At 43.1% G+C, this 250493-nt stretch overlaps 6 protein-coding genes across 9 annotated transcripts; 2 read left to right on the top strand and 4 right to left on the bottom strand.

Moving 5' to 3' along the window:
• Positions 1-6836: 6836 nt before the first annotated feature.
• Positions 6837-38162, bottom strand: NCAPG (non-SMC condensin I complex subunit G). Of its 3 annotated transcripts, none has more exons than XM_033160172.1 (21): positions 38059-38162; positions 36010-36219; positions 34837-35065; positions 32978-33123; positions 31601-31685; positions 29931-30123; positions 28593-28733; positions 27798-27938; positions 25749-25872; positions 23433-23522; positions 19941-20120; positions 19505-19615; positions 17084-17203; positions 16148-16366; positions 14624-14805; positions 13621-13795; positions 12667-12828; positions 11902-12094; positions 10464-10553; positions 9743-9815; positions 6837-7009 (listed from the first exon to the last, which is right to left on the bottom strand). In XM_033160172.1, exons 1-21 carry the CDS (start codon positions 38158-38160, stop codon positions 6907-6909), a joined length of 3069 nt encoding a protein of 1022 aa, XP_033016063.1. In that variant the 5' UTR covers positions 38161-38162; the 3' UTR covers positions 6837-6906. The 3 variants fall into 3 exon arrangements, with proteins under 3 accessions (XP_033016063.1, XP_033016064.1, XP_033016065.1); XM_033160173.1 differs by having other exon boundaries at positions 10464-10550; XM_033160174.1 differs by having other exon boundaries at positions 10464-10547.
• A 17671-nt stretch (positions 38163-55833) lies between these two features.
• On the top strand, positions 55834-118928 carry FAM184B (family with sequence similarity 184 member B). The gene is made up of 19 exons (XM_033160930.1): positions 55834-55997; positions 72725-73480; positions 79526-79649; positions 80325-80461; positions 82891-82896; positions 83937-84137; positions 91875-91985; positions 92846-92947; positions 98246-98358; positions 98483-98612; positions 101508-101720; positions 102853-103006; positions 105220-105320; positions 108155-108339; positions 111239-111385; positions 111710-111827; positions 112987-113094; positions 115234-115436; positions 118675-118928. Exons 1-19 carry the CDS (start codon positions 55857-55859, stop codon positions 118763-118765), a joined length of 3141 nt encoding a protein of 1046 aa, XP_033016821.1. The 5' UTR covers positions 55834-55856; the 3' UTR covers positions 118766-118928.
• A 2747-nt stretch (positions 118929-121675) lies between these two features.
• Positions 121676-126977, bottom strand: MED28 (mediator complex subunit 28). The gene is made up of 4 exons (XM_033160624.1): positions 126763-126977; positions 124229-124295; positions 123174-123286; positions 121676-122009 (listed from the first exon to the last, which is right to left on the bottom strand). The coding sequence occupies exons 1-4, from the start codon at positions 126943-126945 to the stop codon at positions 121812-121814; spliced, it is 561 nt and encodes a 186-aa protein (XP_033016515.1). The 5' UTR covers positions 126946-126977; the 3' UTR covers positions 121676-121811.
• Positions 126978-128674: 1697 nt separating this feature from the next.
• LAP3 (leucine aminopeptidase 3) lies at positions 128675-150561 on the bottom strand. Of its 2 annotated transcripts, none has more exons than XM_033160177.1 (13): positions 150506-150561; positions 145225-145340; positions 144995-145049; positions 142643-142748; positions 141327-141486; positions 139712-139876; positions 138304-138462; positions 136892-137016; positions 135833-135921; positions 133435-133537; positions 131913-131992; positions 130406-130515; positions 128675-128971 (listed from the first exon to the last, which is right to left on the bottom strand). In XM_033160177.1, the coding sequence occupies exons 1-13, from the start codon at positions 150539-150541 to the stop codon at positions 128770-128772; spliced, it is 1506 nt and encodes a 501-aa protein (XP_033016068.1). In that variant the 5' UTR covers positions 150542-150561; the 3' UTR covers positions 128675-128769. The 2 variants fall into 2 exon arrangements, with proteins under 2 accessions (XP_033016068.1, XP_033016069.1); XM_033160178.1 differs by lacking the exon at positions 150506-150561 and adding an exon at positions 148889-148959.
• A 6112-nt stretch (positions 150562-156673) lies between these two features.
• On the bottom strand, positions 156674-163365 carry CLRN2 (clarin 2). The gene is made up of 3 exons (XM_033160415.1): positions 163067-163365; positions 157955-158134; positions 156674-156990 (listed from the first exon to the last, which is right to left on the bottom strand). The coding sequence occupies exons 1-3, from the start codon at positions 163317-163319 to the stop codon at positions 156725-156727; spliced, it is 699 nt and encodes a 232-aa protein (XP_033016306.1). The 5' UTR covers positions 163320-163365; the 3' UTR covers positions 156674-156724.
• A 2780-nt stretch (positions 163366-166145) lies between these two features.
• On the top strand, positions 166146-179693 carry QDPR (quinoid dihydropteridine reductase). The gene is made up of 7 exons (XM_033160523.1): positions 166146-166288; positions 167005-167097; positions 168907-169003; positions 173224-173364; positions 175414-175522; positions 177025-177108; positions 179079-179693. Exons 1-7 carry the CDS (start codon positions 166196-166198, stop codon positions 179182-179184), a joined length of 723 nt encoding a protein of 240 aa, XP_033016414.1. The 5' UTR covers positions 166146-166195; the 3' UTR covers positions 179185-179693.
• The last annotated feature ends 70800 nt before the right edge of the window (positions 179694-250493 follow it).

The raw sequence follows: 250493 nt of genomic DNA, 5'->3' as shown, positions 1-250493 counted from the left end.
ATAATAATCATGTGTTCAGCTACTCATCTTGCAGATTATATTTTAAATAAATGTATAAAAATGCCAGAACATTTTAACATTTTGTAATGATTCAACCTAAGTAGAATTAGGATTGTTAGATTTGGCAAGAGTAACTATAGGGTTAATCCATCACAGGCTGCTTTTTACAGTACAGTGGTACCTCTGGTTACGTACTTAATTCGTTCTGGAGGTCCGTTCTTAACGTGAAACTGTTCTTAACCTGAAGCACCACTTTAGCTAATGGGGCCTCCTGCTGCCGCTGCGCCGCCAGGGCACAATTTCTGTTCTTATCCTGAAGCAAAGTTCTTAACCTGAAGCGTTATTTCTGGGTTAGCGGAGTCTGTAACCTGAAGCGTATGTAACCCGAGGTACCACTGTATCTGTTTCTGCAGAGTTATGTAAACCTTTGCACTAGAAGGTATAGTTATGCCATCTATAGTGAAAAGGGCACCTTTATACCTTTTGAAAGTTGTCAGTTCCATTGTGTCTTTGCCCTGGTATTTCTGCTCAGATAGCCCAAGTTATAAATCTTCAAGTGCAGTAATGTTCACCAATTACATTATTATCCTTACCAGCCCAATGGGGAGAAGGAAATTCTTTTCCCCCAGCAGAGGTTGATGGAGGGATTCAATGAGCAGAGTATGCACAGAATGTGTGTGGCTGATAGATATTGGGGACTTCACTTCCCCAAAGCAGCCATTTGAAATAGTAGAATGGTCTGCTCAGTGCACATAGAAACCTGTCCACAAATTACCCTCTTCAGGACTGTGCCATCTTTTTTAGAAGTCTACTGCCTAAGATAGAATCTACTGCCTACTGCAAGAAGATCAAACCTATCCATTCTCAAAGAAATCAGCCCTGAGTGCTCACTGGAAGGACAGATCCTGAAGTTGAGGCTCCAGTACTTTGGCCACCTCATGAGAAGAGAAGACTCCCTAGAAAAGACCCTGATGTTGGGAAAGATGGAGGGCACAAGGAGAAGGGGACGGCAGAGGATGAGATGGTTGGACAGTGTTCTCGAAGCTACTAACATGAGTTTGGCCAAACTGCGAGAGGCAGTGAAGGATAGGGGTGCCTGGCGTGCTCTGGTCCATGGGGTCACGAAGAGTTGGACACGACTGAACAACAATAGCCTAAGATAGAGGAAGATCTAGTTCATATTTACAGACCAGGATGTGCATGCTTATACATAGGCTCTAGAAGTATGCAGAGTAAATCATTGGGTGGAATGCAGTTAATTTACTCAGTGTAGTCCTATGGAAATGAAAGGATGTGGCTAAGTGAGGTCTCTTAATTTCACTGGATCTTCTCAGAGTAAAATGAAGTTGAATAACACCCTATGCATTTGGCCATGCAAGAGCTTGAAGTGGCCTACAAGGATGCATTAAAAGCACAAAGCTCAAATATAGAGTAATACATACGTTTGGAGATTAGTAGTACAGCTTGCACTTGTGTGTTTTTGTAAATAAGCTGATTTGGCCATAAAAGGATGCTTACCTTCCATGGGATCTTTAGGTTTGGATTGTCATGAATGTTAATTAGAGCAGGGGAGTATGCAGTTACAAACCATGGCTTTCTGGGTCTTGGTGTTGGCAACTACGCTCTGAATTATTATTATTATTATTATTAGCAGTAGTAGTAGTAGTAGTTGTTACTACCTATCCTTCACCCTAAGGTTTCAGGGTGGGTTACAACCATTAAAACACAATTCTTAAAACAGTTTAAAACTCTTTGCAATCACAGAAATAAGATGGATCCTAAAAATATACATATTGGGTATCAAAAGGTGTTTACAGCACTTACTAGAGCGGTATGATTTAAATGTGTGGGGATAGAGTTCCACAATTTAGGAGCTGCAAGAGAAGATGCCCTCTCATGGGCTGTTGCCACCCCCAAGCTTCTGAGGGTAGTGGAATAACAAAAAAGGCCCCCTCTGCTGACCTTAACACATGAGAGGGTCTGCAGAGAAGGAAATGATATTTCAGGTATTGGGAACCTGAGTTGTTTAGGGCTTTTGAACACTTTGCACCTTGGATTGGGCCTAGAAATGAACTGGCAACCAGTGCAACTGTTTGAAAACGGGTGATATGAGATCTGAACTGAACTGGTAGCACTGCATTTAGACCAATTGACGTGTCCAAGTTTTCTTCAGGGACAGCCCCACACATTGCAATAATCCATTCTGGAAGTTACCAGAGCATGGAGTACAGTGGCCAAGTCATTTCTTTCCAAACAGAACCTTAACTGGCGAATCAGCCAAAACTAGAAGGAAAAAAAACCACCCCTCGTCCTTGCTAATCCTGAGCCTCCAGTGCCACCATTAAATTCATGAGTACCTGGTACCCCATCCAAGAGTTTTGAATGTAGGCCACAGTTTTTAAAAGTTGGATTTTAATGGTTGGAATTAACTGATGGTCCCCTTCGGCCTTTTTCCCAACGGCAGACATGCAGACTCATTCCTGTAAGACTTCTGAAGTTAGATTACACACCTGGATGCTTCCACCAGCCCAGTACCTATACTGTTTGATCTGAATCTGTTCTGAACATGTACACGGTTTTAGGTGTAGCAGCTAGCGTAGGACTTAAATGAGTTAAATCTCAGTGATGTCACTGGCTTACTTAAGAGTAGCCTTGATCATAACTAGTTGCACCAGTGGTGTATAGCTAGTGACCCATCCTGGAGATCCACGACACAACAGCCTATACCAGGCATCCCCAAACTGCGGCCCTCCAGATGTTTTCGTCTACAACTCCCATGATCCCTAGCTAACAGGACCAGTGGTCAGGGATGATGGGAATTGTAGTCCAAAACATATGGAGGGCCGAAGTTTGGGGATGCCTGGCCTATAATATAAGCTGTCCCCAAATGCAACTTTTTACATTTCTCCATAAAAAAGAAACTGCCACTCATAATAGGAGAAAATAATATGTAGTGTAACTATACCTTTCAATATATGTGCAACTTAACATACTAAGTAAAATATATTTTGCTGCTTAATTGCACAGAAAAGCCAGGCTCTTTATAAGGGAATGTCACGGCCTGGAATCATGGTGTTCAATGGCTAAGGGCATTCCTTCATTCTTCTTTTTGAGCTAAAATTATGCAACTGGTAGTAAGTTCATCTGAAAGGTGGTAAACCCGGGCACTTCATCCAGTTACCCAACAAAATATTTCTGTATTTTGTGTGGTTTTAGTGAAACATTGAAAATGTTCGCTGGCAGATGTACAGGTGCATTTAAAAATACTGTTGAGCATAGCACGTAGAGCCTGCACAAACACATCTTAGTTCCAGTTGAGTTTCAGTTACCCAAGTCTATTGGAAACATAGTAGTAAGTGTGCAGAGGTACAAAAGTCCTTCCCACATACCCTTTGAAATATTTGCAGAAATCACTTTCAAGCACTGCACTCTCAGATATCAATCCATGCTTCTTAGATTAGCTGCAAAGAAGTCATTAATAGTTGCCTGCCTCTTCTATCTACTGCTGTCACCAGAGAATAAACATGATATAGAAAGTATAATAATTTCAAGTGTACAGGATGGGCTCTACATTAAAAGCAAGCAAATACCCTAATGTATAACAGCAAAACAAAAATGGGGTTGGAACCCAGTAACTGCAAAGTGTAAGCAATCCCTCAAATCCTATACGAAAGGGTTCCCCAACCCTCAGAAGCTTTTATTTTTTTGTGGGGGGGGAAGAGAAATTCTGCAAAAGTCATTCTGCTTGTGGCTCTCAGGATCCAACCAAATGTATTCCAGAATTGTCCTCATCTCCCTGATTACTGGGAGAGGGTTATGCAAGAGCATACATATACCTGTGCCTTACTACAAGCCAGAGAGCCATGTGTTGTGCAATTTGCAGCAGATTTGAGAAATTTGTGGCTTTTCCTATACAGATACCCATGACTGCACTAGACGTCTGCACTAGAAGGCGGAATAGACATGTATTGCAGTCCCAATACAAGCACTGAGAAGCCCAAACAACTTTACCATTGTTAATTTATTTTATATACATGTCTCTAGGTGTACTGAGTTGTAGTACAAGAACAAGTCCATAGCTTGGAGAGTATTCCAGCACTGGAAGCAGACAGTTTCTGCCTCTGCAAAGCCCAAGAGGTTTCAACATTTTCCATTTTTAGAAGCGTTAATTAAAACTTTGCTCAAAACCACTACACCCTCGTGAAGTTTTCCAGATAGAGAAGTGGGACACTGCTAATCACTTTGGAGACTCCTGTTCCTGATTGGGAAATCCAATTTCACAGTAGTTGTGAGGTGGGATCTGTGTATGCTCAAACAGCTCAATCCAATAGGACAGGGCAGCACTTAGAAAGCCAATGAAACCTGATATTCTGGACAGTGCAATAAAAGTCAGGTTGCTACATCTACTTTTAGATGTTTCAATTTTTAATCTAAATTTAATTCCTGTCCTCCCTCTAACCAGTTTCTACATATGAAAAAAAAAAAAACATACGGAAAACTGGAACATATTTGACACAAGATAAGCACCCAACCTGTGAAAATAATGATGTGCCTTAAATCTACCCATGGAGTAGAAGCTAAGTTTCACAACAGCATCTCTGGTCAGCTGTATAGTTTTTAAACCAAAAGCTCAAAGATGAAGAGAACAAGGAGTTTGCAGCTCTTCTTGCACTATTGTTTTGTACATTGTGTGCATTTGTTTTTTTCTGCTGAATACGCATTTTTGATCATGAGATGACATGCTGGGGTTGTGGCTTCATAGTAAACCATGAACATTGTTAGTTGGCTGTGACTCTGCATGTAAATACAAAACAACTTCAGTATAGATCATAAGAATGAGATACTGTCTTTTTTACAGTATGCTGTATTTCTATTCTTTTGCCGCTAATGATATATTCTCTGGTTTTATTTCGTGCACAGATGTTAATATATTTATGTAACGTGATGTGTAAAAGTTATTCATACATTCAGTAGATAGTTTACCTTGGTGCAAAGCTGTATAAAAATGCAAAGGGTTTTAAAAATCTTACAGATTATAATTATTAAAGTGTATGGTATGCTTTCTAAATCATAATTTTCACCTATTCTATGAAATGTATGTCATTTTTAAAATAATAATAATCTGAAGGGCCATTGATTGTAGAGAAAACAGACTCAGTCATTTCCTAAGCCTTCATTTTATCAACATTTTGCTGTGTTTGGTGATGGGGGTAAAAACTTGTAGAAATTACATCAAACTAAGATTAAAATGGTTATAAACTACATTCTGGATTTTCTGTTTTAAAATGGTTACGTTGTCTATAGTTTGTTTTAAAAATAGATTACTTGATACTTCTAGCACACACACAGAAGGCAGTCCTGGCATGTTTTCAAATATGGAGCACATTATATCCTACAGCCATTTTAAACAATAAATAATATAATAAATCAACTATTCACTCTACAACCAAGATTTCAAAGAAACCCACCCCATTTCCAAAATTCTGCTAATAAAATACAGCAGCATTTTATGCCTTCACACAGCTTTAAGTATTATGAGCACTAACTTTTTTTCCCACCAAAAGGTGACAGGTTGTGGATGAGAATTCTAGCACACAAGGTGTACCCAGCACTAATGGATCATTAGCCATCTCTATCACTACTCCCACCACCAATGGTTTCTTTTTAATAACATGAGACATCTGAAAGCAGCCCTGTATAGAGAAACTTTTAAAGGTTTAATGTCCTACTATGTTTTTAAATATTCTGGAAGCCACCTGGAGTGGCTGGGGCAACATAGTCATGGGTGGGGCAATAATGATGATGATAATAATAATAATGCAGCAAGGTACAGGGGGAACAACTTGAACTGACATGTTTCAGATACTGTATATTCTGGCGTATAAGACTACAGTGGTACCCCGCTAGACGAATGCTTCGCTAGACGAAAAACTCGCTAGACGAAAGCATTCGTCTAGCGGGAGGCTGCCCCGCTAGACGAAAAAGTCTATGGGGCTGCCTCGCAAGACGAAAAAATTTCGTCTTTTTTTTTTTCCGTTTTTGCGGAGCGCGGCTCCCATTGCCGCTCCGCAAGACGAAAACCCCGCTAGACGAAAATTTTCGCGGGACGAATTATTTTCGTCTAGCGGGGCACCACTGTACTTTTTAATCCAGGAAAATCTTCTCAAAAGTTGGGGGTCATCTCATACGCCGGGTGGAGAATCTGCGGTCGAGTATATCTCAAACTCTGTATTTTAACTGGAAAAGTTGGGGGTTGTCTTAAACGCCCAGTCTTATATGCCGGAAAATACGGCACATCTCAAATATAAAGGCAATAAGTCTGAGATTTTAAGGTTTGAGACTTCTAGAATTTTATGCCAGTCCAATCTACCAAAATTCTTCATAATATGTTTATAATCCCGCTTTCACCACCACCTTTGAAGCCAAAATAATCTCACAGCCATTCAAACTGGTAGACAGCAACATCCAATAAACATCCTTTATTTCATCTTTTAAAAGAGTAACTTCAACAGTACGTTTATGCATTTTGCATGGTTAAAAAAAACCTGACCTATAATCCATAAATAGATTACCACCTGCACCATATGCAGGAAACAGAATGCTGCTTGCAATTAAGCCAGATATGCAACATAACCTCATTAGGTGGTACTATTCTCAAATCATCCACATTGTGCACTACTGTCAAATCTTTTAAAAAAATAATGCAAGTCAGAAAAAACTTTCAAAATTAAAGAAGTATTTGTATTTGCATACCCAAGTCTTACCATTTACTGCATGTGCACACACAAAAAGGATTAAGCAGAAAATGAGTTACCAAGCAGGTATGCTTTGCTTTGTTTTTTATATACAATTGGTTTACATCCAGCTTCCAGCTGCAACCGTGTCTACTTTTCAGTCAATCAATTATTAGTCCAGAAGCTTGGAGAGATTTATTCTGGTTTTTTCAAGAGCTAATACTTTTGCTCGGCGTGATGGTCTTGCCAGTGAAACAGATTGTTGATCTTCTTCACTGCAAAGTAACAGGTTTTAGAAATCATTAATCCACATTCAGCCATTTTAAACTAGAAGCAGCACTCACGTTATCTGAGTTATTGCAAATTACTGTGTGAAATTCAGCCTCCTTTACCTCTCTGTTCTAGGTCATATGCACCTCTCCTTTATCTGTCCATTCTCACCCCCAGCTGGGGTAAAACTACAGAGATGGTCATACCTTGCGTCACCACACAACAAGCAGCACTCGCCTGGAACCAGCATGAAAGTAACACAATTCTGATCATAAAGCCTAGGCAGGCTAGTACTGGTAGAGGCCATACAGACCCTAGACCAAGGGTAGGCAACCTAAGGATGCGCCCAATCGCCTTCTCAATCCGGCCCACGGACCGTTTTGGAATCAGCGTGTTTTTACATGAGTAGAATGTGTCCTTTTATTTAAAATGTATCTCTGGGTTATTTGTGGGGCATAGGAATTCCCCCCCCAATATGGACTGAGGAACGGTGGACTGGCCCACGGCTGAAAAAGGTCGCTGACCTCTGCCCTAGACCCTGAATTCTTCAAGACTTTCTAAGTGGGTCTGGTAACATGCATGGGCTCTTCCAGGAGGAAGGGCAGGATGCAAAACAAATTAACAATACAGGTGAAACTCGAAAAATTAGAATATCGTGGAAAAGTCCATTTATGTAAGCAATTGTTTTCATTAGCTACTGGAGTTTAATATATGAGATAGACTCATGACATGCAAAGCGAGATATGTCAAGCCTTTGCTTGTTATAATTGTGATGATTATGGCGCACAGCTGATGAAAACCCCAAAGTTGAAATTGTGAATTTGGGGTTCTCATCAGCTGTACGCCATAATCATCACAATTATAACAAATAAAGGCTTGACATATCACGCTTTGCATGTCACAAGTCTATCTCATATATTAGTTTCACATTTTAAGTTGAATTACTGAAAGAAATGAACCTTTACACGATATTCTAATTTTTCGAGTTTCATCTGTATATAACAATGTAAGCCACAAGTGTGGATCATGCAAGATCAGTACAAGCTTATGTAACACCTAAATGCCAATCAGCAAACTAGCAACAACATTCTCCACTAGCTGCAGCTTCCAGGCTGTCAAGCAGAGCATATGCACTACAATAATTGAGATGGGAAATGACCACAGCATGCAGCCAGGCTCTCCCAGCCCAGGGACGGTTATAGCTGTTGAACCAGCCCAGGTTGGGATAAGACCCTACTTGACACTGAAACCACTTGCTCCTCAAATGACAAAGGTGGGTCCAGGAGCTCCCTCCAAACCTTAGGCCTGAACCTACAGAGGGAATGGAATACTACCATAAAAAGGCAGACATAAAAACTACTCAGCCACACTGCCTGTCTTATAAGGATTTAGTTTCCTTTTTTTGTCCCTCCTCCAGTTTATGACCTCCAGACATCAGTTCACACAGCTATATCTGCTTCAGATGGTATGGAACAAACACAAACCACTGTGTTGCAAAACGTAACAATCCACAAAAGTGCAAACACAACACGCTGGCTAATAACTGTTAGTGAATATATAATTGGTTATGATGTCATTCAAAATATACAAATAAGCCACTTCAAAATGATGTACAGTGGTGCCCCGCTAGACGAAAATAATTCGTCCCGCGAAAATTTTCGTCTAGCGGGGTTTTCGTCTTGCGGAGCGGCAATGGGAGCCGCGCTCCGCAAAACGAAGAAAAAAAAAAAGACGAAATTTTTTCGTCTTGCGAGGCAGCCCCATAGGCTTTTTCGTCTAGCGGGGCAGCCTCCCGCTAGACGAATGCTTTCGTCTAGCGAGTTTTTCGTCTAGCGAAGCATTCGTCTAGCGGGGTACCACTGTATATATATCATACAACACATCTCACAAAATATACAAGTAACTACAAGTTGTTATATTTATCAGAGTCAAACAAAGAATCAAACAAATCAATGAATAGTGAGGAACGCCAAGCCATCTCTCAAAGGAAGACGTCTCTCCAAAGTCTGAAAAGGACAGTATATCCGGAATAGTTCAACTGTTTCGGAATAAAGTCTTCATCAGCTGGAAATGGAATACAAGGCATTGCAAGCAATGAATGACAACAAAACTGAGCAACCTGCATGTACGTTATACAGTAGAACAAAATATATAAAGAGGTACATACCGAATAATTATCAATGAAATATTCATACTAGTGGGGATCATGCTAATGGATCAGTGCTCACTGGATAGTGTAGCTGCTGATGCTTACAACACAAATACATAGGACATACTGTCCTTTTGAGACTTCGGAGAGATGTCTTCCTTTGAGACTTTTGAAGTGGTTTATTCATATATTTTGAATGACATCATAACCAATTATATATTCACTAACAGTTATTAGCCAGCATGTTGCGTTTGCATTTTTGTCAGATGGCATGGAGACAGAACTAGGTATCGTCCACATAATGATGACCCAAAGTCCCAAATGATGGCAGCACCAAACAGCTTCATATACATGTTTCAAAGCATTGAGGGAACAACGTAGCTCTGCAGAGCCCCACAGCTCAACTGCCACAGGGTTAAGCAGAAGTCGCCCAAAGTTGCAGTCCTGTAGTATATATGTAAATAAGCAAATGACTAAACAGATCAATTTAGCTGAATCTGCTGGTGGGGAGATGAGTGAGAATTATAAATGTTTGTCCAATGGAAACAGGAGTTGCAGCATAAACATTCCATGTTTGCACACAAATTACCTTTCACTTTCGGACTCCACAATTCTGTTATTTCCTCTTCTCGGCACAGACTTCTCTTCCGTTTTTCTCAGACCTGTAAGACCGCAAATTACTTTTTTTCTCCCTCAAAGACTGCCTTTAAAATTGTAGAATTAGTTTCTCTACCCATTTTCACTGCTCCACCCGCAGAGTCACTGCAAGCACATTCACTGTACAGTGGTACCTCTAGTTACGAACTTAATTCGTTCCGGAGGTCCGTTCTTAACCTGAAACTGTTCTTAACTAGAGGTATGCTTTCACTAATGGGCCTCTTTCTGTTGCTGTACCGCTTCCAGGTCATGTGGCCAGCATGACTAAGCCGCTTCTGGTGAACCAGAGCAGCGCACGGAAACGCCATTTACCTTCCCACCGAAACAGTACCTATTTATCTACTTGCACTTTGACGTGCTTTCAAACTGCTATGTTGGCAGGAGCAGGGACTAAACAACGGGAGCTCACCCCGTCGTGGGGATTCGAACCACCGACCTTCTGATCGGCAAGCCCTAGGCTCTGTGGTTTAACCCACAGCGCCACTAATTACTTTTAAAAGAAAACTTTGTATTTTACTTATTCGGTTTGCATCTTCTGTAGTTGTACTTTTACTGTATTATGGGGAAATGAATAAAAGCAAATCTTTTAAAAACATGTTTCTAAGCCCTCACAAAACAAATAGTTAATATATTTACAGGATAATATTAAATACCTTTTGTGGTTTTCCTTCTTGAAGATCTTGACTTTGCAGTTGTGCTCTCTCTCTCTTCAGTTATTTCAGTGGTTTCTTTATTTTCTACTTAACACAAAGAACATCAAAAGCTGAAATTAGTATCCAAGCAGCCCTAAGCTCATTTCTGAGATTTGAAGTCCTTTTCACACAAAAAATATGTTTGGGATCACAGGCCCAAAATTTAGGGGGCAAAAATCCAATTGAAAGTTTTACTGCACATGTCACCACTAAAATGGCATGGTACCCTCTGGCGGAGCCCTGAATCGGCCTGCGGTTTCTCCATCACTCCACGCCACCCTAGTGCTCCTAAGCAAGTGGCCAGTAGGTACCTCTTTCTTCCTTCATTCCCTTTTTAAAAAAATATTTTTTATTAAAGATTTTCTTTGGCTACAAAAGTATGCCCTTTGTCTCTTTTTCAGGTTGCAACATCTTTTCTACAGAACTGTTACATTTGATGCGAAACATTAATGTTGTATAGGTTGGGGGAGAAGAGGGGGAAATGGTGAAACTTAACATTGGTTTAATTAGCGTATGTGTGAGGCTTTGGTGTCAGTCTCACTTGGATAGGTTCTCTTTCCATTCATTTATTATTTTCCCTTTGCAGTGGGGGGGGGGGGGTTGGCAGGCATGGTTGGTTGTCTGCAGTGACAGTTCTTTGCGTATGTAGGGGAAGATAGATAATGTTGGGTCAAGTTAGCCATGCTGATCCATATGCTTTTGATAGCCGATGCCTTGCAAAGCGAAGTCAAGTCTGATGACTTCCAGAAGATGGTAGGCACCTGCAGCCTCAACTAGAATTTTGCTGCACATTGCCATGTAAAAATGTTTTTTTTGGGGGGGGGAGGGGGGCTGTTGGCACTGTTGAGGTTCAAATCCTCACTCATTTGTGATGCTCAATGAGGTGACCTTGGAATAGTCATCATCTCTGAAGCCAAGCTATCCAACAAGGGGAGAGAAGAACCATGTATTCCACCTTGCGTTCGCTGAAGGAAAGGCAAGATATAGCAAAATACAAAAATATTTAAAGTATGTACATATAATAAATGCCTGCCCACTCATTTCAGTGGCTCTTGTGCACAAAAACCTTATTGGATGCTCTCTTTGATGCAGAGGCAATACAGAATCAGACATAAAGTTGAACAGTTTTCTCTCAGGTTAACTAGATTTATATTACAGGTAGGTAGCCGTGTTTTCTGAAGTATCTGAAGAAGTGTGCATGCACACGAAAGCTCATGCCAAGAACAAACTTAGTTGGTCTCTAAGGTGCTACTGGAAGGAATTTTTTATTTTATTTTATTTTGATTTATACTGCAATCTTGCATATGTCTACTTAGAAATATGCCCCAATGATTTACTTCCACATAAGTGGGTACAGGGTTGCAGCATTAGACAGCAGCCATTATTGTTTTCACATTACCTCCATTTTGGTCAGCGGAATTAGATGTTCTGTCATTATAGTGGTGTTTGACGGGACTAGCAGTGTCTCGAGTTACTTGAGAAAGGTCCATTTCCTGTGCCACTTCAGAGATGTCTCCATTAATACTGTTTTCCCCATTTATGTTGCTCTTCACTTTTTCTATCACTCGTAAACACATTTTATCTTTCAATTTCTGCAGTGAAGGATAATGGTGAATATGAATACAACCTTAAATGGTGGGAATTAATTATAAAGTAATTGTGCAATGGGCATATATCAATGTAACAACACATGCATTTTTTCCTCCATCTTAGATGTGAAGCAGTTTAAATTAACTTCAGCTTTAACACACACATTAGCAAAGAAGCCCAAGTAAATAACTGCCAATAATCAAATAGCAACATGAGAGATATAGGAATGTTGCTGGAAAACACTTGTGCCAAGTTTTAAAGTCACTCGTTTTATTTCTATGGGTTTTTTAGAATCGGCAAACTAAAAGCAAATAAAGGCTTATCATCAACAATACGTGTTTTCCAAAATAAAGTTCTCCAGAGTCATTTATTAATTACTTGACTCACAGGAATGCATTCAAGGGGCAACTTGCACCACAGAAACCAGTTATCTCACATGGTCAGGAAGTTCTTGTTTTAAAGGATTTCCCCTATTCAGTTAACTTCTACTTATGGCAAATGAAACTAAGGGGCTACCATTTAAGCACTATTCCATAAACACACTCCAAATTTAATTTAAAAAGTGATTACCTACCCCAAGGATCTCATCTAATAAAACCAGCAGGTCTTTTGTGAAGTCTTTATTAAGTTCTAAGGAACTCAAAGCTTTTACATAGATACGGACATCAGGTGCACTTGGATCCAGCAAGATTTCATTGCATATTTTCACTGCCAAATTATCATGAACTGTCAAACCCTGGAAAAGGCAATAAAATGTTGTAATATCTGACTGCATGTTGTTTAAGAATTTTCTTTCTTAAATAATGTTTTAACGTATAACGTATAAAACAAAACGATTTCCAACATTAAAATAGTTATTTCGAAACCTCAGACCTCCTTCCCTTCCTCCATGCGTTCCATCTTTAAGATTAAATTTACTGCATCTTTTACCCTTATCTATCTATTACATAACCATAATTACAAAAAATAAAAATCCACATTACAAGTGTCTTTATGGTTTAAGAATTTTCTGCAGTTACCGTATTGGCCCGAATATAAGCCACACCTGAATATAAGCCACACCTTTAAAATTCAAGGAGGGGAAAAGAAAAAAAGGCCGGCAGCCTTCCCTCCCTTATTTTTGGCGGCTTGGGAAGAAAGAGCACAGGGCAATGGTGCCCGTCCAGTCCACAGCTCCCAAGCCGCCGAAAAGAAGGGAGAAGATAGCTGGCAATGCGGTGTGGTTCCCTCCCCTCAAAGCAGCATGACCTTACAAAAATTGGCCTTGCCTTCCAAGGCCAGAATGGAGAGCACCCTGCCCCCCACCCAGGATGCCACCACGAGGGCTGTTGGGGCGTATGGGACAACAGCACCCATCCTGGCCGTGGCTCTCAAGCCGCCAAAAAGTAGGGGGAAGGGGGGGAAGACCGGCAGGGAAAGAATCAAATATTGAAAATTCCTGTCCCACAATCATCTTGTAGCATTTACCAGGTATCAGGAGGCACTGGTCAATCTCAGATTAAGCAAAATAGGATAGGACTCTGCATACCTGGTAGTTCCGTGAATTCTTAGCGCTTTGATGCAGCCCACTTGGTCTCGTCAGGTCCACAAACAACTCAGAAACATTTGCTGCATCAACTTCAGACAATGGTGAAGAAGCAGGAGCATTAAACAATATTTTTAAAGTTGGAAGAAAAGCTTCTTCAAAGCATTCCTGATTTGTCCTGGATTTTTAAAACGAAGTTGATATAAGTAGTATAATGCATTACAAGAAACATTCCAGAAAGTATGTCCAGATTGTGTAACACACATTCAAGGAAACTTGTTTCATTTTGTCTTATAATTTCAATGCATTAATGGTCATCTATGCCTTCCATACACATTCCCAATACAGAGGGAAATATACCTTTATAGTCTTGTAAAACCGGGCTCTTTGTTAGCAAGCTTCTACCTCTTATAAAGGCTTCTAGAAACTTGAAATAAACCAAAACTATAGGAAGTCCTTCCAAACTCAAGCGTGGAAGAAATGAAATATTGGATACAGATAACCATAGAGAGGTACAGTTAAAAAATGTAGAGTGGCCTTGTCCAGCACACTAAACCAAGATAAGCTACTCATGGCAGCTAGGCATCTGGATGACAAGGTTACAAAAATGAGATGAGACTGCAATCCTATGCACACTTACTTGGGAATAAATCCCACTGAACCTAGTGGACCTTACTTTGGAATAGGCATGTAAGTCAAAGGTTTCTGCTTCATTGCTTTCCTGTTCCCTGTTTAGGGACGTTTTTATTGTTTGATGCTGTATTCTTTTTAATATTCAGTTGGAAGCCGCCCAGAGTGGCTGGGGAAACACAGCCAGATGGGCGGGGTATAAAAATAAATTATTATAAAATTATTATTATGTATAGAAGTGTACTATACTGTTAGGCAACTTTCCTCATAAAAGCATGAAAATAAACTTTTTTCTTCCTGTTGTCTAATTATGTTAAATTCAAACTGCCTAAAATGTACAAAAAGGAGAGGGAAAGTGGAGTGGCGAGAGTCATACCTATTTGAGTAAGCAAATAAAGGGAAGAAAACGCCTAGGGAATGTCGGAGACAGGTATCTTCTTCAGTCACCGGATTATACCACAACAAAACAAGTCGAGAAAGCAGCTTAGCGCTAATCAATCGCCCGGAGAACATGAGTTTGGCTAGGCCCTCAGCAGATATGGTCCTGAGTTCTGAAATCTAGAAAAATGTTTTGCTTAGGGTTGCATTTGATCATTTATTCTAGAAAGGAAAAAGAGCGAGCTAGTTGAGTTTCGTTCAGTAAGATTAATACAACTGCACTTGCCAGCCCTTAGTCATCTGGGATCACTCATACAGTAGATATATGAGCTCTATAAAAAAAAACCCCAGCAATGTAAAGAAGAAATCCTAAATTGTGACACCCTAGCACATTTGCAAAAGTAAAACCTCTCACACGTATTATACAGCCTCTAAAACAGAGTTTAAAAGGGGATGGAGGCAATTGCGCCGGATTACCCTTTGTAATGTTTTCTCTCCCTCCAGAGATGGTGAACACCCAACATGGTGGGTTATGCTGCCCTCCCGTGGCTAAATGGGGAAAGCAGACTGGTCTTTGTCCATTGGACAGGTGATTCTCGGAGGTGTTGAAGAGACACCATAGACAGGAGAAAAAAATTAAAAGGCAGCCAACCGGGTGGACCTATGTGTTTGCTGCAATGCCCTTTTTACTAAGTTTCTCTAGTTTGGTTGATTATTTTACTGCTTTTCAAGTACTAATTTCCTTACATGAGTTTAGTCTGATCCTGTAGGTTGACATTCAAATGACCGAGGTGATGGACAAAGACCAGTCTGCAGTTAGAGTCATCAGCCACAAGATGGCAGCATAACGCACCAAACCATGTGTTCAACACCTCCAAGGAACACCTGTCAGGCAAGAACCAACTGTTCTCACTACCTCCGAAAGGGCTGCCCCACTGCAAACTACATTATCTTCCCCAGAGAAGGTCCATTATCATTTATCCTAACTTTCTTCATCTCCACTGACCTGAATTAGGTCACAGAGAAAATATATAAAATCAATTTCCCCCCTAACAATAATTCCAAACTATGAGGTCTTTCCACCTTTTATCTTGGAAGCAAAACTCTTTAACGTAGTAATTTTATCTACGACTGTGAGCTCCTCCTCCTGCCTGTCCTGAGCCCAAGAAATAAGAAAAGGTAGTGAATCTATGTAAACAAACAACATGTAGCAGCAGCAAAAATGTCTTTTGTAAGTCAGTTACAGGTAGGTAGCCGTGTTGGTCTGCCATAGTCGAAACAAAATAGAAAATTCTTTCCAGTAGCACCTTAGAGACCAACTGAATTTGTTCTTGGTATGAGCTTTCGTTAATTAGCTCTGCTGAAATCAATCAGCTGCAAGAATATAAACATAGCAGTTGTTGCTTTCATATTTAATGACCAACATACTTTTATCCTTTTGTTAAAAAAATAAATACAATAAAACCCCATCCTTATTGATCCTCCTAGTACATATGAATATTTGCTGATTTCACGACCTTACCTCACTGTCTAAGAACCCAGAAAGAAGCTGAAGGAGATTGTGGGTAGTTGCAATTTCTTCTTCAGTTTCCTTAGTCACCTCATTTTCATTCTCTTCATTTTCACTTTGGGCACATTTTTCTTTTTTTGCTTTGAAAGGTTCTATTCCGAACAGCATCAGTTGGTCAAAGACTGCCTTCAAAGCGCTTAGTTTTACCTTTATTTCATCGATTTGCAAGACCTGGCATTAGAAACATGAACAGGACATCTGAATTCATAAACGTGACCAATTTAATCCCTTGCCTTCGGTGCCAGTTTTGCACACTATTGTCTCTCAATCCCCCCCCTCCCTGGAAATGCTAATAACCCCAAGTTATAAAAAGATTAAAAAAACAATAAGAAAAGCTGCACATTCTCAGGTAATAATGGAAGGTTGGGGCTTTGTTGTTTTTCATTTGGTTAATAGCTGTATCCACTCCCAAATATGGATATTGCAAGCTCATCTCTAATTTGTTTTTGCGGGCCTTCTACATGAAGTGGTGCCAAGGTTGCAGATCCAATTCTTAACTCCACTTATGTGCACAATCACCGCACAACAGGATATATGGGAAACTGCAGCTCTGTTTCTCACTAGGGTATAAAAGTAACAACCAATCAACTCTTAAATCATCCAATTTGAAGGAAATGTTTCAATATGCAAGAGAACTTGCCTCGATCATGACAAAATAAGAGCCCATGCATTCTTGCACTGAGCCAAAAAAACAAGTCCAAGTTTACTAATATGGGGGTCAATTGTTCACATGCCAGGTTCATCAATTAGCAAATCGCTACCCATTGCACCTTTCCATGGAAAGAAACGCAAATTAAACGAGCCTTTACACCCCACCACTTTTCAAAGTGATAAAGTTTCTTAATTTAAATGAGATAATGTAGAAAGGTCAGAATGTAGAATATTTACCTGCAACAGCAATGCAAGGTGCTGGCTGGCAAATTCTTCACTCTGCAAACCACAGCTACCCAAACATAAAACTGCCAAATTTCTTACAGCTGGATGGATATTAGTAACTCCTGGAATGATCTAAACAAACAGTAATGCACATTTCATGTACAGATTGACACAATCTTCCAAACAGTTATTAAATTGCTTATCTGGGGCAAGTAAGAATCTCCTTCAGACAACTAAACAGGAAAATGAAAGGTGATTTTCGTCTACACCTGACTTCCACCCTTTCAGAACTTATCATAGGAATATTCAAGCAGGCAATCTGTCTAGTTAACTCCTCACTCCCATCCTGGAATAGTAATTTTTGCATTTATTTGAAAGTGCAGCATAAAGAACAGAACTAATTCTTCCCAAGTTTTACATTAGAAATGGAATCACTTCTCTTCCTCCCTGAAATTCTCACTGCTTTATCTTTTCAGTGGTTGGTAGCAGCAAGGAAGATAGGCTGTCAGGCATTCCAAGCTAAGCAGAACTGAGTAACAAGCACATTAAGGATGGAAATTGGCTGTGTGTACCAAAGCAAATCCAACCTCCCATATCACTAGAAGAGTTTAGATTTGATATCCCAGTTTATCACTACCCTAAGGAGTCTCAAAGTGGCTAACAATCTCCTTTCCCTTCCTCCCCCACAACAAACACTCTGAGGTGAGTGAGGCTGAGAGATTTCAGAGAAGTGTGACTAGCCCAAGGTCACCCAGCAACTGCATGTGGAGGAGCGGGGACACGAACCCAGTTCACCAGATTACGAGTCTACCGCTCTTAACTGCTACACTACACTGGCTCTCAGTAAGTGACGGCTAGCAGGCTTGTTTCCAGTCTGTGCCAGGAATGGACAAATCTCTTGACCTTGCAGGGAGACACAGATAAAGATTGAGAATGGTGCGGGTTAAACCATTCTCTTACATCCTCTCTGGGCATGGGAGGAACGGGCTTTCACCCAATGTGCTCTGGCACTCACATCCTCATGAAATGTGAGGGCAGGCAAAGGCACTGGGTGTAGAAGCATTTTTGTCTGCCACAACTCACCAACTCTGTTTCTGGAAGCAGAGGCTATCCTATTTATGGGATTTTAAATTGGCAATGAAAGTAAAGGAGTGTGCTGGAAGAGATGTGATTATGAACTGCGGGGCATTCAGCTGCATAGATCTAAGGTTTGAACTGAGATAAGATTTCATTCTGTGCAAGAGACCGTTGGGGAGAGGGAAGGCCATGGTTTGTTTCCATATTTATGATTTGGCAACCCTCTCCGGAATGCATGTTAAAAAAAATATTTACAAATGAGGATGGAATAAGTTGGAGTAATATTGAGATTAACAAGCAACAACGGAGACTGCATGTGATTTGAAACAAAGAAAGGAGGGGTTGGGGGAAAGCTGGAACTATGCTGGAAATATAGAGCTGTTCCCCCACTTTCCACTTAAAACAACAGGGAATGGAAGAAAAAAGACAGACGATTCGGAATGTAATCTAAATTGAAGGATAATTGGCCATAAATCTCAGCTGCAAGGATGAAAAGAAACTGTGGAGTGCGTGAGAAAAAGGGAGGCAGAGGTCTGGACATTTGAAAATAGCCCACTCTTCCCAGGCTGAGAAAAAAAAATGGCGAAGATCTGAAACACAGTTTAATCAGTGAGACAGAGTGGATTTTAGCAAGCTGTTTGTTCTCCATTTTGAAACACTGAATCAAGGGGTGGAGAGATACAGTTCTGCCCCAAGTAATGATGGGAGACAACAACAGCTGGAAATGTGGAAGATACACCATATATGATCAGAAGGAATCTCCATGGACATAACAGTTTTCACAGGCAGGACAGAACAATGATAACAGTTACAGCTCCTCACCTGAAGTTTTATAAATTTAAATAATATAATAACACAATTAGAAATCATTAATGCAGTTGCCATATAAAGTATTACTATTTTAACTGTAATGTAAGTGAAATTAATAAGATTATGGAATGCAGAAATATATCATCAGGAATGCATTAAATCCACTGCGCGGGGAGACACTTTAACCAAAGTGTATTAACTGGGAATTAATTGGTATTTGAATAATTGTATTAACTGATATTGTTATAATTGGACTATTATTGGGGAACTATTGGAAAACTAATAAAAAATTATTTGGCACACAAAAGAAGTGATGGTGAGCAATCTATGTTGGGTCTGGAGTAGATGGTTTGATCCTCCAGATTCTATTGTTCTGCAAGGAGATGAGGCGACTCTCTGATGCCCAGCCTAACACTCCGATTTCTGTCCTTGGTTGTCCAAATACGCATTTACAAAGTTCAGCAATTGGATATTAAAATTCAAGAAGCCCAGAATACATATTCTGAACTCCCAGGAATGTCTAACTTTTATTTTGTTGTCACCTACCAAAGATTCAATTATTGCATCCATTGTTGGGCCTAATCCTTTCGAAAGGGACAGCTGCTTGAGAAGTTCGTTGCACATCATCAGACACTTCAGTAGTGTTTCAGGATCACTCTTTTTTAAAAAAGGGGGGGAAAGAAAATAATTATTTGAACACACTGTAGAATGCCACCTTCACATTCCATAAACTGTATCTCCAATTCCATCCCTTTAAGATACTAGGGAGGTACAAGGTTTTTCTAGTCCTTCATAATTGAGAAATAGTCACTGTGTACAAAGCCTAAATAATCACACAGAAACTGTAATTTGAACATGAACATGAGAACTATACTTCTTTATAGTTTATATTTCGTACCAATTTTAAAAACCACACAAATACATTCATACTTATTTAAAAACAGTGTAACTGAACCAGAGTAGCTGGTGTAAAAGCCAACACCTTTTCCATGCATATTTCTTTGGTTGGAGGCTCTTCTGCCTCTTTTAACAGGTCATTTTTAATGCTTTCCAGTTCCATTATTCTCTCTTTCAACAGGGATGCCTGGCTGAAATCCTGCAAAGCCACGCTTTTCTCTAATGCATCTTTTGCTTCCATAAGTTTCACTTTAATTTCAGCCAGCTGGAAGGAAAACCAGAAATTATAATACAAAAGTAGTTTTTTATTCTTTCTAAAATTGATTTTACAGCCTCGCCTTCAACCTGCCACATCTAACATGAGGGACTAATGCCTAACTTGTGACCCCTTTGGAACCGAAGTTTACTTAATAATCGACAGGCACACCTATCCTTATAGAATCATAGAATCTTAGAGTTGGAAGGGACCCCAAGAATCATCTATAGTCCAACTCCCTGCAATGCAAGAATCTCAGCTAAAGCATCCATAACATATGGCTATCCAACCTCTGCTACAAAATCTCCAAGGAAGGACAGTCCACCACTTCTCATGGGAGTCTGTTCCGCTGCCGAACAGCTCTTACTGTTGTTTTTTTAATGTTTAGTTGGAATCTCCTTTCTTGTAGCTTGAAGCCATTGCCTCGAGTCCGACCCTCCAGAGCAGGACTCTGAGGGTCATCTAGTCCTGTAATGTAAACCCCCTGCAATGCAGGAGTGTCAACTAAAGCTTCCAAGACAGATGACCATCCAATCTCTACTTAAAAACCTCTAGAGAAGGAGAGCCCCCAACTTCCTGAAGGAGAACATTCCACTGCCAAACAGCTCTTACTGTCAGAAAGTTCTTCCTGATGTTTAGTTGGAATCTCCTTTCTTGGAACTTGAAGCTATTGGTTCGTGTCCTACAGGTCTTAAAATATTTGAAGATCCTATCTCCTCTTGGTTGCTCTCCTCTGTAAACGTTCCATCTTGTCAACATCCTTCTTAAATTGTGGTGCCCAGAACTAGACACAGTATTCCAGGTGTGGTCTGACCAAGGCAGAATAGAGTGGTGCTATTACTTCCCTTGATCTGGACACTATACTTCTGTTGATGCAGCCTAGAATAGCGTTAACTTTTTTTTTTTACTGCTGCATCATACTGCTGACTCATGTTAAGCTTGTGGTCCACCAAGACCCCTAGATCCTTTTGACATGTACTGCTAGTAAGCCAGGTGTCTCCCATCCTATATTTGTGCATCTGGTTCTTCCTGCCTAAGTGCAGAACCTTACATTTGTCTCTATTGAAATTCATCTTGATAGCTTGTGCCCAGTTCTCCAGTCTGTTAAGGTCATTTTGAATTCTGATTCTATCTTCTGCGTCATTAGCTACCCCTCCCAGTTTCGCGCCATCTGCAAATTTGATGAGCATCCCCTCAATTCCTTCATCCAAGTAATTACTAATATTATTTATTTATTCATTTATTCATTCCCCGCCCATCTGGCTGGGTTTCCCCAGCTACTCTGGGAGGCTTCCAAAAGAACATTAAATATATGATATAACATCAAACATTAAGACCTTCGCTAAACAGGACTGCCTTCAGATGTCTTCTAAAAGTCTGACATTTTTTAATAAAGACATTTAACAACGGCCCTAGGACAGAATCCTACGGCACACCACTTGTCACTTTTTTCCAGGATGATGAGAAGCCATTAATGAGTTCTTTTCTTACGTTCCCCCCACCCTCACCCCCGAGAAGTCTAATACTGTATATCTCTGCAAGTGCTCCTTGTTAACTCTTCTATTGGTGACAGCCACAACAGTGCTTTTCTTTTAAACAAATTTTTATGTTTTCCCCCAGAATCTGTATAATTCTTTTCTGATCACATGGTTCGAGAAACCCTTGTGTATTTTAGCTTTATCGTATTTTAGCTTTATCAACGAATTTGATGCTGTGCCCTTCCAGATCTAATACAGTGGTACCTCTAGTTACGAACTTAATTCGTTCCAGAGGTCCATTCTTAACCTGAAACTGTTCTTAACTAGAGGCGTGCTTTCGCTAAAGGGGCCTCTTGCTGCCGCTGCGCTGCCGGCACACAATTTCCGTTCTCATCCTGGGGCAAAGTTCTCAACTTGAGGTAACTCTTCCAGGTTAGCGGAGTTTGTAACCTGAGGAGTTTGTAACCTGAGGCGTTTGTAACTCGAGGTACCACTGTAGTTGAGTATTCTTTAGTAATATCCATTCCTTTAGTCAACACAAGCCTCAAAGTATAATTTTAAGTCTGGTAGGGCGAAATCACCTCCTTCTTTAGTATAAATCATAACCTTATATTTTATTCTGGATTTTTTTGCCTGCCATATGAACCTAGTTATATCTTTTTGCCATTCCTTTTAAATCATTGTGCATCGTTGGCTATTGGTGCTGTCTGGAATAAAAACATCTTTAGAAGGGCATTCATTTTCATCGTTGAAATTGGCCTTCTTAAAGTCCAGAGTGTGTGTCTATGCTCAGTTTTCCCTTGCCTCTGTATCCTGAAACCCAGGAGAACACGATCACTTCCCCTCTCAAGTTTCCAAGTACTTCCACTTTGTCGATCAGTCCCTCCCTATTGGTGAGGGCCAGTTCCAAGATAGATGACCCCCTTGTTGGTTTTTCTGCTTTCTGGGAAATGAAATTGTCAGCAAGATATTGGAGGAATGTGTCAGACCTTACATTCTTAGCAGTTTTAGTCCCAACAGATATCAGGGAAGTTGAAGTCCCCCATGATTATTATATTTCTTCTTTTTGAATGTTTGGTAATCTGCTCTAGTAAGGCATCATCCAAGTCTTCAGTCTGGCTTGGTGGTCTATAGCAGACACCCACAGTAAGGTCACTGTTGTTTCTCCTACAATTTTTACCCATATACTCTCAATTTGCTTTTCATGCTCCAGGTCATGGATTTCTTCACAAGTGTACACACCCTTAACATATAATGCTCCTCCTTCTCCCTTCCTCTGGAACAGGTTATACCCCTGAATTCTTACATTCCAGTCATGAGTCTTTATGATTAAAGATATTAAAGATATTAAAACTTAATGAGTTACACTGTAACTGTTGGAGAGTTGTTGCCCGGATGTTAACAGAGCATCATTTGTGACTTCCTGGCTGCAAAATGCATAAACCTTACTTTCTGTCTATGAATGATGTTCTCCTCACCACAGGAACATGACTCTTAACCTCAGGGTTGTTGGTTCAAGCCCCACGTTGGACAAAAGATTCCTGCATTGCAGTGACAGGATTAGATGACCCTTGTGGTCTCTTCCAACTCTGCAATTCTATGATTCTATGTCACACAACACAGACAATACTGCATTAGTAGCTATACTGAAATTTGGACTGCCTTGCAACAACTACATAGCTCAAAGCTTTTGAGGGCTTGACCCCTCTCCCTTCTTAGTAGATCTGTTTGTATTAGTAGACGGTGGTAAAGCTGGGGATGGCTCTTAAAATATTCAAGCGGTGCTACATTTACATTAAACTACAAATCTTTAAAAGAAAAATGTAGTGCGGTCACCACTTACTTTAAGCTGTTGCTTTCTTATTTCAGTTGCATCTGGGGGCTTGTCTACTGTAACAATTTCATCACGAACCTCTGTAATGATTTCAGCGACCTGGTGATGCAAAGAAAGTTAGCATTCAGTTCAAATTTTGAAGAATTTTGCAAATATTTTCTATCCCCGCCCCAAAAAAACCCATCCCGCCTTTTCAGTTATTTTTGGAAGGATGCAAAATAGTTTACAGTGCTAGAATATCAATTAAGCCCCTAACCCTCCAAACTTAACACTGAAGTAAAGCTTCAGATGGAGGATCCTTAACATTCCTAAATGCTACTGCTTAGCATAACTTCATTCCCAAACCAGTCTTCTTTCTAGCAATGGTAATGTCACCACATAATCAAGTAAACAAGCACATGTGAGATTTTAGGGACCATTTATTTCCCCTAAAGCCTGCTTTTCATCTTAAATATATCCTTAACATCACCACCCCCAAAAAAGTTCACACGCCCACTAGATAAACACTAAGGATGATACCCAGCTCCACCTCTCTTTCAAATCAGAACCAGTGAAGGTCCTGTGTGAGTGTCTGGAGGCGGTCGGAGGATGGATGGCAGCTAACAGATTGAGGTTGAATCCTGACAAGAAAGAAGTACTGTTTTGGGGGGACAGGAGGTGGGCAGGTGTGGAGGACTCCCTGGTCCTGAATGGGGTAACTGTGCCCCTGAAGGACCAGGTGTGCAGCCTGGGAGTCATTTTGGACTCACAGCTGTCCATGGAGGCGCAGGTTAATTCTGTATCCAGGACAGCTGTCTACCAGCTCCATCTGGTACGCAGGCTGAGACCCTACCTGCCTGCAGACTGTCTCGCCAGAGTGGTGCATGTTCTAGTTATCTCTCGCTTGGATTACTGCAATGCGCTCTATGTGGGGCTACCTTTGAAGGTGACCCGGAAACTACAACGAAACTACAACTAATCCAGAATGCAGCAGCTAGACTGGTGACTGGGAGCAGCTGCCGAGACCACATAACACCGGTCTTGAAAGTGCGCACACACACACACACACACACACACACTACTTATAAAAAATACTTACACACACACAATACTTATAAAAAAAGAATTTATCTTTCTGCTTTAACAACATAAAGTGCAAAATTTATTTATCTTAGTTCATAGGTCACTGAAAGGATCCTCTACTCTGCCCCAACTCACATTGGAATTAGGTTTGAAAAAAGCACCATAGTATTGTGGTATATGCTTGATTGCAGTGGCAGGGGAAGGGGTGTCTACAAGTTTCTATTTACAAATGTGGCTATTGGTCCAAAAAGTTTGGTAACCCCTAACTTAGTACAATTTTATAGCCTACTTAGCATGTTTATTAAATCTGTACAATTTGTACAAATAAAACCGTGAATACAATGAGTTGCAGCCGACTTCCATCTGTGCATCTTGCTTAAAGCTCACTTCTCACAAAACCTTTCAGATTTTTCCACTGATGTTTAGGCAGCCACAAAATGTCTTTTGAGGTTTCTGTCCCAACTCCTTTTAACCTTTTTATCCTACAGCAAGGCAGGGCAAAATGCTATTTGTTTCCCAGTCTGTAGCAAGGAATAGTGAAAAGGCTGACCAAAAGGAAGGTAGACAGAGAGAGAGCACAAACACGATAGTTCCAGTATCTCCAAACTAAAACAAAGGTCATAAAAAGCCTTTAAAGAATGTGCTTTTCCAGTCTATATCTGTATTGGATTTGAAATTGTTTTCATTGCAAAATTGTTTTATATATGCTTTTGTTAAATTGCTTTGAGATATATCATAGGAAGTGATTCATAAATTGAATGTAAAAATGGATTTGAGTGTTGCATGTGTCAGAATTATTCTCTAATATTGCAGTTACAGGTAGGTAGCCGTGTTGGTCTGCCATAGTCAAAACAAAATAAAATTAAAAAATTCCTTCCAGTAGCACCTTAGAGACCAACTAAGTTTGTTCTTGGTATGAGCTTGGTATGAGCTTTCGTGTGCATAAGTGTGCATGCAGCACATGAAAGCTCATACCAAGAACAAACTTAGTTGGTCTCTAAGGTGCTACTGGAAGGAATTTTTTGTTTTATTTTATTTTTTCTCTAATATTGCAGAATGTCTGAGATAAAAATGTTTTTCAAGGCGTTACACTCATTCTAGACGAGAAAATTTTCATGAGGCTTTTTCAGTGTTCCCTGAAATATCTGATTTTTTCAAAGTTTTTGGGACGCAGCAGGGAGTGATTCACATACAGACACACACACACATTTTTAATGGCTTTTTTCCTGGAATATAAACTGACAAAGAGCAATTAGAACTTACAGTCTGGATTCTTCTGTCATCATCTTTGAGAATGTGGAGTAGATTCTCCGTAAGTGATGGTACAAGGGATGTTGAAGTAGTGGGAATCTTAAGGATTTTTTGTAACACTGTGAGCAGTCTCTTCCTTAAGAAAAATTATAATATCGATGATATAATAAAATAATCCCTAAACAATGAGTAATATCTATTCTTGTTTAAAATCCAAGAACAGGCAATTAACTGCTACTTCAGAAGTGAGGCAGTTTCTTTGAATAAGCTAAGTTGGTGTTTCCAATACATGTAGGTGTTTACAGTAACTGCCTCCTTTCCCAGCCATCACACCTGCAGATTCTGATTATTACAACTGGGATCTCTTCAAAATCTCTTCCACAGTAGAAAGCAAAACATAACTTTTACTAAGATTTCTGATGGGGAACAAAACATTCAGACATGACCAGAGTCAAGTATGACATAGATGGAAATCTAGAACAGCAACCAACATAGCAAAAAGAATTTTTAACAAATATACTTTATTAAAGATTTCTTGGTTTACAAAAGTATGTGCAATGTCTCTTTTTTCAAGTCACATTTTCTACAGATCAGTTTCATGTGTTGAGACATTAGTGTTACATTTGGAAGAAAAAGGGGAAAGAGGGGGAGAGGGAAATGGTGAGTGGGGTGGGGTCAGGTGGCAATGCTTCAATTCTACGTATTGTATGTGTGGGGTTTTGTGTCAGCGTCACTTGTGTGAGTTCTCTTTACTATTTGCTTGTATTCCTTTGGTGGCGAGAGAGGTTGGGGTTGGCCTAGGGCATGGGTCGGAAAACTAAGGCCCGGGGGCCGGATCCAGCCCAATTGCCTTCTGGATCTGGTCCGCAGGCGGTCCGGGAATCACCGCATGGGTCTGATTCTGATTGTTCAGGCTGCGCCATTCCTCCCACTCCTTCACACACACTGCGGCGGCGCCTCCTCCCTCTCCTCCTCCTGGCTTCTCCCCACCCTGCCTAGAGGAATAAGGGGGCTGGGCTTTGTTGCTGCCAGTCCCTCTCCGGAGCCCTTTCGCACGCCACTCATTGTCCCCCTGCCGCTCACAAGACACAGGACACGCAATTGCCTGAGCGCCCCTCTCGAGCGGCCACCATTTAAAGCAGCCCCTCTCCGGAGCCCTTTCACGCACCGCTCATCGTCCCTAGTTCATTTCCCCTGACCCCCCCCCCCCAAAATAGCCTGGCCCTTGCTGAAAAAAATTTGTCAACCCCTGGCCTAGGGTGTGGATGGTTGTTTGTGATTGGCTGTGGTGAACTTTGTTTTCATGTGTGTGTGTGTGTTTGGATCAGGTTAGCCATATTGATTTGAATGGTGTTGGTGGGTTTTTCTTGTTGTCTTGTTGGGCTGTGTATGTGATAAAGGGGAACTGAACTGGGGTGAAGGCGTCTTCTTCTATCTGTCCCCGTGTTAGTTTCAGTTTGTTGGTTAGTTTTTCTAATAAGGCCGTTTCCCATACTATTTGATATCATTGGTCTATGTTTACTCCTGACAGGTCTCTCCATTGTCTGGCTATGATGCTTCTGGCTGCTGAGAGTAGGTGGGTTGAGCTCTTTGTGTTGTGAGCGGGCATTATTGTCTTGGAACATAGCAAATTCTTCATCCTGGAACTACAGAGGAACCTGACAGGATCTATGGGGGAAACCTGGCTAGACAGCAAAGTAGTAGGTGCCATCCTATCCAGGCCTGTATAAAGCACTACACTGTTTCATTGTAGTCCCAGTACAAGAAACATATTCTGGTTTCAGAGTGTTGAAGGATGGAAAGAGAAATAAAATAAAATAAAATAAACCATTAAACCAAGTCATTTGGTGCTGTATTGCTGAATACTAATGTTGGAACTTTGACATGACTAGAATTCTGAATAAAATGGACAGAGCTACTGAAACATTTCCTAGTCAATTCCAGTTCAATTCTCAAATAAGCACTGAACCAGAAAGCAAGCAGTTTACAGCTCAAAGGCCAAGTCATACATCAAAAATCTATTTGATCCAGAAGGCAATTTGTTGCTAAACTAAGCCTTACCTTCCTCCTTCTTCAGTGGTATCCATGCAGCCTATCACAAGGATCAGCTGCTGACCTATAAATTCTTTGGTCATCAGTTGCTCAACACAAGCCATATCTTCCTTCTCTTCTTGACTGAGAACTGGCATATTCTGAAGGTAACTTAATTAAAAACAAATGGTTATTCGGTATGTTGCAAGCAACACCTTGATATTTATTTGAATTTTAGGTTACTGTACCAGTTAAAGGGCTTACAAATATCATTTGGCTGAGTCTACCTACAGACAACAATGCTGCCTAGTCAATCGTCACAATACTTTGTGTTTATTGCTGCTTTTATTTTATTCCTTTGCTGGGCCTTACATGAAGAAACACTGGCGGTTAGAAGGTGTCTAGTTGAGCCTCCCAAGAGCATGTCCTACTTTCCAGTGCTAAAAGATTCTTTTTCACAGACCTGTTTTAGCCTACATAGCTACTTCTGCACACTCAACAAGGAGTAGGGCAAATAAATTAGCAACAGTAATCTTTATGTTCCAGCAAACCAGTTTAATTGCTGTTTTGTGAACAACATAGAAGTAAGTCCAAATCCAGTAACTGGAGATGAAGAGAAGAATAACTGTAAGGACCAAAAGCAGTATAAATTAATGCCAGTGATTTTTTTAAAGGGGGTACTCAAGGGTACGCAGTACAGGCACCTCTTTCTTGTTAAAATTTGTAGCACTTACCGTAACTTCATGGTGAGCACAGGCACCTCTTTTTCTGGGAAAAAAGCACTGACGAATGCTTTAACTTTCATGTTTTCTTTTATTACTTTACCTTTGCAAATAATCTGCATATATGGCAGGTTCTGGCAGAATCTTCTCTAAGAATTCTTCCCCTTCAGATTTCAAGTACTCACAAAGGGTCTTCCAATACAAAGCATTCTCGGCAGTTAGTTTTTCTATTGGAATTACTTTCCTTGAAAACAAATATATACACGTTACATTTTCAATCGGGTTGGGTGGCCGGTTTTGCTTTGTCAATTAAGAAGGCAATCACAGTATTTGACAAATATACAAGCTGACACTCACATTTTAAGCCACACACATTAAAAGCTGAAAAGACAGAGCAGCTGTTACAAGAATTATGTTGTATGTAGGCAATTTCATTGATTTAAAAAATGACTTAAGGATCATTATCTTATGGTAAGCAGCAGGAATGCCTCACTGAAGCAAAATATAATTATGTTCCAGGCAAAATGTTATTCCATAGTTAGTTGCTAGACAAATACTAGTAAGCAGAGCACTATCTTTATCCTAAATTAATGCAATCTCTGTATATGAAAGTTGGTCCCTAGTGTCACTCTTTAGCATTATTAAGAGAATAACTCCAGTTTCTTGAAATTGCATTGCATTCTACTGAACAAATTAAATGGGTTGCCAATTGCCCCCAGGTGAGGGAGGAATAGTATCTTCCTAAGCATTACTGCCAGGGTTGGGGGGAGAGTGTGCATATACCCAACCACCTCTCATCTGCTATTTTAATGGACATTTCTCTTCTCATATGTACAGCCAATTCTGACTAAACCTTTAGGGGTTGTTGGGGGGAGCAGGAAAACTCTGTCTGCAAACACTCAGATAGCATGCACACTACAAACATCCTCTTTAGTGGGTGCTAGTTTGCCCACCAATACATTGATGGCTTTTCCAAAAAGTATCCCTCACTAGTTAATAGGATGCCTTTTAGTAGCTGCTTTTTTGATTTGCCTAAAAGTGGGAAGTTCTGGCTGCTACTTACAGATATTTAGCTATTTGTAGTTATTTAAGCAAATATGAGTTCAGTTTACTATTTTCAGAAAGTAATATGTCATAGAAATGTTCAGAAACAAACATGGTTATTTCACTAGTCCTTGGAATAAAGTTTAGGAAAGTAATAATAATAATAATAATAATAATAATAATAATAATAATAATTTATTTATACCCCGCCCATCTGGCTAGGTTTCCCCAGCCACTCTGGGCAGCTTCCAACTGAATAGTAAAAACAATACAGCATCAAACATTAAAAACTTTCCTAATCAGGCAACAGGAAAGTAATGAGGCAGAAACCTTTGACTTACTTTCCCAAATTCAACTCTCAAGTATAAAGTTGTTTTTTTAAAAAACACATACGTACCTTTCATCAAGTTCTGAGAAGTTTTTAATCAAGTCATTGACTGGTGACAGCGAAAACATGGCATTAAGCACTGGAATACCCACTTCGGGACAGCTTTCTACATCCAGCCGATGAAGGAGTTCTAATACATTTCCCTCAACCAGCCGTAGCCAAGTCTGAAGAAGTTTCTTTTGCACCACTTCTTTTACAGATTCTATTAAGCAGGGAAATTTAAACTGAGATATAATTTCTCTGAATATTTTGTAAAAAAAAAAAAAAAATCTTTACAGAGAGAGATTAAGCTGACTGTCTCTGCCATATCACATTAAACAGTATACAATGGTACCTCAACTTACGAGCGACTCGACTTCCGTATTTTTCGACTTCCGAATGACCTCCGGAAGCGAAAAAATGGCCGCCGCTACCAAAATCTTCGACTTCCGAAGGGAAAGCGGCGGCACGATACCTCAGCTTACGAAAATTTGAATGCGCTTTCTTCGACTTCCGGATTTTTTTCCCGTTCTGAGATGGCGCCTTCGACTTACGAAGATTTCAATTTACGAGCACGCCTTCAGAACGGATTAATTTTGTAAGTCGAGGTACCACTGTATAAGCTACTTATATATGGCAGTGTTCACATTATCAACTTCTGACTTGATAAGCCAAGATTTTGTACACAACACATTCATTTCTGCTTCGCTTCTCACTTCACTTGAATCAAGATTCAAGCTGGGAAGCTACAGTTAACTACAGCTTCCTGTTGCATGCAAATTGAGTTACCGGTATGGTAAATGGCTTCCAAACAAGCCAGGATTCAGACGCCAACTTTTCCTACTTGCAGGAAGAGAGGAAGGAAGGCACTTTGCATGAGTGCGTCTATGTTGACTCACTCAATCAGGATTTCCTTATGAAACCTGTGCTACTATAAACCAGTGTTTTTCAACCATTTTTGGGCAAAGGCACACTTGTTTCATGAAAAAAATCACGAGGCACACCACCATTAGAAAATGTTAAAAAATTTAACTCTGTGCCTATATTGACTATATATAAAAGTAATTTTCCCACGGCACACCAGGCAACATCTCGCGGCACACTAGTGTGCCGCGGAACAGTGGTTGAAAAACACTGCTATAAACAACAATGAGGGCTTCCCAGAAAGAATACTTTAGATGCAATGTATTTTAGTATATTCTTCTATTACCGTATATTTATACTGTCTCTTCACATCACTGTGAAGTTTATTTGTAGATCCTAGCTGTCAGACAAATTTCACCAACAGAGCAAAATGCATATACTTGCATAAGGCTACCCATTGTTACTGCCTAACTCCTCCTTTACCTTTTTAGAGGGCTTTTCAGCTAATGTGGGAAGCAGAGCTATGTCTGTAAAAGCATGGCAGAAGAGATGGAGTCTGTCACCAACATGAGAACTACATATGTTGTCACAAACGAGGAGCAGAAGAACCAGATTGCCCACTCTAACAATATAAGCCTTTACTTGTTTATTCAAAAGTATGTCCCACTAGTTTGCAATGGGACTTACTCCCAAGAATGCCTAGGACTGTAGCTTTCGTTTACCATTGTTTACAAGATGGCTCTCGGGCATTTCACTAGCAATGAAAAAATAAGGAATTGGCACACTGAACAAGTACACAATATAGGCAACTATAAAATAAAATAAAAATGTCTTACCTGATCTATCATTAAGCCCTTGCTCCACAAGCTTTACTCGCTGGGCTATTGTCAAAGCTTTCATATGAACCTTCTCTGCCAAAACCTTTTAAAGAGCGCACAGACTTTAGGACTTTACTAATAATAATTTTTGACAAATTGATGCAAGCAACTTTATGTGCCTATCACAACAGCTACATACTGGGAATCTTGCCATAGTAAGTAATAAAACAATAAGAAGGGAAACTTGAGTTTTGTGAGATAATTCCAAAATTCTGTGTCTAAAATACACCTTAAAAGCTCAGAATAAATGAACTAGGGCAGGTGGAACGAGAAATATAATTTGGCATTTTAATTCCATCATAAAATTTAATGGATTGATTTGCAAGTAATCAGACTGAAAATTTAGAGCCACTGTATTTATTTTGTTTATAAAAAATTTTCCTTCTGAAAGGAAACCCATGAAAACTTTCAAATAGTCACAATGCTTTTGTCCCCAGAACTAAACTCTTAAGACTTTCAAAGAGACATTCACTCCACTGACATAGAACCTGTTATGGCCACAAGAGCACGTGATGTTTTATCGGCACAAATCCCAGTCCCATGAATAAAAAGCATGCTTCAGTGGTTAATATGGATCATAGCTGTCAACCCTCCCTGCTGATTCCCAATGCTATAATAAGGGAATTTCCCGTAAAAAAGGGGGAAAGGTTGACAGATATGATATAGATACAAATGCACATCTGCATCGTGCTCCTCCAGACCTCTGAACTGGCTGCATCCATTATTTGATGCAGCTGTGCAGCTCATTACTTCTTATGGCAAGCTGAATGCTATACAGCTCAGCCAGAATATTTAACAGTTAATATAATGCACTGTACTAACATTCACATTAGTTACAGTGGTCAATCTGAAACACTGAACCAGAGCTTGAAACAAAATTCAACCATATAATCCTCAATAAAAAGCTGTATTAAAATGGACCAAAAACTGTCTGGCATATCCCAATGGTCCTCTGCAGTTCAATTCTGCTCATGTTTTGAACAGGCTATGACAGACTTAAAGCATTCCAATAATAATAACAACAATAATACTTTTATTATTAATTGCCACGTACATTCATTGCTTCTGGACCATCTTGATGAAAAACACCTGGCAGTCAGAATACAGATTAATTGCAAAAACTGCTATGATGCAGTTTGAATTGACTTCCTTGGCACAATGATCAGAACCAGCAATATTTATAACACTGCAAATACACCTATACATAAGTTTATACTGTACCTGTACCCCAAACATGATTTTGCTCCCCAGAGAGAATAAAGTTGATTCTTCAAATGTTTACATCATATATTACTAACAAGCAATGTAAGTAATTGTAGTAAGATATTGACTTACCTGGTATGCCAATTTCCTAACCGCCTCTTTTACATCCATAGTACGACCTATAATTTTTGGCAGGGTTTCAGCTGATGGACCAATACATGACAGCACAGTGCGCCTGACTTCCGGATTGGAGTCATTCTCAATTAAATTACTGTAAACTAAAGAAAAAACAGTATTACACAGGGTATGTTAATGACTGGAAAATGTACATAAATAATAAAGAAAATATACATGAATAACAAGTGGCCAATACCCTTTGCAATAAGATCTTATGATGCCCATGTTAGATGCACAACTTCTACATTTTTGGCAGACGTTTAGTTTATGGGCCAATACATGACAATGGTTTACACCAGATGTAAATACTCAGGGAAATAGGCTGGAATTGACAACAAGCCAAGGGCTTCCTAGCACATGCCCCTGATTCTTAAAAGGCAGAGGACATGTCAGTCACACTTCACATATTTGCTACAGGAAACATTAAGTTATTCTAGTGTAGCAAACATGACACAAACCAAGCAGAATCCAGTAGCCTGCAACCTAACTACAGTAGGAAGAACTGGGTTGGCTTGATGCCCTCTTCCTCTTTTCCTCCAGTTCCCCATGCTTCTTAGAAATCCATTCTGGAGGATTTGTGGGCATGTGGAGGGACGGGAAGTAAACAGATATCCTGCTATACCAGGAGAACCCCATTGCCACAGCATTGGATATAAACCATTGATTAGAGTATTGACTGACCACAGATATCAAATGATTTAGGCATAACACAAGAGTACAAGGTCACCCTTTTGTGGATGACACCTGTGTTAACTTTCCAGTCCCTGGAACCCAGTAACAAGTCATAATAAACTGACACAAACAACTGCACTGTTTGATGACTGATGAAACCCCCCCCCCCAAAAAAATGTTATCACTGCAAAAAAGCAACCTTTTATAAGAGAGTCATAAATTCAGTTTTAAGAGATTGTCTGCATTATATTCCGATAGCATTTTAAACCAGGTTATTTCCCCCAAAAAATGTATTGTTCAAAACTTTTTTTAAAAAGAGAAACAGATTTTAAAAATTAGATTTTGAAACAGTTATTCAGAATTCAGTTTCATGAAGGGGGAAGGCAAGCAAAATTATACCATAACAAGCCAGGAAAAGTACTTCCAAACAAGGTCAGTTTCCTAACTTTCTCTTTTCCCCAACTAGGCTAGTACCCTAAACTGTTCTTGTACCCTATGTCAGTGTTTTTCAACCACTGTTCCACAGCACACTAGTGTGCCGCGAGATGTTGCCTGGTGTGCCGTGGGAAAAATTGAAAAATTCAAGAGAATTACTTTATATATAGTCAATATAGGCACAGAGTTAAATTTTTTAACATTTTCTAATGGTGGTGTGCCTCGTGATTTTTTTCATGAAACAAGTGTGCCTTTGCCCAAAAAAGGTTGAAAAACACTGCCCTATGTTCTATATTCATACATACAGTAGATGCTCGGGTTGCGAACGCGATCCGTGCGGGAGGCGCGCTCACAGCCCGTAGCGTCCGTAACCCGCAGCACCGCGTCTGCACACGCCCAGGTTGCAATTCACCACTTCTGAACATAGCGCGATTTAGCGCTTCTGCGCATGCGCCGTAACCCATTCCAGTACTTCTGGGTTTGGCGCGTTCGTATCCTGTAACAACCCGAGGTATGACTTATCTATTTTCCAATATTATAAAGTATCAACTACTTTACAGTTGTTTGAATAATTACATTCAAGTCTCCCAGGCAGAATTCAATACTAATGTTAATGTCTTAATTATTATAGCCAGTTTTTAAGAACTGAAAAGATAAAAATGCATGTTTAAATTAAAATAAATATCACTGATACAGTAGCAACGTACCATTAACCACAGGACAATCACTGTCCTTTGGATCCTGAAGTCTAGACAATGCCAGCACAGCCTGAATTCTCACATTTGGAACTTTATCCTTCACTCTGAGCAACATGGCATTGCTAATTTGATCAAATAGCTCATCTTCGATCTGAGCATTCTCCGGCAGGCTTACCAGAAGTTTATTAATAAGTTGGCACACTCGAAATCGTACTGCACTGCTGTTTGCATTATGAGACTTAAAAAGAAGCAAGGAGTTAATTTTAAGTATTCCTGCATTATTGTTCTTATGTATAAAAATATGAACAGTTTCAAGTATTTACATATTAAAATTTCATAAATTCACATAATATGAATGTATTTAAGTACCAAATGTATTCTTTGGTATAACAAACACACCCTTCATTTATTCTTACAATCCTGGCAGTCAAGTCTTAATCTTAAATTGTTTATTTTTTCCACTTAAAGGATCTTTAACCCATGAATGAATGACACCAGGTTTAAACCAGAACGGCTATGCATAATAAACTTGGTGCTTAAGACAGCAATTATGAAGCTGGTCTTCAACTGTGGCTGAATGCAAGACTATAGAACATAAATGCAGACTGCAAGTACAGTGGTAGCTTGGGTTACGAACTTAATTAATTCCGGAGGTCTGTTCTTAACCCAAAACCGTTCTTAAGCTGAGACATGCTTTTGCTAATGGGGCTTCCCGCTGCCGCACAATTTCCGTTCTCATCCTGGGGCAAAGTTTGTAACCCGAGGTGTTTGTAACCCGAGATACCACTGTACAACCAAAACACAGCCATATCCCATAGAAATCAACTGAGCAAACTGGAGCCTCAGCAACTGCATCAAGGACCCCTAGTAGTTGCACTTTAGAAATTCTGGCCTTAGGTGAATGTTGGTCAGCAGCACAGATTGTTTAGCTTTTGTCTGTCTTAAGCTTTATGTCTTCAAGCTTTATGTCTTGAAGTGCAGGAAAAATAACACAGCCCTTGCATTCAATGTGATTTCTACCCAATATAACTTAAGACTGATTTTACATCAACATTAAGAAAATAGCGTAGGAGTATACACCCCATTTATATGCATTCATATGGTATCCATTAGATCATACTACAAAGAGGAGCATTATGCATCCAATGCTACTTTTTCACCATTACATTATTGCTAAGATACCTCAAGCAGAAACTTGAACAAATACTTCAGAAGAGAATTTTCCACTTGCTCCTCTTCTTCAGTGTCATCTTTTTCTGGCTCATAAAATGAAACAACAAACTTGGCCACAAAATTTATCACTTGTTCTACTGCAGGTTCTCTTTTGTAGACAATCAGGGCAAATTTAAGGTAATGAACAAATTCCTCATGAAAAGAGATTTTGTCCTGCAACTAGAACAAAGTTACACAGTAAGTAATACAATTTCAGTATCAAAATTGATCAATGGTAGAACAGACCTTTATTTTAAAAATGGGCAGATCCAATGACATGTTAAAATCCTTTCCACTGAGAACTGGTTCTTTGGACAGAGCTTGAACATTCCAGATTAAGACTTGAAATCTGAAATGCTGGTCATAATACCGGTATATGTTTTGTTGATACTTACAGTCTTCTCATGTCACAGTACAGTGGAACCTTTGTTCTCAAACTTAATCTGTTCAACTCCTGAAACCATTTGAAAACCAAGGTGTAGCTTCCGATTGGCTGCAGGAACTTCCTGCACTCAAGCGGAAGCCACATCGGACGTTCGGCTTCTGAAAAATGGAACACTTCTGGGATTTCAGAGTTCGGGAGCAAATTGGTTCATCAGCTAAGCTGTTTGAGAACCAAGGTTCCATTGTACTGTACTGTGACATGAGAAGACTAAGTATTGTTATAAAAATTTTAAGGTCTTATATATATAAAATATATGTTTATAAATGTACCAAGCAAACACATACAAATTTGTAAACCACATGTCTGAAACCCACAGAAAAGTCCTGAAACTGTTTTCTCTCCCTAAAGGACCTCAAATATTTCTCTGCAAGGTTGAAGGAAATGGGAAATCTCCCCATTGTCTCTGTGCTCACAAATCCTGCCTTAAGGGCACATTTAAGGTGTGAATAGGGTGAGCCTGTGACCTGGATTCAGGAATTAAGTACAGTGGTACCTCTGGTTGCGTACTGAATCCATTCCAGAGGCCCGTTCGCAACATGAAAAGAGTGCAACCTGAAGTGCTGAATCTGCGCATGTGCGCGGCGTGATTTGGCACTTCTACGCATGCACGAAGTGCCGAACCCGGAAGCAACCTGTTACGGTACTTATGAGTTTGCCACGTTCGTATCCCGTGACGAACGCAACCCACAGCGAACGCAACCAGAGGCATGACTGTAGTTATAATAACAAAGAGTGGCCAAAACCCAGATAATGCAATCAGGTAAATGGCAGACAGGAGATAAACAAGGACTCTATATGGGCTCTTGGGTACCCCATAAGGGAAAAGGAGCATCTTTTTCTCATAACAGCATCTACAAAACATATACTATGACAGTATGGGCGATATCTGGTTTTCAATATCACAATATTTATCGCCAGCTAAACATTGTGGTATCTCGATATATCATAATGTCTGAAATAAGGCTGGAGCTTATAATAATCTGGGGAAATACAACATTAAGAGCATAGCAATTGATTACAATATCATTCTCTGCAAAAGAATGACTTAATGTTTCCTATAGTTAATAGTTTCATGAATTCATTGACAAATGTCACCTCTCCTGAACTCAATAGGTGACCATAAGTAGGCCCCTTTCAAACCTTGCTTTCCTCCTCCACTTAGGCAATACAATAATAGTACAAGGGTTCTGTACTGACATAACACGAAGCTCTTTGAACAATCAGGAAAACTGTTATATGGAAGTGAAGCACTGTTTATTGCTACAAAATATACTGTTGTAAACTGAACATGATTCACTACATGCAAATCCATATGGATATTCTGCAGTTGTATTTATTTAGGGAAGGCAGGCAGGTAGGTGAAGGTACTTTCACCTGCCTGCCATCATGCTCAGTTGCCCCAGCTTTCCTGTTACATATTATCTTTACTTCCCACCCAATATCTTTCTTGAAGCAACAATCGCATGGTTTTAATGTTTAAAGGGTAAGGTTTTCCGTGAGACCAATGTATTTTATGAATGTGTTAGCAACCCCTGGGGGTTAAAGTAAAAAAGGATTAAATTAATAATATTTACCTCATTGTACATGTGCTTCAAAGATGCCACAAGTTTTGCATGATTTTGGTGCGCTTTTTGAGCTTTTTCAAAGATCTCCTTAATATTGTTCTTCCCTTTCATAGCTGCAAAGAAATGGGTCATTTTAAAAACTTAACTGAATCTTGTACATTCATGGAACCCACTTCACTAGGTATTGACATCACCATGGATCAACCATTATGCCTAGTTACCAGTCTTTCAAGTTTTTTCAACTTGCCTAAACACAAGCTTCTACCTGCAATACTTTGCAAAACCTTTTATTCTTAGTCTTATATGAAAGCTAGTTCTAAATTATTTCATATTTCACCAATATTCTGCCTTTCCACCAAAATTCTCCATAGTAGTTAACAAGACTAGAATGGCAAAACTTCAGAAAAACCACCTGCAGTTTCCACAGGTGGAATATATTCAAAATCAATGGTACTTTTTTATTTTAGCACATGCTCTCTCATTTCTTTAGGGCACATAGGTGAGCAATATGCAGCCCAATTTCAGAAGCCCTATGCAAGTGATCAGTTAAGGCCTCAGGTAAAAATTACTGGATTTCCCATATCTTGTCAGTATGGGGTAATGGAGGCTGAGAGAAAAAGAGGTACAATGCCAAACAGTGGCTTCTGTGCCACCCACAGTCAGCATGCAGCCCTTGGAAAAATGCCCTCAAAGGGGAGCAGAAAGGTTATCTACTTTTGCTTCAGAAGATAGTAGTCTTACAAGAACCACTAATACTAAACATAAAGGTAAAGGTACTCCTGACCGTTAGGTCCAGTTGCGGACTCTGGGGTTGTGGCGCTCATCTCGCTCTGTAGGCCAAGGGAGCAGGCCTTTGTCCGCATACAGCTTCCTGGTCAGGTAGCCAGCATGACTAAGCTGCTTCTGGCGAACCAGAGCAGCGCACGGAAACGCCGTTTACCTTCCCGCCAGAATGGTACCTATTTATCTACTTGCACTTTTACGTGCTTTTGAACTGCTAGGTGGGCAAGAGCTGGGACCGAGCAATGGGAGCTCACCCCATTGTGGGGATTCGAACCGCCGACCTTCCAATCGGCAAGCCCGAGGCTCTGTGGTTTAGACAACAGCATCACCCGCGTCCCAAGTACTACGTATTGATGCCACATATTGATGCCAAATCTAAAGAACATAAAGAGCAAACTCAGTTTCTATTATTTCAGACTTGTCATTCTAATCTAAACCAATGTCTTCTCTGATGTGCCACACCTGTCCAGGTTTTAGATAAGAGGCTTTCTCATCCATACCTGGGAGTCAGAGATGCCAGGCATTGAACCGGGGTTCCCAAACTGCGGTCCATGGACCAACAATGGTCCACAAACATCATTTAGGTGGTCCACGGTGTGTCCGTGGATTTGTGGTTGAATACTGCATATCTACTGCAATAAATGCCCATGTTGATTTTTGACTATTTCATTATTGAGGTTATTTTAATCTGTTTTAGTAAGGTTGTGAATTTTTCTGTTTTCCTTTTCTTTTTGTAAACTGCTTGATGACCCAGCTGCATCCCTATCTGGACAAGGATAGCCTAACTTCTAGTAACCTCATCATGTTTATTAAAATTGAATGTTATTTCAAAGCAACAGCATTTCAACAGGTCCTTGGCTGCGTTTGCCATTCGCTTCCCTCCCCCCCCCCCTCTGCCTAATTCCTGTAAGAATTTGTGGGAGAAGAAACCGCTTAAAAAGCAGCTTCATCCCAAACCCCCGTCGCGAACTGCCTATATTCTTGTGTATTGAATTTGCAGGCCGCCTTGTCTCGCCCAAGGCGGCTTACAATCTCATTCCTCTCCCGCAGGTAATAATAGACTTGGCACACCGTTCTCTATCTCAGGAAGCTGATGAACGTATGTATTTATTTCCTTTCATTCCGTAAAGCTTCATACACCGCTCGGCTGTGGGAAAACCTCAAAGCGGTTTGCAAAAAGATAAAAAGCAGTATAGACATCATATTAATAATCCCAATAAAAACCCCACCCAGAGGGAAAGAGGGGGCGGGGGGAGGCGGCGCGGAGCCTCCCAAGCCAGCCCCTCTCCTCACATGCCCTCAAAAGACCCGTGTCACCTGAACTATTCAACGCAGGTCACCACAAGCCGACCCGGCCGCTACGACGGTCCAACTGCCGCGCGCCTCCCTCTTCCCGCCGTCGCCTTCAAAACTTGGACACGCCCACAGAGGTGAGGGGCGGGGCCGAGCTCGAGCAAGCCCTCTCACTTTTCGCGCGCTCGCTCGCCTCACCCTATTCTCGCGAGATCCCGGCGTGAAAGGCACTGCCGCGACAGCCAACCACAAGCTTAAGACTTCAAAATCTTTTATCGCGTGTCCACAGAGGAATCTTTCATCGCCTGTCCAAATCTCGCGAGATCCTGGCGGAAGAGGAGCGCGGCGGAGAAAGGAACGGAGGAGGGGCGCGGTTAAGAATCCCGGATTGTGTCTGGGGGAGGGGAAAGGGGAGGGGCAAAGAAATGACGTCAGCGCTGACGGTACCTCTGGTTGCCCTTTCGCGCCTCAGGGACTGACGCTACGTACATAAATGTCTTCCAGGGTCGTCTCTATGAGGAAGCGGCGACAGCCCCCCTCCGCCATGAGGAAAAGTTGCTGCTCTTGTGGGCTTTTCAGTTACACGCAGCCTTCCCCCCCCCCCAAACTTTGGTGGGAGGGGGCGGAATGCTCAGATTATGTTGGACTACAATTCCCATCATGCCTGGTTAGCAGGATCAGCAGTCGAGGGTGATGGGTGTTGTAGTCCAGCAAGTATCTGAAGGCTGCCCTCTCCCGGCTGAGAAAGACTGGTTTAGAGCAGGGGTGTCCAACTCCCAAGAGATTGCGGTCTACTCACAGAGTTAAAAACTGGCAGTGATCTACCCCCAGTTCAGGTCAAAGTTGTTGAGCTTTTTTTTTTTTAAAGAAAAGGAGCAAGGCCCATTTTGGGGGGGTTCAGGTCAAAGTTTCAGGGAGGTGAAATATTCAACTTTTTTTTAGGGGAAACACAGTTGTTCAGTTTGTTTGGGGGGAGTCAGTGATCTACCACAGACGTCCAGTGATCTACTGGTAGATCACGATCTACCTGTTGGACATGCCTGGTTTAGAGGAAAGGCGAGTAGAAGAGGCTGCATGGCAGGAGTTTGTAGAAACCTTTGAGGTTTTTTAGCAGAAGTTGAGTGAGTGGGTGTTGTTTCCTACAGTGCAGGGGGGGGGGTTGGACTAGATGATCCTCAGGGTGCCTTCCAAAGTCATTGATTCTAAAAAGTACCATGGAGAAAGAGCGGAGAGAGAGTTTTTCTCTCGTCTCACAACACCAGAACTCGTGGGCACCCGATGAAGCTGAAAGTTTGAAGATTTAGGACAGAAAAAGCACTTCTTCACAACAGCATATAGTTTAATCTATGGAACTCACCCCCGCAGGACGTGGCAATATTGGGGCGCCAACTTGGACAGTTTTAAAAGAGTGCTGGGCAGATTCATGGAGGAAGAGAGACTTATCAAGGATTCCGCAAGTGATTTCAGACATACAGGTCAGTAGGCTAGAACGTGGTGCTGATAACACCAAAGGGCAGCTGCGTATTCCTCCACTGCAGAGATTTGGACCGGATGATTTCTCAGGGTCCCTTCCAACTCTTATGATTCTATGAATGGCTATGAGCCACAGTGGCTTTGCTCTCCCTGCACAGTTTTTGAGGCAGTGATGTTTCCAAATGCCAGCTGATGCTTGTCAACTGTTCAGCCACTGTGACTACAGAATGCTGGACTAGATGGGCCATTGGCCTGAAGCAGAAAACTCTTCTTATGTTCTTATATAGCAACAGCGCAGTTGATTGCTGATTCAATGATGTGCATTTTATTTACCTGCGTGTATTTAACCCTCCTCTGCCCTTAATCACACACGAAGTAGGATTTTTATCAATATGATATATTTATTTCTACTCTGGCTTTTTCCCTTGACAGGACTCAAGGCAACTTACAAATAAGGAAAAAAATGTTTAAAAACAATTTAGCTCTTTCTCCATGGTACTTTTTAGAATCAATGACTTTGGAAGGCACCCTGAGGATCATCTAGTCCAGTGTTTTTCAACCTTTTTTGGGCAAAGGCACACTTGTTTCATGAAAAAAATCACAAGGCACACCACCATTAGAAAATATTAAAAAAATTAACTCTGTGCCTATATTGACTATATATAAAGTAATTCTCTTGAATTTTTCAATTTTTCCCACGGCACACCAGGCAACATCTCGCGGCACACTAGTTGAAAAACACTGATCTAGTCCAACCCCCCCTGCACTGTAGGAAACAACACCCACTCACTCAACTTCTGCTGAAAAGCCTCCAAGGTTTCTGCAAACTCCTGCCACGCAGCCTCTTCTACTCGCCTTTCCTCTCTAAACCAGTCTTTCTCAGCCGTGCTGTTTTTATTGTCATCATTTGTATGTTTTAAACAGATTTTATAGGTGTGTAACGTTTTAATTTAAAACATACAAATGATGACAATAAAAACAGCACGGCGCCAGCCCTGTCATTCAAAGCAGCCAGTTCCCAAAAGCCTGTTGGAACAAGGTCCTTCACCTGCTGGTGGAAGGACAGCAAGGAGGGAGCCGGTCCAGCTTCTCCTTAGAGTGAATTGAAGAGTCTGGAAGCAGCCACCACAGTGTCCCTGCCAAGTGGGATTGTGGGGGTGGTGGGATCTTTATCACATTTTCACCACGTGTCTAAAAGACAAGCCCCATTGAATGTTGAGGATTTGCTTCTAAGTAAACAGGCTGCACTTAAAACAACAACAACCCCCTCAAGTACTTGCAGTTGTGTGTGTGTCTCCTGCTCCAACTGTAGTATAGTAACACTCATTGCTTATAGTGCAATCCTATGCATGTCAAACAAGACATGTCGAATCCAATTTCAGGTATACTGTGTTGTGTGTGCAGTTGTATTATAAATGAATATTTTTATTTATCTTTATTATTATTATTTAGCATTACCTGACATTTTCAGGAGATAAATTTAAAATAGTTTCGTTTACCAAAAGCAGTTTATGTGCTTCTTCATCAGATGTAGACTTACCAAGCTAAAAGTTGTCCAGTCACAAAAATAATATTTTTAAGACTCCTCAGTGAAGTAATTAGTTTCACCTCCTAAAATGACATGCCCTGTGCCTGGAATATGTGACTGTTTATTACATGTGATAGTGTAGTTGACACCCCCATTCCAGATGGACTAATGCAGAAGAGATACCCAGCCAGCAGTTTAGTAACATTTAAGTGCTGCACAAATCCTAGGCAAGCTTATAGTGCAATCCTATGCATGTCAAACAAGACATGTCACATCCAGTTTCAGGTATTCTGTGTTGTGTGTGTGTCTCCTGCTCCAGTTGTAGTATATTAACACTCAGGGAAGATGCTTCTGTCCCCACCTAACTGAAATTCAGAATGAAAACAAAGCAAGAGAACAAGATGATCGTGCATTAGATGCTGTGCCAGTCCATTTCCTTATGTGGAAAAGATTCTAAGCTTTCAGGGAATGTATTTTAAACATATTTTAAGAACTAGCCACTAGGGGACAATCAAGTTGCAGATTTGCATTGCTCCTGTGGTCAAAACACCACTATTATTTGTGTGTTGCAGCACTGAAAGATTTGGCTGTATGCAGAACTGCCTTTCATGCATAAAGAAAAGCACTTAAATCATACTTGGTTTTGTTTATATATCATAAAAGGGCGGGAAGTATGTGGCATGTCATGTACCTACTTATTTTTTGTAACCAGCTGTTGTCAAAACACATGCAGAATGTGATGTTCAGTTGAATTCCACACCATTAATCAGTGGGGCCCCTTCATGGATCACTGCCTTGTCGTGGCGAAGGGGCTTGAATTACTCAGGGAAACTATGGACAGGTCAAGATGGACAGGTCATAGTGGAGAGTTTGGACCAAACGTGATCCACCTGGAGTAGGAACTGGCAAGCCACTCCAGTATCCCTGCCAAGAAAACTCCATGGACAAAGACAACAGGCATATAAAAGATATGACGCTGGAAGATGAGCCCCTCAGGTCGGAAGGCGTCCAACATGCTACTGGGGAAGAGCGGAGGACAAGTACAAGTAGATCCAGAGCTGATGAAGCGGCTGGGCCAAAGCCGAAAGGACGTTCAGTTGCGGATATGCCTGGAAGCGAAAGGAAAGTCCAATGCTGTAAAGAAAAGTATTGCATAGGAACCTGGAATGTAAGAACCATGAGCCTCGGAAAGCTGGATGTGGTAAAAAATGAGATGGCAAGAATAAACATTGACATCCTAGGCATCAGTGAACTAAAATGGACAGGAATGGGCGAATTCAGTTCGGATGACTATCATATCTACTACTGTGGGCAGGAATCCCGTAAAAGAAATGGAGTGGCCCTCATAGTCAACAAAAGAGTGGCGAAAGCTGTACTGGGATGCAATTTCAAAAATGATAGAATGATCTCGATACGAATCCAAGGCAGACCTTTTAACATCACAGTAATCCAAGTTTATGCGCCAACTACCAGTGCTGAAGAAACTGAAATTGATCAATTCTATGAAGACTTACAACACCTTATAGAAATGACACCAAAGAAGGATGTTCTTCTCATTATAGGGGATTGGAATGCTAAAGTAGGGAGTCAAGAGATAAAAGGAACAACTGGCAAGTTTGGCCTTGGAGTTCAAAATGAAGCAGGGCAAAGGCTAATAGAGTTCTGTCAAGAGAACAAGCTAGTCATCACAAACACTCTTTTCCAACAACACAAGAGACGACTCTACACGTGGACATCACCAGATGGGCAACATCGAAATCAGATTGATTATATTCTCTGCAGCCAAAGATGGAGAAGCTCTATACACTCAGCAAAAACAAGACCTGGAGCTGACTGTGGCTCAGATCATCAGCTTCTTATAGCAAAATTCCAGCTTAAACTGAAGAAAGTAGGAAAAACCACTGGGCCAGTAAGATACAATCTAAATCAAATTCCTTATGAATACACAGTTGAAGTGAAGAACAGGTTTAAGGATTTAGATTTGGTGGATAGAGTGCCTGAAGAACTGTGGATGGAGGCTCGTAACATTATACAGGAGACAGCAACAAAAACCATCCCAATGAAAAAGAAATGCAAGAAAGCAAAGTGGCTGTCCAATGAGGCCTTACAAATAGCGGGGGAGAGAAGGCAAGCAAAATGTGAGGGAGATCGTGAAAGATACAGGAAATTGAATGCAGATTTCCAAAGAATAGCAAGGAGAGACAAGAGGGCCTTTCTAAACGAGCAATGCAAAGAAATAGAGGAAAATAACAGAATGGGAAAAACCAGAGATTTGTTCAAGAAAATTGGAGATATGAAAGGAACATTTCGTACAAAGATTACCACAATTAAGGACAAAAGTGGAAAGGACCTAACAGAAGCAGAAGACATCAAGAAGAGGTGGCAAGAATACACAGAGGAATTATACCAGAAAGATATGGAGGTCTCATACATCCCAGGTAATGTGGTTGCTGACCTTGAGCCAGACATCCTGGAGAGTGAAGTCAAATGGGCCTTAGAAAGCCTTGCTATCAACAAGGCCAGTGGAAGTGATGATATTCCAGCTGAACTATTTAAAATTTTAAAAGATGATGCTGTTAAGGTGCTACACTCAATATGCCAGCAAGTTTGGAAAACTCAGCAATGGCCAGAGGATTGGAGAAGATCAGTCTACATCCCAATCCCAAAGAAGGGCAGTGCCAAAGAATGCTCCAACTACCGCACAATTGCACTCATTTCACACGCTAGCAAGGTTATGCTTAAAATTCTACAAGGCAGGCTTAAGCAGTATGTGGACCGAGAACTCCCAGAAGTGCAAGCTGGATTTCGAAGGGGCAGAGGAACCAGAGACCAAATTGCAAACATGCGCTGGATTATGGAGAAAGCTAGAGAGTTCCAGAAAAACATCTACTTCTGCTTCATTGACTATGCCAAAGCATTTGACTGTGTCGACCACAGCAAACTATGGCAAGTTCTTAAAGAAATGGGAGTGCCGGATCACCTCATTTGTCTCCTGAGAAATCTCTATGTGGGACAAGAAGCTACAGTTAGAACTGGATATGGAACAACTGATTGGTTCAAAATTGGGAAAGGAGTACGACAAGGCTGTATATTGTCTCCCTGCTTATTTAACTTATATGCAGAATTCATAATGCGAAAGGCTGGACTGGATGAATCCCAAACAGGAATTAAGATTGCCGGAAAAAATATCAACAACCTCAGATACGCTGATGATACTACCTTGATGGCAGAAAGTGAGGAGGAATTAAAGAACCTTTTAATGAGGGTGAAAGAGGAGAGCGCAAAATATGGTTTGAAGCTCAACATCAAAAAAACTAAGATCATGGCCACTGGTCCCATCACCTCCTGGCAAATAGAAGGGGAAGAAACGGAGGCAGTGAGAGATTTCACTTTCTTGGGTTCCATGATCACTGCAGATGGTGACAGCAGTCACGAAATTAGAAGACGCCTGCTTCTTGGGAGAAAAGCAATGACAAACCTAGACAGCATCTTAAAAAGCAAAGACATCACCTTGCCGACAAAGGTCCGTATAGTTAAAGCTATGGTTTTCCCAGTAGTAATGTACGGAAGTGAGAGCTGGACCATCAAGAAGGCTGATCGCCGAAGAATTGATGCTTTTGAATTATGGTGCTGGAGGAGACTCTTGAGAGTCCCATGGACTGCAAGAAGATCAAACCTATCCATTCTCAAAGAAATCAGCCCTGAGTGCTCACTAGAAGGACAGATCCTGAAGCTGAGGCTCCAGTACTTTGGCCACCTCATGAGAAGAGAAGACTCCCTAGAAAAGACCCTGATGCTGGGAAAGATGGAGGGCACAAGGAGAAGGGGATGACAGAGGATGAGATGGTTGGACAGTGTTCTCGAAGCGACTGGCATGAGTTTGGCCAAACTGCGGGAGGCAGTGGAGGATAGGCGTGCCTGGCGTGCTCTGGTCCATGGGGTCACGAAGAGTCGGACACGACTGAACGACTGAACAACAACAACAACAAATCAGTGGGGAAGTGTCTACAAATCCTGAAGAATTATACAAAATCCCACTGTTCAGGTCATTTACATATATACACAAGGGTAGGGTAGTGGTCTAAACCACTGAGTGCTTGCCAATTGGAAGGTTGGCGGTTTGAATTCCCGTGATGCAGCGAGCTCCTGTTGCTCTTTCCCAGCTTCTGCCAACCTAGCAATTCAAAAGCAAGTAGATAAATAGGTACCGCTGCAGCAGGAAGGTAAATGGCATTTCCATGCACTCTGGTTTCCGTCACGGTGTCCTGTTGCGCCAGAAGCGGTTTAGTCCTGCTGGCCACATGACCCAGAAAGCTGTCTGCAGACAAACGCCGGCTCCCTCGGCCTGAAAAGCGAGATGAGCGCTGCACCCCAGTCACCTTTGACTGGACTTAACCGTCTAGGGGTCCTTTACAGCTGCAACAACTTGCAGGGTGCCATTACTGCTACAAGGCCTCGCAGGCTGACACCGCTACTGCTGCCCCTCCTGCTGCCACCACAGGGACTTGCAGGCCACCACCGCCAGGCCTTGCAGGTTGTTGCTGCTACTGCCAACACGTACTGTGGTCATGGCAAGCTGTTTCTGCCACTACAGCTTCTGCGTCCTAGCAGGCTCCTGCCTAGCAGTCCCAGATTATTTGTATTCACTATGACTTATTGCTGTACTTTGGTAAAGGTAAAGGGACTCCTGACCATTAGGTCCAGTCGCGGACGACTCTGGGGTTGCGGCGCTCATCTCGCGTTACTGGCCGAGGGAGCCGGCGTACAGCTTCCGGGTCATGTGGCCAGCATGACTAAGCCGCTTCTGGCAAACCAGAGCAGCGGACAGAAACGCCGTTTACCTTCCCGCCGAAGCAGTACCTATTTATCTACCGTACTTGCACTTTGACGTGCTTTCGAACTGCTAGGTTGGCAGGAGCAGGGACTGAACAACGGGAGCTCACCCCGTGACAGGGATTCGAACCGCCGACCTTCTGATCGGCAAGCCCTAGGCTCTGTGGTCTAACCCAAAACCAAAGTCCTGTTTCGATGCGTTTTGGCTTGCCTGCTGATGAAACTGAGTGTGTGATGATTGATAATATTGTCATTTATCCATTATCCATAAATAGTAGCAGTTGCCAGGAGATTGTCCTGTTCGCCTCTGTATAGTTCCATCCTTATTTCAGACATTGTGATAGATTGCAATGTTTAGCTGGTGATATTGTGAGGTTTAGCTGCTGATAATATTGCAGTGTATAGCTGGTGAGTTATCGTGATGTTGAAAACTAGATATTGCCTAGCCCTTACATTGTGATGCGTGAAATATTGCCAGGTCAAATATTTACTCAGTCTCCTGACCCATCTTTTCTGCTTTAATTGCTATGTTCTTTTTAATGGGAATGTTTTATTGCATATTTTAATCACAGAAGTTTACATTTTGTTTGTTTAATCATGTATTTTAATTATGGTGTATTTTGTTGTTATTCTGTATTTTAACAATATTGTGCCATTGGTTTTATGTTTTTGTAAACTACTTAGGAGCCATCTGGGCATTGTTGGTATGTACATTAGTTAGTTAAAATAATATATGTATAGATTTGTACTTTTGATAGGAAGTTTGCAACAAAGCAGCAATACTTATTTGATGTGATCCAAACATTCCTGATTGAGAACTCTTAACATAGCATAAATATTATTTGTGTGTGTATGTAATTTGCCTGGATTGTTTCCTAATGCATATATAAACCGTCCATTAGAAAATGCTGTATCTAAAAAACAGAAGGGGGAAAAGAGTGCATCAGGAGATATATCACAGTATTTGGTAAGCCTTGCTTTGATCCACAGCAGGGGTCAGCAAACCTTTTCAGCAGGAGGCCGGTCCACTGACCCTCAGACCTTGTGGGGAGCTGGACTATATTTTGAAAAATATATATGAATGCATGCCCCACAAATAACCCAGAGATACATTTTGAATAAAAGGACACAGTCTACTCATGTAAAAACAAAATAAAAAAATAAAAAATTCCTTCCAGTAGCACCTTAGAGACCAACTATGTTTGTTCTTGGTATGAGCTTTCGTGTGCATGCATACTTAAGAAGTGTGCATGCACACGGAAGTTCATACCAAGAACAAACTTAGTTGGTCTCTAAGGTGCTACTAGAAGGAATTTTTTATTTTTTATTTTGTTTTGATTATGGCAGACCAACACGGCTACCTACCTGTAACTACTTACTACTCATGTAAAAATACGCTGATTCCTGGACCATCCGTGGGCCAGATTTAGAAAGCGATTGGGCCAGATACGGCCCCCGGGCCTTAGTTTGCCTACTCATGATCCACAGAAGAAGAAGAAGAAGAAGAAGAAGAAGAAGAAGAAGAAGAAGAAGAAGAAGAAGAGTTTGGATTTGATATCCCGCTTTTCACTACCCGAAGGAGTCTCAAAGCGGCTCACATTCTCCTTTCCCTTCCTCCCCCACAACAAACACTCTGTGAGGTGAGTGGGGCTGAGAGACTTCAAAGAAGTGTGACTAGCCCAAGGTCACCCAGCAGCTGCATGTGGAGGAGTGGAGACATGAACCCGGTTCCCCAGATTACAAGTCTACCGCTCTTAACCACTACACCACACTGGCTCCCAGCTATTTCATCTACCTGACTGATTAAGAGGTCAGCAAACACTACTGTATATTCTGGTGTATAAGACTCCTTTTTAATCCAGGAAAATCTTCTCAAAAGTCGGGGGGTCATCTTATATGCCGGGTGGAGAATCTGCAGTCGAGTATATCTCAAACTCTATATTTTAACTGGTAGATTGGGGGTCGTCTTATACGCCCAATCGTTTTAAACGCCAGGAAATATGGTACTTTCTAGCAGGCAGGGCACTGGATATAAATCTTTTGAAGAGACTCTAATCAATGCTTCTTGAAGGCTGCAGCCAAGGAATTGACTAATCAGTTGAAACAAAGAGTATATACAGGGAACTTCCTGCATTCCCCCATCCAGGTATGTGTGAGGAGAGTCCTGGGGCATGTTAATCATTTTTTTTGGGGGGGGGTTGGAGAAAAAAACCCCACACCCTATACTAACAACATATTTTTGCAGTGGCGAACTGCATAAAATCAACAATAATATCACATTCGTTACACATCACAAATACCAGTAAGTAGATGGGCTTAATATGTTGATGTAGGCAGCATTGCCCCTCAGGGAAATTGGGAACACTGGGGTCCAGTGGCTATTCAAGAGTGGTTGGGTTTTTTCCCTGCAGGTAAGCCAGCCCCAGTGGGAGAAGCCGGTCCACCCATGAGGCAAAGTGAGGCAACCGAACCGCCTCAGGTGGCAGGATCCGCAGCAGCTCCTTCCCTGGTGTGTGGGGGGTGGTTGGGTTTGGTGGCGCCATTTGTGGTTCACCTCATTTCCCAAAATATATTGGGCTAGTCCTGCCCAAACCTCTAGGTGACTTCACCAGTAGCTACATGAACCTATGCCATGCCCCCCCCCATGGCAGTCATTGTGTGTTTTACCATGTCCCGCTTTCGTAGCAGCTATTTTGCAACTGGCGGCCTCAGCGCGCACTCAAATTCAAAATGTGACCACTGGTTCAAAAAGGTTGGCAACCTCATCTCTAAATTATGTGGGCACAGAAATCAAATGCTTGACAGCGTATTTTCTTGGAAGTTAGTTCCACTGTCTATATAACACCACCCATATTTGCGTTGTTTATATGCAACCAACAGGGACATGCAAACACATGGAACAAAACTCCTAGTTTTAAGAAAGGATGTAATTGTGAGTGGACTGGCAGCAATAGCGTTTATCTTCCTCCTGCCAGTGTCAATATTCTGCTCAGTCCTCTCCAAAGCATCATTTTAGTAGGGAATGTGAATTGTAGCAGCAGGAAAACTGAAATACCTGCATTTGTTAATAGATATCCTTCCTGATGTACTGTACTACCTTTTAAAGTATGTATGATGTAATCAATCACCTTTTAATTACTAGTTTTTATCCCTTACCTGTTTTAAGTCTTATTATGTGTTCAGTTTATCCGTATGTTTTATCTCTTTTGCTGATCTGTAACCGAAATAGTTGGATACTTTATACTATGTATAAGCTTTGGTATTAGTTTCAACCTGTGTATAGTATAGGTTAAAGGCAAAAGGTAAAGGATCACTGGACGGTTAGGTCCAGTCAAAGGCGACTATGGGGTTATGGCGCTCATCTTGCTTTCAGGCCGAGGAAGCCAGCGTTTGTCCACAGCCAGCTTTCCGGGTCATGTGGCCAGCAGGACTAAACCGCCGTTTACCTTCCCGCTGCAGCAGTACCTATTTTTCTACTTGCACTGGCATGCTTTCGAACTGCTAGCTTAGCAGGAGCTGGAACGGAGGGGGGATTTGAACCACCGACCTTCTGATCAGCAAGCCCAAGAGGTTCAGTGGTTTAGAGTAGACCACAGCCTATGGCAAGACTAACCAAGTTCTTTTTAAAAACAAAATAAAATAAAAAATTCCTTCCAGTAGCACCTTAGAGACCAACTAAGTTTTTTCTTGGTATGAGCTTTCATGTGCATGCACACTTTTTCAGACACGTTATCTGAAGAAGTGTGCATGCACACGAAAGCTCATACCAAGAACAAACTTAGTTGGTCTCTAAGGTGCTACTGGAAGGATTTTTTTTAATTTTTGTTTTGTTTTTACTATGGCAGACCAACACGGCTACCTACCTGTAACAAGTTCTTTTTGATGGTCTTAACGTCCTTGCTGGGCAATGAAAGGGAGGTCAGTCTTTCAGGTACCACCCAGTTCACCCACCCAGGCCTCTGTTGTGCAAGCCAGCTCCCTCATCTGCAATTAAATCGTGGGTTTGGTTGGTGCACCAGTAGGCTTGCAGCCTCTGTAGCTCCCAGTCACTTGCAAATTTGGATCAGCTACTACTCCCCTCTATTTTTTTGATCCCTGCCATTCACCATGCTGCAACTTCCCCTCCCAGAAATAACTTGCTTGCAACGTGATACCAATATCCCCACACCACACTCATCCTACACTTATACCACAAATGTCCAGTTATCAGCGTATGTAATTTCAGGAACAGCTGAACCAAACTGCCACCACAGTAAACTATTTCCCCCTCTACCCCCCCCCCTCATTGAGGAGCTGAGATGCAAACACTCCCCACGCGCTCTGTTAATCTCTTAGGGGCAACCCCTCTGTCAACCCCCCCCCCCCCCCCGAATTTTCTTACTTCCTCCCTGCAGCTTACCTCTTTCTTACGTCTCCTTTGCCAGTCTCCCTTTCATTATTTCTCCATCCTTCCCGTCTTAACATTATTTGAATTACTTATGGAACAGTGGTAGCTTTATGCCTGTCCTAATGTTAATCAGTTAATGGGAAGCTTTATGAAATGTAATTTTGTACAGTACTCTAATCAAACTGGGTTTCCATTACCATTATTGAGCCATAATTTTCAGGAATGTATATGTGCCTCTGATACCAAGATACGGCAAACTGCTGCCAACATTCCTTCGACTCCGGGTATCTGCTATATTTATTCTTTCCCCTGTTGCAGATGGACTCAGCAGCAGCTGAAGTCTCCTTAGTATTCAAAATAAACTCTGGATCTGGTAGTCACCTGGCTTCCCATTGAAACCAATTAGGATCCAGTTTGGATTTCAAGTAGTTTTGCAAGAATTAATGCATTTTACAGCCCACAGTGAGTGAGTAAATCTAGCCAAGCACAGTGTTGTGGGAATATCACTCACTACAAGCTACAACCTTACAAGTTTTAAATTATATTTTAGATTGCATTCACAGTACACTGTCAAATACAGGCAAAGCCGAAAAGCAGAACTGTATGGGGCTATGTGCTATTTGTTATTTATTTTCTCAGTCATACCTCTGATTTGCTAAACATGGAAGACGCCTTTTCAAAATCCTCATGTGATCCAAAGTGGCATTATTTGAGCAACATCTGGAAGTTGTGTACTATTGGGGAACACTTCCTCCCAAGCGGAGAGGTGCGTGCCCAAACATTTCTCACTTGAAATTTATATTGTTTGAAAGGCTGAACAGCTCCTCTTCTTATATAGGGTTCCAGCTGGGCATTAGATTCACCCCACCCCACCAATGTTCTAGTTCCTTCTGCAACATGGACAGGTAGATCTTCCTTTAAAGTTGACATTCTGTGCACATTTACAACAGCATGTGTTCAATGAACTCGGAAATTATTTCCGAGAAAATTTGTATGAGATGGGTGGGTGGTCTGCCACTATGCCACCCAATCCTACGTGTGTATAGTGGGAATAAGTTGAACTGAGGTCACTGCGGTAGATTGCCCACGTAGATGCGCATGGGACTGCAACCACGATGCTGGTAAGAACTTGACAATGTGGTAGCCGTGGATTGGACAGCCCATTTTTCATTGGGACTTCTGTTTGGAATCCATTGAGTATAGGACTGCTGAACAATTGCAGGCAAAAAGGATGCATGGACACTAACCTTCGCATCCTCCGGTTTTGGTGTGTGGGGTGTGTGTGTGTTTTTCCCCAGCACACCTGAGTTCCTTATTGTGGAAAATACAGCCCGCCCCCGAAATATTAAGAGTAATAATAAATAAATTGCTTTTTGCTTAAAATGACAGTTGGCATTTTTATTTTTAAAAAGAATTAAATTCTCAAACACATGCGACCTCCTCACTTTTTCCAAACAACATTCATTCCCAGGGTAGCTCAGTTGGTAGAGCATGAGACTTCATCTCAGGGTTGTGGGTTCGAGCATAAGACTCCTGCATTGCAGGGGGCTGGACTAGATGACCCTTGGGGTCCCTTCCAATGCCACAATTCTATGCTTCTAACTAGGGCTGGGCAATATATCATCCAACACTGGTTTGAAGTTCATATTGTGATTCATAATATTTGAGCTGGCAATATTTCGCGCATCACAATGTAAGGGCTAGGCAATATCTAGTTTCCAACATCGCGATAACTCACCAGCTCTATACACTGCAATATTATCAGCAGCTAAACCTCACAGTATCACCAGCTAAACATTGCAATCTATCACAATGTCTGAAATAAGGATGGAACTATACAGAGGCGAACAGGACAGTCTCCTGGCAACTGCTGCTATTTATGGATAATGGATAAATGACAATATTATCAATCATCACACACTCAGTTTCATCAGCAGGCAAGCCAAAACGCATCGAAACAGGACTTTGGTTTTGGGTTAGACCACAGAGCCTAGGGCTTGCCGATCAGAAGGTCGGCGGTTCGAATCCCTGCGAGGGTGAGCTCCCGTTGTTCGGTCCCTGCTCCTGCCAACCTAGCAGTTCAAAAGCAAGTCATAGTGCAAGTAGATAAATAGGTACGGCTCCGGTGGGAAGGTAAACAGCGTTTCCGTGTGCTGCTCTGGTTTGCCAGAAGCGGCTTTGTCATGCTGGCCACATGACCCGGAAGCTGTACGCTGGCTCCCTCGGCTAATAAAGCGAGATGAGCGCCGCAACCCCCGAGTCGTCCGTGACTGGACCTAATGGTACTTGCACTTTGACATGCTTTCAAACTTCTAGGTTGGCGGGAGCTGTGACAGAGCAACGAGAGCTCACTCCGTCGCGGGGATTCGAACCGCCGACCTTCCGATCAGCAAGCCCAAGAGGCTCAGTGGTTTTGACCACAGCACCACCCGCTCCCTTATATTGTCCTGAATACCACCAATTGGTATGACGCGGGTGGCGCTGTCGGTTAAACCAGAGCCTATGGCTTGCTGATCAGAAGGTCGGCGGTTCGAATCTCCGTGATGGGGTGAGCTCCCATTGCTTGGTCCCAGCTCCTGCCCACCTAGCAGTTCAAAAGCATGTCAAAGTGCAAGTAGATAAATAGGTACCGCTCTGGCGGGAAGGTAAACGGTGTTTCTGTGCGCTGCTCTGGTTCGCCAGAAGCGGCTTAGTCATGCTGGCCACATGACCCGGAAGCTGAACGCCAGCTCCCTCGGCCAGTAAAGCGAGATGAGCGCCACAACCCCAGAGTCGGTCCCTTTACCTTTACCTTACCACCAATTGGTAGCCAAGCCCCAAACCAAAAGTCTCATTTGGCTGCATTTTGGCTTGCCCGCTGCTGAAAGTGTCTCTCCTCTGCGCTATTAAGTGATGGGATCATTTGCTGCCAGAAGTTGCGCAGGAGCTTCCGAGGACGCAGAAAAGGCCGAGATCCAGGGAGCGCACCACCTCGGTGCGCTGGAGGCGTTGGAGGAGGAAGGGGGGGGCAGGATCCTGGCTCGCCCTGGAAGCCTCCGCCTGGTCACTGTCAAAGCGGGACGCTGCGCCAGACAAACTCACTCTCCCCGGGTCTGATCCGGAGCGGCTGCATCCTTTTTTCGCTCCTTCTTCTACGGGGGCGGGCAAGCGGCTCGGCGTCTCCGCCAGGGAATGCGCAGCATCCCGCCCGCGTGGTCTCATCTCTCGGGGGCGGAGGCCGATCCCTTTGCCGAGAGGGGAGGGCCATGATCAATGGGCGGAGGAGTGGGGGCGCGCGCGCGTGGGGTGCTCGCCTTCTCCATGCGCGCGGCTTCCTTGTGTTGTGGATCGGGCGCAGCAGGGAAGCTTAGCCGGCATGCGAGGCGCAATTGGATATTGAGGGCTCCCCGTGTTCTTTTATTTTCTAGCTAGCGGGGAAGGGTTTGTCTGTGTGTGTGGCACGACACAAGGCGATCGCAGCACGCGGAGATATATATATATATTTTTAAGCGTTTCTTGCAAGCCTCCCCGATGGCTTCCGGCGCCAGCCAAATCCCCCAGCCCCGGACTTGCAACGGGGCTTCGGGAGCGCGTCCTGCGCGCAGCTCGTCGGAAGAAAGCGACCCGGACCTGCAGGTGAAAATGTGCAAGAAGATCGCCCAGCTCACAAAGGTAAAATAAATAAATAAAATAAAATACGTTGCGGGGAGGGTTTTGGAGGGTCTCTGGCAGCTGCTTGAAAACCGCTTCTGCTGCTGCAGGGAAGGAGAAGTTTACGCGTGCTTCTCATCTCCCAACGAAGGGAAACGCCTAGGAACTTTCGTTTCCGTCTGTAGAGCACGGCCGTGGGTTCGAGAGAGAGAGAGATTCCTGCATGGCAGCGGGTTGGACTAGATGACCCAAGGGGTTACCTTCCAACTCTCTCCAAGAGTGTGATTTCCCCCTTGGGATCGAAAAGATCGGCCGTCTTTGACGCCTGATCGCCGAGCCCTCCTCGCCTCCATCCTCTCTAGCCTAGCGATTTAAAACAATGGAAAAAAAGCAGCAGCCTGCGATGGTTGCAGGTTGCATGATGAAATTAAGCCCTGCTTTTAACGACGTGGTGGAGTCGATCTTCAACAAACCGCCAGGGAAGTTTTGCTTTTTTTTTTTGCAGTGCTAATATTGGATGTTGCCTGCAAAACCTGTAGCTGTGGTGGAGAGGATGGAGAACTTGTCCTCTCAGTCTGGATAAGGGCGCAAATGAGGAAATAGAATATTTAACAGAAATACTGGAATGCTGGTCAGTTGCGTCTTGTATTCTTTTCAGGGTGCAGCAACAGAGTAGGTTTTCAAGGTGGCCACAGAGCTGGCCCACCCAAGGGCCCCTGTGAGGTGACCGCTTCAGGCTGCAGGACCCCTAGGGGCAGCAGATCCCAACATCAGTCTTTCTTGTCCGCTCGTTCCTAATGTAAAGATTTACTCATCCCTTTCTCCCTGTCAGTGAGGGGGCACCATTTTGGGGGTTGTTGCCTTAGGTGCCAAAATGTCTTGGACCGGCCCTCGTGGCAGATGTTTGCCGCAAGGTTTCTCAGAGGCTTGGTGAGGGCAGCAGGACAGGTAGAGTGCTGCAGCTGTATCTTCTTATTGGCCCAGTGCTTGCAGCCTAACACAGTAAAGCACACCAAGAAGTGAATCTTGCTGGTGGTGGAGAAGAAAACTTGAGAATGGAAAATAGCAGGGTTTTCTGTTGTTGTTTCGGTTTCATTTTGATTTTGCACAATAGATTCTGGGGGGCAGTATATCATAGTGGTGAGATCTCGTCATCTCCGCAGCAACAGTTCTGGTTCTTGGTGGAGAAGAGTTGGTCCTGGGCATAGACACCACTAAATACATAAATCGCCTCGCCTTATGTGAATAAAATACGCTATTTTAACACAGGGATTTTGGAGTGACCTGAAGGAGATGCTACCATTTTAATACGTTACAGTTCTTGAAGAACTTGCAAGACATTTGTGAACTGAAAATAGTCATTCAGTTTTTTACTGGACATTTAGTTAATATAGTATATTATAGTGCATAGTGGATAACCTTCCTCTCTCCCATCATTTTATTTGTCTCCCAGCTCAATGCAAAGTATAATTAATATATCAATTGTAAAAATAAAAAAACAGTTTTGTTTTCTATCTTTTTTGGTACTGCCCCTCAAATTTATCTATTTTCCATTAAAAAAATTTGATTAGCATTGCTGTTTCTGCTTAGGATAATATTGCTTGATTATAGACCATGCTAATTAACTTAATAGATCTGTTTTGTGGGTGGTAGTTTCTTCCTGAATATGGAACTGAACAAGACCAGCACATTTCAAATATTTTTTCAGCCCATCCTTTAGTTCTACGCTTACTTGTGGGTTCTAACTCCCATAAGTGAAATTCAGCTGCTCAGTGAACCAGACTAAAGGATACATTTACCATTTGAGATTCCCTTGGGCGTCTTGCTTTTTAATAGAAATAGCATTTGTGAGGATGAATATCAGGATTTCAGCATGAAGGAAGAGTGGTTTGACCTTTTCATCCCTTGCCATCTCCTTTCCAAAAATCCCACATGGGTGCCATTGAAACCTTGTCCCTTCATCTCAGTAGAAAATAAAACATACCTGTCAATTAATTCAGCCATGGATACCCAATCTTGCTTGCTTTTTTTTAAAGAAAGAAAAACAACAGCAACCTTGTGGCATGCAAGTGTTTTTTATATACCACATACCGGTAGCTCTGACCTCCCTACTGAATACAGACGTACCTTGGAAGTCAAATGGAATCTATTCCAGAAGTCCGTTCGACTTCCAAAATGTTTGGAAACCAAAGTGCGACTTCTGATTGGCTGCAGGAAGCTCCTGCAGCCAATCAAAAGCTGTGGAAGCCCTGATGGATGTTCAGCTTCCCAAAATAGTTCGCAAACTCCCTTCCGGGTTTGTGGTATTCGGGAGCCAAAACGTTCGAAAACTAAGCTGTTTGAAAACCAAGGTACGACTGCACTCATTTTGGTCTGGGTGTGCTAGAAATGGGACTAAAAAAATGGTTACACTTTTGTAGGCATTTTGATATTCATACCTGCTTAGTTACTTTGCCCCACACCCTAAGAACCATATCCCATACTCTGCAATTGATACGACACAGGAAGGTTTTGAGTTATGTTACACAACATTTAATTACACACAACATATAATTTAGCTGCTTGTGATCAGTTTTAAAAGGAGCTTTTTTACTATTGTTGGTCTGTAGGTATTATGTGACCTGTAATTTCTAGGAGGCTTTTATGTGTGCTCACTCAAAAATAGAGGTTCCAGTTTCCACACAAGCAACTCTATTCTTAAGTTTAGATTTTGCCGTGAATATGCAAAAGTGAAAACAACAACCCTATTTAGATGTTTACGGCTCAGGGATGTGACCATTGCATACTTCGGCGATCTGCTGCTTGCGATTTCCACTCATGCCTTAATAATGACAAACCATGTGTTTTGTGCATGGATAATACACAGTACGTAGAAATGTATACACGAGTGAGTTTTTATACATTTTCAGAAGACCAAGTATGTGTTTTGTAATAGTTCCATCTGTATGCATGGATGCACAAACTTCACACATGAATAAACCTTGATTCTACGGGAAACATGAGCTAAATGGCCAAATACATGGTTAGTTAAAGTTTATAGGTCTGTAAAGAACACATCACTGTTCTAAGGGAAGCAGCTGGACATGGCGCTTTAAAACACAGACCTAGAAAGTGCCTAGAAAGTGTGGCCAAGTCCTCAGTTTAGTCACCTAAGGAACAAGCCTTTTGCCCACCATACAGCCCTTTCACCACAAGCTGTTGTTAAACTAAGGTAAAGAGACCTCTGACCGTTAAGTCCAGTCGCAGATGACTCTGGGGTTGCGGCGCTCATCTCGCTTTACTAGCTGAGGGAGACGGCATACAGCTTCCTTGTCATGACTAAGCTGCTTCTGGCGAACCAGAGCAGCACACGGAAACACCGTTTACCTTCCCACCGGAGTGGTACCTATTTATCTACTTGCACTGGCGTGCTTTCAAACTGCTAGGTTGGCAGGAGCAGGGACCGAGCAACGGGAGCTCACCCCATCGCAGGGATTCAAACTGCCGACCTTCTGATTGGCAAGCCCAAGAGGCTTAGTGGTTTAGACCACAGCGCCACCTGCGTCCCTGGTTAAACTAGGAAGCCTCTTAATTATCCACAGTTTCATGTTTCATCTGAACTGGGAATGTATGGCTATCAGCTTCAGAACAAGCCAGGATACCAAGGCACACTATGAAAACAACTTCAGACCCTATTTGGCTTTAAAACTGGGAACCATAGTTCCCTGGTTTGGGCTGATCAGAAGCAGGAAGATGTAAGCAGCCATGGTTGGCAAGGTTCAAGCAAAGAGGTCAGTCCAACCCCTCCAAGCCCCTTGTCAACATCACCCACAAGTGACACTCATGCCATGTACTTAGACCCACTGTGCTCACTCATGGCACAACCCAGGTCAGAACGAATATGAGTGATAACTACTGGGTTCTTTTTGCTGCCAGCACTATTGAGTAAGTGCACTAATTCATATTTTTATTGCATAAAATTTGTACACCGCTTGATGGGACGACAAGCCACCAACTGTTTACAAGAAGATAAAACAAGAAAAACTGAAGAAAAAATCACAGCCATGCAGAAGTTAAAATACTAAAACAGGTTAAAATCAGGGCTTTTTTCCCAGCCGGAACTCACCAGAACTCAGTTCTGGCACCTCTCAGGTGGGCGCCAATGCCATTCTAAGGCGTTCATTGTGAGTTTGGGCATCTCTTTTTCTAGAAAAATAGCACTGGTGGGACAGGCCAGTTGTGTTGTGGGAGAGGCATCTGGTTGGCCACCGTAGGAAATAAAATGGTGGACTAATAGGCCTTGGTCTGATCCAGAAGGATTCTTCTTGTCTTCTTAAAGTTAAAAACAAGTAAACCATACAATAAAACAAACACAATAGATCATAAACGCAATTAAAAAATTTTTTTTGGCAAAGATAAACTAGATTAAAGGTACCAGAGATTAAAATGCCCGGTTTGTTTGTTTTTAAAGCAGCTTTTCACCTGGTGCCAAAATGGCGTCTGGTTAGGCACCTGCAAAGCCTCTCCTGGGAAGGCAATAGGTAGCCAGGGTGCCACCACTGAAAAGTCCATTTCCCTAGTAGCTACTCAGCAGGAATCGTCACATTTCAAGGAAATATTTTGCCCAAGCAGAAGCTCTCAATGAAACCTTAAGCAATGCATTTGGGAGGAAAACTTTCTGCTTCCCTGATACTCGATGGCCTGGATACCTGCTGAGAGAGATCCCACAAAGGAAGGTGATGTGTCCCTCTGTGTAGGTTTCGCAGAACTGTGGTGTACTTCATAGGATCCTTCCAATATGCAAGCCTTCCCTCTGTAAAAATCCCACCTGCTAGGCATTTTGCTAGGATATCTGTAAAGGCTTCTGAGATTCCATGGGAGGAAGGCTGTAATAAAAAATGTCACACAGGATCAGTGACAGCTATTAATAACTACCGATGGGATATTTTAAAGGATGTCAGATTGGCCGGGTGAAGTATTCATTTCATTATAAACCTGGTGCCTCGTTCACCAGACTATAAGGCGAGTTTGAAAGCAAATAGCCTAACTCAGTGCTTCCATCAGGATGAGTGTGTGTATAAATTTAGCTAAAGGCACATTTTTGTTGTTGTTATGGAGGGACAAAATCTTGGCACTGAAGGCTGCGTAGGGTTGAGACAGGTAGGGCACCCTTGCCCTGATCCAAATTAGAGCCCTCTTCACCATCACAGCTGCTTTAAAGGGAACAGCAGCAACAACAACCACACATAGAAAGGCAGTCACATCTGAAACAGCAATGCCATGCCCACCACAGATTATTTCATAGTAATCAAAACTCTTCGTTGCAGCATTTTTGTAGCCTTTACCTTTCTGAGATTTACCATGTGATAAAATTGCTTTGTCAACATAGTGCTGGTGCAAAACGAAGTCTAGAAAGCATATATATTCCTGGGTGCCAAGACCCAAGTTTTGGGCAAGTACTCTTTGGTGAGAGAACTCCAGCAGAAATTTAAATCTGCAAAATTTGCATCAAAGCAAAGCATGGAAATATAGGCTGTTGGACCTTTAGAATATGCCCTTCCAAGCTCCTTCCAAAGTTTCCTTTCTCCCCCAGCATAGGAAAAGACCACACATTTGATAACTTAAAAGATGGTTTACGGTACTTACAAACTCTCCAAATGTCAGGTTCGTGTGTTTTGGCATACATTAGTCAGAAAGGTTGCACAGGCAGTAAAACGTAGCTTAGTTGACCAGGAACAAGCGAGACTGGATTGCTTAAATTAAATTATTCTAACCAATCCATCAACTTGTTTCCAGCAATGTGCAAGGCAATGTGCTCTCCCGCTTGCTCACTAGTGTGAGTGATAACATTTAATTGATATATCCTCTCCTACTTTCCTAAACGTTCCCACAGATTGCTACACTTAGACTGGCCCTCACAGATGTCATTCGATCTTCTCCTGTTTCCCCTTTGATTTCCCTCTAATTGTCTTGATTAAAAGTAAGAGTAAAGTTTACTTACATTCAGTTCACAGTGGTATTCTGAAATTAGGCTTTAATCTTGGGGTTACAGTTTCGTTTGTAGAGAAAAGAAGTCTGAGCCGGGCCTCAGACTTCCTACCTTGTGGCTTCCATCCTCTGTAAGGATGAGCCATGTGCTGCTGGCTAAGAGCCAGCAGAGAGAATGATGGCAAAAGAAGAAGATGGCTGCGTGACTAGCCCTTTTATAGGGTCTGCCAGGGTCACGCCCATCTACCTGGCCACACACAGGGGGAGGATGCCCCAGAGCAGGTATGACAGGAATTCCTCCATGTCTGGAGCAACATTCCCCTGTGTGTCCACTCTGGGCAACAGGAAATGTTGCATTTGACTGCTTCAGTGATGATACACCCCACACAATCCCAGTCCGATAACCCATATGTCATCACAGTAGTGGCCGTGAGGAAACACAGGTTGGGGCACCATCGCTCTCCTAGCTTCCCAGCACAGCAGATCACTGGTGCTTCCGGAGAGGGAGAGAGGAGGGGAGGTTGACCCAATGCAGAACATGGTGGGTGGCGCCGAGGGTTAAACCCTGTGGGAATGTTTAGGAGTGTGGATGAGTATATATTATTTATATATCTCAATCCCAGTTTGTGTGAGCAAGCTCCAAACTTAGCAGAGTCACATTCCCTTTTAAAACACAGCAGAAAACGGTTGCATAGGCTTGCTAAAGACTCTATAAGAAATATATATTCCTGGTATATTCCCCTTCTTCCCTCTTAAAAGCAAAGACACAATACAGTACTGATTATTAGATATAAAGGAGTTTACTTACAGACATCCAAGAGTCACAGTACAGGCTCAAAGAGGCAGATAAACATAGATAAACATATTTACATGCGGTGAAGCTGCTTCCTTAGGGGAACAGCCTTCACCTCTGCTTCTCTCAGCTGCAAGCTGAGAGAGAGCATCCTGCTTGTTCAAAGGACAAGGCAAAATGGGAAGTCTTCTTTGGGATCTTGTTCCCAGGTAAGACCACACCTACTTCTGGTTCCTGTAACTCAGTCCAGGTAAACAGGAAGTTAAGCCTGGAGGACTGAGTTACCTTCGTGTCCTCTCTAGGAGTGTTGTGCTTGGCTGCTCTGTGTTTACATCCCACAAACCCGACACTACAAGTGCAAGACAAGACACCTTCCATGCATTCACATGTTTCATGCCACACCTGTTTTGACCCCGAGGAAATAGCAGGGGAAAGTCGCGGAGAAAAAGACACAGAGCAGGCAGAGAATAGAGAGAAGACAAGTGTGCTGGCAATATCTATGCGCGGACAGGGCCTAGGAACAGAAGTCTCCGCACGTGCAGCTGTTTGGAAGGAGGAGCAGACAAATAAGGGAGCCAATGAAGCATGAACCAGCAGGCTGTGCGTTTCCTAGATGAAATGAATCTCAAAAGCAAGTTATCTTTGCCTTTCTCCTGAGCTCTGAATTTCCTTGATTCTTTGGAATACATAATTTACAGACCCATTAGAGAAACCAGTACGTGAGTAATGAGATTTATCGCTTTTTTATTGTTGTTAGAGGAAGTTGGGTGTCAAACTTCGCATGCTGCGCTTTGAAAAGCTAACCGAAAGCTTGGCATCCCAATTTGGCGAAGTGCACCAAGGACCACAGATCACGACTAATCTCAATTTGCATAACGCTTGGCAAGTTTAGGTCATAAACATAGAAAACCAAGCTGCGCGTAATTTACATTTTTTGATTTTCCTTTGGTCTAGAATAATTGCGAAAATGTCAAGTTCTTCCATTTGTTGTGCAAATCCATCTTTAAGTATCCACGCCCTTACATCCTAAGCCCATTTATTTGAAAACAAAATTTGTTTATCTCACTAAATGTTATTTCCAGGTCCGCCAGTACTGTATATGCAGGATTGCCTTCCAAGTCCACAATTCTTTCCGCACAAGGGCTGTGTACACAATGCTGGCTTAAAATGCAACTAGGTCATTATTATTTTTTTCCAATTGAGATCAAAGCTTGTTTGGAAGAAAACTAATCAAGAAGCAGCATTTAATAATGTGTGCCTGAGAGCAGCAATCTAAATTTGCCAATATGTGATTGAATCTCACCCAAAAAACGGACAGTCCAGAAGTACGTCAAGTTTTATTTACTTAAGAAGTTTAAATGCCACTTCATAATGTTTACCTGAGAGCAGTTTACAGTGTAGCTTGGAACAGTAAGATGTACAACAGAACAATAAAAACAATTAACACTATTGAAAGAGCACTGTACGAACTTAATTTCCAGTGCTTGAAATTATTTACAATTTTTCTAATTAATGATTGTTCTGTATTGTTAACTGCCTTATTCCTTGAAACGGGATTACTTATTCTTTAGAACAAAAACTAATGCAGAATATTTCAGTTGCCTCTTTTATGGAGGTAATTCCACTCAGCCATTTCCTCTTCAAACTGAACTTCCAGTGAAGTTAACATGTCCATCTCCAAAACCTTAAATTTCCACATATTTATGTTGCTGGTGCGTAGGACAACAAATGATTATCAATACATGTTTAGTTCATCATACAAGAAGGCTTAAGAGCTTCCTTAAGAATTCTTTTGTTCTGAATGAAGGGACGAGTAAAAATAAATAGGAAATCATCTGGTATTTGTTCTCTTCTAGGATCCTCCAAAAGTGCTTTCACATCATTTACTGTACAGTATTGTAGTATATTGATCTTTCGAAAGGCTCCTGCAATTACACTTAGAGCCTTCAGTTACCCTTATAAATCAGGTTTATGGTACCCGATACATTTCTGCTTTGCTTTGTGGACCGCTTTTGTTCAGTTAATTGTACAGGAGAATTAAATTAGTAAAAACAAAATAAAAAAATCCTTCCAGTAGCACCTTAAAGACCAACTAAGTTTGTTCTTGGCATGAGCTTTCGTGTGCATGCACACTTCTTCAGATTCTTAGTAAAGTTTGTGATCCTTTCTGCAATCCAGTTACTCAGTGCGGATTATTTCCAAGCAAACAGATGTCGTTTCTGTTTTTAAAAAGTCAGAAAAGGATAGTATACATGTTTACACACACAAACACGCATGCACATACAAAAATTACAACACATACAAAAATGACACCTGTAATCTAAATGTTTCCCTTGAATTGCTATTAATCTCTTCCTCGTATGTTGATTACTATTCACGCATGTTTGTCCTGCTGTTAGTTCCTGTTAGCTACTTTCCATATACGTATCTGGATAGAAAGGTAAATAAGATAAATCTGTGCCTGCTGCCTTTCAGAAATCTTTCTCATTCTTTGGGGTTTTCTCCTCTATTTTCTATCTTTCCTCGCACCTTCTCATGACACCTTTTACACAGTTAATGAGTCTGGCTGCTGGAACAGCTCTTTTAGTGCTGACAGCAGATTCCTGCAAGACTAATGGGACAGGAACAACAAACATAAATCAGGACATTCCCCCAAGAATCACTTAGCATCTCTCTGCCCAGCCCCATCCACTCCATGTTTTATGCTGCCAAGACAAACACATAACTTTTAGTACAAGATTTAGCAGCAGGGAATGAACAGCCTCACCAAAGAGTTTAAAGGTGTGTGCCTTTGCATGTGAGAGTTCAGGAAGATTCAGATCCATCAGTGCTGGGTGTTTCTATGCAGGGTTTTAATCTGAACAGGGGCCATTAGTTTTGGGGGTTGGTTGTTGTTTTTTTAATTGCTGGATTTTTCCTAGATAAGGTCCAGTATCTGATGAGCACTTTCCTCATATTCAGGGGCGTAGCAAGGTAAATTGGTACCTGGCAAAAAAAAAATTGTCACCCCCCCTCCCCAGGCATGGGAAGGTCAGGTGGTACCCGGTGCGGAAAATTTCTTGTCAACCCCCCATTGATCCCCCCCCCCCGCAAAAATGGTTTTACGTTATTTCATATTTTCTTACACAGGAATAATAACAAGTAGTAATAATAATAAACTTTTATTTATATCCCACCCTCCCCGGCCAAAGTCAGGCTCAGGGTACATAACATTGGTATAAAATCAAACAATAATTAAATTACCTCCTAAAAACATCTCGAAATCAAATTAAAGTCTAATTAGATGGCTTTCCACAGGGTTAGAGTCGGGAACAGTAAGTGTTCTCTGTACTGAAATTTCAGCCTTCACGACATAGGAAAACAGCCAAGTGAACAGCTATTTTGGTGGAGGAGGGTCAAGATATTAACCGATATGCATGAAATTTCATATATAGCTATATAATCCCTAGTATAGTAAGATAAGACCTTCGGAGCAGGCATTTTCAAAAAAAAAAATTGTTCCTTGTTAATTTGTCACCCCCTCCATTATGGAACACGGGGCGGCCCGCCCCCCTCGCTACGTCCCTGCTCATATTATCATCCTCATCATCTTTATATTTCCAGATATATGGTGATACGCAAAAGAGCTAGCCATAGCACCAGAGCCCTCCCTGACGTGTGACTTAGCCATTTTGAGAATGTATCGTGTTACAAAAGTCAGGTGCCTGCCCCTCTCTCTGCCGAGCGGTAGCAAGAGCCATGGGGTCCCAGGCACCCAGAACAGGATCTGTGCCCCTTTGGAGACTGGAAGACACAGCCATGTTTTAATAAATATGGTTCATTCACCTATTTACACCTTCAGTCTGCATGGAGGGAGTACAGATCTTACAGCATGGTTGCTTCAAGAGGGGCTTGCCTACAGCTTCCCCCAAAATGGATCTCAGCTCTTCTTCCTGCTTCTCCTTCCCAGCACCCTTGCTCGAAAACTCCCTTTTCCTATCCCCTCCAACACACACCCCGTCACCTTGGTAACATCTGACTCCCCAGGCCAAAGGATTCCTCCCCAATGGCCTATTGACCCCTTTTGTCATGTTAACAGGTTTGCTCTTCACTAAGCAGGTAGCGCTGTGGGTTAAACCACAGAGCCTAGGGCTTGCCCATCAGAAGGTCCCTGCTCCTGCCAACCTAGCAGAGTGCAAGTAGATAAATAGGTACCACTCCGGCGGGAAGGTAAACGGCGTTTCTGTGCGGCTTAGCCATGCTGGCCACATGACCCGGAAGCTGTACGCCGGCTCCCTCGGCCAGTAAAGCGAGATGAGCGCCGCAACCCCAGAGTCATCCGCGACTGGACCTAATGGTCAGGGGTCCCTTTACCTTTAAGCCAGCCAGGTTGGTTTCCATAAGCCACCCCAGGAATTCCCTGTCTGACAGAGCTCTGCAGCTTGTACCAGTGGCATAGCGGGGGTGGGGGCTGTCACCCCGGGCGCATTTTGGGGAGGGGGTGCAACCAGGTGCCCCCACAACAGGCTCCCATTGGGCAGGCTCCGGCATGTGAAGCGGCTGCAAAGGCAGCTTCCTTGTGTTCCACCACAGCTCTGATCCGGGAGCGCAGTGGGGAAGAGTCAGCAGCAGAGAGCTGCTGCCCCTCTCCTTGGTTGGCTGCGGTGAGGGGCAACAGGCTCCCTCTGTGCCTCGCCCCCCCCTTGGGGATGCGCCCTGCACGTTTGCACCGGGCACTGGAAACATACACTCCACCATTGGTTTGTACTTAAATCCATATCACCAAATCATAGCATTTAGTAATTTCTAGGGTTTGGGGGGGGTCCCCCCTTAAATCCATAACACCACTGTGTTTGCATAATGTGGCATTTTAAAGATTTGTTTTATGTTGGCTGCGTGTATATTTCTATTCTGCATTTTGGTGTGTTTTTTTTTTGTCTATCGAATACTGTTATGGAAACATTCGTTGGGAAGTGGAGGAGGAATTTGGATTTGATACCCTGCTTTATCACTACCCAAAGGAGTCTCAAAGCGGCTAACATTCTCCTTTCCCTTCCTCCCCCACAACAAACACTCTGTGAGGTGAGTGGGGCTGAGAGACTTCAGAGAAGTGTGACTAGCCCAAGGTCACCCAGCAGCTGCATGTGGAGGAGCGGAGACGCGAACCCGGTTCACCAGATTACGAGTCCACCGCTCTTAACCACTGCACCACACTGGCTTTATACATTCTGAAATAAGGGGGATGGATGGATGAGACAGTATGGGGAAACCAGACAAACAAGCAGGATGAGTGCATCCAGAACGTTCATCCTGCCTGACTCTCAATCCAGGCCAACACATCTTGAGGACTAGCAAGCTAAACACAGCTCAGCAATCATGTATTGTTGATGTGTAGGACTAGGAAAGCAGTAAGGTTCTCACACCACGATCCAGTATATGATTTATGAGTTGCATTCAACTGAGTACCTGCCTTGGTTTCATCCTGGAGGTAATACTTAAAACCAACAGATCCATACTTGTGTGCCTGAGCAGAGAGGCTTCTAAAATACAGTAGATCCAAACAGACAAAAGATGACAAACCAATGAAGGACACATTTTACAACACAGTAAAAAACCAGAATTGAGACAGCAGTGAGAGGACAAAATACAGTAAAAGCAGGATCTGTTTCTCCAAGTCATTTTTAATGTTAAAAATGAAGTGAACTCATGAACCCCAACTCAGGGGGCTCATTCCTCTGCTATCATTTCTGCCTCTGTGCTAGCAAACTGCACTTTTAAAAAAAATTGACAGAATAAATAATAATAAGGTGTATGGGAAATTAAACTGGTGCAGCGTTTCCCGTCACTGTGCTGCTGGTGCAGAAACTACAGGAAGTGTGCAATGAAGGTTGGATTAACTGAGGGGCAGGGAGGGCCCAATGTCATCGCCAGCACAGCCCACTGGGCAGACAGGTTTAAACCTTCCCAAGTGAGAGATAGGCTTTCAAACTGCTTTAAATCTCGCTGCCCTGCCCACCACAGTAGGGATGAAAATATCCCCCTTCTCAGCTGAGCTGAACAGGTTGGGGAGGGGCGCCAGTTTGGCCCCATCCCCTACGGATCTGGCCCGGCCACTGCTGGAGTGTGACTCCATGAGCTTTCTTCCCAAGTAACCTCATCCTTCAGATGAAACGGCTTCCTGTCCCTTTCTGAAGAAGAGCACCCCTGCCCCAGGATCTGAGCCATTTGCTTCTAATTGGCAACATGCAGAATTATTTGATTCCGTTTCCGCCAATTTGACAGCAGCCGTTGAATAATTGAGCGACATCTGGGTTCATTAGCGCTCCTTTAGGAGGAAGGATTCTGGAAGGCCGTTTTCTTTGGCTAAAAAGAAAAGAGAAGAGTTGATATGACATAGAAATCACGACAAGTACCGGTAATATGAAACTCCCTCATAGGAGTGTCTTAACAGCCAATATAGCTTTGGGGTGTTTGTTTGCTCAGTTCCCAGAATATGTTTTGCTGTTGCATATTTATCTGGAATGTTCCCAGACACAGCACGGATACTCCTGTTATTTTTAAGACTGCGGTCTTCAAATATCACCAAGCAACGAGCATGTGCATGGCTTTTATTTTAATTCCGTTTGCTTAATGGACAGCAGCCACGTGGAATCTTAGCTGCAGCAACACCACTTAGCACCAAACACCCAACCCCAGAGGGTGCACAGCTCTGTTTCAGCAGCTGCCCCATGGCTCTTGAGCCATCTTATGGGTAATTCCAGAAATTCTGCTCACCTCCCATGAACCCCTTCCATTATCTCACTTCTGCCCATTGTATATCATTATGTCTGTGGGGATAGCCAGCAGATGGGACGACCAGTAATTCTGGAGTTCCTGCTCCCACTGCGTCGTGAAAGGGTCTGCTGGCTATGATCTGAAGGTAGTTGTCGTGAGTTCTGAAGGTTGCTGAGGTTTCTGAAGGTTTTCTGCAGGTGTCTGGAAGTTCCGAAGATTCCGGAGGTCTCCGGAGAAGAAGATAGACTAAACTAGGTAGCGGCCAAAACTTAGAAGGCCAAATAAAAGCTTTTTAAATAAAATGAAATAAATACTAAGAGACTGCAGTCAATGGTGAAGAAGCTCTCAACTGCTCTGTGCAGCTGGTTTTGGTTTCGGTATCTCTCTGGCTTGTCTCGCACTGATGTTCTCTCTGGCTTGTCTCGCACGTTCTCCACACTCGCTACAGAGAGCGGAGGCTATTTATTAAGAAATCAAACATCGTCACAACATTTACAAGAACCAATCACAACCTTGTCTCTATGCTAGTTTTTGGGTGGGAAACTAGTTACTGACCGTTACATTGGCCTAATTGGCGCGCTTCGCCCCAAACGCGGAGGGATCCATGCAGCAAAACTCGCTGCTGGATCCTTTGCCCTTCCTTCCTAACGCGGAAGGACACCTAAAGTAAACACAAACAAACAGGTGCAGTAGCACCTCAAAAACATATTCCCACATATGTCACCGGACTTCATTGTTGTATCACTTTCCTGTTTTTCTTCTGCTCTCGTTTGAGAAAGATAAACAAAGTTCTTACTTGGTTTCCTAATTGGTATGTCAGAAGCCTTCTATGGCATGTGCCCCCTTCGGGAAGGCATATGTGGGCTAGGACCAGGCGATATCTGGTTTTCTGCATCACAATATATCACCAGCTAAACATTGTGATAATACCGATATATCACAATGTCTGAAACAAGGATGGAGATATGTAGAGACACTGGCTGGCTTCACAGTTTTTCCCTCATTGTGATTTTTGCATAGCATACAAATACATACATACATACATACATACATACATCATGATTTGCAATATATTGTCAGATCAACAGTTATGAAGCCGATACTGCAATATGGACTTCAAACCGGTTTTGGATGATATATTGATATATTTGCCCAGCCCTAGTGTGGACATCTCTTGCTCTGCATGCAGAGACTTTTCAGATGTGTTTTTGTCTTCCTTCCCCAGCTCAGGGCTTATCCACCTTTCCTCTTGTTCTGTTGCTTCCCCCATCCCCGGGGGAAAACCACTCTTGAGCACTCTGTCGGAGCAAACGGCAATTCAGAGAATGCCATTTGTTCCAATCTACTGCTAAAGAGCAGGTTTTCCCTCGGAAAGGGGGAAACCTCTTGGACCCCTGCCTAGAAAGCATGGGTCAAGCAGCAAGGAGCTCAGACTTGTGCTTTTTAGACACAGCCCAAGGCGGAAGTGTGGACAAGCGCTCGGCCGTGCTTTGCATCAGTGCATAGGCAATTTGAAAACCATCGTTGATGCCTGGAAGGGAAAGGAGAGGGGGAAAATGGCTTCAAAGAGAGGAGACACATAATTTTCACCACTATCTCTTGATAGTGTGTGTGTGTGCGCATACACGGCTTGGCCTCAATACTCCTGGAGGCTGTGGTTTAGCTTGCGTATTCAAGTCAAGTAATATTAAGCTGTTTGCACTGATATACTTAGCTGTTCACATTGCAGGTTGCAGACAGCAGGATTTTGGATTATTCTTCAAGTTCTTCCTCAGCTGCCTGTAGACTCTCTAATGTGATTTTTTTAATTATTTAATAGCCAGTCCTTTTTAAAAAAATAAATTTTCCTGCTTTGAATAGTGTTTCATTTATTTATTTTCCTATTGCTCCCACATTGTTTTATGAGAGGCCTGTTGTTCAGTCGTTCACTCGTGTCCGACTCTTCGTGACCCTGTGGACCAGAGCACGTCAGGCACGCCTATCTTTCACTGCCTCCCGCAGTTTGGCCAAACTCATGCTAGTCGCTTTGAGAACACTGTCCAACCATCTCATCCTCTGTCGTCCCCTTCTCCTTGTGCCCTCCATCTTTCCCAACATCAGGGTCTTTTCTAGGGAGTCTTCTCTTCTCATGAGGTGGCCAAAGTACTGGAGCCTCAACTTCAGGATCTGCCCTTCCAGTGAGCACTCAGGGCCGATTTCCTTCAAAATGGATAGGTTTGATCTTCTTGCAGTCCATGGGACTCTCAAGAGTCTCCTCCAGCACCATAATTCAAAAGCATCAATTCTTCAGCGACCAGTCTTCTTTATGGTCCAGCTCTCACTTCCATACATCACTACTGGGAAAACCATAGCTTTAACTATACAGAGAGGGTAATATATTACTACTTTTACAAATAAATAAGTAAAGCTCTGTTGGATGAAGTACCGTATTTTTCGCTCCTTAGGACAAACCGGACCATAGGGCACACCTTGTTTTTAGAGGAGGAAACAAGAAAATATATATATTTTTCTGGTTTTCCTCCTCTAAAAGCCCTGTGTTTTTGAGGATCAGCTAAAGGTTTTGCAGCTTTTTTGCAAAGGGAAAAGCCCTTTTTTTCTGAGGATCAGCTAAAGGTTTTGCAGCTTTTTTGCAAAGGGAAAAGCCCTGGGTTTTTTTGAGGATCAGCTAAAAGTTTTGCAGCTTTTTCGCAAAGGGAGAAAAGCAAAGCTCCTTTTGGAAAGGGGGAAAAGCAAAGAGGAAAAGCCCCATTCTTATGGGGTTCAACTCACATTTCCGCAGCTTCTGAAGGAAAGGGAGCCATTTCTACAGTTTCCAGACAGATAATCTAATCAGCCAACCACATGTCGCTGGGGAAACAAACAACCTCCCTCTGCAGCACATTCAACAATGGAGGCCTGGGCAAGAGGGTGGGGCTGAAAGGCAGCCGGGACTCTTATCTCTCTCCCGATCTCTTGCTGATCAGCTGCTGAGGGGGTCATTTCAACACCCCATTTTCTCTTTGTAAAATAAAAAGCACTATTTGTTTTTGGCCCCTGGGCAATTCGGCTCCAGGGACCACCATTTGCCCCATAAGACGCTCGGATATTTCCCCTTAATTTTTAGGAGGAAAAAAGTGTGTCTTATGGAGCGAAAAATACGGTACTTGCATCAGGTCTATTTTTGGGAACTCTTCTATGTGTTTAAGTTTTTCCTCCACAAGTATGACATTACGTTGTTCTTTCCTTTTGGGTACAGGTGATCTATGCCTTGAACACTAAAAATGATGAGCATGAGGCCAGCATCCAAGCACTCAAAGAGGCCCACCAAGAAGAGATTCAGCACATCCTCGATGAGACAAGGGAAACTGTCCTCCAGTACAAAAGCAAAGTGGAGGAAGCAGAGAAGCTCCAGAAGCACATCCAGGCCCTCGAAGAAACTTTGGAAGAACACAGGAGGCTGAAAGAGGAGGTACCTTCAGAATTCACCATGTGCAAAAGGCAGATAGGAGAGAGGGGACCACAAAGAGAGGACAATCTAGTAGGTGAGAAGGTTGCCCTCTCCAAGCAGATGGCACACACCAAGCTCAGCTTCGAAAATGGAATCCAGTCTTCGAGTGAGGAGTCCAAGGAGCTTGTCAACAAACACTGGGCATTTACAGGAGACATGCTGGATTGCAAGGAGGAGTTAAGCAAAAAGGCCAGTGTGGAAATACAGGCAGCCCACCTCAAGTGGGAGAACCAGAAACTCGTCTGTGAATTTGCCGAGAACGTCAGGCAGCTCCAAGCCTCCCACGAGAGGGAGAAAGAAACTTGGGGAAAGACCATGCAGCAGTCCCTGGCTGAGTCATGCAGAGAATGGCAGCAAAGGGAACTGGAGCAGAGGAAAAATTACGAGGCCCGAGAAGCTGCCTCCCAACAGCAGGTGAGGAAGCTGGAGGCTGAGCTGGTGGCAAAAGGCCAGCGAATCTGTGAAATGAATAAGTGTTGCCAGAAGCTGAAGGAGAAGATGCAGGTAGGGCCATAACGCTACAGCAAGTGGCAAAAGCTTTTTATTGCTTTGCACCTTGAGTCGTCAAGTCACCCGCATGCTTCTAAATCTATGAAACAGAGTTTCTGGCATCCAAGGATGGCCAAGAGCAAAAATTTGTGAGGGGGCTGTGGGCAGCTCTTACCAGAGCCATTCAAAGCAAATGGCTGCCATTTAGGAAAAATATATACCGTATTTTTCGCTCCATAGGGCGCACCGGACCATAGGGCGCACCTCATTTTTAGAGGAGGAAACAAGAAAAAAAATATTTTTCTGGTTTTCCTCTAAAAGCCCTGTTTTTTTGAGGATCAGCTAAAAGTTTTGCAGCTTTTTTGCAAAGGGGGAAAAGCAAAGAGGAAAAGCCCCGTTTTTATGGGGTACAACTCACATTTCTGCAGCTTCTAAAGGAAAGGGAGCCTTTTCTACGGTTTTCAGACAGATAATCTAATCAGCCAGTCACATGTCGCTGGGGAAACAAACCACCTCCCTCTGCAGCACATTCAACAATGGAGGGCTGGGCAAGAGGGCGGGGCTGAAAGGGAGCCGGGGCTCTTATCTCTCTCCCGATCTCTTGCTGATCAGCTGATCAGCGGGGTCCTTTCAACACCCCCTTTTCTCTTTGTAAAATAAAAGGCATGATCCTCTTTTGGCCCCTGGGCAATTCAGCTCCAGGGACCACCATTTGCTCCATAAGACTCACAGATATTTCCCCTTACTTTTTAGGAGGAAAAAAATGTGTCTTATGGAGCGGAAAATACGATATAAAATGCGACATTTGAGGAGACCAATATAGCAAAGGCAAAGCTTGCGCACCATCCATGACAATGGTTGGCTTAACCTGAGCTTTGATTTCCCTTTCTGAAGGAGGCAATTTTTTAAAGTTCTCTCCCGCACCCAAAGAAAACTGACGGAGCTGAGCTAGGGGTGGCAATGCAGAGCCAAGTAGGACCCATGTACCGGCACCCATCCAGTACTGAGAGCCACCATTTTAATGCCTCACAAGTGCCCCAATAGGCATCCCAAGGCATTGTGGGAAATTAAAAACAGCAGCTTGTAGCAACAGTTCGCTGCTGTCAGGTAAGCACGCAGTCAGGGGAGCAGCAGAATGGGGCCCCCTGGAACCCATTGCTGTCCACGGCTCCCTCCATCCTAAACACATCTTCTGGATTGTGAGGGGCATTTTCTCTCTTGCGGTCAGTGTGAGGTAACAGGAGGCGGGACCTCAGTTTCTCCGGCAGAGGCAATGGGCAGGAAGGGGGCAGGAGATGGACGGAAGGAAAAAACTGTAAACCCCTACTCTTTGCTGTCCCACGCATCTTCAGCTATGGCTTGTTGTAGCATGAGGAGTTGGGGGCAGAATCAGGACAGCTTCTCTGCTAGATTAGAAAGTGCAGCCAAGCTACGTTTTAATGTGTGCAGCTTGTAATTGCCTCTCCCCTTTTTTACTCTTAGCAATTACCAGCATGCCAAATTGGACAACCTTTATAGGAATCCCAGCACAAGGGGAAGGCAGGTTTATCTCGTCCCTCTCCAGAATTATTGGAATCAGTAATCCCCTATGGAGCTAGAGTGACTAGGGGAAAAAAATCCTATTGGTGTCAATAGGAAGGTTTCCCCCCTAAGAATTATAGCCAAATTAGGATGGGGGCTGGAATTTCCTTCTGATCATGCTTTGGAGGGAAGAGGCAAGCCTACATGTTGCATTTCCGTCACACCTACAATTGATAAAAGTTCATTTGTTTTTATAGCAGAGTTAACTACAAGCTTCACATTAAGAGTAATGTGTAGTTTGGCACTGGCTGGGTGCATGAACTTGTAGTAGTAGTAGTAATAATAATAATAATAATAATAATAATATTTATTATTTGTACCCTGCCCATCTGGCTGGATTTCCCCAGCCACTCTGGGCGGCTTCCAACAGAAATCAAATACAAAAATATCACACATTAAAAACTTCCCTAAAAAGGGCTGCCTTCAGGTATTTTCTGAATGTCAGGTAGTTGTTTATTTCCTTGACCTGTGATGGGAGGGCATTCCACAGGGCGGGCGCCACTACTTTGCTTCTCGCAGTGAGGGAACCGCCAGAAGGCCCTCGGCGCTGGATCTCAGTGTCTGGGCTGAATGATGGGGGTGGAGATGCTCCTTCAGGTATACAGGACCAAGGCCGTTTAGGGCTTTAAAGGTCAGCACCAACACTTTGAATTGTGCTCGGAAACGCAATGGGAGCCAATGTAGATCTCTCAGGACCGGTGTTATGTGGTCCCGGCGGCCACTCCCAGTCACCAGTCTAGCTGCCGTAAGTGGGGTTTGAAAAATGGATGGAAATCTACGTTCTTTTCCACCTGCAAAGCTTTAAATGATGTGGTGCTGGGCGCTAGCTGTGCATCAGGCCCTCATTCACTGTGTATGGGGTTAGCACACCACAAGCAGCACTCAGCTGGACTCCAGATCTCTTGAGTGGTGATACGGCATGCCTGGTGGCTCAGGGTCTGGTATTAAATTAGATGCTGGGCGTGTGCAAAACCCCAAGGTTACATTCTTCTTGCCCACTTGCATCATGTTTTAATGCAGCCTTCCAGCTGCCATCAGCCCCAAGGCATGACACATGCCGGCTGGGGCTGATGGGATGGGAACAGTTTAATGGATTTGTGTCATCTGCTTTAAAAGCCACCTAAGAAGCACTCATCCTTTTACTTTCTTCCTCGCAGGCGCACAACCCAGTTGCCATTACCATTGACATTTGCTTGGTTTATTACTAATTAACCAACCATATCTTCATCAACAAATGGATTTCTTGGAAATTTGAAATCTACAATACCAAAACATAAATTGCGCACATGCTGATTGTGTCTGTACATGAGCAGGTTGCCTTAGGCATTTGCGATTTAGCCAAGTGAAGGTTTTATGCTATCAGGGGCAGGGGGAACACAGCACACACTGCCCCCCCCCTTGAAAAGTGTGCCTTATGTATTTGTTATTGATTGAATAAATCTTGCAGAGAACTGACTATGCTAGAGAGATCTGTCCCAACAGCTAGCTTTCCAATAGTGGAAATCAACACTACACAACTGAAATAACTAGAAACTTCCTGTTTTGTTCCAACTCACAAGCTAACACGGAGTGTCAAAAGAAAGCAGCCATTCTCCAGGGAGAAAAAATGTGGGCAATGCGAACAAAAGGAACATACTTTACACATTTATCATGGAAGCTTCTTTTGATTTCTTATGAAAGCTTATTTTGCTTGGGGCAGAATTCTCAGTTGGCAGAAACTTCTTTCAGTACCATGATATTTTGTTCCCCCAGAAATTTATGTAGGATGAAAGGATGAAAAGAAAGGGGTGTTTCTGGGGAGACATCAGTCTGATCATTAATTAATTCTTAAGGCAAAGTTATAGAGAGAGGACTGACACATTTCCATGGTTTTTCCAGATGTGTTTTCATTTGCGTGAATATGAAGTTGTTAGAGAAATGTGACTGATTGCAAATGAATAATTATTATTAATTGCTAAGCTGATGTACGGGGTGCCTAAGAGAGTCAGCTAGAAAACCCCTGATTCAAAACTCAAAACTGCTTAAAATTCACTCAATGGCTCTGGCAAGCCATATTATCCCAGCACCTTTCCCTGCAAAATAGGCATAACGATACCAATCTACCTTGTAAAGATGGTAAGGCTTGCTGAGAAAATTTCAGCAAACCACCTTGGAGCACTCTAAAGTGGCCTACAGATGCTAAGTGTTCCACTTATCTTACTTCTTATTATCATGATGATAAAATACAGAGACAGGTGGTGTTGGTTGTTGGTACCGTATTTTTCGCTCCATAAGACACACTTTTTTCCTCCTAAAAAGCAAGGGGAAATATCTGTGCGTCTTATGGAGCGAATGGATGGCCCCTGGAGCTAAATTGCCCAGGGGCCAAAAGAGGATCATGCTTTTTATTTTACAAAGAGAAAAGGGGGTGTTGAAAGGACCCCGCTGAGCAGCTGATCAGCAAGAGATCGGGAGAGAGATCCCTTTCAGCTCCCTTTCAGCCCCGCCTCCTTGCCCAGGCCTCCATTGTTGAATGTGCTGCAGAGGGAGGTTGTCTGTTTCCCCAGCGACATGTGACTGGCTGATTAGATTACCGGTCTGGAAACTGTAGAAAAGGCTCGCTTTCCCTTAGAAGCTGCAGAAATGTGAGTTAACCCCATAAAAACGGGGCTTTTCCTCTTTGCTTTTCCCCCTTTGCAAAAGGAGCTTTGCTTTTCCCCATTTGCAAAAAAAGCTGCAAAACCTTTAGCTGATCCTCAAAAAACAGGATTTTTCCCTTTGCAAAAAAAGCTGCAAAACTTTTAGCTGATCCACAAAAAACCAGGGCTTTTCCCTTTGCAAAAAAGCTGCAAAACTTTTAACTGATCCTCAAAAAAACAGGGCTTTTCCCTTTCCAAAAAAGCTGCAAATGTTTTAGTTGATCCTAAAAAAACCCAGGGCTTTTAGAGGAGGAAAACCAGGGAAATTTTTTTTTATTGTTTCCCCCTCTAAAAACGAGGTGCGCCCTATGGTCCGGTGCGCCCTATGGAGCGAAAAATACGGTAGTTCCCAAGTGATCAGCTGTGAGGTGGGGACCACCAAAAAGCATTGGGAGGGAATCTGTCTGTGCGGGATTTCGCCCTAAACCAAATACCAACTGCAGTCGAGGGTTTTTGCCTGATAAAAGGTAAAGGATGCGGGTGGCTCTGTGGTCTATACCAGTGAGCCTCTTGGGCTTGCCGATCAGAAGGTCGGCGGTTCGAATCCCTGCGATGAAGTGAGCTCCTGTTGCTCTCTCCCTGCTCCTGCCAACCTAGCAGTTCAAAATCACGCCGGTGCAAGTAGATAAATAGGTGGCGGGAAGGTAAACGGCATTTCCGTGCACTGGCGTGATTTCCGCCACGGTGTTGCGTTACGCCAGAAGCAGTTTAGTGATGCTGGCCACATGACCTGGAAAGCTGTTTGTGGCCTGAAAGCAAGATGACCCTGTAGTTGCCTTTGACTGGACTTAACCGTCCAGGAGTCCTTTACCTTTTACCTTTTTGCCTGGACTGCAGCTATGGAGGAAAGTGTTAAGTTCCCACATTATTCCTGCTACAGTCCCAATAATTATAAGCCACTTAAAAAAGAAGACGGAAACCTGGATGTTAAATGTATTAGCCTTCACATCTAGCTTGACTCTGCCTGCCTGTCTCTGCATCTGCAATACTTCCTTGTAATGTGTGAGAGAGAGGTTGGATGCATCACACTTGTAAGAGCTAACTCCTACAGTACTTGCGCAGATCAAGCAAGCGCGCCCACAGGGAAACGCAACATTTAGCTGGTGGAAAGTTTTGCATGATTGTACTCTGCACGATCCCAGTAGGACTGTTACTCTTCAGCAGGTGGAGAGTGGTGGGACTGAAGTAAGGGTGGAGCTTGTGAGCAAATCTCTGCTCTCATCACATAAGCCTTTTACAATTGATTAGGGTAATAAAAGGTAAAGGGACCACTGACCATTAGGTCCAGTTGTGTCCGACTCTGGGGTTGCGGCGCTCATCTCGCGTTACTGGCCGAGGGAGCCGGCGTACAGCTTCCGGGTCATGTGGCCAGCATGACTAAGCCGCTTCTGGTGAACCAGAGCAGCACACGGAAACGCTGTTTACCTTCCTGCCGGAGCGGTACCTATTTATCTACTTGCACTTTGACGTGCTTTCGAACTGCTAGGTGGGCAGGAGCTGGGACTGAGCAACGGGAGCTCACCCCGTCGCGGGGATTCAAACCGCCAACCTTCAGATCGGCAAGCCCTAGGCTCTGTGGTTTAACCCACAGCGCCACCCGCGTCCCTGACGATTAGGGTAATAGTTCCTACCAAATCCACCGCCATATTCCAAGACAAGGAATCTTGTGGGCTGCTGCCCTGAACAGAAACTGCAAATGGTTCATATCTCCACCTAGTCAGACGGTACTTATTAAGAGGGAAAGTAATTCATTGACTGCTCCCGGCAGTCTTAAGTTTGTAATTGTGTGGTGCATTTACAGGACCTGGAAATTCGGCTCAGGGAGGCCCAAAAGTCAAAAAGTCTCACAAAAGAACTGGAGGAGGAGCTGATTATTGCCAAAGAGAGGCTTCTGTTGCGAGAAAATGAAATACTGCATAAAACAGGTAAGGACTTGCTTCCGTGCAGGGAGATGCAGAAGTGGAACATTTATGAATGTAAACCAGGAAATTCCCAGTTCAAATATGACCCCAGTTATGAATTTTGTATGCAGGTTTGTTATGCATTCTACTACCCTCCCTGCCTCTGCCCCAACTGCAACATGAGGGCAACAAGACTGGCCTCACCGTACAGGTTTCATAGCAACAGCCCTAGAATCATAGAATGATAGAGTTGGAAGAGACCACAAGGGCCATCCAGTCCAACCCCATGCCAAGCAGGAAACACCATCAAAGCATTCCTGACAGATGGCTGTCAAGCCTCTGCTTAAAGACCTCCAAAGAAGGAGACTCCACCACACTCCTTGGCAGCAAATTCCACTGTCCAACAGCTCTCACTCTCAGGAAGTTCTTCCTAATGTTTAGGTGGAATCTTCTTCCTTGTAGTTTGAATCCATTGCCCCGTGTCCACTTCTCTGGAGCAGCAGAAAACAACCTTTTTCCCTCCTCTATATGACTTCCTTTTATATATTTGAACATGGCTATCATATCACCCCTTACTATGGCTATCATATCAGCCCTGTAATTAGCTATGTGAATGCAACACTGTTTTATATGCATTCATCCTCTTCATCGCGCGCATGAAAATATCAGCACATCACATGGCATTTTTCACTTTCACAGAAGCAACGGAAACGGTGCAGAATTCCCAAAGCAAGAGCAGGAGCGAAGCGGATGAACTGAAGAATCAGATCTTACCCCTTCAGCAAGCAGCAGCCACCCAACAGAGCCAAGGCAAGCAAGGCGGTGGAGACGTTCAGGTGCATAACATTCACATTTCTCCTACTTTATGCAGATGAAGTTCTACACGGTGATCCAGTTTGATAAACTAAGTTAACTGGAAGCCATTCCGTCCATTTCCATGTAAATTGCTCGTGGTTCATTGGAGCTAGTCTGCCAAAGGGCCCGACAACCCTCTTTCATACCCACTTCATGACAAGAACAGGGCCTTCTCTGCAGTGGCTCCCTATTTGTGGAATGCTCTCTCTAGGGAGGTTTTCTGCCTAAAGAGGCTCGCCTGCTCATTCCATATCTTCAGGCACCAGGCAGAAATGTTTCTCTATAGCTAGGCCAATGGCTGATTAAGCAACCTATGGTAGGTTTATCAGACGTCCCCGGTTTCTGGGGACGGTCCCCAGATTCACCAATCTGTCCCCAGAATATCCCCGGATTCTAATTAATGTCCTCTGATTTACGCCCAGAGAATGGCGGTAGGGTTGCCAGGTCTGCTTCCCAAAAATAGTGGACAAGCGGCGGGGGGTGGGGGGGAGGGTTAAATTAAATTAAATTATATATTTTCTTGCAAACATTTTAACACGTATTAAAATTCCATTTCATCATAAAGCTTTTGAATAAAAGAAAAGGTCCACTATTTTGTTGAAAAAAATATAGTGAACATAATGTGAAAAAAGTGGACTGTCCACTCAAATAGCGGACACCTGGTGACCGTAAGTGGCGGCTGTTACGGCGTCAGCATCGGCAGCTTTGACAACGTTTGTGTGCGCAAGGCGAGCCCCAGGCTGCGAGCAGCACACGCCCAAACTCCACTCGCTCCCTCGTCGCTCACAGCCTCCCGGAGCAGCTGATAAGGAGCTTGGGCTGAACCTCTGCACGTCCCGGCCTCTCCGCTCCTCCGGCCTCGTGATGGGCTGCGGGGCCTGTCAATCACGCCCCGCGCTCTCTTCTCCCCAGATTCGCACAAAGCCGCCCGCGGTGTGGCCAAGCATGGCAGAGCCCGTTGAAGCGCCCCGGTAGCCCAGAAGATGGTGGCGGCGAGAGGCGCTGTCGCCGGTGCAGACGGCTCGGCTGCGTTAGGCGAGCGGGAACATTCCCCCCCTCCCCGTTCCCACCCTCCTCCTGTTTATGTTCTTTATTGCTGTTTCAGTGGGAACCGATGCCGGGGACAGCCTTGGTGCGAGGGCTGAGGGGAGACGCAGAGGGCGCCGGCCTCCCCTCCTAATTTTGCTTTCCCTTCTCTCTCTCCCCCTCCACCCATAACCAAGTAACCTGCCTCTGGTTGCACATATGTTTACAAAATGACGCTCCATACTAGTAATGCAGATGTTACTGTCTTTTAACCCCTTGGCTGCTGCAAAAAAAGTGTTCACTGAAAAAAATCTGGTAACCGTAACCCATGGTCTTTTATTTTATTTTTTTAAATAATTTATTTTATTTTCAAATATATCAAATTACAGCCAATTTAACATCTACACACAAATCATTGCTCTGCCGAGCTACGACTCCCCTCCCTCTCGTCAGCAGGTTTTCTAGTCCATTCTCATCGCACAGTTTTTACCACTTCACTATTGAACTATGTCAAAGGTTTATTCCAATCCTACTAGTGTTTTTAAACTTCCTCGATTCAATCTTAAGTACTCCACAAATTTACTCCAATCTCTTTGAAACCTTGAGTCATCCTGGTTTCTGACCGTGCCGGTCAGTTTTGCACGTTCAGCATATTCCACCATCTTCGTCTGCCACTCATCAATCGTTGGTATAACCCATGGCCTTTTAAATGTGTTTGTAGGATGGGGGTTATTGGTTTGTTTTTGCTTATTGGTTATGTGTTTGTGTTCTCACTTTGTATTTTTATGTTGTGAACCATCCTGTGACCTTCGGATGAAGAGCAGTATACAAATTTAATAAATAAGGTAAAGTAAATACATTTCCCCACCACTTTCCTCATGGTAAAAAGTGGTAGGAGTGGGTTTGTGGCACAGGATCTCCAAACCAACTTGTAATTGCAAGACATGAATTTGCTGGCACTTGACTGAATCCCATCCAAAATTAGCAACCATCTGGAAGTGCCCAAGTTCTTTCTGCGCTTCTGGAATGTTCTGATGCTCTTGAGCTCCATTTTGTTATCGGTGTTGGCTTCCCCTGGTCTAGTGGCTCCCTCTTCTGGCAAGCCACTATGGTTTAAATATGATGGTTTAAGGAGTAAAATATTGATGCTCCAGCTGGAATTACCTTGGGTCCAGCTCCAAGGGCCTTTTGGCAGTTCCCTCACTGTGAGAAGTGAGGTTACAGGGCCTTCTTGGTAGTGGCGCCCGCCCTGTGGAATGCTCTCCCATCAGATGTCAAGGAAATAAACAACTATCTGACTTTTAGAAGACATCTGAAGGCAGCCCTCTTTAGGAAAGTTTTTAATGACTGATGTTTTATCGTGGGTTTAATACTCTGAGAGCAGCCCAGAGTGGCTGGGAAAACCCAGCCAGATGGGCGGGGTATAAATAATAAACTATTATTATTATAAATTATTATCTCCGCATCTCGAGACTCCCGGAGCCTTCCACCTACATGTGGGCTGCTAGCACACCAGGGACAAGGGTTCTGGTCTAGTTTGTGGCAGTCCAGCTTTCTGCAGACATTTCTCCCCGTTGATGTTTGGGGTGTGCAGACGTCCGGCTTGTTGGATCTGCTTTTCTGTTTTGGGGGTGAAACTTAGAGTGAAAGAGCTGGGAATTGGTTGCCAGTACCAGAACTAAGCTGAGCTCACAGTCCTTTCAAACACAGGTCCGTCCTTGGTTGGCTCCCATTATTCCAGCAGCCTCACTTAGGTGGGGGAAAATAGTTTTCTTGCTGCTGCTGTTAAACGATTGGAAATCAGGAACACTTGGCAATCTCCTGCAAATCCCCCTGAGATCTACCTGTATATTCCAATCTCACCCCCAATGTATGCTTTAAAAGAGAAAGAGAGACCTCTTGATTTAGTTGTAAAGATAAAGGGACCCCTGACCATTAGATCCAGTCGTGTCCGACTCTGGGGTTGCAGCACTCATCTCACGTTACTGGCCGAGGGAGCTGGCGTAGAGCTTCCGGGTCATGTGGTCAGCATGACTAAGCTGCTTCTGGCGAACCAGAGCAGCGCACGGAAACGCCGTTTACCTTCCCCCCGGAGCGGTACCTATTTATCTACTTGCACTTTGATGTGCTTTCGAACTGCTAGGTGGGCAGGAGCTGGGACCGAGCAACGGGAGCTCACCCCCGTCGCGGGGATTCGAACCGCCGACCTTCTGATCAGCAAGCCCTAGGCTCAGTGGTTTAACCCACAGCGCCCCCCTTGTCCCTTGGTTGTAGTGTCTCTTAATTAATTGCCTGTCTTCAATAGCATCTCCTATGTTGATAAACGTATACCTGCTTTTATATGTGTGCATTCGCTTTATTACTCGAGTTATCCCTTTTGCCTTTCTCTGTGGCCACTTTAATTGATGTGACTGCGCCTTGCCACTCCAGGTAACGGCAGGTCTGGAAAAAGACGCCGTCAAGCCGCAGCACAGGGAAGAGTCCCGCAAAACCAAACACGAGCCAGGCGTGGAGAAGGTTCGTTTGAAAGCGCAGCTGGTGAAAGGTCTGGAAGACCTTGTAAAGAAGCACAGCCTTGAAATCAAATCAGCCCAGGCCTCCATGGACGCCGAGAGAAAAAAACTGCACAAGGTGGGATTGTTCTATTAATAGCGCGCTGTGATTCATCTGTTCCTTTAAATCTCTTTAGCCACGGTGACATCATTTAAATTGTTCTTACTAGACAGGGAGCTTTAAATCACAACGAGGATTTTATTGCTGTGTTTTTCGTTTTTTTAAAAAAAGGAACTGAGCTGATGTTTTCCTGTGAAATGAAAGCTTTTGCAAGAGAGGAAGAAAGGAAGGTTAGCTTACCCTTGACGGGATCCTTGTATCCCCGGCATTGCTATTGCTCGCCTGCGCTTCTCGTCATGACAGTGCAGTGATTAATGTGATCGCTGCCGCAACAAACAATGCAGATTGCAAATGCGTGCTCGCAACTACAGGTTTTGGGGTCCTTGCTTTTTCAAGCCTGGTATGATCCTCCCGGCTGGCAACTCGTTTTTCAAAACAAGAATCCTATCTTGAAGCAGCACTGACTTGCTCTTGGATGGGGCAGAGGTTTTTTTTAGCTCCTTCCTCTTCAGCATAAGCAGCAAGAGAGGTTTGCCCCAGGGCCGGCCCATGCATGGGGCAAGGTGAGGCGACTACCTCAGGCGGCAGGATCCCCAGGAGCAGAAAATGCCAATGTAATAATAATAATAATAATAATAATAATAATAATAATAATAATAATAATTTATTATTTATACCCCGCCCATCTGGCTGGGTTTCCCCAGCCACTCTGGGCGGCTTCCAACAGAATGTTAAAATACAACAATCTATTAAACATTAAAAGCTTCCCTAAACAGGGCTGCTTTCAGATGTCTCCTAAAAGTCTGGTAGTTGGTTTTCTCTTTGACATCTGGTGGGAGGGTGTTCCACAGGGCGGGTGCCACTACCGAGAAGGCCCTGTGCCTGGTTCCCTGTAAATTGGCTTCTCGCAGCAAGGGAGCCGCCAGAAGGCCCTCGGCACTGGACCTCAGTGTCCGGGCAGAAGGATGGGGGTGGAGACGCTCCTTCAGGTATACTGGACCGATGTAGATATTTATTCCCCTCTTGTTCCTGATGTAGATCTTCACTCACTTCTTCTATGGAGAGGAGGGGGACACCATTTTGTCGTTTGCCTCAGGTGCCAAAAGGTGCCATGGCTTGCCCTAATTCACAGGCCCCCTTCCTGCCTCGACTGTCCCTAAGTGGTTCCAGATAGATAATAAATGGCGGGGGACGGGGACCTGAATTGAAAGATGATCTGGGTTACAGAATATGCTGTTTATTTGGGGGAAATAAGTGAATTTAAGACATGTGGAGGTTATTGGGAGGGTAATTAATATGGGAAATTGACGGGGAATGTAATTGATTGGGAGAAAGATCTGCTGGGAAACTAATTGGGGATGATCTGAGGTGGGATGCAAAGTAATTGAAAAATTTGTCTGGAGAGATTTGAATGGGAAATGAGTTGGCTGGTGACATTTAAGTTTTAAATTTGCATCTATATATGTCTGTGTTTTAGCATACACAAATGTTATGCATATTTCTGCCTGTGGGGCCCATGCCCTGAATCTTTAAATCTGTTGATTGTCATCTGCCGTGGGGACCAAGCCGAAAGAAGGAGTAGAAGCTAATGAATAATTGAATATATTCCCCACCAAATGTGTCCCCTAGTTCTTGGAAAAGGAGATAAGTAACTATCCATCCTTGTTTAGAAGACATCTGAAGGCAACAATTGTATGGGGAGGTTTTTAAATGTTTAATGTTTTATTATGTTTTTATATATGTTGGAAGCTGCCCGAGTGCCTGGGGTTGACAAATCATTATCATTATTAAAAATGAGTGTTGGATGGACTGTTTCAGTGGTCCCCACAGAGATTTGCCTTGTCAGCTCCCTCTTCTTGGTTCACCAACGGGCAAACCCACTTTATATCCAAAAGCTTTTCCCACCTAGTTTTTTTGGAGGGGATTTAGAAATCTTGGTCTTACCTGATGTAGAGCTTTCTGTATTGGAATGGCATTTTTCTTTTCTTTTGTGAGTTCTTTTGTTTAACTGAAAGGGATGGATAAGTTTATGTACAATACATAAGTAATAATGGAAAGTTGTACTGGAGCCCTCTGTAGACCCCTGTAGCCCTGGTCTCTCTCGACGTTTGCCACTGCAGGATTGTTGTCCAGCTGTGCAGAAATTTCTGGCCAACCAGCTGCAAACTGTGATCAGAGAGCCAGTGTGATGTAGTGGTTAAGAGTGGTAGACTCGTAATCTGGTGAACCGGGTTCGCGTCTCCGCTCCTCCACATGCAGCTGCTGGGTGACCTTGGGCTAGTCACACTTCTCTGAAGTCTCTCAGCCCCACTCACCTCACAGAGTGTTTGTTGTGGGGGAGGAAGGGAAAGGAGAATGTTAGCCGCTTTGAGACTCCTTCTGGTAGTGATAAAGCGGGATATCAAATCCAAACTCTTCTTCTTCTTCTCCTTCTTCTCCATAAAGCAGGATATCAAATCCAAACTCCTCCTCCTCCTCCTCCTCCTCTTCTTCTTCTTCTTCTTCATAAAGCAGGATATCAAATCCAAACTCCTCCTCTTCTTCTTCTTCTTCTTCTTCATAAAGCAGGATATCAAATCCAAACTCCTCCTCTTCTTCTTCTTCTTCTTCTTCTTCTTCTTCTTCTTCTTCTTCTTCTTCATAAAGCAGGATATCAAATCCAAACTCCTCCTCCTCTTCTTCTTCTTCTTCTTCTTCATCATCATCATCAAAGTGAGCTGATGTCTGCATCCATAGTTCATTCCCCGCCAGCCAGGTCTACTTTCTTTCCACTTATTCCAAACTGGTTGCCCTGGTAACTCCAACGTTCATGCAGAAATGCTGTAGGTATGAGTTTGCAGTGTGCTTTGACTGAAACCATTGGCTTGCTCCAGCACCCATTGGCTACAGAAATTAATCACACAGAGTGAAGTGTCAATCTGGGCAATATTCTGCTTTCATGTGCATTGGAACAGGAACCAGCCATTAATCAAACTCTGCACTACCACAAGTCCAGCTGTGGATTTGTCTCCAGTGTCCATAACGTGTTTCTGTGCCTTACACACCATAGGGTTGTTGTTGTGTTGTTGTTGTTTTTTACAAACTTTGTTTGTCCCTTGGCTGGGTCTTTCTGGCTTCCGTTTGGTGTTTGTGGTTTGCTGACTAGAATCATAGAATTGTAGAGTTGGGAGGGACCCCTGAGCATCATCTAGTCCAACCCCCTGCAATGCAGGAATGTGTCCCTTACAGGGATCAAACCTGCAACCTTAGTATTATCCGCACCACACTCCACAAATGAGCTACCTTGTCAAATGATGGGACTATTAGGCAAATGACCTTGGAAATTCAGGTAGGCCAAAGTCTTTCAGGCGATGCAGCAAATGGCCTCTGGGCTCGTTTTCTCTCTGCTCCTGCCTGCTCTCTCCGCATCTAGAGATAGTATAGCTGAATCTTCACCTTTCCTGTTTAAATGTATCAAATCCACTACCAGTCTGATGCTATCTGCAGCTTGTCTCGTCTTTATAAACCCTGTTTTGGTCATTTTTAATAATAGTTGATCTTGCTCTTTGCAGTCTTATTGGCCAATATCGTTGTTGAGATTTTTGTATCGGTGTTTATCAAAGAAATTGGGCGATCGTTGGCACATTGCGTTAGGTCCTTGCCAGGCTTCGGAATAACAGTATTACAAGCCTGGTAAAATAGTGTTGAGCTGATTCCTTCTCTAAAGACCTCATCATATAACTGATATATTGATCTCCTGTCACTTAGATTTATTAACATATGTGCCATATTTGAGATTTTATTACCATTTGCCATATCTGAGATTGTTCCCCTAATCTCGGCTTCTGATGTTGGAGACACCGATAGATGATTTTGTGTGTTTTCTAGCCCTGGTAGTTTTATTTATAAGAATCTTTGTGTTGGAGAGCCAGTGTGGTGTAGTGGTTAAGAGCGGTAGACTCGTAATCTGGTGAACTGGGTTCGCGTCTCCGCTCCTCCACATGCTGCTGCTGGGTGACCTTGGGCTAGTCTCACTTCTTTGAAGTCTCTCAGCCCCACTCACCTCACAGAGTGTTTGTTGTGGGGGAGGAAGGGAAAGGAGAATGTTAGCCGCTTTGAGACTCCTTCGGGTAGTGAAAAGCGGGATATCAAATCCAAACTCTTCTTCTTCTTCTTCTTCTTCTTTTATCCAGGAATGTCAAGAGCAGTTTTTTTTTCTAGCTGAATAGGAACCCATTGCCTTTTGGGCTTTGCTTTTTTTTTTTTAGGGGAAGAAACCCGTTTCTCACTTTGAAATGTTGCTTACTGCAGCTATCCTTAGATTAAATCTAAATTTTCCCATCACTTATTCCCTTTGCGGGGTGTTATGGCTATCCTTTTTTTATTGCTTCTGCTCAGTACGTCTTAGAGCCTTTGCTTGGTTGCTCTGAATCATCTTAAGCTGCTGTGCTTTGAAATTTATCGGTCTCCACTAGGGACGAAGCCCTTGTCATCGGCACTCCCCACTTCCCTCCCCAATTCATAGTCTTTCAAGATCAGGCTGAAATATTGTATTCCATCAGCAAGTTGGTTCAAGTAGGAAGAGTAAGTTCACTAGTATGCTAAATAGGGATATCCTAAGGCAATTCATGCAAGATGAAGATTCAGCCCTTTCCACTGTAAATGAGCACTCAGCTTTTGCAGCTTCCCAGTGGACTCTGTGAGCTAGGCATTCAGCTCAGGGCTCAGAAGTTTAAATACCGTATTTCTCGCTCCATAGGGCGCACCAGACCATAGGGCGCACCTCGTTTTTAGAGGAGGAAACAAGAAAAAAAAATCTGGTTTTCCTCCTCTAAAAGCCCTGCTTTTATGAGGATCAGCTAAAAGTTTTGCAGCTTTTTTTTGCAAAGGGAAAAGCCCTGTTTTTTTGAGGATCAGCTATAAGTTTTGCAGCTTTTTTGCAAAGGGAAAAGCCCTGTCATTTTTAGGGTCAGCTAAAAGTTTTGCAACTTTTTTGCAAAGGGAAAAGCCCTGTTTTTTTTAGGGTCAGCTAAAAGTTTTGCAGCTTTTTGCAAAGGGAAAAGCCCTGTTTTTTGAGGATCAGCTAAAAGTTTTGCAGCTTTTTTTGCAAAGGGGGAAAAGCAAAGAGCAAAAGCCCCGTTTTTATGGGGTTCAACTCACATTTCTGCAGCTTCTAAAGGAAAGGGAGCCTTTTCTACAGTTTCCAGACAGATAATCTAATCAGCCAGTCACATATCACTGGGGAAACAAACAACCTCCCTCTGCAGCACATTCAACAATGGAGGGTGGGGCTGAAAGGGAGCTGGGGACACTTATCTCTCTCCCGATCTCTTGCTGATCAGCTGCTGAGCGGGGTCCTTTCAACACCCCCTTTTCTCTTTGTAAAATAAAAAGCATGATCCTCTTTTGGCCCCTGGGCAATTCGGCTCCAGGGATCATGCATTTGCTCCATAAGACGCACAGATATTTCCCCTTACTTTCTAGGAGGAAAAAAAGTGCGTCTTATGGAGCGAAAAATACGGTAACTGATTTGTGTAGTAGCGCGATACTTCTTGGCTTTGAGTATTATACACATGCTAGCAGTATGCCCAGAAAATCTGAGTGGCGGGACGAGCATTGCATGGGAAGGAAGGAGTCAGGTGTGCCTGAGATTATCTTTTCTATGTGGAGTAACCTGTTTTGCTTGGGACCAATGAAGCACTTTGCGAAACCTGGCACATATCCGGAAAGCAGGTCTTCTTCATCCCCATCTGGGTGGTGGCTTTGATTCGCCTTTTCCATTTACACAGCTTGGAGTTTCCAACTTGAGACCCTTTGAGAAACATTCCATCTAGTTCGACACCGACAACGGCTTTTGAACATTCCCCGTTCTCCATTCATGATGCGCCACCCTCACCATTGTGGCGGCACGGGGTCATTACCCTGTATTTGGACTCACGCCACTTGTTATATTATTCATCCATCCAATTTGTTCAGATACCGCTGTATTTTTACCCTTTGCTTTCAGTATTTGCACTTGGCACTTTAGCATGTTTGGGAATCTAATGGTTACCAGCTCATTTCTATTCTAGTAAATTTGGTTTTATAGTTATAGCCAGTTTGTGGTGGTGTTGTTTTGTTTAGGTGTGCCTGCCTGCCTGCCTCTGTAGCATTTTCACACACCTCGGGAGAACTTCCCACCAACTCTTCCTGCCTCTCTGAATGGTATTTGAAATCCTGAGCCAAAAACATCTGCCCAGTCTTACCTCAGGGTAAGGTTCCTACTGATTCAGCTGTATATTTCTCCTCCCCCACCCCCACAGCCACTATATAGCAGAGAGAGGTTGCTGACTCAACCCTTGAATGACTGGATTATTATTATTATTATTATTATTATTATTATTATTATTATTTCCCCAGCCAGTCTGGGCTGCTCCCAACAGAATATTAAAAACACAATAAACCATCAAACATTAAAAACTTCCCTAAACAGGGCTGCCTTCAGATGTCTTCTAAAAGTCAGATAGTTGTTTATTTCCTTGACATCTGGTGGGAGGGCGTTCCACAGGGCAGGCGCCACTACTGAGAAGGCCCTGTAACTTCCCTTCTCTCAGGGAGGGAACCTCCATAAGGCCCTCAGAGCTGGACCTCAGTGTCGGGCTGAATGATGCGGGTGGAGACGCTCCTTCAGGTATGCTGGGCAAGTGAGAAGTGCAGTTTTTTGTGTCACAGATAGAAGAATTAAGCATTTGACTTCCAAACCAGAAGGTGGCCTGGTTTTTAGCCAGACTTGAACCTTGAGTTCTCTTTTCCTACAGATCAAATGTTGTAACATGGGCACTTCTACGAAACATACCAGTCTGACCTGTTAAAAGCACAGGCTTTTATTTGAAGTTGCAACTTGGCAAGCCTAATTATACTCACCTATGTATGAATGGTTTAACTCGGGGCGGGGGCAGGGGGCGCTCAGTGATTCAGAGAAAAAGGTTCTGCTGCATTCCTCTTCTTCTTTTTTGATGGCTTGTCTAGACAAATCTAAATCTTATGCATGTTTACTCAGATGTAAATCCCAGCAAGTTCAGTGGGGTTTGCTCCCTAATAAGAAGGATTGCAATCTTGCTAAATGCAACACTATGAAATGCTGTAGAACAGGCTTCATCAAACTTGGCCCTCCATATTTTTTTTGGCCTACAACTCCCATGATCCCTAGCTAGCAGGACCAGCGGTCAGGGATGATGGGAATTGTAGTCTCAAAACAGCTGGAGGGCCGAGGTTGAGGAAGCCTGCTGCAGAATGTGAAAGTGGGAGTGTGCTAATATCCTTAGGTTGAGAAATTTGTTCCCAAAGAATGCAGCTGCTCCTAAACTGCACCTGCTCCCAACCTGTCAGTTTTTTACTGCAGCAGCAGCTGATTTTATTTAATTTATTCAGGGTTATTTCCTAACATTGGGAAGTTATAGTATAGCATCATTCCCAGGTGCATTCTTGGAGTGGTAGGTGGCATCCACATAAAAAAAAATCTTAAAATGTAGTCCGTCCGTCCGTCCCCCCACCAAAGTCCCTTAATGCACACACACTTTTGAGGAGACTGAGTGTTTTTGCAAAGATGGGGATATTTCAGATACTTTTAATGTTCTCCCACATGCCAGATTTGAGAAATGAGAAGAGTGTTATTTGTTCCTCTGGGTTCGGTTTTGAATGTGTGTTTTACATGTTACATATTTTTCCCTGTGCCTCTGCGCATTGTTTTGCTGTATAGTGTTCAAATGTGACAGTTGCTTGATTTTTCAATTTTAGGAGGCTCAGATACAGATAGAGGAATTAAAAAAGAAATATGAGAATGATATAAGACAGCTACAAAAGGAAAAAGAAGCAATAAATGGAAAGCTAGAAGACTGTTCTCTGGAGGTGCGTAAAGCATAAATCCATCTGTGGCCATGCAAGCCGTTTTAGTTTTTCTTCCTACCTGAAAAACTCTGGGTGGGATTCATAAGCTTCAACTTACTCTTCAAGAAGGACTTCACAAGACTATAGCCTGAAAATATAGACTATGCTGAGCATCATTTAAATAGGGTCCTCATTTATAGAATGAGTTGGTTCCTGTAATAGTACTAGCAACCCTGTGCAGTATATGATCCAGAGAAAAATGGTTTGCTCTTTCCGAGGCATCATCTGCCCAGTATATTTTAAAACTTCATGCCTGGGAGGTTTTATTTCTTGCTATTAAAATGATCAGAGGTACAATACTGTGACAGTTTATCTCCCATGAAGGTTGGAGAACAATCCTGGAAAATGAACTGCATTTGTCACCAATTCTCAGCCAATCATACGTGAATTCCATGCAAAAGTCAAATTTTGTATTGTTTTATATTGTTTTCAGCCAGGCTTTGACACAAACAGGGAGAAGATGGGTAGGGGAGGAGAGATAAGGGGAGATTCTCCCATGGTTTATTGACTGGGCAACAAGGGGACAGGAGGGTATGCTTTTACCAGCCCAAATTTTGGCTTCACGCCTCATGTGTATGTTCATTATTTCAGGCTGCAGTCCTATTTAGCTGGCAGCAAGCCCCATTAAAATCAGTAGGCCTTACTTCTGAGTAGATATGGTTAGAATTCCACTATAAAAAACATCCTCTTGCAGGCTGCCCTGCTCATAATGAAAGGTGAACTGGGCCTCATCTGGAACAATTAGGATTATATCTGATAAGCAGATGTTGCATCGGTGTATGTCCCCCATGTTATGTGCCTTTTTTATCTTGCTAATTTAGGTTTTAAGGCTAGAGAATTTCATCAGGCAAAACCGAGACATCCCCAAATACGCCGAATTTCTTAAATCTCATGCCAGAAAAACCCATGAGCGGCAACAGGAGGTAAGGGGTGGACATTTTTTCGTCATTAAAGGGCCAAGCCATCTTTTTCTGACTTCATATTGTAACCTAAATTGCTTCCATGCTAGAGCCTGTTAGCATTTCCACAGTATTGCTTTCTGTCATTAATAAGAATCAAAATGGAGGTTCCACACAGCACGGATTTGGCAATACACTATCCTGCAGCGCTCTTACTATGGCAAAGATTTTCGCATAATCGTCATTCACACATTCATTCTATAAGGTCTATGGTAACTTCAATTACAAGTTTATTGTTTGCAAGTTCAACCTGTTTTTTCCCGCATTCCTGTTGATTTCAACAAGGGGATTATTGACACCCGAGTACCCTCTTGAGGTAATTAAATGTCAGCTTCTGTTTCCTTTTGCAAAGGGAGGAAGAAGCTGTAATTAATGGCTTCTCTTGCTGTGTGTGTGAAATAACACTGCTTTGCTATCCAGAAAGCAAAGGAAGATAGGTAGATTCAGTCTGGTTGGATCGTACCATTTCATATTTTAGCACCATTTCATTGCCAGTTTGGAACTTGGAGACTTGCTTTATCAATAACAAACTGCTAAATAAGGCTCTCCACCTACGGCTTCAGGTTTTAGTTTTAAAGTGATTTAGTTCAAAGTGGTAGAGCTGATCTTCAGGTTGTATCCTGGCAACCTTAGGTTCTTCCACATGGCATTTATTGGTACTTCTCGTGCATGAAAGTTTTGTGCAGCATCTATTCTAGCTGATGACATCTTCATCAAAATGCCATCTCATATTCTCTCCCCCTTCCCTTTTACTCCAAATGTGCCATTTCTGTCATTGATTTTACCTTCTGGATTTCTGCAGAAACAGTAGCCATTGAAGGAACGAGGAAATAATATGGAATGGCATTTTGATGAGGCCTGTGTCAGGCGGGTGGCGCTGTGGGTTAAGCCACAGATTTAACCAATCAGATTCACGACTCTGGGGTTGTGGCGCTCATCTCGCTTTATTGGCCAAGGGAGCTGGCGTACAGCTTCCGCGTCATGTGGCCAGCATGACAAAGCCGATTCTGGTGAACCAGAGCAGCGCACGGAAACCCCATTTACCTTCCCGCTGGAGCGGTCCCTATTTATCTACTTGCACTTTGACGTGCTTTCGAACTGCTAGGTGGGCAGGAGCTGGGACCGAGCAACGGGAGCTCACCCCGTCGTGGGGATTCGAACTGCCGACCTTCTGATCAGCCAGCCCTAGGCTCAGTGGTTTAGACCACAGCGCCACCCACTTTCCCCCTGGCCCTCTATTACCTCTGGTCAAACAGGCTTTGCAAGTTTTTGAAACCATATAAAAACCTGCGAAGAAATTTAAAGGTAAAGGTAAAGGGACCCCTGACCATCAGGTCCAGTCGTGTCCGACTCTGGGGTTGCGGTGCTCATTTCGCTCTATAGGCCGAGGGAGCCGACGTTTGTCCACAGACAGCTTCTGGGTCATGTGGCCACCGTGACTAAGCCGCTTCTGGCGAACCAGAGCAGCGCACAGAAACGCCATTTACCTTCCCGCTGGAGTGGTCCCTATTTATCTACTTGCACTTTGATGTGCTTTCAAACTGCTAGGTGGGCAGGAGCTGGGACTGAATAATGGGAGCTCACCCCATGGCAGGGATTTGAACCGCCGACCTTCTGATCAGCAAGCCCTAGACTCTGTGGTTCAATCCACAGCGCCACCTGGGTCCCAGTTTACCAGAGACAAAAGTGAAATGAGTAAACACACCACAAGCAGCTATTTCTCTAGCACTGCCTGCCTCCAGGCTTAGCTGGACTTGCTCAATTAATTTGTACCCAGCTAATTTGATCTTTCTGTTGGCATTCAGAGTATTTTCAATCATTGATTCCTCCCCTGGTACCTTCTTAACCTACAAAAGCACAACTGGAGTTCAGATGCTCAGTTTTCTCCATAAGTGTTTTATTGGCAGGATCTGAGATGAAAGCCTTTTTCCCTTTAAACGAGGGAAATGTGAACTGTTAGTCCTTAACATTTTGCTTTAAAGTTATTCTGTGCAACTTCCGCTCACTTCATTATCAGAGCTCAGGAGGAGGAGAAGCACTCAGGGGGTGCATTAACATTTATGTGCTTCACACCTACACACACAGAGGAGGGTAACAACTATCAGCAGCTTTCTAGGCTAATTTTGAAAGGAAATAAGCACCACTGCCTCTCTGGATTTGTTTGTTTTTCTCTTGCGTGATCAGAATTGGGACTGCCGGTGAAAAGGAAATACCATCTTTCCTTTTCTTGATTTGTTTCATTGCTTTATTTATACGTACAGATTATTTCTATTTCACCTTTTGCACAGTGGGTCCAAACAGGGGAAGAAGAAGAAATGCCGGTCAGGGATATGTAGAGTTAGGCAGTTCCTTAGTTGATTGGGGCTTTAAATCTTAAGATTTAGTGTCAGGAATATAACGTAGTCCTGGACACAGCAGAGTTAACCGCAGGTTTTCTGGAAGCTTCTGGCTGTTGAGCATTAACTGGACAGCACAATGCAGGAACTCAGCAAACTCTCTTGGATAACTACGGTATATACAGTATTTATTGAAGCAACTCGTATCCATAAGTTACTATGTACAGACTTTACAAATAAAAGAAACAAAACATAAAACCTCTCCTCTCTGTCTCTCTCTCTCAACCTTCAGTAACCAAACTACAAACACCACACCACTAACAACCACAACCAGCTCTCACACAGAGCTCATTCTTTAGGAACTCATTGACCAATCACAGGTCGTTGCTAAGGGTCTGGAGAGAGAGCAGATCTTGGCTTTCTGCCAACTGGTAATTGCTACAGATGAAAAGCTGACTTTCTGCACGTAGGCACTTTGAAATCTCTAACATTAAATGCCGAACCCAGAAACTTGGAACTGTCCATGGTAGCATATTGGCATCCAATGCAGCTCCCACAGCTGAGGTGTGTTCTCTGGTGTCAGTGTGGTGCCCTGGTCAAGATCCTGGTTGCTGCATTTGGCACCAGCTGCAGCTGCCAGATTAAGCCCCAAGAGAAGCCCTACATTGCAGAAATCCAGTTTTGAGATTACCAATTTCAGGACCACAGTAGCCAAGCTGTCACAGCCCAAGAATGGCCGTCACTGTCTTAGCAACTGAAAGTTGGTCAGAGGCACTTCAGGCCACGGAGACCACCTGAGCCTCAGTCAACAGTGACAGATCCAGGAGTACCCTCAGACTACTAGAGATGTCCAAATGAGCATGTTTTATTGGTGTATTAAATTACATTTTATGGATATTTATGCACTTGTTTTATTGCTGTAAGCCTCCTTGTTGCATTTTATGAAACGGCAAGGTTATAGGTTTTCAAATAAATAAATAAATCACAGTGGCTTGGATAATATCCTTGCTTAGTCTGGGAAATTTAGCCGAGACCAATAGTAATATGCTTGCTATGGATGTCTGGCAACATTCTCGCTGCTGTTGCGATTATAATATTTATGAACAAGTGAATAAAAGTTTTATGGTAATAGCATACCAATATAGACAGTCAGTGGCTCTCGGCTTGTTGCCCAGGGATGTATAAAGACAAGGGAAAGTTCCTTGCGGCCCTTTTTTTATTTCAAGCTTTACAGGGAGAGGCTATAGAACCCAATGAATCTCCACCCCTGAGTTCTGGGAGATGGTGGGTCTGGGATGCTGTCTAGTGACAATGTCAGCCAGCTGCAGTTCCGGCTCTGCCTGCTCCTACCCCCCATTATTTCCCAACTTTTCCCCTTATCTGCCTCTGAGCTGTGACCTCCCGCAAACCACTGTTGTAAATCTATACTGCCTTCCTGTTTCTCTCCCCCCCCCCAACCGAAGGGTCAGGATGGGGAGGCAGTCTCCACCACTCCTCCTCCTCTGCCCAGCTCCTGACATCAACATACTTAGGGGCATCAAAACTGAGTGTGGTCCTATGACGTCTGTACTGGATAAAGATGGATCTGTGGTCTGGAAAGGGTATATCAATAGATGGCTGCCTGAAATTTGCTCAGTTGGGTTGGCTAGCTTCCCTGAGCTTACAGGTTAGCTTGATGGAACATTCCTCGAAGCCTTAAGAAGCAGGTCTCTGGGGCTTCCCATTCTGATTCCTGTGATAAGTGATTCGGTATCCTAGGCATCGATACCATAGTAAAAGCAGGGCTTTTCAAAGCTGGAACTTACTGGAACTCAGTTCTGGCACCATTGACATTATAAGAGAACCAGGGAAGCATTCGTGGTGAGTTCCAGCACCTCTTTTTCTAGAAAAGTAGCACTGAGTGAAGGTATTAATGAGTCTCTCCAGCCCAACAAAAATGAAAAATTGTTTTCAACAACACGGTTGAAATTGGATGGATAATGTTGGCTTAGCGCACGCATATCAGATGACTTACGTGCTTAGTTTGCATTCATGATTCCCCTACGCCTTTCCAGTGTACTTTTAAGCTAAATATTTGGCTGTGTGCCTGACTAAATCAAGGAAACCACATTTGACTCTGTCAACCCGTGTGTGTGTGTCTTGACAAGTGAGATGGTGGCGGCCATTTTTATTCTGGTCTGTGGGGTGGCAGGGAAAGGGGGATGCAGATTAAAGAAAGATCGGGATAACTGAGCTACGGAGACTCATACGGCAGAACCCTGAGGTAGATAGATAGATGTTTATTCGGCATTTGCGCCCATCATACAATACAATCCTACAATACAAAACAAGCAGTCAATCAAAAGTCAGATAAAATCAAATAAAACAACGACCCAATACAGGCCGCGGATATAATAACAAAACTCACAGGGACCAATATTATCACTTTGATAAAACATATCTAAAACGAATTAAGGTGCTTCAGGGGGCGTCAGTAGTGGAAGCACGGCTGGAGCTCCACATCTGTTTGTAGTATTTTCTTCACTGTTTATTACTGAGGTATTTATGCACTGATTTCTTCCCCATCACCCCTAAAACTGACCCAAGGGATGTGGCAAAAAAGCTTCCGCACATCACAAAGTTGAGGCAAGTGGGTGGAAAGGGATTGACCTGCCTAATCAACAGTCAACAACAGCAGTAGGCTGGGGGAATGTGGCATTTCCATTTCTAACTGGCCTCACTGCCTTTGAAACGTCAACCTAGTACTTTGAGAATATTCCTCCTCCCCACATACATTCTGAGAGGGAAAATGGTAATGGGGGGTGGGTTGGGTAGTGATTGGGGGGGGGGACAATTTATTATACTGCATTTGAAAAACATGGGAGAGAAGGCTTAGTGTGAATGATAACATCATAACTGAAGCTTTATCTTGGCATTTATCGTTTAGTCCCAGGACGCATTTGTAAAACAGAAAGACATCGCCAAACAGCATAAAGAGAGAGCAAAAAGCAGAGAACAGCCATCAGCTCCTTCTGGTGCCAAAAATGAAGAGAAGCCAAGGTATTTAGCGGTTGTGGGTTCAGTCCCAATCCACTCTAAAGACTGTAACCTTCAAGTCTGGTAATTATTGTGTCGGAAGATACTGGTATTCTTTTCTTAATGCAACAAATGCTCTTTCTTCAAGGTTGGACTCTGGAGGTGCACCAAAAAGAGAAGTCAGGCATACCCTTGCCGGTTTCCAGAAAGAGAAAGCCAAAGAAATACAAGCTTTGCAAGAGGAATGGTACTACCAAAAGACAGAATTGCAAGCTCAAGTACAGTGGCGAATTCTGTATTGATATTGCATGACAAATGCATTCCTTTGAACAGCAGGCCAGCTACATGTGTAAAACTCAGCCCAGTGCATATTATAGAAATGACAGTAAACCTCAGCCATGGGATCGGAAGCCCTGTGCCTTCAGCTGCGCTATAATTGTGTCACACATAGAAGTCATAGCTGTCAACTTTTTAAAGGGAAATTCCCTTATTCCGAATAGGATTCCTCGCAAGAAAAGGGGAAAGTTGACAGCTATGATAGAAGTCTGCCTCTACAAGTTAAAGAAAGACCCTTGTCAGATCTGAGATCAGCTGCAAATGGTGACTCATAAGCTTTCAGCTGAACTTACTTACCTCTAGAGCTTTTGCAAGATAAAAATGGAATAAGATCTAGTACATTGCCCTAAGCTCCTTGTCGAATAGGCAGGATCCATGGAGCATAAGAACGTGGCAGGCACATTTCCATTTTGGCTACGAAAGGCTGCTCCAAGCAGAGATCTCTTTTGCTCGTGGAGAGAAACTTTCAGGTTAACTTGGCTTCGTTGCTTATGTGGAGAGGTGAACACAGATGGAAAGGGGGTGTGTGTGTTTTATTGGAGTTCAGGAAGTTTGAAAACACAGATAAGCATAAGAACTGAGAACTTAGATGCTGTAAATAAAGCTTAGCTGGCTTTCATCGGAATACTTCATTGGGAGCATAGGAATGACAATAAAAAACATTATTTCTTAAAACTGCTTTTTGACCCAAACATCAATTGGGGCAACAGGCTATGCAATCCCAGTGACCAACAGTAATTTCTTCCAAGCAGCTAGTTTCCACTGGCCTGAAGTCAGCTGTAGGTTACGTTGAATTAAAGTCATGTAAGCAACAATCCAATTTTATCTGTAAAACAGCATGCTGATGTTAAACACAGGCCCATGTACAACAGGTCTCTTGCCATGGGTTCCTCAGCCTCTGGAGCCAGGCTGTCCATGGCAAACTTTGTGAGTGCTGGCAAATTTGGGAGGGATGGTTCCGTCTCCTCTGGCTAAAAAAAATTAATCATCGTCACTCGTTTGTTTGTGCCAAGCAAAGTTGCTCAAAGAGTAGCAGTGCCTAGGGAAAAAAGCTCTTCAATGACAGGCGAGGTGGCGCATCCCGCTTTGCTGCCTGAGGCAAATTGGGAACATGCTGCTCTTGCCTTGCCACTACCTAAGTCTAAGCAGGTGGCGCTGTGGTCTAAACCACTGAGTCTCTTGGGCTTGCCGATCAGAAGGTTGGCGGTTCGAATCCCCACGACAGGGTAAGCTCCCGTTGCTCGGTCCCAGCTCCTGCCAACCTAGCAGTTCGAAAGCATGTCTAAGTGCAAGTAGATAAATAGGTACCGCTCCGGCGGGAAGGTAAACGGGGTTTCCGTGCGCTGTTCTGGTTTCGCCAGAAGCGGCTTAGTCATGCTGGCCACATGACCCGGAAAAATGGTCTGTGGACAAACGCCGGCTCCCTCGCCAGTAAAGTGAGATGAGCACCGTAACCCCAGAGTCGTCCGCGACTGGACTTAACTGTCAGGGGTCCTTTACCTTTTAAGTCTCATTTACCTGGTGGCACGAAATGATGACAGCGATGATTTCCAGTGAGATCTCGCAAGGTTTGGCAAGATCTTGCCGAAAGCTAGGGCCGCTGCCACGGCCACTTTCCACCGGCGGAGGTAACCGAGTCAGCAGTGGGGGGGCCACTCTTTGGGTTTCTGCTGCCTGAGGCAGCTGCTTCATCCCACCTCATGGGTAGGCCAGCCCTGCTAAGGGGACTTCCAAGGAGAGAAGCAACACACAGCATGGTCTGGTAGACCCAACAGTCTGGGAGCGCACTTTGCTCAAATGGAAAACGTGCCACTTCTTAAAACCAGGGAAAACTCTATTGGTCCCTTGTGTCACCCTTTCGGTTGTCCACAGCGGTAGTGCTGAAACAGGCAATATTCCAGGAGCTCTCTTCTCTGGCACAGGAGAAGATGCCTGGAACCCTCTACTAGAATTGACTCTTCTCTCTCAGCTTACAGTCTTGTGCTGCCAGCCTGATTTAGAATGAATGGATGAGTCTGGATAAAATCTGGAGGTTGCTCACCCCTGGCTTAGAGTAACCAGAATCTCCCACAGGGTTTCTTGAAAACCTTGAGCACAATCCTGAGAAAGCTCAGTGTACTTTGTTCCCATTAAAATTGCAACTGAAATACATAGTTACTTGTCGGAATCATGCTTGAAGCACGCTCCAGTTTTTGCTAGCCAAGCAGGGATTTCTGATCTTGCTGCTGCTGGTTTTAAATCTGGTGTAAGATTGGTAGAGGCAAGAAAGTCTAGCTTGCCTGAGAATACATTTTCAAAGAATAACAAAGGATATTTTCTTGTGAACAAGTTACTGTATATACTTGAGTATAAGCCTAGTTTTTCAGCACATTTTTTGTGCTGAAAAAGCTGCCCTCGGCTTATACTCGAGTGAGGTGGGCGGTGGGGGCGGCGAGAAAGAAGCCCTTTCTCTCTGCTCGTGCCGCCACCTGCTCTCCCCAGTCAACCATTCCTTAAGAAGCGTACAAGAACGGTGGTTCTTTACTCTCCCCTGGCAGCTTGTTCCATTCCTGAACTGCTCGCATAATTGCAAACTTGGCAAAGGAGGAAGAGGAAGGAGCAGCCCAAAGGGCTGCTTTCGCGCTGCTCGTTCCTCCTCCTCCTCCACAGCGGCAAAGGTGATCCGGCTAATACTCGAGTCAATAAGCTTTCCCAGGGTTTTGTAGGAAAATTAGGTGCCTCGGTTTATATTCGGGTCGGCTTATACTCGGGTATATACGGTATTCTTGAAAGGGCTCGTGATGGGAGGTAACTGCTGTGGTTAATGACTGTGTCCTGTTGGATTCTAATATTTGAAGGTTGCACAGCTGAAGCAAGCTTTAGAGCAGCAAACCAGTGCTTTCAGGGAAGCCCTCGAAGAACAGGAGCTACTGTCCAGTAAGGAGAGGGAAAAGCTTCTGCAAGATCTTCAGGACACCATTAAGCAAAGCCAAGATACTAAAATGCAGTTGGAGGTGACTCACCAAAGAGCCATAAATCTCCTGGAGAAAAACAAAAACCAAGAGCTTGAGGTTAGATTTGTACTGGCAGTGCTGATTTTATTTTCCTTTATTCTGAGCCTTAACCATTTGAGGGTCAAAGTCGCAGCAGATAAATGTTCACCCAGCTTCTGGGCACGGCAGCTGTGTTCTTGAATAGAGATGGACATGAAAGCAAGCAAACATACATAAAAGGATTTGGCTCTGAGAGATTTGGATAGTTTACAGCAGGGGTCAGCAAACTTTTTCAGCGGGGGGCCGGTCCACTGTACCTCAGACCTTGTGGGGGGCCATACTATATTTTGGGGGGAAATAATGATGGAAGAGCACCACGAGCCTCGGTGGCTGCTTACCTGTGTCTTGCGAGTGGCTGGTGGCAGCGGTGGCGGAGGGACGATGAGCGGCGCACGAAAGGGCTCCGGAGAGGGGCTGCTTAAAATGGCGGCTGCTCAAGCGCTGCTGCTGCTGGCACCAACAAAGCCCAGCCCCCTTCCTCTTCTAGGCAGGGCGGGGAGAAGCCAGGAGGAGGGAGGGAGGAGGCGCCGCCGCCGAGGGAAAGAACGCACACGCTGGCGATCATGCAGCGATTCCTGGACCATCCACGGGCCAGATCCAGAAGGCAATTGAGCCTGATCTAGCCCGCAGGCCTTAGTTTGCCAACCCACGATTTACAGAGTATTCCTTTACATGTCTACTCAGAATGCCGTGGTAATTGCTGCAGCTTGCTCTTAAGTAAATGGATGGAGGATTGCAGCCTTATTGATCTTTCCTGGTTTCTCCAGACCAATTTCCTCCTAACTAGCCAGTGCAAGAAAAGGCTAGTGCAGACATGGTTGGGTCTGATCTTAATCACGATTAAAAGGCTGAGAGGTCTGCGGAGCAAATCCCCTCTCAGCAACTCGGGATTTAATCAATGGCATCAAATCAAGTCCATCTGACACTCTCCAAATCAAGGGCTATAAATCTATTAATCTGAAAACAGAAATCCACAACCGTTACAGAAGAGTAAAATAGAACAGACTTGGGTTATTTGGGTAAACTTGAGAACCAAAAGGATTGAGCCAACAGAGTTCAAATTTAAACATTCCACCGCTAACAATCCATGATCACTCAACACTTCCACTTACAACAGGAGATTAAGGCTTGAATTTTTCCTTGTTTGCAGGAAGCAGAGGAGTCCTGGAAGCAGAAATACAACGACGGCTTCAATGTCCAACAGCAGTCGCACAGCCTGGAAATGCAGGCATTGGAAGAGAAGGCAAGAGAAGAGCTGGAGAGCAAACTTGAGAGGATACAGAAGCCACAGTCACTGCTGATAGGTAGAACATTAATCAAGTGTCCCTTTAGTAACGACTAGGGCACTTGACAATTATTCACTCAATTGTTTTCCTTGGGTTGTATTCAACTAAGTTTTACTCAGAGTAGACCCACTGAAATTAATGGACTTAACTAATGAAACCTGCCCATTATGGTACCTTATCCATGGAAAGCTGCCACTTCCACCTATTGCCACATGGAAGGTTTGGCTCTCTGCCATGCTAGGAAACATCATTTCCCCACTTCTTCTTCTTCTTCTTAACACATAACAGTTGCCAAAGTTTCCATGTGGAAATGGTTGGAAGTGGCTGCTTACTACGGATCAAGTAGCACCATGGGCAAGTTTTTCACACAATATGTTCAAGTGCTTGTGAGAATAGGCCCCAGAACGATTCTCTGATGAAGCTGCTGCTGTTGTTTTAAATGCCAGTTGTCTGTGAATAATAACTATGACTATGCAAATCAATAAATAGTCAGAATTTGGGGTGAGGTCCTTTTTCTCCTTTTACATAATCTTCTGTCCATGCAGAAAAGCCCTCTTCTCCATTTCAGCCACCTTTTGGGGCCACGTGAACAAGAACGCAAATGCATTGCCTCCTTTTGCAAATGGCAGCCACCAGTTTTCAGGACAAAATAAAACATTCTTTCCAGTAGCACCTTAGAGACCAACTAAGTCTGTTCTTGGTATGAGCTTTTGTGTGCATGCACACTTCTTCTTCTTCTTCTTCATCATCATCATCATCATTTGGTGTATCTGAAGAAGTGTGCATGCACACGAAAGCTCATACCAAGAATAAACTTAGTTGGTCTCTAAGGTGCTACTGTAAAGAATTTTTTATTCAGTTTTCAGCAGCGGGTCTGCAATGTGATGTACGGCAGGCAGATTATCTCCCTCTTGGCAAGAGAGGGAGGGATGGCAATTATACAGCAAATAAGGAAGGCCTATCCTCCAAAGGGCAGCTTCTGTTTAGTAGAATTACCTAATAATAATAACAACAACAACAATAGGTGCAGCCCTAATATAATTGTCCTGATGCAAAAAGAGAGATCTATGTGCAGAAACAAGCTTTACTCAGCCACCATCAATACCGAGGTGTGTTTGGATGCTCACATCCATCTGGGTTCACTAAACTGAGCCACGTGTTCCTGCGTTGCAGGGGGTTGGACTAGATGACCCTCAGGATTCCTTCCAACTCTCCAATTCTATGATAACATAACATTGTTCTCTGCTCCTTTGATGTCCATTTAGTACTTAACTAGGATAAAGGTAAAGGGACCCCTGACTGTTAGGTCCAGTCTTCTCCGACTCTGGGGTTGGGGTGCTCATCTCGTGTTACTGGCCGAGGGAGCCGGCGTACAGCTTCCGGGTCATGTGGCCAGCATAACTAAGCCACTACTGGCGAACCAGAGCAGCGCACGGAAACGCCGTTTACCTTCCCGCCGGAGTGGTACCTATTTATCTACTTGCACTTTGACGTGCTTTCGAACTGCTAGGTTGGCAGGAGCAGGGACCGAGCAACGGGAGCTCACCCCGTCGCGGGGATTTGAACTGCTGACCTTCCAATCAGCAAGCCCAGTGGCTCTGTGGTTTAACCCACAACACCACCCACGTCCCTCCAAAAGGGTAGGGAGAGGGTAAAGATGGTGCAAGGCAGTGGACTCCCAACAGCAACTTTCAGAGTTCCCCATAAACTAGCAGAGTTCATCACCCTCCATTAGGTCCGGCAGGACAGCAAAAACATGTTACAGGGGTATCTGCCAAGGGTATGGAGCTCACCTTCATGGGCGACATGCTCAGGTGGACTCTCCATCCTTGGAGTAGACTTCTGCCTATCCTCCCCTATAGGACAACATGGAGCTACTCTCCAAGGGAGAGTACAAAGAGAGCAAAGGACTAAGTTTCAAGGGAAGCATAAAGAGCACCCCCCCCAACATTTTTCCTATGAAAATTGGGACCAGAGCAGCGCACAGAAACACCGTTTACCTTCCTATTGGAGCGGTCCCAATTTATCTACTTGCACTTTGACGTGCTTTCGAACTGCTAGGTGGGCAGGAGCAGGGACCGAGCAACGGGAGCTCACCCTGGGTGGGGATTCGAACTGCCAACCTTCTGATCAGCGCCACCCGCGTCCCTACTTAACTAGGATACTAGTACCTAAAAGCTTCTCCCTGTTTCAGAAGAACTCTCCTGCATTTCTCCACATTTTGTTTCTAGAATCTCTGAGAAGGGAGCTGTCTGAGCAACAGATAAAGAATAAAGAAAAGGAGGAACTCCAGGAGAAATTGAAGGCTGTGATGACTGCGAAGAGGCAGCAGGCAAACTTCTTATTTCTCTACTATTGACCAGATGCCAAACTACTCTTGATCAGTTGCAACAAATCCTGTTTAAGATTTTAAATGGCTTCTACTGGGGTTGTGTTTTTTAGGAACAGAGTTCTCAGTTGAAAAGCCCATCAGTGTATTTTATATTTACTGTATATTATAATAAGATTGCCACTGTTGACAGTACTTTGGGATTGTTTCCACATGCACTTGTGTTAAATTTTACACCAGTCACCCAAATTCTGCATCAAGAGCAGAATTCTCTAGCTTGTATTCATTCATTCATTCATTCATTCATTCATTGAGCCTTTATTGGCATAGTTTAGACAATAAAATCATAAAAACCATCAATAAAACACTGGTAATCCAGACATATTATAGCCTGTACAGTGGTACCTCGGGTTATGTACTTAATTGATTCTGGGTCGCTGTACGTAACCCAAAAAGTACGTAACCCAAAAAATTCAGTTTGCGCATGTGCAAACCGAAAAAATGCTTCTGCACATGTGCAGACCACGAAAACACGTCTGCGCATGTGCGAATCGCGTGCACTTCAGTTTGCGCTTCCGGGTTAGAGGAGTTCATAACCCGAAAAGTATGCAACCCGAAGCGTACGTAACCTGAGGTACGACTGTATACATTATGGAATTGAAACAAATTTGTGCAATCCCTTTTGCTATTTTATATAGTGCTTTTGTTTGGTATTCGGGCATAGCCAGCACCATGGAGAGTAGAGGGCAAATCTTCCCCCAAACTTGCTTGCCTTCCCTTTCACCCCCATTGCTGGGCTCCTGTCATTAACATATACTGTTATATTTTTCTCAAATATCTTAACATGTAGCACAGCATCTCATCCCCTAGAAGTATACTTTGCCCCTAATGTGCTCCCCTAGATAGTTTTTTCCTGGTGCTGCCACTGCGTGAGAGAGTCAGCAAGCCATGTTGTTCAGTCGTTCAGTCATGTCCGACTCTTCGTGACCCCATGGACCAGAGCACGCCAGGCACGCCTATCCTTCATTGCCTCTTGCAGTTTGGCCAAACTCATGTTAGTAGCTTCGAGAACACTGTCCAACCAGGACTGGTGTAATATGCCCAAACCGTCTTGCTGTGGTGAGCAACCTGGCCGCTGAATTCTGCACTAGCTAAAGTTTCTGAACTGTCTTCAGAGGCAGCCCTTGTCTCCTTGTACCTTATGCTTTCTTGTCATTGAATATTATTAAAATACGTTGCACCTTCTCCTCAAACCCAACTTCACTGCTCAGGATGTAATAACGTTCAAGGCACATATGTTCTTCAGCAATATTTGTTGTTGTTGTTCAGTCGTTCAGTCGTGTCCGACTCTTCGTGACCCCATGGACCAGAGCAGGCCAGGCACGCCTATCCTTCACTGCCTCTCGCAGTTTGGCCAAACTCATGTTAGTAGCTTCGAGAACACTGTCCAACCATCTCATCCTCTGTTGTCCCCTTCTCCTTGTGCCCTCCATCTTTCCCAACATCAGGGTCTTCTCTAGGGAGTCTTCTCTTCTCATGAGGTGGCCAAAGTACTGGAGCCTCAACTTCAGGATCTGTCCTTCTAGTGAGCAGTCAGGGCCGATTTCTTTAAGAATGGATAGGTTTGATCTTCTTGCAGTCCATGGGACTCTCAGGAGTCTCCTCCAGCACCATAATTCAAAAGCATCAATTCTTCGGCGATCAGCCTTCTTGATGGTCCAGCTCTCACTTCCATACATTACTACTGGAAAAACCATAGCTTTAACTATACGGACCTTTGTCGGCAAGGTGATGTCTTTGCTTTTTAAGATGCTGTCTCGGTTTGTCATTGCTTTTCTCCCAAGAAGCAGGCATCTTCTAATTTCGTGACTGCTGTCACCATTTGCAGTGATCATGGAACCCAAGAAAGTGAAATCTGCCTCCATTTCTTCCCCTTCTATTTGCCAGGAGGTGATGGGACCAGTGGCCATGATCTTAGTTTTTTTGATGTTGAGCTTCAGACCATATTTTGCGCTCTCCTCTTTCACCCTCATTAAAAGGTTCTTTAATTCCTCCTCACTTTCTGCCATCAAGGTTGTGTCATCAGCGTATCTGAGGTTGTTGATATTTCTTCCGGCAATCTTAATTCCGGTTTGGCATTCATCCAGCCCAGCCTTTCGCATGATGAATTCTGCATATAAGTTAAATAAGCAGGGAGACAATATACAGCCTTGTCGTACTCCTTTCCCAATTTTGAACCAATCAGTTATTCCATATCCAGTTCTAACTGTAGCTTCTTGTCCCACATAGAGATTTCTCAGGAGACAAATGAGGTGATCAGGCACTCCCACCGCAAGCCATAGAGAACCCTAAGCACTAGAAAATGGATTTTACCAGCCATTTCCTGCAGCCACATTTTCAAGCCTGACCATCACATCCATAAGGGCTTTTTGTTGCTGAATGAATGCTCAAATTCTCAGGAAGCGGACTCCTGTGTCCATTACCACATCCTTTTCTACACTGCCATTTAATCATTGATTATACCCAATAGTTTAAAGCAGGGGTAGCCAACATGGTGCCCGCTGTATGTTTGTTAGTTACAACTCCCATCAGTATGACCAGTGGTCAGGGATGATAGCGGATGTAGACCAACAGCATATGTAGAGGACGCCAGGGCTACCCCCTGATTTAGAGACGCATTTCATACAGCTGCATGTTGAATAGGCATTTTCTCATAGCTATTTTCTCATCAGAAGACCCCCAAAACAGATCTTTATCCTTTTCTGCATTTTTCTAAATGGAATGGTATCATCCACATCCATAATGTGCAAACCTCAGTTTTTTGCTATTTTTCTTAGGAAGAAAATTGCCAGAATCAGATGAAGTCTCTTAAAGATGAACTGGAAAAATGTCAGCATGAAAATTCTGGGCTCAAAAAGGAGAATGTCCTTCTTAAGGACACAATGGATCTGCTGACTGTCGATGTGGAACTACAGAAACAAACTTCTGCACAGCTTCAAGACAAGGAGAGCCAGCAGAGAAGGTTTAACACTGATATTTTGCCGCTTTCACCCTAGCGCCCAATCCACCCCCTGAACTTCAGGAATACTATCTAGTCCCCAACTGCCATTGTTGAGGTAGGACATTAGAAGAGTAGGAAGAGGACTATGTGGCCTTAGGCCTAGGTGAAAGTCCTTTGTGTGGAATGAGGTAAGATTTTGGCCTATCAAACCAATAGTAGTAGCAGTAGTAGTAGTAGTAATTTATTTCTTGTACCCGACCCAAAACAGAAAACATTAAATGCTTCCCAATACAGGGCTGCCTTCAGATGTCTACGGAAAGTTGTATAATTTTTTATCTCTTGGACATCCAATTGGAGGGTGTTCCACAGGGCAGGTGCCACTACTGAGAAGGCCCTGTTGTGGATGTGGGGGGATGATTAACATTTTTTTTTTATGATTTTCAATTTTAGCCTATACATTTCAATAATATTACAATCATTTAAACATTTCAAACATTGCCTTCCTTCCCCTCTTTCTGTGGTTCCTTGAATTTATTTTTAATATTTTCTGCTTATCCAAATTAACTTAACTAGCTCATTTATTCATCTACTTTAAATATATACTCTTATAAAACTGCAGGTTATTACAGTAATCCTGCCAATGTTCTTATCTGTTTACAATTTATTTGTAAATATTCAATAAACCATTTCCATTCTTTTATAAAAAGGTTGTTACCTTGATTTCATAATTTTTCGGTAAGTTAACAAAATCAGTCCTCCTAGCAAACTGGGAATATCCCCTCACTCACCCAAGTTTAGGATATTCCACACCTTTCCTCAGCAGAGTTTCTTTTTTTTTTCTTTGAGAAAAATAAGTGGCTCATGTAAATGTAAACCAAGCTTTAATGATAAAGAAGACTGTAACAAAATAACATAATAAGAGAAACGAAATATAACAACGTGAGGCAAGTCTGAGGCAATTGGTCCTTCTTACCTGAACACACACAGGACGCAGGTGGCGCTGTGGTCTAAACCACTGAGCTTAGGGCTTGCCGATCAGAAGGTTGGCTGTTCGAATCCCCGTGACGGAGTGAGCTCCCGTTGTTCGGTCCCTGCTCCTGCCAACCTAGCAGTTCAAAAGCACATCAAAGTGCAAGTAGATAAATAGGTACCGCTCCAGCGGGAAGGTAAACACCGTTTCCGTGCGCTGCTCTGGTTTCGCCAGAAGCGGCTTAGTCATGCTGGCCACATGACCCAGAAGCTGTCTGCAGACAAATACCGGCTCCCTCGGCCTGAAAGTAAGATGAGCGCCGCAACTCCAGAGTTGTTCGTGACTGGACTTAACAGTCAGGGGTCCCTTTACCTTTCTAACTGAACCATAGCTGTCAATTTTTCCCTTTTCTTGCAAGGAATCCTATTCGGAATAAGGGAATTTCCCTTAAAAAAAAGAGAAAAGTTGACAGCTATGAACTGAACACACAGAAGGGGTGGGGCTTATTCCAGAGCAGAACACACAAGCCCCGCCCACCAGATACCAAACATTCTACTGATCATCTCCTTGACATGTGATGGGAGGGTGTTCCACAGGGCGGGTGCCACTACCGAGAAGGCCCTCTGCCTGGTTCCCTGTAACCTTGCTTCTCGCAGGGAGGGAACCACCAGAAGCCCCTCGGTGATGGTATACAGGGCCAAAGCTATTGAGGGCTTTCAAGGTCGGCACCAACACATTGTGCTTGGAAACGTACTGGGAGCTAATGTAGATCTTTTAGTGTTATATGGTCCTGGTGGCCACTCCCAGTCAGCCATCTAGCACCCCGGACACTATTTGCTGGTGTATATCGAACAGGTTTTTGGGATCTCCCTTTGTATCAAACACCTGGAAATTTTGATGGGATGAATAAAGGCCATTGGTTATATTCACTCTTGAAGCAATTCAGATGTGATACGGGTTCAGAGGGAATAGAGCACCTGCCTCCTTCTTCCTAGTTAGTGGTATCTCCAGTTTCCCATAATTTATCCAATAAGAAAATTCACTTCTCCCACACCAGGGAGATTGACAAGCCCCGGTGCATAGACTTGTCCTGGGTGAGGGAGAGAATATTGTGGAACGCCCTCCCATCAGATGTCAAAGAAATAAACAACTATCTGAGAGGCAGCCCTGTTTAGGGAAGTTTTTAATGACTGATGGTTTAATGTATTTTTAATTTCCTGTTGCAAGCTGCCCAGAGTGGCTAGGGAAACCCAGCCAGATGGGTGGGGTATAAGTAATAAATTATTATTATTATTATTATTATTATTATTATTATTATTATTATTATGCATTTGAAATGAGACCTATTGTTTATTTTATGAATTGCTTCCCATGAGGCATCCCAAACCTAGATTCAAACGTGATGTGAAGTGAGATGTGGAAGAACAGGAAGAACGAAGCCAATGCACTTCTGGTTTCCTTCTCAATACTAGTTTTCAAAGTTTCGCTTCGTCTTGGCAGTTTTCTTTGTGTAGACCAGACACCCCCAAACTCGGCCCTCCAGATGTTTCGGGACTACAATTCCCATCATCCCTGCCCACTGGTCCTCTTAGCTAGGGATGATGGGAGTTGTAGTCCCAAAACATCTGGAGGGCCGAGTTTGGGGGTGCCTGGTGTAGATTACCCACAGCCAGTGTGACTGCAGCAGTAGAGAAGCATTGCTGATCTGATGCTCAGTTCCCCTTCTCCAAATGAAGAGCCTTCCCCCCCCACACACACACACATAATGTGCTGCTGCCTGAGCATTTCATTGCATAGTTTAGCTGTGAAATGAAATGTCAATCATGCTTCATGAAATCTCACTTGATCTATGGAATGTTTCGTATTTCATTTTCAAGCCCCTACAGCATGTTTAACGATTGTGTCCTCGATATTTATTTTTTATTATACATTTTGATACCACCATTTAAGGTTATTGGAAGAGGAGCTTAAAATCAAACATAAGAGGGAAATGGACGCCTTGAAACAAGAACACCACAAGGAGATTCAAAGCATGATGTCTGATTTCAGTACTTCACAAGGCCTACTTCATGCGAAGATTGTCTCCTTGGAAAATGAGTATGTGGCTCTGTGTGCAAAAGTGTGCAATATGTGTTGGGCTAGGGAAGATGTTAATGTATGGTGATTTTTAATACTGTATATTCTGGCGTATAAGACTACTTTTTAATCCAGGAAAATCCTCTCAAAAGTCGGGAGTCGTCTTATACGCCGGGTGGAGAATCTGCGGTCGAGTATATCTCAAACTCTATATTTTAACTGGAAAAGTTGGGGGCCGTCTTATACACCCAGTCGTCTTATATGCCGGAAAATACGGTAATATACAACTTGGTGTTTGCGTTCTGCGATCTTCCTCAAGTGCTTTTCATCCTGTAATTGACACAGACTTAAAGAATTAGAAGAGAGGGAGCGAAAGAGGGAGCCTAGGTTGGAAGACCTACATCTTATAGGCTGCCTGCGGGATAAATTACATGAAAAAGAAGAGGTGATCAAGGAATTAATGGTGAGATTTTGTCCAGAAAATACTCATAGTACATGCTATAAAGCAGCTATTTTCCAAAAGCTTGTGAGGAAAGGTATTACTTTGGATATGTTTTTTCCCCTTCCTTTTCATAACAACTTCCCATCACTTTGAATGCCCTGCTTGCAAACAACACAGCAATTCTAATTTTTTAGAGTTATTGGGGGAAGTGAGAGGCAGGAATCCCCACAGGTGTTAAGAACTCAAATAAGCTGCTTATTTCATATTCACCCTTTTTATTTTTTTTCCTTCTTCAGAATTTCACGTGGATACTGACCATTGGAAGGACAATAGGTAGGACCCGGCCAAAGGTGAGCACTTTTCAAGTCCCCTTGATTTCAGTGGAAGCATTTAAGCAGTTGCTTAAATCTTTCACATTGAAATCAAGGGCCCTTAAACGTTGACCTTTGGCTGGGCCACAGCCCAAACAGCTTCAAACTTCAACACGATGATATTCCATAGCGATCAAGATGAAAGATTTTGGAAAGATTTTCCAGTTTCAGAATAACATTATTTCAACCTTCCCCCCTCCTCCCCGACTCAATTAAATTAATTTCAACTTGAAGGCAATAATCTATGCTCCTCAATTTTCCATTCAACGCCCAGCTCTGTATTTGTTATCAGTTTGCCCCACTCTCATTCAGGATTAATAATTTCTTTTATTTATTTATTAAGAATTCATACGATTTTCCAATTAAAAAACCAAAAACAATACAATACAATACAATACATGGTTAAACACTCCATACTCCCCCCTCTCCCACCGAGGGGAGCAACAAATATAAAAAACCCCTCTCACAGATGTAACAAAAATCATTTCACATTTAACCACATATTTTCTAAATCATGGTATCAAGCTGACCCTCTTCCTAGGTCAGTTAATTAAATTCCCATCATTGCTTCTTAAAATGACTTCCTCATTTCCCCCCCCCCCTTACTGATTTCCAAATTATCACATAATTCCAGCTTTTCTTTTACTTTAACTCTAATTTAAAATCCATCTCATCGTTTTCAGGATTAATAATTTCAGACTGTGTTCATTTTTCAGTTCAGACTTTTCAGTTCAGGGGTTTTGATTTAAGCTCTCTAAAATAATATTCAGGCTGATGATAACCAGCACACGTTTTTTTTTCCTTGACAGGATGGGAGCAAACTTCAACATTCACTTTTGCCCAGTAAAGAACCATGTCGCAACCGATCTTTTTCTTTTAACACAAACCCTACTACGTGTTTGACTCCTATTGCAAAGGTAATACAATTTAACAAGAACAAAAGTCTTGCTATTTTTTCCCCGACTACAAATGATTAAATACCTAGAAAATATTAAAGGCCATGGGTGGTACTTTCCCTTGAAATCAACGGGTACTTTCCCTTGAAATCAATGAGTTTGAGTAGCATTGGATATTAATTGCATAAAAACTGCCTGTTTTCTGAGCACATTTCTCTTTCCTTTTGCGGAGCGATTAGATTGGGTGCGACCCATAGTTATGGATTCATAGCCATATTTTGCTATGATATATGCCTAATGCCAGGCAATAAAGAATGATACACATTGTGGGTTGTTGATAAATTAAGTTTTACTCTAAGTAGAGCCATTGACATTAATGGACCTAAGTTCCAGTTACAGGTAGGTAGCCGTGTTGGTCTGCCATAGTCAAAACAAAAAAATAAATAAATAAAAATCCTTCCAGTAGCACCTTAGAGACCAACTAAGTTTGTTCTTGGTATGAGCTTTCGTGTTTGCGAAAGCTCATACCAAGAACAAACTTAGTTGGTCTCTAAGGTGCTACTGGAAGGATTTTTTTATTTTGTTTTGATTAATGGACCTAAGTTAATTTTGCGTGCAACTCATTAACTTTATTTTACAATGTCTGATTCTCTGTGGTTTTCAAACTTCCTGCCTTCAGGCCTCTGTCTCCATATTGGTGAAACCAATAAATACTGTCAGCTGGGAAGTCCCCAGGTCCAGTCTTCCCTCAGCCCTGAACTCATGAGGTTGTTTTTGGCAAGCTTCCCAGCCTTAATCTCACATCTGCTGAATGGGGAATGATAAAACTGACCTACTTTCTTGGGCTGTTGTAAATATTGCTGTCTTTGCTTTTTAAGACAGCATCTTAAAAAGCAAAGACATCACCTTGCCGACAAAGGTCCCTATAGTTAAAGCTATGGTTTTCCCAGTAGTAATGTACGGAAGTGAGAGCTGGACCATCAAGAAGGCTGATCGCCGAAGAATTGATGCTTTTGAATTATGGTGCTGGAGGAGACTCTTGAGAGTCCCATGGACTGCAAGAAGATCAAACCTATCCATTCTCAAGGAAATCGGCCCTGAGTGCTCACTAGAAGGACAGATCCTGAAGCTGAGGCTCCAGTACTTTGGCCACCTCATGAGAAGAGAAGACTCCCTAGAAAAGACCCTGATGTTGGGAAAGATGGAGGGCACAAGGAGAAGGGGACGACAGAGGATGAGATGGTTGGACAGTGTTCTCGAAGCTACTAACATGAGTTTGGCCAAACTGCGAGAGGCAGTGAAGGATAGGCGTGCCTGGCGTGCTCTGGTCCATGGGGTCACGAAGAGTCGGACACGACTGAACGACTGAACAACAACAACAAATATTGCTGAAGAACATATGTGCCTTGAACGTTATTACATTCTGAGCAGTGAAGTTGGGTTTGAGGAGAAGGTGCAACGTATTTTAATAATATTCAATGACAAGAAAGCATAGGGTACAAAGAGACAAGGGCTGCCTCTGAAGACAGTTCAGAAACTTTAGCTAGTGCAGAATTCAGCGGCCAGGTTGCTCACCAGAGCAAGACGGTTTGGGCATATTACACCAGTCCTGGTCCGACTGCACTGTCTACCAATTAGTTTCTGGGCCCAATTCAGCGTGCTGGTTTTGACCTATAAAGCCTTAAACGGCCCAGGACCCCAATACCTCAAGGACTGCCTCTTTCCATATGAACCTACCCAGACGCTGAGATCATCTTCTGAGGCCCTTCTTCGTTTGCCTCCTCCTCGAGAGGTGCAGAGGGTGGCAACACGAGAACAGGGCCTTCTCTGCAGTGGCTCCCCACCTGTAGAATGCTCTCCCCAGGGAAGTTCACTTGGCGCCTTCATTATACACTTTAGGTGCTAGGCAAAAACATTATTTTTTAACCAGGCCTTTGGTTGACTTGATTTGACATCCTATGCCCTTTTAAAATTTGTGGGGTTTTTTTGGGGGGGGTGTTATTGGGTTGTTGTTTTTATTTTGCTTATGTATTTTGTGGTTTTATATTTTGATTTTATTCTGCGAACTGCCCTGAGACCTCTGGGTATAGGGCGGTATATAAATTCATGTTATTAAATATTAATAATAATGAGGTATGCAATTCTGTTCTCCTCACAAAGCAGAAGAAAATGAACGAAGCTCCCAGCCGCATTGTCAGCGTTCCGAATTTAGCTTCCTATGCAAAAAGCTTTCTGAGTGGTGACTTGAGGCCTAAGAGAAATCCACCTCACATTACAAAATCTACAAGTTTGGATCAGAATCCTGGCTGTGTCAGAGTGTGCTATCCATCAGTACAAGCCTTGGAGACCAAGCCAGCCCCAAGGTAAGTTATCAGTCTGTACTTACAGGGAAAAAGCTGTGATCCTATATAATGAAGCTACAATCCTATACCATTCCTCTTGGAAGCAAAGACCTATTGAACCCATTGGTATTTACTTCTGAGTCACTACTGTTCATTTAACCAAAGTATTCTTAAGGTAAAGGTAAAGGGACCCCTGACCATTAGGTCCAGTCGTGTTTGACTCTGGGGTTGCGGCGCTCATCTCGCTCTATAGGCCAAGGGAGCCGGCGTTTGTCCGCAGACAGCTTCCAGGTCATGTGGCCAGCATGACCAAGCCGCTTCTGGCGAACCAGAGCAGCGCACAGAAACGCCATTTACCTTCCCACCAGAGTGGTCCCTATTTATCTACTTGCACTTTGGCGTGCTTTCAAACTGCCAGGTGGGCAGGAGCTGGGGCCGAGCAATGGGAGCTCACCCCGTCGCAGGGATTCGAACCGCCGACTTTCTGATCGGCAAGCCCTAGACTCTGTGGTTTAACCCACAGCGCCACCTGGGTCTTAGACTTCAGCAATTCTTAGACTTTATTCTTATTCTTATTTATTCTAATTATTCTTAGACTTCATCAATAACAAAACATCGTCTGATCTGTCCAACAGTGAATCCAACTCCCTCGGGAGGTTTTGGACTCCCTTTCCTTGGAAGTATTTAAGCAGAGGTCAGATGGCCATCTGTCATAGATGCTTTAGCTGAGATTCCTGCATTGCAGGGGGTTGGACTAGATTACTCTTGGGTCCCTGCCTACTCTTATGATTCTATGATTCTGTGATCTCTGAGTTGTGTAGACAAGATCAAAAATGTTACTTCCTGTAAAATGAGTTCAGCTAAATGCCAAGTGGAGCTCCAGAATTTTGGGGAAGAATAAAAACAACGATGAGAGAGTAAACAGGAGTAAAGGAAATGAAATTGTCACTAAATTTGTCAGCTTATTTAGAAAGACGTTTCCCAGCAAAATAGGCTTGTTTAGCACCTGTTTAATGGCTACAGTCCCCAAACTACACAAGGTTTCTTTGAGTGTTGGTAGTTTGGGTCTTTCTCACCATAACAACTTCCTAGAGACTCAAGCAAGCTCTGAAGTGCTAGGACTGACCTTTGTGGGTGTTTTATATTATGTGACCTATATGGAGAAATGGGCACAAGCAATTAAGTCATGCTCAGAGTAGACTTCCTGAAATCAATGGATGTCAGTATAGACAAGTGTGTAACTCAGAAAGCACCCTTAAGGCCCATGTAAATAGCAGTATCTTTAACAAATAGGAGGTAGCAAGATTACAACCTGTGCAATATTTCATTTGATGGTGGCGTTTTAGATCAAGATAATTCCTGGTATAAGATTTTTCTGACAGGGATAGTGGTTTGACGTGGCAGAATTTATTTCTTAGCTCCCGCTGTATGCACAGATACATTGCATATTTTGAGAATACAAAATTCAAATAAAGAAGTCAGTGAGTAAGAAGTTGCTGACAGAAAACAAGATTATATTAAAGCTGCTTTAGTCAAACCTCACGTCTGTATTTCTTGCGTCATTTTTGAAGACACAGTAGCTTGAACATCAAGCCAAAGCGAACCTGGTGAAGCTGGGCTGCTATGTGGAATATCTTGAGTTGCCGAATCCTTGTTCCAGTCCTTGTTTATGCATGTATTTTCATGAGCTGCCTTGCCTTGGTCCCTAAAGTAGCTTACAAGATTGCAACAATATTGTGTCGGTGTTGTTTTAAAAAACACCACCACATACAAATGCAACCTAGCAGCCCACACTTATGTAGCAGTGGCCCAAAGGGGCCACAATGAATATACCTTTATTAATCATTGAATATGCTTATAATAGAAATGTTATGGTAACCTGTTGCTTTAAGGAAACTGACGATTCTTTGCAAGAGACCTTCCCTACTGGGAAAGGACAGCAAATACCGTATTTTTCACTCCATAGGGTGCACTGGACCATAGGGCGCACCTTGTTTTTAGAGGAGGAAACAAGAAAAAAAGGTTTTCCTCTTCTAAAAGCCCTGTTTTATTAAAGGTTTTGCCGTTTTTTGCAAAGGGAAAAACCCTGGTTTTTTTGAGGATCAGCTAAAAGTTTTGCAGCTTTTTTTTGCAAAGGGGGAAAAGCAAAGAGGAAAAGCCCCATTTTTATGGGGTTCAACTCACATTTCTGCAGCTTCTAAAGGAAAGGGAGCCTTTGCTACAGTTTCCAGACAGATAATCTAATCAGCCAGTCACATGTTGCTGGGGAAACAACCTCCCTCTACAGCACATTCAACAGTGGAGGGTGGGGCTGAAAGGGAGCCGGGGACTCTTATCTCTCTCTCAATCTCTTGCTGATCAGCTGCTGAGCGGGGTCAACACTCCCTTTTCTCTTTGTAAAATAAAAAAGCATGATCCTCTTTAGGTCCCTGGGCAATTCAGCTCCAGGGACCACCATTCGCTCCATAAGACGCACAGATATTTCCCCTTACTTTTCAGGAGGAAAAAAGTGCGTCTTATGGAGCGAAAAATACGGTATGTCAAATCACTTTCATAAGCTAGAACATAAGTTGATACATAGAACAAAGGCCTAACAGAGATTCCCATGCACGCAAACTAACGAAAATGTAACAGATCGGTGAAAACCAAGGTTTAGTTAGAAATGCTTTTTGCGCATGCGTATTAGATTAGGTAATGTACATGCGTACTAAACTGAAATGAGGTAATGAAATATGATGGGTTAATTTGAAATCCCTTTGTTTGAAATGTTATAAATACCCCTGCCCACACCTTTGGGCGGGGTTGCAGTCTTTGCGAAACGATTTCCACTGTAACCCTTATTGCTTTGCAATAAACAAAATGGACTCCTAGCTCCTTTGTCTCTGAGTTTTATTGGCGTAGCTCAGAAGAAGGGCATCTCGCCCAATGCAACACTTAGCCCTCTTGTCAAGAGATATGCCCAGCCTACACTTCCTTTCAGATTCTGCAGTCCCAGGGCAACTAGCAGTTAGGAGTAGAGCGTTCTTTTGGAATAGATGGAGGAATCTTGCTCTCTGAGGCCATTTCTTCTTCCACTCATGACTGTGGCCAGGACTCAGAATGCAAAGTTCTCTCTTCCTAGTGATTTCCACTTCACAGACAACATTACATAGTAATGCCAGTTACACATAGCGCCAGTTGCTGCTTCCTCTGATTATTCGTATCTTCCAACTCATTTTTTACTCATATCTTTATTTGTATTTTTTTTCTCTCTCTTCAGGCTGCAAAGTAATGAAACATCAGAACCCAAAGATGCTCAGAAACCGGACCCTCGCCATCAGGAGTGGTTTACGAAATACTTCTCTTTCTGAGAGAAACTATTTATAGAATATCCTACACTGATAGTACTGTTGATGTTAAATATTTATATAGTGCTTTGCAGAATAAGCAAGGTAACACAAGGACCATAAACTCTGAGGTTTGTTAGTGAGAGAACCATTAAATTTGATTTGACACAGCAGGGAATGAACATGATTTTTTAAAAAACATGTGGTTGAAACATTACCATACATTTTTCTTTATCTTTATCATGTATATACTATTTTATTTATGTTAATTTAAGACCCCTCTTAATATTTTATTTCTAATTAGCTTCAGTTCAATAGGATTCCCAGAGCAGCTTATAAAAGAATTAGAACCCAAAACACTAAAACACATTTAGGTAGCACAGTAAACAAAGAAAGCAATGTAGGACAGTAAGTTATATTATATGTATTGCCTTTATACCAAATGCACGGTGACACTGAAAATGGTGCTTTTGGTGACAGCACATTTCAGTTTCTAGTCTGATGGGTTTTTTTAAGCTCCATATTCATTCCAGTCTGAAACAGCAGGGATAGGTCCAGTCACGGACGACTCTGGGGTTGCAGCGCTCATCTCGCTTTATTGGCTGAGGGAGCCAGCGTACAGCTTCCGGGTCATGTGGCCAGCATGACTAAGCCGCTTCTGGCGAACCAGAGCAGCGTACAGAAACGCCGTTTATCTTCCCGCTGGAACAGTACCTATTTATCTACTTGCACTGGCGTGCTTTCGAACTGCTAGGTTGGCAGGAGCAGGGACCGAACAATGGGAGCTCACCCCGTCGTGGGGATTCAAACCGCCGACCTGATCGGCAAGCCCTAGGCTCTGTGGTTTCGACCACAGCGCCACCGGCGTCCTACTCCAAATATTGTTCTTCTGCTCCATTAGCAATTGAGGACAATGCCACAAATGCAGCACAGCCTACCAGGGTCACGATGCTGGAAACTTAATGTTACCCTACTTCAAAGAAGACTTATCCCAGCGGAGCAGCTAGCCATTCGGGGGCACGGGAGGTGGTGGGGAGACACAAGCCCCACACTGCCGCTTTGGGCAGCGTGGAGCCTGCAGGTGCCTAAGCCCACCGCTTCATTCCCAGGCCCCGCTGTAAGTGACCTCCCCACTCCACCCCGTTACACCTCTTCATTATTCTTTTTACAATATAGTCAACTGGCTATGGCAGTTATTTATTTAAAACCACCACCAGATTCTTGGTAATGAGGCACTTCTTTCAGGCATTACTGCCTGCACACACCAATCTGTGTCAAGAAGCCTAAATATTAAATCCATTTGAAAAGAAATATCTTGATTTCGCACAAACGGCGCTTAAATATTGCTGTGTCTATTGAGTCGAGGTCAGTAAGGCCACATACGGAAAAAGCTTGTGCTCATTTTATATGCTTGCTTAATTTTTTTTTAAAAAAAACAATTGTCTTCTACCCACCCCAATACCATGTAATGAACGGCTTCTGAAAACATCTTTGTGCCAAAAGCAGTTTGCCAGAAAGCTGAGAAACACAAGTATCTCTAGATCATAAGACCATATGAAGGGTCCAGTTGGACCAGGCCAAAGGCCCATCCACCAACAGCTTTATGGTCCTTTGGATGCCAATATTTCATGGTGCATCTGTGCCCTGTAGTGACAGATTACAAAACATGTTTTTCCTCGGTTAGGAAATACATGTTCTTCTATTGTCTCTACCTTAACATCAAATCAAGCTAACTTCAGAACATCTGAGTTATTTGGATTGTCACATTTAAATACATACAGCATAAAAGCCAAGTGTTAGTGTTCAAACTGTTCAGTTTTCAAGAAGCAAATTCAAGAACACCTATAATTTGAGCCAGCAATGTAAATATACTATGTCAAATTACCAAACCCATTTGGAACCAGAATCTTTGGGAAATGTCTGAAGCGAAACAGTGTACTTGAAAGAAAGCCAAACAATTTCCTGAATAAAATAAGCTGAGGGTGCTTTGTATATATAAAACAAACTTATTGTTACATGATCAAAATAAAAATGAACATTACCTAAAACTCATTTGGTGATGCTATCAAAATAAAAACTAAGTACACTATTTTTGCCCCATGTGTGGTTTATTATCATTTTGTTGATTCAAACTAGAGAAAGCAGTTCTTGATTTACAGGCCATGAAATTCAAGAAATTATGCCTAGCTACATATATGTCATGAGTATTTTCTGTTCTTCCATTATAAAACAGGAACCTTGAACAGCAACACTGATGCTATTTTGAAGAGATAATTTAGAGCAACATGCTTCCAGGGACAAAAGAAAAAGACATGGCTTGAGACACAAAAGAAAAATACGTAGGAAGCTGTGATGGCAGGCATTAAGGAAGCAATTGAGGTTGTAAAATAAAATAATAATAATAATGTGGCCACTCTGATTCTCCTCCCTTAGGCAGAAGGAACACAAAAAATAAGAATATGTTCTATAGAGCTCTTTGTTGAATTTCTTATACCATGAAAAGAGGTAGCAGCAGACAGAAAAACCCTAGGACCAACAGCAGAGACCCAAAAGGCTATTTTGAGCACATCCAACAGCTCAGCTCCTGTTTTCAGCAGAGCCCCCTCCCCTTCCCAGCTGACCACCAATGCAAAATTCAAAGGCAGAAAAGCCCCAAACTGCATGCCTGGAGTAACCCTCTGAATATCAGCCAATATTTTGTTCCACAGATCAGCCACTATATTTTGGGCACGTGGCATGCTACCTGTGAAGTTTTGGGGTTTTTTAAAAAATAAAAACACACTTATTCATTACTACGACAAAACTACCCACGTGATATGTCAAAAATGCCTATTTGTCGTTTCTTCAGCAGAAAGCCATTTTAACAGCTCGGAGATATGTTTGCTTTCAGTCTATCCTATATGTAATTTGTTGGGGCAGGTGATTAATAAAAGTACAAAACCTAAACCCCATTTTGAGCCCTGCAAGGGCAAATGGCTTTATCATCGTTTTGTTATGCTTCTTGTCGTCACCTAAAAAAATGTCCATATGAAGTTGCACCGAACAGACAATAGGAAGTCAATTGCGTTGTTCACGTTTGCTTGAGCGGTGCAGGAATGTTAGCCGATGCCTGCTCTAGATATGCTAAGGATCCTTGAGGCATTTCAGCAGGCTTTTTGTGCTGGACATTGATGTCTTCCAGAACCTGCTGCCAGTGTCGCAGTTTACCCAAGTGCTTCTGAATTAGCGCTTCCTTCCTCTGCAATTCATTTCTCAGTTCTGAAACATCCTACAGGAGAGACAGGTACACAGGAAATTACAAGCAACAAGGAATCTCTTTTTATGTAAAATCTGTTCCTATGCAACAAGCTATCCTTTCTGATGTCACAAGAGGTTATATTCTTTTTAAATATTCACATGATCCAAGTTTCAAAAGGAAAAGTAACATCTATTTCCCTCTGGACAATGCATTTCTTACAGGGATTTTGGTAAGTGTCAATCTCTTCCTCTGTACTAGTTACTATTTAAGTGTGCTTTTAATGACTCTGAAACAGACTTTCAACATTTGGACAAGGCTCTGAAAAAGGTTGAGACACTTCACAGGGAAGGATGACAAGACACGATACAGGGCAAGTGCTTGAAGCAAGGCAGTGTTTTCCAACATCCGGTTATGTTCCCACCCCACCCCCAACACATATATGATATTTTGAGTATTTAGTGCACTTTGCCCATATTTCTGTAATCTTTACAACATTGAGACCATGGCAGAGGCAAAATGGGGACCATGGGCATTCCTGGTGCTCAGCTCAGCTGCTCAGCAATTACACTTAACTCTCCACACAAAATGAACATTTGTCCTTTTCTTAGTTGCCATCAAGAACGATGATATTGGAATGCATACCTTGCAACTTTAAAGCAGCACCTGCCTGCTAAGAGTTGATTAAAACATAAATTGCTTTAGTGTGCTCACAGTGTTAAAATTATGCTCCTCGGGACAGAGGCCCAATGACAAATTTTCAACACGTCCTAACCAGGGTTTTCTGCAAATTTTTCAGTTGATTCATTTCCCCCAGCAGTTCTAAAACTACTACACAAGGTAAACGTTCCCTAAAACGGCACTCCTAACCCCACATACCTGAGAGTAAGCTCACTGAATTCAACAGGACTTACCGCTGTGGAAACCATGGTTAGGATCGTGCTGCACTAATCTGAACACATACAGTTATGAGATTGTTTTGGACAGGAAAAAAACCTTCATCTGTCTGTTACTGGCCAAGTAAACTTTATGTGGATTTAACTCCACTGTATTTATTAAATTATTTTTATCCATTTAATACTAAGTGAATGAATCAAAGACAAAAGTATCACTCAGCACATATCCGCTTACTTTGTCACAACTCTGCATATAGATTTGGGTGTCATGTTCAAGCCTAGAGGAAAACCCAGCACGTACCTCTTTAATTACTTGCTCTGGTTTCTGGACACACAGCTGCAGCCTTTTTTGTAAGAAAAAGCATTCTGTTTGCCGTGCAACGTCTAAAAATTTCTGGATACACTGGTCAACGCCTAATACACAGAGCAACAAGATTTTAAAGTTATTCCACAGGAAAATAGAACATTCATAACTTTACAAACCAGTTACGGACAAGGCTGTGATAACGAGCAAAGTGAATTTTTTTGGCTAAAATTACTGCATTCTTAAAAACTTGCAAAAATGAGATCTGTATAAAGTAGTTCATAGTTTTAACAATTTTTTTAAGGGAAAAAACAGAATGTTCAAAGTCAGACAGTGGGCTGCTAAAGAATACATAGGAATCTCGATTTTGCATGTTGTAAACATAGTCCGCTAAAATAAAACCATTTTAACAAAAGTTATGTGAAAAAGGTAATTAAAGCAAAATTTCTGATGACAGAAAAAAGAATCCTTCAGTTTTTGAATAGAAATCACAGGCGTGATTTTACCACATGCAGAAGAAGTTTTACCTATATAGAATTAAGTGATGGAGTTTAAGTAGCACCATGATTCTTAAACTGTATCACAAAGAGGACTAAATAACATCTTAAAAACTTAAGCCAATGCATATCAGATGCCTCTGCCAATCTATGTCCCTCAGAATGACTCTTGACCAATATATAAGTACTAGCATCATCCCAAGGGCAATATTAAAAATGCAACAGGATTCCCGGATGGAGCTCTCCTGTAAGATAATCAATAAAATCTGCTCAAGTTAAATATGCTTTTAATTGGGAGCCCCAGATGTGGTAGCTATCAATGGTTTGGGAAACACCGCGTGAACAACTTTCCAGCCTTGCTGATTTTGCATAATCTATTTATTTTACCTTAAGCAATTAATAATTGGTTGGATTAGTCCAGAGGACTCTCAAAAAAGCTTACAATTTAAAAACCATTTAATCAAGCAACATCATAAAAAAGCAACAAGAGATAAGCAACAAGCAGCAAAATAAAATAAAATCTAAGTTAAAACGAAGATAGAGGTACCGGCTTACCAGTTCTAATTTCTTCCTGGTCTGTACCATTGACATAATCTTGACTCACAAGAGAAGCAAAGCAAGCCTAGGTAATTACAGAAATATATACAAGCAATTACTAGAAACAGAAGGACGTTCACAGTGTACATGCCATTATGAGTATACAGCTTCCTCTTGTTTCCCATGAGCAATGCTGAACCATCAAATGCATTTTTGCTTTCTAGGAAAAAACTCATGGGCTTTTATTTCACAGAGATTTATATCTGCCTTAATGACATAACTCCTCCTGTGACTTTATAAACACAAGTATATAGAAAAGGGGGAATGGTGAACGAGGTGGAGGGTGGGGACAAAAGGGGCCATGAAATGTAGTATTGTGAGATGCATCTAAATCTTCAGGGCTAATAGATACTACAGTGGTACCTCGGTTTAAGAACCGCCCTGTTTACGAACTATTCGGTTTACGAACTCCGCAAAACCGGAAGTAGTGTCCTGGTTTGCAAACTTTACCTTGGTCTAAGAATGGAATCCAAACGGTGGAAGGGCACCGGCGGTGAGAGGCCTCATTAGGGAAAACGCGCCTCAGTTTAAGAATGGTTTCGATTTAAGGACGGATTACGTTCGTAAACCGAGGTACCACTGTATAACCATATAAGCACTTTTGGTTTCAACAACCAAGCAGGACTGGATACAATAAATATCTGATAGGCAAGAGCGGTGCCCTGCACACCTCTTGTTAAAGGCGCTAGAGCAGGCATGGCCAAACTAGGCCCTCCAGCTGTTTTCGGACTACAACTACCATCATCCCTAGATAAGAGGACCAGTTGTCATGGATGATGGGAATTGTAGTCCCAAAACAGCTAGAGGGCCTAGTTTGGCCATGCCTGCTCAAGAGTGAGGGCTGCTCCACTGGAGAAACAAATGCTGGAGTTAAGAAACACATTCTCACTACTATGACCCTTCTGGCCACTTTGTCTAAAACTGGTTTGACAACTTCCCGGAGCAAAGCAGAAGATCTCAGAGCAATGCCACTCTGTGCCAATAGGAACAGCGGCCAGCAGGGACTTTAAAGGTCATCCGAAAATCCAGGCTGTGTTGCAAGCAATGATGCCTTTTCTCATTTTTGACTACGGCCATATTATAGAATCAAAGAGCTGGAAGGCACCCCAAGGCTCATTTAGTCCAATCCCCTGCAGTGCAGAAATCTCAACAAGCGGTCCTCAATCCAATATGGAACCCAAACAGCCCCCGCATAGCTTTGCAAGTGTGTGTGCATGGAGGGTTTTCGGCTAGGAGTCCAAAGTAGCCGCAGCCGCGCCTCCAAACCTGAAAACTTAACAGGGTGGGATTATATATCAGGGTCTTGTGGCACCTTGCAGTGTTTCTCAAACTAGCTGTTGTTGGACTACAACTCCCATCATCCTTAGCTGGCAGGACCTGTGGTCCAGTATGATAAGAGTTGTAGTCCAACAACAGCTGGGGGCCCAACTTTGAGAAACACTGCTTCAAGGCTAACAAACATTATTCTGAAGAAGTGTGCATGCACACAAAAGCTCATACCAAGAACAAACTCAGTTGGTCTCTAAGGTGCTACTGGAAAGAATTTTCTATTTTGTTTCGACTATGGCAGACCAGCACGGCTACCCACCTGTAACTGAAACATTATTCTGTTCTGAAGTGGACCCTTGTTCCCAAAAGCATAGGCCATCAGAAGCATATTGATCTTTCAAGGTGCTGCTAAGAGAGCTGGTTGTATTGGCAGTATCAGGGCAGAAGAGCTGACCCCCAGGAAAGTGGTTAACACTGCAGGGCTGCCATCAAGCGACACACCCTGCAAAGTGATCACGTGTTTGCTTTGGCAGACCACTTCCCCCTATTTCTTCCTCCTAATTGTTTAAACCAAATAAATCAACCAAGAACTTATACATTGACCACTAATAATGAAACGTATGTTGTGGATATTTTCCACATTTATTATGCTATTTTTGTGATACTCAAATGACATGAGAAAACTTGGTATACTTATCTGTATATTATTATTCTTGTTTATAAAACCCAATTTAAAAAAAAAATCAAAAACTAAAATGTGCAACTATAACAACGTATCATCCTTAAAACGTATAATGTCAGACGTTAATGAGGCCTGAATTAGAAAAAGCGTGCAAGACCTGACCTAGAAAGAGCGTTTTTAGGATTTGCACGGGCAATATTCCCTTCTGCTCTTGGGATTCGACGAGGGGGGGGGGGTCCTCCAATGTGAGCCCGAAAGCTGCTCTGCACACAGGACATGTCCATGTCTACAGTTTTTGAAAGTCTATGTCCCAATTAAAAGAGGGAGGTGGGAAAATGTTGAAACAGGAACCGGAAGTAAAGACAAGCTCTGTTTACCATTATCCCCGTCTCTATGGTTAGGAAGGCCTCTTGTCTGAAGAGCTCCCGCATCCGAGGGAGGGACACGGCAACGGCCCTCTCCCGCTCACTTTCGTTCATCCCCCCCCCTCCCCTTACAAATCATGGTACCTTCCGGCTCCAGCCCGCCCTCCGCGGCCTACCTCGAAAGACGCCTCCAGCTCGTCCACGAGGGTGCTGTTGGGGTTCCGCGGGCCCGCGGGGTTCGTCGGGAGGAGGCCGGCTGGCCCCGACACACCGGGGGCCACGGGCGGAGGAGGCGGCGGAGGAGGAGGAGGAGGGACCGGGCCCTGGTTCCCGAACATTCCGCTCAGGCTGGCCGCCATGGCAACGGAGCGCAAAGCGGAAGCAGCCAGTGCGCAAGCGCGACGGGGAACGCGGTGACGCGAGCGGAGGGGGCGGCACCAGAGGGGCGGGGCTTTGGAGCCTTGGCATTTGGACTTGGTTATCAATAATTATTTACGGCTATATAAATCCTTTATATATTACTGTAATATGTATAGCTATATATATTATCTAGAATATATATATGTATGTATGTACATTTAATTGTATGTTTAACAATGTTTTATGATTTGTACACACACATAAAAAACAAACATGAATAAGAGTTAAATCTATATAGTTTTATTTCTATTCATGCTTAGGTTTTTTTTAGTGATTAGTGTGGTTTCCCCCCATGTTTTTAGCTAAAAGCCACCTTGAGTCACTGTCAGGGGAAATGGAGAAGTATAAATATAAATATAAATATTTTAATCATAATTGGTCCTAAGGCAGGCTTACAATAGCTTTCAAGTATTTTAAATCCCATCCCTATTTTTTCCAGTGTAGAATACATCATTTTAAATTCCATGTCTGTGCTTAGTGGCACATCAGCTAGCCCTTGAGCATCTGCAAAGTTGGCATCCTTAAAAGCACAGAGTAATGATAAGAGTATGTTTCCAGTAGACTTTGCTTTCGACACTAGTTTGTTATCTTCAGTGAAAGCCACAATCACAGTTCCAAAATCACTTTCTCGGTTAGCTGCAGCTAGTTGGCAGTTTGGGGCTTTATGCAACGTTATGCATCACTTTGCCCTTAGATTAAATAATATCTGATCTGAGCCAGGTTGCCAATTCATGTTACGATGATGATATGGAAGTATTTGACTGTGAGCTCAATGGCCAAGTTGTAGCTACTAGGTGTATTTTATCTTAGACTGCTGCAATACCTTACCAAGAAAGATAAAAGCAGGTGCTTCTGGCAACAGATTCCAGGATTTACTCATGAGGCAGATACGTACAAACCATTTAGAGATCAGAGGAAAGAAGAATCTTTGGTTGAGAAAATAGAAGTGCCCACTCTGCCAGTGTTGAACTAATGTATTAAAGTGCCTTATTCAAGCTCAGATCCTTAGCCCTTCTAGACAAGTACTGTTTGTTCAGACTAGCAAGCTACTCTCCAAAGTCTTGGGTAGAGAGGCATTTTTTAGCTCTACTAACAGAGGATTCCCCCCCCCCCGAAGTGCCAGGGATCGATTCTGGAACCACCTGCACACAAAGCATGTCCTCCACCAGTTTCACCTCTGTATCTTACAGAAATCTATTAAAGATGTCTTGTGAATCCTGGAATCCAATTTTACTTGGGCCTATTGTTGGAAAAGGCAGTGCCTTATGGAATTGGTTGTGATTTGTGAGGGATGCCGGTACAAATTCTCACTACAGCTGTCTTCCCCCCCCCACCGTATTATATACAGTAACACCTATAAACACATCCTCCCCCAAACCCACTTCCCAATGTATGAACAATGAGACGTTTTCAAATAGATATTTATTGTGACAATTTTATAGTTTCCATTCAAGTTGCAAAACATGATACTGTAGTTCAAAGTGATCTCTCCTTCAATATTAAATGTCTAAACAGAATATTCATATGTCTGTTCAACAGTAGAATAAAAAGGGAAGTGTAAGAGATCCTTGCTCAGTAAGATTTTTTTTTTTTTTTACAAAATAAATTTAGTCCATCATTGCATTTAGAAATACGCTGAAAAATCCATGTTGTGGATATTTTTCTTTTCCTTCCTGTTTAATTAATACACACACTGCTTCAGCAGTTTTGAAATTAACTCAAGCTGATTTTAAGGCTGGGAGGTTCTATAATTGCACATCTAACTATTTTCTGAATGCCTGCTTGTCTTGACTCAGTCGAGCAGCAAACTCTACTAGAGTCCTTGTGGGCCGTCCTGCCATGCCCTTACGGAGGTATGGAATCTCATCTTTATTTCCCATCACACCTGCAATATCTAGGTGAGCCCAATGAGGGGCGGTCACAAATTCTTTCAGGAATGCAGCAGCTGTACAAGCACCACCAGATCTAATGTGAAAGAAACATAAAATATGAGTGGATTACTTTTATCTGTTTACTTATAGGAGTAAAGAATTATAAACCAAACTGTACAGCACCACGGAGGCTCAATTCAGACATATCATCAAACCATGGTTTGCACCAGCAATAGTTTCAAATTCAAACCATAACTTCCAAAAGTGCAAAAGGAAAACTGGTTTGCCTGCTTTCATTTTTTCCTCTCAGCGCTCAACTTTGTAAGTACACTCTCATCTTCATGGTACAGTAGCCTCCGGAAGCAGAGCCAATAGCTGTAACTATGGTTTATCACGATGCCAAGGCATAGTTAGCACAAGCCATGATTTACAAACCCACCTCAAACATCTTTTTTTAAAAAAAATCTTGGCTGATTGCAAGTTACCATTGTACCTTGGAAGTCGGAACGGAATCCATTTCGGAAGTCTGTTCAACTTCCAAAATGTTCAGAGAATAAGCGCAGCTTCTGATTGGCTGCAGGAAGCTCCTGCAGCCAATCGGAAGCCTCGTTGGACGTTCGGCTTTCAGAAATAGTTCGAAAACTGGAACACCCACTTCTGGTTTTCGATGGTTCGGGAGCCAAAACGTACAAGTTCCAAGGCGTTCAGCGATCAAGATACGACAGTATAGCCTTTTTCAATTCAAACATCACTTCAAACCATAGTTAGCTTCTTTAACTTTGGTCTGCTTTGTAGTGACATTTCTTCTTGTACTGAGCAAATTCCAAAGGGTCAGCTACACTGCCTCTGCTCACCAATTCATTCTTACATGAACCATGACCCAGTCGGAGAAGTATTAGTGGCGCTGTGGGTTAAACCACAGAGCCTAGGGCTTGCCGATCAGAAGGTCGGCGGTTTGAATCCCCATGATGGGATGAGCTCCCGTTGCTCGGTGCTGCTCCTGCCAACCTAGCAGTTCGAAAGTAAGTCAAAGTGCAAGTAGATAAATAGGTACTGCTCCGGCGGGAAGGTAAACAGCGTTTCCGTGCGCTGCTCTGGTTCGCCAGAAGCGGCTTAGCCATGCTGGCCACATGACCCGGAAGCTGTACGCCAGCTCCCTCGGCCAGTAAAGCGAGATGAGCGCCGCGACCCCAATCGTCTGCGACTGGACCTAATGGTCAGGGGTCCCTTTACCTTTTTACCCCAGTCTAAACAGGAATAAAACAAGTGTGGGGAATTGGTGGCCCTTCACATGTTGTTGGAGGACAACTCCCATCAATCCTGATCATGAGTCATGTTTGGCTGGAGCTGTTGGAACTTGGGAGTCCAACATCCGAAGAGCCACAGGTTGCTCACCTGTGGAACAGCAGGTAAGCCATAAAGTCATCTCCTTATGGACTTCGTTTTTTCCTTCCTAAATTGTTATGCACAGGCAAGAGTGGTTTAAATGTAGGAGCAGCAACAACACGGATTGACTTAAATTTCATACCTATATTTTCCAAGGTTGTTGATGTCTGCAAGCTGGCAGTCTGTCATCTGTTTTGTATAATGTTCAAAGAGAGGCATCCTCCAAACACGATCTCCTGTCAAGATGCTAGCCTACAAATATAAATGCATTGTGAGTAAAGGAAGACAGCAGCATGAAAATGTTCCAACACACACGATTGTTTCGCTTTAAGTTTATAAACCACTTACTTGGTTGTAATGAAACCTAAGCAGTTTACAATGAAATATTAAAATCATCAGCAAAAACAGATACAGGTGGGTAGCCGTGTTGGTCTGCCATAGTCGAAACAAAATAGAAAATTCTTTCCAGTAGCACCTTATAGACCAACTGAGTTTGTTCTTGGTATGAGCTTTCGTGTGCATGCACACTTCTTCAGAAGACCAACTGAGTTTGTTCTTGGTATGAGCTTTCGTGTGCATGCATACCAAGCATGCATACCAAGCTCATACCAAGAACAAACTCAGTTGGTCTATAAGGTGCTACTGGAAAGAATTTTCTATTTTGTTAGCAAAAACAGAAACACTTTCAGCAACATTTAAAAATAATTTTAACTGCCATTTTCTCCCCGATATCAATGAATGAGACAGGATCAAAGAGACTTGAGCATGGTGTCAAAACATCCTTAAAAACTGTAATTAATGTTATAGTGCTGTATAATTATGTTTCACAGTTAAAAGGTTCTTGCATCGATAGCTTTAGCATTTTAGAATGGCCTTGTGCATCAGGCAAAAGATTAATCTAGCACGAAATGGAAGGAAGAAGTTCCAACCAAAGAAGAATGGATAAGTAAGATAATAGACTATGCAGGACTGGCAAAATTAACAGCAAAATTAAGATAATCTAATACTGAGTGCCTTGTGGAAGAATGGATGCCTTTTTTGGACTATTTAAAGAAATATAGTATGATGTGAGCATGTTTGAGCTATAAGTAACAGAAGTAATTAGATTATAATATTGTGGTTATGAATTAGTTGATAGAAGATGGTGTGCAGCACAAGGAAAATAACAGAACTCCATGGAAAACGGGGTGGGGAGTCAATAAAAATAACAGAAAAGTCAAAATTGCGTTTTCATTGTATATGTTTAGAATGTTGAAACTTACTAAAACATAATGGGGGGAAAGATTAATCTAGCATAACACTCTGGGAATGGCTAAAACAAGCCGGGAGATTGCTCCCAACACCTAGTTCACAAGAGGTTTATAACCTTCCAAACAGGAGGTTCAATTTTTTCAGCTTTTGTGGCTAACAGTTGTTGACAGGTTCCCAATAATACTGGTCTAATCCAGTGTTTCTTCTCAAACTTGGGCCTTCAGCTGTTGTTGGACAACAACCACCATCATCCCTGGCCGCTGGTCCTGATAGCTAGAGATGATGGGAGTTGTAGCCCAACAACAGCTGCAGACCCAAGTTTTAACACCGGTCCTTTCCTTAAAGTCCTTTAAGTTAGTAGCCATCTTCACATCTGTTTATCTTTGCTGCAAACATACCTCATACAGATAGTTCCACAGCTGGTGTGAATTGGTGAAAACCCCAGTAGCTGCAGATCCTAGTGCGATATCCATAGCACCTATACAATATTACACAGATTAAGTTATTCACCCATCATTTCATGGGATTACAACAATCTCTATCGCTCTCTGCTTCTAAACACATTTCTGTGACCTACAGATGGCATAATCTTACACATTTATACACGGGATTGTGTCCTACTTTGGTTTATTCCTGAAGATGCATTGCATTCCTATCTACAGTCTAGTTCAAAACAAATAATGCTTAGTTGCAAACATGCTAAATCATGGGTTGTAATCTTGGCTCGTTTAAGTAACCTCTGTTTTAAACCAGGATTCTTGGTCTGCGAGTAATGCTAAGTCAAGATTTGTTGAAGAAAGTCAACTTGGCATAAATCCTCTTGGCTGCATGGGAGAAGAGGGGAGCACGTGAGTTTGCATTTCTTCGTATTGATCTGATTTGCTTCTCATTGTACTTAATTCGAGAGGGTTATAGAAAGTGTGAAAGAAACAGGCAAGAGGTTTTTGTTTGGGTTATTTCTTCTGGGAAGCTGAGTACAGCTGGTTTAAACTGGTTCTGTTATCAAGGTCATGCTGACTATAATAATCAGGCCAGAAGGAGCCTGGGTTTCACTTACTCACTTTCTCTATCTCGTTGTCAGGGAACTGTCCTCGGCTCAGCGCAGGGTGGTGGAAGGGCTCTCGGGATGCTACAAAGAGCCCCGACCCCACCTGACCAGCAGCACCTCCTCTTCCAGCGGAGGAAGCAGTGGTGTCTCTAGTGGGGAGGGGCATGCAGCTCAGGGGCTTGAGAGCAGAGGCTCTGGGGGTGTTGGAGAGACCCTGCACCCCTCTCGCTCAGCGGGCGAGGAGGGAGACATGCCATTTCCGTCGCCCCAAGTGTGCAGAGGGGTGAAACCCAAGGAGGGGAGGCGGAGATTTCGGATACCGAAACACTTATGTTGGGGTCCCAGCCGAAAGGGGCCACTCCCGGATTCTGCTAGCGACTGATACGCTCATGTTTTTCAGCACTCTGCACTGTAAATAGTTTGCACAGTAAAACGGTTAAAAGACAGTTCGGACTCAGGCCTGCTTACTTGTGAGCAAACCAACGCAGACCTGACAGGTGTGCTGTAGTGTTAAGGTTTCGTCTTATTATAAGTATTGTTAAGTTTCATTTTAAGTGCTGCAACTGGATTTCTTATGCCAATCCTGAAGGTACTAGATTTGTGACCATTATGTTCATTTGCCTTCAGTAGCAGCAAAAGCTCTGCTGGATGAAGTACAATTACCTCTGGTCTATCTTGGGGGAACTCTGCACTGTGTTTAAGTTTTATCCTCCCCAGAAGGGGCGTGGGCGACACACACTTCATGCTCGCTGAAACCATACATGTAGCGCTAAACTAGTTTAGCATGGCCGGAGGACCATCCCAATGCTATTCCGCATCTAGAGTTGAATGCGGAAGCCAGAAACTTCAAAGAAAAATATTTAAATAGGTACCTGTTAATGTAGCAGCATCTACAATGGCTCGTGGATTAAAACTGTGTGCATAGCAAAGAGCATCCGCCAGAACCAACCTTCCTTCTGCATCTGTGTTGTCAACCTTTCAAGATGAGGAACGCCCCCCAAAGTAAGAGAATGATTATTATTTTGCTTTATTTGTGCTTACACACCAACAAAATACAAAAAAGAGAGTATTTACCTCATTTGTTACAAATCACACCATTAACAAAAAAAGATAAATTTATATAATTGACAATAAATCTTCTTGTAATTCATCGACTTCCCGTCTTCTCCATACTTCATTTATAGTCTACTAACTTTTTGCGTAAACCTATCTATTCATTTTACAGTAAAATATCATTTCTCCTGTATCTTTATTTCTTACTTAGTACAACTACAGGTTATTCAAAAGCAGCAACCGAGTTTAGACTTACGCCATTGTTTTTAAGATATGTTTTAAGACGTTCCCATTTTGTAATAAATACTTGTTTGGGCTTATCTTTCATTCTTTCAGTTAACTTGGCTAATTCTGCGTACTCTACTAGTTTCTGTAGCCATCCTGGCCTTCAAGGGGTTTTATCTCTTTTCCAATTACAGTGGAACCCCGCATTACGCACGCGATCCGTTCCGGGTCACCGTGCGTAACGCGGGCGCACGTATCCCAAACGCATGAGAAAAACCTGAAAAACCGGAAGCAGCGCGATTTGAGCGCTTCTGCGCATGCGCGAAGTGCGCAGAAGCATTCTGCGCATCTGGCGGTTCCGGCCGCTCCCGAAACGCTTCTGTGTTGCGGCCGTTCTTAACTCGAACGTCCGCAACCCAGGGTGTGCGTAAGCCGAGTTTCCACTGTACTCGCAATTAGGATTCTCGCGGAAACGGTAGCATACAGAAAAATATATTTCGCCTTTGGAGGAATATCCGATCATGTGATTCCCAATAAGGTGGCCTCTGGTTTTGATGATTTATATATGCCATTAAAAATTAATTACCCAGCCAATAGCTTAGCATTTCAATAGCCCTTTATAGCGTTCAAGACTCCTCACACATACTCTCTGAGCAATCTGACAGCAGCCCTATTAACGTTGGGCAACACCATTATTGTTCTCCACTCACACCGTGAATGAAGAGGGGAGGCGAGGCTGAGGAATAGTACTGTATATTCTGGTGTATAAGACTACTTTTTAATACAGGAAAATCTTCTCAAAAGTCGGGGGTCGTCTTATACGCCGGGTGGAGAATCTGCGGTTGAGTATATCTCAAACTCTATTCATTTTGGACTCACAACTGTCCATGGAGGTGCAGGTTAATTCTGTGTCCAGGGCAGCTGTCTACCAGCTCCATCTGGTACACAGGCTGAGACCCTACCTGCCTGCGGACTGTCTCACCAGAGTGGTGCATGCTCTGGTTATCTCCCGCTTAGACTACTGCAATGTGCTCTATGTGGGGCTACCTTTGAAGGTGGCCCGGAAACTGCAATTAATCCAGAATGCGGCAGCTAGACTGGTGACTGGGAGTGGCTGCCGGGACCACATAACACCGGTCCTGAGAGATCTACATTGGCTCCCAGTACGTTTCCGAGCACAATTCAAAGTGTTGGTGCTGACCTTTTAAAGCCCTAAACGGCCTCGGTCCTGTATACCTGAAGGAGCGTCTCCACCATCATTCAGCCCGGACACTGAGATCCAGCACCGAGGGCCTTCTGGTGGTTCCCTCACTGCGAGAAGCAAAGCTACAGGGAACCAGGCAGAGGGCCTTCTCGGTAGTGGCGCCCGCCCTGTGGAACTCACTCCCTTCAGATGTCAAAGAGATAAACAACTACCAGACATTTAGAGGACATCTGAAGGCAGCCCTGTTTAGGGAAGCTTTTAATGTGTGGTATTTTTGTATTTGATTTTTGTTGGAAGCCGCCCAGAGTGGCTGGGGAAATCCAGCCAGATGGGCGGGGTACAAATAATAAATATTATTATTATTATTATTATTATTATTATTATTACTGGAAAAGTTGGGGGTCGTCTTACATGCCCAGTCGTCTTATACGCCGGAAAATATAGTAGTTTGCCTAAGGGCTCCTAGCATGGCCCCTTGAAGCAAAATGAGGTGGCAGAATGGGGACCGAGTCAAGTTAGACCGCATGTGATTGGGTGCAGCTTCTGTTGCAGCATCCCCTTGCGCTAAAAACTCGCTGCTCATTTTAAAACGAGATCCAACACATCAGAGAGAAAGGGTTGAAACCAGCCCATCCCTTGGTGCTCTAGTTCCAACTGCAGGAAGGGCTGAATTTTTAATGCACAAGAGAGCATTAAAAACTAATTGTCTCGCTCAGCTTAATGTGATACCACCGGGTCGAAATGCAGCTCAAACCTCCTTTGCTTACACAAGCATCTTAAAAACATACCTGAATCGTTTTCCCATTCATGGCCTTCACGACATCTCCAGGCTTGTTTGCCTTCCCACTGGGCATGTTTTCACAAAGGGGTGTCAAGCCTGAGATTGGGGGGGGAAAGTCAACTGCTGTTGCAATCTGACATCACACTCCAACATTATTTGGTGTTTGTTAGTAAAAGCTTGTTAATCCTGTTTTGAAGGTTTACCTCAAAACCTTTTCTACTGCAGTGGAACCTCTATTTGCGACCATAATCCATTCCAGAGGTCCGTCTGGAGGTCAAAACGGATCGCTGGGAGAGGCGCCATTGTGCGCAGGCGCCAATTGCCCACTCCTACACATGCGCGAACGGCGATTGCCCTCTTCTGTGCATGCGCAAACGGCGATCGCTGCTCCTGCGCATGCGTGAATGGTGCCAAACCCGCCAGTTACTTCCGGGTTTGCCGCGGTCACGACTTGGAACGACCGTAAGAAGAGGCGGTGGTAAGTAGAGGTTCGACTGTACCGACATTTTATGTAGAAGATGTGCTCTTCCTTTGGTGCCAAGTTATTGGAAACCAAGGCCCAACCTGTACCACCCACTTAAGGCACTGCTACTCCACTTTAAACCATCATGGCTTCTTCCCCCAAAGAATCCTGGGAAATGCAGTTTGTTAAGGGTTCCAAGAGTTCCACATTAAACAACTCTAGAAACTCTACCTTTGCGAAGGGAACAGGGGTCATTGAGCAACTCTCAGCTCCCCTAGCAAACTGCAGAGAGGTTGGAAAACAAGCAAGCAGCCGTGGGGCAAACCAATGCTGCAGGAAGTTTCAGGCAAGGACCATAGCTGTGGTAGGCAATGCATGCTTTGTTTGTGTGCGTGAGGTCCTACGCTCAACCCCTAGGCTCTCCAGACAGCAGATCAAGGAATGTCTTCTCTGTCCAAGATCTTGGGAGAGTCACACTGCCAGCAGAAAATCTGGGCTAGGTGGAGCTATCACATGTCTCAATATAAGGCATGTTTGGAAAGCGTGTTACTGAAATACCCCCACGGGTCTTTCTGTGCCTGGCTCCTCTCCCATTCCACTTACCGATTAAATTAATGGGCAACTTCAGTTCCGCAGCTGTCACGATGGCAGAGCAGATGGTGGCTGCTCCTCCCATATCGGCTCTCATGGCATCCATGTTGGCAGATGGTTTAATGGAAATGCCGCCACTGGAGAGAAAGCAGTCGCAGGCAACACAACGAGGTGTGAACGGAAGGCTCCTGGTTTCTGAACGCAAACGGTTGCAACTACCAACGCCTCCCTTCCCACATCTTGCTAGAAAATGACTTTTCCCCTTTCAAAAAAGGTACACCCATGCAAAACACGGCATTGCGTTATGTGTAGCTGTGTGCGTTGTGTCCATTTACAAATTCATCAGAGGCATCTGTGAATGGAAGGAGGGTGGGAAGCTGTTTTCACAAATTTCCCCCTTCTCCTGCGGCTGCTTGTACCAACTCTCCTGTTCCAAGGGTCCCCCAAGACTCTAGAACAGATTGGGGAGTTCACAAAGACAGGAAATCAATAAAATCCAACTCCCACCTTCTATTGGTGGGTGCCTCTGCTGGATCCAAGACCCATTCACGAATGGCAGGGCACAGATGACTGCTACCCATTGTGCTATGAAACCCACAAACTTAGCAGGATAAATATGGAAGCAGATACCAGATAACTGCCTGCGTTCAACTGTATACGACAAAAGCCAGAAGTTCTCAGGGCAGTACACAAAGAGTTGATTTTCAGGGGATAGAAAAAATTCTGTCTTCACACATGCAAGCCACCGCTTCACGCTGAGCAATTAACATTTGTGAATGGGGATATAATTATGATAAATAAAACTGAACTCTATGCTAACTATTGGATGATTATATCTCTATATTGGACAAACAGGCCAAACCCTATGCCAAAGGATAACACAGGATTCTTATCTCATTATACATGACAAAGCTATCTTTAGCCATCTCACCCCTTGCTTTTTCCTTTAGGACTAATTGCAGTCGTTAACCATCATCAACAGGTTTTCCACACCCACCAGCCAATCCCCCATTCCCACCACCCTTCTGAGTAATACCCCTCCCCACTCCCTCACTATATAAAAGGGTCTGGTGACTTCTGTTTCAGTGTATCTGAACAAGTGTGCATGCACACGAAAGCTCAACTTAGTTGGTCTCTAAGGTGCTACTGGAAGGATTTTTTGATTTTTTATTTTGTTTTGACTATTGGATGATTAGTTTTTCTGCTTTCCAACACTGGGTCAAAGTAATGTTGAATCACCTAACTGATTAGTCATTAAAGGTGGCTAATCACCCAGTAACCCTGCAAATAAATCAACAGCTCTAACTGAAATACGTGTACTTTGGGGAAAGGCAGTTCTCTGTTTGCTTCTTTTCTTTGTTGATTAAAGATGACAGCTGACTGGATTTGCAGATTTTGCTTTCCAAGGTATGCACAATACTTACCTATCAAAAGTAATGCCTTTCCCAACAAACACCACTGGAGGTTCACTGGCATCACAGCTTCCCTTATAGTGAAGCTCCAGAAAGACAGGTGGTTCATCCGAGCCTTTGGCAACACTCAAGAATGATCCCATCTCTTGTGCTTCTATCCAGGACCTATCCCTGGAACAATGGAAAACCACCCAGAGTTTGCAAAAGGGCACAAATTGAACTGCAGGGTCTCAATCTATCTCCCCCTGCCCCCCAAATTATAGGGCAATTACAAAGCAAAAGACCTCGCTTCACCTTTTGCTCTATTCTGTTTATGAGGCATTTTAAAAATGATTTTCCTGCGGCTTTTCACCACAAAAGTTAATCCAAAACAGCCTTCTCTTTAAATGAAGTTGGTGATGGATACAGTTCTGTTCTGTATATGAAAAAAGCAGCTTCTCTGTATAAGCAAGCTTGGGGCAGGAAAGGAAGGAGGCAGGGACAGAAACATAAAGTAACATGGGCAGCTGCCCTTTTGAAGTTTCTGGCAAACCATCTAGAGCCAATTTAGTAAGGAACAGTCCCCAAAATTCTGCTTTGATTGGGTGAACCACCAAAACTGAATTGAAAGCCAGGACTTTCCAGACAGCAAAGCAGAGAACGATGTATTTACTTAAGACTTCATAGCAGTTGGAAGGTTGGTGGGTGTGAGGTTTGGAGCTTTTAGGGTTAATAAGCTCAACAGTCCAACCCGCCCACAGGAAAAATGATGTCATACATCCGGGTACTGCTGTACAGAAGCCTATGTGATATATGACGCACTGTTGTTTTTCTGTTCGTTCTGGTTTCGCTTTTAACCGGAGAGAGACATGTCTTCCGTATCTCCGGGAAAGAATGTCTGTGATTTATGCTTGTAAATAAAGCTTGCTTGCTTAGAACAAGCTGGACTCTGTGGAATTTATTTGCTGGCAAAAGAGGCACACACACTGTTGCGCAGAAGAAGTTTGCAAAACTCTGCTAAAGCACAGAAGAGGGTACGCAGCAGAAGTGTTGCTGGACGCCATTTTCCAAGTGCTATACTGTTTTTGAGGCTTTTCCAGTTAAAACAAAAGCCCCACAGTGGATTTTAATTGCTGCAGTATTCCCTTTGTGGTTTTTTAGCTTAAAATGATAACTTGACAACAGCTATCAGGTCCCAGTGGTTTGACACACTGCATCAAACTTTTTTGGACTACTGTAGCTGAAGTGAGGAAATTTATCCTTTTCCAATGGAGCATCCATACAGGCCAATTCCCTAATGCTGCCAGCAAAGGTAACCCAAGGAGAGGTCTATGAAGCACCGCTGACCCATCACTAGCTCACAGCAAGCAACTGAAAGCCGGCACAAATCTAAGAGTTCTCACTCATGCCACTGTGAGAGAATTATTTCAACTGAACTTACCTTACATAGACAGTTGCATCGCTACTGACACTTTTAAGTTTCTTTTCAATAATTTCAGCAAATCGGGTAGGCGTGATGTGGTTGGCCGGACCCTCCATGAGGGATCTGGCCAAGTTCTGTCCCTTGGCATAGATAAGGCCTTTCCGCCAGGCCTCAGCTCCATCGCTAAACAGGAATACAGGAGGATAATCAATAAAATATCATCACACAATTGAAATACCATAAATCAGTGACTCTCCTACTACTGGCAAACATTGCAGAACTGTAGAATTTTAAGCTGGTTGACCAGATGAACAGGGACAACAAAATCGCAAACATAAACATCAAAACCTTACTCTTGAAATCTGAAAGGCTTGGGAAAGGTAGAAAAAAAATTGTCTGGTGCCAAAAAGACACGAGGGCCGGTGCCAGGAGAACTTCACTAGGCAGAGACAACCACCCACCCAGTCATTATCCTCATCAGATGGGAGAGGCACCTAGAGAATAGCCTTCAAAGATGGCCAGAGGGCACAGGAAGTGGGAACAGGTATTTCTTCCAAGACCCAGACACCAAGCTATGTAGGCCATTGAAACTAAGCACCATATTCAAATGTAGCAAGACCGCCTGACCAAAATCAGTAAGCCACGCTTCCCGAGTCTAAATGTAACATTTATTTAGTACCTGTTGTATGTCAGCCACTACCCCCAATATAGACAATGCTGGCACTTGAAGAGGACTTAATTCATTTTCATTTGGAAGGTTTGATTCTCACTTCTCGTACAGATCTCATTAAACAGTACCTTACTTTATCTATGCCTTAAAGGTAAAGGTAAAGGACCCCTGACAGTTAAGTCCAGTAGCGAACGACTCTGGGGTTGCGGCGCTCATCTCGCTTTACCGGCCAAGGGAGCCGACGTTTGTCCGCAGACAGTTTTTCTGGGTCGTGGCCAGCATGACTAAGTCACTTCTGGTGAACCAGAGCAGCGCACAGAAACGCTGTTTACCTTCCCGCCGGAGCGGTACCTATTTATCTACTTGCACTTTGACGTGCTTTCAAACTGCTAGGTTGGCAGGAGCTGGGACTGAGCAACGGGAGCTCACCCTGTCGTGGGGATTTGAACCGCCAACCTTCTGATCGGCAAGCCCTAGGCTCTGTGGTTTAGACCACAGCACCACCCGTGTCCTATGCCTTACATTCCTATAAAAAGGAAGTCTTTGCAAATAAGACGTGTGCATTTTGTTTTTGAACTCAGAAAAGGGGGTTCAGATTACACCCTCCACGCAATGAAAGAATGTGCCAACCAGCAACACACGCAGTGCCCCCTGCTTTAAACTGGCAACTGATGAGGGCCTGTAAGTATGCCAATATATGCACATACAACTCCTTTATGTAGAAGCCAGCCTGACTGGGCACGGTTGCCCCTTTGATGAAACACACAGAACCTACATACTGGAGGAAGGGGGCTTGGCCGCTGTGGACATCACCAACAGCGGATGGGACTAAACCATGTCTCTCCCCCCCCCACCAGCCCCCTTTACATATTCTTTCAGCATGTGATGACCCCTTTTTAAGGGAAAGAGGAGCAAGCACATTGATCCTGGGCACAATACAAATGTTATTTCTCAGCCAATCACCTCCCGTAGAGCTGAACGTCCACCACAGGCTTCTTTTTTTGCTTCAGCTCATCGTATTCATAGAGTCCTAGGGCGGCTCCTTCCGCTGCAGCCTGAGCATCGCCACAAGGGTCGACTTCCACACAAGGGACCTCCAAGTCTTGAACTTGCCTGCACCCAGCTGAAAAATAATATACACGTTTGCAACATTAAGAACTGGAGCTGGGTGGGGGAAAGAAAGAGAAAGGAAGGGAACGGGCAGGTTTTTAAAAATTTAATCAGGCTCCGTCTATCCGGTATTACAAATCAACTCGGTAAAGTTCATGTCACCAGTTAAGACAACTCAAAGGAGAAGCTGGTTTATTAATATATGGCCCATTAGTGTACTTCGGACACATTTATCAAGCAACTTCTACCTGCAGGCGATTCAGCAAGAGTTAGACTGTGCCTCACCCACACTTGCCCTGTGGCACAGCAATGACTGAGCAATTACAACAGGCCAAAGTCTACGCTGCAGCTATTATTTTGAGCTTATGCCATCAAAGTACCTTGGGTGGTAATAATGCTTATTTGGTATTTTTCAAAGCCACATCTTCACGCAACGCCTGAGAGCGGTTTGATTTGCAGCGCAGGCCTAACCACACCTACTCAGAATTAATTCCTACTGAAATCTATTGGACTTACCCTATTTTCGCTCCATAGGACGCACTGGACCATAGGGCGCACCACATTTTTAGAGGAGGAAACAAAGAAAAAAAATATTTTTCTGGTTTTCCTCCTCTAAAAGCCCTGTTTTTTTGAGGATCAGCTAAAAGTTTTGCAGCTTTTTTTGCAAAGGGTAAAGTCCTGGGTTTTTTTTTTTTTGAGGATCAGCTAAAAGTTTTGCAGCTTTTTTGCAAAGGGGGAAAAGCAAAGAGGAAAAGTCCCATTTTTATGGGGTTCAACTCACATTTCTGAAAAATCTTAAGGAAAGGGAGCAGTTTCTACTGTTTCCAGACAGATAATCTAATCAGCCAGTCATATGTCGCTGGGGAAACAAACAACCTCCCTCTGCAGCACATTCAATCTGCTTTTGGCCCATGGGCAATTTAGCACCAGGGACCACCATTCGCTCCATAAGACGCACAGGCATTTCCCCTTACTTTTTAGGAGGAAAAAAGTGTGTCTTATGGGGTGAAAAATATGGTACCCTTGGGTAAATAGGTACCAGAGTGCAGCCTGGATCATTAGCTCTAAGGGGCACTAGCTCTGAAACCAGCAAGTATCTTCAGAATGAAGCACATCCCATTTAATAGATTACAGAACAACTCACAAGAAAAGAAAAGAAAAAAGTTAACCTGCAACAGCTGCCCGTATGTTTTCTTTGTCTTCATTCCAGTTTTCTTGGTCATTTACTCCGATTGCCTTCTTTCCCAGGCCAACAACAACTACGCTTGAAAAGTCCTGCAGGAATCCAACAGCAAAGAAAATTATTTATTCCTTTCAGGTGAACCAACAACACCCTGTGATTATGAAGAATACTTTGGAGTATGTTTGTGTTGCTTTTTTCGTTATTAGCGTGCCAGAATACACTAATGTTCCCCTGCAGAAGCTCAACTGAAATTAATGGGAAGCTTATATTTAAGGCTCCACAGGGATCTGAACGTCTTAAGAGTCCGTCCCTAGAGATGAGATGGAGGCAGCTGTAGGCTTCCAGATGTTACGACTTCAACTTCCATCAGCCCCAGCCTGCTTGGTCAACGGCCTGGCTTTTAAGTGGCCATTTTGAAGCAGCACAACAAAGCACCTCCCTTTTTAATTTTTAAGAAAAGGTGTCACTCAGCATATTTAAGAAACTGCTTTTTAAAATTCTAGTTTTCTTTTCATCTGTATCATTTAGGTGTGCATTTTGGTGTGGTCTGAATGGCGAACTACCTTGAATAAAGGAGATGTACACATTTTATAAAATAAGAATCTGACCCAGCCATCTAACTGGAAATCACAAGAGGTAAGAAACAAGAGACATTCAGGACACTGAAAAGTGTAACATGCCACAGGATCACAAGCAACCTCAAACCTACTCTTCACATCCAAACATCACATGATCTTGCACCAGCCATGATTTCCAAACTTTCCAATCACCTATGCATACTTTCTTTCTTTAAGACATTTACTTAAACTTGCGCCACTGGGCTCTTGAAGCGACTCTCAGCACAGACGAGAGGAACTGAAACCCTTTGCAAGATTCCTCCCTTTCAAAAATGACCAAGAGGAAGAACGGGAAGGACTTAAAAACTTTTGTTATATACACACACATCCACCCAAGTAAGTATCAAAGGCTACGAAATGATATAGATTTGATGTTTAAGAAGTATGACGGTAAACCCAACAGTGAAATGCAAAGGGTCATTAAAAAAAAAAGATTAGCACCAAGCACAGGATTCCTAAAACGACTTCGGGAAAACTTGGTGCAGATCCCATGGGTGTTTCAAGTTACACATTCCCCGCCAAGAAAACGCTTGCTCCAAAGCTTTTACGCAGCGCTCTATGCTCACACCAAAGACGTGGTCTTCACTGTGTCAAGGACTTTTAACCCTGTGACCCCCCCCCCGAGGTTACTGAACTACAACTCCCATCATTCCTCACTATTAAGTCATGCCAGCTGTAGCTGAGAGGAGCTGGAATCCAACAACCTCTGGAGGGCCACAGATTCCCCAATGTTGCTCTAAGCACCTCAGGTCCAACTCCAAAGGAGATTGTATCATCATAATGTTACTCATAAATGCTGATTAGAAGCAGCAGAACACGGTTTCAGTGACATTCAGGCAAAGTTCCTCTTCATTGTTTTTTTTTAAACCCCATTATCTCAGTATTCCAGTTTTCTTTTGCACACTCAGCATTAAGTGTTCAACTGCCCCTATCTTGCCAATTCAGCATTAACTGTTCAGCTCTTATTTCTGAATCACCACATGCACCCAGGAGCCCTTTACTAGGTCTGAAGCCTTACTTTTGAGGTATTCTCAGAGAGCAGGTAGCTATGAACAGCAGCAAAAAGGTAAAGGTGAAGGACCCCTGGCAGTTAAGTCCAGTCGCGAACGACTCTGGGGTTGCGGCGCTCATCTCGCTTTACTGGCTGAGGGAGCTGGCATTTGTCCGCAGATATCTTCCGGGTCATGTGGCCAGCATGACTGAGCCGCTTCTGGCAAAGCCAGGGCAACGCGTGGAAACGCTGTTTACCTTCCCGCCGGAGCAGTACCTATTTATCTACTTCCACAGCCATTCCCTGCACTTTCCCTTACGGAGAGCACAGCAAAACCAAGGTAAATGGAAACTCATCAGTAAAAGGGATTTTTATTTTTCCTTTCTTAATATGAGCTTTCCCTTCACTTGGTTTCAAGTGGATTTTTTTTTCCTGGAAGCAATTAACGTGGAAATTAGTGCTAAACTTCCTTTAGCTTCCGCTAGAATTCCGAAAGTGACTTTTACACCACGCGAAAGATCATCTAAAACACAAAAAAATTCAGATAGGAAAGTGTCGGGGAGTTGGAATGAAGTGCTGTCTGAATGCAGCCTCAGACTGCAATCTGATACTCATAAGTCTCATTGAATGCAATGAAATACTTTGAAATATTCGATGAATTGCTATTAAAAACAGCAACTTTGGAGGCCCAAGTTAGGTTAACATACTTAAGAAAACAGTAAATCAATACCTGATGCAAGCCATGAAAGATGCGGGTTTTTCCTTTCTTCAACGGAGGTCCTGAACTGGAACACAAAACAAACAGGAGATTAAGAGTCTCGTGGTCTTCCGACTGAGCTATCCCACGTTGCAAGCAGGTACCTGCTCCTCAGCTGTGTACAAGGTTTGCTTCTCCCCGGGTGGCTTCATGCTATTTCATGAATGCCAAATAAACAGAAGTGAACATGTTTCGGTACCTACATTGCCAGCAACTCTCTGAGCTTCCCAGACACGACTTTGTCAAAAGCGTCTCCTGCTTCGGTAAACTGGATGGGTCCCTCTTCTTTCTTGCCGACAAAGACTCCGAGGACAAGGCCCTTTAAAAAGAAAAGAAAAAGAGGGTTACTTTTTAGATGCTGTCCTACAAAGCAACTGCAAAATACCTCCAGGGGTTTGCAGGGTGGTGGTGAAGGAGCTTTTAATTATCATTAATAATAATAATAATAATAATATTTTATTTGTACCCCACCCATCTGGCTGGGTTTCCCCAGCCACTCTTGGGGGCTCCCAACAGAACAAAAAAAAAGCGATAAAAGATCAACATTAAAAAACTTCCCTAAGGACTATAATGCTGTATCAACAGCCCCAGACCTAGCCAGCCTGACCGATGGTCAGTGATTAGGGGAGATGCAGCCCAACAACTTTCAGAGAGTCACAAGCTCCTCCTCCCAGAGATTAAGGTAAAGGTAAAGGACCCCTGACTGTTAAGTCCAGTTGCGAACGGCTCTGGGGTTGCGGCGCTCATCTCACTTTACTGGCCGAGGGAGCCGGCGTTTGTCCGTAGACAGTTTTTCTGGGTCATGCGGCCAGCATGACTAAGCCGCTTCTGGCGAAACCAGAGCAGCGCAAGGAAACGCCGTTTACCTTCCCGCCGTAGCGGTACCTATTTATATACTTGCACTCTGATGTGCTTTCGAACTGCCAGGTTGGCAGGAGCAGGGACCGAGCAACGGGAGCTGACCCCGCCGCGGGGATTCGAACCGCCGACCTTCCGATCGGCAAGCTCTAGGTTCACTGGTTTAGACCACAGCGCCACCTGCATCCCAGAGATAGAACAAAGCAATTCAGAAAACAGTCTAGAGTAGACCAGCCTTTCTCAACCTTCGGGTCCTGGATGTTCCTGAACTACAACTCCTCCCATCATCCCCGACCATTGGCCGTGGTAGATTGGAATGATGGGAGTTGTAGTACAGTGACATCTAGAGACCCAAGGTTGAGAAAGGCTGGGCTAGACTGCAAAACAGTGGTGGGCAACTTCCATCGTTCAGGACCAAGAGTCAGTTTTCCTCTAACCACGCCCACTTGCTCCATCCTGGTGCCCTATGTACAGCCAGGTGTGGGGCAGGGAATATTTTAGCCGCAAAGGCTTCACTCCCGATTGTTCCTTGGCAAGTGGGGTTTGCTGACGGCAAACTCTTTGAAGCTGTCCCTTTCGAGGTGTGATTTGGATTCAAGCACAGACAGCAGAAGGCTGTGATTAGAAAAAGTCGTAGCCCTGTGGCTGAATTAAGGCGGTTGGCGCCGAGACTGAGCCAAGCATGAGAAAAATCAGGTAAGAAGAGCATTGCACAAGTTGGGACATAAAACATTCTTCCTCCTGTCGAACCCAAGACCTGCAGGCAAAACGGAACTCAAAGGAAATGTAAAATGGGATATTTTAACATTAGGGACACAGATTTTAACTGATTAATCCATTTGATTAATTTATTACTGCATGCCCCCGATTCATCAGATAACAGAGACTGCTAAAACAGAGAGGCTGGTGTAGTTTCTATAGCAAGTTCCCATTGTGGGTCTAAAGACTGTTCCTTATGTAGCAATATTCTGTGTCACGGCAAATACTGGAAGGGTGATCTATATCGCAGCCTGCAACTGCACAAGTTTAAACTAGTTAGCAATTCATGGATAAGTATAGGAAAGAAAAAAATAATGAGTGGAAGAACCAGTTGGGAAAACCAAGGAAGATGATGAGAAGAATGATACTAAAGTCCGCTTGGTTATTTATTGAGCAAGGAAAAGCCACTTGTCAACTTTTAAATGGTGCACTTTGCCTTAAAGGGCTTTCGAAAAACCAGTCTGTGTACACACCTCGACTTCACTGCATGAACCACTGAAAAACTACCTCTGTGTGAAAACTTATTCTGGAATGAACATGCTAATCTGCAAGTAGCGTGCATATAATGTGTAAAGCAATATGGAAATCTTTAGGATAGGAAATTATAAGGCATATACCATATTTTTCCGTGTATAAGACTAGTTCCCCCCCCTAAAAATATAATATCCAAAATTGGGGGGGGCATCTTATACACAGGGGCCATCTCCCCCCATTTTGTTTAATCGGAGTCTCCCAAAATAGGGGGCGTCTTATACATGGGGGCGTGTTATGGGCGGAAAAATACGGTATATATGCACATCTGAACTGACCTACACAACTGAACTAATTGAAGTACTGTACAGTGGTACCTCTGGTTGTGAACGGGATCCGTTCCGGAGCCCCGTTCACAACATGTGCAGCACGCAACCTGAAGCACCGTGTCTGCGCATGTGCGTGATTCAGCGCTTCTGCGCATGCGCGAACTGCCAAACCCGGAAGTAACCCGTTCCGGTACTTCTGGGTTCGGCGCACTCGTATCCCATGACGAACCCAACCTGCAGCGATCGTATCTAGAGGTATGACTGTACCACTCTCTTTGCGCTGTTCAGGAAAGATGCACACTGAACATTAAACACAGACATCCTGGCAAGACAGGCACACTCATTGGGAAAGAAGACATGATCTTGCCCAGCTAGCCTTCTTCACAGGGGAAGAGATAATCTGATCCCCGGTTTCTCTCTTCAGCTGTTCAACTTGACCCAGCAGCATTCCTAAGTCCAAACTAGATGTTACAAGGGGTCCTTTCATTATTCTTTCCACCCTCTCGTTCCCCCCCCCCCCGAAATCAAAATGGCCTCAGCAGGATGCCTTTCCCTCCCAATCACTTTTCAGCTCAAAAATTGAATTCAACTTGCTTTTCTCCCCTGTCCGGGATGGGGGAAGATATGAAAAGCAGCTTGGAGAGGCCCCCAAAATCATAATCCCTGAGCTGCTTTTCACGTCCTTGGACTGAAAAATTTACAGAGACGAATGGCTTAAGCAAGCAGACTCTCCGTCCGCTCAGACTTGCCACCTGCCCAGATTGCTTTTGCTTAACAAATAATAATAATAAAATCATTATACTGGGAAAGGGAAGAGAGACTGCCCTGTGATATCCAAAAAAAATGTGGTTTTTTAATTATTTCGTTTTATAATGTATGTAAAACACAGAGAGCAATTATAGCAACAGATGAAATGTAATATCCAGTTTGACCAACTCAAGGCACCCGCAATTTATGAAAGCACTTGCAGAACAGAACAGAACGCGGAATTTATCCTTGTTTTGCTGTGTACCCGGCACTCATCCAACATCCTTCATTCTGCATCCTGCATCTCCAGACTCTCCGAGTCCATGTTTTTCAAGCTAAATAAAAATAAAAAGGGACGACCCTATTTCAACGAAGCACTTAATACGAGATCAGTTTCAACCGGAGTTGACTTTTAGGTACCATCTTAGTTCTTCCACCGAGACCAGGAGGACTTTTAGAAACACAGTTTTAGATGGCCTTGCCCATAAAAGTGCATCTCTGCCTAAGCCAGCTCATAAAATGCCAGCTTTCTGACAAGAGCAATGCTTCAGGAAAACATCTAAAGCAAGCAAGCACATGAGTGGAAAAACCCTATTCATAGCATGGACATAATGCACATGGTTTGCACACTCCCCAGCCCCCTGCAAACATGCCTTCGACCAGCTAACTGAACACTTTCCACAATTCCCCCCTTACCACGCACCTTATTTACACCCATGACACTGCCGTGTTGATCCGTTGCCAGCTGTATGTGAAGCTATCGTGCACTCGGCAGAGTCCGCAGCCTTTATAGCAGAAGAGGGAATCTTTGTCCCGCCTCTAAAAGGTCCTGCTCACTTCATTAAGGGCTCTTTAAGGCTGGGCGTGGCCAAGAGGTGGAAGTTTGTGGAAAGATTTGGAAGTCCTTTCCAAAAAACAGGCAGGCGAAAGCCTTGTGTTGTGTTTCTGATATACCTTGTTGCTCGTCTCAATTTAGGTTGGCCCAAACCAAATGGAACAAACCAACCAAGCAGGGTTATTTCCAAGAGGTTTCTGACTCATGACAAGGACAAAGCAGGCCCACAGGAGGATACTGCTCATGTTAACAGAGAGCCAAGACACAAAAGCCCCTCCGTAGCTACTTAATAGCCTTTATTAAATAAAAACACAAGAGCCCAGCTGGATCACACCAGCCTATATGAAGACATGAGCAGAATAGCATGCATAATCTGCAGTAACTGACATTCAGAGGTATAATGGAAGTACAGTACTGGTAATATATTGCCACTGTGACTTGGAGCCATTGAGAGCCTTCTTCCCCCATTCATTTCAGAGGGACATAAAGGGGAGTTCCGCTGGACTCACAGAAATGTTTCCACATATGCAATGGATACAGCCCTCTGTTTGGGTTGCCACATTCACACAAAATGCTAAAACCAAGGTTAGCACTACCCGCAGAAACAAAATGGAGACAGCGGGCTTGCACAGTTCACCCTAACCTCCTCCCACGCAGTCAGGTACAGGATTCAATGTGACTTGCGCCGATTCCAGAGTTGTCTTTATGTGTGAACAGGATGGGAGGCGCAGTCTAACAACACCTGGCCTGGCAGGTGACAAGTTCCCCAGCCCTGCTCTAGTCAGTTTCAAAACCTACCAGTTGCAAACCGTGAGCTCTGAAGCTGGCTTGCTTAACAGACTCTACTGGAAACAAAATAGAAAATTCTTTCCAGTAGCACCTTAGAGACCAACTGAGTTTGTTCTTGGCATGAGCTTTCGTGTGCATGCACTGAAGAAGTGCATGCACACGAAAGCTCATACCAAGAACAAACTCAGTTGGTCTCTAAGGTGCTACTGGAAAGAATTTTCTATTTTGTTTCGACTATGGCAGACCAGCACGGCTACCCACCTGCAACAGACTCTACTGGAGTTTCTTACAAACCACGGTTCCTGGTTAGGATGCAAAGACAATACAAGGCCAGGCATTGCATGGGACCTCCCTAGTGTCTTTGGGCACGTGCAGCTATTTAATTCAATTAATACGAGGCAGGGGTTATTTCTGGCATGCAAAATCCTTGCAGCGCAAGGGCAGGGACTACATAGCCCTCAAGGTCTAGGATTCCACGGAAGCGCAGTTTTTGGCCCATAAAGCCGCTTCCTTCTCATGCCGGGCAGCCCAAAGGCGCCCCATCGAGGCAAGCCCAGCATTTGCTGCGCCACCAACCGAGCCCCCCCAGCCGACCTTCCGGACCCCAAGCGCGCAAAGACGCGCGCTACCCCCGTGGCCCCTGCGTTGCGCAAAGACGCGCGCTACCCCCGTGGCCCCTGCGTTGCGCGCCAGCACCTTTCTCCCGTCGCCAGCAGGCCGTTGCTCCGCCATGCTTCTCCGCCCTTCGCTTCTTAGTCCCTCCCTTGCTGCTCCCGGCATGCCCGCTTTCCCCTCCTTCCCCGGCACCCACCAGCTCCCCCCCGCATCTCCCCGGGCGCCCCAGGCTCGCTACCTGCCGCTTCCTGGCGCCCGAGGACAAGGTGGCCACCGGGACGCGGAGCTCCTTGCCGCGGACCAGGAGGAGCCGCCCGCTCGCCAGCAGCGGCGCCAGCAGCAGCATGGTCACCCCCCGTCCGCCCGATCACGGGGCCGCAGCGAGAAGGAAGGCCCGCCTCGAGGAGAGCGGCTCCGCGGGCTGCGCATTCCTCCGCGCGCGCCTCCCCTGGGCCGGGCGCGCCGCTCGCTCTTTCTCCGAGGCGCCGCTTTGTCTCTCTATTGCTATGTATTGCGGTGAACCGCCCGGAGAACTTCGGCTGGAGGGCGGTATACGCATTTAATAAATCATGATAATAATAAAAAGAGACAACTTTTTCTCTGCATAAAGAGGGTAAATAAAATAAGAAGCACCAATTAGTAACCAGTCCAATTCGTGGCGCGTTGGTTGATCTGTTGTTGTTCAGTCGTTCAGTCGTGTCCGACTCTTCGTGACCCCATGGACCACAGCACGCCAGGCGCCCCTATCCTCCACTGCCTCCCGCAGTTTGGCCAAACTCATGTTAGTCGCTTCGAGAACACTGTCCAACCATCTCATCCTCTGTCGTCCCCTTCTCCTTGTGCCCTCCATCTTTCCCAACATCAGGGTCTTTTCTAGGGAGTCTTCTCAAGAGGTGGCCAAAGTATTGGAGCCTCAACTTCAGGATCTGTCCTTATAGTGAGCACTCAGGGCCGATTTCCTTGAGAATGGATAGGTTTGGTCTTCTTGCAGTCCATGGGACTCTCAAGAGTCTCCTCCAGCACCATAATTCAAAAGCATCAATTCTTTGGCAATCAGCCTTCTTGATGGTCCAGCTCTCACTTCTGTACATTACTACTGGGAAAAACATAGCTTTAACTATACAGACCTTTGTCGGCAAGGTGATGTCTTTGCTTTTTAAGATGCTGTCTAGGTTTGTCATTGCTTTTCTCCCAAGAAGCAGGCGTCTTCTAATTTTGTGACTGCTGTCACCATCTGCAGTGATCATGGAACCCAAGAAAATGAAATCTCTAACTGCCTCCATTTCTTCCCCTTCTATTTGCCAGGAGGTGATGGGACCAGTGGCCATGATCTTAGTTTTTTTGATGTTGAGCTTCAGGCCATATTTTGCGCTTTCCTCTTTCACCCTCATTCAAAGGTTCTTCAATTCCTCCTCACTTTCTGCCACCCAGGTTGTATCATCAGCATATCTGAGGTTGTTGATATTTTTTTCTGGCAATCTTAATTCCAGTCAACCCTTTTGTTGACTATGAGGGCCACTATTGGTTGATCTAGCTCCCATCAACCTTTTTTTCATTTTTTTAAAATTATACTTTTCAAGTTTATACATTTCACTAATTTTACAATTATTTTGACATTTAAGAACTTGACTTCCCCCTCTTTCTGCTGTTCCTTAAATGTATTTTTAATATCTTCTGCATATCCAAATTAATTTGCTCATTTATTCATCTGAAATATATAATCTTATGAAACGGCAGGTTATTACAGTTACAGGTAGGTAGCCGTGTTTGTCTGCCATAGTCAAAATAAAATAAAAAATTCCTTCCAGTAGCACCTTAGAGACCAACTACTGGTAAGTTGGTTCTTGGTATGAGCTTTCATGTGCATGTATCTGAAGAAGTGTGCATGCACACGAAAGCTCATACCAAGAACAAACTTAGTTGGTCTGTAAGGTGCTACTGGAAGGAATTTTTTTTATTTTATTCAGGTTATTACAGTAATCCTGCCAATGTTTTTATCTGTTTACAATTTATCCGTAAATACTCAATAAACCATTTCCATTCTTTTATATTAAAAAATGGTTTTTTATCTTGGTTTCTTATTGTTCCGGTAAGTTTCGCCATTTCTGCGTAGCTCCCATCAACTTTAAATGGCAGTGGCAGAGGTTTCCAAATGGCAGGATGGTAGGCAAAGGTCTTTCACATCCTGAGATTCTTTAACTCGGGGGTGAGGACATTTCCAGAGTGACATTGGCTGGTGGACATGGCAGCCTCGTCATCCCTGTAACATCTTGTTTGGGTGTCACTTAAAGGCAGTTCACACAGTCAGCTAGGAACTATCAAGTGTTGAGTGACCAAGTAGTTTAAATGGACATGTGAATATTTGTTGAAATCTGTACAAGTAAGGTATCCCCAATCCCAAACCTTTCCTGCCGATTGCACACCGACCTGATCAGCCACCATAGCTGTCAACTTTTCCCTTTTTTAAGGGAAATTCCCTTATTCCGAATAGGATTCCTCACAAGAAAAGGGAAAAGTTGACAGCTAAGTTAGACACATTAGAAATGGAGTGGCACTGTACTGCGGACCCACCATTTTCTGCTTCAAATGCAGGTGAATTTGTAGTGTGCCAGTATAAAGGTAAAGGGACCCCTGACCATTAGGTCCAGTCGTGTCCGACTCTGGGGTTGCGGCGCTCATCTCGCATTACTGGCCGAGGGAGCCGGCGTACAGCTTCCAGGTCATGTGGCGAGCATGACTAAGCCGCTTCTGGTGAACCAGAGCAGTGCACGGAAACGCCGTTTACCTTCCCACCAGAGCGGTACCTATTAATCTACTTGCACTTTGACGTGCTTTCGAACTGCTAGGTGGGCAGGAGCTGGGACCGAGCAACGGGAGCTCACCCCGTCGCGGGGAATCGAACCGCCGACCTTCTGATCGGCAAGCCCTAGGCTCTGTGGTTTAACCCACAGCGCCACCCACGTCCCTCGTGTGCCAGTATAAGTGGTCACAAATATTCCATTGTCTTGACGCGCAATGTAGCACGTTTAATTGAAGGTATCCATTGCTGAAGCTGCTTTCTGAAGGTTTTACCACTGACACGAATTCCGCAATACTGTACTACTATGGGTTCAGAGTCAGGTCTCCAAGGCAACTTCCCATCCTGCTGTCTTGCTATGTTTAGAGAACTGCTAGGTAGAGCCAGTTCTGTGGTTCCTTCCAGCAGGAGCATCTTCCACCATACTGGAATGGTGTGGGAACTAGCTCTGCCTGTAATGTGTCAGTCTCCTCAAGGCATTCTGCCATAACAATCCATAAGGCATGTCCGTATCATTATTCTCACATTGCACGTTCTGGGGTGGGGGTGGGGATTTTCAAACACTTACCTAGTGAGTCTTTGGCAAAAGCCAATTGCCACCTGGGGACTTCCTGGTACACAAATCTGTCTCTGCCACAATGGTATACTAGTTCTCAAAATGCCCACCATCTATGTTATGAGTTAGGGTCAACAAGCAAGACTATCAAGCATGATGGTTCTGCTTGTATAGCCAACAAGAGCTTTTGGTGGTTCTTAATGGTCTGGAATTTACAGGCCTGAGACTGTTGCACTGTGGGGCAGGGGGAGAAGAAAGGACAGAGAGAGAATCAAAAGGTAATTTCAATTAGGAATAGATAATTTAAACTGCGTTGGGGTGCAGGTATTCATTAGGAATGTGAGACAGGATTAGCAGTTGTGCTGTCTGTTGTACAAGTCTGTTTTCTTCTACTAAGTACTGTATGTATTTTTGTAAATAAAGAGCTAGTACAATAATGCTGGAAGGGTTCCTTCTCATCACAAGGAATCAGCTTCTTAAAAAAAAAAAGAGACCACCCTGGAAATTCCAACTTCTTAGAAAAATGGGAAAGCTAAGTCCCCTTTTGGTAACAAATTTTGCTCCTAAAACTTTTTCTCTTCAGTTAATACTTTTTCTCTCAGAATGGACAAAGTCTCAAAGGCTTTCCAAATTATTTTCAGACATGTGTTGAAAGTTTTTTCCTTTTGAATCCTGGAAGTATTTTCCTTTTTGCATAGAGTTGCCATATTGTTGTGCCTTTTTTTGGCAAAGCTGTTGAGCAGTGGTACGGCAACCCTATTTTTGCAGCTAATTAAAAACAGTCTCATAGTCTCTATAGAAATGTTGTATCCACTCTATTTTCATACTTTCATGGAAGTTAAGTTAATGGGATGCCCAAATACAGTGTTTCCATTTATTAAAAAAGCAGTAAAGGTCTGTTCCTTCCAATTTGTGATGCATATTTAGAATTGCAAACAATCTTAAAAAACATGCCATTACTAGTCCATTTTGAAATAATCCTCCCTGAAACAGATTTTACAATGAACTTTATGTTAATTGCTGGTTCTGCAGAGAGGTCAAATCATTATCTTCTCTGTCATGATAACGCCAACAGACCACACCCACCTTAAAATCACCATGGCCAAAGCTTTGTTGGCTGAATATTCTGGTAATATGCAAGTATTCTGGTAATATGTTTTCTCAAGCACATACCATACCAGCCAAAAATCCACTGCTTGGAGTACAGTAGTAGAAACCCAGGAGCGCCAAAACAACTGGAAACACAATTCACCCCTGCCCACCTTTGGAACAATATGCAGTATCTGGTGTGCTTTGTCACACTGTATGTGCATTTCCTCTCCACTGCAGTCTTTTTAAAACCTGGCTTCGTTCAAGTAAATTGAGACTTTTGCTCCATTCACTTCTATGTAGCAAAAAAAAAGGGGGGGGGGAACACCTTGTAAATGTGTCACATATACACATCAATTACCGGTACCGTACGTTGCTTTTTCTTGACTCCATTCACTTCTGTGCAACAGAAAAAGGGGATGGGAAAACTCTCGGACAAATTGCAATTGCCTTCCCCACATGTTATATGATGTGACTAGTATCTGTGTAAAGGTAAAGGTACCCCTGACCGTAAGGTCCAGTTGTGCGCTCATCTCACTCTATAGGCCGAGGGAGCCAGAGTTTGTCCGCAGACAGTTTTTCTGGGTCATGTGGCCAGCATGACTAAGCCGCTTCTGGTAAAACCAGAGCTGTGCACGGAAACGCTGTTTACCTTCCCGCCGGAGCGGTACCTATTTATCTACTTGCACTTTGATGTGCTTTCGAACTGCTAGGTTGGCAGGAGCTGGGACCGAGCAACGGGAGCTCACCCCATCGTGAGGATTCGAACCGCCGACCTTCCGATCGGCAAGCCCTAGGGTCAGTGGTTTAACCCACAGCGCCACCCGCGTCCCATAGTATCTGTGTGCCAGGCCTGTAATGATTTTTGTATAGGACAGCGAAACAGCTTGAGCCAGCCTGCAGAGAAACAACCACCATCAGCGAGAGTCTGAATCTTCAGAAGAAGCTTCTGGCACAAACCACAGGATGGTATCACATTAATGTGCTCATAGTAAGCCTGCAATTTGCATTCTGGTGATTGTGCCGAAAGCCAAAATTGCGTATCGTCAATGGCAGGTGGGATTGCCAAAGTCATTTTTCCTGGAACCCTGCCCCCTTTTATTATTATTTTTAATTGCCAGGCACATCCCACCCCCTGGACTGGTCAGAAGGAAGGAAGACAGGCAGTTGGTAGCACACTGAGGGCCAACTAGGGTTGGAGGGGCAGTACCCCATTCACTCTAAAGTCGAGGCCTTCTGCAAATGCTTCCCCACATCAAAAAAATTATGTGGAAAGCTAGGTGGTCAAGGGAGAAATATCTCTGCACAGTCCTTCTCCTACCATGTTAACTTTGCACCTAAGGATTTTTAGGCTGGGAGCATTCAGAAAAACGTCACCCCCACATTCTGAAGTGGTACGTGCTTTTCCCTCTATGTTTCAAATTACCTTTAAGTGAGTCCATGCATAAATTACCCACTGGACAACAGCATTGTACCTGAGGCAAACGTCCTCCTCAGGTGGGCTGTAGGGTTTTGGAGTTCTATGGGTAAGGTCCAAGTGAGAGAACAAGAAGGGGTGTTCTTGCTTTGTGCTGGCCTTCCTGGGAAATTTTGACAACAGTGTGGGAAAGACTCAAGCTTCCCAGGAGTTTAATGGAATGTGGGAATGGTCTTCTTCTTGGCTTGGTGGACCCTCCAGGAGCATTTTGGTCTCAGCATTTGCATGAACCAACCAACTTGTGGCTCTCGCTGCACTTCCTCCACACTCATGCACCCCTTCCCGCAGTGGTGTTACCCTTCTTTCACAGAGTGCAGATAAACAGATAATGCAAGTCTTAAGCTTGGGGCCAGCCAAGCGGCGGGCCCATCAGTTAGGTATTCAGTACATGATGTCTTCGGCTGCAACATTTGCTTCTTCTGTCTTTGTCTTCCGCTTAGGGAAATGAATTGTGCTGATGGCAACTAGTAGCAAGTTCACACCGTGAACGGTTGCGCTTGCCACGCAGAGCCAAAAAGAGTGTTCATACTGTTCTTCCAGGATTACAAACTGGAAGACGTTTTCCTGGAAATTGGCAATCCTTTCTGTCAGATTGTGCAGTTTGACGGCAGCCATGAAGCTAGTCACGCCCAGCACTGCAAAGCCACCTGCAAGAGAATTCAAAACACAAAGGCATTAATACACTGAAATGCAAAACAGTTTAGAAACAGAGAACTGTAGAGCCACTTTGCTCCATGCTTAAAATCCTCCAAGGACGGAGAGTCTAGCTGCACCTTCCGAGGGAATCTGTTCCCTTGTCTAACAGCTCTTGCCGGCATAAAGTTATTCCTGAAATTAGTCTGAATCTTCTTTTTTGTAACTTGAAGCCATTGGTTCAGGTCTTACCCTCTGGAGTGGGAGAAAACAAGCTTTCTCCATCTTCCACGTAACAGTTCTTTAGATCAAGCAAGGCCAAACTCGGCCCTCCAGATGTTTTGGGACTACAACTCCCATCACCCCTAGCTAACAGGACCAGTGTCAGGGATGATGGGAGTTGTAGTCCCAAAACATCTGGAGGGCCGAGTTTCCCTATGCCTGCTTTAGATGTTTGAAGATGGCTATCCTATCTCCTCTCAGTCTCCTTTTGTCCGGATTACACATATCCAATGGCGCCAATGGAAATTTCCCTAAGAGCATTTAGTGACATAGAATCATAGAGTTGGAAGAGACCACAAGGGCCATCCAGTCCAACCCCCTGCCAAGCAGGAAACACCATCAAAGCATTCCTGACAGATGGCTGTCAAGCCTCCGCTTAAAGACCTCCAAAGAAGGAGACTCCACCACACTCCTTGGCAGCAAATTCCACTGCCTAAACAGCTCTCACTGTCAGGAAGTTCTTCCTAATGTTTAGGTGGAATCTTCTTTCTTGTAGTTTGAATCCATTGCTCCGTGTCCGCTTCTCTGGAGCAGCAGAAAACAACCTTTCACCTTCTTCTATATGACATCCTTTTATATATTTGAACATGGCTATCATATCACCCCTTAACCTTCTCTTCTCCAGGCTAGACATGCACAGATAATGGAAAGCAAACTCTTAATCTAGCAAAAGGTGGGTGTCATCAGACATTTTACCTGCAAGGACGTTCCACAAGGCAATTCCAGCTGGACCTTTAATAGCCCGATAGGGAACTTTAACTATGTTGAATATGCAGAATCCCAAACTGACCAGAGCAAAAGAAAACGCCACGCAGAGGAAAAGGATAATTGCCACGTGGAGAGCTGTGTTCAACTTCTTCACCAGGTGCGGAAATACTGACAAGGAAAAGAAAACAAAATTGAGGTTTTGGTTGTGTGAATGTGGCAGGACCCACAAAGGCTATGAAGATTTTCTATTCAAGATTAATGGGAAATAACTTCCTTGGAAGATGTTCCATCTGTTCAGGTGATATAAAAGCGTTAGATTTTGAAGAGTGCACAATACTTGCTATTCCCCATGGGAATGGGAATGCTCTTGTGCTCTGACTGCATGTCTAATGTTAAACAGTTAAGCCCTGTTTATGACAGGTCAAGGTAATTTAACCAAGCTCCCGTGATGTGGAGTAATGGATCGATTGCTTCTGCGGTGACAATGGGGCCCATCTTCAGTGACCTGAAGAGCAGCAACTAAAGTCAGATGAACTTTTTAGGTTCTAGTTTCAGGTAGTAATTAAAATGATAATGGGCCTTGTTTAGTGTTTTATTAATCCACTGTCTACCCAGAATTCAGTCCTATTGAATGCAGTCCTCGGTGGGATTAGGATTGCAGCTAAGTGTATGTATAGGATTGCAGCAATAAGTATTGAAAAATATTAGAATTCATATTCATGGCAATCAAATATTTCAGGAGCCAGGATCAAATGTGAGTGTGTCACCCCCTGTGGAGATATGGGGGGGGGGAATACAAAAATTTGGACCCTACCACTGACAACTACCAACTGATTGGGTTGGTAGTTGAATCTTACTTCAATACCCAAGGGAAACAGGCTCGAAATGCAAATGCGAGGAAGTCCTCAGGACCAACGAAAGGGTACCAGCCAGGGGAATAAGCTGGGAGGGCTGTCTCCAGTGTTTCCCGGCATTTATAGACTGAGGTGGTTGTCTCACTCTGCCTAATGATAGGGCTGGGCTTGTCTATTACAATATATGGACACATTTGCATGGAAACATATATTATTTGAGGTCCAAAACTCATGAGAAGAGAAGACTCCCTAAAAAAGACCCAGATGTTGGGAAAGATGGAGGGCACAAGGAGAAGGGAACGACAGAGGATGAGATGGTTGGACAGTGTTCTTGAAGCGACTAGCATGAGTTTGGCCAAACTGCGGGAGGCAGTGAAAGATAGGAGTGCCTGACGTGCTCTGGTCCATGGGGTCACGAAGAGTCGGACACGACTGAACGACTGAACAACAACAAGGTCCAAAACTATGCAGGGTATTAAAGGCAAGCACAATACTTTGAATTACAGTGGTACCTCGGGTTACATATGCTTCAGGTTACATACTCCGCTAACCCAGAAATAACGCTTCAGGTTAAGATCTTTGATAAGAACAGAAATCGTGCTCTGGCGGCACAGCAGCAGCGGGAGGTCCCATTAGTTAAAGTGGTACCTCAGGTTAAGAACAGTTTCAGGTTAAGAACGGACCTCCGGAACGAATTAAGTACGCAACCAGAGGTACCACTGTATGCACAACAGTGGACCAGCAACCAGTGGAGTTGTTTAAGCACTGGTTCAATAACCTCTGTACACCTATTCCTGTGTGTGTGTGTGTGTGTGTGTGTGTGTGTGTGTGTGTGTGTGTGTAATTATTACATTTTCTGTTTTACAATTTAAAATATTCATTTTACATCCTTCAGATATCAATGAATTCCCTTCTCTTTGCATGGTTCATATTACATATCATATATTCCTGCATATTTCACCAGAACTATATCATTCAGTATTCCATTATTACATCCACCAAAACTTACTGAAACTGTTGCATTTTTCTTAATGCTGCCAGCGTTTTCAGCTGTACACAATTATTTCCCATATGTTCAATAAACATTTTCCAGTCTTCTTTAAACGTATGTTCTTCTTGTTCTCTTATTCTTTATGTTAAGTCTGCAAGTTGTGTATATTCAGTCAAATTAAGTTGCCAGTCTTTGGTTGGGACCTCGCTCATTTTCCATTTTTGGGCTAACGAAACATGGGCAGCAGTAATAGCAGACATAAATAACCTTTTTGGACACTTAGGAATTTCAATCTGATCTACATTGGCTCCCAGTACGTTTCCAAGCACAATTCAAAGTGTTGGTGCTGACCTTTGAAGCCCTAAACAGCCTTGACCCAGTATACCTGAAGGAGTATCTCCACCCCCATCGTTCTGCCTGGACACTGAGGTCCAGCTCCGAGGGCCTTCTGGTGGTTCCCTCACTGCGAAAAGCAAAGCTACAGGGAACCAGGCAGAGGGCCTTCTTGGTAGTGGCACCCGCCCCGTGGAACACCGTCCCATCAGATGTCAAGGAAATAAACAACTACCTGACTCTTAGAAAACATCTGAAGGCAGCCCTGTTTAGGGAAGTTTTTGATGTTTGGTGTTAATTGTGTTTTTAATATTCTGTTGGGTTCCCTCACTGTGAGAAGCAAAGCTACAGGGAACCAGGCAGAGGGCCTTCTCGGTAGTGGCGCCCACCCTGTGGAACGCCCTCCCATCAGATGTCAAAGAGATAAACAACTACCTGACATTTAGAAAACATCTGAAGGCAGCCCTGTTTAGGGAAATGTGACATTTCAATGTATTTTAATCTTTGTTGGAAGCCGCCCAGTGGCTGGGGAAACCCAGCCGGATGGGCGGGGTACAAATAATAAATTATTATTATTATTATTATCCTCAACAGAAACATACACCTATTCCCAGAGTAAGAACCGTGCCCATACTGCCCGTGGGGCCACAGCAGCTGCACCAGCCTTAGCCCTCCAAGCTCCATAAGCTATTTTGGCCTCCGGACACCAAGCTGGATCTAGGAGAACGCACAGACGGTGAACCTGATTGTCAGGGCGATCCCATGTAGAACCACAGAATTATAGAGCCGGAATGGACTCTGTGGGACCTCCTGCAACTCAAGAATCTCAACACATGGTCCCCCCATCCAATTTGAAACCATGTCAGACCCTGCTTAGCTTTGCAAAGGTGGTAGCAGTTTTATTGCTGCACCACATCGCGCCTGGTTTTCTCTCCAGTTTCTCAAACTTAATCTCTTCCGGAAGTCTGTTCCAAAACCAAAGCGTTCCAAAACCAAGGCACGCTTTCCCATAGAAAGTAATGCAAAATGGATCAATCCATCCCAGACTTTTAAAAACAACCCCTAAAACAGCAATTCAACATGAATTTTACTATCTAATGAGACTACTGATCCATAAAATGAAAGCAATAATCAATGTACTGTACTATAAAATAAATAAGACAGTGTTGTAGATGATTTTTATTTTTTTTACTTACCTGCACTGATGGTAGTCATTGTTTGGATGGGGGGCTTATATCCATTTCCGCATTCACACAATCAATCAGTAGCTGAACTGGGTTCCACACAGTCAAAAAAACAAGTTAACCGAAAAGGCCTCAAAAACGCAAAATAAATGGCAAAAACAAAAGCGCTAAACTTAATCCGTTCCGGAAGTCCGTTTGACATTCAAAATGTTCAAAAACCAAGGAGCAACTTCTGATTGGTGCAGGTGCCCCGGAAACAATAGCCGACAACCACATCAGACGTCCAGTTTCTGAAAAATGTTCAGAAACCGGAACACTTACTTCTGGGTTTTGGGTATTTGAGAACCAAGGTGTTTGAGAACCAAGGTAACACTGTACTCACTCAGTTTCTCTTCTGTGGACGTGTCAAAGACCAGAGCCCACGTGCGACAGTTTAATTCCCAAGCTACCCTGAAGCAACACTTGCCCCCCGTTCCCAAATTCCATTTCTTCCTTAACCATTTTTATATCATTGCCTTTTTATCTCGGTTTGCAAATTCCACTGGTGTGCCTCTTTACAGCTGCAGCTGCTAACACATTTATTAAAAGGAGAAACAGGTGAAAGGTTTTCCCCTACAGAAGATTTAAAGGGAATGCAGAGCCTTAATTTACCAAAGGCTGATTTTTGTCTTTTGTTAGTACAGTGTGTTAGGAAAGTAGTGGGAGAAGGATTCTCTTTGGCCTAAGCCAAAGAATTCCAAATCGCACAGCTTCAATTGGCCAGTATATGATTCCTAAAATAGGGGCAGCCTGGAAGCACCTGAAATATACTCGGAGTCAAGTGTAAATTTCATGCTCTTTATTCAGCTCATAGAACCAAGGAAAATGAGTCTTCCCCCAAAACGTAGACTATATATACATTATTTACACAATGGGCCCCACGTGATTGGCTAATTCCGGGCTACTCCTGTAGGCCAATCAGATTGCGGCTTCACTTCCTCCAGGAGCCTGATTGGCTGCTCTTGCAGGCCAGTCAAGTCGCTGATTCACTTCCACCTGGAGCTGGATTGGGTGGCTCCTGTGGACCAATCAGACTGCTGCATTCTGGATCCTATTGTTCTAGGATTCAGCTCAGTACATAACACACCCTTTCTCCTCCACTGACCATATCTGTTTCCTGGCTCCCTTGCCCTTACTTCCAGCCCTGATTTTACTTATAAGTAGACCTTTGTAAGTAGTGCGGGAGGCAGTGGAGGATAGGGGTGCCTGGCGTGCTCTGGTCCATGGGATCACGAAGAGTCGGACACGATTGAATGACTGAACAACAACAAAGACCTTTGTCCAACCCAAGGGAATCATTTTAGGCCACGCATTCTCCCCTTGCCATGCCAAAGTGGGGGACCAGTCCTGCCCTCAGCGCCAGAGTTACTTCTTCCCCGTGACCCCTGTCTCAACATCGTCCCCCATTTTCTTATTCCTCTCTCTATCAGGATCCTACTTCAGCATCTAAGGGCCATGGGTAAGGTGTGTGGGGGTCCTCTTCACGTCCCCACATTTCAGTCAAAGAGAGCAGTTTTTAAAATATACCCACATTTTTTTATTCCAATTTGAGAAGAAAAAAACAAAATAACTCTCGTAAAACAAGCCACAGAGGTAAAATCCCAACGTTTAGCATAAAGGAAACATGCCTATTATGAATGCGTCTAAATGTATGGTCAATATGCGCACGTTCGAGAAATGAACCAAAAATGTTACTTACTTGTGAATTTGGATCGCCTCCCGCCTAACCCACATTGGCGTATTTTGCCACCTCCAAAGAGTCCGTAGTAAATTTCCCCCATGAATTTGACCAGCTCTGGGTCTGTGGCATTGACCAGCTCAGCTCCTGTTTTGCAAAGGATTTTCCCAGTCATCCATTTCTGGGTGCTCATTGCAACGAGGATCAAGATAAAAGACGCAGAGCTCAACACAGCGATGGAAGCAAAAGCAGCCCATTTGAAGTAGCTGGGCATTCTAATGCCTCAAATAAATCATATTTCAGGATCTCCCAGCAGTAATTATAGACGTCGGATCTTTTTCAGGCAATGCTTGTTGTTTCAAAAACATCCTTCCCCCCCACAGCAGCTTCTCTAATTCACAAACTGAGATGTGCAGGTCAAAAACCAGCTCCAAAAGATCAGTTTTGTACAATAATCCACAAGGATGACAAAGAAGGACGTCATCTCTCTGCACGGCAACGGTGCTTGTTGTTGAGAGCGTAACACCATATCTGTTACATGACTAGTGTTTCATTCAAAGGCTCGAATTCTTTACCTGTTTTAAATATTCAAATGACTTCCATTTCTGACCTGGAAGATGTTTAGCCGCTTGTTCAATTGCACATGCTTGTTCAGTTTGTTGCCAAGTCTCTTAATTATTGCTAGGAAACAAACTAGGATGGTTACGTTAGAATTGGACATCAGAATTCCACTGGCTGTATGGCACCAAGCCTCCATCTCCTCGAGTTTGTTTGCGTTTCCTAAATGTCATTACTGTCATCTCCCCCAAATTAATGATACTCTGCTTTCCAATACTATTAAATGAAACAGATAACACAATATTTCTGGATGCCTGGGCTTGCAATTAGAACAATCTTCGGGGCGTAAAGGGGAACGCAAATTGGTTGCAGCTTGGAGAAGCACATATTGCACAGTTGCAATCTCAAGCATATTGCTGGGAAATGCAAAATAACCTCATAAAGCTGAAGAAGCCTGCTTAAGGAGCATCAACGTCGCTTTTATGGCTGCTGGTTAGCTTTTGAAGACACCTCGCCTGTTTGGAATGGGAATGAAGACAACAGTTTGGCAACTGATAGGTGTAGCAGCAATACGCCTCAGTTTGCAGAGGCGACTGGTGAGAAAAAGCTGTTTTGGGGACTGCAAGTGTGCAGTGTTGCTGTTGGGGAAACAGTGCTGCTCTGCTAGCACATTATCAGCCTGAGGGATTGTCTGCTCCAGCATACACATCTTCTAGAAGTACAGTGGTACCTTGGTTCTCAAACTTAATCCGTTCCAAAACCAAAGCGTTCCAAAACCAAGGCACGCTTTCCCACAGAAAGTAATGCAAAATGGATTCATCTGTTCCAGACTTTTAAAAACCCCTAAAACAGCAATTTAACATGAATTTTACTATCTAACGAGGCCACTGATCCATAAAATGAAAAGCAATAAACAGTGCTGGATTTTGTTGTTGTTGTTGTTGTTTAGTCGTGTCCGACTCTTCGCGACCCCATGGAGCAGAGCACACCAGGCACTCCTGCCTTCCACTGCCTCCTGCAGTTTGGTCAGACTCATGTTCAAGAACACTGTCCAACCATCTCATCCTCTGTCGTCCCCTTCTCCTTGTGCCCTCCATCTTTCCCAACATCAGGGTCTTTTCCAGGGAGTCTTCTATTCTCATGAGGTGGCCAAAGTATTGGAGCCTCAGCTTCAGGGTCTGTCCTTCCAGTGAGCACTCAGGGCTGATTTCCTTAAGGTATCTGAAGAAGTGTGCATGCACACAAAAGCTCATACCAAGAACAAACTCAGTTGGTCTCTAAGGTGCTACTGGAAGGATTTTTTTTATTTTTTATTTTGTTTTCCTTAAGAATGGATAGGTTTCCATTCCTTAAGAATGGATAGGCTTCTTGCAGTCCATGGGACTATCAAGATTGTTCTCCAGCACCATAATTCAAAAGCATCAATTCTTCGGCGTATAAGCTAAACAAGCTATGGCCCCACTCTCTTGGGGGGCCCCCAAAAAAATTAAAGGGGGAAAAAACTGGATGTACGTTTCCAAAATATAAGATAAAAAACAAATAAAATAAAACCTACATACAGCAAGAGTGTTTTGTGTTGTGTAGGCTCCTATGATATAAGTAATGGGCCCTGCCTGCTAGCCTGCTCCCTAAAATATCACTGGTTTGCTAATTTCTATGTACAGTATAGGGTGCCTACATTGTGCATGTGCAAATGGCTTTAGATACCTATTAGGTCCATAATTTACTATAGAGCAGGTATGTCCAACAGGTAGATCGTGATCTACCGGTAGATCACTGGACGTCTGTGGTAAATCACCGGTAGATCAGTGGCTGCCCCCGAAGAAGCTAAAAAACTCTGGCTCCCCGAAAAAAACCCTCAACGTCTTTGCCCTGCACCCCTAAAATGACCTGAACCATCAAAATAGGGCTTTCCTGCCTTAAAAAAGCTCAATGTTGCTTTCCTCCTCCCTAAAGAAGCTCAACAACTTTGACCTGAAACCCCCAAAAGGGAGTAGATCACTGCCAGTTTTTAACTCTGTGAGTAGTTCGCAGTCCCTTGGAAGTTGGCCACCCCTGCTATTATAGAGCATATATTCAACACAAAAAAACAGTGACAATTTGTTGTTGACAAAGGGCAGCTGGACATATAAGGGGCCTCATTACCTTCAGTAGCTTAGGAACTCATCAAACCTAAATCCGGCCCTGACAATAAACAATGTAGTGCAGTCACACAATCAATCAATCAGTAACTGTGTGGGTTCCACAGTGACACACACAAAAAAGAGTCGCATCAGTTTAAGGAAATATTGCTACATTATTACACTTCTGAGCTCATTTACGGTTATCCTAGCCGTTCCTATGCGGTTATCCCTTTTTTTGTTTGTTTGCCCTTTCCAAACAAATGCAGCTCTTTCCTTCGGGAAAACCCTGCTCCCAGCTCCCAGGGCAGGGGGCGCATGGGCCACCCATAGGCGCAGCAGCGAGGGAGGCGCTTCGCGCTCTCTCCTCCTCCGCGCAAGATCTTTCCTTCTTGGGAAGGCGGAGCGTTTGCGGCCGCTCGCCGATCCCGAGCCGGAGGCGAAAGGCGGCTGCTACAGGCGAGGCTGAGCGATGGCGGCGGCGGAAGCGCGCCGGGTCCTCGTGTATGGCGGCCGGGGCGCCCTGGGCTCCCAGTGCGTGCGCTACTTCCGAGGGAAGAACTGGGTAAGGGCAGCAGCCCCGTGGGGACGAACCGAGGCGGGTGGGGCCAAGCCAAGGCGCTCTTGGCGTTTCTGCAGATCGGCTGCATCTGCACGGAGCGCCGTTTCCAACCCTAACCCCTTGCTTTGCATTCTCCGGCCTTCCAGGCGCAACGCGTGCGCTTGGGCGCAAAGAGCTCCACCCGCCTCACTGCAAAAGGAGGCGCGCGGGTTGCGCATCGCAGCTGCCGCTCGCTCTGCTACGGACTTGCCCGGCGGCCCTTGGTCCTGTCCCTTTCCTTAAAGGTTTTTTTTTTTTTTTTAAGCTCCCGGTAGACGAAGCTGCAGGTTGTAGGGCGCAGCTAGCGTTTCTTATCCCCGCGCATCCCCGCATCATCCCCCGAAACAGCAGTTTTCCGCTGCGCGTTAAGGAATCGCGAGGGGACACTTGCAATACTTGCCAAGAAATGGAAAGAAACAAAGGGGTCTTTCGAAATAGGGGGGGGGGAGCTGTCCTTTTGGGCTTGAGCCTGAGAGGTATAAGGAAGTGCGCAAAGTACGTGCAACATATACTGAAATAAATCTGCAGTGAAATAATTGACACTCCTCCCTGTTTCCCTTTGAAACGGTTTTAGGAAATACTTTTGTTTTCTGGTGTAAAAGACAAAAGCACAAAATAAGTAAATTGCTTTTTTAATTGAGAATGGAAGGAATCTTGCTTTTTTTGTTTTTTTAAATCAGTGGGTGGCCAGCATTGACTTGGGAGAAAACGATGAAGCGAGTGCCAATGTTGTTGTGAAAATGAGCGATTCCTTCGTTGAACAAGCAGATCAGGTAACGTTTGTGTCTTGCTCCTATGTTATTGTGGGAAGCAATCAAAATGAAAGCAGAAAGATGTCGGGGCAGCTTCTGGGTTGCAAAATAATAGCAGTTGCCTAAAATAAGATCCTGTTTGTGTGTGAAAAGTTCTTTCCTCTCTGGAAAGACTTTCCGACTGTTTCTTCACTTCCATCGGCTTTATGAAAGGCAGGAAATTCAGTAGGTGCATTTTATTCCATTTGCCCCATCACTAGGAGGCGCCATACTGACTTTAATTTCTGCCTGTCTTGCAGTTGTTAAAGGTTCAGCTGCCAACATTAGGGCAGGGATGTAATAACTGTACCTCTGGGGAACATTTAGGTGGCAACATCTTGGCTCAAGATGCTGGCTATCCCTTTTAAAGGTCTGCCTGAGTTGTGTGATAACAAACTCAAGCCAAAAGGCGCTGAATAGCATGAATGTGTGTGTGAGAGGGATATCATTGATATATTTTGCGGTATATCTAGAGATGTAAAATTTCTGGAAATTTTGAAGCTCAGAAAAAAAACCTTGTTTTCCCCCCAGAAAAAAACGGAAATTTTCGGAAAAATTGAAAAAAATGCTACATTAGTGCTTCTTTTTTCGTTTCCAGATTGAAAGTCATTCTGTTTCTTTAGAAACATAAAATATAACTATGGACAATTTTAATGGGGATAAAATGATCACAACTAGCATATTAAAAATACAGTGTATCCAAACAATTATTACAAACAGAATTTACTTTTAAAAGAATATTTATTTGTATTTGTAACAAATGGGAGCAACAATCTCCTGAGCTGTTTACTAGTTTATGTGGAACAACAAGAACAAAAAACTCCAAAAAACAATGTTTAAAAATCCAGAAGTAACAAATATTCATATTTCCTCTCCACAGTATTTAAAAAAGCATTCTCATAAAAAGAACTGAAGAAGGAAGTGGGACTAAATTTCAGTGAATGGGCATGAAATTTAATCAGAATCATTTTCTGAGCTGCAATGATCAGTATCAGTTTCAGTCTCTGCTTCTGCATCTACTCTGTTGTGTCTGTCATTATCACAGTTATTATGGACTTCTAAAAACTGAATGTTTGGTCGGATTGAAACAATTTTTCGGGGGAAAACAAAAAAGAAAAGGCTTCAGGAAAAAAACCCAGAAAAAAACAGTTCCCCCCCCCCAAAAAAATTCCCCGGGTTTTTTCTGGGCCTTCACATCTCTAGGTATATCGTTTTAAATGCATGTTAAGATAAAACGGTCTGGTGATCTTAGCACACCTACGTCAATTCCCATGCTTGTTTTTCTGTCGCTTCTTCTTCCTTCCTCCATATTTATTGGTTCCGTTCTAAAAAGAGGAGTCTATTACTTCTGATTTGCTTGGAACAGATTTCAGGATTTGGGATTTAGTCCTGGCAAGCACTGGCTTATATTAAGGCTAGTTCCATTATATTCCATTATATATACTTTCCCTGATTTCTAAAGCCTGGTTCTGAAGTTTAAACTTGACATGACAAGAGGTGGTTGTGTGTGTGTGTTTGTTGATTCGCCTGCCTTGCTCAAATCCTAATGCGGATGAATCCTATTTCTTACATGAAAAGTAGCACACAGTTGAGGGGAGTTCAGCTCCCACTCCCCACGCCCCACAGCCATCACTTCAGGCACTCGTTCCCCACCTTGCTTCAATTCCTGTATTAGTTGTAGGTCTGAGAAAATAGAAATTTTGAGATTTGGGCGTATACAAATTTGAGGTTTTTCTTTTGGAACTGACACCCCCCCCCCCAACCTACTTCTTTGTCTTCAAATATTTAAAGGTGACAGAAGATGTTGGAAAACTCCTGGGCGAAGAAAAAGTCGATGCTATACTTTGTGTCGCCGGTGGATGGGCTGGAGGCAGTGCAAAAGCAAAATGTAAGCAACAAACCTGTGAATGCCGTAGAAGAAATAATTTCTTCTTTGTCTTATAATCAGAGTTTTCAGAATGGCTTCTTTCCTTTTCGTGTGTGATCGGAAGATCGAGTATAGCAGCTGTGTCCAACCAATATTGAAACCTGATGGAAGTTTGTTAAATTGTTAAGCAGTTGGTATCTTGCTGAGGGTCACTTTCCTGCATTCATTTTATGATGTTTTAAGCCAAGGATGCCCAGGTGGCTGTAAGGTAAAGGTAAAGGGACCCCTGACCATCGGGTCCAGTCGTGTCCGACTCTGGGGTTGTGGCTCTCATCTCGCTCTATAGGCCGAGGGAGCCGGCGTTTGTCTGCAGACAGCTTCCGGGTCATGTGGCCAGCATGACAAAGCCACTTCTGGCAGACCAGAGCAGCACACGGAAACACCGTTTACCTTCCCACTGGAGCAGTCCCTATTTATCTACTTGCACTTTGACGTGCTTTCGAACTGCTAGGTGGGCAGGAGCTGGGACCGAGCAACGAAAGCTCACCCCATCATTGCAGGGATTCGAACCGCCGACCTTCTGATCAGCAAGTCCTAGGCTCTGTGGTTTAACCCACAGCGCCACCTGGGTCCCTCCAGGTGGCTGTAGCCAAATGCAAAACCGACCCTTGTTGATTTTTCAGAAGGTGGTTTTTCCCCCAGCACCTCATCTCCAGGCTTTGTATCCAGTGATCCCAAAACCACCAACACCCTACCAGTGTTTCTCAAACGTGGGTCTCCAGAAGTTGTTGGACTACAACTCCCATCATCCCTCACCACTGGTCCTGCTGGCTAGGGATGATGGGAGTTGTAATCCAACTTCTGGAGACCCAAATTTGAGAAACGCGGCCAGACGGCCCTATTTCGCACGTTACTGCCAGTGGAAGAACTGCCGGGGAGAGCTTACCACCCACTTGGCCGTAGCATGGGACCTCTGGCATGGAGGGGTCCTGCCACCCCCCTGGTTCTCCTTTTGCTGCTAGAGCCTGGCCGAGAAAAATCCAAGCAGAGTCCTAGCCACCACCCAGTCACCAGCTTTTTTAGGGGAATGTAGGGTTGTGCTGCTAAAGCCCAGTTAAAAGGCTTTAAAATCCTCCACGTGGAGGAAGTAATTGAGTGGATTCTACCTTGTCCGTTGTTGTTGCACTAGGTCGGAGGTTGGCTTTTCTCCATCCAAAGGGGATGCATTCTGCATTGTGGGCTTTAAAGCAAATAGACCAGCTGTGGCCAGGAGCTGCTTCAAATGAAGAACTAGGCTTCTGTTGAACCAGGCCTTAACCCTGCCAGTGATCCTAAAGTGAATAAAATCCTGTTTGCCGTGTCTTTAAGAATGATTTGTGCAGGGGTTGCATTCCTGGTCATTGCACGTTTTGGCGGAGCGTGCATAAGCCCGCCCTGCTCCATTCTGTCCCGTTCCGGGTCCAGAAACAACCCACGCATGCACAGCCGCTCCTGCTTTGAACCCATGCAAAACGGGGGTTGCCTGTACTATATTTGCAAAATAAAAGAAACTTCTGGTGAAAATACTGCTTCACAGAGTCTCGCAACATAAGTTCTGCACATTCTACAACCCAGTTATGTCTGGCATTTAGAGAGACCATTGGAAAACAATCTGTTTTTTTAGTGGTTTGGCGGTTGATTCCATTAAATTCCAGGGAAAGAGTTAATGGTTTCTAAAATCAAACCCAGGTTTTTGCGTGGTACTACAAAGCACTTTCCAGTGATTATAAAAGACTTCAGGACAGACTTTCGCACTTACATATTAGAAACATATTAGAATAGGAGACTATTCCTCAAAGAACTAACTGATCCTAAACAGCTCCATACGTCTCAATTAGGAGTGTAATATTTCTGAGATGGTTTGTGTCTAAAAGCGTTCAAAGCATAATTTTCCTGCTCCAACAAAGTATTGGTTTTTGGAGAAGAAGAGAAGAAGAAGAGTTTTGGATTTGATATCCCGCTTTTTACTACCCGAAGGAGTCTCAAAGCGGCTAACATTCTCCTTTCCCTTCCTCCCCCACAACAAACACTCTGTGAGGTGAGTGGGGCTGAGAGACTTCAGAGAAGTGTGACTAGCCCAAGGTCACCCAGCAGCTGCATGTGGAGGAGTGCAGACACGAACCCGGTTCCCCAGATTACGAGTCTGCCGCTCCTAACCACTACACCAAACTGGCTCTCACATGTAAGTTTGAAAACATCCTCCTCCCCTTTTCTTCCATGCTTGTCTTCAGAGAAGACCTCCCAGTTTGATAAGCCACAGGTTCCCTGTGACGTCCCAACCAGGCAATTGTGGTCTGTGTGCTCCATGCCAGGTAGGATTTGCCAAACACATTCTGATCTTGTTTGTAGGGAGTTCTTAAACCACAGTTCGGATGCCATTCATCTAGCAAACCAGGAAATCTCCTCTGAAGCCAGGTGTGCAAGAGGAGTAGATTTAAGAGAGCAGGAAGCACTTAAGATCATTGCTCACTTCTGCTTCAGCAAACCATGGTTTGCTGGACCAGAAACATGTAGTTCGAGCTGGGCAAGTATAGAGCAGAACATTGCTACACATTCTTTCCCTTTCTCTTTGGGAAGTGGGAGCTGTGTGTTGGGCCCCCTGTTTTTTTAGATTCAGGAGGACTCAAACCAGAGCCTTCTCTGGCTAATTTGGAGTCTTTCATCTGGGAAGCTCACCTTACACAACATCATCGTACTCCTTTCACCATATTGTTACAATATAAACCAATGCAAGAATATAATGAAACAAGAGAGAACAATTAGAGAGAACAAGAAACCAACCGGTATACCTGAAGGAGCATTTCCACTGCCATTGCTCAGACACTGAGGTCCGGCCTTCTGGCGGTTCCCTCACTGTGAGAAGTGAGATTGCAGGGAACGAGGCAGAGGGCCAACCCTGTGGAATGCCCTCCCATCAGATGTCAAGGAAATAAATAACTATCTGACTTTTAGAAGACATCTGAAGGCAACCCTGTTTAGGAAAGTTTTTAATGTTGGATGGATTATTGTGTTTTTAACATTCTGTTAGAAGCCGCCCAAAGTGGCTGGGGAAACCCAGCCAGATGGGCGGGGTAGAAATAACATTATTATTATTATTATTATTATTATTATTATTATTATTATTACCAAGATTCCTCAGGGATTTGTTGTTGTTGTTGTTGTTCAGTCATTCAGTCGTGTCCGACTCTTCGTGACCCCATGGACCAGAGCACGCCAGGCACGCCTATCCTTCACTGCCTCTCGCAGTTTGGCCAAAATCATGTTAGTAGCTTCGAGAACACTGTCCAACCATCTCATCCTCTGTCGTCCCCTTCTCCTTGTGCCCTCCATCTTTCCCAACATCAGGGTCTTTTCTAGGGAGTCTTCTCATGAGGTGGCCAAAGTATTGGAGCCTCAGCTTCAGCATCTGTCCTTCTAGTGAGCACTCAGGGCTGATTTCTTTGAGAATGGATAGGTTTGATCTTCTTGCAGTCCATGGGACTCTCAAGAGTCTCCTCCAGCACCATAATTCAAAAGCATCAATTCTTCGGCGATCAGCCTTCTTTATGGTCCAGCTCTCACTTCCGTACATTACTACTGGGAAAACCATAGCTTTAACTATACGGACCTTTGTCGGCAAGGTGATGTCTTTGCTTTTTAAGATGCTGTCTAGGTTTGTCATTGCTTTTCTCCCAAGAAGCAGGCGTCTTCTAATTTCGTGACTGCTGTCACCATCTGGCAGTGATCATGGAGCCCAAGAAAGGGAAGTCTCTCACTGCCTCCATTTCTTCCCCTTCTATTTGCCAGGAGGTGATGGGACCAGTGGCCATGATCTTAGTTTTTTTGATGTTGAGCTTCAGACCATATTTTGCGCTCTCCTCTTTCACCCTCATTAAAAGGTTCTTTAATTCCTCCTCACTTTCTGCCATCAAGGTTGTATCATCAGCATATCTGAGGTTGTTGATAGGTCTCTCAAGTCACCGGGTTTTAAGCATATAGTGAAAAGAATACAAAAGGTGACCAGTGAAGATCTTGCCCTCAGAAGATAACTTTGAAGTGGGTAGGGTGGTTGTTGTTTATTAGTTTCTGCTGCAAAACAAGGAATTCAAAACAAGGATCTGAAATCTGACAAACTAAGGGAGATTTGCAGTTTTGAGCAAGGAATAGCTCATGCTGGTTCTGTCTTGATGCCTAATGTGCCCTGGCTTTTCTCTGCTCACCAGCTTTATACAAAAATACTGACCTGATGTGGAAACAAAGTGTTTGGACGTCAACGATCTCTAGCCATTTGGCCACCAAGCACCTGAAGGAAGGGGGCTTGTTGACCCTAACAGGGGCCAAAGCAGCATTAGCTGGAACTCCAGGTAAAATATTGTGGTGTGTTTTGCCAGTATTCTTTGTGGTGTCAATTATTCCCATTTGAGCAAAAACCAACCCGGGGTCTTTCAAATTCTCTTGTCCTGCAATGTTTCTGTTGACTACTGTTAAGGTCTTTTCAGAGGGCATTTTGACGCCTGTAAGGGGACCCACGCTTGAGAGCCACAATCTAGAGAAATTTGCGGGGTGAAAAAGCACATGGCTCATAAACACACTGTTATTTCTAAGTTGTGTGAGACAGTAAATCTAGGCTGCTGTTTTATTTCTTCAGAATAAGTGGCAGCTCTGCTTGTTTACAATGGATCCTACCTTTAACCTGCCTTCTTCAAAGACTGATGACCTTCAACCCTCTGTCAATAGTTACGAATGTTCCTGGTCCGTTTCGTAACTATTGACACAGAAAAGAGTGTGGAAAGTGGACGATATTCACTGCCAGGTATAATCTGAGCAGACCCACTGAAATCAATGAACTTTAGTCTATAGATATAAATCAGTCTGTTCTGAGTATGTTGGATGTTAGTCATCTGTGTAACTCTGCATTTAAAATCAAACTTCTAACCATGGAATCCAAATTCCACATGGAAACGATGAATTCTGTGACCTGAATAAATTATGTAAACTGAACAGGTTTGCTTAATTTATTCTGCTTTTTGGCAATCGTCACAAGTGGCAGAGTGTAGGGAATGGAAACCTGACCACCTGCCACTGGAAATGGTACGGCTGGGATTGACAATTTGTTGTACATACAGCGGTGCCTCGCAAGAGGAAATTAATTCGTTCCGCGAGTGCCGTCGTATAGCGGAAATTTCGTCTTGCGAGGCACGGTCGGAGGAAGCGCGGCTTTATGAAGAAAAGGGGGGGAAAGTGCAAAACGTTTTCGTTTTGCGAGTCGCGGCCATAGGGAAATTCGTCTTGCGAGTCTCTCTTTCGCTAGCGAATGCCTTTCGTCTAGCGAGTTTTTTGTCTAGCGAGGCATTCGTCTAGCAAGGTACCACTGTATAATGAAAAGTGGGGAAAGAAGGTAAACAGGTGGGCTTCAATGGGAACCTCTCTTTAAAGTAGTAAACTTGTGTCTGGGTGCATGTGAGGGCCAGCATTATGGGATGTTCCTTCCTACCAAGCCCACACCTGCAAGGAAAACTTGCAGATAAAAAAAAAAAACTATCCTGCAAAGAAGGGGGTCTAAACCAGCCCTTTCCCTGACATGCTGGATGTTTATGGGCAGGGAATAAAAAAAAATTAAGGCAACCCTACAATCTACAGGCACGACTCATGTTGCCCCTGTTTACCATAGTTGGCATATCTGAAGGCAAGTGGCTATTGGAGACCGCTGAGAGTTTCCAGAGGCAAACCTTTTCAGTAGACCATCACGATAAATGCTTTGACGAAAGTTGTGAAGATCTGTGGCTCTCTGCTGAGATACAAATACGGATAGTTGGGAACTATATTATTGCATCTCTGTTTGTTGGGATGCCGTGTAATTTGTCCCCTTCAGTTCCTTTATCGGAGGGTGTTGGTTCTAATAAACTGGATGGCCCTTTTCAGTCACATAGCTCTGATTATAGACTTGCTGCTTGTTTGTGTCACTGTTTTCCTGAACCCTGGAAAGTTTTGAGTCAGGAGCCTCGTTCCCCTACCAACAATCCCTGACAGCCCCCCCCCACCCGTAGCTGTCTGAAGTGGTACAGTCCCGGGACAGAGACTTTTGGGGCTTCAGTGGCAACTAGGTCTCGCTCCCACTGTGACTTGGCTGACTTCCTTGTTGCAAAATTACAGCTGAGCCAGCCACTAGTGTCCCACTGCTCATAGAGGTGCCCATGTATGCACACTGCGGCTTCCGAAAACAGTGGACTGCTGGGATGGATCCTCAAAATTGTACCACATTTAGACGGCTCCCTTCCAGAAGCCAGAAAAGTTTGGGTTTATTCTCCTGATGTACTGTGAAACGGTGACAATATCTTGGTGTCTCGTTCAAACAGTTCTGCTTCCGAACCCTTTTGTTGCACAAAGCTGATGTTTTCTTCCTTTTCTTTTAGGAATGATAGGTTATGGCATGGCCAAAGGAGCAGTCCACCAGCTTTGCCAGAGCCTCTCGGGTACAAACAGTGGGTTGCCACCGGGGTCTGCTGCAGTTGCCATTCTCCCGTAAGTGGTGGAATTTTAATCCCCACAGCACCCTCTGCTTTAGGTTTTTTTCATTTGCCCAGTTTGTGCCACGTTGAAGAAGCAGCCTCTGAAATCAGTGGCTTGTGGTCTACGTGAACTCTTGGCCTGGCAACTCGAAATTGCAATTGCTTGAGAATCATGGACAAGGGATGGATTCATGCCATTTAACTTTTACATTTCATTAACATTAAATTTCCCCCTGCTGAAAGCAAATACTTTTAATTTGAACGTGTTGGATTTCTCTCTCTGTATCTCTCCCTCTCTTTCTCTTTTGTTGTTTTGCATTAATTTATAATTTGAGTGGTATAGTTGCTATGGGACCAAATTACAGATTGGGAAGTCCTGCTTCGAATCTTGGAACACTTCACAGGGCTTTAGGCAACCATGTTATTATGTAAGGATGGGTCAGATTGCAGCCCTAATTCTTGTGTCCTGATTATCGGGCCATGAATGCAGGTGCTAATTCTGTTCATACCTGGGTGGTCATTAGTCAAAATGCACTTTTTAGAGTATGTATGTTGCTGCTATCAGAATAAGGTTGAAGTTTCAGTCTGATGCTTTCCTTTGAAAACAGTATTTAATTAGCACCTGAAACCAGTGGCACCTATTCCTGGGCATCTGTTTGAGGACCGCAGCCATGGTGTATTTATGTGGCAATTACAAGATACTGACGGTCAAACTGCATGTAACAAGCATGCATGTGAGAGACAGTCCTAGATGGGATGCGGCAAAGCAGTTTTGGAAATACAGTGGACCCTCCGGATACGAACTTAATTCGTCCCGGGGGTCTGTACTTACCATGAAAAGTCTGTATCCGGAGGCAGCGCTTCTGTACATAAGGGACCCCTGACCATTAAGTCCAGTCACGGACGACTCTGGGGTTGTGGCGCTCATCTTGCTTTACTGGCCGAGGGACCCGGTGTACAGCTTCCGGGTCATGTGGCCAGCATGACTAAGCCGCTTCTGGTGAACCAGAACAGCGGGCGGAAACACCGTTTACCTTCCCGCCGGAGCGGTACCTATTTATCTACTTGCACTTCGTGCTTTCGAACTGCTAGGTGGGAAGGAGCAGGGACCGAGCAACGGGAGCTCACCCCGTTGCGGGGATTCAAACCGCCGACCTTCTGATCGGCAAGCCCTAGGCTCTGTGATTTAACCCACAGCGACACCCGCGTCCACTATACATAATGTTATGCACAGGAGCAGTTGGAAGAAGTGCCTAATCTTTTCCCAGCCACCATTTGTGTGAGACGTCATTTTGCCTCTGGATAATAGATGCTTGCATGCAAGTGAGAAATTCCTATTGCTCAAAGGTGCGCAGTCCGTTTCAGTATAGTCACCGAGAAGGCGAGGTCTTAATAAAAAGAGCAGTCTCCGTCTTCCACTGTCCTCAACGTTCTGCGTGCGTTGTGACGGAGAAGAAACGCAGGCAGTATTTATCAGATGTACAACTGTAGAGCTTATCTTTCTTTGCCCCCCAGGGTTACCTTGGATACTCCAATGAACAGGAAATCTATGCCTGATGCGGATGTCAGCTCCTGGACACCGTTAGATTTCATTGCCGAGTGAGTAAACAGAGAGGCTTCCTTTCTCAACAGCTGCTGCTTTAGGGTGCTGCTGTTTAATCACCTGTGTCTTCAAATTCTGGAGCGCAGATCCTCCGTCGCTGGAAGTTAAATGCCCTTCTGTGAAGTGGAAGTGGCTGAACATGGCTTGGGAGAACGATTCTGAAAGTATGGGTTGTGGGAATTGATGGATGCCAGATCAGCTCAAAATCAGCTTTATGGCCTATGCATAGGCAGCATCAGGGTGGATAAAAATTAATGATTAAAAAAAAATCGGATTTTTTAAAAAATTTAAATTGGATTTTTAAAATAAAATGCTTTTGGAGGCAAAATCTTTCTAAAGATTACATTATAGTCCAAAGGCTATTCATCAGGAAATAAGGAGTTCTTTTAAGTTTTTCATGTGTGCTAAAACTCAATCTAAGTTGTTATAATGTTATTGCTTTAGTTAAATGAATTGTTTAAATTATTATTAAGGAAATGATTATTTTTCCCCTTCCCATAAAGTATAGCAGAAATTTTTTCCAAATTTAAACAGTTAACTTACTAAACCTCACAATAATTTCATAATCATCTGTCTTATGTATTTCTAATAGTATAACCAAATCAGTAATTTTTGATATAACTAAAAACTACTCTGAAAATTTATTATTCCAAAAATTATACCTTCATCAGGTTGTAAATATTAAGATTATACCATCAAGAATGAGTCTTTCTGTAAAAAAAGAGAGAGATTTAAATCAAGCCTTACTGACTAGTGATTTAAATCGATTTGATTTAAATTGATTTGATTTAAATCATGATTTAAATAGATTTGATTTAAATAAAATCCACCCTTGGCAGCACGAATCAAGAACCTGTTTGGCTGCCTTCAGAGGTGGCCCCATGTAGAACGCTTTGCAGTAATCTAACTTAGAGTTTACCAGACTGTAGACAACAGCAGCTAGGCTGTCCCTGTCCAGGTAGGTCCCAGCCGAAGTTGGTGGAAGGCACTCTGAGCCTTCGAGGCCATTTGTGCCTCCGGGTGACAGTAGTGGTACTTAGGGTGGACTCAGTACCCAACTGAAGCATCCTGAAGCAAGCTTCGAAGGGGAATAATAATGGCTTGCTTCCTTGCAGCAGAAATAACAAATTAAAATAAATATAAGTTACTCAGTTTACCAGGCTAGTCTTAAGAGCAACTTCATGCTGAGGTAAAGCAGGTCTGGGCTTGGTAGGGCCTCAGGTGGGTTCCGTGGCAGAAGAAATGTGGGATATAAATGTGTAAGGGAGAAGAAGAAGAAGAAGAAGAAGAGGAGGAGGAGGAGTTTGGATTTGATATCCCGCTTTTCACTACCCGAAGGAGTCTCAAAGTGGCTAACATTCTCCTTTCCCTTCCTCCCCCACAACAAACACTCTGTGAGGTGAGTGGGGCTGAGAGACTTCAGAGAAGTGTGACTAGCCCAATGTCACCCAGCATGTGGAGGAGCGGAGACGCGAACCCAGTTCCCCATATTACGAGTCTAACGCTCTTAACCACTACACCACACTGGCTCTCACCACACTGGGAGAATAAAGAATAGATAGGTGTTGAATATTGTAAAATGACAAGGTTAGGACTGTAGTCCTAAGCACTTGCTAGGGAGTCAGCTCCTTTGAACATTGGATTTACTTCTGGGTAACATGTGTAGAATTGCAGTATGCAATGCATTAGGAGGAGTGTTGGACACAAAATCTCTGACCTGAGAAGCTTCTAGTCTATTTTTAAGCAGTTCAAATATCATTTGCAACATGAAGCTTTAGGACAGGCTTCCTCACCCTCAGCCCTCCAGATATATTTTGGCCTACAACTCCCATGATCCCTAGCTAGCAGGACCAGTGGTCAGGGATGCTGGGAATTGTAGTCTCAAAACATCTGGAGGGCCGAGGGTGAGGAAGCCTGCTTTAGGAATTGAATTAATTCACAAAATGTTGATCTCTGTTTTTAACAGAACCTTTTATGACTGGGTCACTGGGAAAAACCGTCCATGTTCTGGGAGTCTGATCCAGGTAGTAACCACAGGAGGAAAGACGGAGCTGTCTGCTTCTCATCTCTGAGCGGTCATATGTGCAAACAGCAGTGAAGAGGAGATGCAAAGAGTGTGTGTGTGTAGTTTGTGCGGCCTTCTCTTTCTGCCAGTAAAACGGTCTTATTTGTAGAGCAAGACCTGAGGTCATGTTTGTGTTGCTTGATGTTAGCCAGTTGCACTTAATTATCCAAAGGTACAAAGCGTCTTGTGAATCAGGGCTGTGAATTTGAAGATTCACTAATGGCCTCGCTGCAGCATTTTCTACAGAATTATGCCGAGTCTTACGAAAAGCAAACAGTGAGCAGTAAAACTGTGTTTTAATTATATGAAATGCATATATTTCACTGTTGTGGAAGTTCTACTGCCTTGGGGTTTCCGCCCCACACTTGAGTTGTCATCCTGAATACTGCCTGGGTAGTCATTTTGTCAGGTGTAATTATGAACCGTCACATTAACACAGACCAAACATGCAGTCTTAATTATCTTTCCTTCTTGGATGTTGTGTGATAAATCAAGGAGATCCATTGAAACCTGTGGGGCAAAACATACAATTGACAGTATTGGTTGTAAACTGTACCACAGCAAGCTGTTGTCTGTGTTGCGGGAGGCAGCTGTGTTGAAATGCTACTCCACCTGAACAGACTTCTCGCTAAACAATACACATACAACACACGTGTGCACAGAGCTTTTCCCTCGAGCAAACATCCAGCCATTTATCCCCTACTCTCAACTGCACACCAGGAAGCATGCCGAGGGAGCTGTTTGCAAGAGACAAGGTTTAACGAGGAAACGTTGTTGTTGTTTAGTCATTTAGTCATGTCCGACTCTTCATGGACCAGAGCACGCCAGGCACTCCTGTCTCCCACTGCCTCCTGCAGTTTGGTCAAACTCATGTTGGTAGCTTCGAGAACACTGTCCAACCATCTCATCCTCTGTTGTCCCCTTCTCCTTGTGCCCTCCATCTTTCCCACCATCAGGGTCTTTTCCAGGGAGTCTTCTCTTCTCATGAGGTGGCCAAAGTATTGGAGCCTCAGCTTCAGGATCTGTCCTTCCAGTGAGTACTCAGGGCTGATTTCCTTCAGAATGGATAGGTTTGATCTTTTTGCAGTCCATGGGACTCTCAAGAGTCTCCTCCAGCACCATAATTCAAAAGCATCAATTCTTCGGCAATCAGTCTTCTTTATGGTCCAGCTCTCGCTTCCGTACATTACTACTGGGAAAACCATAGCTTTAACTATACGGACCTTTGTCGGCAAGGTGATGTCTCTGCTTTTTAAGATGCTGTCTAGGTTTGTCATTGCTTTCCTATTTTGCCTTAAAAGCTATTCAGCACAGTTCAGACCTCCTCTGAAAGGGAGCCAGAGCACCACGGCTATGGAGAATATTTTTTTGGATGGGGAATAGGTTGTTGTCCAAAGCCTTATTGTACAGAGAGACGTAGCTGAATGTTTGCTTATGCAGTAATATCACCTTCCACCAACCAGCAAACTGCTTCATTGCTTGTCATGCATATCATGCCTTTTGTAATTTCATACTGTGATTTTTAAAAGTGCTCTAAAATAGCCCCAGTTGCAGATATATTGAATTTTGTCCTCAATAAACTTGTTGTTTAGAAGCCCGCAAGTTGTACGCTGTCAGTTTTTGTCTCCAAAGCAAGTCGTGGGCCTGCACTGACCCCTCCTTTTAATAGATGGACAGTCTAGTATAGGAATCTGCAGCAAAGGTGCTAGACCTCAAGATTTAGATAGCTGGAGCAAAGGGCATTCGCACCAGCAAAACTTCATTTTCCCCAAGGAACTGCGTCTGCTTCTGAACACTAGATTTGCTTAGCCTCTTATGCTGTTTTCCTTGACATCTGAATTTGTTTACCCCAATTTTCCAGGATGTTTTTTTTTCCTGAAAGCTGCCTGTTGGGTTGTACATCCCTCAATTACTTGCGGCTTAATGTATGAACCAATTCCGCTGAAAAGCGTGGTATTTGAGGTGAACGTCTAAGATGTTTTCGGAAGCAAAGCACAACAATGTTGTTATAATAAAGTAGATTTCTGTGGGCGAATCAGGGCATTATGATTTCCAACCCCCCCAAACAAAGGGAATGGCTTCCTGAAGCCCATTTTCAAACTGTACATGCCTTGGTTAGAGTCCATCTCATACCATTTTCCTGAGATTTTTTGAGCCTTCTAAAATGGACAGCCCTGTTGTCTTACACCAGGGGTCAGCAAACTTTTTCAGCAGGGGGGCGGTCCACTGTCACTCATTTAAAATGCATCTCTGGGTTATTTGTGGGGCCTGACTGATGTTTTTACATGAGAAGAATGTGTCCTTTTATTTAAAATGCATCTCTGGGCTATGTGTGGGGCATAGGAATTCGTTCATTTACACACACACACACACACACACACACACACCCAATATAGTCCGGCCCACCACATGGTCTGAGGGATGATGGACCGCCCCCCTGCTGAAAATGTTTGGTGACCCCTGAAGGGAAATGGGCTGAGCAAATTTTTAAATGGAAGGGAAGAAGGAGAATGTGCATTCTCTCTCTCTCTCTCTCTCTCTCTCTCTCTCTCTCACACACACACACACACACACACACACACACTGTTTCTCTCTGACTCCAAATCCTTCCATGTCATGTTAAGGATTTCTGTTAAACCGCACAGTGACACCTTGTGGTCAAAAATGCATTTTAAATAAAAACAAAAGAATTCTTAACGGAATGTGGATTATGTGCAAACATGAGCTGAAGTCTGTGGGATTTGAGTAGCCAATTCTGAACACATCTAGGACTGAGTCCTATTGAACAAGTGGGATTTGGCTGGCTTTTGAGGAGACGTTGCTAAGATTGTGCTGCGTGTATGTACAATCTAGGAGCCCAAAATGGCCAAACCTTCGTGCTTTTTAGTGATGGCACAAGCGCAACTGACACTAGTGATGACAGAATTGCGCAGTGGTAACCAAACTCGATATGTACCCTGACAGAAAACCGACAGTACATCTCAAACAACTTCTGTGCAACAGAACAGATAGGAAACATTCATTCTCCCCTCTCTTTTCCCTTCCTTGCCAAATACCCCCTTCCTGCCTTTACGTTCATTAAGGAAAACGACAGCATTTAATTAATTGCTGTTAAGTCTGGCTAATTTAATTTATTACATCTATATTCTGCCCTTCCATAGGAGCCCAGGATGACGCACAACAAGTGATAAAACAATAATAATAATAAAAAAACTTCTTAAACAATTCCAATACAGATGCAGACTTGAGACCTCAACTTGACTTGTTGGAAGAGCTAAGGCTATCGATGTCTACTAGATATGGTGGTTATGGAGACAGTATTGGAGACAGTATGCCTCTGAATTTTAGTTGCTAGGAAGACTCAGTGGTACTCGGGTCTTGTCTGTGGGCTTCCCATACTCTTCTGGTTGGCCACCGAGAGAACAAAATGCAAAGGATTTTCCCATACTCTTCAGTTTGGAGAGAACAAAATGCAAAGGATCTCCTTATGTTCTTACGAAGGGTGCTTTAGAAACATTTATTCATTTACTTTAAAAATACTTGAATACCACAAATACACACGTGTGCGCGCACACACACCAAGAGGTTTGCAGCAATTATATACGCACAACAAAAGGCACTTTATATATATTTAAAACGGATTGCAGACTATTACACATGTAAAGATACATGTGTAATAGTCTGCAATTGAATCTGATTAGTAACGAAAGTAAAGTAATTTACTGACAGATTCATTCATGTACATATTTAGGTTACAAAACAAAATATATAAGCTGTATAAGCTATATTAGTGAGTCTCTTAACACATCTTTAAGCAGCAGCAGCCTAACCGACCAACAGACCAAAACTAACTGACACAAAGTGGCAGTTGGTCCTCCCTCAGAATGTTGGACTTGACTGAGATCCCACAATTTATACAATATTTGAAAGATCATTGTAAGCAATTAACAACACTAGTAGGGTTATCCAGAGACTTGTAATGAGAATTATTTTACCTTTCTATATTTATTTAAATTTTGCGGTATTTAGTAAAGAGTTATATTGGAATTGGAAAATATATAAAATGCTGTGATATAAAGGTTAATTTTGAAAGCCAAGAGGTGGGAGGGAAGGAAGTCGATAGGCTCTAAAGACTCAAAGAAGTAAAGTGGATAATAATGACGTGATTTTTTTAAAAAAAATATTAACTTTTTTGTATTCAACCAGATATCCGCATACATCCACATACATCATCACAAAAACATACAAGAAAAAAAGACAATAACAACAACAAGCTCAACAACAACAACATCCACATCAAAAAGAAAAAACCCTAAGCACGATGTTAAACACAAAATGACAAACTGAAATGGTCTTATTAATATAGACTCGACTTTCCGTCCACTCCTTACTTCAGATAATCTTCATTAGTTTACTGCCATTACACAATACATTTGATCAAAATTTAAATACGATTAAGCTATCTTATCTCTCACTGCAAACTTAGAACTACTACCAAAGTTACTCAAATGCTGCGACAGAATTTAAACTGGGATAATTATTTTTCAAGCATATTTTAAAGGCTTCCCATTTTGAAATAAATGCTTGTTATGATTTGTTCCTTATTTTTTCAGACAGGCTATCTAATTCCACATGTTCCACTAATTTTGAAATCCATTCTTATCACTCTTCCAATTTGCTGTTATAAGAACTCTCGCAACCACCGTGGTGTGTGTGTGTGTGTGTGTATATATATCCTTTTGCCTTTTTGGGAATATCTAGGTCTGGAATTCCCAAAAGGAAGGCTTCTGGTGTTTTTTTAAAGGGAACTTTTAACATTTTTTCCAACTCTGAGTGAATCTCCTCCCAGAATGTCTCAATTTCCTTACACTGCCACCACATATGGTACAGGGTACCTGGTTTTTCCTTACATCGCCAACAACTGCTTGAGATATTTTTATACATTTTAGAGAGTTTCCATGGGGTTAGATACCACCGATGTTGCATTTTTAGGAAGTCTCTCAGAGTATAACAATAGGTGAATTTCCAGTTTATCTTCCACAAAGTTTCCCACTGCTTCAAGGGGAAAATCCAAAATATTGGGACCACTTAACCATGGGCGCCGTAACCACCTTCTTCTTGACTTCGCAGTCAAGGAGGAGTCAGTATGCTTTAGAAAGAGTTTTAGTTTTAGAGTTTACCACCTCCGATTCAAACCTGGACATCTCTGTTGTAAAGCCCTTCTGCTTATCTTTTTTAAATATCTCAAAATAAAATAGAAAATTATTTCCAGTAGCACCTTAGAGACCAACTGAGTTTGTTCAAAGACAAGAGTTTGTCCAAGAACAAACTCAGTTGGTCTCTAAGGTGCTACTGGAAAGAATTTTCTATTTTGTTTTGACTATGGCAGACCAACATGGCTACCCACCTGTAACTTAAATATCTCAAACACTTGGTGATATTCTTTTTTCTTTTTTTGGTAAGGGATCATTTAAGACAAAAAGACAAATTATAGACAAGACAATATTGTATGTAAAACTTTATTTTGTAATGTCATACAATATAGTTGGATTAAGATGTTTTTTCTTTAACTAAAATAATCAAAAAAAATTATTCAAAAAGAAAAAGAAAAACCAATCCTGTATATATCCTCTTATTTCATCAAATTCTTTTAGCTTTAAAGAGTTTTCTTCTTCTTTTAAGAGTACTTTGTGTGTTGGCCAAGCTCCCTGGGTGTTTTCCTTTTCGACAGCACATGCCTCTAATGGGGATGTCCACCAAGGGACTTAATAATGATGTGATTATATATGTTTAAATGGAAAAGTAATAAAAATTATTTTTAAAAAGAGATATTGCCTCATTTAAAAGGCCATTACAGATCTTTGTTCAGCATTAGTAGGGCAGGGGATGTACTGTGTACCCCTGCAAGTTAGTAGGTATTGACCCAGTGTCCTGTGGTCTTCAGGCAATGCTAGGAAAATTGCAAATTGCATGCTACTAAATAAAACGCTGCTAACCACCACCACAAGAGAAACATAGATGATTTAATTTATCTGAAACATATCTTTGGCACTTACTTCACCAAAAGTTTATGGAGTGGCTGGGTTCCCCACTGACCAAATGTCCAGTTGTGATAACAGCTACCGGTATCTCTTTTCCATAGGTTTCTGTGCTGTTGTTAAATTTCACCACTGGGAGTCACTAGTGATCTAAAAGAAGGATTGTTTAAAATATATATACAGTATATAGTTTCCATCTTACCAAAATACAGCAGAGACCTTCTGTTGTTCTAAATCTCTCCTCTTCCCCTTTCCCCCCTTGAAGTACCTCTTGCATGATTAGCAAACAGATAACATTTTCTCCAGCCGCCTTACGAACCCCACCGTTGTAAAAATGTCCTGTACTAAGCAAGGTGGGTTTTTTTTAAAAAAATCTAATATCATTATTTCTTTTAATTATTTGCTATTCTAGTCCTACAGCCCCAGAATGTCAATAAGGAAAACGACTCGCTAGATGATTTTTTGCAAATCTGCTTATTTATTAAAGCAGGAATGTACTTTAAAATATTAGCAATGTGTCTACAGAAAGCTAACCTGATCTGGTATTTAATGTTTATGAACCCAACCCTACACACCTTAAAAAAAAAATCCTTAAGACATGCAAACTGGGTAGATACCCTTCCATAGCATATGCTGTTGCCCTTTGAAATAACATCAGTCAACAAAGCCAAGCACCCTCTCAAAAGCATTGGTCAGGACTAACAGGACTGTGTGTGTGTGTGTGTGTGTGTGTGTGTGTTGGCAACCACAGCATGAATCGGTGGGCCAGACATGATGGGCTATGTATCTTGTTCACCCGTAACTGGTTCCAGGCACAGGAGAGTTTCATTTTTCACTGCAAAGGGGAAGCTCATCTGTTCACTCCTGCACAGGGATCAGAGGTGAGGTCCTCCAGTCTTGCTGAGGGAATCCCTTCACAGGGTGAATCGGGGCGCCCCCAGGCAAGGGTGCCAACTTGAATTAAATATGGGGGGCAGGTAAGCCCCACTTCACATAATAGATCACAAGGCCCACACAAAATTGAATGGGAATGCCCATCAACTTTGGAGCCCAGCCCCCTCAAATATTTTATTAGGGGAGCCGAAGGGACCCTGGCCCCTAGGAGTTGGCTCCTTTACCCCATGGCATGACATTTGTTAAGGATAAATAAAGATATGTTTCTACCTGCTACTCATTTAAGTACATGTCGAGTATGGCCCTTGGTCATCATTAAGTCAACAGAGAATGTATGTAAAGAAAGACATAATTATAACAGACAAGCATTGCAGATCCACAGCCACCTAATTCTGATCAGACATGCAATACAAGCTTGCCTGGGTTCTGAGATCTTGGGGTGGGGGGCTACTCTTAGTCCCACCACTCCCACTAGCATGCTTGGTAGGGATAAAGAAGCGCGCCTTCTTGGTGGTGGCTACTCCCAGATTTTTGAATTCTCTCCCTAGAGAAGCTGGACTGGCTCCTTCCTTGTCCTTCTGCCAGCAGGTGACTTTCCTGTTCCAACAGGCTTTTGGAGAGGGCTGGTGCTGTACTGTTTTTTTATGTCAATTATGTTTTTAATATGTTTTAAATGATTTCCCCCCTATGTGTTTTAGCTGTATGGCCTGCTTATTTATTAAAGCAGAAATGTACTTTAAAATGTTAGCAATGTGTCTACAGAAAGCTAACTCAATCTAGTATTTAATGTTTATGAATCCAACCCTACACACCTTTTTTTTTTAAATAATCCTTAAGACATGCAAACTGGGAAGATACCCTTCCATAGCATATGTCAGGGGAAAAGGCATGGTATGATTAAATAAATATAATAAAAATAAAAAATAAAAAATAATGGAGGAGTGGGAGCCAGGACAAAATGAAAGAAGAAACCAAATGTGCATTGGGGATGATGTAGCAGTGCAATTTGAACAAATAAATAAAAATTAACCAAATCCTCTGCTTAATTGTCTGTGGGCCATTCTTAACTTGGTACTGAATTACATTCTCCCATACCCTTTTGGAGAGGCAAGCCATTGTGTAGCTGCCTGGCCAATACGCTTGTCCAGCTTGGCATTGATGGAGCAGTTTCTGGTTGTGGTGGAACCCAGGTAGACAAAATTGTCGGCCACCTCAAGTGCGCTGCAGCAACATAACTGGGACGCCTTCAACTCTCCCAGCTGCAACAAAACATGTCTCTCCTGCATTGGTCCCTAAAGCCACAGCACTGCAACCTTCCAACAGCTTGACCCTGATCCCCAAAGGAGCACTCCTTCATTGCTTCCCAAAACGGACGGATGCCAGCATTCTTACTCATCAAAAGTGTCCAGGTACATAACTGTTTCTAAGCTGGTCTTAGAAGAACATTAAGAGTCTGGCTGGATCAGACCAAAGGCCAATCTAGCTCAGCATCCTATTTTCAGAGCCCTATGAAAAGCACAGAAACAGAACAGGTGTGCGACAGCACTCTCCAAATTTGTGCTGCCCAGCAGTTGGAATTAAGAAGCACACTGTCTCTGATACTGGAGCTACTACAAGTATGTATACACCCAACGTTTCACGGCGCCCAACAAAATGAGCCCATGGCCCCCTAACCCACAGGGTCACGGTTTCATGGAAAACCTGATGTCATCCAATTCGTTGCCAAGCGGCGTCAAACGTCGGCAAAAGGCCCCCTGCAACACTTGCTGGTGAAAACACTACGTTTCACAGTGCCCCACAAAATGAGCCCTCGGCACCATTACCTGCAGGATCAAGATTTTGCCCCAAATCCAACATCATCAGCTTCATGCCAAAGCGATGCCAAATGGTGGGGAAAGGCCCCCTGCAATGTTTGGCAATCAAAATGCTATGTTTCCTGCCCCCCCCCGCAAATGAGCCCTCGACACCCTAACCCGCGGGGTCAAGATTTCACCCAAAACCCAACATCGTCCGATTTACTCCAAAGTTGCGCCAAACACTCGCAAAAGTTTTTCCAATTCAGTTTTTTTGGGGGGGGGCAGGATATAAGGACAAGAAGCAGAAAGTGATAAGTCACACAGAATAGATCGTTCAAGTGTGTGTTGCTCAGCCACAAATGATTTGTCACGTTACACATATATACATTTTTTTGCTGTGGAATTAAGAACGTGAAGGACATCATCTAAGGTGTTTTATGCCATTTTGCAAAACGGGAAACAATGAAGGTGAGACAACTAGCCAAAATCTATGAGTTAATCCATAGCGTCTCCTTCTCTTTGCTGATACACAGAATGGCATCTGTTTGTGCCATGGTGCGCTGACATTTCTGAAACTACAAACATTTTCCATCTTACTCAAAACTTCTCTTACAATTTATTTCGCTTTATTTAAAAAGGCTTGTATACCACTCTTGATCTGAGTGATCCCAGGGCAGTTTGCAACATTTTTAAATGATACACACCAAATATAACAGCAGAGCTTCCCCCCATCTAGAAAAATAGGTTCCAGTATTCACCATTAAGTTGTTACAGTAAGTGCCACAAAAAAGAGGTTTCGGTACTGCGTACCCTTGAGTACTCCCTGAAACAATGGATAACAACAGCAGCTACAAAACAGCATGGTAATTAAAAACAGCAGGCTGGGTTATTAAGCTAACATCTATATACTAACATATCAGTGTGCGCATATATATATGCGCACACCCAAGATCTTAGAGTTAGTGGCAAAAATGGGAAGCAAAGTAGGGATCGGGCAAGCTTCTCGGGGTGAGGAATTCCACAATTAAGGCAACACATTCAAATAGTCAAAACAAAATAAAATAAAAAATTCCTTCCAGTAGCACCTTAGAGACCAAGTACTGGTAAGTTTGTTCTTGGTATGAGCTTTCGTGTCTGAAGAAGTGTGCATGCACACGAAAGCTGATACCAAGAACAAACTTAGTTGGTCTCTAAGGTGCTACTGGAAGGAATTTTTTTATTTTTTATTTTGTTTCATTTTTGCTGTTTTTCTTGGGATAGCTCCAATGACATCAGAATCCTAGAAAGGACAGAGATGTTTTATTAAGATGGCAGCATCTTCTGCAAAATCTTGTCAGTCTCTCTGTGATACCAGAATCATAGTCTTCCATAGCTAGGCAACCCATGCAGCAGGAGAGTCACAAAACTGGGATTTTTTTTTTTAAAAAAACCTGTGATAGTCCCAGTAGAATATGAATTACTGGGGTGTATGCTTGATGATGTTCCTCCAAGCTTAAAAACTCTGTCTTATTTACTAGGCAGCCCACAATTTCCTTCAAAACGGCAAATACTCCAGCAGAATTATCCAGTTTGACCATGAATTACTAACATGATTTTCGCTCGAGTAAGAACCCACATAAGAAGCTCTTCCACCATAGCCTTACTGAATGGAGATAATAATTTCTACTGGTCTAATTTAAGACAAAACAGAACATAAAACTTTGCAGGATTAGGACCCATGTTCTAACAGGCAAGTGAAACAGAACTTGATTTGGTTGAATTGCTTTATAAGCCTTGCAGTCCATGCCAATGGCCTGCCCAACAATGATGATGGCAACGACACTATTAATAAAGCAAAACAAGTAAATAAACAATAATACAGACTCCAGAGCAGATGGATACAACAGTTTGGCAATGCAATCCTATGTATTTTTACTCAAGACACAAGACCTGGAGAAGAGAAGGTTAAGGGGTGATATGATAGCCATGTTCAAATATATAAAAGGATGTCATATAAAGGAGGGAGAAAGGTTGTTTTCTGCTGCTCCAGAGAAGCGGACACGGAGCAATGGATTCAAACTGCAAGAAAGAAGATTCCACCTAAACATTAGGAAGAACTTCCTGACAGTGAGAGCTGTTCGGCAGTGGAATTTGCTGCCAAGGAGTGTGGTGGAGTCTCCTTCTTTGGAGGTCTTTAAGCGGAGGCTTGACAGCCATCTGTCAGGAATGCTTTGATGGTGTTTCCTGCTTGGCAGGGGGTTGGACTGGATGGCCCTTGTGGTCTCTTCCAACTCTATGATTCTATTCTATTCTATGACCCAATACATTTAATGGGGTTTACTCTGTAGTAAGTGGATTGAGGCAGGGCCTGCCCGATACATTTTGGCACCTAAGGCAAGCCACTAAATGGTGCTCCCCCCCCCCCATGCCAGGGGAGTCAAAGGAGAAATAATAACTATATTGGGATCTGCTGCCCCTGTGGCAATTGCCTCATCTGGCGTCATGGGTGGACCAACCCTGGATTGACGACTGTGCTTTAAGAGGGGTCAGAATGGTCGGCCATGACGCATAGACCATGATGCACACCATTTCATCCAAGGTCTGAAAGCTCTTGCAGAATTCCAGAATCATAATCTCTGTCAAACCCTCATGAGGCTCAGTAGCGACAGTTGTTGTTTCCTTGATGTTCCAGTTACAGGTGTGGGTAGCCGTGTTGGTCTGCCATAGTCAAAACAAAACAAAATAAAAAATTCTTTCCAGTAGCACCTTAGAGACCAACTAAGTTCGTTCTTGGTATGAGCTTTTGTGTGCATGGTCTGAAGAAGTGTGCATGCACACAAAAGCTCATACCAAGAACAAACTCAGTTGGTCTCTAAGGTGCTACTGGAAAGAATTTTTTATTTTATTTTGTTTTTCCTTGATGTTATAAGACACAGGGGAGAGGTTTTTATTTGAAGAAGAAGGGGAGAGAGAGGAGGAACATTAGATTGGCTTCTCTCCAATTTTCAGTTATCGGGACAAGCAGAAATAGATGCCTCTTTCTCAGCACATCCCACTCCCAAGCTTCTCAAGGCATCTCCTTGGCTCCAGTTGGTGGCAGAATGCTGAGCTATAGAAACTTGAGGTCCAATACAGTGACAAGATCATAATGCTTGTGACACAGGCTGCCTCTCCTCTTAAAATAGCTTCCACACATTCCTGCGTGTAAGTGTTGAAAGAATATCTCCTCCAATCCTGGCAAGTGCCGAACAGTGGAAAACAAACGTTGGTACTTACCGTGATAAGTTCCCTCTCCGCAGGGAGAAATTTGATCCTGTGTGGGGCTCAGTGGTGTAGGAAGGTCAGGTGGTACCCGGTGTGGAAAATTTCTTGTCAACCCCCCCCATTGATTCCCCCCTTGCAAAAATGGCTTTACGTTATTTCATATGTTCTTACAAAGGAATAACAAGTAATAATAATAAAAAACTTTTATTTATATCCCGCCCTCCCCGGCCGATGTTGGGCTCAGGGCGGCTAACATCAGATACATAACACTGGTATAAAATCAAACAATAATTAAATTACCTCCTAAAAACATCTCAAAATCAAATTAAATTCTAATTAGATGGCTTTCCACAGGGTTAGGGTTGGGAGCAGTAAGTGTTCTCTGAACTGAAATTTCAGCCTTTATGAGATAGGAAAACAGCCAAGTGAACAGTTATTTTGGTGGAGGAGGGTCAAGATATTAACCGATATGCATGAAATTTCATATATAGCTATATAATCCCTAGTATAGTAAGATAAGACCTTTGGAGCAGGCATTTTTTTTTAAAAAGTTTTTTTTTTTTTTAATGAACTGCCCTAGTAGGGCAGTAATTGTTCCTTGATAATGTCACCCCCTCCATTATGGAACATGGGGCGAACCGCCCCTATGCCCCCCCTTGCTACACCCCTGGGGGGGCTGTCACCACCCAACTCACCACTGGCAGGAAGTAACCTTTTTTTGGGGGGGGAGAATATACCTGGGGCAGCGACAACCCCGTTATCTCCAATTCAATTTGTGCTTAAGCAAGTAACTGTATAGCCAGGAATAAACAACGATCAGAATAGAAAGCACGGAAACCAACTAGTTAGGAGCAGGAAATTCAGTGGTCCTAGTGGGACATGCCTGTCGTAGTCCTGTGCTGCCAGGCACGGCACAGCTCAGTGGTGGGGGAAGCCAGCCAACCAGCCGAGTCTCAGGGGGGTAGGGCCCAGTCCAGTCCTAAGGTCAGGAATATCTCAGTTCACATAGTCAAGACGATCCAGGGGTAAAGAAAGCGGAGGGTCCAAGGTCACAAGAAGCGAGAAGCTACAAGTTCTGGTCAGGAACGACGAATGTTGTTTCCAGCAACCGACTGAGGCTGGAAACCCTGCTTAAGAAAGCTGGAGCCAGCCGGTTCTCATCAGGAGCAGCAGCTGAAGCCGACTTGTGGCCCATGACAACTACTAATGGGATGTGTGATTCCCAATGACGCACCCCCTACGACCCCCAAATACCACTTGGTGATGCAGGCCCTGATCCCACCTGCCAATGATGCTGGGGATCTGGATTCCCTTGGTTCTGGATTGGAGGGGAAGCATCAGGAAACATCCTGGACTCCAAAGGGCACAGTGCCTCTGTGCGTCTGTGGGAGATCTTGATGGTCCTGCACACATGCAGAGTGTGTCTTTCCTTCCTCCTGTCCGACTTGGACTTGAGTAGGAGGGAAAAGGCTATTGAGTTCTGTGGAAGATGGAATTGCCCTTAGGGATGAAGTTGGGGGTCTGATCACCATGTGGCAGGATCCTTCTGAATGATACAGGACTCCTTGGGGATGGAAAGGGTCACAATCACTGATACTTGTCTTGAGCCGTCCAACTCATGAACTTCAGGGAACCATATGTAGAGGCCCAAGGGGAAAACCTGTGAGAGCCTTCAGCACCATCCATTCCCAAAAACGACTCTCCTCTGGAGGAAAGCCCTTTCTGTCTGTTGAAGCCACTTTCCAAGGCTACCCACCCCCTGCCAAGAACACCCAGAAGCCTCACAAGAAGTGGAACTGGGTATAAAGAGATTGTCCCTGCCCCAGGTGTGTTCTCCAAAAAATGTTGCTTCCTCCTGTCAGTGGTGAGATGGACAGTGACAACCCACTCAGGATCACATTTCTCCCCTACACGAGAATGGATTGCTTTCCTTTGATATTGGGGAGGGGGGGCTCTCAAAATGACATGATGAGGAACAAATGGAAGTTGGGGTGTGATGATAAAGATCACCCACCAAGCCATCACCACAAATGATGGGAGGAGAATGTGTGGGACAGCAGTAGCTGAAGGAGAACGCTGCGTAGATGAGGAATTAAAAGTGGCACAAAGGTTACACAATTGACATTAACACGAGGGCCCTTGGTTCCACTGAAGTCACCATAGGATCAGATTGTAAATATTTTCTTTTTGCCTGGGATGGTGATGATGATTTCACTTCAGTTTGTTACCTGCCTTTGACCCTAAGCTCTCAGGGCGTGTTAACAGAATTTAAAATATAACATTAAAAACAGTTTGTAAAAACTTACAATTACCAAAAAAAGAAGAGCCAGTGTGGTGTAGTGGTTAAGAGTGGTAGACTCGTAATCTGGGGAACCGGGTTCGCGTCTCTGCTCCTCCACATGCAGCTCCTGAGTGACCTTGGGCTAGTCACACTTCTCTGAAGTCTCTCAGCCCCACTCACCTCACAGAGTGTTTGTTGTGGGGGAGGAAGAGAAAGGAGAATGTTAGTTGCTTTGAGACTCCTTCGGGTAGTGAAAAGCGGGATATCAAATCCAAACTCTTCTTCTTCTTCTTCTTCTTCTTCTTCTTCTTCTTCTTCTTCTTCTTCTTCTTCTTCAACTTGTTGGGATCAAGTAAGCTAAAAATTACAGAAATGAAAAAGAGGCAACAATGAAATATGTTCTTCAGTCAAATCGGTCTACTGCAGCGTCATGTAACATGGACATAAGATGAGCACATATATTTATTTCCCACAGGTTTATTTCCCTTCGGGTTTCTTAAAAATATTTTTTGAATAAAGGAGAGCAACCCTCCCCCCAAAAAGTATATTTTTAATCATGTGTCGTGCATTTATCCATAGTCAAATCAGATGCATAATGGACGCCTACACTTTAATTCTGTTAGATTTGTGGTTCCAGGAATGAAAACACGAAACAGAATGAAAAAGAACCTTCGTTTCCAATTAAAGCAGCACAACACTGCAGTCGCATTTTGCGAAGCAGAATGGCAAAACTTCACAAAAAAAATTAATAATAATCTCCAAATGCTACCTTTTCTGGGGCATTGAGATTTATGCACTTTAATTGTTGGTATATTTTCTTGATAACGTGAGACTAGTCCTATGTCACAAGGGAAATGGTATCTTGCTGCCCCCCCCATCCTCATTTACAATGATTATGTTATCAGCCTAGCCAGGCAAAAGGGTGGAGCAACTATAATTTCAAAGCAGGATTAGGTTGAAATAACGAGGTCACCAAGTGTGGTTGCCAAGGCAACGTCACATCTAAGAATATGGGATGCTTCTAGGAGAGGATGCAAGACTGGAGTCTCACAAAAGAAATCCCCATCTTTCTTCGATTAAAAATGCTTCGTTGCTTTTAAATACATTCTGGGGTTGTTTTTTTACAGTCCTATGTGGCTCAACAAATAATAAAAATAAAAATACTACTAATAATAATATTAAAAAGTACAAATTAAGCGGCATATCCTACACTGATATTGTGTTATTTTCCTGATGCAGCCGTATGGAGGCCCTGTTAGGCTGTCCTCCATCTAAACCACCGAGCCTCTTGGACTTGTCAATCGCAAGGTCAGCAGTTCGAATCCTCGCGACGGGGTGAGCTCCCGTCACTCTGTCCCAGCTCCTGCCAACCTGGCAGTTCAAAAGCACATCAGCGCAAGTAGATAAATAGGTACCACAGCGGTGGGAAGGTAAATGGCGTTTCCGTGGGCTCTGGAACTCGGCACGGTGTCCCATTGCACCAGAAGTGGTTTAGTCCTGCTGGCCAAATGACCCAGAAAAGCTGCATGCAGACTAAATGCTGGTTCCCTCGGCTGCACCCCATAGTTGAATTCGTCCATGGGTCCTTTACTCTTACCTTTACCATCTGATTAGACAACTCCCATGATCCCAAGCTAGCAGGACCAGTGGTCAGGGATGATGGGAATTGTAGTCTCAAAACATCTGGGGGGCCGAAGGTGAGGAAGCCTGGTCATAACTAACTCAGCAAGGCCTCCACGCCACTCTTGTTATAGTACTAGGAAAAGAACCTCTGAAATTTTGTCAAGTTCATTTCAAAATAACCAGAGAGCTTATTCTTTACCTTTTTTTTTTTTACATAAACACAGGCAAATAATACTGATTTCTAAGACTGAGAAGAATACTTACTTCTCCTCCCCCCACTTTTAAAAGCAGAAATTTATGGGGAAGCTATTATGAATCTCTGGAGTCCTGTAAGGCTTTATTAGGGAAAAGGGCTATTTTATAACACTGCAGATTTCCTATGAAATCTTTCCCCTTGCAAATGATTTAGGCTTGATTTAGTTTATGCCCATGTCACCTTACGTGTCATGGATTTGCCTCAGCATCTCTTAGCAAGGCATGTTTCATATTGTGCAGCTGGAACATTTGAACTGGCTCTGGAAACCTGGGGTCAACCTCTGTATTCCCTTCCCTTTTAAGTAACGAATCGTCAGTCAATGCAATGAAATGATGAGGGAGATCTTGAAGATTGTTCCATCTCCAATATCTAAAACTCAGGGCTTCTTTCGAAGGAAATTCCACCCGTGACACCATACATCTGTCTAAATGTGTGCTGCATTAGTACCTTGGGTATAATAAAGGGTTTCAATGAAAATGAAATGTACATTTCAAGTGGGCATATTGCCATCGAAGCAGATGGGCATGTTTGGAAGGCAAGTCGCCGGCTTGCTCCTCAGGTGTGGAATTCAGCCTAGCATTTCAAACATCATGAAACATAAATGGGCAGATTACATTGTGACATAGAGAAGCTGTCTTGATGTACACGTCCACAGAACCATATAGGTGTCTGAGATGGAATTGATTAGGAGAACATGGCTGAGATATGGAAATACTGTTTCTTTCCAGGAATTTAGCATTACAGCTTTCTCCATCTTGACCCCGTTTACTTCTCAGCCAGGGCTTGTCCCCACCAGAACCAAAAATTCCCACCCCAATATTTTGCCAGATCTTTCTCTTTTTAAAAATTAAACAAATCCTGGTTGCTCCAGACTTTTCTGGGATTGAAAAAACAACAACTGCATTTAAATTGTGGAACAACACTGGGATGGGGAGAATTTCATGTAGCTGGCTCTACATTAATGTGAGGCCAGACCACTGTAAATCAACATTATGCCCCAAGAGTAGCATTTCAGTTGGTCCAATCGTCTTAACTTCCGTTCTTGGCTTACGGTTTGGTCCTCAAAATGGCACCTCTGGTTGCTGCAAGAGCTGTTCAGAAAGCTCTGCTGCAGAAAATTCTGAGAGGTTGAACATTTTTCAAGTATACAGTTTTAAAATATATGTTTTATAGATTCCCTTAATAAAGAAATATGTCGGGAACCTTAGGCTGATGTCCCTTCTTGCAACTGGATCTTTTTCTGAGGTTGCTTGTGGTCCTCTCTTGTTTCCACTGCAGCAGTAGCTTCCCTTTGGCCTTTTTGCATTGACTTGACTGTCTATTTGTGTTCAATATGTGCACTTTCCTGACATTCTGGTGCCAGGTTAAACCTGTTTGTCCAGGGGTGCCCTCACTCTCTCATCGCTATCTTTGGGTTTTTGTTGTTGTAAGGTTTGGTTAGTCTCTTCAGTTAATTTTAGGTATGTTTTATCTGCTCTGTTTCTTAAAGGTAAAGGTAAAGGGACCCCTGACCATTAGGTCCAGTCGCGGACAACTCTGAGGTTGTGGCGCTCATCTCGCTTTACTGGCCGAGGGAGCTGGCGTACAGCTTCCTGGTCATGTGTCCAGCATGACTAAGCTGCTTCTGGCGAACCAGAGCAGCGCGCGGAAATGCCGTTTACCTTCCTGCCAGAGTGGTACCTATTTATCTACTTGCACTTTGACGTGCTTTCAAACTGCTAGGTTGGCAAGAGCAGGGACCAAGCAATGGGAGCTCACCCCGTTGCGGGGATTCAAACTGCCGACCTTCTGATCGGCAAGCCCTAGGCTCTATGGTTTAACCGACAGCGCCACCCGCGTCGCTCTGTTTCTTAGCTTGCTTTTAATTTAATCAATTTGTATCAAGCCCTGAGATTCTAAGATGAAAGGTGAGATAACAGTAAATAAATGATTTGATACGTGGGTTTTTTTTAAATAGCATGAGAAAATATTTTAAGCTACTTTATATTGCTCCGTATGCATTTCTGCTCATTCCATAGCAATTCTCTTCGTTCTGGTCATAACCTGCCTTGGGTCCCTCTGGAGAAAAGTGGGACAGGCATTGAAAATAAATATCCAATCCAAATAACTTTATTATGCTAGCCATTGACCAGGACAAATATGCATAAAATAAATAATTACAAGCAAAAGGGATGCCGAGCCACAAATAACAATCTCTATGCATCTTCCTTAAAGTTGACTGCTATATTGTCCAGGGTCTTCTTTCTGATCTTTTTGGCCACCAAAGCAAAAACAGCAACTTTATGAGTCACTGAAGTGTTTACATCGCTAAGAAGCCATAGGACCTTCTTTGGCAGGGAGATACATCTTTCCTATAAGGTGAGAAACCGCCTCCTGGGTCCAATATAGCAAATAATACAAGATGTCTTCCATTTGCGGTTGGCCACATATACAGAGTCTGTCTTTGTATGATATCCTGTTATATGGTCCGTCCAGGACGGCGGAGGGCATAGCTTGAAAATGCTGCTCAGTAAAGGCGAATCTAAGTGAGGCTGGCTGGAAATTCAACAGGTAAGGCTCTAAAATGGACCGTTTTTAGAAGGGAGAACCAGGGAGAACATTGATCCCTTGCAGATCACGTAGTGGTTCTGTCCAGTGACACCAATCCCTTAATTGGCATTTGTGGATATAATCTCCTCTAGCTTGTGGAAATAATAAGAGTTCAAGTAATGCTGGATGTTAGATTTCCACCATCGACTGTTTTCCAATTCCACATAGCACAGGGCTGGCAAGCGCTCGCATGGCCTGGAGGACAGTCTTTTCACGTAATTAAATGTGGTACAGTCAGCTCTTGCTGTTCATGTTGGTCATCCATGAGTAAAAGAGCGGCAGAAAAAATAATAAATAATAAATATAAAAAAATTACTTCCAGGAGCACCTTAGAGACCAACTAAGTATGTTCTTGGTATGAGCTTTCGTGTGCATCTGAAGAGGTGTGCATGCACATGAAAGCTCATACCAAGAACAAACTTAGTTGGTCTCTAAGGTGCTACTGGAAGGATTTTTTTAATTTTTAATTTTTTGTTTTGACTATGGCAGACCAACATGGCTACCTACCTGAAATATACTCGGAGTCAAGTGTGAATTTCATGCTCTTTATTCAGCTCTTAGTAGTGAGGAATGCAGTTCCAGCAAAACGTTTGCTTTATATACACTATTTACACAATGGGCCCCACGTGATTGGCTAATTCCGGGATACTCCTGTATGCCAATCGGAGTGCGGATTCACTTCCACTTGGAGCTGGATTGGGTGGCTCCTGCGGACCAATCAGACTGCTGCAATCTCAATCCTATTGTTCTGGGACCAATCAGACTGCTGCAATCTCAATCCTATTGTTCTGGGACCAGTCAGACTGCTGCAATCTCAATCCTATTGTTCTAGGACCAATCAGACTGCTGCATTTTGGATCCTATTCAACTCAGTACATAACACTACCTGTAACTGAAAAAATAAAAAGAAGGTAACCTCTCACTCTGACATAATTTCCGTTTTAAAGGATGGTGGCCTCATAAATTGCTTTCTAGCTGCAAAACTGCAAAAATTTGACAATGCAGTCCCATGCATATCCACCCACTGAATTCAATGGGACTTTTCCCCCCCAGGGGAGGGTGCACAGGATGGCAGCCTCAATGTGTTAAGCAGAGGCTTCTGGAAAACACATTCTCTCAGCTGGAACAGAGACACTTTAAAACACTGAGCTGCCTTCTCCTTGGATCGCTGCCAGCTTTCTCTGGCATAAATCACGGCACATGTCCCAGGGGTGGGATGTTTGCCAGAGGAAGAGGTTGCGGATTTGCTGAAGGATCTCTCTGTTGAAGGGAAATCTCAAGGGGCATCAGAAGGCTCAGAAAGCCGGGCAGGGGAAAGGGAAGGTATGTATGTATGTATGTATGTATGTATGTATGTATGCCAGCTCAGCCAATGTTTTCAGAAGAGCCTTTGCACAGCAGATGCTGCAGTCTGACTCCCTGGTTCTCCTTCGGACAGCCTCAAGACAGACCCACAAGCAAAGCAAGCTTTATTTCAGGGCACTAATGGAGTGTGGAATGCGATTCACATATTCATTCTGGAAAAAAATAAAATAAAAATCAATAGCGACTCTGAGCTGTTTGCACTTCAAGGGACCAAGAAGAGCTTCAAGATCTCTTGAATTACGGTACGGCACTGAACACACACACACACACACACACACACACACACACACACACAACATATGTGAACAATAGGGAACTATGTCATTCATTTTTAAAATTTATTTAAAGCATTTTAACTTCTGCTGAGAAGGTTCCGTCAGTACTTAATCTGTATAGTAGAATCAACCGATTAGAAGGACAGGGAAAACAACAACCAAAACACATGATCATAGAATTGTAGAGTTGGATGAGACCCCAAGGGTCATCTGGTCCAACTCTCTGCCATGCAGGAATCTCAGCTAAAGCATCCATGACAGATGGCCACCCAACCTCAGCTTAAAAACCTCCAAGGATGGAGAGTCCACAGTCTCCTGAGGGAGTTGGTTCCACTGTCACACAGCTCTTACTGTCAGAAATTCTTCCTGATGTTTAGTCAGAATCTCCTTTCTTGTAACTTGGAGCCATTGGTTTGAATCCCACCCTCCAGAGCAGGAGAAAACAAGCTAGCTCCATCGTCCACGTGACAGCACTTGAGATATTTGAAGATGGCGATCATATCTCTTATCAGTCCCCCCTTTACCAGGCTAAACCTACCCAACTGCTTCAACCATTCCTCATAAGGCTTGGTTTCCAGACCCTTGATCATCTTGGATGCCCTCCTCTGTACACGTTCCAGTTTATCAACATCCTTCTTAAATTCTGGCACCCAGAGTTGAACGCAGTACTCCAGGTGTGGTCTTACCAAGGCAGAATAGACCAAGGTACTTTTATTTCGACCACAGCAAACTATGGCAAGTTCTTAAAGAAATGGGAGAGCCGGATCACCTCATTTGTCTCCTGAGAAATATCTATGTGGGACAAGAAGCTACAGTTAGAACTGGATATGGAACAACTGATTGGTTCAAAATTGGGAAAGGAGTGCGACAAGGCTGTATATTGTCTCCCTGCTTATTTAACTTATATGCAGAATTCATCATGCGAAAGGCTGGACTGGATGAATCCCAAGCCGGAATTAAGATTGCCGGAAGAAATATCAACAACCTCAGATATGCTGATGACACAACCTTGATGGCAGAAAGTGAGGAGGAATTAAAGAACCTTTTAATGAGGCTGAAAGTGCAAAATATGGTCTGAAGCTCAACATCAAAAAAACTAAGATCATGGCCACTGGTCCTATCACCTCCTGTCAAATAGAAGGGGAAGAAATGGAGGCAGTGAGAGATTTTACTTTCTTGGGCTCCATGATCACTGCAGATGGTGACAGCAGTCACGAAATTAGAAGATGCCTGCTTCTTGGGAGAAAAGCAATGACAAACCTAGACAGCATCTTAAAAAGCCGAGACATCACCTTGCCGACAAAGGTCCATATAGTTAAAGCTATGGTTTTCCCAGTAGTAATGTATGGAAGTGAGAGCTGGACCATAAAGAAGGCTGATCGCCGAAGAATTGATGTTTTTGAATTATGGTGCTGGAGGAGACTCTTGAGAGTCCCATGGACTGCAAAAAGATCAAACTTATCCATCCTTAAAGAAATCAGCCCTGAGTGCTCACAGGAAGGACAGATCCTGAAGTTGAGGCTCCAGTACTTTGGCCACCTCATGAGAAGAGAAGACTCCCTAGAAAAGACCCTGATGTTGGGAAAAATGGAGGGCACAAGGAGAAGGGGACGACAGAGAACGAGATGGTTGGACAGGGTTCTTGGAGCGACTAGCATGAGTTTGGACAAACTGCGGGAGGCAGTGAGAGATAGGAGCGCCTGACGTGCTCTGGTCCATGGGGTCACAAAGAGTTGGACATGACTGAATGACTGAACAACAACACTTTTATTTCCATTGCCCTGGACACTAGACTTCTGATGATGTTAGAACATCATTAGCGACTTCCGGCGAGGTCGCCATCACGGGCGGTCGTGGGTTGCCTCGGCAGCGAGGCGACCCAGTCCAGCCCGGGGGTTGGAGCCCCGCTACCGCTAAGCGGGGCTCCGGTGAGGCGCGGGAAGAGCGTCCCGCGCCTCGGGCTCCCCGGCGGGCCCGCTAAGCTCCGTACCCTTCCCTCGTTCCCCCTGTAAAGGGGGAGTGGGGGTGAAGGGAGCGCGGAGCTGGGCCATTAGGGGACATGCCCCAACCGGGCGGAAAAGCGGCGAGTGCTGGCTGTGACGAGCGACAACGTTCTCCCTGCAGAAGATGAAAGGAAATGAAGCCCGGTGGTTGTGAGTACTTGATTGGATTAATCTGTGGATTTAACGATCCGGGAGGTTTCAGGGAAAGGAAGCCTGCCTCCCTCCCTTCGGTGGCAAGAAAATAACGGTTTTTGATAGGCTGCTGCTACAATGATGGTTACATTGTTTTGTCTTTTTGTTAAGTGAGACTATTGAGATTTCCCTTTGGGGAGGAAGATGATGGAAAATATCCCTGTTTAAAGTTGTGGTCTTTACGCCCCGGTTTCGGGGAAAATGGCTGTGAAAGCTTGAGTTGGAGTGGAAAAGTACTGGTATTAAGATGGAGAAACATTGAAATAGAAACTGAAATTTGACACCTATGCCCGCTTCTACCATGTTGGGCTTTGTTCTCGAACTTGTTTTGAACTCTGGATTAACCGATGAACAAAAGATTACTTTTCTGGAACTGGAACTGCTTAATCAGAAACTGATGGTCTTGAACTGGGGCATGAAGAAAAATGTGCTTCCCACAGAGGAGACCTTTCAGGTGATTGATTCTATGGAAGAGAGCCTTGGCAAAGAGCTGAAGGGGATGATAGAAGAACAGAGAGAGATGGCTTGGCGACTCCGGGGAAAAGAAACGTCCTTTGGGGGTGGCAGACCCGGGACGGTGAAGATTGTTATATCCAGCCCTCGAGGTGAGAGCTCGGGAGCGATGGGCAAAAAATTGATACAAATAGAAGAAGAATGCAGCATTGAACTGGAGAAGCTGGAAGAAGATCAATTGTGTACCCTGATGCTCGAGGCAAGGATTGTTATGGACTACGTCTGGATCTGTTGACTTATAAGGAAAGAGGACAATTCGAGGAGTGGTTCCGGTGTAAGGTGGAGAAGGACAATGGCTAGAGGGGGGATAGGGTGAACTGTATTAAGCGTAAAATATAAATGGTCTGTTATGGTAACCTGAAATCGGTGTGTCAAGATATTAAGTCTTTGTAAATAAGAAAGGGGATATTTTGAATTTTTTTTGTTATTAGCAGCAGTTTAAGGGAAAGAAGAAGTTTGTTTTGATGTGATACAAGAATAATATGTTAAGATAGAAAGTTTTGCTATGAATTGTCATGAAGTTACAATATGATTTGATTTTATCCAAGATAGAAGCGAGATATAATTGTAGATTGAAAACAAGATTTTAAGAGGTTTGTTTTGATTTGAATTTTTTTTGTTTAAATGAATTTAATTTTTAGAGAGGTGAAGTTATTAAAGTAGAATCTGGATCTGAAACCGAAGGAGAGAAGGCAGGGGAAGTCAACTGTAAAGATTCGAAACAATAAATTTTTTTTGTGTGTGTATGTAAACAAGAAGAAGAATCTTGGTTATGTTTGTATTTGTCTTGTATAATTGTGGGTGGGTGATTGTTTGGGTAGATGTAGGTGTGGGTGTGGGATTATTCTTTGTTATGAAAAATACCAATAAATTCTTCATAAAAAAAGAACATCATTAGCTCCCCCCCCACCACTTGCTGCTATTGACTCATGATAAGCTTCTGGTCTACTAACAATCCTAGCTCCTTTTCACATGTACTGCTTGCAAGCCAGGTGTCCTCCAGCTCGTATTTCCTGCCTAGGTGCAGAACCTTACATTTGTCTTGATTTAAATTCATTTTGTTAGTTTGGGCCCAGTTTTCCAATCTGTTATAGGTTTCCTGCCTACGGGTATGAAAGGAAAAGACCCAAGTTGCTCCTCATAAACACTCTCAATTACGGGCAAGTATAGACTACTCTGGTGTAATTCGTATGGTGGGAGAGTGGATTAACAGCAAAATAATATTCAATAGGGACAGGTCCTAAAAGAGTGAAAGCATAAGATTTATCTGAAGCCACATTAAAAATGTGAGGGCTCTGGAGCTTGTTTCAAAAGATAAGTATAAAAGGTCTGAGATGATTTTCACCTGGAAAAAAATATCCCACAAAAAGGCATGACCATGGTTTTGTCCCGTTGGGTTTCCCTCAGGAAGAAAAAGTGGGCGATAAGCAATAAATAACATGAAATATTTGAGCACCTTTCCTATTACTTTAGCAAACAAGTATCCCTGTGGAAGCTCATTACTGCTCCATGAGCCAAAGCATACACCTAATTTTAATTTTGCTTCTTATCTGGTTATTCACAATCAGTGTTTTAATTTTCTCCCTTAATTGATGCACTTCTAATGCCAAGAAAAATTCACACGGACCCTTTCCCCTCTCGGTAAACCAGAAACAAAGTATTGAAGTTACTAAATATGTACAGTGTCAGAGTTGCAAGTCATGCGGTTTTAATTAAGTCTTAACTAATTCTCTTTATCTTGTCATAGAAATTACAGCCATCCAAGTTGTGTCACATTAAATATGGGGAAACAGCATTTTGACTTCGCCGGCCGAGGAACACAGTCATTACGACCTGTCTTGCTAAATTAAACCAGAGAGACTGATCAACGGTGCATTTTGCCACGTTCTTTGACAGATTACGTTAAAGGTGAAGAAAAGTGCTAATGGGCCAACACATCACTGCCGCAAACAAATTCAACAGGGAATGTGGCAGACCTTCTGGAAATGTTTGCCTTTGGCACCGACGACAACAAACAAAATGGCACACGGGCCATACAGGAATTTAAAAGTGATAATTCCGATAGTTTAATCACAATTATGTCCTCAGATTGTGCCATAAGGGCCATGGGTTCAAAGCCTACTTTCTCCCTTGCCATGAACACTTAGTTGGAGTACTGGTTACATTAAGGACAGTCAACATGTATACCTCATACGCATAGAGCCAGTGTGGTGTAGTGGTTAAGAGCGGTGGACTCGTAATCTGGTGAACTGGGTTCGCATCCCCGCTCCTCCACATGCAGCTGCTGGGTGACCTTGGGCTAGTCACACTTCTCTGAAGTCTCTCAGCCCCACTCACCTCACAGAGTGTTTGTTGTGGGGGAGGAAGGGAAAGGAGAATGTTAGCCGCTTTGAGACTCCTTCGGGTAGTGAAAAGCGAGATATCAAATCCAAACTACTCCTCCTCCTCCTCCTCCTCCTCCTCCTCCTCCTCTTCTTCTTCTTCTTCTTCTTCTTCTTCTTCTTCTTCTTCTTCTTCTTCTATATAAATCAACCTTTTATACAGATTTTCTGTAATAAAGTTTTGATTTCACGCTGCTTCAGTTTCTTTTATATTGAGGTTCACATACAAAGCAAGAAAATATGATCACGTGGTCCATTATCCTGAGAAGGCATATAAATATCTTACCTTCTGTTTGGGATTTATGGGCACAAATGCAACGAGAACCTGTGCTGAAAAGGGAGATTACACATTCACTTTCCTTTGTCAAAACTAGGGATGGGAGGATCTGCCAATTTTGGTTTTCTCAGTTTCTCATTTTTCCAGTCTTAAATGTGGCTCTCCACATTTTGCAGTAATTTGTGATTAAAAAAATAATCATGAAAATTCTTCTGGATTTTAGTTTAATTTCCCCCAATAAACACCGTTTGGGCTAATATACACATTTTGTAAGGGATTTCCCCTAATGTAATGCATTTTTGTGTATTATTCTCACCAATATATGCATTTTTGGAAACATTGTTTGGAGAACTGCATTGCAAAATCAAATGTGTGTGACTTTACACTTAGTCTTACTTTTTCTTTTCTTTTTTTCCTTCCCCCTTTTCTACTTTTTGTGGTTTGCATTTTTGTTGTTTTTGTTTTTTGTTTGTTTGTTTGTTTTGTTTGTTTTTTACCTTTTGTGGTCTTTGCTATACTTTTGTATTGATATCTGTGAAAGGTTTTTTTAATTCGTTGTGAAATTGTTAAATCTAAATAAAGTTGATATTATTAAAAAATAAATTTAAAAAATGTGTGTGACTTTCAAAGGTTAGCTATGGTTAGCAAATGGTTTCGGAAACTGTGAATTCATTAGATTTAGCTTTAAATGCATACTCAATCAAATAAGTACACTAAGATGGCCTGTTTTTGATTTGCTTATTCTAAGCATTATATATAAACTCTTCCTTAGAGAAGGTTGAATTGGCTTACATGACCCTCCACAGAGATACCTATGCAGGTACTTGAGGCTTGCTTTGTTGTAATGGCATACCAGTGTTGAATGTTGTCAAGCCATCATTCTGAATATTATACAATGACAATTGTATACAATGGGCTACTGTCTGGAGCTAAGGTGTCAGGATGCTGTCAGCAGCTCCTGGCTGGTGGCCCAGGAAAGTATTAAAAACAAGGAAAAGTCTCTTACCGTCCTTTTTTATTTCAGTATTTACAGATAGAGGCTATAGAACAGGCCTCTTGGATAATGGCGTTGTCCTGAGTGAATCTCCACCCCCCATCTCTCCCACTTCCTCATTCATTCTTCACACCATCTCCTCTATGGGTGCTGCTACGTGCCCTCTGTCTTTGAGCTCTTTGCTCTCCTACTTTTAAGGCTTGCCGGGTTCTGGGAGATGGAGGGTCTGGGATGCTTTCTAATGACAATGTGTCAGCTGGATGTTGCTCTGGCTCTCCCATGATTTCCCAGCTTTGCCCCTCATCTGCCTCTGTGCTGTGTGACCTCCCTCAAACCCCTGTTGTAAATCTATACCGTCTTCCTCTTCCTCCTCTCTGGAAGGGACAGGATGGGGAGGCGGTCTCCACCATTCCTCCTCTTCCCAGTCCCTGACATAAGGTGACCATTGATTAAATTCCATCTTGGAAGAACTAACTAAGCCAGTGTTCCAGTTACAGGTAGGTGGCCGTGTTGGTCTGCCATAGTCAAAACAAAATAAAATAAAAAATTCCTTCGAGTAGCACCTTATAGACCAACTAAGTTTGTTCTTGGTATGAGCTTTCGTGTGCATGGTATGAGCATGCATGCACATGGTATCTGAAGAAGTGTGCATGCATGCACACGAAAGCTCATACCAAGAACAAACTTAGTTGCTCTCTAAGGTGCTACTGGAAGGAATTTTTTATTTTATTTTGTTTTAACTAAGCCAGTGGTTTTCAGAATGCCTACCTTTTCAGGGAGCCTTTTCCACAGGGACTCATCTGAAGAGAAATACCTGTACCTCTGCCCCAGAATCCCAGATCATTGCAGAGGATTCTAGGACAGTTTACAGCACACATTCAATTCATGTGGATCAACGGCCCAGCTTGTTGGACCACAGTGTTGTGCCATTAGAACGAAGAGTGAGATCCAGAACACACCTGTACATTAACTATAGCTTTTCATTGCATTGGAAACAGAAGGTCCAAAATGCTGGGCAAACTGTTTTTCCCTGAAGGTTGTTCAACCATTTCTCTCCTTTAAAAAATAATAATATATCAATAAACATTAAACAACATAGTTGGCAGTGGAGCTCTATTCCAGTGGGGCCATTACCATCCATTTTGCCTCTTTCAAACTAGTAAGACTTTTTCACAAAGATCCATGCACAGAATGAGATGCTGTTCTTTCTGAGTTTATGGTCACCTTATCTAAGAACCCTGTGGCATCCTGGAATGTGATAAGAAATTACCCATCTATGCTACGCAGAGCTAGTTAGACCATGCTGCTGGTTTCTGTCTGTCTACATATGTTGAAACAAAATAGAAAATTCTTTCCAGTAGCACCTTAGAGACCAACTGAGTTTGTTCTTGGTATGAGCTTTCGTGTGCATGCACACTTCTTCAGATACACTGAAACAGAAGTCACTAGATCCTTAAATATAGTGATTTAAATATATTTAAATATAGTGAAGTAAATATTGCTCATCTTCCAACATTGTGTATGCAATCAAATGCCAACAGTGCCCTTCAGCTCTCTATATTGGACAAACAGGCCAAACCCTACGCCAAAGGATAAATGGACATAAATCTGATATCAGGAATCACAAGACAGAGAAACCAGTAGGAGAACACTTCAATCTCCCAGGGCATTCTATAAAAGATCTCAAAGTAGCTGTCTTAATACAAAGAAATTTCAGAAATAGACTGGAAAGAGAAGTGGCTGAATTGCAACTTATCAGCAAACTTAAAACCATGGAGAAACCTGGTCTGAACAAAGACATTGGATTCTTATCTCATTATACATAACAAAGCTATCTTTAGCCATCTCACCCCTTGCCTTTCCCTGCAAGACCAATTGCAGCCGTTAAGAGTCGTCAACAGGTTTTCCACACCTATCAGCTGATCACCCATTCCCACCACCCTTCTGAGTAATACCCCTCCCCACTCCCTCACTATATTTAAGGATCTGGTGACTTCTGTTTCAGTGTATCTGAAGAAGTGGGCATGCACACGAAAGCTCATACCAAGAACAAACTCAGTTGGTCTCTAAGGTGCTACTGGAAAGAATTTTCTATTCTGTTTCGACTAGGGCAGACCAACACGGCTACCCACCTGTAACTGTACATATGTTGAAGCAACCATACCATGACTCCTGGGAAGTCCATTCAACAATAATACTTTTTAAAAGCATCTAGCCCTTGATCAGCTCTGATGGGGCTGGGTGAGTGGGAACACCACCCTCGAAAGTCTTGCTTACTCAGCTTGCTCCAGCATCTGTTCCAATCAGCAACTTGACGTTTAGCACCTGAGAATTTGCTCTCCCCTTCAACCGAGATTGCAAGCTCGACAGAATGTAGAAAGGCGTGAAGTTTCATAACTCTTTCTGCCTAATGCAATAACCAGAGAAAATCTGGGTTATAGCTCCATCATTAGTTGTAAAGCAGAAATAGTTTAAATGCTTTGCAGATTTTATTCTGATGATATACTGCAGGGGCAGGGGCTCACAGAGCTATTGAGCATATATTTTCATTTGTTTGTTTGTTTGTTTGTTTGTTCATTCATACAGGATTGGTTGAAACACAGGCATACTGTTTATTTGTAAACAGAATTGCAGAATATGCAGAACAGGCTTGGTTCACAGTGACCCCCACTGAATCTTGTGGGACAAAGTGAATAGGATGCAGTGGAGAACAGGCAGAGAATTCCTTCCTCGTGTGGGATAAATTTGATTTGCTCCGCATTTAAAGACGAATCTACTTCAGTCACACTTCCCAAAATTATATGTGAACCAGGAAAACGGCCATCTTTCGGAATTTGCACTTCTCTGAATTTTGCAATGTACTTTTCTAGCCAAGTATACACAAGTATATGCTGTGAGATCAAGTTTCCCGGTCCTTCTTGCACGGTGAAGAAGAAGAAGAAGAAGAGTTTGGATTTGATATCCCGCTTTTCACTACCCGAAGGAGTCTCAAAGCGGCTAACATTCTCCTTTCCCTTCCTCCCCCACAACAAACACTCTGTAAGGTGAGTGGGGCTGAGAGACTTCAGAGAAGTGTGACTAGCCCAAGGTCACCCAGCAGCTGCATGTGGAGGAGCGGGGACGCGAACCCGGTTCACCAGATAACGAGTCTACTGCTCTTAACCACTACACCACACTGGCTCTCTACACCACGGTGGCACAAAGGTGTGCATTTCTTCTCCCCCTTCCTCCTCACCTCACCCTCACTCCAGATGCTTCAAGTACTTGGGTGACATAAAATGTAGTAATTTCCAGTGCGGCTATTGTGGTAAAGCGATTCCCCCCCCCCGCAGGTGCGGAGAGCCAGTGTGGTGTAGTGGTTAAGAGCAGTAGACTCGTAATCTGGTGAACCGGGTTCGCGTCCCCGCTCCTCCACATGCAGCTGCTGGGTGACCTTGGGCTAGTCACACTTCTCTGAAGTCTCTCAGCCCCACTCACCTCACAGAGTGTTTGTTGTGGGGGAGGAAGGGAAAGGAGAATGTTAGCCGTTTTGAGACTCCTTCGGGTAGTGATAAAGCGGGATATCAAATCCAAACTCCTCCTCCTCCTCCTCCTCCTCCTCCTCTTCTTCTTCTTCTTCTTCTTCTTCTTCTTCTTCTTCTTCTTCTTCTTCTTCTTCTTCTTCTCCTGCCAAGGGCAAAAGGGACCCTTGGTATGCCTGTGCCCACCTGCCTATAATTCTAGACATTTGCAGATCCTTTTGGAATATAAGTAACCTCTTAGGAGAAGTCCTCCCAGTTGTGAACGCTGCAATCATTTGCAAACACTTGAAGGATTTTGAGGAAGAACCATCTGAGGAAGATCTTTGAAACAGGACTTTATCCGGAAGCCGGTCTGTTCTCATTTGCTGAGAGCATTCTTCAATGCAATAATATATGTTTTTGGGCTATACAGAATCACAGAATCATGGTTCTTTGCAAATCTTGCTGAAATTTTTAACTTTGCTATTGTAACACTATTTGGTCTACTTCTTTTCATTGTCAATGTTTTTTTCCAGCAGTGTGCCTTTCAGCATGTTTTTGTGGTTGTTATGTAGAACTGTGCCCTTGTATGTGATTTTCAGTACAGAAACATACAGTAGCTGTCTTCTCTGCCTTAAAGGATTATTTGTGGAAGTTGGGGGTGTATTGTGCTTATTCACCCAGGCTTGCACATGAGTTTTCAGATTTTGTCTCAGCACCTTTTCAGCTCTACCTCAATGAAAAAAATGAATGTGTTCTTTATGGGAATACATTTGAAGACAGTCTGGAAACGAAAGAGGATATGAAATTACAAAATGATGCCTTCTTGCATGTGTTGCCAATTCTTTTGGACACATCCACATTTGGATTTTCCACCATTGCACATGTGACCAGCCACCGCCTGGAACAAATTTGTTGTTGTTGTTCAGTCATTCAGTCGTGTCTGACTCTTCGTGACCCCATGGACCAGAGCACGCCAGGCACGCCTATCCTTCACTGCCTCTCGCAGTTTGGCCAAACTCATGTTAGTAGCTTCGAGAACACTGTCCAACCATCTCATACTCTGTTGTCCCCTTCTCCTTGTGCCCTCAATCTTTCCCAACATCAGGGTCTTTTCTAGGGAGTCTTCTCTTCTCATGAGGTGGCCAAAGTACTGGAGCCTCAACTTCAGGATCTGTCCTTCTAGTGAGCACTCAGGGCCGATTTCTTTGAGAATGGATAGGTTTGATCTTCTTGCAGTCCATGGGACTCTCAGTCCATGGAACAAATTAAACACCAGCTATTGTGGTAGGGAGCTACTTTTTAAGGGAACCTATAACTGATTGGTTGATAGGTGTGGAAAACCTGTTGACGACTGTTAACGACTGCAATTGGTCTACAGGAAAAAGGAAGGGGTGAGATGGCTAAAAATAGCTTTATCATGTATAACGAGATAAGAATCCAATGTCTTTATTCATAACAGGTCTCTCCATGGTTTTAAGTTTGGTAATGAGTTGCAATTCAGCAACTTCTCTTTCCAGTCTATTTCAGAAAGATTCTTATCTCAATATACATGACAGCCATCTCACCCCTTGCTTTTTCCTTTAGGACTAATTGCAGTCGTTAACAGTCGTCAACAGGTTTTCCACACCTATCAGCTGATCACCCATTCCCACCACCCTTCTGAATAATACCCCTCCCCACTCTCTCACTATATATAAGGGTCTGGTGACTTCTGTTTCAGTGTATCTGCATGCATGTGAAAGCTCATACCAAGAATAATCTTAGTTGGTCTCTAAGGTGCTACTGAAAGGATTTATTTTTTATTTTTTATTTTGTTTTGACTATGGCAGACCAACACGGCTACCTACCTGTAACTGATACTTTTAGTACCGGTAATTTACCTTTGTTTTAACTTATTGTAAGGTGCCTTGAAGTTTTCTGTTTTTTAAGAAACGAAGGACATGTTGTTAAACAAATGGATGTGTTTTTAAGGTAGTAGAAGAAAATGTTTTATATTGTGAAGCCATTAATTCTTTTTGGAAATGCGACTCAGGAAGCCGATTCTGTTTTTCGTTATAAAAAGAGGGAAGGATATTTCTGCTGCTTAATGTGCAGTACATACATTTACTGTGCCTAGCAGCTTATTACAGGAGAACAAGAAGACCTGTCTAAAATTAATGGCAAGATTAATGGCCAATTTTACGTATTTAGTTTTCAGATAGATTGCGGCCAATTTGCGTTGAAATGCAGTAGAATAATTTCATTTAAAAACAAATCTGCCTGGTCACTATGACTCGTAACTTTTCAGTTAGGCATGAAGTGACATTATTTTGGACGCCAGTAATACAAAGCTCATCCATTGCTTTGCAATTTATTTACCCAGCATTAGTTTGAGAATATATTGTGCTGTATACGATGAAAGAGAGGATTGAGTAATTAAGTAAGTAATGGGAGGATGAGCTTGAGTAACTGGGCAGGGCAAGTTCTGAGGTGTTACACTCATTCTGTTGCCTTGTCCTCCAAGCCAGGCTTTGAATTTCTGAAGTCCCCAGAATACAAGCAGAGAAAGCTGGAGAGAATTCCCAGACCATCTCTTGTTTATTGCTGCTTCTCTTTCCTTTAGTGGATATTTTATTTTGAAGGAATTAGGAGGAGGAAAGGGGCAATTAGCTACTAAGAAGAAATAATATTTGCAGTGATAACAGTCCCCTTCAGGTGTCTCTGTTTGCCTTCATAATTATCCCTAGTCATGGAGAATTAACTGGGAGACTGGGGGCGGCGGCAGAATTTTGGACAGTCCCCGCTTATTTTATTTTATTTTTTTAACTCTGTGTATGTAGCGTGGGTGGCGCTGTGGGTTAAACCACAGAGCCTAGGGCTTGCTGATCAGAAGGTCGGCGGTTTGAATCTGCATGATGCCATGAGCTTCCGTTGCTCGGTCCCAGCTCCTGCCCACCTAGCAGTTCGAAAGCACGTCCAAAGTGCAAGTAGATGAATAGGTACCGCTCCGGCGGGAAGGTAAACAGCATTTCCGTGTGCTGCTCTGGTTCGCCAGAAGCGGCTTAGTTATGCTGGCCACATGACCCGGAAGCTGTATGCCTGCTCCCTTGGCCAGTAACGCGAGATGAGCGCCGCAATCCCAGAGTCGGACACGACTGGACCTAAAGGTCAGGGGTCCCTTTACCTTTTTATGTAGTAAACTAGCAGATCAGGAAGAATGTTTCTGTGTAGCCCAATTCTCTCTTACATGTAGAATTCTTTATTACATGCAAAGAGGTTGGGTTTTGTTTTCGTTTGAGGAGCATCCCGCAATTTGAGGAGGTACCTATTTATCTACTTGCACTAGTGTGCTTTTGAACTGCTAGGCTGGCAGGAGCTGGGACCGAGCAACGGGAGCTCACCCCATCACACGGATTTGAACCGCTGACCTTGTGATCGGCAAGCCCAAGAGGCTCAGTGGTTTAGACCACAGCGCCACCCGCGTCCCCCTGCATAGTATATAAACTGGGCAGTTAGGTTGTTGAAGCTAAAGATCAAAGGGAAACCAAAACTGTTATAAAACAAATCTAAACTGTTCTTCTGGTCCTTCCCCTGTGCAGCAAAGACCTTTAAGCAAAGAAAAGCGTCCACGATTCAACAAATGGAACGGAGGGAACAAAACTACTGAAGTCCAAACCAATATATGGCACAAGCCAATCACCGCAAGAGCTGCCAATGGCCCCATTACTCAGGGCAGATTGAATGAATCTGCTTTAGCAAAATTTCAAAGGGAAACCCTAAAGTGTTGGCAGCATGATGAATGAGACAATAAACTGGGCTATCTCAAGCCTGAAAATGAATGAAGTAATCTTGGCAGAAATTGATCAAAGCCCAAGGATAGACGAACAAAGGAAAACAACCCACTAAAGAGATCGCCGGGATTCGCAATGCCATATAATTAATATTTTTGTTTCGGACATTTCTGCGCCATCATTCAAGACTGAAAGACCAAAGCCTCTTTTGTAAGGTGGCTTACAGCAATAAAATACATATTTACATTTATAATCAATTAGTACATGTTCCTTTTTATGAGCTCCCCACAACAAATCTAAACCATAATGGACAGGTCCTGCTTGAGACAACACCATAAAAGGGGGGGGGGAATCAATGAAGGCAGAAAGCGCTATCTGAACAGCAACATTAAGAGATGCTAAAGTGTTGACCCAGCATTGGAATTTGCTGCCCAGGAGTGATATGATAGCCATGTTCAAATATATAAAAGGATGTCATATAGAAGAGGGTTAAAGGTTGTTTTCTGCTGCTCCAGAGAAGCGGACACAGAGCAATGGATTCAAACTACAAGAAAGAAGATTCCACCTAAACATTAGGAAGAACTTCCTGACAGTGAGAGCTGTTCGGCAGTGGAATTTGCTGCCAAGGAGTGTGGTGGAGTCTCCTTCTTTGGAGGTCTTTAAGCAGAGGCTTGACAGCCATCTGTCAGGAATGCTTTGATGGTGTTTCCTGCTTGGCAGGGGGTTGGACTGGATGGCCCTTGTTGTCTCTTCCAACTCTGATTCTATGATTCTATGATTCATAGCAATGGTGGTCGTGTTGTTTGAGCTTGGTTTCAGGGACCAATATGTTTGTATCCAGCCCTGAAACCAATTTCAAACTTCTCCTAAGAACCTTGTTTGAGGAAATCCAGACACTTCCTTCTTTGAGATCCCCAGCCCTTTCATGGAACTAAAATTCCCAGGGTTCATGAGTCAAAACAGGTTGAAACTGGTTTAAATTTCTAGCTTCTCTGCGGCGACTGATCGCCCCTTCCCTGCTGTTCAGTTTGGAAGAACGGATCGCATGGATGAGGTAGCCAGTCGCAGGATAGTCACCCTGATCTACTGGGTAAATAATTTCAAACGTTACCGTGGGAAGAAGGATCAGTCACCATAGGTCAGCTATTTGGGATGGCATCGCCATGGCAAGCTTATGCTTCGGTCCTAAATTATTTCCCTGTTGCCAGCTTCGGAGAGCTGAGCTGCTGTGTTAACACACCCACATGAATGAACAATCCAGCAGCTCACTTTTGCTTTTACAGAACTCTGGCTGCTCCTTCCAGAAATTGTTGCTGTGGGCAGGGGAGGCAGGAGAGGAATGAAACACCCATTCACACCCCAACATTCCTGTGCACCTGGAAACACAAAGGAAAGCCATTGTTGGGTAAGGAGCCACTCCTGGGCAGGTTTTGCCCTCCAATTGCTATGTTGCAACACTATATGCAATTGCAGAGTTGGAAGGTACCGTGAGGGTCATCTAGTCCAAGCCCCTGCAATGCAGGAATATTCCATGTTTCCGAACGAAGGTCATGTCCAAACAGCAGAGAGGCCAAGGGTGTGCCATAGACATTGTTGGACTCCAAGCTCCCATCAGACCCAAACAGGGAGACCCATAGTAAAGCATTTATTTTTTATTATTGTTGTTATTATTATTTTATATATCACTCTTTAACCAAAGAGCCCAGGGTGGTGTGCAACATTAAAAATATTATGTACATAGCATAATAGAAATAAAACAATTGAAAGAAAAATCATAATAAGTCCCCCCTCCCAATATTTAAAAGGCCATAGATTGTTTAACGCCTGGTACCTAAAGACATGCAATGATGGTGCCAGGCGAGCCTCTCTGGGGAGAACATTCCACAAATGGGGAGCCACCACATAAAAGGCCCATTCTCATGTTGTCATTCTCCAAACCTCTCTGGGAAGGAGGACACAGAGAAGGGCTTCAGATGACAAGCGCATCGTCATTGTATGGGGAGAAGCAGCCCTTAAGGTATTGAGGTCCTGAGTTGTCAACATGATGGGAGTAGCATAGAAGAGAATCATATAGTTGTAGAGTTAGAAGGGACTTCAGAGGTCATTCCTGCAATGCAGGAAACTTTTGCCCAATGTGGGGCTCGAACCCATGACCCTCAGATTAAGAGTCTCCTGCTCTACCGGCTGAGCTGTCCTAGCTTAGCTATCCCAGCACTCCAGCAACATTTGGAGGGGCAAAGGTTCCCATCTTGGGGACACAATGTTGGTTACCCCTGAGCGAGGAATCTTTTTATCCTCCAGGCGTTACAGAACTGGAACCTGCCATCATGCCTTACTATTGGCCACCCTAGCTGTGGCTGATGGGAACTGGAGTACAACAACAACTGGAACACTACTGATATCCAACCCTGACTTCAGCTAGGACGTACGCCATAGAAGTAGGCATGTTTTCTTGGCTCAATGAAAAACAAACAAACTGGAATTGCAATTGCCCTGATCAAACCAGTGGCAATAGCTTCGATAATCTGTTCAAGAAGAGAAGGTGCAGAGGTTGGGTTTAGTTCTGTAATGCCCCTGGCTTCTGCTTATTAGGCAACTGGAATTATCAGCAGTGACCAGACTGGGGCTACACCAGACCCTCCAAGTGTCCCTATTTTTACAGAAGCCATCCCGGTTTCTGATTTAATCCCAGAATGTCCCACTTTTCATTAGGACGTCCCTATTTTAGGAGTATGACAAGGCTGTATATTGTCTCCCTGCTTATTTAACTTCTATGCAGAATTCATAACGCGAAAGGCTGGACTGAATGAATCCCAGGCCGGAATTAAGATTGCCGGAAGAAATATCAACAACCTCAGATATGCAGATGACACAACCTTGATGGCAGAAAGTGAGGAGGAATTAAAGAACTTCTTAATGAGGGTGAAAGAGGAGAGCGCAAAATATGGTCTGAAGCTCAACATCAAAAAAACTAAGATCATGGCCACTGGTCCCATCACCTCCTGTCAAATAGAAGGGGAAGAAATGGAGGCAGTGAGAGATTTTACTTTCTTGGGCTCCATGATCACTGCAGATGGTGACAGCAGTCACGAAATTAAAAGAACCTGCTTCTTGGGAGGAAAGCAGTGACAAACCTAGACAGCATCTTAAAAAGCAGAGACATCACCTTGCCGACAAAGGTTCGTATAGTTAAAGCTATGGTTTTCCCAGTAGTGATGTATGGAAGTGAGAGCTGGACCATAAAGAAGGCTGATTGCCGAAGAATTGATGCTTTTGAATTATGGTGCTGGAGGAGACTCTTGAGAGTCCCATGGACTGCAAGAAGATCAAACCTATCCATTCTGAAGCAAACCAGCCCTGAGTGCTCCCTGGAAGGACAGATCCTGAAGCTGAGGCTCCAATACTTTGGCCACCTCATGAGAAGAGAAGACTCCCTGGAAAAGACCCTGATGTTGGGAAAGATGGAGGGCACAAGGAGAAGGGGACGACAGAGGACGAGATGGTTGCACAGTGTTCTCGAAGCTACCAACATGAGTCTGACCAAACTGCGGGAGGCAGTGGAAAACAGGATTGCCTGGCGTGCTCTGGTCCATGGGGTCACGAAGAGTCGGACAAGACTAAACAACAATAACAACAAATTTTATCCTAAAATAGGATGTCTCTATTTCCTTCGGATGTCCCTATTTTCATCGGAGAATTGTTGCAGGGTGTGGAGTTAAGCGACCCCCAAACCAAGGAAATAACTAACTATACAACTTTTAGAAGACACCTGAAGGCAGCCCTGTACAGGAAAGTTTTTTTTTAAAGTTTAATGTTTATTATGTTTTTATATATGTTGGAAGCTGCCCAGAGTGGCTGGGCAACCCAGTCAGATGAGCGGGGCATAAATAATAAAAGTATTATTATTCAAAGTGTTGTTGTTGTTGTTGTTGTTGTTGTTGTTGTTATATTATCCCTATTTTCATCAGAGAAATGTTGGAGGGCATGCTACAGCAGTATGGAGTGCTGGTTTTAAGGCTTCTGTTGTGGGTTCAAGTCCCACATGGGACAAATGATTCCTGCATTGCCGAGGGTTGGACTAGATGACCCTTGGGTTGTCCCTTCCAACTCTACACTTCTTCTCTTTTGCAATGATTTTTATTAGATTTTCACATAGACATATTATTTACACATCTGATTATTACATCTTATTTTTCATAATTATATACAGATGGTTTCTGATGGTTTCAAAAAAAAAGGAAAAAGGAAAAAAGGGGGGAAGGGGGAAAGAAAAAGAAAAAGAAAAAAAGGAGAAAAAAAGAAAAAGACTTCCTCACTTCCTTCTTCTGTTATTTTTGTAGTCATTCTTAATTTGCACAGTTTGAACCTGCCTTATACAACTGATAATTTTACAAATGCTACTCCAATAGTTACAATCTTCTGGATAGCCATTTCCATATTTTCACCATTATGTCTTTCATAAAATATCCACGTACTCAATTTATATCTGATATCTATACATTGTATTGCCTTATTATTTCCTTTACATTTTCCCAATAAAAATATTATCATTTCGTAGTTATCACTTTTCTCCATTATCTCCTACATATAGTGTCGATATATTTTAATTGTATCTATCAACCATACATCGTATTTTTCTTTCATTGTTCATTCCCAATAAATAATTTTAAAGTTTAGTTATGAGTTTCAATTCAGCCTGCTGATATTCTCATATTCCATACATCTTATCCATATACATCAGAGATTTTCCCCATTCCCTTTCTTTTTTTTTCTTTTTTTTTTTTGCTAAAATAGACTTTATTTAAGTTCAAAGTTTACAAAGAATAATAATAATAATAATAATAATAATAAAGATTACAAAAGTACATGAAAATAACAAAGATACATAGCATAAATACATAGATTAACTAAACCTTAACAAAGCACAAATTATGTTTGTGCCCATTCCCTTTCATATGTTCCGTTACCTTGCTGTCGAGTTTTGATGTTAATTTAGCTATTCCTGTAAACTCCAACATTTTCTGACTACCTTCCTCCATTATTGGAATTTGTTGTTATTTCCAAACTTGAACCAATATTATTCTTACTTCTGTAGTATAGGAACAATTTTACATCATTTTCCTCAGTGTCCAATTTTATTGTATATCAAAATAAATTATATATCATCTGCTAGGGTTGGACTAGATGACCCTTGGGGGGTCCCTTCCAACTCTACACTTATTTGATTCTATGATTTTATGATGGGTCATACCCTGGAACAAGACAGACACAAAGCTATAAACATGGGGAAAATGGTGCCAGCCCAAATCTGTGCACCTACAGATCATCCTTTGTGTTTTAAACCAAGAGAGAAAAGTACTCACTCGTTTGATATGGGGTTGCTGAAACGCTGCAGAAGGTTCTGTTAGAAGTTTTCTTCTCTTGCTCACTGCAGGTGCAGAGAGTTGATAATTAGAGACACAACCAGGTGAGACAGCACTGAAGGGGGCTTTCAATTCATTCTCTCCTTTATGGCAGGAAATCAAAGGTCAAGCTGTTCTTTTCTGGGATTCTGAGCTGACGGGGGCCTAGCCAAAAAAAATAAAAAAAAATACGGGTAGATGTTGGCTGGCTTTACTTCAGAACATGCTTTTAAGCTTTAGAAAGTAAGTCCTCACTCTCTTGGTGAAATAGGAATCTATCAAAGACTTTGTCCTTCTGTGTCTGGGTATATATTGAAACGGAAACTTAAGAAGTGTGTACACACACACAAAAAATTTTTTTTATAGTGTGTGTGTGTGTGTGTGTGTGAGTGAATATATACGACTCCGAGAGTTTTAATAGTGTGGGTTTATAAATATTTTCTGCCACAATATTTGTTGATCAGTCGTTCAGTCGTGTCCGACTCTTCGTGACCCCATGGACCAGAGCACGCCAGGCACGCCTATCCTTCACTGCCTCTCGCAGTTTGGCCAAACTCATGTTATGCAATACTTTTCTTTACAGCATTGGACTTTCCTTTCGCTTCTGCTTCCAGGCATATCAGCAACTGAGCGTCCTTTCGGCTTTGGCCCAGCCGCTTCATCAGCTCTGGCTCTACTTGTACTTGTCCTCCGCTCTTCCCCAGTAGCATGTTGGACGCCTTCCGACCTGAGGGGCTCATCTTCCAGTGTCATATCTTTTATATGCCTGTTGTCTTTGTCCATGGAGTTTTCTTGGCAGGGATACTGGAGTGGCTTGCCAGTTCCTCCTCCAGGTGGATCACGTTTGGTCCAAACTCTCCACTGTGACCTGTCCATCTTGACCTGTCCATAGCTTCCCTGAGTAATTCAAGCCCCTTTGAACACTTTTAAAGCAAATCCTTTTGCTCTTCATCCTTTTGGCATGTTTGCATTTTTAACGGCAAAGCTGAGAAGTTTCCAAGCACAATTCAGAGTGTTGGTGCTGACCTTTAAAGCCCGATATGGCCTTGGTCCAGTGTACCTGAAGGAGAGTCTCCACCCCTATCGTTCAGCCCGACACTGAGGTCCTCCTCCAAGGGTCTTCTGCTGGTCCCCTCATTGGGAGAAGCGAAGTTACAGGGAACCAGGCAGAGGGCCTTTTTGGTAGTGGCTCCATCCCTGCGGAACACCCTCCCATCAGATGCCAAAAAGATAAAGAACTACACAACTTTTAGAAGACATCTGAATTTCTAACCAGAAATTCAAAGGCCACAGCTTTCCCTGACCATCAGAGTTGGCTGAAGACCTTTAGAGGCCTAAGCATTGAAAAGACCATACAGTGGTGCCCCGCTAGACGAAAATAATTCGTTCTGCGAAAATTTTCGTCTAGCGGGTTTTTCGTCTTGCGGAGCGGCAATGACAGCCACGCTCCGCAAAACGAAAAAAAAAGACGAAAAAATTTCGTCTTGCGAGGCAGCCCCATAGACTTTTTCGTCTAGCGGGGCAGCCTTCCGCTAGACGAATGCCTTCGTCTAGCGAGCTTTTCGTCTAGCGAGGCATTCGTCTAGCGGGGCACCACTGTAGTGCCCGAATATGTGGTGTAAAGAGCAACATGACTACATTATTCTTTTGTGTATATGAAATAAAAAAATGACTCAAGAACTCAGATTTATCAGGGCACACAACAGGGTCTGATTCCCCCACGTTATTTCAATCTTTGTAGGATGCGCCCAGGTTTAGATGGGGAAAAGAAGTAAGAAAACAAGAACAGAAAAATTGAGTGGGGGGGGGGGAATGTGTCGTGCAATGTAAGGAAATCTACCAAAGTACTGATTTTATCCATTATGACTACTTCGATGCTTTCTTGAAATATCAAATGTCAAATCCTTTCAAAACTAAAATCTTCTCTTTTTAGTCTCCAGCATTGCTGAGCTTTATATCTCATTTATGCAGCGGCAAAAGCTGCACCTGTTGAACTGCTGCCGGTACCTCCAAATGTTGCAAACCATCTTGACAAAAACTCCTTTCTATCCCCTTCTTTATTTGAATCTCGCATTTACTACTTTGTACGTAGTCTGAATTTATACTGATTAGTGCTTTAAAGGTAATTATTTTTAAACGGAGGCTTTTCTAAACAATGTTGTTGACATTTAGGTTAAGTAAGATATGATTTGCAAGGGCTCAACTGGTAGATCCAAGCCCCGTTCCTCAGCAGGTTAATTAACATGCATTAATTAGCACAACCAAGATACGCATTACAACCTATTGCAATGTAGAGATCACAATACAAATAATGTCAGTCCTATCTACTTTTTAAACTTTCAAATATGGAAAATTCTGAGCTGCCTTGATTTTTTTCTTTTTTCTCTATCACATACATGAGGGAATATGAGCTGAACGAATTTATTATTTATTAAGATAATTTTGCTGTGCTTACTTTTTTGGCACTCAGGAGATGGGAACGGAGGTTGAGGAAGGGAGAATTTTGGAAGATGCACATTTTCCCCATGGAAGTGCTGCTACGACAGGAGAAGCCATGCTGGCAGAATGTCCCCTAATCTGCTTTTGTTGCAAATAGACTGAAAAACAAAACAAAACTGTTAGTCTCTATGGTGGCCATTGCATATACAGTGGTACCTCAGGTTACATACGCTTCAGGTTACAGACGCTTCAGGTTACAGACTCCGCTAACCCAGAAATAACGCTTCAGGTTAAGAACTTTGCTTCAGGATAAGAACAGAAATCGTGCTCTGGCAGCGCAGGGGCAGCGGGAGGCCCCATTTGCTAAAGTGGTGCTTCAGGTTAAGAACAGTTTCAGGTTAAGAACGGACCTCCAGAATGAATTAAGTTCATAACCCGAGGTATCACTGTATACCCTCCAACATTTCCATAATAATAATGTTACAATATATACCCCACATATCTTACTGGGTTGCCCCAACCACTCTGGGCAGCTTCCAACATATATAAAAACACAATAAATCATTAAACATTAAAAAAAAAAAATACTTCACCATACAGAACAAAATCGAAAATTCTTTCTAGTAGCACCTTAGAGACCAACTGAGTTTGTTCCTGGTATGAGCTTTCGTGTGCATGCACACTTCTTCAGATACCAAAAACATTAAAAAAAAAAATACTTCACCATACAGAACAAAATCGAAAATTCTTTCTAGTAGCACCTTAGAGACCAACTGAGTTTGTTCCTGGTATGAGCTTTCAGTGTGCATGCACACGAAAGCTCATACCAGGAACAAACTCAGTTGGTCTCTAAGGTGCTACTAGAAAGAATTTTCGATTTTGTTTTGACTATGGCAGACCAACACGGCTACCCACCTGTAACTTCACCATACAGGATTGCCTTCAGATGGCTCAGGGCTCAGATAACTCCATACCCTCCAAAATTTCTCCCATGAAAATAGGGATGTCCTAAGGAAAAGTGGGGATGGGATGCAGGTGGCGCTGTGGGTTAAACCATAGAGCCTAGGGGGCTTGCCGATCAGAAGGTCGGCAGTTTGAATCCCCGCGATGGGGTGAGCTCCCATTGCTTGGTCCCAGCTCCTGCCCACCTAGCAGTTCAAAAGCATGTCAAAGTGCAAGTAGATAAATAGGTACCGCTCTGGCGGGAAGGTTAACGGCGTTTCTGTACGCTGCTATGGTTTGCCAAAAGCTGCTTAGTCATGCTGGCCACATAACCCAGAAGCTGTATGCCGGCTCCCTTGGCCAATAAAGCGAGATGAGCACCGCAACCCCAGAGTCGTCCATGACTGGGCCTAACGGTCGGGGTCCCATTAAGGAAAAGTGGGACATTACAGAATCAAATCAGAAACCAGGACGGCTTCTGTAAATCAGGGATGCCCCTGGAAAAAAGGGACACTTGGAGGATCTGCAACTATATGCATCAGAAAAGAATCAGCTAGACCTGGCAATTCTGATTAATCTTGAATTAGTTTGTAGGTAGATGTAAGAATTGGGCTTGCAGTAAGGTTAAAGCTTACTGGGAAATGATATATAATGAATTGAAAAATATGTTTAAAATAATGTTTGTTTGTTTTGTTTTTTTTAAAAAAGTCTGAATCTTTCCTTTTGGAAATTATAGGGACAGAACTACCCAAAATGTATAGAAATTTATTCATGTATGCAACTACAGTGTCAAGAATGTTACTTGCCCAAAAATGGAAAGAAGAAGAAGTCCAACAAAAGAAGAATGGATACAAAAACGTATGGAATATGCAGAAATGGCAAGAAACTTGAAAAATAACAAATCAAGATAACAAACTTTTTATAAAAGAATGGAAATGGTTTGTTGAATATTTACAAATAATCTGTAAACAGATAAGAACATTGACAGGATTATTGTTACAACCTGCAGTTCTATAAGAGTATATATTTAAAGAAGAGGAATAAATGAGTAAATCAAGTTAACTTAGAATATGCAGAAAATGTTAAAAACAAAATTAAGGCACCACAGAAAGAGGGGGAAGGAAGTTGAGTTTTCAAATGTTAAAATGATTGTAAAATGATTGAAATGTATAAAACTGAAAATCATAATGATTATGATGATGCAAGAGGCTACTGGAAGACATTTAATGAATTGGAAGATTAGTGCATCTGTATTTCAATAAGGCCTATCTTTTCACTTAGAGACCGAATCCTTGAATTTCTCCGACAGGGGAAGGGTAAGAACAATAATTTAAAGTATTTCTGAGGAACTAAAAAAAGCAAGCTTTTCACTGGACCCTTTTCACACATGCAGCTACTAGTATAATCCATTGTCGGTAAAATAATGTTATTTGCATGTGTGAATCATCTCCTAGTAATGGTAAAAAAAAATTCTGTCATGATGGTTCCTTGATGAGGTTTCGAAAATGGATTTACCATTTGCCTAGCAAAGTGGCGGGGACAACAGTGAACATATGCAACTGAATTATTATTTAACCAGCCTTGGCATGCATTATACAGAAGTACCTCGGGTTAAGAACTTACTTCGTTCTGGAGGTCCGTTCTTAACCTGGAACTATTCTTAACCTGAAACACCACTTTAGCTAATGGGGCCTCCCACTGCTGCTGGGCCGCCGGAGCACGATTTGTGTTCTCATCCTGAAGCAAAGTTCTTAACCCGAGGTACTATTTCTGGGTTAGCGGAGTCTGTAACCTGAAGTGTCTGTAACCTGAGGTGCCACTGCAGTTTGAAAATGTACTGCTGCTGACAATAATTCTAATGGGTGGTAAAGATCAGATCCACTCATTCAATAAAAGCTTCTCCTATCTTGCCTGCAGAAAACGGGTGGGTCTTGTTGAAATGGCTTCGTTTCTGGCACAATCCTAACCATGTTTACTCCCAGATGCCTCCCATGGCGTTCACTGGGGCTTGTGAGCAGGTTAGTGTGCAAAGAAACTGCAGTCTCAGCCCCTCCATTATGCTGTGTTTCCTGTCAGAGACTTGGTTCACACACAGCCAGGGCTTTGGTTCATAGTACAGTGGTACCTTGGTTTTCAAACGGTTCATGAACAACTTGGAACAACTTGGAACACGAACGCTGCAAAACCGTTTTTCGAACTCTTTTTTGGAAGCCGAACGTGCCCTGTGTTTCCTATTGCATTGCTAATTTGCGTCCCTCCCCCCTTTCTAATTAAAACCTTCCGTTTCCGATTGCAGTGTTCTGAGGTGATATTTTGAGCTTACCTTATATTTGGTGCTTTTGTTTTTGCTTTTTATTTTGCGTTTTTTGTTTTGAGGCTTTTTCAGTTAATTTGCTTTTGTGACTGTGAGGATCCCAGTTCAGCTACTGATTGATTGATTGATTGTGTGACTGCGGAAATGGATAAAAGCCCCCCCCCCCATCCAAACAATGACTATCATCAGTGCAGGTAAGAAAAAAGACTTCCGGAACTGATTAAGTTTGAGAACCAAGATACCACTGTACGCACCATTTGAAGGTACAAGAGGAGAGAATCCACTGAAAAAGAGAGGCAGAAGAACAACACAGCCGGGGAGAGATGGAGAAACTATTTGGTCTTACAGGAAAAAACAAGGGGCGAGATGGCTAAAAATAGTTTTGTCATGTATAATCTCACCCCTTGCTTTTTCCTGTAAGACCAATTGCAGTCGTTAACAGTCGTCAACAGGTTTTCCACACCTATCAGTCGATCACCCATTCCCACCACCCTTCTGAGTAATACCCCTCCCCACTCTCCCACTATATAGAAGGGTCTGCTGACTTCTGTTTCAGTGTACAGTATCTGAAGAAGTGTGCATGCACACGAAAGCTCATACCAAGAACAAACTTAGTTGGTCTCTAAGGTGCTACTGGAAGGAATACTACCGTCAGAAATTCTCAATGGTTGCTTCCGTCAAATTCTGCTTGAAAAATGATTATGCCCATGTGGAGACGGCAGTATCGAATCTGTAGCTCATGTACGCCTAGCTTTCTCTGCATCACAAAGTGGTACCTCTCTTCTGTAATCCAAACCAGGTTGTTCATCCAATGCTACAGTGTCCTTCCTTCTTGCAGACCAAGATTATCAGGTGGCACCAAACCCGGCATTTTTTTTTTAGCTGGAGCAATTAGGATTAGCTAGATCATCTGACTAACCTGTTTAATGTCTAGTAGAGAAAGGCCACTCATTCATAGTTTTTATTTGTGTTCAAGGACAGTTATTAGCTTTTCATGTGTATAGCTGTAAATTCTCAGAATGTATTTTGTATAGCCCAACCATCCAGCTATATCTGTATTTTATTGTATTTGATTCCTTTGCTTTGGCTCGTGGCTGACACAAATAAATATTTTATCTATCTCACTTCCTCCCTCCTCTCCTTCTGCATGCGTGTGTTTTGAAAGTGTGGTGTTTATAAACAAGGTTTATTCCCGGCCCTGATCTTCCAGAACCCAAGAGATTGGCAACATGCAATAACCAATAACAGCGACACACTAATTGAAAGTGAGATGACGAAGGAAAAAAAGAGGAGGCAAATTATTATTATTATTTAATTTGGAAAAAAAACAAAACCTCCAACCTTTTGCCCAGGGCTGACTTTTTTCAAAAAGCAAAGCCGGTTTTTTCTTCTTTCTGAAAGCAGAATGAACCAGCCAGACAGGTAAAATGTAAGAAGCAAATAATTTGAAGGAAGATATTTTGAGCTGCAGTCATCTCTTCCCTCGCTTGTCTTCTCCCCACCATATCACCCCCACAAATGTTTCACATTGTATGTTGCTATCATTGCGGTGGTTTTTAATTTGTCTGAAAGACGCACTGGGAGCCAGTTTTGTCAGGAAAGCAGTACAGAATATCAACATCATAATAAATAAATGTAGATTGCAATCGGAATATATCCACCCATGCAAATAATTTGTTTTTACATTGTACTGAAAATTAGGTTGTTTTTTGTAAACCGCCCTAAAATCTGCTCTGATGGGCATTATAAGCAAACAAATGGCACAGGTATCTTCCTTGCAGAATATAAATATGTCATACGGAATATGTCCCAGAGCTTCAGTCAGTTTCAGAAACGTAGAAAAAAATACTGCATCTAAATATATTTAGATTTCAGAGCCGCCGCCCCCAATCATCTGTATTTGCGATCAGAAAGAGCTTTTACCGGTGCTAATACAGCTTCGCTGTGGAGTGCGAATTTTACATGCAGTGCTGAAGATATTCATTAAAATTGTAATTAGGCTCACAATTAAATTCAGTCGCAGTAGAAACTTTGTATGTAAAGAACCACTACCGGAAGAAACCTCCAGTCTGGAAATTAGTTCAGCACTCTAAGCTATTTTAATTATGCAGAGCTGATTGTCATTGGAGAAGGCAATCTTTCTTACGACACCAGAATATTGATGGCTTGTCCTTCCATTTATTTATTTATCTATTAGCTACAGTATGGCACATATTTCTGATAACCTATGGTGGGGTTTGGGGTGTGGAAATTATATGAAAACTAATCTAAATATTAGCACCTGGGTAATGGGATTTATGAAACGATTAGTTCATGGCTAATATGATGCAAATATACGTAGGACTAGCTTCCCCAGTTCGCTGTTTCTAGTGTATATTTCCGGGGTTCTGAAACTCGCCACTGAAAAGGTTCAGCAATCTGCTGAGCTGCAGAAGCTCTGCTTAAAGCTGGATGCCACTGTGAATGCTGAATGCTCTGTTTTTTCATTTGTGCCTTCCAAGCTAGTGCATGAACAATGATGAATGGCTCTAATTCGCCAAAGTCAGGAATGTACCCAAGTTTCAAAAGCCGGAGCCGAGCCGAAGGAAATGGTTCATATACCGTGCATCTCCAACTTGATATCTGTGGGGTTCTATATTGCTAAAGCATGTATATCATGCGCACATTTCAAAAACAACAAGCTTTGCTGAAATGCGACGTTTCTGTGGTGCCTGCTTGTCCACTGCTCCCCGACTTCTCCTCCCGCATTTGCGATGCCATTATGCTCAGAAATTACCTGCTCTTTGCAAGTGGCAGTCAGTGAACTGAGGTAGAGGCAGGGAATCACTGGTTGTTGTTGTTTTTTTTTTTAGTATTGTGTGTGTTGCTATAATGTGAGCACTTTGCGATATGGAAATTTAATTCGGTGTGTAGCCCAGTATACCTCTTCCGGCCCATGTGGCCTGAGAGCTTGGACATCCTTGTTCTGGCCCCTTTCACATCTGAATCACATAAAGGGAGCCCCCACACTGAAAAGGACAATGTCCCTCCCATCTTCAAGTTCCTATGTCTGTGTTGGGGAAGCCTATCTTGAGAGAAGAAATGGAGGCAGTGGGAGATTTCACTTTCTTGGGTTCCATGATCACTGCAGATGGTGACAGCAGTCACGAAATTAGAAGACGCCTGCTTCTTGGGAGAAAAGCAATGACAAACCTAGACAGCATCTTAAAAAGCAAAGACATCACCTTGCCGACAAAGGTCCGTATAGTTAAAGCTATGGTTTTCCCAGTAGTGATGTATGGAAGTGAGAGCTGGACCATCAAGAAGGCTGATCGCCGAAGAATTGATGATTTTGAATTCTGGTGCTGGAGGAGACTCTTGAGAGTCCCATGGACTGCAAGAAGATCAAACCTATCCATTCTTAAAGAAATCAGCCCCGAGTGCTCACTAGAAGGACAGATCCTGAAGTTGAGGCTCCAGTACTTTGGCCACCTCATGAGAAGAGAAGACTCCCTAGAAAAGACCCTGATGTTGGGAAAGATGGAGGGCACAAGGAGAAGGGGACGACAGAGGATGAGATGGTTGGGCAGTGTTCTTGAAGCTACTAACATGAGTTTGGCCAAACTGCGAGAGGCAATGAAGGATAGGCGTGCCTGGCGTGCTCTGGTCCATGGGGTCGAGAAGAGTCGGACATGACTGAACAACTGAACAACAACCTTGAGAGAATCCTGCACAGCTCCCACAGAAACCTAACAATGCAGAGGTCTATACAGTGGTACCTCTGGTTACGTACTTAATTCATTCCAGAGGTCCATTCTTAACCTGAAGCACCACTTTAGCTAATGGGGTCTCCTGCTGCCGCTGTGCAGCCAGAGCACGATTTCTGTTCTTATCCTGAAGCAAAGTTCTTAACCTGAAGCGTTATTTCTGGGTTAGCAGAGTATGTAACCTGAAGCGTATGTAACCCGAGGTACCACTGTAGATGCCTGCAGTTCCCTGGCCCAGATGTCCTCATTCAGCTCATAGGCGTTGCAGAGTGGAGCCCAGCACATGAATAATTTTGGTGTCCCATCTGGTCAATTGCTAGAATATTAAGGGGAACCTCATTACCAGGCCAAGCAGCAGTGGTGACTGAGCGAGGGAATGCCAGAAACAGTACTGCTAATACAATCCTACAGCTCTTTGTCCTGATCTGTGCAGAGTCTCCTATGTTGCATGAAGATACAATTCACGGCATATGAGATTCTGTGGTCCTCCTGGGAAAAAGAAATGTTAATAATTCTCCATACACTTAGCCACCAGAGAGATGGTTGCCATTAAAAAGGATGGAGGAGAAGTGTATCTGGTTCACATTTTTATGCAAACATTTAATGCAAGTGGGTTCACACTTCCTGAACGAGTGCAGGAACCGAAACACAGCACTCCTTTAACATTTGCACTTCTCTCAATTTTTCAGTGCCGTTCCCCAGAGAGTGCATGCAAAAATGCATATGTTTGTGAAAGTACATTTTTAAAAAATGCATCCTTTATTTTTTGCATTATTTTTGCATTATTTTTTCCACATTCTGTTAGGGGAATATATATATATATATTTGCAAACGAGTGTTTTTTTAACTGCAAACATGTGGAAATTTAAGATAGAAAGAAAAGAGAAACTGAGAGAAATTGAAATGCAGTTAAGGAAGCAGGATGTCGGGAAGACGTTCCTTTTCCAACATTTTCCTTCGTATTGCAACATTTCTGTGGAAGAGAGTAACTATTGATGGGCATGAATCCAAGCGTAATAAATCTTTGGTTGAAAATAGGAGGGGAAAGGCAGCGATCCTACATTGAAGGTCAGCTAAGAGGAGAGTCTTCAAATCTCTTTAGAAAAAATTACCAAGCATCTACAGCAGGGGTAGGCAACCTAAGGCCCGTGGGCTGGATGCGGCCCAATCGCCTTCTCAATCCAGCCCACGAACGGTTTGGGAATCAGCATTTTTTACATGGGTAGAATGTGTCCTTTTATTTAAAATGCATCTCTGGGTAATTTGTGGGGCATAGGAATTTGTTCATTCCCCCCCTCAAAATATAGTCTGGCCCACCACATGGCCTTAGGGATGGTGGACAGGCCCACGGCTGAAAAAGGTTGCTGGCCCCTGATCTACAGGCTCCCCACTATCACCACCCTACCCCTTTCTGACAGATACCCTTTCTTAGGTCCCCAGCTCTGCCTCCTGTGCATCACAGACTGTGGTTCAGAAGACCTGGGAATCTGAATTGCATTGCTCCTACTGTTCTTATTGCTTCGGGGTCTGTCCTTCCACTTTGGCAGTGTTGGCAAAGAACTGTGAAGAAGACAGACTGTTGTTGTGAGTGTGATATTTCTGAGCAGGAGGGAAGTGGGATATACTTAAAGAACAACTGAGAAACTTAGTCCACACCTCCGCCAAAAACCCCACCATGTGCCCCAGATCTTTTCTGTTAGAGATTTCAAAGTGCCTACGTGCAGAAAGTCAGCTTATCACCTCTGTAGCAATTACCAGTTGGCTGAAAGCCAAGATCTGCTCTCTCTCCAGACCCTTAGCAACGACCTGTGATTGGTCAATGAGTTCCTAAAGAATGAGCTCTGTGTGAGAGCTGGTTGTGGTTGTGGTTGTTAGTGGTGTGGTGTTTGTAGTTTGGTTACTGAAGGTTGAGAGAGAGAGACAGAGAGGAGAGGTTTTATGTTTTGTTTCTTTTATTTGTAAAGTCTGTACATAGTAACTTATGGATACTAGTTGCTTTGATAAATACTGTATATAGTTATCCAAGTTGAGTTCCTGAGTTCCTGCGTTGTGCTGTCCAGTTAATGCTCTACAGCCAGAAGCTTCCAGAAAACCTGCGGTTCACTCTGCTGTGTCCAGGACTACGTTATTTCCTGACACTAAATCTTGAGATTTTCGTTTTCCAAATAAACTTTAATTTGCCGGTTCCCCAAGGCTTGATCAAATAGCAATATTATCTTTGAATCAAGGATGTTTAAGCAAACACACACACACACACACACACACACACTAACTACAGTTGTACCTCGGAGGTTGAACGGAATCTGTTCCGGAAGTCCGTTCGACTTCCAAAACGTTCAGAAACCAATGCGCGGCTTCTGATTGGTTGCAGGAAGCTCCTGCAGCCAATCAGAAGCTGCGTTGGACGTTTGGGTTTCAAAGAACGCTTTTCAAACCGGAACACCCACTTCTGGGTTTGTGGCATTTGGGAGCCAAAATGTTCGAGTCGCAAGGCGTTCGTCAACCAAGCCATCAGCCATCTTAAACAATGAAGGTAGCATCTTTGAGCACAGGACTCCAACACCTATAATCCCTGACTCTTTGCCATGCCATCTGGGGCTCATGAGGAGGGTCAACTGCTCCCTTCCTGCTCTAGTGTTTAGTATAGAATTGAAGGAGCATCTTTAGCAATGTGCTTAACCAGATTGCCATCAAAAGACCTTCCATTTGTTGCACTGTGGGCAAACTGCCCCGGTCCACACCAGGAGCCGGCAATTTATTTCATTCCATTTCATTTTTGTATCAAATAATCTGCAAGGCTGCAATTTGCCCTCCACTTTGTGTACAGCGTATAATCTACAAGCAGGTGTTTTTTTTTTCAATTTAGAATGACTCCGGTAGATAGCTTGAGGTTTCCCTTCTTTTGTGTTGCTTATCTTCCTCTCTTTGCCGGAGTCAATGGCAATCTTGTATCTGCTGCTGTATCTCTTCTGGGTGTCTATTGTTCTTTAAATATTTTTCCATCGCAACAACAGTTTCTCAGTGGGACGCCCTCTCCTCTGGGTGGCTTTCAAGTACATAATCTCCAGCTCTTTCCATTATTCCAGACAGTAAGCAAGCATTTTGTAATTATAACGAATAATCCACATCTCTTGCTCAGCACAGTGCCAGATGTGCTGAGCATTTGCGTTTTTAAGACGGCATTAGTATAGCATGCAGTAAGCACGAACTTTAACAGCTCTGCTAAGTTGCCACTTTGCTGCTGGTCTCCTCACTGAATGTTATCAACAACATGCTATGGTTAAATAAATTGGAGTTATTGTTATTAAATATACCAAGAAAAAGTTTTTAAGTAACAACAAATTCATATTAGTCCATACTCAGAATGGCCGTTTCATGTATTGAGCCAAAGTTAAGAGTCGATTCTGGGTCAAGAACCAGGATAGGTCCCTGTTTCGATGTGGACACCTTCGTCAGCTGGTAATATCAAACAATACATAAATTTACATTCGAATTCTAAATTATAAGTTTTATAAATAGTACATGAAACGGCCATTCTGAGTATGGACTAATATGAATTTGTTGTTACTTAAAAACTTTTGTATTCTTATACTGTAACGAATTATTGTGCCACACGTATCATTGTGAGTTTGAGGCTGTATTGTTTGTTAAAGTTTGCATTCTTTGCCTAAGTTTGTAATTCTTTTCAGAATACATACTTTTGTTTGATTTTTTACTTGTGAGTAGGATTTATTCCCACCGTTGAAATTTACTGGCCATTGTTGCTAGTGTTGCTATTTACCAAGAAGAAAGTTGCAATCTGGAAAAGAAGAAGTTACAACGTAGAATATTAAGTTCAAAGCTGGACATGATGGAAATAACAGAATTACAAGAAGGAGCTGGAAAGGATGGATTTGGGGGGGCAGTGGGGGATGGGAAGGGAAAAGGCATGGGTTGAGATGGACAGGAGGGGTGTGGGGTAAAGGTTGAACCTGTAAAGGGGACATGGGGGGGGGAAAGGCTGACCACGGAACTCCGAAACCAGAGGGAAAACGGTGTATGAGAATTGGAAGAAATACTTAGGTTTTTGTTAAGATGTGATTAGAAGTTTTTGTTAAGATGTGTATTAGAAGTTAAATTAAGAGAGGATATAAGAGGTTGAGTTATGTAATGTAATGTTTAGTTTGATAAGAATAAGATTTGAGATTTGAGATTTATGGATGTAAGATTAAGATTAGGTGTGAGAAATAAGATTTTATAATGCTACAAAGTTACTAAAGAAGATTAGAAATGAACGCAGAAGAGAGGACGTGAGGAAGTCCCAAAATAAGAATTTAAAGAAGATAAGGATGGATAATTATGTGTTTTGTTTGTGTGTATTTTGTTTTGTAGTTTTTGTAGTGTTTGTATTTTGTGTATGTTTATTATTAAAATCCAATAAATTTTTATTAAAAAAGAAAGAAAAAGAAATTTACTGGCCAGAGTTCTTGGTGCACTTTTTTCTTGGTATAATCAATAACATGCTGGCATTAAATACATCGGCATCACTCTGTCGTTTAAACTAAACACATCTAGATAATTCAATGCATCAGTGCAGGACTGCACAGGAATGCCGAGAAGATAAAGGAATGCAAAGGGGGAAAGCCTGCTTGACAGTGGTTTTGATATAGCAACAGTAGATTTGCTGAGAGGCGCACCGTGTGGAATATCTTTGTGTGCAATCCTCACATATAGAGGTCAACACACAGGTCACATGATCTCAGTGCGACACATTTTTAAAACGGAAGCAGTTCTTTTACACACCTACACCTGTTGTGATCCAGGTCAAGCCGACCTCAGGATGAAACACTTTTGCAGTGCTGTGGAGCCATCCCTGTGGCGGCCACTTCACAATTTCGGTTGCCCAAAGCTGACAGCAGGGCTAATCCTCAGTTTTCTGTCGGTTATGGTGACAACAAACACCGAAGTAGCACCTCTTCAGATAATTATTTGGGAGGGGACTCAAAAGAGGATGACAGCCATGCTTCCTGCAGGCATTCAGATTTGAGTTTCCATTCCTTGGAGCCAGATTTTATTTTATTTTTATTTTTAAAATATTTTTTATTAAGAAAAAAATAAATCAATACATTTTGTCAATACTACAACCAATTACATTTTACCCCCTCCCTCCTCGGACTTCCCTCAGCTCACTTTTCTGATTTATTTATTCATATTGTTTCTGCATATTATAAAATTTGTATATTTCCCTGTTTATCCATATTCTACTAATAGAAAATTGTGTATGTTTAGTCAAAACCTGCCAATGAGTCTAAGTCTCTTTTGTTGCTTTTTCAAATGGTTTGTAAAAAGTTCCCATTCTTCCTTAAAGTCCCGGTTGTCCTTCTCATGTAGTTTATATGTTAGTTTTGCCAGTTCCTCATAATTCATCAACTTTTCTTGCCATTGTTCCTTCATTGGAATGTCTTCTTTCTTCCAGCCTTGTGCTATCAAAACTCTTGCCGCAGTTGTAGCATACATGAACAGATCCTTTATTTTCTTTGGCAAATCTTGACCTAAAATCCCTAATAAGAATGCTTCTGGTTTTTTTAAACAAATGTCATTTAAAACATTTTTTTTCCAGTTCATTATATATCATTTCCTCTCCAAGCGAGAGATAACTAGAGCATGCACCACTCTGGCGAGACAGTCTGTGGGCAGGTAGGGTCTCAGCCTGCGTACCAGATGGAGTTGGTAGACAGCTGCCCTGGACGCAGAATTAACCTGCGCCTCCATGGACAGCTGTGAGTCCAAAATGACTCCCAGGCTGCGCACCTTAAATACTTACAATGACTTTCTAACTGTTTCCATATCCAGCAGAAATGCTTCATCTTCCTTACCTTAAAAGCTTCTCTAGTCATGCCATTCCAATTTTTTTTTTACTTCTCTACATTCCCACCACATATGATAAAAGTTCCCTTCTTTTTCTTTACATTTCCAACATATATTTGACCCAGTTTTATACATTTTTTTGCCATTTTGACTGGTGTAATGTACCATCTATACATCATTTTCATATAATTTCCCTTCAACAAAGAACAGTCTGTGAATTTCAAATTCACTTTCCATAGCTTTTCCCAGTCCTCAAATTGTACATTTCCCAGTCCTCAAATTGGAATATCTGGGGAGAGGCCCCGAGATGGAGTAAGAAAATGGTTAGAAAAGGGATAGGGTGAAATACATTAAGGATAAGATTAGGATGGTTTATTATGGTACCCTGAAGCCGGTGTGTTAAGATTGTAAGTTTTTGAACTAGAGAAGAGATATTTGGAATTTTTTTTATTAGCAGCAGTCTAAGTGAAAGAAGATGTATGATATGATTTGATATAAGAAGCAATATGCTATGTTATGAAGTTGTATTATTGATTATTATGAAGTAATATTTGGAATAAATTTGATTTAAGATAAGAAGTGATAGATTATTTCGAAGTTAAAACAAGATTTTAAGAAGTATGTTTAGTTTAGATTTTTGAATGATTTAATTTTAGAAATGAGAAGTTATTAAAGTAAAATTAAAATTGGAACCAAAGGGGAGAAATCGGGGGAAGTCACCGAGTATTGATTCAAACAAGATTTTTTTTTTTTTTTTTTACGTAAACAAGAATAAGAATTATTGGTGCGTTTTGTTTTGTGTGGTTTGAAGGTGGGGTTTGTGTTTGGGTTTGTGTTGTGTATGTATGCGTTATATTGTTCTTTGTTCTGTAAAAACCTATAAATTCTTTTTTTAAAAAATTGTACATTATGTCCTCTTGGAGCCTAATTTTAGACCCTGGACCTGTGTGGGGAAAGGGCTTCCTTCAGATAGACATGAGTCTTACTTCAGCTGGGGAGCACACATTGGCCTTCTCTCTCCCCCCCCCCCAATGACTGCAATACCTTGCTTCGCTTTACAACTGAGGAGAAGCAATGTGTTCTACCAAAATTTTGTGAAATTGCAGAAACAGCCCCCATCTGCACCATGCACTCACTGCAGTTTTGTGCCACTTTAAACGGTCACAGCTTTCCCCAAAGCATCTTGGGAAGTGTCATTTATTAAGGGTGCTGAGAGATGTCTGGAGATCCCTATTGCCCTTACAGAGGAGGGATTGACTGTTAAGCTACTCTGAGGATTATATACCTACCTGGGGAACAAGGGGTCACCTAACAACTCTCAGCCTCCATAACAAAATACACTTCCCAGGATTCTGTTGGGGGGGGGGGGAACCACGACTGTTTAAATGTAACGTGCCATGGCAAAATCTAATGTTAGAGTATTTGCAACTAGCCAAAACAACGGGTAAAATAAGAAGACAAATGACCCAAGAAGTATGGAAAGAATGGAGGATATTTAAAGAATATTTAAGGAATAATGGTATAAATGGAATCCTAGTGGCAGGTGTAGACTGAACCCTCAAACAAGTAATTAGAAATTTAAAGATGAAAAAATGAAATATAAATAGAAATTATAACTGTACGCTATATAAATACAATTCTACAAAATACAATGAGGATAATTGGAGGTACGAGAAGGTGTGTGTGTAAAGGTGGATGGTAGTTATGTATGTAAATATTTGAATTTGAAGAAGTTAATGTATATGATGTATAGGTTTATCTTGTGTGTTTCTGTGTGTTTTTAAATAATAAAGAGAGAATTAAAAAAAATAAAAATAAATGTATCGTGCCAATGGCGTTTCGGTGAGTTTCTCAAACCTCATTCTATTTGATTTAGGTATTTCCTTGAAGTACGGCTGGTTCCATTAGACAAAAACAAAAAAAGTTATTGCCCGAGGGTAGTGGCTAATAAGGAGGGGGATGATGCGAATGCTAGCAGCTTGCTTAGCCTTGTTGCCTAGGCAACACAGGAGGAGGATGCTTTCTGTGATCTGTGTTTAGCACGACTGCTTCTGTCTGAAGACTGCAGCAGAGCGAAGGGTCAGCTAAGTTTGTTAAAGGCATGCAGGCTGACAAACACAACTGACTTTGTGATTCTGAGCCTTCGCATTCACTTGCTTCTCATAGATTTTGACCGACACAACATTATAATTATTTTTAAGAAACGAAATGAGGGTTCAGAGTGCTACTGAACTATTCCAGCCTTTGGCACATGGACTTCCTTCCTGTTATGTACTGAGTTGAATAGGATCCAAAATGCAGCAGTCTGATTGGTCCCAGAACAATAGGATTCAGAATGCAGCAGTCTGATTGGTCCTAGAACAATAGGATCCAGAATGCAGCAGTCTGATTGGTCTGCAGGAGCCACCCAATCCTGCTCCAGGTGGAAGTTAATCCGCAACCCGATTGGCATACAGGAGTATCCTGGAATTAGCCAATCACATGGGGCCCATTGCGTAAATAGCGTATATAAAGCAGACGTTTTGGGGGAACTGCATTCCTCACTACTATGAGCTGAATAAAGAGCATGAAATTCACACTTGACTCCGAGTATATTTCACTTCCACTCATGCAATGGGACTTCTTCCAGTCCTCTGGAGCAGATGTGGGAGGGCATAGCTGTCAACTTTTCCCTTTTGTTGCGAGGAATCCTATTCGGAATAAGGGAATTTCCCTTTAAAAAAGGGAAAAGTTGACAGCTATGGTGGGAGGGGCATCTACAGGCAGAAGGGAAGAAAGAAGCCCTGTTGCATCAGCAGAAGTCTGCTTGTACAACATTGGATGTCACCCCTTATCTTTAGCCTCATCAGTTTTATATTGATTTGGGGCAATTTCTTTTTGCACTGCTGATTTTGTTAGCTGGCTTGAACATGCCAACATAAAGTGGGGGGTGGGATGGGGGGGAATAAATTAATAACTAATGCAGAGCTTCCGCAGTAGGGCACTTTAATAGAAATATTACCATTATTTTGATTGATAAGGCCACCAGTGCATGCAAAGTAACTCAAAGAGAGGGGCTAAAGGAACCCTGCTCCTAGGAGCTTACAACCCAACAGTTTCAACTCAGTTATTTAAGTTCAACTAGAGGCAAAATCACTGGAGTTTCAGGGTCAACCAAAGAACTTACAAATGCAGAGCTCCCATCTTTTTAATGCTCCCATTCTGAGTACACCATGGGTTTTTAACGCTCATGGTTTTTAACGCTAAGAAACAGTTAAGGAATAGTTCTGATAACCATACAGCCACATGATGTTCTGGTCTTAACATTATTAAAATGCTACACCAGAGGACGCTGCAGACCAACCAGAAACCAGGGAGACAGTGGAGAGAAAGCAAAAGAGAACGTTTCTCCTTTTGATGTTTTAGAACAGTATTTCTAATAACGTTCTAATAACGTTTAAAAGGTCAGTGTAGATCCAGCCCCGGTCACATTGCAACCCAGATGAGCTGAAAATTCCTGCAAATCTTTTTTGTTGTTGTTGCAATATTTATGTATCAGATTAACAAGTTTAACTTGCTCAGATTTATTTATACAGTAGTAATAAATTTGTCAGACACTTTTCAAAACAATATTTTCCCAAGGCAGCATACAAGGTCTGATAAAACTGGCTTGAAACAATTGACAGTATAATAATAACAAGCAGAAAACAATAAAACCATACCATCTATTTCAGCCAGGCACAATTATTTTAGCACAACTCAAGTGGAAAAACACTGAGAACACCCCAGGCTCAGTTGCCAGGATACCAGGTAATGCAGAGGTAGCCCTGCAGATATGGTGGATGACAACCCCCATCATTCCTGACCATTGACCATTTTGGCTGGAGCTAACGAGAATTGTAGTCCAAAACCTCTCGAGGGGAACACATTTGCTATCTCTTAAGTAGTAGGAGCAGCCATACACAAATGCAAGCACAACCTCAGGGTTGTTGCCAGTTTGGGTAGACAGTATTGGGCAAGGCGGGCCAATGGTCTGATCTCGGTAGTTTCATATTTACCATGCCAGAAGAAAACACTGAAGATATGCAATCCTATAGGAAATATGCAAAATCACTAAGCAAGTACAGTGGTACCTCTGGTTACAAACATAATTTGTTCAGGAGATCCGTTCTTAACCTGAAACCGTTCTTAACCTGAGGCGCGCTTTCGGTAATGGGGCCCTCCTGCTGCAGTCATGCCACCAGTGCACGACTTTCACTCATATCCCGGGGCAAAGTTTGCTACCGGGAGCAGCTACTTCTGGGTTAGCAGAGCTCGTTACCCAAAGCATGCGTAAGGAGGGTGGTTTGTAACCGGAGGTTCCACTGTATTAGAAGTCAGCCCAGAACTGCCCTACTAAACATCTTCCAAGATAATAATGCCCACTCACACCATAAAGAGCTCATAGCCCACCTACTCTCAGCAGCCAGAAACTTCATAGCCAGACACGGGCGCGGCCTATCAGGAATAAGCATGGACCAATGGTATCAAACAGTATGGGAAACAGCCTCACCAGAAAAACTAACCAATAAACTGAAACAGACATGGGGACAAATAGAAGAAGATGCTTTCACGACTTTATGGTCCCCCTTTATCACATACATAGCCCAACAACAGGTAGGTAGCCGTGTTGGTATCTGAAGAAGTGTGCATGCACACGAAAGCTCATACCAAGAACAAACTTGGTTGGTCTCTAAGGTGCTACTGGAAGGAATTTTTTATTCTTTATTTTGTATAGCCCAACAAGACAACTACAAGAATATGCTGACAGCATACGAATCAATCTGGCTAATCTGATCCAAACACACACATACACACACATCCCACTAACATACAAAAACAAATCTCACTACATCCAACCAAAGACAACCAACCACACCCTAGGCCACCCCAACCTCTCTCACTACCAAGGAAACAGAACAAGCGAATAGTAAGAAAGCCCACACAAGTGTCACTGACACAAAACCCCACACATACACTAAGTAGAAGAATAGAAGCATTGCCACCCCACCCCACCCCACCCCACCCCACTCACCTTTACCCCTCTCTACCCCTCTTTTCTTCCCAACCTATTACTGAATGCAACACTCATGTCTCACAGCAAATGAAACTGATCTGTAGAAAGCACAACTTTAAAAAGGAGACAATGCACATATTTTTGTAAACTAATAAATCTCATATATATATATATATATATATATATATATATATATATAGAGAGAGAGAGAGAGAGAGAGAGAGAGAGAGAGAGAGAGAAATAATAGTAATAATAATAATAATAATAATAATAATAATAATAATATGCAGTGCCAGGCTGATTTTCCTTTTTTTTGTCTTTAAATCTTATTGCTGAGCATATCGGTAATGAATGCAAACTAGAAAATTCTTATGTAGCCCAGAAGGGGGAAAATAATAATCTGGAATGCAGGCTCGGTAAATCAGTTGACAAATAAATAAATCCCATTACTTGTTCCTTTTGGCTTTTAGATAGTTGATTGTGCTTCCCAGCTTCTTTTAGTACTTCAGTGGAATTGGGGACAAACTATTAATGCAATAATATAGTCCGCATTGGAAGTGTGCATCACTTAAACACTAGGCAGGTGGGTTTAAGTAGCTCCAGCGAGTAGCAAATGCCTCTGGTACGTGTTTAAAGTGCTTCAGACAGAAGACATCTGAAAAGCATAGTGGGAAATCATAATAAGTGAGCCATAATCTATTTGAATACATATATGTGTGCAATTTTGCTTCAGTTGGTATGTCTGGCTCATGCATCCTTAACAAATTACTTTCCCTTCTGCATGCTGGGTCAGACTAAGTTCCATAGGTTATAAGTCATAGGGACGCGGGTGGCGCTGTGGTCTAAACCACTGAGCCTCTGGGGCTTGCTGATCAAAAGGTTGGCGGTTCGAATCCCCGTGATGGGGTGAGCTCCCATTGCTCTGTCCCAGCTCCTGCCAACCTAGCAGTTCGAAAGCACGCCAGTGCGAGTAGATAAATAGGTACCGCTGCGGCGGGAAGGTAAATGGCGTTTCCGTGCACTGCTCTGGCACTAATCACGGTGTCCCGTTGTGGCAGAAGTGGTTTAGTCACGCTGGCCACATGACCCGGAAAGCTTTCTGTGGACAAACACCGGCTCCCTCGGTCTGAATGTGAGATGAGTGCCGCAACCCCATAGTCGCCTTTGACGGGACTTAACTGTCCAGGGGTCCTTTACCTTTACCTTTACCATAGGTCATGCTTACTGGGGCTGATAGGAATTGCAGTCATAAGCATTCTTCTTTCCTATTGGATGGTACTCATAGGTTTACTGCATCTGAGCATGGCAGTTCCATCTAGCATTCATTAACTTCTCTAATTCCTTTTCAAGACATCTCAGTTAGTGGCTGGCCAACATCCTGTTGCAGGTGAAAAGGTGAGAACAGCGAAGGTCAAACAACAGCAGGACGAGATGATTCCAGGAGTCAGCAGTGGACCCACTGCTGAGATGTGAGCCTTGGAAGGTGCCCCCCTTCACTGAATGCTGGTCCTCAAAACTACAAACCTTTGCCATGTTAGTTGCTCTTCCTTACATGTTTTCCAGCTATAGGCAATAACTGATTTAAAAAGGTAAAGGGACCCCTGACCATTAGGTCCAGTCATGTCCGAGTCAGGGGTTGCGGCGCTCATCTCGCTTTACTGGCTGAGGGAGCCGGCGTACAGCTTCCGGGCCATGTGGCCAGCATGACTAAGCTGCTTCTGGTGAACCAGAGCAGCGCATGGAAACGCCGTTTACCTTCCCGCCGGAGCGGTACCTATTTATCTACTTGCACTTTGATGTGCTTTCGAACTGCTAGGTGGGCAGGAGCTGGGACTGAGCAACAGGATCTCACCCCGTCGCAGGGATTCAAACTGCCGACCTTCTGATCAGCAAGCCCTAGGCTCTGTGGTTTAACCCACAGCGCCACCAGCATCCCTAATAACTGATTTAGGTGTGTCCAAATGATGCGCACACAGTGCCAAACCGAGAAGTAGACCCAAAATGTCATAAATGCATCACAAAAAGTGGTGGCGTGCTGATACATGTGCGTGGGGGTCCAGAACATAACCCCTGCACAACATGAGGATTGTCTCTATTATTGTCCTGAGATTGGGCAACCAAAACTGCACCTTGTGCCCTTTACCAAATTTGTTCCGTATTAAAGCACACAGGGGACCATGGATTGAATGAGGATGAGCTCCAATGTCTTGCCCACACCTCAACCTGTTGTTTGTTGTTACTTCCAGCCTGGCCCCTGAGACGTGTCATATATACACATAATTAGGCAGGAACCACTGTCTGCCAGCACCTCACCTGAAATCTGTCACAAGTGCAGCTGCTCCTGCTGGGATGGCAGCCAGGAAGCGTACATTTTTACACACCTGGGAACAAACCTACTGCTTCCCTTAGTGCAACATATGATTGACAAATCTTCCTTCTCTCCATACAGCAATGCTGTCAGGGCCAATCCAGTATTTCCCCCTACTAGCAGCTTCAACGTCAGTTTTGCAATTTTGCAAAATTCCGATCAAGGCTGGGTTAAATTAACTTGCCCTAGAGACCAGCGCTAGCCATGAAACTAGGGTCCCTGTTCCACTGCAATAATGGGCTGTCTTACTTTGTGACTGTGACATAAAGTTGAAACTTGGGTGTTTGGATGGACTATCACATAATTAATTCATGCACCATGATATCCACTACAATGTTTTTCTGAGGAGGGAAATTACATGTTCCGCTGCCAGTCATCAGTTGTACGCTAATAAAGAAATAATTGGGGGGGGGGGATCATAAAAATGCAGGTGAACTTGCCCTATGTGAACTTTAGTCCCAAAGTTACTTTCATTTGTTTGTTTTGCTTTATCTTAAGATGCAGGTAAGGAAATAGATATGAAACAATAAAGACATAAATCTTTTTAGCGTTGGAAAAGGGTACTGCAATTCTGTAGGCAGGCTTTGAATCATTAAGTAATAGATCTCAAGGCCAACAGTGACAGTCTAGTAAATTAGCAAATTTCATTTTAATAATTTTCTAATAAAGGACAACATGTGCTATGACCTTCACGTAAATGTTGGTAAAAGCCTCATGACTCAATCATTGTTGACATTTACTGGTACGTCCCTAAAGATGCGGTAAGTGCCTTCGAAAAAAACGACCCATTTCACTGTTTGCCAGGACAGGTTGGGAGATGCCCGGAGTTGTGTGTGGGGGGGGGGGAATTAATTGCCTTCCAGACATTATGACTTTTCTAAAGTAATTACAAATGGACTAATTAATGTATTGATTCCAGCAGTAGGCCACACGCAAAGCACAAGACAGGAAGAAGCATGAGACACAACAAGGGACAAGTGGCACGCTGGAGCACACTCCTCGTGAGTAAAATTGCTTCTCTGTAGAAAGTGAACCACCGCCTGATTGCTTGGAATGCCAAGGCAGGTAATTACCTCATGAATCCCCCCCCCCCACATTTCACATAAAGTGTAAGAATTACCATAAAATGTCAGCATCCACTGAATTTCTTGTATGTGATGACAGCTCCATTCCCCCTCCTGTATCTAACTGAATTTTGCCAGCATTAAGGGCTTGTCATGCTGTCCAACAGCTACATAGAGTGGGTGTGGCACCAACTGTCCCCTTCCTCCCCCCATAGGTAAAGGTAAAGGGACCCCAGGCCATTAGGTCCAGTCGCGGACAACTCTGACATTGCGGCGCTCATCTCACTTTACTGGTAGAGGGAGCCAGCATACAGCTTCCGGGTCATGTGGCCAGCATGACTAAGCCTCTGGTGAACCAGAGCAGCGCATGGAAATGCCATTTACCTTCCCGCCAGAGTGGTACCTATTTATCTACTCGCACTGTGACGTGCTTTCGAACTGCTAGGTTGGCAGGAGCAGGGACCGAGCAACGGGAGCTCACCCTTTTGCGGGGATTCGAACCGCCGACCTTCTGATCGGCAAGCCCTAGGCTCTGTAGTTTAACCCACAGCGCCACCTGCGTCCCCCCATATGGTCTCTCTAATTAATAGTTTCCAGACTGACAACGTATGTTCTTACTCTTTACCTATTGATCCTGGCTTCTCCCAGTTAATCATTTGACCAGTTAATGGATTAATTTACCTCTTAAATTAATCAAAACTTGCAGTACTGGTTTCACTTGCTCTATAAGTTAATGATAAGCTTTGAAACTGATTTTAAAGTATAATCAAGGCCAGACAAACACATCTTTTAATTTGCACACACTCAACTGCAGGTAACATTTTTTTATGACAAAAATATACTATATGTATAATAAGCAGCATTTTCACGACACAAATGTGTTTAGTTTCCCTCCCTCCTTTCTGGAATGTTAAATTAAAGATTCAGCTCTGGAATTAATAGTTCAATTAGATGATATGGTCCTTAGCAGACTGTTACCAGAGCCAAGAGATTGTTCTTCTTGGTGCAGCCGGAGGGAGAGACAGAATGTCATTTCATGGGAACCAAAAATTCATCGCTCTTTTGTTTAATTTACCACATGTGGTGGGTTTGCAAGATAACAAAAGCATTCTGGGAAATGATATATAATGAGTTAAAATATGTTTAAAATAACATTTGTGAAAAAATCAAAAGCTTTTTTACTAGGAATTTTAGGTACAGAGATACAAAAGGAGCAGAAACGATTATTTATATATGTGATGGCAGCAGCGCGGATATTACTGGCCCAGAAATGGAAAGAAGATATGAGGTCCCAACCAGAGATGAAGGGCTGATGAAGATGATGGACTACGCCAAAATGGCGAAAATGACTGGGGAAATCTGAATCCAGGAAGAGAGAAACTTTAATAAGGAATGGGAAAAAATTACAATTTACCTAAGAACACTGTAAAAAGTTAAAAACTTTGGCAGGATTTGAGCAACGTTTGTAAAGTACTAAAAACTAAGGTAAAAATGGATTATTTAAAGAAAAATAGAGAAAATATATGATGCAGTTGAAAAAGATCAAAAATGGAAACCACGGAAGGGTGGAGGGAAGTCTAAGGTTTCAGGGAATCCTAAATGTTGATGATTATGTCTAATGTTTGAATTTAAATGTGTAGTGTAAAACTGAACAAAGACATTGGATTCTTAAGTCATTGTACATGACAAAGCTATCTTTAGCCATCTCACCCCTTGCTTTCCCCTTAAGACTAATTGCAGCCGTTAAGAGTCGTCAACAGGTTTTCCACACCTATCAGCCAATCACCCATTCCCACCACCCTTCTGAGTAATAACCCTTCCCACCCTCTCACTATATATAAGGGTCTGGTGACTTCTGTTTCAGTGTATCTGAAGAAGTCTGCATGCACACGAAAGCTCATACCAAGAACAAACTTAGTTGGTCTCTGAGGTGCTACTGGAAGGATTTTTTTTTGATTTTATAATTTGTTTTGACAATGGCAGACCAACACGGCTACCTACCTGTAACTGAATAAAACAGATTACTGTATAACAGACAAACAAACAAACAAATGTTCAAAATGAGTATACCAAAAAAGTCCGAAGTGTTTCTGCTAGGGATAATCGGGGTAGAAATCCAAAAACTTAAAGCTGTTTATGTATGTAGCATCAGCAGCTAGGATTACATATGTGCAGAAATGGGAGGAAGAAGATTAGATTCTCTTAATTTTGCTGTTAGTTTTCCCAGTTCTGCACAGTCCAATATCTTACTTATCCACTCTTCTTTGGTTGGAACTTCTTCTTCCAACAAAATAAGAATGGATAAGTAAGATAATGGACTTTGCAGAACTGGGGAAACTAACAGCAAAATTAAGAGGATTTAATGGTACTGACGAAAGAAGAATGGACTGTGAAATTGATGGAATATGCAGAACTGGACAAAATGACGGGAAGAATCCGGGAACAGCGGGACCAGAAATTCATCAAAGACTGGTTAAAGTTTACGAACTATTTGAAAGACAATTTACAATTGAATACGCTAATAGGACTTCAAGAAGTTTTGTGGTTAATGTGTAGAAATATTATTGTAAGTATGGTAGTTAGAGTATGCATGAGATTTATGATAATGTAAGCAATGGTTGATTAAAGAAGTATAATACTAAGATATAATTTTGAAAGCCATATGGAAGGTCTGAGGGAAGTCACGGCTATGTTAGCCAAAACTGGAAAATGTATGTGAATGTACGTTTGATTTTTTGCTGTAGTATAGTGTAAAATAATAAAAATTATTATAAAAAAGAGGATCTAATGGTGAGTGTTTTGTAGCAGAATGGATGCCTTTTCAGACCATTTAAAGAAATATTACAGTATGATGAACTCAAGAGTAGGATTTGAGCTATGAGCAACAGAAGTAATTAGATTATATGAGACATAGAAGGGAGAAGTGGAGGGAGGAAAATTCCATGGAAATCAGGCTAGGAAGTCAACAAACATAAGAGAAAAGACAAACTGTGTTTTAACTCTGTATGTTAAAAATGTTGAAACTTAATAAAATATAATTGAAAATAAAAGAGAGAATTCATACTGAGAGGGATATCTTATATATATTATAAATCAATATACAGATATTGTTGGATCACACACACATACCTTGCCAAAAGGGAAAGCTCGCACCTGGTCAATTTCCAGTTTGGATTGTTTTCTATGGCTGAGATTAAATGGATACTAGTAGCAGGACGGTTTGCTGTGGGATACACTTCGGAAATGTAAGGGGCTTGTTTCATTATTTTGTATGTGATTTGAGCATTATTAATTTTAAATGCAGTTTTTAATCTGTTGTGACTTTGGGGACACGGTGTTTTTTTTTTTTTAAAGCTGAATATATAAATGCAGATAATTACTGCTGCTTGCTCATATGCATGAGTTTCCACAAGATTACTATGTTATTCCCTCCTGGCCTTTAAAATGCATGAATGCTATCATCAGTATTGGGTGTGCTGAAAGCTCACATAGACATTAATGTGCTTAGCTATGGCACAGAGCCAAAATATTGTTATGGGAATGCTACCATGTAATGCCAAGTGAAAAGATGATCATATCCCTAGGCTTTTGTATAGCTTATGGGTACTTGCTTAATGAGCCCTGATGGCCTGTTGATAGACATAAAGCAAATAATTCAGGTGTTCCATACCTAACAGCATGGGGGAGCCACAGGAAAGAGTTACACATTCTGGGGTGTAAGCAGGAGAAATGAATCAAGTTGAGAGTTGGTTAGCAAAGAGCAGCCTTAGGAGGTGTGGTGTTGTGGGCTCCTGCTTCTGCAGAACTGATACTGCTTTAAAGAAACACTGATGTCTATCTGGGTACCTGCTTGCTTTTTACTGCTCGACTTGTACATCTGTAATTAAATTAGCCAGTGTGGTGTAGTGGTTAAGAGCGGTGGACTCATAATCTGGGGAACCGGGTTCGCGTCTCCGCTCTTCCACATGCAGCTGCTGGGTGACCTTGGGCTAGTCACACTTCTCTGAAGTCTCTCAGCCCTACTCACCTCACAGAGTGTTTGTTGTGGGGGAGGAAGGGAAAGGAGAATGTTAGCTGCTTTGAGACTCCTTCGGGTAGTGATAAAGCGGGATATCGAATCCAAACTCTTCTTCTTCTTCTAAACAGATAATACGGTTGCTTGCCACCCCAATCTCTGAGTGGTGCGAGATTCCAGGTGTTCCAGGCGCTTGCCCAGAATTCATGTTTCTTTTGGAATGAGGTATGGCAGAGACTGTGGTTTATTTACACATATATACAACCTGAGCCCATGACAGAGGGACTTGCAAGACCCCAAGAGTAGATGAATAAATTAGTAAAAAAAGTTAATTTGAAATATGCAAAAAATATAAGAAACAAATTTAAGGAACCGCAGAAAGAGTGGGAAGGAAGTCGAGTTTTGAAATGTTAAAATGATTGTAAAATTATTCAAATTTATAAAACTGAAAATCATAAATAATAATAATAAAGATAATTCATCCACCCTTGAATTTTTTGCATTGCAGGCAGGTTGTTTGTTAACTAAGCTATCCTCTCAAAGACCCTGCAGACGTAGAAACAGCTGAGTTCTGTCCTCTATTGGGTGGCCTATGGGCTCAGCCTGGTTCTGTGCTAGGGCTGACCAGACCTTGACCCCTTGTCATGGACTTTGATGCGGAGGGCTGCACTGAGGAGGAACGGTGGGAGACTCCTCCTCCCCTTGTTCCTGATCAGGATCCTGAATCTTCCCAGGAGCAGAAGGACAGTATAGATTTGGAACAGTGGTTTGCAGAGGGGCATAGTTCAGAAGGCAGAAGCTGGGAATTACTGTATGGGGAACAGCTAGGAGGAGACGCAGAGAGAGAGAGAGAGTTAACAGACTCACTGTCTCTGAAAAGTGTCCACCCGCCCAGCCCAAGGTCAAGGAGAGCAGATAAGGTGGTAGCACAGAAAGCACTGTGGTTACGAGATCAGGTTGCGAGATGAGGAAGTGACGGGGGTGACTAAGGGAGGAAGTAGGTGGAACCCTTAATTGGGAGCACGGTCATTCCTAGGAAATGGATTCTTTGTTCTCTTGCTGTGGTCATTAAAATTTCTAACTGGTAAGAGACTCCTTTCGCTTTGTTCTGCTTATCTACTGCCAAAGGGGGTTGAGGAAGACGAGTCCATGAAGCCGGACACCCCTGTACTTTCATTCAAACTATCTGCACAGAACACACACAACCTGGATCCCTGTGTATGCTCACAAAATTCAGGGTGCAGATCATAACATGCACAAAAGCAGTTTGAATGCACTTTAGGTCTGCACACAGGTTCAGAGGAATGTGCAATCCCGACTCCCACATCTCCATCCCCATTCTCCCTGGAGAAGAGTGTGAAAAGGGCACTTGATGTGTGGTCTGAAACACACACACATGTTAAATATCTTAAGCCATACAAGGGTGTGCAGTCTAAAATTGTTATTTTTTCTACTGACACAGAGAGTAGTGCATAACAAACTTAACAAATGTTTAGCCAAAGGACATGGAGAGAGCTTCTGACCTTGTAAAATAAATGTTTGTAAATTCCTTTTTCCTAAAAAAAGAAAAAAGAAATCAAACAAAAAGTCTATTGGTCTTTAACATCAACAATATTCAGCATTATGCAAGGGTTTTTTCCCCCCTGTAGGGAGAATTTGAGCTTCTTTCTTTAGTAGCCATTAAATCATTCATATAAATAACACCAGATTAAACAGGATTTTCTATGCAGCTTTTCCTTCCAGTGCCTTCTCTTTAACATTTCAGCAGAAATAAGGCATTTCCTCAGAAGGTGAGGACCCTTGATTTTTTGGGGGTGGGGGTGGTTGTGGTTGTGGTGGAAAATAATCTGTTAATAGTCTCGTTGTTTTGACAGTTAATGTGCATCTATGTTTGGCCATGAAAATAGGAGCTTTGCATAAACCAAATATTTCTTAGGTGGTCTTTCTGAGGAAATTCATAACAATATAAGCCTGGGTGTTTAATTTAGAGAAAATGAAACATTTCCATAAAAGACAGTTTCTGGAAACCTTCCTTCTTCTATCTATTTGCACAACAGGATTAATATTACCATCTTTTCCTTCTTGCCATTTTCATGACCTTTCTCACTGAGAGTCTGAAAAAGTTAGGGCGTGATCCCGCCAAAGTTAGGCCGCTTAAAGTCTCAGTGGGAAAGATTTAACCATGTGCTTCATGCGGCCATTGATTGCTAGAACGTTAAAAAGTGCTAATGTTTAACTGGATTGTGCCTTAAGGGTCGAGTAGGATTGTCAATTCTCAGGGTTTAACTGAAAATTTCAAGGTTTTGATTTTAGCCACTTTCTCAGGATCTTCAGAGGAAGAAGTAGAACCCTGCAGTAATCACCCTATTGAAAGGGCTCAGGGGGAGAGAAACTTTATCCCACAGAACCTCTCCCCCAAACTCCCCCTCTCTACTTCTAGCATGTTCTTTTAGTTTCAGTATTTATTTGATGGAGACTCTTGAGAGTCCCGTGGACTGCAAGAAGATCAAACCTCAGGCCTGAGTGCTCACTGGAAGGACAGATCCTGAAGCTGAGGCTCCAATACTTTGGCCACCTCATGAAAAGACTCCCTGGAAAAGACCCTGATGTTGGGAAAGATGGAGGGCACAAGGAAAAGGGGACGACAGAGGACAAGATGGTTGGACAGTGTTCTCAAAGCTACTAACATGAGTCTGACCAAACTGCGGGAGGCAGTGGAAGACAGGAGTGCCTGGCGTGCTCTGGTCCACGGGGTCACGAAGAGTCGGACACGACTAAATGACGAAACAACAAAAACAATTTATTTGATAAATTTTTTCAAGGGAGAGAGTGTCTGAGAAGTTGGCACCACAGAATGCTGGGATTCTTTCCCAAGTAGAGGCAGCGACACACAAGTCAGCCTTTGCAAAGCAAGTATTTATTTGAACACAGCCCTCCCAGGTGAACCATAATCTCCAGATCCCCAGCTTTCATTTTTAGAAAATGTTTCTAGCATTTGTAGGACCCAGTTGCAAGAATACACACACACACACACACACACACACACACACACACACGAGTGTTTTTTCTTAAAAAAATATTTAGACGTACTCTCATTTTCCTACTCATATTGAAATGCTGCCCCTCAATGAGGCCAAACTCTGCGTCTCCCCAGAAAAAAGCAGTGTGTGTGTGTACACACCAACACCATTCTTCTCAATTTTTTGTAAGAAACTAGCCTGCTCTCCTTTTCACTGTTTTACCATCCACACACTGGTCAAAGACCAGAAGTTTCCTCTTCCTCTTCCTCTTCCTTTTATTGCCTCTTACTTTTCCACCATATCTGCACCCCAAAGGAACTAGGATCCTCCTTGAGGTTTGTTATTCCACGAAACCAAAAGGTTTCTTTCCACTGAAGGTGCTGGCAACTTTGGCCTTCAGGAACTAGACTCTCTCCATCAGAGAAGCGGACATGGGGCAATGGATTCAAACTACAAGAAAGAAGATTCCACCTAAACATTAGGAAGAACTTCCTGACAGTAAGAGCTGTTCGACAGTGGAATTTGCTGCCAAGGAGTGTGGTGGGGTCTTCTTCTTTGGAGGTCTTTAAGCGGAGGCTTGACAGCCATCTGTCAGGAATGCTTTGATGGTGTTTCCTGCTTGGCAGGGGGTTGGACTGGATGGCCCTTGTGGTCTCTTCCAATTCTATGATTCTATGATTCTATCACCTGCTCCCTGCTCCCTCATTGTAGCTTCGCAGCTCTGATTTCTGGATCCAGACCATTCTGTGACCAACTGTCATTTAGGGTCAACTGTGGCCACAGTCAGATCGGCAGGCGTCTTCCTTTGTGTGGAAGTGGAAGGTTTTGTCACGTTTTACTTTCTTCTCCATTGGGCACATTATCTATCTATGCATCCACACGGGTATACATTTCTATGCCACCTTTAAAAATAAAAAAAAAAAAGAATCCGATGCATCTCACACACAAAAAAGGGAAAAAAAGAAAGCAACAATTAAAAACTATGTGATATAAAATGATATGCATTGTATCCAAGAGATTTTAAAAAGCATAAGCAAAAAATCTAATCTTAAAAGCAAGTAAGGAAAATAAATAAATCATTAAAAGCCTGGTGGAATGAAAAGGTTTTCAAAGGCCACTTACGAAAAAAAA

The sequence above is a fragment of the Lacerta agilis genome, chromosome 9 (genome assembly GCF_009819535.1).
Source record: "Lacerta agilis isolate rLacAgi1 chromosome 9, rLacAgi1.pri, whole genome shotgun sequence".
In the NCBI taxonomy this organism is placed as follows: domain Eukaryota; kingdom Metazoa; phylum Chordata; class Lepidosauria; order Squamata; family Lacertidae; genus Lacerta; species Lacerta agilis.
The sequence above is the reverse complement of the archived record's forward strand: the minus strand, read 5'-3'. Positions and strand labels throughout refer to the sequence as shown.

Coding starts and splice junctions, on each gene's coding strand:
- FAM184B (XM_033160930.1), top strand. CDS start 55,857: ATGGCTTCCGGCGCCAGCCAAATCCCCCAGCCCCGGACTTGCAACGGG. Junction 111,386..111,709: donor ATTGTCTCCTTGGAAAATGA/GTATGTGGCTCT, acceptor TAATTGACACAG/ACTTAAAGAATTAGAAGAGA. Junction 111,828..112,986: donor AGGTGATCAAGGAATTAATG/GTGAGATTTTGT, acceptor TTTCCTTGACAG/GATGGGAGCAAACTTCAACA.
- LAP3 (XM_033160177.1), bottom strand. CDS start 150,541: ATGGCGGAGCAACGGCCTGCTGGCGACGGGAGAAAG. Junction 138,463..139,711: donor GATGCAACTGTCTATGTAAG/GTAAGTTCAGTT, acceptor CCATTGTTCCAG/GGATAGGTCCTGGATAGAAG. Junction 131,993..133,434: donor AGATGCTGCTACATTAACAG/GTACCTATTTAA, acceptor AATATTGTATAG/GTGCTATGGATATCGCACTA.
- QDPR (XM_033160523.1), top strand. CDS start 166,196: ATGGCGGCGGCGGAAGCGCGCCGGGTCCTCGTGTATGGCGGCCGGGGC. Junction 167,098..168,906: donor TCGTTGAACAAGCAGATCAG/GTAACGTTTGTG, acceptor AAATATTTAAAG/GTGACAGAAGATGTTGGAAA. Junction 175,523..177,024: donor GCTGCAGTTGCCATTCTCCC/GTAAGTGGTGGA, acceptor TTTGCCCCCCAG/GGTTACCTTGGATACTCCAA.
- CLRN2 (XM_033160415.1), bottom strand. CDS start 163,319: ATGCCCAGCTACTTCAAATGGGCTGCTTTTGCTTCCATCGCTGTGTTG. Junction 158,135..163,066: donor GAGGCGATCCAAATTCACAA/GTAAGTAACATT, acceptor TTTCCTTGTCAG/TATTTCCGCACCTGGTGAAG. Junction 156,991..157,954: donor CTTGTGGAACGTCCTTGCAG/GTAAAATGTCTG, acceptor ATTCTCTTGCAG/GTGGCTTTGCAGTGCTGGGC.
- MED28 (XM_033160624.1), bottom strand. CDS start 126,945: ATGGCGGCCAGCCTGAGCGGAATGTTCGGGAACCAGGGCCCGGTCCCT. Junction 124,296..126,762: donor AGCTGGAGGCGTCTTTCGAG/GTAGGCCGCGGA, acceptor GTAATTACCTAG/GCTTGCTTTGCTTCTCTTGT. Junction 123,287..124,228: donor CCAGGAAGAAATTAGAACTG/GTAAGCCGGTAC, acceptor TCTGTGTATTAG/GCGTTGACCAGTGTATCCAG.
- NCAPG (XM_033160172.1), bottom strand. CDS start 38,160: ATGAAAGGGAAGAACAATATTAAGGAGATCTTTGAAAAAGCTCAAAAA. Junction 30,124..31,600: donor AGGGCTTAATGATAGATCAG/GTAAGACATTTT, acceptor CCTGCTTAATAG/AATCTGTAAAAGAAGTGGTG. Junction 27,939..28,592: donor TATGCAGATTATTTGCAAAG/GTAAAGTAATAA, acceptor TTTTTAATTAAG/TTACCTTCAGAATATGCCAG.